The sequence below is a fragment of the Delphinapterus leucas genome, chromosome 4 (genome assembly GCF_059928025.1).
Source record: "Delphinapterus leucas isolate spDelLeu-1000000601 "Yukka" chromosome 4, BTC_Dleu_Yukka2, whole genome shotgun sequence".
NCBI classification, from domain to species: Eukaryota; Metazoa; Chordata; class Mammalia; order Artiodactyla; family Monodontidae; genus Delphinapterus; species Delphinapterus leucas.
In genome coordinates this window covers 72306080-72526152 of record NC_143132.1, presented here as the reverse complement: position 1 = coordinate 72526152, position 220073 = coordinate 72306080, and the positions used below count along the sequence as shown (strand labels likewise).

The following is a 220073-nucleotide window of genomic DNA, read 5'->3' as shown; positions in this document are numbered from 1 at the left end:
AGTGAGAGGCCCATGTACCGCAAAAAAAAAAAAAAAAAAAAAGAGAGAGCCTTGAAAATATGACAAAAGAGGAAGCAGATGTAGAAAAAAATCAAACAACTCCTAGAAATGAAAAATCGAAATTTAAAATTCAATAGATAAGTTTAACAGCTGATTAGATACAGCTGAAAGGATGATTAGGGACATGGAAGATAGAACAGAGGAGAGGCAGAGAGATGGAAAATATAAAATAGAAGTTTAAAAGACATGGAAGATAGACCAAGAAGATGTATCATACATTCAGTCATAATTCTAGAGAGAGAGTAAAGATGAGGGAAGAGGCAATATTTGAAAATATAATGGAGGATTGCTTTCTATAGATGACAAAGGACCCTAATCCACAGAGTCAAGGAGCCAAGGAAATTCCAACTATGATTAAAGAAAAATGCACACTCAGAATCATCATAGTAAAACCATAGCACATACTATATTAAATATTAAAACATTAAATAATGTACTGCATTTTATAACATAATAGAAATCAAGTATAACTTCCAAAGTGTTAGAGAAAAAGGAATGAAGAAAATAAAAACCAATCCAAAAGAAGGCAAGAAAGGAGAGAGAAACAAAAGATAGAAAGGCATGAAAAAAGAAAACACAGTATAAGATGGAAGAAATAAATATATCAATAATTGCACTAAATTTAAATATTTTGAAATAAAGCTGCATTTTAAAGACAAACATTGTCAGACTGGGTAAACAAAATCCAGCTATTTGTTCTTTACAAGAGACATATGAAAGTATAAGTGTACAGAAAGTTTGAAAGTAAAAGGGTGGAAAATGATGTACTAGGTAAACACTAAATAAAAGAAAGGTCATATAGCTATAGGAGACAAAATATTTTAAGGGAAAAAACTTATTAGAGATAAAAAGATAACTGTATAATGATAAAATATTCAATTTTCTAATACGGTATAATTAAAAAAAATGATATAGCTTCAAAAATGAGCTGAAATGACAAAATTACATGGAAAATTAGTCAAGACCACTATCTCATGAGCTATTTCAACACACATTTCTGTGATTTTCTGTGAATAAGCAGTAGATAATCATAAAGGACATAAAAGATTTGAGGAACACAATTAACAAGCATGATCTAATGAGCATATATAGAACTCTATATCCAATAACTATCCAATATATGGTATTTTCAAGCATCCGTGGAATATCTACAAAACTGGACCATTAAAAATTAAATGCTGGGGGTCAGGGCATGAATAGGCAGAGCACAGAAGTTTTTTAGGGCAGTGAAAATACTCTGTATAATACTATAATGGTGGATACATGTCATTAAACATTTGTCCAAACCCGTAGAATGTACAACACCAAGAGTAAACAGTAATGGAAACGGTAGACTTTGGGTGACAATGATGTGTAGATGTAGGTTCATCAGTTGTAACAACTGTACCACTCTGGCAGGGGATATTGATAATGGGAGAGGCTATGCATGTGTAGGGGTTGAGTGTATGTGGGAAACTTCTATACCTTCTTCTCAATTTTGCAGTGAACCTAAAACTGCTATAAAAAAAAAATAAAGTCTTTTTTTTAATTAATTTTTTTTTTTTTTTTAATTTATGGCTGTGTAGAGTCTTCGTTGCTGTGCGCAGGCTTTCTCTAGTTCAGCCGGGGCTACTCTTCATCGCGGTGCACGGGCTTCTCATTGCAATGGCTTCTCTTGTTGCGGAGCACGGGCTCTGGTAGTTGCAGCACGTGGGCTCAGTAGTTGTGGAACACAGACTTAGTTGCTCCGTGGCATGTGGGATCTTCCCGGACCAGGGATCGAACCCATATCCCCTGCATTGGCTGGTGGATTCTTAACCACTGCACCACCAGGGAAGTCCAAAAAATAAACTCTTAATCAAAAAATCAACTGCTTCAGCCATAAAGCATTAGTCAAGGAAGAAATTACAATGGAATTAGAAAATATTTAGAAACGAGAGCTGATGAAAATATTACATAACAAAACCTGTGGGATGCAGTTAATATAGTATTTAGAGAAATATATAACCTTAAATATTTCTCATAGACAAGCTCAAAAATTAATAAGCTCAAAAGTTAAAGTCTCAAAATTAATGAGCTAAGTGTCCAATCAAAATAACACCCCAAAAAGTAAAAGGAAGAAAAAAAACTATAGATAAGAAAAAATTTTTAAAAGAAGATGAACAAAGCCAGAAGTTGATTTTTAAAAAATATTCATAAAATTGACAAAATTCTGGTGACAATGATCAAGAAACAAAAAGAAGGCACAAGTAACCAATATTAGGAATAGAAATGAGTTAAGAATACAAGTCACAAACTAGAAAAGGATATTTGTCATGCAATAAATATAAAGACTATGTAAAGAATTCCTATACGGAGTAAGAAAAAGATAGACAGCCAGTGGTTCAAAAGGAATTCCACAGAAGAAACATTTCACAAATTTTTGAAAAGGTGTTCGGGAATTCCCAGGCAGTCCAGTGGTTAGGACTCTGTGCTTCCACTGCAGGGGGCAGAGGTTCGATCCCTGGTCAGGGAACTAAGATCCCGCATGCCTCGAGGTGCAGCCAAAAAAGAAAAAGGAAAGGTGTTTAACCATATTAGTAATCAAGGAAATGCATGTTAATACCTATGAGATTCACAAAATCAAAACGTCAGACAATACCAAGTATAAGTGAGCGTATGAAACGGGGGCACTACACCATCTGCTAGCTGGTAGCAACCTTTGGAAAACAGTTGGCCTTATCTGAAGTTAAAAGTGTGCATATACCCATATGGATCTTTTGCCTAAAACACCTTTTTTCTTAATCTTACTGAAAATATCTTTGTTTATTTCTGAATTCTTTCTTCCTTTAACTACAACATTGATTTCTTCATTTTAATTTTAAATACATCCTTCTTATTCTCTTGATAATGGGATTTGACTTTCTCTTTTTGAATGGGCATTTATTCCCTCATCCAGCTTATATTAAACATTTTAGTATCAAGATCCATTAAAAATTTATTGAGGACCCCAAAGAGCTTTTGTTTATGTGAGCTGTAGCTATTTACCATATTAGAAATTAAAACTGAGAAGTTTTAAAAAAAATAAAATAAAAAACTATGCATACCCTATGACTCAGGAATTCCATTTCTAGGTATGTACTTCAGAGAACTCTTGAATACAAATGTTTATAGCAGTTTATTTTTCTTTGTTACGAATAAAAAAGAAAAATCTTGTAACCCCCTGGAGGTAACCTAGCTGATAAACAACAGTAGAAGGGTAAGTAAATAAGCTTCAGTATATTCACCCAAGGGAATACCGTATAGCAATGAAAGGAACTGCAGCTACAGAGAACAATATGGTGAATACCATTATCAGAACATCGGGGGGAAAAAGCAAATCATCAGTGAGTTACATAAAGAATTATCCCATTGCTCTAAAATTCAAACAGTTACAAACACTGAATTATTTAGGGTGTGATGGTCAGTTTTTTGTGTCAGTTTGTGTAGGCTAGAGTTCCCAGTTATTCAGTCAAACAATAAGTGTTGCTGTGAAGGTATTTTATAGATGCATGAAAGTCCATAATCACTTGATTTTAGGTGAGGGGGATTATTCTAATAATAATCTGTATGGACCTGTTGTAATCAGTTGAAAGGCCTTCAGAGCAGAGCCAAGGCTTTCCTGAATAAGAAGAAACTCCCACTGTGGACTGCAGCTTCAGCTCCTGCCCAAAAGTTGCAGCCTGCCCTTCCCAGTGGCCTACCCTGCAGATTTCGGACTTACCTAGCCAGCCCCACAAATGCATAAGCCAATTCCTTGCAATAAATCTTCTTAATATAGGCCTCCTACTGATTCTCTTTCTCTGACTGACAGATTTTGGTCCTGGAGGTGGTTCTAGAGGAAGAGAATCTTAAGGATAAGTCTCCTGAATAGGTCCTGGATTTGCTGGAACTGTTTCTGTAGTCTGATTAGATTTAAAGGCACAAATGACTCTATTTCAAGTGGTAAAGAGGGTACTGGTAGTCCATGGAGTGATGATATTAGAGATATGAAAAATATTGCCATTGGATACTCCAGGCAAGGGTTTGGATGACCTTTGAAATTTTTTTTTTTTTTTGGCAATGCCACGAGATTTGTGGGATCTTAGTTCCCCAACTAGGGATTGAACCTAGGCCCTCAGCAGTGAATGCGCTGAGTCCTAACCACTGGACCACCAGGGAAATTTCCTGGGTGACCTTCGAACATTTTAGTCAAACTAAATAGTATAATGAGATTGGCTGGTGGTTCCTAACTGTGCTGGACAAATTGGGAAAAGAGAAGCATAAGCTCAAGGCTTTAAATTCCCAGCTCAAGATCCTCATAAAATGACCCAAAAGCTGGCTGAAAAACAAACCCCATATCTCACTCTGTGAGTGGCTGAATTATAATGCAAATTGAATTCCCAGTCTCAATGGTATCTACTGTTAAAGTGAGGGCACTGATTGCGAAGAGATGGGATACTGAAAGTTGGAATGAGGACAAGTGGGAAGACCCTGAGAGAGATGGGGACGTTGAGTCCCTCAATTCTGGTGAGACTTTTCGAACAGTAGAAGCAGACTTTCCACGGGCATCTGAGGGGATTAACCCTGCCTTGGAAACTGTAATGGCCTCCCCAAAGCAGCTGCTTTGCAAGACAGTGCTGTTCCTCCTCAGGACCCACTCCCACCCCTCCCTTTGCTTCTAGACCTACAATTAGACTCAAGTCCCAGCATGTCCCTAAAGGTGAAGTGTCAAGCAGGAAGAGGTGTGCTATTCACCAAAAACACTGCATGATTTTCCCAATTTATACAGACAAAGTCAGGGAATATGAGATTGGAATGTTAGAGTGGAGTACTTGTGTAAGACCTGCTCGTCAGCCCCAGGAAGGTGCAGAGGACACATTTTTCACCACAACACAGAGGAATACTTACAAAGGTGGGAGAGACTATTAATACCAGCAAAGGAGTGATGTCCCTCTCACCCCTGCAGCCTCATCCCACCAAGCCTGGCAGAGAAGAGAAGGGCCAAGACGCACCTTTATCGGTACTTTTCTTAGTTCCTCTGATCAGACCAGCGTGTCATGCGCCCAACCCTGAACCAATTAGTGTGGCCAGTGGGATGGGAAATGTTATTTGGCTTAAACAATTCAGGTTCTATGCCTGGGTTGGGGATGGGATCAAATCCCAAGCCACATAGCTGAAAATAGGTGATGGGGGTGAAGAGTACGGTTCTGAGTGGGAATTCTGACTACTGTTAACTGGAAAGGGGGAATAGATGGTGGGCACTAAACAGGATGAATTTCCTCTGTTGCTGCAGAAGGAAAATAGTACAGACTCAGGACCCAGGCTTGCTATGTACCTACTCACACCAGGGCAGGGCAGGCTGGGTTTCTGTGTTCCCTATCAGTGTAATGGATTTGGTGTTTTAATCTAATCATGTAGTAAAAGTTCCATACTTGAAAAAAAAGTTCTATACTTGAGAAAAGCTTCAAACACATGCATAAATGTATCTTGACAATTGGACTATACCAAATCCCGTTTATTATCGTAGTCAGTAGAAGTGCTGGTTTTGAGGATCTCCTAGTGTTGGAGGAGGTCATAGAGAGCATGTGACCCACGAGCTGGACCCCGGCAACTGGAGGCCCCTCACCACCTCCCCATCCTTGGAATGTGTGCTCTGCTTGTCTTCCTTACGCTAGAAGCTGCCCAAGGACACAGCTTTGAGATAGTCATGTGGTGCTGAGACCATCTGGACGTTGTACGTGATGGAGCCCAGTTCAGTCCTCTGTATAAACTTCAAGATTCTGGCAGGCGGGTGTGGAGATCTGTTCATCTTGCAGCCGCCCAAGACAAGCTTGGTAAGTAGGTTCTCTTGCTTCTTAAACCTGCCACCTACCAATCTGCAGTGGTTTGCCTCTTTCTTCAGTCTCTCCCTGCCCTTCACCTATGGGGCCAGTTTCAGAAGCTCCCAAGAAGGTTGCAAACTAACACCTAGGTGTCTGGAGCAGCATGGATTATTATTTGCGCCTCAACTAAAAGTAGTAATAGCTTTTAGCTTTGGTCACTTATACATGCAAACTCTGTATATACTAAGTGCCCTCCACGCATCAGCTCTTAAATCTCCCTCAACCCTGTGAGCTTGATATTATTATCTGACTTTCCTGATAAGGAATCTGAGGTTTAGGGATATAGGCAGCTTGTCCAAGGTAACACAGCTACTAATGGCAGAGCTGGAATCTGAGCCAGGCCTACAGGACCGCAAAGTTTGTCCTGTATGATGGGTATCGTGCTTTGCCCCTACCCCTGTCTCCACCCCACACCCCTGCCCTGTCCTGCAGTATCAAATTGGCTATTAATGAAAAAAATTCAGGTTCAACCTTTGCTTCCCAGTGCTAAGTTTGGCCTCATCTTCTATCTGAAAACTCTAAAAGTCAGGATATTCACTGGCTCTGGAAAAATAGTCTGCACAATTCAGTTGCAAAGTTTGAGCAGAGGCTGCAAAACTTATCTTTTAAGCTCTATGAGGTTTTAGTATCAGGAAGCTCCTTGTCAACATCTGCCAGGTTCCTGTTCTGTTGCTTCACTTTGTCTTGTCTCCTCTGTTATGACTTGATGTCATATCTGAGAACAATAGCTGTTTATGGTCAAGCTTTAAAATATCAAAGTCAGGAAGTCAGGGAACCATATGTATTTCTGGAGGAGTAACAAACACGTTGTCAGACTTGTTTTTCTATGCACCCGTGATAATTTACTGGTGTTGATAAAAAGGTCCATCATGCCGTGGACTCAGATTCCCACTGATCTTTGAGTCAAGGGAGTGAGAACCTCCACCAAGAGGAGTCTGTTTGGGCTGCTTTAACAAGATACCACAGACTGGGTGGCTTTTAAACAACATAACTTTATTTCTCACAGTTCTGGAGGCCGGAAGTCTGAGATCAGGGTGCCAGCATAATGAAGGCCTTCTTCCTGGTTCATAGCCAGCAACTTCTCGCTGTGTCCTCACATGGTGGAAGAGGTGAGGGAGCTCTTTTATAAACGGGTGGTGTCTCTTTTATAAGAACACTAATCCCATTCACGAGGGCTCCACCCTCATGACCTAAGCAGCTCCCAAAGGCCCCACCTCCTGATACCATTAGAATTTCAGAATTAGAATTTCAACATATAAATTTGGGGAGGGGGTGGGCACAAACATTTAAACCACAGCAGTGTTTCCATCACCTTCCAAAAGGTAGGATCCAGGATGTGTGAAAGTTGGAGGGAGTGACTGAAGACCACGGGGTCGAATATAGTTCATTTTTGCAAAGAAATGGATGGAATCCATTGAGGTTCCTAAGTTTTCAGAAGTGTAAGACCCAGGCTGCCATGCTTGCTTGTGAATAGGAGCTGGTGAATAGGATGGGGCTGTGAGACCCAGATTTGGAAGGTACCCTAATCCTACTTGCAAATGTCATATTTAGACACTTAGCAAAATGTCATATTAGGAAAAATATTTAGCAAATGCCATATATAGACACTTAGCAAATATGGTTAGCAAGTAACCAGGTTACTCAACAGAGGCCTCAGTTTCCCCATCTGGAAAATGGAGATAATACGACCCACTGCCCCAGACTGTGGAAAGGATTAATTGAGATATGGATGTAAAGTTCCTGGCATTTAGCAGGTACTTAGTAAATAGCAGCTATTATTACTAACATTTTTATTGTGTGTAGACCCATATTGAGTTTGTTCAGACAATTGAACATATAATTTATAATAACTAACAAATGTTATGCTCCTCAGATGCAGGTCTGTGGAACCAGAATAGCATCTGTAGCAGCTGAAGTCATCCTAGGCTCTTGGCCCTGTGTCCTGGCAGCAATTTGATATGAAGATGGCAGCCAGGGTGCTGTGGGGCAGCCTCAGCCTGCTCCGCCTGGTGTGGTGTCTCCTTCCGCAGACAGGCTACGTGCACCCAGATGAGTTCTTCCAGTCTCCTGAGGTCATGGCAGGTAAAGCTCCCCATGTGTGGTTACAGTAAGCTGCAGCAAAGTCTGGTCAAGGAGCTGATTGGCTATTTAGTGCCGAGGGAGAAAAATGTCTGTGCAGATAAGCAGTAAATCCACAAGCCTCTTTGGCATAATAATTTGGGAGTGGGGACTTCGCATCTCCTTCCCGAGTGGTGACATTGACCTTCTAAATGATACCGATGAAATGCCAGCCTCTCTGACATCTTCCTGCTTATAACAACAGTACAGGTCATTCAGAACAAAAGCTATTTTGGGCTTCTCAGTGGAAGGATTTTAGAGTTGGGCTTCCCCAGTGATTGGGGAAACTTACACAGGGCTGTGACATAAAATAATAATGAAACTTTTCTTCTGTAGGTTCATGTGATGGCTGAGGGAACCCAGACCTAGAATGCTCACTTCTTAGAACTTAAATTCTAGGTGGTATAGGACACATCATGAAGATGGTTGCTGGAAACCTTGAGGCCTTTCAGATGCTGTGGTCACAAGGCTTCCTCCTCATGGTTCAAGATGGCTGCTTGTGCTCCAGGCATCGGGTCTGACACCAAGTCTTTCCCGACACCAGAGAAGAGATAGGCATGCCTACTTTCTTTAAGGGCATATTTTGAAAGTCACATTCTTTTTGCCCATTCCATCCCATTGGTCAGAATGTATCATGTGACCACACGTACCTGCAAACGGAAGCTAAAAAATATAGTGTTTATATCTGACCAAATGCCCAGCTAAAGAGACTAAGGATGAAGGAAGGAATGGATATTGATTGGGGAGATATCAGCTATCTCTGCCACAGGGCTCAACAGGTGGATTTGTTTTTAAAGTTGAAAGGTCCAGTTTATTTTTCCACAACCCCCCCCCCGTTTTTTTATAACCTGAGCCAGTAAAAAGCAGCCAGATTGATCTGATCTGAGGTTTTCTGTTTCCCTTTCACCTTCTGACAGAGAGGAAAAAACTGCCAAAAGGCCAGAAGAATAAGGAGAAGCAAAGAGCCTTAGACAACCAGCAGTGTTATCAAATGTGAGATGATGTAGAGCTTGGAGCTAAGATGCAGAAATTAAGAGTTCATTTTCCTCACCCCCACCCCTTAGAGCTCTGGGACAGTGGGGCACAGAGTCACAGACTAGCCCCAGGCAGCAAGTAATTTTAATTACATGAGTATATTCTTAATTTTAAACATTAAGAATCATAGACAAAACCAGTCGCTTTTGACCATAACCACAGTTGCTTATTCCCTTCCCCCATTCTCACACTGGCTGTCCTGGATAACAGTCATAATCACGGAGATGCGTTTTTGACTCTGACTTTGGAGACTTTAGAACTCAAGGAGAGGAATGGGGCCTCCCCCTGCTCCTCCTCATACATCCTGTCCAGGACACACTGTTACCTCACTTCCCAGGTGTGGGCTGTGTAACAAACCATCACAGACCTAGCAGCTTAAAACCAGCAGCTCACGGTTCTGTAAATCAGAAGAAGTCCAGCCTGGGCTCTTTGGTCAGGGTATCATAGTATGGGCTGGGCTGAGTTCTTGTCTGGAAGCTCTGGGAGAAAATCTGCTTCCAAGACGATTCTTGCTGTTGAACAAATTTAGTTCATTGAGGCTATGGAACTAAAGCCCCATTTCCTTGCTTGCTGTAAGCCAAGGGCTGCTCTCAGCTCCCAGAGGCCACCCACATTCCTTGCCAACTGCCCCTTCCACCTTTAAACCAGCAAATCCTTCTCACCTCTGATGTCCTCTTCTGCCACCAGCTGGAGAAAAGTCTCTGATTTATAGGGCTCATGTGATTTTTGTCACACACATCTGGGTGATCTCTGTATCTTAGGGTCAGCTGACCCCTGTGACGTAACCTAATCACAGGAGTGAACTCTGTCATCTTCCCAGTCCCAGGGATTATGTCCGGCATGTACACCAGGGGGCTGGAAAATCTTGGGGGCCATCCTAGGATTTTGTCCGTAATATCCTCTGCGCTGGGACCTGGCTCACCTCTCCTTCTCTCTCTGCAGAGGACGTCCTGGGCATAAAGGCCGCGCGGCCCTGGGAGTTTCACCCCAGCAGCCCCTGCCGTACAGTGGTCTTCCCACTGCTGACCTCTGGCTCCGCCTTCTGGCTGCTCAGGCTCTGGGAAGAGTGGGGGCCGTGGCCTGGCTCGGTGAGCGGCTATGCGCTGCTGGTCGGGCCCCGCCTCCTCCTCGCTTCCCTCTCCTTTGCCCTGGACTTGGCCGTGTACCACCTAGCCCCACGCTGGGGGGCGGAGCGCTGGAACGCCCTGGTCCTGCTGTCTGGTTCCTACGTCACCTTGGTCTTCTACACAAGGACCTTCTCCAATGCCATTGAGGGGCTGCTCTTTGCGTGGCTGCTGGTACTGGTATCACCCCGTGTAGCTGGGAGCTGCACTCCCAAGAAGCCTGCTCCAGGCCCGTCGTGGCACAGTTGGCTTCTTGGGGGTGTCATGGCTGCTGGCTTCTTCAACCGGCCCACCTTTCTGGCCTTTGCTCTGGTCCCCCTCTTCCTCTGGGGTACTTATGGAGCCACAAACCCCAGCTTCAAGTCGCTGACCAAGGAAGCCCTGGTGCTGCTCCCAGGGGCGACCCTCACAGCAGTGGGGTTTGTGGCTGTGGACAGCTGCTATTTCTCCAGTCCATCTAGACCCAGTACCCTTGTCCTTACACCTGCCAACTTCTTGTACTACAACCTGGATCCCGTAAACCTGGCGAGGCATGGCACACACATGCGGCTCACTCACCTGGCAGTCAATGGCTTCCTGCTCTTTGGGGTGCTGCATGCCCACGCCCTGCAGGCCGCGTGGCAACAGCTGCGAGCCTGCCTCCAGGCCTTCACACAGATGGGCTTCCCAAGGGCACTGGCTGCCCGGAGCCTGCAGTCCAGCCCCAGGTCTCACCTCCTGCTCCTCTACTTCATGCCCCTGGCCCTGCTGTCTGCCTTTAGCCACCAGGAGGCTCGGTTCCTAATCCCCCTCCTGGTCCCCCTCGTCCTGCTTTGTAGTCTACAGACCCAACTGGCACCCTGCAAGGGCACCCTGGTCCTCTTCAATGCCCTGGGTGCCCTCTTCTTCGGCTGCCTGCACCAGGGGGGCCTAGTGCCTGGCCTGGGGCACCTGGAGCAGGTGGTTCGCGCTCCTGCGCTCCCGCGTGTACCCACCCACTACACACTCCTCTTCACCCACACCTACATGCCCCCCCGGCACCTCCTGCACCTCCCGGGCCTCGGCTCGCCCGTGGAGGTGGTGGACATGGGCGGGGCTGAGGACCAGCTCCTGTGCCAAGCCCTCAGCAACCTCACCAGACGACCAGCCTGCCACGTGGCTGGTGGGCCGTGGCTCTGCCGCCTTTTTGTGGTGACCCCTGGCACCACCAGGTCTGCCATGAAGAAGTGCAGCTTCCCCCTCAAGAGTGAGACACTCATCTTTCCCCACTTGACTCTGGAGGACCCACCGGCCCTGTCCTCCCTGCTGAGTGGGGCTTGGAGGTACCATCTCAGCCTTCACATCCTGGAGCTGGGGGAGAAGCCTGACAATATGACAGAAAAGCCCCTGCCCAAGACTCAGCCATAGGTGAAGGTGCTGCTCCACCTTCTAGGTAGAGAGCTGGGCTGGGACAGAGCCCTGACTCTCTTCCTTCCCTTTCCCTTCCAGAATCCCCACCTCTCCTGTGCACAGCCTTTGACTGCTCCACCTTCTGGGTAAACTGACACCCATCTTCCCTCAAAAACCAAAGATCTGACCAGTTGCAGTCCTGATGCCAAGGTCCCCAAAGAACCTGGTGAAATCAATGACGCAAAATGCCTGTTCCTGCCCTATTCCTTCCAGCCACTGTGATGTTTTAAACATATAAATAGCACCTGACTGTGAAAGGAGACAACAATCTCCTAATGACTTTCCTGAATGACTCCCCCCAAACCTTCCAGGATGCCTTACCTCTTGCTGTCATGACAACCCTTTGGCTTCCTAGATACCTGGAAGGAGGCAGTGTAGTGATGTAGAAAGAGCAGGTAGCTCATATTCAGAGGAGTTAGTTCGTCCCTGGTCTGCTACACACTGGCTACGTAATCTTAAGAGAGCCCCTTCCCCTCACCCAGCCTCAGTTTTCCAGTCTGTACAATGGATCAGAAGGTCTCTGAGGGGTCTGCCAGCTAACACTGTGTCATTCCTGGGTCTGCAGCACATGTTCCCTGGCCAGACAGGCATGTCTCTCCCAAAGCTCTGTAAGCATAGAAGTGGGTGTGGCATATTTAATGGCACTTCAGGGCCTACCTACCGTCTCAGTGCTTGGTTATTACCAAAAAAAGTAGTTCTGGAACTTTTCTGCCCACCCACTGTCTTACTCCTGTCCCTGAGAGAGGTGATGGAACGTTTCTGCATCTCACCCTTGAGGGATCAAGCCCAGATGTTCTCCCTTCTCAGTTGGCCCCAGTGGGAATGGAGATAGAAGGCTCAGTCAGTATCTGGTGGCACTTGAGCACAAAACCTTAAATGTGGTCTGGTCGCTCTCCAAGCTCGAAGCTTCTGTCTGGAGCCCCTTCACAGGATGGAGAGCAGACCCCGGGCCAAACCCACACCTGCCGCCCTGGTGGAAGCCATCAGACGGGGGCGTGTTGCTCCTCACAACACAGCGCACCCCCACCCGGTCCGCTGGGAATATGAGGGGCTGTGGCACTAAGCTTGTCCTCGTTCTCCCTCCTCACGCCCCTGCCATCTCGTGAGAACAAGAAGCACCCAGGCCACTGAGAGCAGTATGCTGGAGGAGCACAGAGCAGGCGGCCAAACCTATACAACCGACCAAACCCGAGCGCTTTTCTAGTCCCGCCTTCTGCTGGCTAAAGCCTCGGGTCATCTTAAAGCTCCACCCACCGCGGGCAAGCTGCTCTGTGGCTGCTGCTGGGTCCTAGTGCCACACTTTGCTCAGGACTCCAACCCCAAGGGAGAGGAAAGTCAGTGCCATGCTAGTAAATGTTTAGCAACCCGTTCTCTAAGGGCAAACTAGCCCCCATTTGTAGTGTTTTCTGACTTGTGTGGTGTAAATACTCTCACCGTGGCTGATTTCAAACTACTAAAATGATGTTACTCAACTTGGGAGGAGATGCCAAGGATCTCTCTCCTGAGCTGGCTGTAGCACACTCCCGGATATTTCCCTCTTTAAAACTCTATAGTACCTGTTCATGACAGTTCATTGTTGTTTTGGTTGGTTTGTTATGAACTTCAGATTGGTCTTCCTACCTGTACTGCTTAGCATCATCTCTGGCACCCGACAGCACTTATTTACTTTGCAGCCAAAGATGGCTTTTCTGCCCAACAGATAAAACCAAATGCCACCTTGAGACACCCCAGATTCAAAGGTCCCAAATTCCTCTGGGCTTCTCGGGACTTCTCTTCCCTTCCCCAGTTGGGTTCACAACCTCAGAATTCCCTGGAGGAGCTGTTGGTGTAGCAGTCTGTGTAGACTGTAGTGATCTGACCTGTAACAAATTTGTCTGTAAAGTGTTGGTATCTAGATTTGTGTGGCACCAAGGGGTGATTTGGAATTGTCCTGCAGGATAGTGGAGTGAGTTACTTCCCTGCTTCACTTTCTGACAAAGCTCAGAAGAGCCTGAAAGGTATGTTGGGAGATTGTTGTCACTGGGGATGGTGGGAAGAATTTGGTCTGCTTCTTTAGTAATAGGGTACCTGGTGGGATGACAAGCCACTGACTATGAACACTGGAGGCTTCTCCAACAAAGCGGGGAGGCATCCAAATCTCCTCTAGCTGGAGCAGAAAGGACCCAGTTCTCTCTCTCTGCTCTCAGGCTCCTTTTACAAAAACGGAGGGAACTTAGTTCCTTCACACTTCTTCCGCAAAAAATAAACTGCCTTCATTTCTTGCTTTCCTTCCTTTCTTACCAAATGGCCAGCTTGTCTAGAAGCTTCATTGCTTCCTGCACTTCCTTTTTGTCTCTGCTAGTCTAGAAAAAGACCCGACTGTGAGTGTGCTTGTTTATGTGGAGGGTAGGGGATTGGGCTGGGGACTGCTAACATTCTGCTCCTCTGATATTCAGATCCAGAGACCAAGGAGTGGGATTGAAACCAATGAGGCAAACAAGGCAGTAGAATGAACAAGCTCCTCTGGCTCCTCACTGCCAAGGTCAAAGGAGAGTCCAGTGAGTTGCCTCTGGTCTGGGAGAGGGAGGACAGGAGGGTAGGATGCCAAATTAGAACTCTGTCATTAGGAGAGTGGGACACTGGCCTCAGAGGGGATTAAATAGAAGCCCCTCTGATGGGAAGACTGGACGATGGAATGTCAAATCAGAACTTTGACCATTAGGAAAGTGGAGGACAGGCTGCTTTTGCTTCTCCACCCTATCCAGTGACTATCAGAATGCCAGAGTACAGACTGGTCACCAGCCTAAAAGCTTCTTGGGCTTCGAGCTTTCTAGATTGCATGATGAACTGTGTAGCCTGATTAGAGACAATCAATGCATACAATGGATTTCCTAATCGTGGGTTTGTTAGCTGGAGCATAGTCTTTACAGTGCATCCCAGACCCTCTAAAATAGGGACAAGGAATCCAGGTAGCTTGTTCCATGGTAGGCAGTTGTCCTAACACCCAGTGATGATGGTGGTTGGTGGCAGGGAAGGGAGGCATTGAAGGCTAGGGTAAATGCTGCAGGGTAAATGTGATTAGGGACTTGGGCCCTGGAGTCAAACACCTGTATTCACATTCCACTCTGTAAGGCCTTGGGCAACTTAAGTAGCCTTATACTTCCTCATATGAAAGTTGTCTTAAGGAGTGAGACAACCCACACAGAGTGCAGTTAGCAAGTGCCCAGTACAGAGTAAGTACTCAATATGTGCTAACTACTATTACCATAGGCCTACAGGTCCCCAGGAATCCTAAATCCACCTTGCCAGAGAAGTAGGGAGCTCACACTGAAGCCACGGGTAATGAGTCAATCCATTTCACCTGCCTTCACTAATCAAGGTCATTTTAAGACTCACAAGGCCTCCAAGCAGCACAAAGCCTAAACAATAAGATGTTTGATGGAGTTGTTTTCCAGGAATTTGCAGTTGGCTGTGTCTAGTTCAAGCTCTGGGCATGCTCCTGACCTTTTGACATCAGAGGGCAGAAAACTCCACCGGCAGAGGCAGGTGGTGCTAAAGCCTCCATCTTTCAAGCTGCAGATGCATGTGGCTTAGTTACACCTGTGCGGAACTACAATTATCACACCTTTCTCCAATCACCTTTCCCCACGCTCCCCAACGTCTCAGGCCGCCCTGCTTCTTTATTCTTTATCCCCAAAATACCCGAAGCCCCTTGCCTTGGGGAAGACAGATCTGAGACTAGTTCTCCTCCTCCCTTAGCTGCCTTGACCGTTAACCCTCTCTTTGCTGCAAACCTCTGCATCTCAGCGTTTGGCTTTCTACGCATGGGGCAAAAGAACCTTGTCCGGTAACAATACCCATTACTCAGCTCACACATTTAATCAGAGGATTTTGGCAACTGCAGGATTCTCTTTTCATCCAGGATCTCCCCTGGAAGTACTGTCCTGCTATATCAGTGCACAGGCAGCAGCATCCATCACTAGTTTTAGTCCCATTTCAGAGGGCAGACCCTCTTTCCGGTTGTACTTTGGTCCATGGCTCTCTGCCCGCGCGGTGTATCAGGTACCAGTCTTTACTTCTGTCAGGCTTCGGGGGCTTTTCTTATACGCTGTGTCCCGACCGATCACAGGGCTCCCTTCACCAGGGGTGTCGGTATGGCCTGGGCTCTCTGATGAGCGGGACCTCTGTAGGCGGACCATCTGAGTCCGGATTCCAAGCCATGCGTAGTGTCCGGGATGACTTCATAGCGCCGAGGCCGGTGTCGAGCCCGGAAGGGAAAGCAGGCGACCTCGACTCTGCCCGGCCTGGGTTTAGGGGTTTGCTCCCGGGCCCTTCTGGCTACCTGGTGGTGGCCGCGGGCGTTCCCGGAGGCTGCGGCGTAGCTCCTGAATGAAGGTGTCTCTGAAGCGCGCAGCGCGGCAGCCCAGGGAGCCCGCGGCCCCTGCCGCGAGGGCTCGCAGGCGCCGGGCCGCGTCCTGCCCGTGTAGCTGGGCCTGCAGCAGTACGAAGGCGGTGAGCTGCGCCGCACGCCGGATGGGCCGCGACTCAGAGAGACGCTCCACCAGCTGCGGGCTGTGCAACAGGGCGGCCAGCAGCCGCCGTAGAATCATCCTCGGAGCGCCCCGTAATCCAGAGCACGCCGGTCTCACTTCTGATCGGCGACGCCTGACTACGGACCACGTCTGCGCCGGCGCCGCCGGGTGACGACACTGCCGCGCTGGGATTGGAGCACGGGATTTCGACTTTTCACAGCGGCCTCCGAGCGTTTCCGGTTCCGCTACCGCCGGGGCGGCTTCGTTTTTCTCGCAGTGGCGGCGTCCTCGACCGAAATCTGTGCGTTATGTCGGGTGGCCTCCTGAAGGCGCTGCGCAGCGACTCCTACGTCGAGCTGAGCCAGTACCGGGACCAGCACTTCCGGGTGAGGCAAGCGGGGCAGCGTGAAGGGGAGGCCCCGGGCCAGAAGGCTGAGAATTGGTTTGCTCTTGTCTCATTGTGTCGTCTCCCATTCCCTGGTATCCCGAAACGCGAAGGGAAGCCTCGGTGCCTGCTGTGGAATGGAATCCTCTTCTCTCGTAGGCAGGGAATTTGAGGCTCTCTCTCACATTCCCTAGCAGCCGCTGCCTGATCCCCGGGGCAGTGCAGACGGGCGGCAGTAGTAGTGGCGTCTCAGGTTTTCCCGAACGGTGCCGCGGGAAGGTGACTTTGTGATGAGGGAAATTGGTGTCTTTTTGACACGTGGAGCATGTGGAGGCGCCATCCTGACCCAGATACCGGGGCTTTTAATTATTTTTAAATTTTCAGTTACATCAGCCAAACTGCGCTTTGCCGTTTCGCGTCCTCTCCTTGGGCTAAACGGCCCTCCACAAGTTGTACGTGGTGAGTGGCAGACACAGTTGAGCCCTGCCTCCACTTTTAGGGAGCCCTTGGAGTGTGTGGAGGGGGGACCAGCATGTTAAGTGTCTGGATGTCAAGATCGGAGAACTGCTGGGTTTCTGAAGAGGGAAATTTTCGTTTGGCCCACGTCACAGCAGATTCTGTGGGAAAGGGGGAGGCTACAGCTATTAAAGGTGGGTTCTTCAGTATCAGCAAAGGCGGGGATGGGGTGGAGGTGACTGACACTCATTAACTAGTGGTGGTTTAGTAAATTTGTATTGAGTGCTGTTGCTGAAGCCTTCTGCTAAACCTTAGAGAGGGAAGACAGTTTCCACACCCTAAGACTTCATAATCCTCTAGGGATTATGGGATTGTAAATGGAAGGACTGTAAATGTACAGATTTACAATGGAGGTAAGTGATCATAATCTAGGCAGAAATGATGAGTGGAAAGGGAGGGGCTGTGAGGATTCGGAAAATTCCCTGTGACGGGGAAAGGAGGAGTCACATACAGAAGAAGGTAGGTGTGGAGAATGTTTAAAATGCATTAGTAGGGTAGGGAAATGGAAATTTGAGGTCAAATTGAGAAGGATCTTAGATTTTCACGCAGTCAACTGTTTTTAAATGCTTACTGTATGCCAGGCATGATTTTTCATTCTATCACTTTTACAGGTCTCATTACTTTAGAAAGTTCCACATCATAACCATCCTGAATTTCAAGCATCCTGCAACATTAAAACAGTGAAAGGATTCAACTTTTGCTGTTGTTTATCTCTGCAGTCTAAAGCCTATAGCTTCATTTAGATAGTAGTAAGATACTGTCTTGTAGAATTTCTACAGTGTTTCCTGAATGGGATCCACATTATTATCGTACCTTAAATAAGTACTTATACCAGTTGTCCTAAACTGTAGGCTGTTTGGTGGGACATGACTTGTATGTGTGAGAAAAGAAGGAAAAAGGAAAATGCTTCTTGACCAGAATTTTAACAAATCAGTAACAGCAGTAATAAAGTGAATCTACTTTATTTAATGTCTCATTCCAGAGTCCTGGAAAACCTATTTTTAATGTATCGTTAAAATGACTCTTGTCCTGTGAACTTTTAAGGAAGTATGGGATTGGGGATAAGACTGGGTTTGGATTCCAGCTACAACTACTGATTAGATGTGTGACCCTGGACAAGCTACTCCCTCAGGTAGAATGAGGATAATAAATTAGGACCTACTTCATTCAACTCTGAGAATTAAATGAGACTTCCATACATGGAGATCTGACTTGCAGTCCCTTGATTCTCCCTAGAGGCAGACATATTACCTGTTTCTTGTGTGTGGTACCCATGTATATTCATGCTTTTAAAAAATATAACTTGGAGCATACGCTTCACATTGTTTTGTGCCTTTCTTTTTTCACTTTGCTCTTGGAAATTCTAGGGTGACAATGAAGAACAGGAAAAATTACTGAAGAAAAGCTGTACATTGTATGTTGGAAATCTTTCCTTTTATACAACTGAAGAACAAATCTATGAACTCTTCAGCAAAAGTGGTGACATAAAGAAAATCATCATGGGCCTGGATAAAATGAAGAAAACAGCATGTGGGTTCTGCTTTGTGGAGTATCCTTCCTGTGTGTTTGATGTAGCTGTTGGCCAGAGGTGGCGCCCAGAGTGGCTGGTACCGTTTTACAAGATGAGTGAGGATATTCGTTGATTAGCATCCCTACACTTATCTCTGCCTCTCCTTCTGTCCAGTGTGCCTGTACTGTTACACTGGGAAAGCTATTAACATTAACATTCTTTCTGAAATCCATTTTTTTCATAGTTGATTAAGAAAAATAATCTTTGAAAATGTATATGCTTATGGTGTTTCAAAATGTCCAGAGCATAGTGAAAATAAAAGCCCTATACCATTCTAAGTCCAGAGACAATCAGTTACGAGTCTCGTGGGTCTTTCCAGAAGTAATCCTATGGATGTGTGGTAGCGTACTGCATGCACTCATTTTTTTTCACCTATCTTAGAAATTGCTTCATGTTAGCATATGTAGATCTACCTCTTTTTAAAACAACTATATAGTATTTCATTATGTAGATGTATATAGCTTGATTTTATAGGTCAAAACCAAAGCTATATTTACCTGTGACCATGTATTCTCTCCCTGGAAACTCCAAATATTGGACCTTCTGGATTTATCCTTTGATGTTTTGTTGTTTAACTAATATTTTTCGGTCATTTTGTTTGAGAAATTTTCCAGACCTGATCTACCATGTCTTGAATTTTCTTTTCTGTGCCCTGAATTGTTTCTTTTGGTTGTATTTATGCCGTAAAATTTCCTTCAGTTTCTGGTGATCCCTGGATTTCTGATCATAATTAGGGGAAAAAAGACTATGTGGATCTAGGCAGAACTACTTTTTTAAATAATTAATTAATTAATTTGGCTGCGCTGGGTCTTAGTTGCAGCACACGATTCGTTGCTGCTCTAGTTCCCTGACCAGGGATCAGACCCGGGCCCCCTGCGCTCGGAGCGCAGAGTCTTAACCACTATACCATTAGGGAAGTCCCCAGGCAGAACTTCTTAAGTTGCTGCCTTGCCTTTGGGACATGTGGGTTTCTCAAATGCTAGAATGAAAAGGGATTTTATTTGGCTTGCTAATGTTAAAGACAATGCCCTAGTTCCTCCAGACAGTTCAGATCCCTATCATTTTACTTTTATTTGCCTGGGATTAAATGCCTTTCTGTTAACAGGTCTTTTCCCCACATAGACACCTTTAATTAAACCCTATATGCAGCCTCACTTGTTATTCAACTTGGAATTAAGAGCCTCCTGGGGGCTTTCCTGGTGGCGCAGTGGTTGAGAGTCCGCCTGCTGATGCAGGGGTTCGTGCCCTGGTCCGGGAAGATGCCACATGCCGCGGAGCGGCTAGGCCCGTGAGCCATGGCCGCTGAGCCTGTGTGTCCGGAGCCTGTGCTCCACAACGGGAGAGGCCACAACAGTGAGAGGCTCGCGTACCAAAAAAAAAAAAAGAGCCTCCTGGGCTTGCTGTCTCCTTTAAGCCCTTTCAGGGGTATTTCGTACTGTGACTTTGTTTCATCCACTAGTACTCTTCACCTTCTGTTGAATCTCTAGTCTGCTTATGGTCTCTTCTCCTCTTTGTATATGTGTTTCTTTTCTGTTTTAATGGGGGCCTTGAGAAGTAAAGAAAACGTGCTCTATCAGCTTGAACCAGAAGCCCCACTTTTTTTTTTAATATGTAAATTTATTTATTTATTTATTTTTTGGCTGCGTTGGGTCTTCATTGCTGTGCCCGGGCTTTCTCTAGTTGCAGCAAGCAGGGGCTACTCTTCGTTGCGGTGTGCGGGCTTCTCGTTGCGGTGTGCGGGCTTCTCATTGCAGTGGCTTCTCCCGTTGCGGAGCACGGGCTCTCGGTGCATGGGATTCAGTAGTTGTGGCTCGTGGGGTCTAGGGTGCAGGCTCAGTAGTTGTGGCGCATGGGCTTAGTTACTCTGCAGCATGTGGGATCTTCTTGGACCAGGGATTGAACCCGTGTCCCCTGCATTGGCAGGCGGATTCTTAACCACTGCGCCACCAGGGAAGTCCCAGAAGCCCCACTTTTGATTTCGGTATCTGATTTCTGGATTCTGCAAGCTTCTCCCACTCTTCCTTCAGATACGAGGGACGAGTGCCTAGGTTTTACTTTTGCCTCTGGTGGCAATACTGTAAAATAGTTCACAGGGGACAGAAAAGGCAAAGAAAATACTAGATAATAACCAGTCTCTAAGAACTGGAGCGTTTTTGCATCTGCCTTGAAGGTCAGAGATCAACAATCATGATGGCAGATACCTGAAAGAAAGGCTACCGTTCATTGTTAGTGTTTTCTTCCTCAGTTTGCCCTTTAGCATTCATTTCATTCAACAAAAAATTATTGAATGCCCACTGTGCTAGGCATTGTGTAGATGCTGACACTGGAATTTCAGTGTTTCCCTACCTGTGTAATTAAAGACAACGGGAAAAAGTCCAGATCAGTATTTCCTAAACCCAGCTAATGATCATAAGTATTACTTACAGAGATTTTTTTTTTTTTAATAGCACCCCAAAGACAGATTTAGTAGATCTGATTTGGAACTACTAATGTGAGTGATATTTTGAGTGTTTCCTTCTAATGAAATGCAATGGCAATTCATATGTACCGTGACCTCTTTTTAAGGTTATTGAATATACAGCTTCATATTCAGGGAACCCAAAGATGCTGTTTTCTTGGATAACAGTTCATGGTTAAAACCTGCACTGAACATATTTTATATTTTGCAAACCAAAATATGGAGACAGTGGAACCAGATACTTAACGGGATTATCAAAAAAAATCATCAGTGTAGCCACGGATAAGTGTCATTTTTGACCGCTTCTGGACCAATCTCAAACAGGCCTGTGCAAGACAAATTATTGTCTTTGAACTCCATCTGGTTGGATTCGTTTTTGTACTTTTTCTTAGCTTCATTTAGATGTTGCTTCCTCTGTTTACAAAAATATCTGGAGAAATGCTAATTCCTTAATAAATATAATTAAGATACTATTTAAGAGCAGATGCAGAAAATGCCATGCGGTACATAAATGGAACTCGTCTGGATGACCGGATCATTCGCACAGACTGGGACGCAGGCTTTAAGGAGGGCAGGCAGTATGGCCGTGGGCGTTCTGGGGGCCAGGTATGCAGAAAGGTGCTCTGGGTTCAGCCTTTGCCTGGGATTCCAGTCCTAAATGACAAGTGTTTTGTCAATTTGTATTTGCTCTTTTGAAAATAACTTTGTGCCTATAACCTTGGCTTGAAGTGAATCTGAAAACCACCCATTGGGGTTGGTAAATTATTTTTACACTTGATCTTAGCCAAAAGGCTGAGAAGTGATGATAAATTATTTTTAAAAACCATTAAGTAGTGTATTATCTACATCACAAGCAACCATTATTGGACTTCTGCTGGGGCTAAATGTTCTCCACCTGCCAAGAGTGTTGAACAAAAGCAAAATGCACTAAAATGACTTTTACATTTTTATTTTAAAATAGTTTATTCTTTGCAACGTGCTATCTTTGAATGCTGAGTATGAACCTCGTGTTTGGTAAAACACCATTAGGTAGTCTTAAATAATTTTGCAGGGCAGTTGAGCTATATTATCAGTTGCTTAAAATTAATTATGTTCTGTTCTGCTTGAAATGTTCACATAATGACACCTGAAAAGGCGTAGTTATTTGACACATTTTAGGAAGCATGTTTGTTACACTCATCTCTATACTGTAACATGTTCTTTTCAATTAAGGTACGAGATGAGTATCGTCAGGACTACGATGCTGGGAGAGGAGGTTATGGAAAACTGGCCCAAAACCAGTGAGTGGTGAGAGCCCCGTCATGAAAAACTCACTCCTTTGGCCTGTTGAATTTGATGTGCATTCCCAAGGTCTGCGAACCTGCCTATTTTTACCAAGCCTTATTTAATATGTCTCTACTGAGCTGGAAGGCTCTTCATGGTTTTCCACTTAAAAAATTATTAAAGGACAGAATCCAAAAGAATGCCTTTAATTCTATAGTCTTAACATCTTGGTTGTGTGTCAGATTACCAGAATGATTTCTGTTGCCAGGTCAAAAACTGTGTTCCTTAGCAACAGACTTCATGTGTTATGTTGCTCTATCAGCCAAAACACACTTCTTTTAGGAAGAATGGAAAAAAAATTTTTAAGTGTTTACCATGTTTGCATCTAAGTAGGTTTATGGTCTACCGTGGGGCCTGGAATTACTATTTTTAAAATTTTAAGTTTGCATAAGATAAAGTTTAATAAGTGGAGTTTTGCTGTGTAATGTAGCTTTACTCTAAATTAGGAATAGATTTTGATAACTGAATTTTTTTCTATGTTGAATTTTAATCTCTAAAGGCAAACTTAGAGTCAAGGGAACTTCCTAAATAGTTGGGTAAGCCTTAGACAGTCGCAGGGGACACCACTTCTTATGTGCTTTTTATATCAGGAAATTAGGTCAGGACTTGAAGGGTATTTACTAAACACATTTTTCAAAATATGTTTTCGCTAACGCTAAAAAAAACCTAGGGTCAGTGTTACAGGGAACCTCAACTTCTGTTAGGGCAAGGGGGACGCTGTCGGTAGGAAATGGGCAGGAAATATCAGGAGATGTGAGTTAAACCAGTGCCTTGACACGATGAAGGTTGCTGTGAGAGCCAGCAGATCTATTTTTTTCATTTCCAAACTGATCTTGGGAATTGAGTGGGGTTGTTTTGTTTTTAAAAAAAAGAGCTTAAAGATCAAGAGAATACGTAACAAAATCAAAATCAGAAATGCTTCCCTCGGGAAATGTTTTGGCTCATTCTCATACTGAAGTCTGTCTCGTTTTTTCCCTAGCTAACTGTGCTGAGTTTCAGAGCCTGGGTAGTGAGCTGGTGGTCTCTACAGAGAAGGGAGTCTGGAGGATTTATTTTGCATTTGTAAGGCAAGAGAGAATTTCTCTAATATTATGTGAACTATTGCTCATTTTAAACTGGTAGTCTAGTATAATTTTCCCTGATGTAAGTGGTATTTTTTCATCTAGCAACAAAGTATCTCCTAATTTCCAGTAGTTTGTGAAGTTGGGGCTGAAGTATCTCAATTGAACATCTTTCATGTTACAGTAAGTGTATGTTTTCTCAAATTTAAACTGGCTATTTGAACTTTAAAAGAAAGATATCTCTAAATTAGTTGTATTTAGGAAAACATTTGCAAATATCTAATTTAATGAGGACATACAATTCATTATTAAAATCTTTTTTACACTGTAGTTTGAATTAATGTATTTTATATTTTGCAGTAAAACGTAACTCAGATTTCTATAGGCATTAAAACCACAGTGGTTCCTATTTGAATTGTCTTCTGTAACAGAGTTCAATAAAATTGGACCAACTTATTGTCTGTGTTTCCTCACCAATGATTGATAATGACATTGAAGCCGTCTTTACTCTGGAACACATTTTTTGGGGGAAATCTATGAATATGTATGCAGAATTTGCATGTCCATTTTAATTTGACAGTTACTAATATTGCTAGCCACTAGCCACATGTAGCTAATTAACTAAATTAAAACACTCAGTTCCTCAGTCAGTCACATTAGCTACATTTCAGATGCTCAATAGACACCTGTGGTTAATGGCTGTTGTAGATAATGGAATTTGTAGGATGCCAATACAGAACATTTCCATCATTGCAAAAAATGCTACTAATGGACAGTGTGGGCTGCTTAGAGCCCACACTGCTCACTGTTAATAGATGAGCCTTGTCGTGACTGGTATGTCACTGGGAAAAATTACCAAACAGTACATTTTATCCAACACAAGAGAACACACATTTATAAAGGCATTTAGTTTATTTTTCAAAAAAATATTTTTGCTAGAAGGTTTGAGTGATTTTTACATGATCACAATCTTTAAATAATTTTTTTCTAACCAAAAGGTACCATTTAAGTGGACAGCTTGTCTAGATTTGCTTTTGTTAACACCCAAATACAATTAGCACTTCTGATGGCATTCCCTAGGTCTTCTTAATTATCTACAGGCCAGGAGGCAGAGCCTAGCACATAACAAAGTATGTGCTTTACACCTGCTGATTAGTTCAGTTGCATAACAATTAAGCAGAGCAGGTAATCAGGATATCTAATTCACGCTATTAACACACTGGTTCTCGCCTGAAGAGTCTGATTCACCCAGAGCTCCCAATTATTCCTTCTAACCCAGGGAAGTAGTATACCACAACTGCAAAGAAAAGGGGCAGCTCAACTTAGGCTAGTGCTGGCTGTGTCCCAGTTAGGTCTGTTATTTTGTTCCAACTATGAATTCAAGGTGACCAATGTTAATCATATTCAATGATAAGTAGAAAACAAAATGCAAAGCCAAAACAAATGATTTGGGGATTACTGGCAGCAACTGCTGCTTCTCCCTTCCTTAAGTGCATCCCTTCCTTAAGAGAAGGTTGGTTCTCTATGATTCTTGAGTAGAACTAAAAGTTGAACTAAATCTACATTCATTGCTATAGATTTAACAAAAGGATAAAAGCAACTACAGACTGGTAAATTTGCTGATGGAGAGGACTGAGCAGCTTGTTGAAGGCACATCATAAGCAGCTTTTAGTTTGATAAGGCCTGCCCTCAACCCCAAAAGCATAAGGTCTGCCCACCTTGAGGGCACCCAAACAACTCAGTGCCAAGCTAGTGAGAGTAAAACAATGCCTGTCTCTTCTACCAACAGCCCAGACTGTATTTCCAAAATTTCTGTTGCAAGGAAGCCATTATTGCAAACATCAGGATAAAGGCCATTCTAAACTTAGGGCTTGGGCTAAATAGAGGTTTGCACCTAATCTCAAGATGGGGGGAAGCAACTATGTGTGCTGAAGCAAGTCTCGTGAACAACAGAGAAACATTTTAACCAGACTTAAAATATCTGACATTTAAGCTAAAGCATGCTGGACGATGTACCTCAAGGTGCCCTACTAAACTGGACATGAAAGGCACCCTGGACTTGGGACAGCTCACCTTAGGTTCTCTCTGCCTCCCTGTTAAGAGCATGACCATTTCTCAGAGTGGAGGAAATGGCAACTGAAACTTTGGGCATTAAGATTTTGGCCAGAACACAATTCTGTCTCTTCTGTATGCCTCCTTCTGTCAGAGAGTGAGATATGAGATACGGAGCTCTAAAGTATAAGACATTTTTAATCAATAGTCTAGTTACCCATTACACACACACACAAAAAAAGGCAAATGTCTCACATACAGGTTTGAAAAATCTCATGTTTGTATAATTATGCCTGAAAACCTCAAGAAGACACCCAACCCATTTTGTCACCTTTCCTAATGCTGATACAACCCTACCTGTAGCAGCACAAAGTGCCTCTAATATCAGTCTTTTTAATGACTTGAAGCACAATAAGAAATACTGACCTGGTTTTATATTATACTAAGGAGTTTGAGTCTGAGGGACTAGGAAAGTGCTGGGGCTGTTTACAATGTAAACATTGGTGTTGGTGCTTGGAATGTCTGGGGATGGGAACCCTGCATGTAAACATGTTCTGACTCCACCCTCAACTGCTGGCAGTCAGCCCTACCTTATGGCCAAGTTAAACTGCACATTTTAGCTTTTTATTTTCAACACCTCACACCTAACGAGGCATAAACCAAAGCATCTTCTGCCATTTACTTGGTATTTTTCTGTACAAGCTTCTGAATTTCTTGTATACACGTTTGTTGTTTTTCCTCCCCCAGTTCAGAAAAGATGTAGTTTAACATGCATCTTTCCCTATTTCCTTTCGTTTCCAATATCACAAAACTTTGTTAGATTAAAGATGCAAGATCCATTACTTTAATCCTAATGCAGCCAAGGGTAATAAATCAGGACAGGGCCACTTCTGCCTTCCCCCAGAAGATGAAGTTCATGGAAGCAAAAAAAAGGACTCCTGTGCTAGAGTCTCAGGGTTGGTCAAGCAGAGGCAGATGAGCCCTGCATGCTGTTGAGATCACTAGAGAAATAAGAGGGAAAAAACTCATAACATTTGCTGTACTCCCCCAGTTTCATGTCTCCCTTAATACCTTTCCTGTTCTCTCCTCTCCACCCACATGCAAAATACCTGAAGTCAGTCTTCGGTTTTGAATGTTTATATTTTAAATACCCTTGAAATAGAAAGGTATTTGGCAAATCTGAATTTCTTCCATATGGGAAACAACTGCTGTTAGAAAGGCTGAATTCTCATTTGTTTGACCACTAGTTTTGACAGATACTAATTTTTTAATGGGTCAAAACCAGAAAAATCCAGGGAATCAGTGTTCCAGCAAAAGCCTTTGTAAGATTAAAGCATTTATTATAAATGCTTCTTAAAACCAAGATTGAAATCTCTCATGTGTGAAGATAAATGGACCCTCAAGGTCGCTGTCTTTTTCTCATACCTTAATCAACTCTTCCCAAAGCAGGCACTGTGCTTACAAGTGTGCCTCCGTAAATAGAACATACCAGTCAGTTTATGGCCACTTCCTTTTCACCCTTCAAAAAGAATGTGACTCACTTGGAGAGGGAAGTCAGTGAAAGGTGCTGCTGGTAAAAATAAAACAGGACTGGCTTTGTCTGAAACCCCTTCTAGCTACCCTTTATGCCCCAGGGAACATCTACTATTCTCAGAGTTACGCTGTATCAAAAACATCCTGCATTTTTAGGTTCTGGAATTAAAATTTAAACCTGTATTCAGTTCACATCTAACTAAGTTTCAAAAGCTGCACCAAATCTACTAGGCTTTTTTTTTTTTTTTTTAATACTCTGCACTGCATGCTCTGTCTATATGCATGCGTTTGGATAATAAATATTAAATATGGGGGGGGACACACACACACAGAATCCATAAAATTAAAAATGAAACCAAACTGAACATTAAAAAATAGTACATAGTAACTAGGGAAATGAGTAAGGGCAGAAAATAAATTTGAGGTAACAACAGTGGCCAAACACCACTGATCTGAAATATCTGTAAAAATTCAAATAAGTGTTTGGAGATTCAAGTAACAAACCATCTGCTCCAACTTGGTCAGACTTCCCAGAGTCCCTGCTGAGTTTCAGTCCATGAGCCGGCACTCACACAGCTCCTTGTAAATCCTCTTCCGCACTCGGGGCATGTCTTCTTGGGAAAACTGGAAAGGCTGCTCTAAGGCGAGGCACTTGCAGTACTGCAAAGGTCCCAGAAACACTTAAGTGGCACGTGGAGTTATGTACCAGCCTAATGTATTTTACTAGACGCAGACCTAATAGAATAGGGTCTAAGGCAAATGTTAAAGTTTGTTTAAACTCGTAAAACTGTTTTAAAACATTTACCTCCAAATTATAGTCAATTTTCCAGGCAAGTATATGTCTTGGGATTCTCCCTCCCTCCCCACTCAATACTGTGAAAAGCAAAACCAATGAAGGGGCTCCAGTTCTTCTAAAGGTGAAATCTGCTGAGAATGCAGCCAGACCTAACATGGCCTTTAAGTGAGAACTTGAATTTGTTTACAAACGTGAGTCATATGAGTGAGCCCATCTTCCAAGATCTTCGGAAATCTCTAAATTCATGGATTATGTACTATAATTTCCTTCATAAATGTATAACAACTTTTTCAATAGCCCTTTGAGACCTAAGATCTACAGCATGAGAAAGCACAGTGTTTAAATGTGGCCCTTATTTAAAATCTAATTAGGTTTTACTCTGTGGTTAAAGACCACCTACCAATGGTTAGAAAAATATAGTTAATACTACCAATGCCAAGGGTCTATGAAACAGACAAATTCACATCAGTCTCCAATGTGGCTTACCAATAGCCTCTGATAAGACATGGATGATACCAATTATTCATCTTCAGCCTTAGAAGGTGATTCTTCCTAATGATAATATATGAAAATGCAGAACTACTGCTTCCCAACAACAAAGGAGGGTTGGGAGGAAAAGTGTTCTGTTACCTGTACCTAGTACCTGTATACATCAGAGGGATCCCACTTCTCCCTAAACCCAATAAATTTAATTTATAAATTGTAAATACTGAAAAAACTATTTCTTTACCTGGAGCACAAATACTCCACAGTCACTGTCATTTTTCTGTTGTGGAATACACTACGGGGAAAAACAAAACGATCATTAAAATAAAACCAAGTATTCCTCTTCAGATAAGAAAAGCTGTTTTTATGGAAAAATGAGCGAGACAGGAAACTTGTCTGTATCCAAGACAGCTGGTGTGTACCTCTGGTATTCAAAGTGTTTGAGTTTATGGAGGCATCCGGCCATGAAAAGAGCTATCAATCAACCACAAATTAGAACATTTTGCCTAAATGAGAAGTGGGAAATCAAATAAAATCCTATTTTAAAACTTCCATTTGGATAATTAGTTTTGCTATCAATTCACTGACAATGGAATCAAAATGGAATTGTGGATCAGAGAACGCAGCGCATGGCCTGGACTCTGAATACGTAGTAACAATGCTGCTTGGCAGTCTTCCCTTTTCATCTCATATTTCACAACTCTGTCCTATTCTTTTAAAGACATGGTAAAGGTAAGCAGTATGTTTTCCAAAGAACTGGTTACTGTACTCTGCCTAAAGTGCTGGAATATGAAAGATCCTGATTAAATTTAGAATACCTGGATATACTACTGGGTAAATTCAGAATATTCACAAGTTCAGTTCTGGTTTGAACTAATATACTAGGTTATTTAAAATACAAAACATAAGTTTAGAAGTTAGCATATAGTACAGTTCAAGGATAAACAAATAAGCCTTGTCCCTTTGGGTTTGGGTTAAAGGTTTATATCAAGACCCTGCCTTTTTAACAGTGTCTTTGATCTGGATAGACCTGAGTTCAAAGACTTCAGAGTCTGTCAATAGTTTTGATGGCCTTTGGGGAAGTTCACACTTAGGATTCAGCTTTCTCATCTACAATAAAGAGCTGCTTATCCCTAAATGACCTGCCTACCTCACAGATTATAAGGATCAAATGAGATCATACATAGAAAAACACTATGAAAACAAAGCAGTGCCCATAAAACGGAAGACACTGATATTTGTGACAGGGTTAAGAGGCTAGGCCTGCTCACTCTGCCCCGCATACAGCTTTTATGTCTATGGCCAAACATAGTGCTGCTTCTAGACTGTTCAGACTGAAGCACTCAGGCCACTTGTCTTCCCCAAATGCCTGGAAAGCAGCCCAGTACACTTGCTCCCTTAGTGAATCCAAATAGTCATGTCAGTATTTCTCTGGGTCTACATGAGTCATCTGGAAATAAGAGCCATGAGGCAAGAGGCAGGTGCCACCAAAAAAATTTTTTTTTCCTTTTTTTCAACAGAGCAACTATATCATCAGCAGCTGCCCCCAGGATGAAATGACTGAATTTATTTGCCCCAGCAGGCAGTGGGAAATTGGGCAGCCAGGTGATGAATACTGAACTGAGGTTTACTCTGAGCTGCCTCCCTGCAGCCTCTAGGCTCTCTATTGGTATCTTCATGATCAGTCTTCATGTGCTTTTAAAGACACCCACCCCTTAGACAATTCCAGCCCCTTGACATGCCTGGGTTTTCATTTTTATCACTTACTTACCTTGGTAACAGCAGTCTGCCAACCCTGAAGAAATTCAGGTCTATTTTTTTCTCTGGCTTCAGTCAGCAAATACTTTCTTATATTCTGGTTAAAAAGAAACCACAACACAGATGCTGTGTTCCATCAGTTGGTGAAAAATGGAACCTGCCCGCAGCAGACAGAAGCAAAGGAGGAGGCTGTGGCCCCACCACTGGGCAGAGTATGCATTAAAGAGTTTAAAGCTGGAACTTGATTTCAGACCTTTTTCAATTTATAGAGTGAAGGACTCAGACCTTCTGTACTGTATGCACTTAGACTGTGGACACTGGTATATGCTTTAATTAGATCTTTTTATGAGATGGTCAGCCTTTTGCAGGAGTAAGTCAACTTGCTGAATTTGAAACTTAAATAAATACTGGCAAAACAAAAAGAAAGCCTTAATTACTGCCAATGCCCAACAAAGGGAAGGAACCCATGGCAGAAATCATTAATAACTGAAATGAAATTTAAACATTCTAGCCTTAGATATACTCCATGTTTTTGAGGGCTGCAGGTAAAAGTATCATTCAGCTTCTAGAAAGTGATACTTAAAACCCATCCTGGATACTAAATACAGTCAAGTCCACTGCTGAAATCTCTACCAAGATGAAGCCTACTGAAGTTCCTAATTTTCCCTTATGCCCTCCACCTCTTTGTGTATCTTTCTCTGCCTATCTTTTCTAAGGGTGAAGTCAGAGGTTACATGAATTAACCCCCTGAAGGTGGAGCAGAAGTATGTATGTACATGTAGAGATACAAGTATGTGTCTGTATATACATACATACATACATACACACATACACGTATCTGCATATTCGTATTTTCTTTCCATATATAGTATCATTCTGCAACTTGCTTTTCCAAACTCAGTATGTCTTGGAGATCTTTCCACGTTAGGACACAAAGATCTACTATATTCTTTTTAACTGCTATGGTCAGTTTAATATTGTGAATATACTACAGTGTATGTATGTATTTAGCTAGTCTGTTAGTAGAGCTAAATTTAGGTTGTTTTGACTTTTCACTATTATCAGTAATGCTGCAATGAACATCCTGGTGTATGCCCCATTCTTGTGTGCATATACAAGTATTTTTATGTAGTATATACCAAGAAACAGAACTGGTATGTAATAGGATATGTGTCTTTTTAATTTATAAGGCACTTAGAATTGCAATTGTTCCCCAAGGGGCTGTATCAATTTATACACTCCACCAGAAATTGAGAATGCCTGTTTCTTACACCCACTTTAGTAACATCAAACTTTTCCTAACATAATAGGCAAAAAAATGGAACCCTGAGGTAGTTTTAATTTGCATTTCCCATATTTCTGGTGAGGCTGAGCATCTCTCCATGTGTTTAATGGCTATTTGCATTTTTCCTAAAAATCACTTATTTTATCCTTTGTCCCTTTCTATTAGATCCTTCTTTTTCTTATTCATTTGTAGTTCTTTTTATATTCTGGATAGTGACTATTATCTATGTCACAAACATTTTCTCCAAATCTATCCCTTTTAACTTTATGACAGACAGAAGTTTTAAATGATGACACGGTCAAATTTATCAATCTGTTCCTTTATGTCTTTTGCTTTTTTTGGTTCTGTATAAGACCTTCCACACTCTTCGTGTTTTATATTTAGGTCATTATTCCATCTGGAATTTGTTCTTATAAATAGTATGAAACAGAACCTGTATTTTACTTTTCCAAATAGAGAGCTAATTTTCCCAATGGCATATATCGAATAGCCTGTCCGTCCCCAACTTTATTATATACTAAGTTCCCACATATACATGAGCTACTTCTAGATTCTCTATGCTGTTCCACCAATCCACTTGTCTATTCCTAAACCAATATAATTAAAATAGCTTTAATTTTCAAAACTTTGTGATATGGTTTGACATCTAGTAGACCAAATATTCCTTTGTTCAGTTTTGATCTACTTCAAAACTATTTTAGCTGTTCATGCACATGAATTTTGCAATATGAATTCTAGGATGAGCTTATCAGGTTTCATTCAAAATCCTCCTGGGAAACTGATTAGGACAGAAATCAGTTTATATTAGTTTAGGGAGAATTAATCTCCTTCCGATACTGAGTGTGCCTGTCTTCCCATCTATTCAGATTTCCTTTAAATACTTTAGAGTCTTCATCTCAAAGAATGTCCCCATTTTTTGTTAGGGTATACTCCTGGGTAATTCATGTCTTTGCTACTTTTGAAAATGGAATCTTTCTGTTTTCATTTACATTTTCTAACTGTGCGGGAGAATCAGGAAACATACTGATTTTTCTTGCTTTGTATCCCACCATCTTATTGAACTCGTATTAACTGAACTCATTAATTTTGCCAGCTGATTCTCTTGGCTATAATACACTCTACAGAAGTTATTTTGAAGATACAAGCCAATTTTAGCTCTAAGAGAAACCAAGGAAAATGATTTCTATCCACATTCAAAATGTAGTTTTAAGGGAAAGACAGAAAAAAATCTGATGAAATCCAAAACAGGGCATGTATCTCAGAGAGGGATCCAGATCGTGGACAGCTACCTCTTCCCACCTGGAGATTCCTCTTGTCCTTTTCTCTGCCAACATTTTTGACATGACATGACAGAAAATGATCATCTGTGGTACTGACTTCTGTTGTTCTATCCTAGAGCTGAGATACCATCTGGTCAATCACAAAATAAATGGGGAAAAAAAGGGGGGGGCAGTATATTAACTTACCTCTACACAAAACTTAAAATGAATGCCTTGGGAATCATAAAATGAAATAATTCGATTAGAGAGTGTCACAGTAATGAGAGACCAGTGGACTTCCAGGTGAATAGGAATCAACAGAAGACTCTTTTTAAACAAATCCACCTGATCAAGAAAAGAAAAAGAAATGTAGCCATCACCACAGGCTTTCCAAACCAACAACAAACAGCAGCTTCCATTTACTGACCTTTGACCTGTCAAAGGTCATAAAACTAGGAAGTGGTGAAGCCAGAATCTGAACCCAGATCTTAGTCTAAAGCCCATGTTTGTAACTAGTAAGCTAAAACACACAAGAAAACTGAAGATAACAGAAAGCACTGTTTTCCATTTAACCTGCTAAACCTGTGTTTATTAACTACCTAAAATGACTTAGCCCCTTATTTTTAAGCCTAACTTATTTTCTTATATACATATTTGACCTAGAATCAATTCTTATTTAGGAAGGAATTGTGGTATTAGAAAACAACATAGCCTTGCAATATGATCACAGGCTCTGAAGTTAAGTCTGGTCAAGTTCAAATTGTAGCTCTGCCACTTATTGGCCAGATGACTTTGGCAATTTTCATAGCTTCTCTGTGCCTTGATTTCCTCAATTATAAACTACAGATAACAATAGTACCCACCTTATGAAGTTGTTGAGAGTGACAATAAATGTAAAATGCACAAAAGTGTGCTTAGCAAATTATATGTAGCCAATAAATCTTAGCTGTTATTATCACTACCTCAAATCTCTCAGATGTCGAAATTGAGAAAAAGAGCCTTGATAATTCTTCATGTCCTTTACATCCTCACTCACCCTTCATATCGTAATACATATCGTTTAAAAATCTAGAAACATTCACTGTACCACTCAAAATCCCAGTTGTGGACTGGATGATAAAGTAGTAGGTACTCAATAAACATTTGTAAAAGAGTGAATGGATTTTTCTCAGGCGTTTTTTGTATTTTAGTGATTCCCCGGGTTAAAACGATTACAGGGCTATTTTCTTCTTTAATTACTTATTTTATTTTTGGCTGCGTTGGGTCTTCGTTGCGGTGCACATGCTTCTCATTGCCATGGCTTTTCTTGTTGCGGAGCACAGGCTCTAGGCACAAGGGCTTCAGTAGTTGTAGCATGAGGGCTCAGTAGTTGTGGCTCACAGGCTCTAGAGCACAGGCTCAGTAGTTGTGGCGCATGGGCTTAGTTGCTCTGTGGCATGTGGGACCTTCCTGGATCACGGATCGAACCCGTGTCCCCTGCACTGGCAGGTGGGTTCTCAACCACTGCACCACCAGGGAAGTCCCTACAGGGCTACTTTAAACTAGATTCTTAGAAACTATTTCTCAAGCGTTCTTTGCTTTCTGATATTCAGATAATGTCCTGTTCTAGAAGAATCTTCTACCAGTCTACATGACCTTGTAACAAACCATTTCTGCTTTTCAGTTTATGTATCCATAAACCTGAGAGGTGAGGTGGACAGGAAATACTAAATAGGACATACAATTGGTCCTTTCCAGCTCAAAAATTCTGAGTATCTAAAACAAGAAATCATATTTAAAATACAGCATTAAATGAGACCAAATTTACATTTTTCTCAAAAAGAAACTTTTTTCTTAATTATAAATCAATTTTAAAATAAAAATTGCAAAATACAGATAAAAGATATACTTCAGTTTGTCTTTCCAGATCTTTTTCTTCTTTTTAATATATTAATGTTCACACACGCGCACACACAACCTTATTACATATATGTAATTAAGAATGATGTGTGTGGAGTGACTAAGATAGAAAAATAGAGGATGTGATGATGAAGAGTCTGGTTGTTAACAGGCTTTCTTGGATTGAGAGATAATGTCTAAACAAGGCTGAGTTTGGAGCACATTTCTTCAACATGTGTAGGTTAAAGGTTTCACTTGTCAGGTGGAGTGTGTATTGAGACTATGTATTGAGACTTGTGTATGAACAAGAAGGTAGGCACAAAGCCCTCTAGTTATCAGAGGATTTAGCTTCAGGAGAAATGGGGGGTTATCTACTCTAGATGGCAAAGAGCTGGGAGAGGCTCATGGGCTTGGCATGCTAATAAGGTAGAATTAGAAGATGAACTTTCAAAATGCATTGTTTACAAAAATCTTTCTCACTGAACTATGCCCTCTCTGTAGGTATTAAAAAAGTTGGTTTCTCATTTGCATAATAAAGTGGAGAGCTAGTAGTGGGAACTTATCTAATTCAAAGTTAGTACTTAAATTTCTAAGAAAAAAATATTTGAAACAGTAACAAGTTGTATATTGCCAAAAACTACAGGAAAAAATGAAATATAATGCTTTGGAGATGAAAAGAGCTTCAAATATATAAAGTACTTTAAAATTGTAGAAAATATAGTTCAAAATGATGAAATAAGAAATGCTAAAATAAGAATATGCTACAGCAGGAGGGACAAAAAAAAAAAAAAAGAATGATGTGTGTGGTCAATTGTATCACTGATCTCAATTACTTGGTGTCCTCCCTGTAAGAGGATTATACAGAACTACCTATTACCATGTGGCTTCACTGCCCCTTCCAGGGGGAAAAATGTAGTCATATGATTCACTGTAAAGAGAAATGAATTTATCTCATGACCAAGCTGAAACTTCAAGAGCCATCATGTGGCCCTGAGACTGACATGTCTGAAGATTAGGTGCTGCTCCTTCAGTTTGGGTCCCATTAAAGGAATAAAGATGAGAAAAGACAGGATCATCTCCTTAGATATAGGGAAAAGCATCTGATAAAACTCAACATCCATCTATGATTAAAAGCTCTCAGCAAACTAAGAATAGGAGGGAATTTCCTTAACCTGGTAAAGAGCGTCTACAAAAAACCTACAACTGACATCATAAACAGTAGTGAAAAACTGAATGCTTTCCTCCTAAGATTAGGAACAAGGCAAAGGTGTCCTCTCTCATTACTTTTATTCAACAACGTACTAGAAGTCCTAGCCAGTGCAATAAAGCAGAAAAAGATGGCATACGATTTGGAAAGGAAGAAATAAAACAGTCATTACTTACAGACATGACTTTCTATGAAATTCTCACAGAATCTACAAAAAAGCTCCTAAAACCAGTGAGTCTGACAAGTCACAGGATACAAGGTCAATTTACAGAAATCAATTGTATTTCTATATACTAACTGCAAACAATTGGAAGATAACGTTTTAAAAATTGTTTTTAGCAGTTTCATCAATATGAAACACTTAGGGATACATTAAAAAAAATAAGAGCTCACATGCCACAATTAAGGAGCCCAGCGGCTGCAACTAAGGAGCCTGCAAGTTGCAACTAAGGAGCACATGTGCTGCAACTAAAGGAGCTGGTGAGCCACAACTAAGGATCCCGCCTGCTGCAACTAAGACCCAGCGCAACCACGTAAATAAATAAATAAATACATGCAAGACCTGTACACTAAGATTTATAAAATATTGCTGAGAAAAATTAAAGACCCAAATAAATGGAAAATATACCATGTCATGGGCTAGAAGACTTAATACCGTTAAGATGTCCATTCTACCCAAATGAACATACAGATTAAACACAATCCCAATCATAATCCAGCAAGTTTTTTAAAAGTAGAGATTGACAAAATGATTCTAAAATTTATATGAAAATGCAAAAGGACCTAGAATTGCCAAAGCAATCTGGAAAAAGGCTAAAGCTGGACCCTTACACGGATTTTAAGACGAACTGTAAAGATAAAGTGATCAAGACAGTGTGGTATTAGCATAAAAGCAAAGAGATTGATGCAAGAAAACATAAAGTCCAGAAACAGACCCATACATATGTTGTCCACTGACTTTCTACAAAGATGCCAAAGCAATTAAAGTGGGAAAGAGAAGCCTTTTCAGGAAATGCCAATGGAGGGGGAAAAAAAAAAAAGAACCTTGATCCCTACTTTGTATCTTACACAAAAACTGAGATGTACCAGAGATGTAAATGTAAAACCTAAAACTATAAAGCTGTTAGAAGAAAACATATGAGGCAAGTATTTTTTAGACTGGATACAGAAAGCAAAACTATAAAAGAAAAAAGTATGGTAAATTAGATTGCATCAAAATAAAAACCTCCATTCATCAAAACACATATTTAGGGACTTCCCTGGCGGTCCCGTGGTTAAGACTCCACACTCCCAATGCAAGGGGCACTGGTTCAATCCCTGGTCAGGGAACTAAGATCCCAAATGCCTCACGGTGTGGCCAAAAAAAAAAAAAAAAAACACACTTGTTTAAGAAATAAGTATAAAAGCCACAGACTGAGAGAAAGCAGTAAAAAAGTATAGATCTGACAAAGGACTTACAACCAGAACTCAATAATAAGCACTTTACTACAAAACTTTTCATTTTTTTAAAAAATTAATTTATTTATCTATTTTTGGCTGTGTTGGGTCTTCATTGCTGCACGCGGGCTTTCTGTAGTTGCGGCGAGCAGGGGCTACTCTTCATTGCAGTGTGCGGGCTTCTCACTGCAGTGGCTTCTCTTGTTGAGTAGCACGGGTTCTAGGCACGCAGGCTTCAGTAACTGCAGCATGTGGGCTCAGTAGTTGTGGCTTGCGGGCTCTAGAGCGCAAGCTCCGTAGTTGTGGCACACGGGCATAGCTGCCCCGCAGCATGTGGGATCTTCCTGGACCAGGGATCGAACCTGTGTCCCCTGCATTGGCAGGTGGATTCTTAATCACTGCGCCACCAGGGAAGTCCCAAAACTTTTCATTCTTATCATTCACCCATTTTTCTATTGAGTTGGTGAGGTCTTTTTCTTATTGATGTGTAGAAGCACTTTATATATTTAAAAAATTAGTTCTGTGATTTGAATTGCAAATATTTTTTCCCAGTTTACTGTTTGTCCTTTTAGGTAATTAATTCTTTTTTTTTTTTTTTAATGTCATCTGAGCTTTAAGTTGTACACAGAATGGACTTTGCTACTCTGAGATTATTTTTTTAAAGTTCTGCTATGGATTTCCTTTGTACTTCCACTGTTTCACTGTCTTGTTGCATTCAAATCCTTGGTCGTTCTGTAATTTATATTAATGTAGTCTAATTTAGTGAGTACTTAATTCTTCTTTCATTTGTTCTTTAATAATAATGCATTTATGGTCATTATTTTTTCCTCAAAACAGCTTTCATTATGTTCCATAGTGGTTGGTAAGATGTGTTCCCCTTTCTATCCTTTTCTAGACAGTTTGTATATAATTTCATTTTTTATTTTCTTTTAGACCCAGGGGTCATATCAAGGGTTTATATCTAGTGCAATTTTTTAATTAAGTTTTTTTAGTCATCTTTTAATATTTATTTTTAATTTAACTGAACTGTGGTTAAGGAATAGTGTAATAATTTTCTTTGTGGCCAAGTACATGGTCAATTTTTTACAAATGTTCCTTAGATATAGGAATAAATGTATATTCTCTTTTTGAGGGGTATAAAGATCTAGTATATATCTATTAAACCAAAAGCACTGGTTGTATTATTTTTTATTTATGATCTTATTTTTTATCTACTAGATTTGTCCAACTATGAAAGAGGTCTCCCATTATCACTATTTACCAAGGTCTCCTAGCTTTTGTAATCATTGTTATATCTCCTATGTATTGAAGTTTTATCATACAGTGTAGTGTACTTTTCACCTTAAATTCTACCACATCTGCTGTTAATACTGCTATTCCTCCTTTTTGCTTGCCACTCCTTTCTTCTGGTTTGCATTTGCCTAGTACCTCTTTACCTGTCACTTTACTTTCAAGCTTTCTTTTTCATATTATTTTATGTTTACTTCTTATACACAGCATATAGCTGGATTTTCTGATTTAACCCAATCTGAGAGGGTCCAGAGGATGGAACAATTTAATTTATTCTATTTAATGAAATGACTCACATATTTATACTTGACTTTATTCCTTCATTCTCATGTTGTTTATTATTCAGGAATTCTCCCATGGGTATATATTTTTCCATGCTATTTACAAGGCATACCTTGTTTTACTGTACTTTGCAGATATTGCATTTTTTATAAATTGAAGGTTTATGGCAACCCTGCATAGATAGTCTATTGGCACCACTTTTCCAACAACATTTGTTTACTTCATGTCTCTGTGTCACATTTTGGTAATTCTTGCAATATTTCAAATTGTTTTTTTATTATTTTATTTGTTATGGTTATCTGTGATCAATGATCTTTGACATTACTGCTACAACTCACTGAAGGCTAAGGGGATGGTTAGCATTTTTTTAGCAAAAAAGTATTTTTAATTAAGGTATGCACATTATTTTTTTAGACATAATGCTATTGCAAACATAAGGGACTACAATATAGTGTAAACATAACTTTTATACGCACTGGGAAACCAAAAAATCCAGTGACTCACTTTATTGCAATACTCACTTTATTGTGGTGGTCTGGAACCAAACCTACAATATCTCCAAGGTATACCTGTCTAACCTTTCTCTAATCCATACTACATATGATCATCTTTCCTCAGCTATGTAACTTTTCCTGGTTAAGTGGCATCCTATTATATGTATGTACAGTTTTAATTTGACCAATCCCCTACTAATTAGTTGTCCTCAATTTTTCTAATATAAACACCACCACAGCCCATCCAGTGGCACAAGCCACATACTCAGAAGTCATCTTTCACACTTCCTTCTCCTTCATTCCCATAACCTACTCATCACCAAGTTCTGTTATTTTACTCCCTAGGTCACACTCATATTTGTGTACATCTTCCATCTCTACCATTCTAATCTAAAGTATCATCAATCTGCAGTGGCCTCCTGTTCTACCCACATCAACTTTGCTCCCACACTTGTCCATCTTCTTCAGTGCCACTAGAGCAGACTACAAAAATTGGATGTCGTCACCTACAACCCTTCAATAGATTCTTACGCATTTAGGATAAAATTCAAAACACAGACCTCCAGACCCTGATCTCTGCATCAGATCACTTTATGTCACTCTCTTCTTTGCTCTGCATTCCAGCTACACTAGTCTTCTCCCATGCTTCTACCATCACAATATAAAAATGATGACCACTTAATGTGTTTATCATGTGCTTAGTGGTTTACATGCATTATCTCATTTAATCCTCACAAGATAAATAAAACTGATATTCCTATTTTATAGATGATGAAACTAAAGATTAAAGGAATTAAGTAATTCACCCAAGGTCTTACAACCAGTTAAGTGGCTGAACCAGGATCTGAACCCCAAAAATCTTATATGTTCCGGTATAATGTTGTAAGTCATAATTCTAGTTATTACTTTAAAATGTTATCTCAGAAATAACTAAATTTCCTTGTCAATTGCATTATTAAGAACTTTCATCAAATCTTTAACCGTGGTCATTTTTAACTCTTCTGTCATTTACAGACAGTTCTGGGTGGACTCTGATGCTTTTGCAAATACGCTCCTATAAAAGGGTTTCTTTCATCTTCAAGGAATTCATGGAAAAGACTCTGACGAGTACAGGTTTCTGGTCACTGACTATACTGCTGAACTGAATGAATGAGCATTTTCAGAACCCTAATGGAAAACTGATGAACTCATAAAACTGCTAACAAAAGATCAAGATAAAAAAAATTAATTACATGGGACTGAGTGAACTGATGAGGATGATTATAATTTTTGTGACTTTGTTTGAATAAAAAAAAAAGTCCCAAAGGACTCAGGGGCAAAAAATACACAAATCAATTTTCACTGCAAAGTAAAGGAGCTGTTACAGTGGAGGATTACTGGACTGAATGTCAATATTATGACATAGTATGAGTGTGTTTCGTGTTTGGTAATTGCAATCATTGTTGCTTTTGTTGTGGTCATCCATTTACAATGCTTGGTGTCAGTCTATTTATCTCTTGTAAAAATAAAATACAGTGTGTGTGTGGGTGGGGGGGGAAGGATCTGAACCCAGGTCTGAATCCTGAGTTCATTATATCTGTTTCCCCAGATGTGCACTCTTCAACCACATATAGTTTATCTTGTCACTACTGATGATGCCTTGAACATATTACCTATATAGCAATGTTCAATCAGGTGTTTGTACTTTGCAAAAAATTATTTCCACCCACAACTACATAAGACAAGACTTACTCCTAATTACTCTAGCCCATCCAGTATAAAAAGTGAAAAGTTACAGTATCTCTAGACTTATGACTGTGAATTTTGAACTTGTTGGTAATTTCAAAATATCAAAAATAGTATATAAATAGGCTTTTAAAATAATGTTTCTGACAGTCAATGAATACTGAGAGAAATTAAGGTTGGAAAGTACCTTAGGGATTGCTCTAATTTATCATTTTGTTTAATAAATAAGCAATCTGAAGCCCAAATTAAGTGTCTTATCTAAGTTGTACAGCAAGCTAATAGCAATGTCAGAACCATGAACTTCCAATCCAGTGCTTTCTGTTATAGCAGATTCCAATGAACTGGATAGACTCAAGAATTTTACTAGTGTCTTGTCTTTCAAGCAAAAAGATTCCTTTGCGATGACCTAGGGGGTGGGATACGGAGGGTAGGAGGGAGGCTCAAGAGGGAGGGGATATGGGGATATATGTATGCATATGGCTGATTCACTTTGTTGTACAACAGAAACTAACACAGTATTGTGAAGCAATTATACTCCAATAAAGATCTATAAAAATAAATAAAATTAAAAACTAAACATAATCAAATGATGATGATAAAAAGGATTCAAAAGAAACAATAAAAAAACTTACATTAAAAAGCCTGTTTCTAATTAACATCATAATTGGCAATAAAGTTATCCCTCCACTCAAAGTGGCTTATCATCTGCATTTCAAATTTAGAATAAAAAAGAAATTAAAAAAAAAAGAAATAAAGAGAATACCTTTTTAGTCCATCTTTTTACTCCATTATATCCTTTGGTTACCAGCTGTCTATGAAAAAAGCTGTTGAAGAAGTGAACCTAGAAAGACATCAAATACAAGCACTCAGATTATATTAAGCTGTGCCAAGACTTAACTTCACAAGAAAATGGAAATTTTAAAATCCCTGAATGTAAGATGGACCAAAAAATGAGGAAAAGTTTCTTCTTAAAAATAATGACCAAAACATACATTAACCAGTTCAAAGAAGACTGTTTCAAATTTTCATTAGGATGACCTCACAGATGTGGTTGGTCTATAGTCAGAACTGGAATGGGGCAGTAAATAAATTACCTGAATCCAATCAAGTAAAGAAGCAACCTGATAAATCTCGTCAAATCAGGTGATAAAGTTGAAACAGGCTATGAAAGAATCAGGTAACAATTACTTTGAACTCAAGGGATGTGGAGTACAAAACTAACACTATCTGAAGGATGTGGACTTGGAGACTCCTATAGTCATAACAACTATAAAAAGGCTTTAGCATGATCATTTCTAGCACTGAAAAAATTACCCTAGTCGTATGTAGCATCATGTCCTGCATCCTTGGCTTTTTTAAAATTCTGGCTTATAAACGAGTATCAGCTCACCTGAGACGGTAAACATACTACGGTCTTAAAGTGTTCACTCTAACTTTGACTCACTTGAGATGATAAAACTGTTCCCTTAGTGCTGAGGTTCTCAGGGTGTGGTCATCAGACCAGCAGTATCAGCATCACCTGGGAACTTGTTAAAAGGGAAATTCTCCGGCCCCACTCCAGTCCTACTAAAACAGAAACTATGAGGGCAGGGCTCAGCAATCTGGTTTCTGAGGATTCTGATGCACATTGGTTTTGAGAATCACACAGTTTAAGATATTAATAAAAAAGGCTTGTAGTAGCTATCTCTAGACAGTAATCCTCAAACTTTGAGTCCTTCAGAATCTGCAGGGCTTGTTAAAACACACACTGCTGAGCTCCACCTCCAGTTTCTGATTTAGTAGGTGTCGGTTGGATCCAAAACTCTGCATTCCTAGTAAATTCCCAGGTGATGCTGATGCTGCTGGTTTGGGGACTATACTTTGAGAACGACGGCCTTGGTTAAGTGTCCTTTTCATCCAATGAAGGTTTAGAATTAAATGTAGTGGTAATGAAGGGAAATTATACTCTTGAAATTAATACTTTTATGTTAAAAATCATCTGGTGTTTAAATCTAAACATACAGATGTACGTTTAGATTTCTGATGATTAAGAGAATTTGACAAAATAGAGAATCTGACAGATTAGCTTCATGATACCAATTTAAAATGTATAACAGATTTTTGATTTTAAGTGGAAAGTTATGACATTTTGTCTTTATTAATAAAGTGTTGGAATCTGAGATTCATTATATTTACCTGTTTAAATTATTAGATTTATAAAAGTTTATAAAGTACTTGGAAAGGTTTTGCTTGAAATTGAAGCCTCCCCATCAGGCAATGTGAGTACTCAGAAAGAAAATTTAATATATTAAATTTTAAAAAATAGTAACTAAGCTCTTGAGGGAATTTTAGAGTTTAAGGGGGGTTAGTTTGTATTTAAACTGAGTATCAAAGATTAATCCAAGAAAAAGTGAAGATGAATACTACTTTACTACATTTTTAAAGGGAGTAATACATTAAGTTAAAGTTTTTTAAAGTTAAATTTAAAAATTCAAAGCAAATAGTCCTTTTTGTGCATCTACCCACTAAAGAAAAAAAAAGCCTCTTCAAGATATCAAAAAACACACCCATTCTGAAATAAATAAGCAGGAAAATACTGGCATCATGACTTTCTTATGCTGAAATGATTTTATAGACCTTATGCGCAATCCTAGCACATATCAAGACAAAAATCTCCTTTTAAAAATCTAAGAACTATCCAATAATTACATAAAGTTAAAAAAAAAAAAAGCTTCTTCCTTTAATACACAAGGATTCTTTCTCCTAAAGAGAAAGTTTTCACTTACTTTGTCTGGGACTGCATCCATTATCAGCTCACCGTACATATTAATGACCTATAAAAAGTCAACATAAAACCAGCTTACTAATAACCCTATGCAATTCAGAACATCCACTCAGAATGAATAACATATTGCTACTGCTAACAGTAATCAAACCTTTCCAATACTGTACTGGGTTAGTGAATGAGTCACTTCAGTAAGGAATAAAGAATCCTTGATTCCAAAAGATAATTGTGAGGCCAACCTAGAGGTTATTAATTACATTTTATTGTCCAACATCCTCTGCAACTTCCATGCTGAGAATATACAATACACTAACCTGGTCATTCAGCCAATTCTGACCATCCAGGGTTGCCAGATCATCCATATCCAGCATGTGCTTATTGTAGAAGATGCGGAAGTTGCATTTTTGATGTCTGGCCCGATAGTTTGTTATCTCCCTATTGATAAAAGGTTTTCTGAAACAGAAATATTTTGAAAGTAAAAAAAAAAAAACACGAAACAAAAGTTCAACTCAGTTTACTGCTAAGTATCCTTTTTTTTTAAATCAAGAGAAAAGTCATATAAGCCAATAATTTTCTTTTCAATGGCTTAACTTAAGCATCATTGACAAACCTATTAGAAAAGTCTTCATTAAAGACATCTTTTAATCTTCCAAGGACATCTTTTTCACTGAGTGGGACCAAACTGCCATACTTCTTCATAACCTCATCTAGGAATCCTTAAATAAAGGAAGAAAGAAAATTTAAGATGGAAAAGCCATTTTCAGCAAAGTCACCGTCCCATTACTTAACTTATACACAACACTTAACATACATTTAACCTACATTACTAAATGCATTATAAAAAGAAATCTTTTAAAAGTTATACTTTGTAAAAAAAACTTAAATGGATCAGGCCCTCACCATTCCAATCTAGAGAGAAATGCTCTAAGGCATCATTTCACATTGGATTTTTAAGCTACTGATGCATTGTTAGAAAATGGATAGCTGAAACTAAAGACTGACATTTTTCAGTATCTTATCCTTGGAGAAGAATCCTATCTCCCAAAGGTAAAACCTAAAGGGTTTAATCACCTAGTTAAATGTGTCTATCACATTTAGTAACTGAAGAAATTATCTTTTTTAAAATCACAATTAGAATTGTTGAGATCACTGTCATTGTATTTATTATTTGATAAAGGTGTGAAATTTCACATCTCATAACAAGGGACATATACTAAGGCATTTTAAATATACAATTTGATAGTTATTTTAATACTCATGATACTGCATAACCCTATGAGGTGAGCTAAACCCTATGAAGTGAGCTAAACCCTATGAAGTGAGCTTAACTGGGTAACAGCTGGTGAGGCATGTTTTAAAAGAAGAAACAGAATTAAAGAATGACTTCTTGACCAGGATACAGGCTAGTCTTTACATCAACTTAAGTAATAGGTATATGCATTTTAATGGTTTCCAAGAGGATCCACTGAAGAAATATACCTAAAAATACGCTAGGAAATAAAACCAGGCCATTATTTCTAAGTAACTACAAAGAAGCTGAGGGAAGGCTTAGAGGCTCACAGAAGTGGAGATATGACTTAGGCTATCCACTGAGTGGGGAGTGGGGAGAACAACAGTCTGGCTAACCATCGGTCTGACAGTTAAGTCCACCGAGTTAAGATGGAAAAAATGAGGACTGTTAGCCACTTATTTTACCCAGCCCCCTTTCTAACTTCAAGAATGGCCTCTGCTAAGTATCTATATAAAATGGACAGAAATGATCACAACACAGTAACTGTCCTGGAAATGGAGTGTTTTGTATGGGGGAGGAGCAGACAAATGTGTGAAAAACCTATTTTCCTCCTGTTAGTCTCCCACCAGAGTAGCTCCCAACTTGAAAGGCTTAAGAGTATAGTAAGCAGGAAAGAGTTGCTTGCTTATGTCTGCTCCTGGTCTAGGCTTTAGGCATACAGAAGACAAAGGGAGTCTCATGTTCCAGTTTAGTCAGAGTAGGAGATGATGACTTGGGGCTTCTACACTAGGAATCCATTCGGCCTATGTTTGGCGATAGTGTTTAGTATATCATATCTTACAGTTGTCTAAGCATAGTCTTGTGTCTACATGGGAGAATGGACCCAAACAGAAGATAAGGATTCCCAACATTTGAGAAACTGAATTTAAGGAACAAATTTTATACAAAAATATTGCCCCTAATAACAAAAAATTAAACTTTAGGCCCAGCAACCTTAATTGAGACTCTTCAAATAAGAAAGCAATCTCTTCTACCAATCGAATATGGACCCAATTCCAAACTTGTAACAAGAGGTGTCCTTGTTATGTTAACAATGTTATTTCTGAACGGCAGTGTTTGGGGGATTTTAAGTTGTTATGTTTAAGTTGTTATGTTTTTTTCCTCTTATCCGTATTTTTGTTTTCACTTTCAGATGATAAACATGGATTGGTAATGCAGTAGAAAAGCCCTACCTGGATCTTCAAGGACAACCCTAATGACAATGTCTCACTGATGCACACCATTATCTCACTAGGACCAGAAGTAAACAACAGTTAAAACGTGCTCATACTGAAGCTGGCGTGCCTAGAGCCTGTGCTCCACAACAAGAGAAGCCACTGCAATGAGAAGACTGTGCACTGCAACAGAGTAGCCCCTGCTCTCCTCAACTAGAGAAAGCCCGTGCACAGCAACGAAGACCCAATGCAGCCAAAAATAAATACATAATTTAAAAAAAAAAGCACTCATAAGCCAAGCACCAGCATACCTCGTTTCATCCTTATAACTATCCTATGTGTTAGACAGTATCCCTACTTTAAAAATGGAGACAGGCGGCTTAAGGAGGTTAAATAACTTCCCCAAGGACCCTTAACTAGCATATGGCAGAAATCAGGTTCTGACTGTAGGTTATGTGACAACAGAAACTGAGCCGTTAACATCTATGCTGTGCCACCTCCAATGCAGGAAATATCTATTATCTCTTCTCTACAAAACAACTTAGTTCTTCATTTTACCTTTCCCTTCTAATACCCATGGGCCAAGAGTAACCCAAAAAACAGACTTCTGAAAATGAGAGTTACAGAATTCCCTGGAGGTCCAATAGTTAGGATTCCACGCTTCCACTGCAGGGGACAGTGGTTCTATCCCTGGTTGGGGAACTAGATCCCACTTGCTGCAGGGCTCAGCCAAAAAATTAAAATAAAATGAGAGTTAAATTCACTATTTATCCACTTGTTTTCACCAAACCAATGAACCAACAAGGAAAATGCATTTGGAATATACAATTTCTTTTATTCCAGAAGTACTAAAATTTTAGTATGACCTAGAAGCAAAGGATAAAATATTAGGAAAAAACAAAACCATGAAAAATTGGAGTTCAAATTATATTCCATCTTGTAAGTACAAAAGGTAATAATGTGAAAAACAAAAACTGAGGTGTTTTTTAGAAGTTAAATTACTCATCATGTTAACCCAACTGTGTTAGACAGCTTTTAATTGCAACAACTGATATGGGTCACTTGGATCACATCCCACCCTGAAAGTGGAAGGGGTTCATTGTGTTGTGCACATATGAAATGCAACCACTTGGTTCTCCAACAAGATACAATACACATGTCAGAAAGGTCCCATCAAAAATAAGAAAGGCACAAAATATCTAAGAATAAACTTAAGGAATGTGCTTAAGTTTATTAAACTTATTAAGCAAGTGAAAAGCACTACCAAATTCTAGTAAGGGACACAGATCAATAAATGGAGTAATTCTTTGGTTTTTAGACAGGAAAACTCCATATTAAAATGAATGCAATTTTCCCTAAATTAGTCTATTAATGTAATGCAATACCAATCAAAAGCCACTGTTTGTTCATTGGTTTAATTGAAAAACCAAATCCAAATTCTTGGGACAAAAATGTGAGAAATTCTTAGAAATTTTTGAAAAAGATTAAGGAGGAGAGGTGAATAGGGGCAAAAGAGAAGAGGAGAAGGAGGGCCTAATCCCATCAAATTATAAAACCAAATAACAGTGATTGAAGCAGAATAGTGCTATCACAGAAACAGAGAAACCAACCAGATAGGAATCAGAATGGCAGGCAGCATCTCATAATCATGGGGAAAAGATGAATTAATCAATAAATAGTATTAGAACTACCAAGTAAATCTTTTGTTCACAGTTGAAATTCATTTTGGTGTAAAGAATGTAGGAATCCGGGCTTCCCTGGTGGCGCAGTGGTTGAGAGTCCGCCTGCCGATGCAGGGGACACAGGTTCGTGCCCTGGTCCAGGAAGATCCCATATGCCACAGAGCGGCTGGGCCCGTGAGCCATGGCCACTGAGCCTGCGCATCCGGAGCCTGTGCTCCGCAACGGGAGAGGCCACAACAGTGAGAGGCCCGCGTACCACAAAAAAAAAAAAAAAAAAAAAAAATGTAGGAATCCATCTTTAGTTTTTTCCAAACACCTACATGTAAAAATAACACATTAATAGTCTAGAAAATAGGGTTGAATATTTTTATAAACTTGAAATGGGAACAAGCTTTAAGTATTTATGCTAGTATCAATGCATGACCATAAACATTTTAAAATAAAGTGGCAGCCACCCCATAATTCCTTTAGAACTTTTATGCCCTAATGAACATGTATGTCTTAAACATGTAAGTAGCAAACTATACTCACTCTTCTGGAAGCTGCTTTTTTATATTCAATACATGGATTTTTTTTCCCTAAGTCAATTCAAAACAATCTAGTGGTCCATTAAATTGATCTGGCATATTTTAACCAATTCCATGCTGATGGCCATTTGTTAATTTTTAGCTCTCTAAATAATGTTACAATTAAAACCCTCAATATATCCTTGTTCTAGTGTTTCCTTAGAACACACTTGCTAAAATTCAAATTTCTGAGGGAACTCCCTGGCGGTCCAGTGGTTAGGATTCCATGCTTTCACTGCCAAGGGCAAGAGTTCGATCCCTAGTCAGGGAACTATGATCCTGCAAGCCAAAAATTAAAAACCAAAAACATTTTCAAATTTCTGGGTCAAAGGACATTAAAACTTGCAGATTTTCACTTATGAATTTGGTTATCTATATTTACGAGATTTTAATGCTTATGGAGTCAAATTGGTATATTTTTATTGCTTCTGAGTTTCCTATCATGCTTTAAAATGTCTTATCAATATGAGATTATAAAAATGGTCTTGTGTTTTTTTTTAACAGCTTAAGCTATGATTCACATTACCATAATTCATCCTCTTAAAAGTCTACAATTCAGTGGGTTTTTATATATTCAGAGTTGTACAACCATTACCATTATGTAATTCCAGAACATCTGCATCACTCCACAAAAAAAGTTTGTATGTATTAGCAGTTACTCCTTATTCCCCCCCACCCCCTGGCAACCATTAATCTACTTTTTATCTCTATGTATTTGCCTACTCTGAACATTTCAAAATGATAGAATCATATGGTATGTAGCCTTTTGTGTCTGACTTCTTTCACTTAGCATGTTTTCAAGGTTCACCCTAACTGAAATATATCAGTACTTCATTCCTTTTTATGGCAGAATAATATTCCATTGTATAGATATACCAAAATTTTATTCATCTATTCATCAGTTGATGGATATTTAAGTTTTTTCCACTTTTTGGCTACTATGAATAATGATGCTATGAATATTTGTGTACAAGTTTTTGTTTATCTGTATTTGTTTCTAATTAGTTAACTTTTCAATCCACCTGGAACATGTTGTGATACAGGAATCTATTTCTTTTCCTTCCAAAACAGCTAATCTGAGTACAGAATCCTAGACTTTCCTACCCTCCCTGAAAATTTTTAAAGTTGTCTTGTACAAACATAACACTACTGTTGTTGCAAAGCATTCAACTTGGTTTTGAAGGGAGTAACTTTCTGAACAAATACTGCATCAGTTTATGCAATATTTGATAAAAATATGAAACACAAAAGTAAATTTTGATAAGTACAATGGGCTCTTAATAAATATATAAATACAAAATGAGCATAATGTGCAGTTATATTAGAGAAGAGCCAGCATTCAGGACACCACAGAATATTGGCTAACACTACAAAGTCAATTAAGGGAGCATATACCATGCTGATTGTCCTATACTGATTCCTATTCTGATTGCTCTGTTAATCCTGATTACTCGAGTTTAGTTCAATTTGTCTCTTCCATTGTGTTGGCTTTCTCCAGATGTTTGGTGATAGATTACAGGCTCATCTCTACTTGAATAACTTGCGGGTGGAGGGAAGGCTGTGATGGGCAGTAGCTTTTGCTCTGCCTTGAACTATTTTCAATGTGCAGATGCTAAGAACCCCGAAAACAGTTCTTCTGGAAAGGGTTGTTCTTCATTCTTGCCAGGCATTATAAGTAATGGGGCAGGAGTAGAGGGGAATGTCCTGCCTCTCCACACCAATCTCCTATTCTTAGAATTTCAGTGCTATATGTCAATTATATCTCAATAAAATTGGGGTGGGGGGAGAAATTTCAGCTTGATAGCAGATATCCTCCTTGCTGATATATGGCACAGGCAGGGAGAGATGCTTTTGTGGAGATTTTCCAACTACTCGGTCTTTTACCATGGGTCTCCCCTTTCCTCTCCACCTCCACCATCTCCAGAAATGGTACACCCTCAGTGTTGCACCATTTTCCTGCACTAATCTTCCTTCTGTCACTGGGGCTCCCCTCTGGATCTTCCCTCTACTTTATGCCTTGTTAGTTTCTCAGTTTTTGATCTACCAAAACTCTCTTTGTTTTTGAGTACAGAGATACATATGTTTTAAATATATTTTTCATAATTTCTGTGGGTTTGGTAGGAGGAAGAGATTCCATGGGCTTACTTCATCCTCTTAAATCTACTATTGGTTTCTGACAGATATTCTTTACTAAGTGAAGGAAGTTTTCTTTATTCCTAGTTTTCAAAGAGATTTAAACACAAAGGAAGCTAAGCTTTATTATCAGGCTTTCAGTACTTGCTGAGATACCATGATTTTTCTCTTTTAGCCTATTAAAATAACTACATTACAGATCACTAAATGTGAATTCTGTAAAAAATTCTTGTCTTCACGTTATGCTACAGTTTTACTATAGGACATAGTCAATTTATCAACTTTTTTGGAAGTGCTACATATATATTTGTAAGTTAATTGGTATTTGTGGGTGAATGCTAACTTTTTCAGATTTATGAATCATGGTTCTGCTAACCTCATAGTAGGGAAATTTGTCTTCATTCTAGGACAGCATAAACAACAGAATTTTTTTTTAAAAGATTTTCTAGGACTCTGTACTTTGTCATTTTGTGGGGAAAAGTTTTTTATACATACTTAATGGTTGAAAAAGCAAAGTGTTCAGAATTGTTTAAACCACCAAGAAGTAACTCTCCGAACTCCCCAGAAAAAGCCATTTATAACAATTTGATATATCTGTCCAGATATGTCCTATACAAATGCATGTGCACACATATATACATGTACTCATTATGTGCACATGTATCTTTTAACAAAACGGCCTCCTTCTGTTTTGCAACTTGCTTTTTTCACTTTTCGAATTTATTCTTTAATAGCTTCATAGTATACTGCCTGGATATGCTGTAATTTATAGGTCCATAAAAACACTTGCTTTGGTTGTCCTCAGTGTTTTACTACCAAGACAATACTATAAGTAATGTCCCTGTACAAATATATTTGTACTCTTTTATATCTTGGCTAAATTGCAAGAAGGGGAATGGGTCAAAGACTGATACTGCCATATTATCTTCCAGAAGTGTTTATACCAAATGACTTCATGGGGTAGATTTTGACAAGAAGACTTTAAAGCACTATGTAAAAACTTGAAGCCATAAAGTAAAGACAAATAAAATTTACTATGTAAGAACTGAAATTTTCTGTTAAGCAAAAATGTCATACACAAAGTCAGGGTACTGAGGGCTTTTACCAAAATTTAATTTAACATCTTTAAAACTAGGCCAGGGGAGGCAGGCTCGGACGGCCCAAGGAGCTGCAGCCGCCCTTCGAGCCCTCCTTGCCGACACTATGCTCCAGTTCCTGCTTGGATTTACTCTTGGCAATGTGGTGGGAATGTATCTGGCTCAGAACTACGACATACTTGAAGAAATTAAAAAGGACGTGGACGCCAAGAAGAAACCCCCTAGTTCATGAGGCCGACTCTAGCACTGCCTCCTGGATAAACTGATTCTACTGTTCTTGAGGGCCTCCTTTACCATCTGAACCAAAAGCTTTTGTTTTCATCTCCAGCCTCAGCAATTTTCTTCTTTGCTAGACCCTGCATTGCCTTACAGCACAAATGGGGCCACAAGTTAAGAACAACCCTTACTTTTCCAACATCCTCACTCCTTCCCTTCCTCCTTCCAGCCACTTGGGAGGTCCTGAGAATGGAATTATGGTGCTAGATTAGTAAACATGACCTTTAGCTAGTAGTTTCTCCCTTATTCTTTGGGATTTCTACTACCATTTTTTTTCCGAAAGAAAAAATGATGAGTTTTGTATAGCTGATGAGATATAAATAATGCTGATTTCACAGTCTAGCAATTATACTGGGTGTTTAAACCTTTGGTACTAAATTATGTTGTTTCAAAGTAGTAACTAAAATGAAAATCTAGAAGCCAGTTTCTGGTGAATTATCCACTAATTTTATATTGTTGTCAGGAAGCTCCATAGTTGCTAATTTAACAAATAAATCAATTTGCTATTCATTAACCAAGAAACTCTGTTCTGAGAACTCTATCAGGAACTCAGGAATTTAAAAGTATTTAAAGTAATGGCCTTCGTCCTCAGTAGAATTCATAGTCTCGTATGCATGTTTTTCTTAATGGTGCATTTGATCTCGCTCTATTCTCTCATAAGAATCATACTTATTTTACTATAGGCACATTTTACATTACATGGCATATAAATGAGAAGTTGTCTATAAAGGAAATTTTATGCCTTTTTACATTTAAAAAAATGTATTTACATTATAACTTTATAGTGGTTCTCATTAAAAAAAAAACTAAAATGATGCTAAGGACCTTGAGGGTAGGAATCAGTGTATCCTGTTTGTTGCCACATTCTTAGAGCCAACAATGGTACATAGGAGCTTCTCATATATTAAATAAAATATAAACAATCCAATAGAGAAAAAGGCAAAGTAAAATTATATACAAACAAAAAATGGCAAAGACAGAAAAAGATGTTCAAACTTTAAATTTAAAAAGGCAAATTAAAACAAAGAACTCTCCTGTGATCTATGAGACTAGCAAACTTTAGCAAATGCAAACGGGTTCAACTTTTTAGAGGGCAATTTAACAATTCTCTTAAAATTTTAAGTGTGATTATCCTTCCACCATCATTTCTACTACTAGGAATTTAACTTACAAAAACAACCATAGTAGTATAAAGAAGTAATTCCACTGCACCATTGTTTATAGAGGGAAACAACTAAAAGCAACACAAGTGTCCGTCAATCAAAAACTTACTAAACTATGGAACATCTATATAATACAGCAATATAAAAGAATGTCTAACTGCTTAAAGGGAAATCCATGTGGGGAAGGACCAAATAGGACTCTCCTAGAAAGGATAATGGACAGCAGGTGTGGGCCAGAGATTGAGGGAGAATAAAGGAAGAGTGCATACCAGAAAGGCAGATTGACAGCTGTTCATCATCCACTGGAGAGGCTTTTTGACTGTTCTTCCCACCTCCCACTTGATTTTCTAGTTTGAGTCCACTGCACGTCAGAGGAGCCTCCAGTGGACTTTTACAGTAAGGGTGGTCCAGCAACTTAGAACTAAGAATGTTCTGCTTGAAAGATCCATCCTCATCCATCTGGCATGAACTCTCATTCTGAACAGTCTCTTCGGACACAGGCCCATCTACACTACTCACAGATTGATCTGCCCCAGACACTGACAGTTTTACTCTGTCATCATTGACAGTACTTGTCTGATTTTCCTGACCCAGAGCCATAACTTCTCCCTCGGTTTCCGAGATAAACATGTTATTAGAATGATGTTCTGGTAAGGGGATGTCATGAATCAGCTCTGTACACTCCCACTTAGGAGAGGAACAGGGTGACTGGTCCCAGATGTATGTGCCACTGCCATTCTGTTGGTCAGGGAATGCTTCATCTAAACTAAGCTCCTTGCCCAAGACAGGGCTTCCTTTAGTGTGGCCATCAGGCACATGAGAGTTCTTTCCCTTCACCACAGCATTGCTGTCCATATCTGGAAGGTATGGTTGATGCCGACAAGAAGGGTCTTTAGGTTCTGGGGAAGGGAATAAGCTGCAACTGCCACCCTCACTGTTCTCCCTAAGGGTCTCTTGATGGTCCCCAGTGACCTGCACCCAGCTTCGCTGGGCTTTTTTTAGCTTGCAAACTTTGCTTTTTGTTCTGAAGTGCTGGGATCTGAGAATCCTGTACCGAAATCTAATCATGGATAATTTCTCATACATCATATGAGGAGATACTTTTATTCTTCTATGTTGATTAAGTTGGAACTTTCTTGGAATCAGGGGTCCCCCATTCCTGTGGTGCTCCAGCCCTCGGCAGCAGCCATAACAAAAGCGCTTTCTCTTATGGTTGCTCAAGGTGACCACAATTGTGCCACTCTCACCTGGACTCTGGCTCTCCCCATTGAACTTCATAGGAGGATCAGAAGCTTGTGGCTCCGTCCTAGGTCTGTGACCACTGGCCTGACTTAAAACACTATTTGCTGGTATGTCAGTGGCTGCCTTCAAGAGACTTTTCTCTCCAGAGTATTCATGATCAGAGTTCTTTGCTGATGATAGCAACTTCTCTGCTTGGAGTTTCAGGAAGGTCCTTGAGGAGGAAATGAAGTGTTTAGTGTCCTTTCCTTTCACTTTAGAGGACAAACTACTAAGATTCTGAACAGCCACATTGGACTTTGCCTTAGCAAAAAGGGGTTCATCCTGGATCCACGTTTTCTGGAATTGAAGGGCCTTCTTTCTGCACTGGAAATGCCTTAAATGCCTGCTCCAAGTAACTGGCCTTCCCAACTTGGCTTTCAGAATGCACAACTGTTGGTGAAAGTAGAACTTCTTAAAGCCTCCAAACCCAGTATTCCATTTCTCAGAAAAGGCTAAGTGGATTCCTTTCCTCCATAGAATTTTCCTCTGTTTTTTCATTTTTCTGATGCATAATGAGATCTGAATGCAGCTGTAAAGAAGAGAAAGAAAATTTACATTTCTACCCTAAAAATAAGGTCATAAAGATACATTCACTGGCTTCCCTGGTGGCACAGTGGTTGAGAGTCCGCCTGCCAATGCAGGGGACACGGGTTCGTGCCCCGGTCCGGGAAGATCCCACATGCCGCGGAGCGGCTGGGCCCGTGAGCCATGGCCGCTGAGCCTGCGCGTCCGGAGCCTGTGCTCCGTTAACGGGAGAGGCCACAACAGTGAGAGGCCCACATACTGCAAAAAAAAAAAAAAAAAAAAAAAAGATATATTCACAGCAATATACATTAGAAAATTGAAAAAAGCATATGAAGTTCAATTTATACTATCAGACATAATGAAATCCTACCTGATCAAGGTTTTCCCCACAATGAAAATGAGGGATAAGGGAAGACATGAGTGCTCCAACATGACCCCATTTTGCTGTACCTGCCTCTGATAGAAACAAGTTTCAAGAATCATTTCCCAATATGCAGCCAGTTTCTGATGAAGCAGAAAGGGCAGGGAGTCAGGAGAGAATTTCTAAGTGTTGACCTTGTTTCTCATTAGCTAAGTGACTTTAAGCAAGTCACCCAAATTCTGTGTTCTCATTTGTAAAATGAAGGACAGAGAAGGGAGAGGGGACCAGACACCATTTAAGACTGAGTTCACATCAAAACAATTTGTTCCATACAACAAATTTTCTTTTAAATATTTTTTTTTGATGTAGACCATATTTAAAGTCTTTATTGAATTTGTTACAATATTGCTTCTGTTTCATGTTTTGGTTTTTTGGCCACAAGGCATGTGGGATCTCAGCTTCCTGACCAGGGATAGAACCCACACCCCCTGCATTGGAAGGTGAAGTCTTAACCACTGGACTGCCAGGGAAGTCCCATACAACAAATTTCAGAAAGGAAAGGCAGGGACTTTTATTCTGTACAGTCATCCACAGGCGGACAGTCAATATATGCATGCAATATCAGTACCTCAAGAGGGAGACCGACCAGCCTCCTCTTTGTCAGTCAGTCAAAGACTTTCTGAGTGACTATGAGGAGACAGGACTCTATCAGGTGCTCTCAACCAGTTATGGTTCTGGCTCTAAAGTAAGTATAAGAAAAAAGAACCAACACAAGTGTGTGTGTGTGTGTGTGTGTGTGTGAACTTTAGGAACACACTTACAGGAAAGGGTAGATGAAAATGATAGTCAAAACCAAACATGGTTTGGGACTTCCCTGGTTGTCCAGTGGTTAAGACTGCACTCCCAATGCAGTGGGACTGGGTTCATTCCCTGGTAAAGGAACTAGATCCCACATGCTGCAACTAAGAGCCCGCATGCCACAACTGGAGATCCCGCATGCCACAACAAAGATCCTGCGTGCTGCAACTAAGACCCAGCACAGCCAAATAAATAAATATTAAAAACAAACAAACATGATTTCCCCTCAGACTTAATAAGATCTAACATTACTGAAGGCTCTTTAGCCTAGAAAGAAAGGCACCAGCCACTGCAGGTGGAACAGAAGAATCAAAAACCAATATCCTAATTTCAGCCTACTAATAACTTACTAGGAAAAGCTGTATTACCTTTCTGTGCATCAGTTTTCTCTGGGGGCGGGGCAGGGGGGAGAAGAGGACTGAACACATGTTTACTTCTGCTTCCTTTCCAAATCCCATTCAGATGACAGAAATGCAGTTTTTAAAAAAGCAAAACCTCTCAGGGACAATGACAACAAAAAAGGAGACGAGCAATAAAACTGCTGAAAGAAGAAAGCAGATGAATGAGTGATAACAGACTTAGCCAGCCAAAAGAGCTGAAATCTAAGCCAGCAGTGGGGGAAGCCAAGCAGCAAGTTACAGGACCTCAGAAAGGCTCAGGAACCAAGAGCAACAATACCTATGAAGGTCAGGGAATGGAAGACAGCTGAAAAAGGAAGGACTGGTTGCGAGTCTGAATAAGAAGCAATTAGACTCTAAGATCCCTTCTCCTACCATGGCAGATGATCAAAGTTTCACTTACTCAAGGGAATGAACTAGAACAGTCAGGCACATCATGTACAACTGAGGGCAGGGGTACAAACAGGAGGATAAATCAGTTTACATAGGGAATTTCTCCCCAATCTCTTTCCTCACTCAGCTCCCAGAAAAGTTTATACCCCAAAGGAGGAGATCAGTTCTGGGGGTGGGCAGGGGGTTGGGTAGGGATAGATCATTCAAAAAGACAAACAGATACTGATATTTGGGGATGCCACAACTACACAGGCCCAAACAATTACCCCAAAGTTTAAGAAGCAATGAAACCCCCAAATCCCTCCCCAACTCCGCATAGCAGGTAACTGTCCCTCCCCGACCCAAGATTAGAAGTTTCTCCTTCAGAAAGGAAGTTCTGCAGACAAGGGGATCCCAGGAACAGTTTGAAGATGGAATTATATATTGAATATAAGACCCCACAACACTTTCCCACTCATCTCCCAAAACGCTGTCAGTCTGTCTTTCCCGTCCAAGCAGGAGATTGGAAGATTCTTCTTCAGAGAAACTGATTATTCCACAAGAATATAAGTACAGGTATGCCCCAGCATGGCCCACAGTGCACCCCACAAGTGACAAGTCCCACCACAAGCTCAGAACCTCCAACCAGCTTCTTAGTGGTCAAAAGACAGCATAACTAAGAATCACCACACTTCCAGGGATAAAAAGTAGACAAAAACAAACAGATAAAAGCAAAAGCATATTTAGAGAAGTCAACTTAAAAAACCTAAGAAGGGGAGAGAAGGGAAGTTATTGTTTAATGTGAAGAGCTTCAGTTTAGGAAAATTAAAATGGGTCTCAGGATGGATGGTGGTGATGGTTGCACAGCAATATGAATGTATTCAATGCCACTGAACTGTATACCTAAAAATGATTTAAATGGTAAATTTTATGTTATGTATATTTTACAATTTTTTTTAAAAAAGAAGAAAAAAAACCCCAACGCTATCCTCAAAGAAGAAAATATTACATCCACTGGGGAAAAAAAGAATGGGATTTTTTTTTTAAAGGAACAGTTAAAAAAATAAAGGAGCTTAGGACACTTAAAATGGCAAAAATGAAAAACTCAATAGAAAGTAAAGGGCTAATATTACTAATATTTAATATCTTAAATTGAGGGATAAATGAAAAGGCTGATGGAAAAATGGGAAAAAGACATAATGAAACAATTCACAAATAAATATTTTTAAATGGCCCTTAAACATAAGTAAAGATGTTCAACTTCATGCATTAAAAAATGTCAAGGGGGCTTGGGAGATAGGCAAAATGGGTGAAAGGAGTCAAAGGTACAAACCTCCATAAATAAACATATAAACAAGTCATTCATGACGATGTACTGTACAGCATGGTGACTATAGTTAATAATACTGTATTGCATATTTGAAAGCCGCTAAAAGTAAAGCCCTCATCGCAAGAAAAAAAATTTGGGGGGTGGGGAGCTATGTATGGTGATGGATTTAACTAGACTTATTGTAATTATTTTGCAATGTATACAAATGTTAAACCATTATGTTGTACACCTGAAACTAATATATGTCAATTATACCTCAAAAAAATTTGGCAAAAGTTATTGCAACATGTTTTGTTGGTGGGAGAAAAAAGACTTTCATACTTTGCTGGTTGGGAATACAAACTGATAAAATCATTTTGGAGGGGAATTTGGTAATATCTAACAAAACCATACAAGTATTCACCTTTTAATCCAACAACTCCACTTTTAGGAATTTACCCTGAAGATACATCTCCAATAATAATGAAAATACATAGTACATGGTTATTCACTGCAACACTGTCTGTAATTGCAAAATACTGGAAACAACCTAAATGCCCATACATAGGGCAGTGGTTGCATAAACTATGGTTCATCTGCACAATGAATGAAGCTGTAACAGAATAAGGATAAGGTCTATGAACTAACGTGGAGTAATTTCCGGTTTAAATGAAAAAAGCAGAGTTCAAATGAGTATCAATGGTAAACCACTGCAATAGTTTAGCCAATGTACAGTTAGGGAGAACAGTCCACACAAGATCACCCTCACTTCTGACAACAACTGAAAGTTCAGGGAGTTTCCAAAACCACCCTCAGGTCTGATACTTTGTCAGAAGGACTCACAGAACTCACTAAAAACTGTTAATAGTTATGGCTTATTACAGCTGAAGAATGTGGATTAAAATCATCCAAGTGAAGAACTACATAGTGCAGAGTCCAGGGGAAGTAACAAATGAGGCGCTTCCAGTTGTCCTCTCCCCATGGAGTAGAGACAGCATTACTTTCCCAGCACCAGTGTGTGACAAAGTGTGACAAGAATTGCCAGCCAGTGAAGCTCACCTAAGCCTTGATGTCCAGAGTTTTTATGGGGGTTCATAGGCATAACTGATTGCCCACACGACTGAGCTCAGTCTTCAACCCCTCTGGAGATCGACTGATATCAAAGTCATTACCCTAAATCACACTGTTGGTTTTTCTGGCGTGGCCAATCCCCATCCTATATCATACTGTTAGATTATCAGTGACCCAAGCCCCCAGGCAAATAAAGACACTCCAATCAGACATAACATTCCAAGGGTTTAGAGATTACCTCCTTAAAGCCAAGGATAAAGGCTTTCTTTTTGTGCAAGGTTAATTCTTTACTATATTATATATAGCCACCTTTCATAAAAGAAAAAATAAGAAAATATACATGTATCTGCCCTTTTGTGCCTCCCAAATAAATTAATTAATAATATAAAAATCAGGGCTTCCCTGGTGGCGCAGTGGTTAAGAATCCGCCTGCCAACGCAGGGGACACGGGTTCAAGCCCTGGTCTGGGAAGATCCCACATGCCGCGGAGCAACTAAGCCCGCGAGCCACAACTACTGAGCCCGCGTGCCACAACTACTGAAGCCCACACGCCTAGAGCCCGGGCTCTGCAACAAGAGAAGCCACTGCAATAAGAAGCCCGCACACCACGACAAAGAGTAGCCCCTGCTCGCTGCAACTAGAGAAAGCCCACATGCAGCCACGAAGACCCAATGCAGCCAAAAATAAATTAATTTAAAAAAAAAGAAAGTTAAATGTCAAGCTTGCAAGAAGGAAAGCAATCCAATTTATACAACAGTGCCTCAAAACAGGTCAGGAATTGGCAGCAGGAAGTTCTGTAAGTGGGGTGTGAACACGGTGCTAAAAACAAGAGGATAAATCAAATCATTTAGATACCCTTCTACTCGCCACTAAAACCAGCCAACTGCCCCTCCCTGATCCTTGCAGAAGCCTGGGGTGTTACTTTCTAGACTAAAACAGCACTGGCCAACAGGAGTTCTGCAATGATAGAAATATTCTGTATCTGCCCTGCCCCATATGATAGTCTATGGAAACGTGGTTACTGACCACTTGAAATGTGTGTAGTGCAACTGAGGAACGAAATATTTAATTTTATTTAATTTTAATCATTTAAATTTAAGTTGCTACATTTGGCTAGTGGCTACCACATTGGATAACGCAGCTCTAAAGGAAAAACAAAGGATTCCTGGACTGGAAAACATCTGGTCCAGTTGAGAATGAGGGTATCATACTGAAAATAGTTGAGTTAAATGAACATGAGTGTTTACATACTGAATGCTAAGACCTCTACCATTTCCCCCAGTTTAGCTACAAGACTGTTGACAACCCAGCTTATAAGCTCCAAGCAGGAGATCTGAAGATTCTTCTTTGGGAAATCTACCTAGCCAAAGAAAAAAGACAAAGATAATACTGTTGAAGGTTCTCCAATAAGAGTCCAGCCAGAGTACCCTAAAATCAACATATCCCAAGCATGAACTCAGAGTACATGTAATTAAAATTAAAAGCAACCTCCACATGGGGTCCCTTAACATTTCTGCCCCTGTATTCTCGGCCATACTGTTAATGTGTTCACCAAATACCAACATTCCTCCAAAGATAAAATAGGGAATTCCTTGGTGGTCCAGTGGTTGGGACTCCACGCTTTCACTGCTGAGGGCCAAGGTTCAATCCCTGGTCGGGGAACTAAGATCCCATAAGCCATGGGGTGTGGTCAAGTCATAATAATAATAAAATAAAGAGCAAAGCAAATATGGTTTTTAAGAAAAAAAGATAAAACACACACACAAGGGAAACAGAAGTGAGCTTTCAACTCTTATTAGATACTCACTGACCCTAGGACAGCCTGAAGTCTGAACAATCCTTGAGGGGTTCAATATTTATTTGAGTAAAATTTTGCAGTGCAACCACTGTACAGATTAACTCAAGCATCACTATGAAAAAGTTCTTTCTCCTGTAGGTAATGAGACAGTAATGAGAATAGCTGCTGTGTAGTGAATAAACAGGGGAGAGGTTATCCGCCCCCCCCCCAAAAATGAGACAGAATGAATGGTTTGTAGTAGGAAACAAGATTAAAAACAAAACAAAGGGCTTCCCTGGTGGTGCAGTGGTTGAGAGACCGCCTGCGATGCAGGGGACACGGGTTCGTGCCCTGGTCCGGGAGGATCCCACATGCCATGGAGTGGCTGGGCCCATGAGCCGTGGCCACTGAGCCTGCACGTCCGGTGCCTGTGCTCCACAAAGGGAGAGGCCACAACAGTGAGAGGCCCGCGTACCGCAAAACAAAACAAAACAAAACAAAAATAAAACGTATTGCCCACTGGCATCAGAGGACATGAATGAACCATAAAAAGGTCCAGATTGAGAACTGGAGACTTGTACATTTATGGTACCTACTGGTGATAGGTACATTCAGCTACCACACATAAAGCAGATTAAGTTAAATATCCAATTTTGGTCTCAAGTCCTTACAGGCAGAGAAGACTGCCTCAAGGACCAGCAAGTGACTTCTAAACTCCACTTCTCACTGGGTCTTCAAGTTGTCACTACCCCCCCCCGCCTTTGTTTCTGTTAAATCCATAATATCAGTTTACATTAAAATTGTGAACCCTGGGTTCCCATTTATCCTTTCTCAATACCTCTACTTGAAAAGTGTATTCTGTCAGAATCTGAAATTCACCAATTTTTAGGCTTCAGAATTAAGGTATTTCAGACACAAAATTAAAAAATTTAGAGGGACTTCTCTGGTGGTCCAGTGGTTAAGACTCCACGCTTCCAATGCAGGGGGCTCAGGTTCAATCCCTGGTCAGGGAACTATGATCCCACATGCCACACGGCTTGGCCAAAAAAAAAAAAAAAATTAGAGACTCAGTGACTTGGTTTTTCATCTTAAACACATACCATATGTCTCTCTAGATTCTGAATTTATAGATTACCTCTCTGTTAACATGGCTTTGTTAATCAGTGAATTCAGAATGCCCTTGTGTCATCTGGTTGTAGGAAGTTAACATGCTATAAACAGGGTCATTTTTAAAAAGAAAATAATTCAGCATCTTCCTTTAGAGGATTTGTGATGTACGGTCCATTTCTGGCTCTACTAACACAGCCTTTTCATCGTTTCAGTGATTCTTATTCAAAGAATAATTTGCTAATGAATGTATCTCCCCAAAAGAGAATGTTCAACTCTGCCTGATCTATTACCTTAAGAACGCTGAAAATATTAACCACCCCCCTAAAAAAATCACGACATTTTCACTGTAATGGGCAAGAAAAATACATATGAGGCACTGTTACTTCCTTATCAGTTCATCCTTTCTAGATATCTATCAAATTCTTTAAATCAGTGGCACGGTACAATTAACCAAAAATGAAAAAGGGACTAAAAATTCAAGGACAAGCTTAAGGCAATACCAAGAGCCTCTGGTTAAATCAGGTGTTTATAAGGCAATTAGAGATGTTATAGGGCTTCTCTAACAGTTCTCAAATTGAGTTCCATAGGAAGCTGGCTAGTGATACAAAATAAGAGGTCATGCATACCAGCATTGTGGGGGATGGTGGTGGAGAGAAACCTGTGGACAGTACAGTGAGTTTATGACACGCCAGAACAAAAGTGAAAATATTCTTTAACTGGAATTCTTCCATGGTTTATGAAGGCTTGGCATAAAAGTCTACTAAGAAACTGATATATAAAATGATATGGTCTTTATATAATTCTGCCAACAACAAAAAAACCTAAGCAACATTTAGTAAAAAATTTTACTGTAAAATCTAATACTTTCATTAAAGAGCATTAAGGAGTCTAACTGCATAGGGAACTATGAAAACAGAATTACATAGAGCTACTGACAAATGACTTTTTTCCCCTTCTGTGCTCTCAGAGATACAAAACCTGAAATAGTACTATTGATTCAAGTAAGGTTATTTGTTAAGGAAAGGAAGAAAAAGAGAAAGAAATTTAAAAAGCACAGGCAACAAACTAATTGACACTTCACCTCTCTGAGCCTGTTTATAAACTAAAATCTGCGTTTTCAAACGGTGAATATCACCTGAAAAGCTTTTTAAAAATCGCAAATACCCGGGTCCCATTTCAGATCTATTAAGGTAGTGTCTGGGCATCTGGGGTTTTGTTTTAATTCCCCAATTGATTCTGATGTCCCTGCAGGTTTTGGAACCACTGGATTAGATAACCCTCAAGGTCCCTTCCGTATCCATGACTTAAAATTCCAAATTGACAATTCTGTGTCAAAGGAACTGAAGATTGCACTTCATCATGCTTCACTGAGCATCATCACACTCCAATGAGGGAAGGCAAGTATCCTTAATTTGTCTGACCAAGCAACTGTAAGAACAGGTGCTACTCACTCAAGTCACTGATTGCATCTCCCTTCTCCCCTCCCCAAACACTTCTCTTAGGGTCTACTTAAACTTCAGAGCAGGGAATGGTCTTCTCTCACCGATACAGAGAAAGGTATCTCCTCATATTAACTTAGAACTGTAATGTTCAGCCACTCAAAGGATTCAAGTCCTTATGTTTATTCTCTGAACATTTTCAATTAACATGAAATGCTTTAGAAGCAGAGGGAGGAGTCCTCAGAAACGTGCAAAGAATTCCTTCTAAAGAGGGCCAAGGTGTGAATGAAGCCCCTCCCAGCTTTTCTCCTAGAAAGGGCCCACTAGACATACTGAGCAAGAAGCAAAACTGATTTAGGTCATCCCTCATACACCAATAATGTGTAATCAATAAGCATGAGACCTCTGGGTGACTAGGAGGAACTGATTTCTTTCTAATGCTGCCCGACCCAAAGCAGAGACTGCAGTTAGCTTTTAACCACAAGATCCTAGTATCTCTTCTGGCACCCTTCTCCATACCAAGCGTAGTTATTCTGGGTAAAAGACATAATTAAGAACCTACCATTAAGCGTCCTGGGTATTCTTAAACCGACTTTAACCTGATTCCCAAAATAGTTCATGATTAACGTTCTGCTTTCTTCATTTCATTTAATTCTCCCAACTAATTTATATAGGTATAAGAAAGTTCCACTTTACATGGGTTAAAAATGTCTACACAAGATTAAAGCCACCACCAAGTGGCAGGCCAGGATTTCAATTCTGCTTTTCGAACTCCAGCTTTTCGAACTCAAAGTCCAAAACCCTTATCTCCGACATCCTCTCCGCACCCCTCCTCCCCCAAAAGAGTGGTCATACACTGTAAAACGGGGGTTCATACTGCCTAGCATAAACAGAAGGGAAAAACAGGCTTCCCACCGCCCAAATGTTCAATTGTGCCATACCCGTTCACTAGAACAGGGTCCCAGGAGTGTGAGGATGGAACCAAAGGCAGGAAGGAAGCAGAATTGTCCGAACAAATAAAACCCAAGACGGCAGGAGCTGGAAGACCTCTACCAGCAGCTCTTCCGCTCAAAGATTCCCCCGGCTTCAGGAAGAGCGGCCGGGGGCGCTAGCCCTCTCCGCTTCTGCGTCGTACAGCTCGGACTGGCGAGAAAAAGGGGACACTGGTCCCTCGGGACGAGCTCCTTCCCCGCCCCCAGAAAGGCACAACAGCGCCCGGGGAGAAATCCGCTGCCTCTGGTTCGGCGGTGGGGGAAGAGCAGCGCTCGAGGCCTCCAGGCCAGGGTGCTGAGCTGGCGCGCACTGGCGCGAGAATGGCCAGCCAGCCTGGTCCGTCAGTCATTCGCCGTATTTGACACCCGGGCTCCCGCTTACCTACGTCCCTCGCTACCGGCACCTGCCCCGCCGTGGGTCCAGATACTGCGGCAGTTCGGACTGCGGCCCCGCCTTCGCCAGCTTTACGGGAAAGCCCGTCAGCCAGCAGACGCCCGGCCTGCTTACAGCGGCCACAGCCGCCGAGCTTCCTCTAGAGCCACTGCCGAGAAGCCGGCGCTCATTTACAACGTCACCTCCTTCGGTGCCCTTCCGCCTCAGCCCCGCCCGCGCCGCGTGCAGGGGGCGGGGAGGGAAGCAAGGGCTCGGCGCTGGCGGCGTGGCCCCGCCTTCCCTCCACTTCCGGCGGCGCACGCTCCCCCGCCCGCCCGGGACGTCTTTCTGACGATCCGCGCCCCTGGCGTCAGGACTCCGCTTTCGGTCGCGGACCCGGCTCTTTCCTCGTGGCGCGTGAGGATTGTAGAAACTGCGATCTGAACATTGCAGAACGGGTTTGAGACTTCTTTACAGCCTGCTCTCAAGTTTTTAACCCCCATAGGGCTAAGGCGAACCGCAGCTACTATACGGCGTCTCCCTCCACTAATCCTTTTTCCCTTTGGTCAAAAGCGAAGGACCACATTCCCGCTCTGGCTGCACTTTGAGGCCTGGCCCAAGCTTTTCTTCTCTGGTTTTTCCATGGTGATCTTTCCCCTTGGCATTGCGATGTGCCTCTATATCTCTGACCCGCCTTTCCTCAACTAAGAACACTTCCCCAGGAGGGCAGAACCTGGTCTTACTCACCATTGTAGCCCCAGTCAGCACCAAATAGTGACTGGCCTACAAGTGCTTAGTAAGTCTGTGCAATAAATCTATTATTCTCTTTCTGAACAAAGAGGAAAGTGACTTCAGTCTGATATATTAAAGCACGATTCTTTCAACAAGCATTTTTTTTTTAATGTGAACATGAAGTAATATTTCTCTTGCAAGCCCTCAGTCTAATTGTGGGGAGACATACATAATTTTAATACGATATCCTGATAGGTGGAAAATATAATAATACCAGATTTATTGTGGAAGATGAATTCAATTTTGGCCGTATTCGATTTTTGAAATAGAGTGGAGATGTATACTATGGAATACCAAGGGTGGGGTGCTGGGAGCCTTGTGCCCCAGGCACAAGCAATAAGGGTGTGCATTGACTGTAAAGAAGGTTAAAAAAATAATAAAACCGACTACAGTGTGGTTTGCTTTTAATCATCACACGTGTCAGCAAATTCTAACCAATGCCAGTGATAAAGTAGTCCTTTACAAACAAAAGCTTTTCTTGGTCTTCCTTATAAACAATTTCTGTAGTTATTGAGTTTTAATAGTATATATGTAAGCTCAGCTTGGCACATTTCCTCAGTTTAAAAGTAAATCTTTTTGAGATTTCCACTTCCAGCCAAGATGGAATAAGAAATCAGAGTTTACCCTTCCAACTGTAACAACTAAAAAACCAGACAAGAAATATGAAACATTTATTTATTTTTTAATAGCTGTTTATTTATTTATTTGGATGCACTGGGTCTTAGTTGCGGCACGCAAGATCTTCATTGGCGGCATGTGGGATCTTTTAGTTGGAGCATGCAGAATCTTTTAGTTGTAGTATGCAGGATCTTTAGTTGCGGCATGTGAACTCTTAGTTGTGGCATGTGGGATCTAGTTCCCTGACCAGAGATCGAACCCGGGCCCCCTGTATTGGGAGCACGGAGCCTTAGCCACTGGACCACTAGGGAAGTCCCTGAAACAACATTTAAAAAACATTTGACATAAGGCAAAAAAGAATGGTGATCCCTGAGAGATGGACAATAAATGGGGTGAGCCCCCCACAAATGCACCAGTTTACTGCCTGGCAAGAGTCTCCAGGACAGTCACAGGTAGGGGAAACCAAGAGGAGCCTGGTGGTCTCCTTGTGTTGAGGGGAAGACACCAAAGCAGCTAGAGTTCAGAGGAAAGAGTCCCCGGTGTAGAGACAGCTGCACATAGAGAAAGTTCTAGCTGCTTTTTAATATTTTCTCTTTGTTGTTGATTTTCAGCCATTTGACTGTTTTGCTCCCTACTGTGCTTTTCCTTTTATTTATCTGGCCTGGGTTTCCCTGAGCTTCTCTAATTTGTGGGTTGACATCTTTCATCAGTTTGGGGAAATTCTCAGCCATTGTCTCTTCGACTATTGTTTTTGCTCCATTCTCTTATCTCTGTTCCTCTGGGAGTCCAATTACATATGTAAGATTATTTGACCTTGTTCACCATATGTTTTATACTTTGTATCATCTTTTTTTTGTCTCTTGACGTTTCAGTTTGAATGTTTTCTATTGACCTGCTTTTGAGTTTACTAATTCTTCTATAATCTCCAGTCTGTTATCAAATCTGTGCACAGTGTTCTTAATTTTTAATATTGTATTTTCAATTTTAGAATTTGATTTGTTTTTATAATTTTTAAAATAGATTCGTTATCCATTGAAAGTCTCCATCTTTTCATCCATTTTGTTCATCTTTTCCTCTGTTTTATCTTATTCATCAGTTTTTTGTTTTTCATTCTTTGTCTGCTAACTTCAACATTTTAATCATCTGTTGGTCCAGTTCAATGGTTCATTTTTCTCTTTTGATTATTATGTTTTCCTGCCTCTTCACAGACTTGGTAATGTTTTCTTCTGTGCCAGACAGTGTGTATAAACGAACTGTAGAGTGAGCCACCACATGATATCATCTCCCAGTGAGAGTTCCCCCTTCCCTCCATTAGGTTGATAGAGTGAGGGTCTGATAATCACAATCTAATTAGGGATCGAGCTGGGTCTTGGCAAGGTTTCCTTCTTACTTAGACTCATTCCACTTCTGGTTCATCCATGTTCCCTCCGGGGTATATCTCCTCAGACCTGAAATACTATAGTACTATTCAGTTCAGTTCTTTAGAGACATTGAGCTTAGCTTTTTCACCTCCAGCTATTCAGCTTCAAAATATGAGAAATGTTTCGAGGGAGAGAGTAGCCATGTGTTTGAGGAGGCCATGTCCCTCTAATGGGGCATGGTTTCCTAAACACCATGACTTTTAAAAAGTTTTGGCCCAGGTCCGCAGCCTCCCAAGGAGGTCTCGAACACAGCAAATGCCCCACACAGAAAATCAGCCATGCACTGAGGCTCTTCTGGTTTTCAAACTTCCCCAATAGTCCCACATGACCACCAAAAGTTCCTCTGGGTTTTCTCTGCCCCAGTAGACAACCTCTGCCTAGGTTAAGACTGATCCTCAGCCTGTAACTAGAACCAGCAAATGTTTCCACAAAAGAAAACAGCCACTGATTATCAATTCACCTCAGAAGGGCCCTCCCCTCTCTGGAATTTTAGTTTACGTAAAATAAGGTAAAAAGTCTTAGTCATTTCACAGTCCTCTAATATATTTTAAAATATGATGTTTTTAACTTATTCTGCATTTTTTAAGGTTGTTGTAGCAGGCACATTGTCCTGCTGCAACCTACTACATCCTATTTGGAAGCAAAAGTGACTTGTAAAACTCAGTTCTATCATGTCCACAATGCCCAACTGTATAAATGATACCTCCTGTTTATAATTCTGACATTTCTTTAGACTTAGACATTTATATAGATCCATTGCTCAGTGAAGAACCTTTTTTCCATACTTTATTCGGTTACCATTTGGTTGCCCTAAGTTTGTCCTCTAGAAGATTTTTTTTAAGATCTATTTATTATTTATTTTTGGCTGTGTTGTGTCTTCGTTGTGGCACACAGGATCTTCATTGAGGCACGTGGGATCTTTCGTTGCAGCGCGCAGGCTCTCCGTTGTAGTGTGTGGGCTTCTTTCTAGTTGTGGCCTGTAGGTTTTCTCTTCTCTAGTTGTGGTGCACAGGCTCCAGAGCGCATGGGCTATGCAGTTTGTGGCAAGCGGGCTCTAGTTGAGGCGCATAAGCTCAGTAGTTGTGGCACACAGGCTTAGTTGCACCGTGGCATGTGGGATCTTAGTTCCCTGACCAGGGATTTAATCTGCGTCCCCTGCACTGGAAAGCGGATTCTTTACCACCGGACCACCAGGGAAGTCCCTAGAAGGTATTTTTTAAAAATTTATTTTGGCTGCACCGGGTCTTTGTTGCAGCATGTGGGATCTTCGTTGCAGCACGTGGGATCTTCATTGCAGCATGCATACTCTTAGTTGTGGCATGCATGTGGGATCTAGTTCCCTGACCAGGATTCAACCCCAGACCCCCTGCATTGGGAGCATGGAGTCTTACCCACTGGACCACCAGGGAAGTTCCTCTAGAATATTTTTAAAAACGTAAATAGCTATTAATTGAGCTCTTACCATGCACTAAACATTTTATGGGCATCACAAAATTTAACTTTCACAACAAAACTCCAAGTGAGAAGAGGCTTCTAGAATTTGATGAAGTTTCTTGACTGGCAGAATGGTTAGCAGCCAATAAGGAGATGTGGCTCTCTAGGGACCAGTTCCCCCAAAGAACTGGGAATAGCAAATGGATGGGTATTGGCTGCATGGCTCATACAAACAAAAACTATCCAAAGGTGCTAGATTAGTACACAAGCCACTTCATGGCTCCTAGGAAGTGCCTCGTTATACCAAAATTCAGGGGACTATATATTTCGGATTTTGAACCAATGTTTCTCTGGGTTAAATGGAATTGTTTCATAATTTTAATTTTATTTAAACATGCACAATTGAAACTATCCATAAAGAAATTTCCAATCCAAAAATTTAAATCTTTCAATGAAATCTTTACATTTTCTAGACATTTCTCCAAAGAAGACATACAGATGGCCAACAGGCACATGAAAAGATGGTCATCGTCGCTAATTATTAGGGAAATGCAAATCAAAACTACAATGAGGTATCACCTCACATCAGGCAGAATGGCCATCATTAAAAAGTCTACAAATAATAAATGTTGGAGAAGCTGTGGAGAAAAGAGAACCCTTCTATGCTGTTGATGGAAATATAAGTTGGTGCAGCCACTGTGGAGAACAGTATGGAGGTCCCTCAAAAAGCTAAAAACAGAGTTACCATATGATCCAGCAATCCCACTCCTGGGCATATATCCAGACAAAACTATAATTCGAAAAGATACATGCACCCCTATGGTCATAGCAGCACTATTTACAATAGCCAAGACATGGAAGCAACCTAAATGCCCATCAACAGATGAATGGATAAAGAAGATATGATATATATATACAATGGAACGCTACTCAGCCATAAATAAGAATGAAATAATGCCATTTGCAGCAACATGGATGGACCTAGAGATTATCATACTAAGTGAAGTAAGTCAGAAAGAGAAAGACAAATATCATATGATATTACTTATGTGTGGAATCTAAAATAGAAATGAACATATCTACAAAACAGAAACAGACTTATGGTTGCCAAGGGGGTGGGTGGGGGAGTAAAGGATTTGGAACTTGGTATTAGCAAATGCAAACTACTATATATAGGATGGATAAACAACAAGGTCCTATTGTATAAAACAGGGAACTATATTCAATATTCTGTGATAAACCATAACAGAAAAGAATATGAAAAAGTATATATGTATAACTGAATCGCTTTGCTGTACAGCAGAAATTAACACATTGTAAATCCACTTTACTTCAATAAAGTTTTTAAAAATCTTCACATTTTCTTTATAAACTTCATATGCTTTTTTGATATTAGTACTAGGTATTCTATATTTTTTATCTCTTATAAATGGTAGACTTTTAAGATTATATTTTCTAGTTGTTGCTAGTGTTTAGCAATAGAATTGACTTCTGCACATTGGTTTTGTATCCAGCAAACTTGCTAAATTTCTTATTAATTCTAATAATTCATCATGTATTCTTTTGGGTTTCCAGCATTCTCAACCTTATCTGCCAATGACAGGGTTGTTTTTAATCTTACTTTCCAGTTCTTACATCTTTTCTTTATCTTAGTACACTAACTAGGGTCTTCAACTTCAAATTTAAATCAAAGTGGTGAATATGGGTATCCTTCCCTTATTCTGATCCTCAAAAGAATGCTTTCAGTGCTTCACCACTGAGTTTTTTTTTTTTTTTTTTTGGCCATGTCGCACAGCATGTGGGATCTTAATTCCCTGACCAGGGATCGAACCCGGCCCCCCTTCAGTGGAAGTGTGGGGTCATTTTTTTCTTTTTAATTTAATTAAAAAAATTTTTTATACAGCAGGTTATTAGTCATCCATTTTATACACATCAGTGTATACATGTCAATCTCAATCTCCCAATTCACACCCCCACCCCCACCCCCCCGCGGCTTTCCCCCTTTGGTGTCCATACGTTTGTTCTCTACATCTGTGTCTCAAATTCTGCCCTGCAAACCGGTTCATCTGTACCATTTTTCTAGCTTCCACATATATGCGTTAATATACAATATTTGTTTTTCTCTTTCTGACTTACTTCACTCTGTATGACAGTCTCTAGATCCATCCACGTCTCAACAAATGACCCAATTTCATTCCTTTTTATGGCTGAGTAATATTCCATTGTATATATGTACCACATCTTCTTTATCCATTCGTCTGTGCATGGGCATTTAGGTTGCTTCCATGACCTGGCTATTGTGAATACTGCTGCAATGAACATTGGGGTGCATGTGTCTTTTTGACTTATGGTTTTCTCTGGGTATATGCCCAATAGTGGGATTGCTGGGTCATATGGTAATTCTATTTTTAGTTTTTTAAGGAACCTCCATACTGTTCTCCATAGTGGCTGTATCAGTTTACATTCCCACCAACAGTGCAAGAGGGTTCCCTTTTCTCCACACCCTCTCCAGCATTTGTTGTCTGTAGATTTTCTGATGATGCCCATTCTAACTGGTGTGAGGTGATACCTCATTGTAGTTTTGATTTGCATTTCTCTAATAATTAGTGATGTTGAGCATCTTTTCATGTGCTTCTTGGCCATCTGTATGTCTTCGTTGGAGAAATGTCTATTTAGGTCTTCTGCCCATTTTTGGACTGGGTTGTTTGTTTTTTTAATATTGAGATGCATGAGCTGTCTATATATTTTGGAGATTTATCCTTTGTCCGTTGATTCGTTTGCAAATATTTTCTCCCATTCTGAGGGTTGTCTTTTCGTCTTGTTTGTGGTTTCCTTTACTGTGCAAAAGATTTTAAGTTTCATTAGGTCTCATTTGTTTATTTATATTTCCATTACTCTAGGAGGTGGATCAAAAAAGATCTTGCTGTGATTTATGTCAAAGAGTGTTCTTCCTATGTTTTCCTCTCAGAGTTTTACATTGACTGCTCTTACATTTAGGCCTCTAATCCATTTTGAGTTTATTTTTGTGTATGGTGTTAGGGAGTGTTCTAATTTCATTCTTTTACGTGTAGCTGTCCAGTTCTCCCAGCACCAGTTATTGAAGAGACTGTCTTTTCTTCATTTATATCCTTGCCTCCTTTGTCATAGATTAGTTGACTATAGGTGCGTGGGTTTATCTCTGGGCTTTCTATCTTGTTCCATTGATCTATGTTTCTGTTTTTGTGCCAGTGCCATATTGTCTTGATTACTGTAGCTTTGTAGTATAGTCTGAAGTCAGGGAGTCTGATTCCTCCAGCTCCGTGTTTTTCCCTCAAGACTGCTTTGGCTATTCAGGGTCTTTTGTGTCTCCATACAAATTTAAACATTTTTTGTACTAGTTCCGTAAAAAATGCCATTGGTAATTTGATAGGGATTGCATTGAATCTGTAGATTGCTTTGGGTAGTATAGTCATTTTCACAATATTGATTCTTCCAATCCAAGAACATGGTATATCTCTCCATCTGTTGCGATCATCTTGAATTTCTTTCATCAGTGTCTTATAGTTTTCTGCATACAGATCTTTTGTCTCCCTAGGTAGGTTTATTCCTAGGTATTTTATTCTTTTTGTTGCAATGGTAAATGGCAGTGTTTCCTTAATTTCTCTTTTGGATATTTCATCATTAGTGTATAGGAATGCAAGAGATTTCTGTGCATTAATTTTGTATCCTGCAACTTTACCACATTCATTGATTAGCTCTAGTAGTTTTCTGGTGGCATCTTTAGGATTCTCTATGTACATTATCATGTCATCTGCAAACAGTGACAATTTTATTTCTTTTCCAATTTGTATTCCTTTTATTTCTTTTTCTTCTATGTTTGTCATGGCTAGGACTTCCAAAACTATGTTGAATAATAGTGGTGAGAGTGGACATCCTTGTCATGTTCCTGATCTTAGAGGAAACGCTTTCAGTTTTCCACCGAGAATGATGTTTGCTGTGGGTTTGTCGTGTATGGCCTTTATTATGTTGAAGTAGGTTCCCTCTAAGCCCACTTTCTGGAGAGTTTTATCATAAATGGGTGTTGAATTTTGTGAAAAGCTTTTTCTGCATCTATTGAGATGATCATATAATTTTTATTCTTCAATTTGTTAATATGGTGTATCACATGGATTGATTTGCATATACTGAAGAATCCTTGCATCCCTGGGATAAATCCCACTTGATCATGGTGTGTGATCCTTTTAATGTGCTGTTGGATTCTGTTTGCTAGTATTTTGTTGAGAATTTTTGCACCTATATTCATCAGTGATATTGGTCTGTAAATTTCTTTTTTTGTAGTATCTTTGTCTGGTTTTGGTATCAGGGTGATGGTGGCCTCGTAGAATGAGTTTGGGAGTGTTCCTTCCTCTGCAATTTTTTGGAAGAGTTTGAGAAGGATGGGTGTTACCTCTTCTCTAAATGTTTGGCAGAATTCACCTGTGAAGCCATCTGGTCCTGGACTTTTGTTTGTTGGAAGATTTTTAGTCACAGTTTCGATTTCATTACTTGTGATTGGTCTGTTCATATTTTCTATTTCTTCCTGGTTGAGTCTTGGAAGGTTACACCTTTCTAAGAATTTGTCCATTTCTTCCAGGTTGTCCACTTTATTGGCATAGGATTGCTTGTAGTAGCCTCTTAGGATGCTTTGTATTTCTGCAGTGTCTGTTGTAAGTTCTCCTTTTTCATTTCTAATTTTATTGAGTCCTCTCCCTCTTTTTCTTGATGAGTCTGGCTAATGGCTTATCAATTTTGTTTATCTTCTCAAAGAACCAGCTTTTAGTTTTATTGATCTTTGCTATTGTTTTCTTTGTTTCCATTTCATTTATTTCTGCTCTGGTCTTTATGATTTCTTTCCTTCTGCTAACTTTGGGTTTTGTTTGTTCTTCTTTATCTAGTTCCTTTAGGTGTACGGTTAGATTAGATTGTTTATTTGGGATGTTTTTTGTTTCCTAAAGTAGGACTGTATTGCTATAAACTTCCCTCTTAGAACTGCTTTTGCTGCATTCCATAGGTTTTGGATCATCGTGTTTTCATTGGCATTTGCCTCTAGGTATTTTCTGATTTCCTCTTTGATTTCTTCAGTGACCTCTTGGTTATTTAGTAACGTATTGTTTAGCCTCCATGTGTTGGTGTTTTCATGTTTTTTTGCCTGTAATTGATTTCTAATCTCACAGCGTTGTGGTCAGAAAAGATGCTTGATATGATTTCAATTTTCTTAAATTTACTGAGCTTGATATGTGACCCACGATGTGATCTATCCTGGAGAATGTTCCGTGTGCACTTGAGAAGAAAGTGTAATCTGCTGTTTTTGGTTGGAATGTCCTATAAATATCAATTAAATCTATCTGGTCTATTGTATCATTTAAAGCTTGTGTTTCCTTATTAATTTTCTGTCTGGATGATGTGTCCATTGGTGTGAGGTGTTAAAAGTCCCCCACTATGATTGTGTCACTGTCAATTTCCTCCTCTTTTATAGCTGTTAGCAGTTGCCTTATATATTGAGGTGCTCCTATGTTGGGTGCATATATAATTGTTATATCTTCTTCTTGGATTGATCCCTTGGTCATTATGTAGTGTCCTTCCTTGTCTCTTGTAACATTCTTTATTTTAAAGTCTATTTTATCTGATATGAGTATTGCTACTCCAGCTTTCTTTTGATTTCCATTTGCATGGAATATCTTTTTCCATGCCCTCACTTTCAGTCTGTATATGTTCCTAGGTCTGAAGTAGGTCTCTTGTAGACAGCATATAGATGGGTCTTGTTTTTGTATCCATTCAGCAAGCCTGTGTCTTTTGGTTGGAGCATTTAATCCATTCACGTTTAAGGTAATTATCGATATGTATGTTCCTATGACCATTTTCTTAGTTGTTTTGGGTTTGTTTTTGTAGGTCCTATTCTTCTCTTGTGTTTCCCACTTAGAGAAGTTCCTTTAGCATTTGTTGTACAGCTGGTTTGGTGGTGCTGAATTCCCTTAGTTTTTGCTTGTCTGTAAAGCTTTTGATTTCTCCATCGAATATGAATGAGATCCTTGCTGGGTAGAGTAATCTTTGTTGTAGGGTCTTCCCTTTCATCACTTTATCATGCCACTCCCTTCTGGCTTGTAGAGTTTCTGCTGAGAAATCAGCTGTTAACCTTATGGGAGTTCCCTTTTATGTTGTCATTTTTCCCTTACTGCTTTCAATAATTTTTGTCTGTAATTTTTGCCAATTTGATTACTATGTGTCTCGGCGTGTTTCTCCTTGGGTTTCTCCTGTATGGGACTCTCTGTGCCTCCTGGACTTGGGTGGCTATTTCCTTTCCCATGTTAGGGAAGTTTTCGACTATAATCTCTTCAAATATTTTCTCTGATCCTTTCTCTCTCTCTTCTCCTTCTGGGACCCCTATATAATGCGAATGTTGTTGCATTTAATGTTGTCCCAGAGGTCTCTTAGGCTGTCTTCATTTCTTTTCATTCTTTGTTCTTTATTCTGTTCCACTTCAGTGAATTCCACCATTCTGTCTTCCAAGTCACTTATCCGTTCTTCTGCCTCAGTTATTCTGCTATTGATTCCTTCTAGTGTACTTTTCATTTCACTTATTGTATTGTTCATCTCTGTTTAATTCTTCTAGATCTTTGTTAAACGTTTCTTGCATCTTCTCGATCTTCGCCTCCATTCCTTTTCTGAGGTCCTGGATCATCTTCACTATCATTATTCTGAATTCTTTTTCTGGAAGGTTGCCTATGTCCACTTCATTTAGTTGTTTTCTGGGATTTTATCTTGTTCCTTCATCTGGTTCATAGCCCTCTGCCTTTTCATCTTGTGTATCTTTCTGTGAATGTTGAAGTGTGGGGTCTTTATCACTGGACCACCAGAGAAGTCCCTATGATTTCTTGCTGCAGGTTTTTTGTACATACACTTCATCAGGTTAAAGAAGTACAGTCCTACTTTGCTAAAATATATTGTTTTAAAAATTGAGTTGATATTGAATTTTACTAAATTCTTTTTCACCTTTTGAGATGCTCATTTAATATACTAATATGGTAAATTAAATTGATGTAAAATTTTACTAACTGTGCATAACTCTACTTGATTGGGATGTACTACCTTTTTTATACATTGCCATATTTGGTTTTTCATTAATAAGCCTGCCCTGTAATTTTCCCTTTCACATGTTGTTTTGGTATCACACTTTATGCTATCCTCATAACAGGATTTGGGGAGTGTTTTCTACATACTGGAATAGTTTGTGCAGGACTGGAATTATTTTTCCTTGAATATTTATAGAACTTGCTGGTAAAACTGCCTGAGTCTTCGCTCTAAATTTCATCCAGGGAACAGGTAATAACTAGCCTCATAAAATGGATTAGAAGAGAGGGAAACAAAAATAAATGTTCTTTGCACACTTCAGGAACTGCCTGGTCTACATTACTGTCACTGTCTAGATGTAATACATAGAGAAAAGTCTGAAAAGACAGAAATGGGTAAGATTTCCTTCAGGAAAGGGACTTGGAGTTGAGTAAGCCTGAATTGCTGTTAGTTACGAAATGAGAATGTATTCCTGTTTTACTTATGTAGTTAAAACATTTTTTAAAGAATAAAAATGATTACAGGAGTTGGGCTTTCTGGAGCACCGGAAAGTTGGGGGAGATGCCTCGCCTAGTTTTCTCCCCACAAGAACGTGGCTTTGCTGATACTGAGTTTGACTAAAGAACCAAGAGAGTCCGTGCTTCTAAACAGATTGTTACATCTAAATTCTTCCAGAGTAGTGTTGTAAACCTGAGTATCACACCGCAGTGGCAAGAATCGTTTTTTTCGTGTTCCGCAGGATCCATCTTTCAGATTGTCAGTGGCAGCAACGCCCTCTAGAGGGAACTCAAAGGCAAGGCAAAGCCATGAAAGACCATTTGCACTGGGCAAGTGGGTCATCTCTGCTCCTGCTCTGGGTAGCTGCCTTACCTCAGCTAAGCTAAATCAATCACTCCATCAAGAATTCATAGCAGCTACTTGTAGTCTCTTCCCACTGATGGATTACTAAATGTGTAACACTGCAACAATATTGAAATTGCATGTATGTTTTCATAAGCTATGTAAACAATTACATTCCTTCAAAATCAGCTATCTATACAGCTGAGGTGAGGCCTATGGAGCTGAGCTGTTTCCAGTTAACTCTCGAGGAGTTGATGGGTAATGGAAAGGCTGAAATTCTAGCTGGGTCATTACTGAGTAAATTATTCAGCCTCTCTGACCCTTTTTCTTCTATGTAAAAATGAGCTATGTAGTATCAAAGGAGACAACAGATGTGAAAGGTGATGCCAGAGACTGAATGTTTGTCTCCCCCAAAATTCATAGGTTGAGACTTAACCCCCAATGTGATGGTATGAAGAGGTGGGGCCTTTGGGAGATGATTAGGTAATGAGGGTGCCCTTATAAGAGACCCCCAAGGAGTTCCTTTGCCTCTTCCACCATATAAGGACATAGTGAGAAGCAAAGCTATGAACTAGGAAGAGGGACCTCACCAGATACCAGATCTGCTGGCACCTTGATCTCAGACTGAGAAATGTTTCCAGAACTGTGAGAAATGTTTCTGTTGTTCATAAGCCACTCAGTGTATGATATTCTGTTACAGCAGCATGAACAAGATTAAGGGGAAGAGCTATAAAAAATTGAAACTGTGCAGTTTTCACATGCAAGCTATGGTGGCCACTGCTGTATACCACATCCATTCCCCCTTCTTTACTAACAAGTCTGATTTTGTCTGGGGAGGCAATGTGTCCAGCTTTTAAAAACACTCTTCCCCAGATCTCTTGCAGCTAGGAGAAGCCAAATGAGAGTTATGGTCAATGAGACAGAAAATAAGGGTTTCTGGGAACATGTTCTTTACTGGATACATGCACTGCTCCTTCCTGCTTTCCTCGTTGTCTTTTGCCCACCTTTCTTCTTCTTGCCTGACGTGAGACTGGAGGTGGAGCAGCCATTGTGCATCTGTGTGGCAACAGGCATAAGGATACAGGCCTACGTGTGAAGAATGGTGGAGTGAAAATATGAACAAAGCCCAAGTTCTTGGTGGCATCGCTGGACTCTATGACAACCCAAACTACCAGTGGACTTTTTTGGTGTGACTTAAATTCCTGCTTGTTCAGTCACTCTTGGGTACCTGTTACTTACAGTCAAACTTATTAATAATAGATATATAAACCAATTCCAAAGTATATTTTTCTTTTTATTTTTTAATCTCTTTCAGGAAAATGATTATCCAAACTATAATACAGAGTGTCTCATATTGCAAGTTATGCAATACTGTAAAATGAAATACGTAATTTCATAGTATGTTACCAAACAATGATGTATTGGGGCTGCCTTCATATATTTGCAATATAATTTCCTTAAGATATATTATGCATACATTTTTTAAAAGATGAGGTGGGGGAAAGGGCAAATAGCTCTGTGCAGCATTCTCAGTTCATTAGCCCCCCTATCTGCTACTGCATTGTCATAAAAGGCTGTCCAATGAATATGGTTAAAAAAAGTGATAGGTGGGGACTTTCCTGTCAGTTCAGTGGTTAAGGCTCCGCACTTCCAATGCAGGGGGGCTCAGGTTCAATCCCTGGTCAGGGAACTAAGATTCTGCATGCCACACGGTGTGGCCAAAAAAAAAAGGGATAGATCACACTTATCGAGTGCTAAGTATGTGTTAGGCACATTCCAAGCATTTTATGGGTCATTTTAAGGTCATCTGACCCTAAAAAAAAATCCCTATAATGTAGGCACTTTTATTATCACCCAAAACAAACAGAAAACAACCAATTCACAGCAACAATTTTCAGTGCACAGTGTACTAGAGTAATACTGTTACTAACTAAAAGCATAACTGGTTCTCCCACTGGCAGCAAAATTTAAAATTATACACTCCAATTTTATTTCTATTTAGAAGAAACTCCTAAGCACAAATAACTATATGATGAAACCAAGTTACAAAAAAAAAGCTTTAATAAAGCTCTGCTTTACAATGCTTAGTGATGAAGAAATGTGCAGCAAGAAATACTCAAGTACTTAGACTTCTTGTGTCAAGACCATGGTCACCTGTGCATAGTCATTAAAATAAATACTGAAACAGGACACACAGTGGCACACAGTGGAGAGTATCAGCAGTAAAACATGCATAGATGAAAGGAAGTGGAAAAGTATTTGCTTGGCTGACAATGCAAGTTATATGAAAGTGGCTGATCCATGTATTGAACAGCCTATGGCCTAAACTTATTTTTCAATGAATCCTTGGTCTTAGAACATACTCCAAAAGATCTACAGATGAACAAAAGAAAAGGCAAAACATTTAAATACTTCTTGTATCACCAAGAAGAGTGTGATCAAAATAGTGGCAATGTCTGTAGTAAAACGTCAAATGGTTAAAGTTTTTTTTTTTTTTTTTTTAGTTTATTGAAAAACAAAGCTCTTCAACAAAGTTACTAGAAGCAAAACTTATAGTATCCTGAAGTGTAAGGAATACTGAATGTGATTAAGAGGTCTCCTAGCTTCAACCACAAAACTCTTTAAATATTTTAAAGACAATATATTAAAGTAATCAGAATCAGATTGTACTGTTAGACATTCCTTAATCTTACGGCCCAGATCAAATAGTTTTTGAAAATGGTGCATTTCTGTTTTTAAATATAGGAGAAGTCAAGGTAAAGTAATTCATTAAGAAATAGAGAAAAACATTTTTTGGCAGTGCATTCATGGCAATACTGTATATACCTACAGATCTAAAAATGAAAGACAAGAATGTATGTGGCACTGTTACTCCATTTTGATTGCTTAAAAAGAAAAAGGGCAGCACAACTAGGATGAATGTTTTCATCTGCTACAGAACACAAACTGGGATCTGTGGATAAAAAGTAATGAGTATACCAGAAGTTATATATCCACATGAGTGTTGTTCATTTCAAAATAATCAACCTTATGGGTTACAAATTTATACAAAGGCTGTCATTATATACTGAACATATTTTGTTTTCTAGAAAGGCAATATTTTTAGTCTTTTCCCCTAAACAAAAACTAAGATGCCTAGGTTAAAAAGTTATAATCGGGACTACACAGGCTATAAAAATCTCTTTATACTCATCAACTCTTAATTTCTGACCAAGAATCTATGACTGGTTTTTAAGGCTGGGCTGGCTTTCCTCCATCACTCTGCACATTCTTAGGTAAGCCTTTCTCCTTTGGGTGCCCACATTAATATGCTCAAAGAACACACGTTTTAAGACTACTCAAATAATGTACAGTACAAATTACGTTCTGAAGAGATTTTTAAGAATTTGCTCTTTTTTTATCCTTACCACTCTTCCTTCCCGATTGCTAAGTTTACCAAGAGCTACTTGTATATTTTATATTCAGTGGTGAAAACAGAACCCTACTGATTAAAAGCTTACCAAATCCATACCTGCATCACATTCTGGACCTTAGCCCAAAATAAATATCTGGTCACAGCACTTTTAAAAAGCTAGGAATAAAAGTCCTCTATTTTGCATAAAGGAAGGCTGATAACGAGTAGAATCTTAGAAATTCTCAAATACACCAGTGAGCACGCTAGTTAACAGTCAAGGGAAGTCACTTTTTTGTTGTTTTTTTTTTTTTTTTTGCTTTATTTATTTATTTGGCTGCACTGGGTCTTAGTTGCGGGCATGCGGAATCTTAGTTGCAGCATGCTTGTGGGATCTAGTTTCCTGAGCAGGGATCGAACCCAGGCCCCCTGCACTGGGAGCACAGTGTTAACCACTGGACAACTAGGGAAGTCCCTAGGGAAGTCTTCTTTTTGATGTTTTGAGAATCTCTTGGAAATTCAGTGATTTGGAGATGTTTGTAGGGATAGTTTCAAAGACATGTTGACAGTAGATGCAATATGATAATGAGAAAAACAGCAAGTATGGTCTCCTCTTTCCACAAGTTTACCTGAGGAAAGTCAAAGGAAACTGTTTGAAAAGGAAGATAGGTGAGCATGCTTGTTTTGCTGAGGGATGGAAAGAACAGAGGCATAGGTAAAAGGTACAGGAGGGTTAGAATCAGTCAAAGTGGCCTGGAGACCTGGGAGGTGGTGGAATACTGAGAACGGGTCCCCGCTGAGTCTGGCCACTGAGAGGAAGAACATCTTTCACTGAGACCAAAAGGAAGAAGGCAAAGTCAAAAACCCAGAGAATTGTGGCAGTAGGGGAGAAGAAAGTGTTGAGATGGTGGGATAAAGGGGTTGGAAGTCATGAGATAGTTTGGAAAAAATGAGAAAGGAAAAAAAAGACCTAGGAGCGAAATGAATGAGCAGTGGGCCCCGCTGAGAACTGAGAAAACCCAATGTGAAACGTTTAGTGCAGTTGCAGACAGTGTTATACTTAAAAAAAGAACCCAGAAAAAATAAACAAACCTGGAGATAACTAAAAAACTCTTTTAAAAAAATGACCTATTATGGCTTGAATGTCTGTGTCTGCCCCCGATTCAAGCCCTACCCCTCACTGTATTAGAATCTGGAGATGGGGTCTTTGGGAGGTAACTAAAGTTAGATGAGGTCATGAGGGTGGGATCTTTTGATGGGATTAGTGTCCTTGTAAGAAGAGACTCCACAGAGATTGCTCTTTCCAAGTGTACATATACAGAAGAGGGTCCAGTGAGCACACAGCTAGATGGTGACCACCCACAAGCCAAAAGGCCTCAGAATGAAACCTACTTTGCCAGCATCTTGATCTTGGACTTTTAAGACTCTGCAGCTGTGAGAAATAAATTTCTGTTGTTGAAACCACTCAGTGTATGGTATTTTGTTATGGCAACTTGAGCTAAGGAAAAACTCTTTAATACACCAGGGAAGATACTGAATTTATGAAATAAAAACAGAAGGCTGTAAAAAGATCAGAAAACGAGAATGATCTTAAAAATGTGAGGGAGTTCCCTGGTGGTCCAGCGGTTAGGACTTGGCACTTTCACTGCCGTGGCCCCGGGTTCAATCCCTGGTTGGGTAACTAAGATCCCACAAGCTGCACGGCGAGGCCAAAAAAAATAATAATAATAAAAAATAAGTAAATAAGTAAAACAACAAAAAAATGAGATAGTTGATATATGTTCAAAAACGGGTCAGAGATAAAATCAAGGAAATTCTCCCAGAAAGTTAAAAACAAAAGGCAAAGAGATGGAAAGCAGGGAAGATAAGAAAAACAGGAGATTAATGCTGGAATTCCAGAAAGAAATAACAGGGGGAAAAAGTGGCAATTACTAAAGAAATAATACAAGAATTTACCAGATCTGAAGGAAATTAGTCTGTTATCATGAAGGCCTGCCGAAACCTAAACATATAGACCCTCTCCAAGGCATTTCATGGTAAATTTTCAGAACAAAAGCTCCAGAGAGGCAGGAAAATGGGTTACATATAAAGATGTTATCAGAAATGGCAGGTTTTTAAGATAATGAAGCAGGGACTTCAAAATTCTCAAGGAAGATTATTTCCAGTCTAAAATCCTGTACTATCAATTAAATGTGAGACATTTTCAGACATGCAAGCTCTTAAAAATCTTAACCTATATGCACCCTTCCTCAGGACACTAATGAAAGATGTACTTCTCCAGGACACTAATGAAAGATGTACTTCTCCAAAATGAGGAATAAACCAAGCAAAAGGAAACAAAGGATCCAAAGTCAGGAGAAAAGTGAAACTGAGTTTCAGATGCCCGAGGGCAGAAGGCCTGTAGAGAAAGAGCCCAAACTGGAGCCCTAATCAAGTTCCCGGAAAGAAAAAGGAACTGTCCTTATCCAACACATTTAATTCTACAGAAAATTGTCTTCAGAGGGCTTTTGCGGTGAGTTTGGAAAAACTTAGCGATAGGAACATAGAAACTTTCAAAGGAAACAAAAAGACAAAATTAACAATAAGAAAAGCAAAGAGTTGCACAAGAAATGACATGTGATAATAAATTACTCAACTCAAGTGAACAACAGTCCTACATAGTCATAAGGTAAAAACTGACTGCTAATCAAATAAAACTTTGCCACCTTTCTTAATTGGGAGACTAGAGGGAGTAGAAATGGGAAAATGGGATGGTATAATAGTAACTAAATTCTCAACTGTCATAACAGGAAGTTTCCAGAAAAAGAAAAATACAGAAATGTCAAGAAATACCTGTAGGACTTCGCTGGTGGCGCAGTGGTTAAGAATCCGCCTGCCAATGCAGGGGACACAGGTTTGAGCCCCGGTCCGGGAAGATCCCACATGCTGTGTGTGCCACAACTACTGAGCCTGTGTGCTGCAACTACTGAAGCCTGCATGCCTAGAGCCCGTGCTCCGCAACAAGAGAAGCCACTGCAATGAGAAGCCCACGCACTGCAACAAAGAGTAGCCCCCGCTCGCCGCAACTAGAGAAAGCCCGTGTTGCAACAACTAAGACCAAACACAGCCAAAATAAATAAAATTAATTAAAAATAAAAAAGTAAAAAAAAAAAAGAAATACCTGTATAAGTATATAATATAGAAATCTGAAAATTAATGCATGCTAAAACCAGCTCAAAGTTAAAAGCAGATGCCTCTGTGGAGCAGGACTCTGCAGTGAGAAAGTCTGCAGCTGGGGACTGGCACTATTTATAATGACTCTTTTAAGATTATCTGACTTTTTAATCTGTGCATATTATTTTATTAAAAACCTAAAATAAAGGTCAAAAAAGACCTTTCCCTTCATTGTTCTACTCTTCCTCCTCTTCCAAAGATAAAAACTTGTTAAATGATTTGAATAAAAAATAATTCCCTAATTTAAAAAAAGTCACAAATGTCAAAATAGTAGTAAAGCATGTGTTAAGCTCCTACAAATACTGCTTTTCAATAAAATCAATCATCTAGGCATTTTTGAACTTTTCTTAGGCAAATGTTTTGGGCATTTGCTATAGTTTAAGAAATACAAATGTCAGAATAGCAAAAAGCAGTTTTATAGTGTAACAAATATATTTTATGCAGTCATTGCCTACACTCCCCACTCCAGGCTAAAAAATGTATAATTTTGTTTTTTCATAGTGAACTCTCTATAATGCACCCGTTCTCCATGTCAGCATATCCAACATTCAAATTAAATGTGTATAATGAAGTGATGCCTTAATGTATGGCACTTTTAAAGATTTCTTGGTGCATTTAACACAAAAATTCTAGTAAGATTCTTATTACTTCACCTAGGTAAGCATTAGAATTTCAGGCCAAATTATTGAAGGTATTTCAACAGATCAGAAGTGCTTCCCTGGGCCTGATAGCCAGAACATTTTGAACAAATTTATTCTGAAACTGATTTAGAAGAGCGAAGGCTCATGCTTATTACTCATTAATTTTTGAAAACCTTTCTAATTTGGAGCTCTGTAATACATTCATGGTGCCATGACATGTTTAAAAAAATATTCATCCTTAAAAATACTAGAACATTCTTTGAAAACCTATTACATTTATTCTTTTAAGCTATTCTGATCTAAAGAAAGAATTAAAGTTTAGGAAAAGGGAAAATGAACATTTAAAAAAGTTTATTTCTAGCCCTGAAAGAACAAAATTATTGAACAAGGTCATCAAATACAGCAGTTAATGTCAATGTAACAATTAAATAATTGAATGGGATTAAATTAAAAATAAAAGTCAATATAAAATTTGAAGACAAAACAGAAAAGACAAGTTACTTTCACTTAGTTCCATTTCTATCTAACAAAAACAAAAAAACCCAAAACAAACAAACAAAAAACACACAAGACATTCCTACCAAAGATGTTTGACAGAATTATCATACATTTCTTTCTCTCTCATTTGGCAACATTCTAGAATGGTGAATGAGAAAGACTTCAGTTCTCTCAAGGCCAGGCCAGTGCTTGGTTCTCCTTTGTAATTCCCACAATATCTACCACAGTGTCTTTGTCAAAGTGGTCAATAAATGTGTTAGTGAGAAATAAAATCTGTGTGTGTGTGTGTGTGTGTATTTTTTCCCCTTCTTACACATACTCATATACACACACTGTGGAAAAACTGATTTTAGTTGTTTATTGTGGGAGCAGTTGAGACAAGGAAGACAATCTGCTTTTTATGCTACTATAATTTCACTTAAAAAACCCCCAAAAGAATCTTAATCTGGATTTTAGCTATATTCCATAATGATTTTTTGACATTTCACTGGATATGGATCTCAGTATATTTTAAAACTTTTAGATTAAAAAACTGATGCAAATTTAAGCACCCATTTTTTTTTTCTAACTACAGCTACTGCCTGATCAGATCTAAAATTATTCTGGCTAGAATACAGTATATATAAACAAACATGTATTTATGTGAGCCCTACAAAGAAATCCTCATAGGTAGTTTTAAATTGCTTATTAAAGGCACAGGTCATTTAGGACTGGTGGTAACTAGATACATTTTAAGCAGCTTAATATTTATATGTTGAGGAGAAGAGAATTTGTACTGTGTGCCAGGCACTCAACACATGAAAACAGAGTTGTGTTAGCCTTAGTTTCTTATGCTAGCACAATCACTCTACTTGTTTACTATTCTATGTAGGATGAAATATTCAACATTTTCATGGTTTCTCAGTTTTAACTGTCCCTTTTAAAGCAGCAAAAGGAACAAGAGGAGAAGGAAACTTTTAGACTGCCAGAGAGTCTGAAATATAATAAATACTACAGTAATATTGTCTTAATAACAAAAGAGGACTACTAAGCTAATTTTTAGATTTAAATGGGAATTTTCATTCTAAAGTAATGACAAAAAGGTAAATACAAAAGGCAGTTATTAAAAAAAAACCATGAATCTTGATTCAGATATAATTTTTCTTGCAACAACATGTGAACATTTTAATTTAAAATTAATAAATCACAATTCTGTATTGCTTTTAAGATTAAGATTATTCAAAAATTGACACATTTCAAATTAACCAAAGTACATTTCTATTAAAAGTTAGTTTATCCAAGTAAGTAAAGAATAAACCACAGCGTAGCTCCCTTAACCTAGGAGTCAGGTTTTAATGACAAAGTCCGTTGCCAGCAATGGACATGCAGGTAACCATCAAGGAAGTTGTAAATACAAACCCCAAACTGCTTCTATAAACTGAAAAGACCTTTGTTGAGTCACAGGCATAAAAATGGGGCATTGGCACTGCATTCAGTGAATATGGCCTTTATGACTTACGCATGGAAGTGCCTTCTAGAGTGGTCATGAGGATCACAGTCTTATACCATCTAGTTGGTTTTCTATTTCATTGGTAGCATCTTCTTTATCATAATCCATCCAGACAACTATTTACAAAGAATGTTCAAATCTGGAACTCAACAGACGCTGTAGCTTTCCACCAGAAATAAACCAGCTTATGTCTGTAAAGTAATTTAGTAATAGCTGTAGAAGGCCAATATAATCCAGAGAAAAATGAAATCAAGAATCAAATTGAAAACAGAGACTATTAAGTGCTCTAGATACAAGTTTCACTAATTATCTTACTTATTTTTGTGAAAACCTTCCTGTATTACCAATTAAAAAAAAACAAAAACCCCACCAGCCATTTCTATCCTTATACCTGTATCTTAACAGAGATATGATGGGAATGATAGGAAATAAAACTCACATTAAGTTCTCCTAATGTACTCCAAAACATCAAAATTATTTTTATTCATGATTTGTACTATTGCAGGATGGCAAGTAGGTGTGAAGTCAATCAGGAGCGAATGGTGGGAACAAAAAGCCAGAACCAAAGCACATATTTTTCTCTTTCATGTGGCTCTTGGCATGTCAGAAGGGACAATACTGCCTCCAAAAGCCAAACAATTAAAATGATGAGAGAAGAAGAAGGGAGGAGGGGAAGGGAGAAGAGAGGGCACTCTAATAATTAATGTTACAGGTCACAGACCTTTTTTAAATCTTTAAAATAAAAAATGTATTGCTATCAACAAGCACATTTCATTATTCTTTCTTTCTCCAGTTTTTTACATGAATATTATTTACTTATTTGAAAAAATCTAAAGTAACTCAACATCTCAAATGACCCATGAGTTTACCAAGAAGTACTCTGTCACTTAAGTTCTCACAGACAGTAAAAATGTTGGTAATGGGCTGGGAACAATGTTTATAACAAATCTCTACACTTAACTGGTCAGAAGCTGCAACTCTAAGTAACTGACATTTCTCTTTCATGAATATAATCTTATCTATTTTAGAGCTCACCAAGGTTCAAGCCTCTCACTTTGTCTCTGCTAGGTCCAAATATTTTTTACCTTTAAATGGAAAAAAAAAGGTTAACTTTTAAATTCTGAAAATTCAATGGTTATTATATTATTTACCATGGGAAGGGGAGGAGGAGTAGGGTGAGAAAGGGTTAATTAAAAAACAAACTAGCTAAAATTACAACATATACAGAAACTTATTTCCAAAATGAAGGGGAAAAAAGAGGGAAGGGGAAACTAGCGGCACAGACCAAAGTCCTGAAGCCAAATCTGAAGAGGACATAGAAAGAAAAACACAGTGTAAGAAAGTAGAGTCAATGGGATTCTTTTTCTGTTTCAATGATTTAGTTATAAATATAGATTATTAGTCTTCTCTCTATACATGTAACAAATGCCAAACAACTCACTATTATGAGACTTTTAAAATTGATTCTTTCACATTTGTTAAAAAAGGTAAAAATCACATTCTTTTCTTCCCTTCCTTCAGTTCAAACTCTGAACTGAAATATTACATGTAACAATAGCTGGTTCTAACTTCTATACAAAGTTAAACGATATTGAACTCCTTTGCCAATATAAGGAGCTACATAATTTCTATCACACTTGCCTCCAATTTAGGCATAAGAAACATTTCTCAAAGCAACTCAAAAGGAGCAAGTCAAGGAAAAGAAAGTTATGGAGAGAAAAGAAGACTAGCAGATAAAACACATACTCTGAAAAACTCAAATCTGCCATTCAAGTACTGAAAATACCTCAAAAGGGACAATGAATGGGATCTATTATAATGAAGTCAGCAAAATAAAATGCAAATCTCAAGCATGATAAATGGCCCTGATAGGCTTTCTGCCGAAAGATGTAAGGCTAGTGATTCAGTCCACAATTCCTTTTGGACCCTAAAGAAGGGATTCAATAGAAAGTTGTCATTCAGTTCTGCAATTTTTTCTTGGTTGTCTTCAGGAAATAGTAGCTTGTTTTTTTCCTCCTTGTTATGTAGACCATTTCTTTAAACCCCAAAAGAATAATAATTTTCATATATTAAAAGACTTCTTTTAGAAAATGGAGAAAAGAATATGAGGCCACGGCAATGATGTTAACGGTTACTCTTCATTGCTTCTTTAGCTGCCATGATCAGTGGTGTCAAGCTGGATAATGGTTTGGCCAGTTTCAGGAAGGGATGCTGTCAGAAAGAGTGGGGGAAAATAAATGTAAACGTCACCAGTTTAGAAGCCAAATATTTCAATTAAGCCCCTAAGACTACTTTATGGATCATAATTTATTTAACAAACACATATTTCAGTACTTATATAAAATCAACATAATCACTACATCACTTTTATGGTTGAAAGTGTAGTCTTTTTAGTTTTTCTCATATTATAAAATCTCAGTTAAATGACCCAGATACCCATGCCTGCAATGAACTGGTGTGAGAACTGGTAATATGAAAAACTTATACATTTATCCCAGTATTATGGGTATTTTATTCCCAGCAGATAAAATTCTGAACTGCAGCAGCTGCCATGCTGCTGGTAATGAATGGATAGTGAAATGTAATTATGACTCTATGTAAACTTTCTGCCCGTTACTCAAAAAAGTCAACTTTTTCCCAAAATAGTATTATTTCCAAATTCACCTGTAACAATTCTCTGGCTGAACCCCTTTTCTCCACATCCATCTCCAAACATCGATTTAAGAAATCCCGAAATATGGGGGAAAGTTTCTCTGGGTTTTGAAGTTCTGGAGTTCCATTAGTTGCTATCAGGTACAAGGCCTAAGAATAGAAGAACAACTCTGACATACTTAAGATAGCTCAACAAAGTTAGAGAGTACTTTAAACTTTATGGATCTTTTACGTATTTAAAGACAATTGTCATACACACTAAAGTCTGGTTATTAGTTCTACCCATTTCGATTAGATATTTTTCACTTTATTTTTAGATGTTACATTTCCCTGACTTCTTTTTCAAAATTATCTTCACCTTTTTCTTTTTTTGGATTATAAATACATAATGATAAATAAAACTACCACTATAATAAAATGGTATAAAGAAAAATGACCACAATCCCACCATCCACATATAGTATCCCATTTATCTTTCTTAAGATTTTTTTTCCAAGTCATACCACATTTCAAAACAATGGGATTTGTTGAAACTGCTTTAAGAAATTTTAAATTAGCTATATCTATATAGCTATAGATGGACAGGTGGAACACATAGGATTTTTAAGGCAATGAAGATACTCTTTAAGATACTTTTATAATGGACACATTATTCAGTATACATTTGTCCAAACCCACGACATATGACATCAAGAGTGAACCCTAATGTAAACTATAGACTCTGGATGATAATGATGTGTCAGTGTAGGTTCAATGATGGTAAGAAATGTACCCTCTGTGAGGGATGGTGATAATGGGGGAGGTTATGCATGTGTAGGGGGAGAGGGCATATGGGAAATCTCTGTACTTTTCTCTCAATATTGCTGTGAACATGAAACTGCTCTAAAAAAACAAAGTCTTAAAAAAAAAAAACGAAACAAAACTAGCTGTATCCCACCCTCATCATTACTATCAATAATAACAGATTAGATCTACAAAATTATTTTAATGGCTGAATTGAATAGTGTCTTATTATATGGGTGCTTCATAATTTAGTCAATCCCCTTTGGAAAATCCTTGTATTCTTTATGTAATTCTCTGACTATTTTCTTTGAATTCCTAGAAATGGAATTAAAAAAAAAAACAAAACCCTCAATAGACTTTTTAAAAGAAGTTTTAGATGTACAGAAAATTGAGCAGATAGCACACAGCTCCCATATACCACCCCTACACACATACACACACACACACAGAATTCCCCCATTATTAAAATCATACATTAGTACGGTACACTTTGTTACAAGTGATGAACCAATACTGACACACTTTCATTAAACAGAAGTCTGTAGTTTACACTGGGGTTCACTCTTTGTATTGCACAGTTCTATGGGTTTTGACAAACGTACACTGTCATGCAACTACCATTATAGTATCACACAGAATACTTTCACTGCCCTAAAAATTCCCTGTGTTCCACCTATTGGTTATTATGAATAATGCTGCCATGAACATTTGTGTACAAGTTCTTGGGTGGATGAATGCTTTTAATTCTCTTTGTTATTCATCTAGCAGTGGAACTGCCAAGTCACATGGTAACTCAAAGTTAATTTTTACAGGAACTGTCAAACTGTTTTCCAAAGTGCTGTACCATTTTACATTTCCACTAGCAGTGTATGAGGGTTCCAATTTCTTCACATTCTCACCAATACTTATCATTGTCTGCCTTTTTGATTACAGTCATTCTAGTAAGGGTGAAGTGATCTTGTTGAGGCTTTGATTTGCATTTCCTTATTAACTACTGATATTGAGTCATATATGATAATTTAAAAGAAGTAAAAGATAAAAGAGAAAGAAAGAAAGATGGAACTCTCCACCTCAGCTGCTGGAATACGTACATAACTGTTTAAAATCTACTGACTTCATCTGTTTCTCAGAACCCTCACTCTTTTGTTTGAACATGGGCTTTAACATTGCCATCTACACAGGCTTCTCATAGATGTCACCCTGCTTTCCTCTTTGTACCTGGGGGTACAGAGGCCAAGGTTCAAAGTCAACAACCTGAAGGATATATCTAGAGCCCCTTAATTCTGCAGAAAAGTGACCAAATTCTTACTTATGTGCAAATTTAGAAACCGCACAGCTTACCAAAAATTTACAAACTCTTTACCTAACACATTCAACTCAATAAGCCAGAAGCAAATCATTTTTAGACGTAGAGTGAGGGCAGAGACTAGGTTTTATCAACTTCGTAACCTAAATTCTTGGCCAGTGCCTGGCAAAAGCAAGGTCTAAATAAATGATTTAAAGAAAATTATTTTTCTTAAAATAAGGCTGGTGCTTAATTGGTCTTACCCTCAAAGGATTTTCATTGAGATATGGAGGCTCTCCTTCTACCATCTCAATAGCCATAATACCCAGAGACCAGATGTCAACCTTAGGGCCATAAGCTTTCCGTGTAACCACCTCTGGTGCCATCCAGTATGGCGTTCCAACCATAGTACTTCGCTTGCTCTGCTCAGGGGTGATCTGGGCACAGAAGCCAAAGTCAGCTATAAAACAAAATAAAACATCTTGAGTTAATGGTGTCCACGGGTTGTTTAAGAGTTTACTTAATATGATTTAACTAATTACATTTGAGTATTCAGCCTCTTAATTTTTAAGAATGTATTAATAAAGAAAACCAGAATGGGCTTACAAATATTTTGATGATGTTATATACTCTCACTTTTTAACTTTTACTTCCCACAAGTAGAGGGTAAATTATCAGGAAGCCTTTTTTTTTTTTTTGGCGGTACGCGGGCCTCTCACTGTTGTGGTCTCTCCCGTTGTGGAGCACATGCTCCGGACGTGCAGGCTCAGCGGCCATGGCTCACGGGCCTAGCCGCTCCGCGGCATGTGGGATCTTCCTGGACCGGGGCACAAAGCCGTGCCCCCTGCATCGGCAGGCGGACTCTGAACCACTGCGCCACCAGGGAAGCCCTATCAGGAAGCCTTTTATTCTAAATAATTCTATCCTAAAAATTTTAATAAAGTTGAAAAAGGTCTAAAAGAAAAAGTCACCAAAGCTGGACACCAAAACTATGTCCACTGTGAATCAGGCAAAGGTCAGGAAGTGGAAATTACTTTTGAAGAAAATAAACAGAAGCTAGAATTAATAATAATAAGCATCCGACTCAGCAGAGAGCCTAGGAAAAGAACATGTTTAACTGCAACTGTACCTACAAGGTACCTACAAGGTCTTCACCAGCATTACTCTATTCCAACCACCTCATTTTATAACTGAAGAGCAGAATGCCTAATTTAGTACCCAGTATTAATTTAGTGGAAAAGTCAAGATGAGAATCCAGAATTTTTCCTTCCTTCTACTGTTAAACCCATTCTACTCCATATGTAAACACTGTTAACATTTAGGTTTGTAAGCTTTAGACTCTTCGTTATGCATTTCCAAATGTACAAATAATACCCGTGAACTGACTGATTTATTTTACCTAGTTAGGATATTTTGTAAACTGCTTTTTAAAACCTAATTTTTTAGATATCTTTCCATATTAGTACATTAACCCACCTCACTATTGTAACTACACAACTTCACGGAACATAAAAATACCATAATGTATTTAATCACTTCTGTACTACTAGACATTTAAGATACTGTTGGACTTTTTTTACAAGGTTGCAGAGAACATTTTTGTACTTATTGCTGTGCATATGTTCAGTAATTCTATAGGAGAGAATCCTAAAAGAGCAATTGTTAGGTCAAATCATAACATTTACAGCTAAAATGAGTGCTTATAACTGTTCCAAGTATAATAACTCATAAGAATTAACATACCTCATGATAACTTTATGAGACAGGCATATTTACTACTGTTATGATTTCCATTTTACAAATGGGGAAACTGAGGCATACATATTTTTAGATAATTTATCCAAGATCATTCATCTAGTAAGTGGTAGAGCCATGGTAACATATTAACTAAAAAAGTCAAATTTAGTTACCTGTGTATCCACCAAAAATGTATGAGAATGTCAATTTCTAGTTTTCCCACTAAAATTACAATATTAACTATATATTCTGACTATCTGACAGAACCTGGGTCCCCTTTTCTTGTGGTTGAATAACCTTTGGAGTATCTATCTTAAAAAAAGAGACGTTAAAAAAGGAGCCAAACTCTTTAGGCAAACAGAAGAAAAAGTTTTTGGTCTCTTGATCTAAGAAATGCCTTGAATTTTGCATAGTTGGAGAAACCTCAGTAGAAGGTCTTCTTGAATCCTCCAGAGGACATGGTTGGAACTGAGATTATAGCCAGCAGAGGAAAGGAGTTTTTGGTTTTTTTTTTCCATGACTCTACCATGTCTGATACAGAAGTTAATTAGGGAAAGAGGTTTACACATGGTTTTTTTCAGACCTTGTGATCTCTGACATAACAGTCATACAGCCCTCCCCCAATTAGGCCACCATCTACCAAATCCAGAGAAAGATGAACAGCATAATGACAAAAACCTACCCCAACAGGTAGCAGAGATAAATCCAACTTTATGTTTGGAAGACAGCACCAACATTATAATAGTCTCAGACACTGTTCCTCAATGCTTTACCTTTTTACTACTCAGAAGAATTCTCTGAGATAGGTACTGTTATTTTCCTTATCATACAAATGAGAAAATGGACACAAAAAGAGATTACGTAACTCACCCAAAATTATTCAGCAAGTAGTAGCAGATCCGCTATTTAAACTCAAGCTGTCCAGCTGACAGTCCATATCTTTTTACTACTATTCTCCCCCACTGCATGTATTGTCATAAAAATGTTAATAGCAGAAGAGGGTTTTTACTTAAACAAAAGGCAGAAAATTATAAGTAACATATAAATGTTATTTATTCACTTGTTACTCACTAAGTTTAACAGATCCTTCCATGCCCAAAAGCACATTGTCACTTTTGATGTCTCTGTGGATCACTTGATTAGCATGTAAAAACTCCAATGCCTGTAAACACTGAACAAGAGAAAAACACCTATCAATGAAACAGTCCCTGAAAAGTCTAAGGGAAGTTCACATACACTATTTATGACCTGAGCACCACCTCTAGTAACCAGCAGAAGACACTCTAATAATACATTTGTGAAGAAAAAAATCCTGTCACATGCAGTTGTGAAAATAAGACACCTTAAATAATTAGATCCCCCTCTTCCCACTCTCTGCTCTTATCCAGAGACAATTATTATATAATGTCTAATCTAGGCCTATTTCTGCCACAGACTATTTAATACCATAGAATATCACTTAGTCTTCAATGTTCTCATTTATGAAATGGTGGGTGGGTCTACATGATTTCTAGGCCTGCTCAGGTTTAAATGCCTAAAGGTATGCAGCACTTGGTAAATATGCATAAGGCTTTTTAGAAATCATTTCAACAGTAAAGGATAAACTTGTTATCATTTCCATTTGAATCTGAAATATGCCAAAGTCTAATCAATGTAAGCCACTGCGGGTCTGGTTCTCTCCAGCTGTTCAATGCTATGTAAAATGTTTTCTTCATTTCTTCTATGGTAGGTTTTACATAAAGCTATACCCACACCCTAGACACCAATGATGATCCTGGACACCACTTCGGTCTTATGCCATATTTCAGAAAGCACTGAGTCAAAGGAGCAGAAGAACTACTCTTACTTCCTTAAAAACAAGAATGAAATTCAATTTAAAAAATCTGCTTGCTATGCTTTTTTAATGTAAACTGAGTATAAATTGTAACTTGGAAAAAGTTGTTTTTATTTCTTACCCCCACTAAAGTAGAACAACAAATAAAGTCTGTACATCATTAATAACAAAAATCTCACTCAAAATAATCTATTATTCAAAGAAAAAAACGAGATTAACTGTGTATTACTGCAATACATTTACCAAGCATTTAAGCATATTCCTGAAAAGAACAAATCCCCAGAAAAATTCTTGTGTAAACAAATAGAAACAAATGTTATCACAATTAGAGGAACTACTAAAATAGTTTTATATTGATTGTGAAAAAAATTATTAGAAAAACAAATTAAGTATAAATAGATAAATCCTTAAGTTTTTATCAGCTTTTAAGTGATCAAACATTCTTTGTTAAGGGATATATTATTGTTTCCCTCCTGAAAGAGTCAAGGGGGCTCCCCTTAGGTGAAGCATAATTACATTAGAATTAAAAGTTTCAAAGAATAGTTTTTAAAAAACACCTAATAAAAGCTGAAAAAGGAAAAACATCACATATACTGTTCTTACATGAACAAAGTTTATAATTTACTTATAATTCACTGTAAAAATGCTGAAAGCCAAATCACAGGAAACATAATAGTCGTAAGAACTTTTACAATTTTGTCCTTTGTGACAATGATTCCTAGGGTACTCGAAGAAAGTACTGTTGCAGTTTTAATGACAATAAGCAAATCATTAACCTAAGTCTCATCTGTAGGAAAAGATTACATGGAAGAAAGAAAGGCTCATTTTTGGCTTATATGTAGGCAATGTGGCAGAATTCTGCTAGCCTAAGCAAACAGTATGTCTCAAATTCATTAATGAATATCATCTCATTGGTCACCTTTAAAGAGATCGATAAGGCCTCAAGTAAACTTATTAATTAATACTTAGGGTGAAGATGGGTACCACTTTGTCCTTGTTTCCACTGTTGAGCGGTGTATTTTTAATGGCACTCCCTCTCACCCTTAAAAGTATCCTGCTTGGATAATAACTAAAAATTTGCTTCTTTTCACATCCTGTTAACCACATTGTTACTGTAACTTTTCAAAAAGGGAGCAAACTCACCTCTCTGCATACAGCAGCAATCTGTGCTTCATCCATGCAGGTCTCTGTTACAACATCAGTAAGTGATCCCCCAGCGAGGTACTCCATTACCACAAACAATTCGTCTCCCACCAAGTAACTAAAAAAAAGAACATACAAAATACATTCACACTTTCGCTTTTTCTAAACACGTGGCACTCTATATTGAAGAATTCAAATGTTAGGGATCCTAATTAAAAAAACTAGAAAGCTGGTAGCTTTGATAGCTGGGAAGAAAACTGAAAAGTTGCTATGGAACAGCACAAAAAAAAAAATACCTGAGGGTCATTATGATTTTCCCAAATCACTTTAAAATTTTGCCCGCAATTCTAACTTGAGTGTGTACATAGATTATTCCAATTCAAATAACCTTGTATGGCAGGAATGATTTGTCCTTTTTTACAGATGAAGAGATGGAGGCTTGGAAAGGCTAAGTAACTCATCCAAGGTCACACAGCCAGTAAGTGCCAGAACAAGAACCTGAAGCCAAGCACAACTGATTCCAAAGCTTATGACTTATTTTAACCACCATGCTTTACTGACTTGAAATACTATTTTAAAAAGCAGAGAAATGTACCTGGCAAGTTTCTTTCTATGAACATGGTCCCCAGAGCTAGCCCTAAAGTCTAAAACTGTGTTTTCTTTTAACCCATTCAAAAAAAATTTAAATATGGAAATTAAAAAAAAATCACCTATGATTCCCTATCTCCAATACAATCACTACTATAATTTTCATTTATTTTTCTACAATTCTTCTTTCATTCACATATATGTAACTGCTTTAAAAATAAACAGATGTAAGGTAATTCCCTGGCGGTCCACTGGTTAGGACTCTGAGCTCTCACTGCCGAGGGCTCGGGTTCAAGCCCTGGTTGGGGAACTAAAATCCCATATGCCACATGGTGCGGCCAAAAATTTAAAAAATTTAAAAATTAAAAAAATAAAAAATGTAAGATACATAATTTTCTCTTCTACTTGTTGTTCTGCTATTTAACATCAATTCCTAAATTAAGTGAGGTTTTGATAAACATGCTATTTGCCCATGAAAGACAAAATTTGAAATCAAAATTGACTTGAATGTTTAAAAACTGTGTGGCTGGTCATCTCTGTCAGTCAAGACATGAATCATAGCCAACGTTTCCTTAATGTTTCTGCTTCTGATCATTTGTAATTCATATGAGCACCAGCAGCAATGTCCTTCATTTAACTGCCTTCTCTCACTTGCCAAGTGATAGCTATGTAGCAAAAGGACCTTCTAAACTGTAATATGCTATTTTTAACCTCTCCTCCTCCTTCAAGTTTATTTTTCAGTGTTGACACTCAACCTTAGTCTAACTAAACTGGCTAGCCCCCAAAACCATGAGACTTAAAATTTCAACATTTTTCTCCCAATGTTTAAGAAATATTTATATTTACCTGTCTAAGAAGTTAACTATGTTGGGATTCTTTAATTCTTTCATCACCAGAATCTCATTAATGATCAATTCCTTCTTTGGCTGTTTCTGTAAATTAATCTGCTTAATAGCAACCTATGATGGAAACCGGAAAAAAAAAGTCAGAACAAGTTTCCTAATACTCTTAGAAAATTACAAACACAGATCAGTTAATAATCTAATTTATTACATACATACTATACGATGAGATTATAATTTACTCATAGGCAGTACTTTAACTTCCACACTGCCTATGCACAATTCTTTGTAATACACAGAGCTTAAATATTTTTAGATTTCTCTTGAAATCTAAATGCAAGGTCAGCCCAGTGCCAGGAATTAATCCTCTTTTCATCCCAAGCTGGGAAAATAATTTTTAAAATATTTATTTATGAAACCAAACACATAATTACTTCTTTTTTCCCCTCAATAAGGAAAGTGCTATAAAATTACCTAGAGTAATTCTTTCAACATATTCAACTGCAAGAGATTCCTTACTGATTATTCACAGGCAGATCTAGTTTCTTCCCATATTAAAAGCTAATGGTAACACCCAGAAGTATGAAAAAGTAGCTACCTCTTGTCCCAATGCCACATCAGTAGCAGTGAAAACTGTGCCAGAAGCCCTAGGGAAAAAAAGACATAACCAGATTTAAGGTTTCAAAATCATTCTCATTTATCACATCCAAAGACTTTATACTCAGAACAACTAAAAAGAGGTTAAAGAACGTTTAAGACTGAACATCTTTAAAAGAAGTAAAAGCAAAAACAAAGGGGGAAAAAATAAGAAAAAGAGGCAATTCTTGTGGCCAAAACTTATGTTAGAAATTTGTCATAAATTTCAGATCTACAAAAATACAGAAAAAAGATAAAGAAAAGAAAGAAAAAAGTCACATATACTCATGGATCCACTGCCCTGTTTAAGAAACAAAGAACTACAAATAAATTTGAAGGTTCTTATGTGCCCTTTCCAAAGGCATCATACCTCCTCCCTAAAGTAATCTATATTGGGTATTTATTCTGTATTTGATGTGCATCATTTACATGTATTTCTCTATACTTTATTAGACCCATAGGTGTGTACCGCTATAGAAAATGCTTCACATAATTTTTGTGTGTGTGTGTGTGGTACGCGGGCCTCTCACTGTTGTGGCCTCTCCCGTTGCGGAGCATAGGTTCTGGACGCGCAGGCCCAGCCACTCTGCAGCATGTGGGATGTTCCCAGACCAGGGCACGAACCCGTGTCCCCTGCATCGGCAAGCGGACTCTCAACCACTGCGCCACCAGGGAAGCCCCAATTTTTTAACTTCATATAAATGATTTCATTTTATGTATTTTCCTATAATTTGCTTTTTTAATTCAACATTGGATTGGGGATGGTCATCCATATGGATAGGTATTATCCTTGTTCACTTGTAATTATTACATATATTATCCAGTATACAATTTATCCATTCTCAGGCAGAAGAATATTAACATGATTTTCAATTTCTTGTTCTTAAAACCAGTGCCGCAAGTGAATTTGGTTTTTAAAAAGAAATTCATAAGGAAGTTTTCAAAAAAGACTCAAGCTCACTTTCTAAACTGACAGAACACTTTCCAGAGATTAATAACATTAAAAATTCAAGATGTTCATTTGCTCCCAAGCAACAGAAAAAAAGATTTCAGTTAGCATAGTTTAAAAATACAAATTATTGGGAATTCCCTGGAGGTGCAGTGGTTAGGACTCCGCGTTTCCACTGCAGGAGGCCTGGGTTCAGTCTCTGCTCGGGGAACTAAGATCCCATGAGCCATGTGGCACAGCCAAAAAATAATAATAATAATTTTTTTAAAAATACAAATGATTGAACAAAATCAGAAGATCAGTAGAATTAAATATCCATACTTAATGATGTGATTAAAATGCAGGTTTTTAAAACTATAATCCTGTAGTAAATTTTCTTACTGTCTTTTAAATATTTGCCAGGCAATTTTCCCACCCATCTAATTTCTTATCACCAACGCAAAATAACACTTAAGAAGAAACAATGCACAATCACTGCTAAGTAGTACAGTATTTTAATAGCATCTAGAAATAAACGCATTACTTATTTACACAAATCCAAGGATACTACTCATAGAATACCAGAAGTGCTCAATGTCAGCAGGCAAAAGAGATATCATGCTGGGCCCCCAGGAAATAATGAATATTCTGGTAATACAGTCACAAATACTTACCCTTGCCCAATTTTTTCATATCTTGTGTATTTTTTCTTAGGGTCACCTATGCTTACAATAGTTCCTATTTTAAACAAAAACAACAAAAAGTTGGAAACTCAGTCAAGCATTTAAAAATTGTAAACTAATTCTGATAACATTATTTCTTTTAATAACCTCCACTGATTTTAGAAGTTTTCAAACATAACACTAAGTTTCAAAAATAATGTATGTTTCAAACACTGAAGAAACAATTAACAAAAATAAAAAAGTATCAGAAGCAAGAAGACACACTATTTCCACTAGGTTAGACCTCCTAACTAATGTCTTGATTATCCCACCTTCTCAAAAATGACCACGTTTTAGAATGACCAACAGTACTAGTTTTCTTGAGACTAAGGGGGTTTTAGGATGTGGCACGTTCAGTCTTAAAACTGGTAAATTCCTGGGGAAAGGAAAAGTTGGTCAACCTACTTATCATACTCCACTGAAATGTACTAAACTAATGATAAGTTATAAAACTACTTACTATGAGAAAAAATATAAATGTTTATATATATATAAAATATCCAAATGAAAAACCCTAAATGGCTTTTCTGACTCTTCTCGTATATCTTATATCTTTCAATATATTTAGGAAATCACTTATTACTATAAACATTACTCTAATGTGAACTAATCATACATCTGTTTTAGGAAAGTTCACTATGTCACAACTAAGAAACAGGTTTTACTTTAACTTTTAATTTTACATTGGAGTATAGCTGATTAACAATGTTGTGATAGTTTCAGGTGCACAGCAAAGGGACTCAGCCATACATATACATGTATCCACTCTCCCCCAAACTCCCCTCCCATCCAGGCTGCCATGTAACATTGGGCAGAGTTCCCTGTGCTATACAGTAGGTCTTTGTTGGTTATACTTTTTTTTTTTAATTAAAAAATTTTTTTTAAATTTTTGGTTGTGTTGGGTCTTCGTTGCTACGCGAGGGCTTTCTCTAGTTGCGGTGAGCAGGGGCTACTCTTTGTTGCGGTGCACAGACTTCTCATTGCTGTGGCTTCTCTTGTTGTGGAGCACGGGCTCTAGGAGTGCAGGCTTCAGTAGTTGTGGCACATGGGCTTAGTCGCTCCATGGCATGTGGGATCTTCCCGGACAAGTGATCGAATCCATGTCCCCTGAATTGGCAGGCGGATTCTAAACCACTGTGCTACCAGGGAAGTCCCTGGTTATCCATTTTAAATATAGCAGTGTCTACATGACAATTCCAAACTCCCTAACTATCCCTTCCCCCATTCTTCCCCCCTGGTAACCGTTAAGTTCATTCTCTAAGTCTGTGAGTCTGTTTCTGTTTTGTAAATAAGTTCATTTGTATCATTTCTTTTTAGATTGCCCATATAAGGGATATCATACGATATTTCTCTTTCTCTGACTTACTTCACTCAATATAACAATCTCTAGGTCCATCCGTAGTGCTGCAAATGGCATTATTTCATTCTTTTTAATGGCTGAGTGATATTCCATTGTATGTACGTACCACATCTTCTTTATCCATTCCTCTGTTGATGGACATTTAGGTTGCTTCCATGTCTTGGCTATCGTAAACAGTGTTTCAATGAACACTGGGGTGAATGCACCCTTTCGGACCATGTTTTTCTCCAGGTATATGCCCAGGAGTGGGACTGTAGTGTCATGTGGTAGCTCTGCTTCTAGGTTTTTAAGGAACCTCTATACTGTTCTCCATAGTGGTTGTACCAATTCACATTCCCACCAACAGTGTAGGAGGGTTCCCATCTCTCCGCACCCTCTCCAGCATTTATTGTATGTGGATTTTTTGATGAAAGCCATTTTTGACTGGTGTGAGGTGATATCTCATTGTAGTTTTGACTTGCATTTCTCCAATAATTAGCGATGTTGAACATCTTTTCATGTGTCTCTCGGCCACCTGTGTCTTCTTGGAGAAATATCTATTTAGGTCTTCTGCCCATTTTTTGATTGGGTTGTTTGTTTTGATATTAAGCCTCACGAACTGTTTGTAAATTTTGGAGACTAATCCCTTGTCAGTCACATCATTTGCAAATATTTTCTCCCAATCTGTGGGTTGTCTTTTCGTTTTGTTTATGGTTTCCTTTGCTGGGCAAAAGCTTTTGAGTTTAATTAGGTCCCGTTTGTTTATTTTTGTTTTTATTTCCATTATTCTGGGAGACAGATCAAAAAAGATATTGTTGCGATTTATGTCAGAGAGTGCTCTGCTTATGTTTTCCTCTAGGAATTTTAGAGTGTCCAGTCTCACATTTAGGTCTTTAATCCATTTTTGAGCTTATTTTTGTATATGGTGCTAAAGAATGATCTAATTTCATTTTTTTACATGTAGCTGTCCAGTTTTCCTGCAACCATTTGTTTAAGAGACTGTCTTTCCACCATTGTGTAGTCTTGCCTCCTTTGTTGTAGATTAATTGATCACAGGTGCATGGGTTTATTTCTGGGCTTTCTATCCTGTTCCACTGATCTATATTTCTATTTGTGTGCCAGTACCATACTGTTTTGATGACTGTAGCTTTGTAGTATAGTCTGAAGTCAGGGAACCTGATTCCTCCAGTTCCGTTTTTCCTTCTCCAGATTGCCTTGGCTATTTGGGGTCTTTTGTGTCTCCATATAAATTTTATGATTTTCTTGTTCTAGTTCTGTGAAAAATGCCATTGGTAATTTGACAGGGATTGCACTGAATCTGTAGATTGCCTTGGGTAGTATAGTCATTTTGACAATATTGATTCTTCCAATCCATGAACATGGTGTATCTTTCCATCTGTTTGTCTTCTTTGATTTCTTTCATCAGCATCATATAGTTTTCAGAGTACAGGTCTTTTGTCTCCTTAGGTAGGTTTACTCCTAGGTATTTTACTCTTTTGATGCAATGGTAAATGGGATTGTTTCTTGAACTTCTCTTTCTGATCTTTCGTTGTCAGTGTATAGAAATGCAACAGATTTCTGTGTATTAATTTTGTAACCTGCAACTCTACCAAATTCATTGATTAGCTCTAGTAGTTTTCTGGTAGCATCTTTAGGATCTACTATGCATACTATCATGTCATCTGCAAACAGTGACAGTTTAACTTCTTTTCCAGTCTGGATACCTTTTATTTCTTTTTCTTCTCTGATTGCTGTAGCTAGGACTTCCAAAACTATGCTGAATAATAGTGGTGAGAGTGGACATCCTTGTCTTGTTCCTGATCTTAGAGGAAATGCTTTCAGCTTTTCACCCTTGCGTATGATATTAGCTGTAGGTTTGTAGTATATGCCCTTTATTATGTTGAGCTATGTCCCCTCTATGCCCACTTTCTGGAGAGTTTTTATCATATATGCGTGCCAAATTTTGTCAAAAGCTTTTTCTGCATCTGTTGAGATGATCATATGGTTTTTATTCTTCAATTTGTTGGTGTGGTGTATCACACTGCTTGATTTGTGGATACTGAAAATCCTTGCATCCCTGGGATAAATACCAATTGATCATGGTGTATGATACTTTTACAGTATTATTGGATCTGGACTGCTAGTATTTTGTTGATTATTTTTGAATCAGTGATATGTTCATCAGTGATACTGGCTGTAATTTTCTTCTTTTGTGGTATCTTTCTCTGGTTTTGGTATCAGGGTGATGGTGGCCTCATAGAATGAGTTTAGGAGTTTTCCTTCCTCTGCAATTTTTTGGAACAGTTTCAGAAGGACAGGAGTTAGCTCTTCTGTAAATGTCTGATGGAATTCGCCTGTGAAGCCATCAGGTCTTGGACTTTTGTTTGCTGGGAGTTTTTAAATCACAGTTTCAATTTCAGTGCTTGTGATTGGTCTGTTCATATTTTCTATTTCTTCCTGGCTTAGTCTTGGAAGGTTGTATTTTTCTAAGAATTTGTCCATTTCTTCCAGGTTGTCCATTTTATGGGCATACAGCTGCTTGTAGTAGTCTCTTATGATCCTTTGTATTTCTGTGGTGTCCGTTGTAACTTCCCCTTTTTCTTTTCTAATTTTATTGATTTGAGTCCAGTCCCTTTTTTTCTTGATGAGTCTGGCTAAAGTTTATCAATTTTGTTTATCTTTTCAAAGAACCAGTTTTAGTTTCATTGATCTTTGCTACTGTCTTCTTTGTCTCTATTTCATTTATTTCTGCTCTGATCTTTATGATTTCTTTCCTTCTACTAACTTTAGGTTTTGTTTGTTCTTCTTTCTCTAGTTGCTTTAGGTATAAGGTTAGGTTGTTTGAGATTTTTCTTGAGAAACAGATTTTAAAATTAGGATATCGTACATAAAACTCTAACTTATATTCGTATTAACAGTAAGTCAAAACATGAGAAAACCACACGAAATTTTCACTTAAACTTTCACTAGGTAAAAAGAGAGAGGGGCATATCAAGGAAATTCACAGAAATAATCCAGTTTTACATAGGTACCCAATCTCAAGCCTACTGCCAATATATAATATTTTTCCTTGATCCCTCTAGGTCAGTATCCTTTATAACTAAAGTTGCTACAGACTTGTAGTGAGATGTTATTGCTACCCTCTCTGGCACTGTGTGTATTATTTCCAGTGCTTGATCCAGGCCAATGATAGCTGATGGATGAAAAAGGAGAAGAGAAAAAAATATATTTTATGCTTACACATATTATCTATATAGGCCATTTTGTTTAGTTATTTAGGGACATATTTTATTCTACAGGTGTGCATAAATATATACAAACTTCCTCTGATAAAGTTTCCAACTAGGACCCATAGATTTGGCCCTTTGAGAAGAAGTATTGCTCCCCAAGGTACTGACTATTTTGCAAAGATGCTGCTCACTAGCCAGCACATAATAATAAGAAAGCAAAGAACAGTATTATTTTGGCTTTACTACATTAATTGAAGCTGTTGTTCCTAGAAGAAAACAATTTATTTTTTATGTCTTAAGCCAACATATAAGACATAAATCAAGATCCATCTGGGCCAAATGTTTCAGGGGCTGATAACAATTTAAGAATAATGTAAAATGTAGTTAACATACTTAATTTCTCCATAATCTCTTCATCTGTCATTTTGGCCTTCTTTTTCTGTTTGTCTGAAGTCTTGGCACCACTATCAACATTAGAATCACCAACTGGTGCAGGAATAGGATCAATTACAGACCGTGTATAAATCTGCAGAGAAACAGTTAATTACCGAGACTTGAGGAAATATATTTTTAGGTATTCTTACTGGCACACTGTTCAGCAGTTCTTTGATTTTTGACAAAAACTAAGTTGTCCTCAGTGTTCTAAAGAATGAGAATAGTATTTTCAGACTTGTCTTATAAAAGACTGGTAACTAAGATGCAATGTGAAACATTTTTCTTTGGCACGTCATGTATATATTTTAAAAGTCTGTCTAGCAAAACAGCAGATCTGTGAATGAAATTTAAGTGTAACCAGACTGAAAATAATATGCAAGAAATGAAGCAAAAAGAAGTACAAGTTAGAAGTCATATTTTTTCTACAAGAGAGAAATAAGGAGCAAAGAAACCCTGATGTTGAAATAACTATTATTAATTTCCACAGAATTTTTTTATACAAATATAATATCTACCATTTCATTTCAAACAGCCAGTTCTAAGTGGTAAAGAAAATAGAGCTCTCTATCATTAGATGAGGACCCAATGGCAGTCCTTGGAGCCTTACCCGCCTATTGTGCCAACACTTCATCATGCTCCCCGGACTTTATTTGTATTAGTACAGGGAGAGGGACAAGACTCTTTCTGTCTCTATCTAAGGTTTTTATTATTAAAATTCTCCCATATCTGTTAGAAACTTCACTCTCGGCAGCCTCTTGAATGATACCAAGGCTTTAACAGAAATGTTAAATGGGAGTTAAATACGTAATTTGGATAAAAGGTAAGATCCAAGTTTTAGATACAGTACTTTTCTGCACTGAGATAAACAGAAAGAGGCAGAGAAACAGATGAGTTCTCTGGAACAGATGGTGTAATACAGAAAGAAAACAAAATGAGAAAAGTATTTTAACTTTTAAAGAATCCATTCGGTTTTAATTTTCAAAAAACTAGTTTTTTGATGAGTGGTGTTTAGGTAAAGATCTCCTAGTCAAATATCCCATATTAAAACATTTTAAGCCTGAGGACTTTTAAAAAATTAATCACTGGAAGTCAAGTACAGGCTGCTTTTTAAAACACACATGCACAGATACACACAACCCAATTCACTAATCAGAAACTCACTGATTTTGTATGATCTGGTCGTGGGGCAATAACAGGAGGAGGAGTCTCTTCATCATCATCGTCTTCTTCTGTTACTACTGCTGTTTCCGAACCCTTGGTATTCAGCTGCATTTATCACAGGAGCAAAGTGAGGAAGACAAGTCAAATATGACTCTCTCTCTTTTTCACCATACTTGAAAAAATAATAGCTCATTTCAAAGCAATAAAACCTCACTGGTTCTAATCTAATCATTTAAAAAGTAAAGGTAGGGGCTCCCCTGGTGGCGCAGTGGTTTAGAGTCCACCTGCCGACGCCGGGGACACGGGTTCGTGCCCCGGTCCGGGAAGATCCCACATGCTGCAGGGCGGCTAGGCCCGTGAGCCATGGCCGCTGAGCCTGCACGTCTGGAGCCTGTGCTCCGCAATGGGAGAGGCCACAACAGTGAGAGGCCCGCGTACCACAAAAAAAAAAAAAAAAAAATAGTAAAGGTAATTCTATACGTTACAGAAAAGTTTATGAAACAAATGTATACAGTAAATACCAAGTATTCTTAAGAGGGAATTCATACCTTTTATAGAGAATTTTATACCGTTTTAACAAGCCCAAAAAGTAAACAATCATTTCACCTGTTAAGACCAAAAACAAAAATCCTCTGGACTTTGTATAAGTCAGAGAGTTCTGGCTATTTAAAACAGCTAGAATCATCAGAAGTTGTGGCTAACAAAGCAAAAGAGGAAGGCATTATCCTTTATACAGAGCTTATTATATGCCAGGTGTATGCTAAGTAGGTACTTTACATGTTATTACATATAGTCTTCAAAAAACTCCAGGAGACTGTGTCCTCCTAATTGAGAAATTGAAAATAAAATAGCTGCTGTTGGCAAGAGGTATTTGTGCTTACATGATAACTTAGATAAAGTTTCAGACAACTCTGAAGATTCTGACAGGCTTCCATTGTTCAGTATATTTCCATAGTATATATTCAGTAGGATGATGCCAGAGGAAAATGCTGGCAAGTTCCTTATGTTCATGTTTATATATGGAAACATTATCAAAAGTAGCTAAACTGCTCTAAAGATCATAAGCTTTAGTTACTTTAAGCATCACTTGAGGAAATTCTATTTGCTTAATATGGCTTCCTCCAATAATCAAGTGGCTAGCTAAAAACATACATCAATATTAAGTAGCTATTTCTGGAGGCTGTAATTTATTTCAGAAAGTAAAATAAAAACTGAGACTTGTTTGGGGTAACTTAAATTAGAACAAGAGCTATAAGAAATAACATATTAACTTACTGCTGGTGTTCCAGATGGGAAGCCATCTTTCTCTGAATACAAAACAGAAAATAATGCTAAGTTAACAATTCAAAAAACAAAACAATTTTATACGATAAAAGGAAAAAAAGATAAAGCAGAGCAAGTAAAAAGTTCTTAGACTGATTTCATTTTAAGTTGAATTAAGTCTTGAGAAAAACAATATCAGTATTCAAACAAGAATTTACACATTATAAACCTCAAATTTAATGGAACTCTGTAAATTTGCTAAAAATCATTGAATTGTATACTTCGAGTGGGTGATTTTTGCAGCGTGAAATTATACCTTAATAAAAAAATTTTATTTGAAACTATACCTGTATTTCTTAAAATAAGACAGAAGTCTATTCATAATGATATTTTTCTCCAGCAAACTGCCTATCAAGGAACTTAAAGAAACCAACAGTAACTCTGCAAAGGAAAATTACTGACATAAATTTCGATCAGTATGAAAGCAAATCCCTGAAGACAAAACACAGTTCATGAAGACTAAATATCACAATATTCATTCTGGAGTTTAGAAGAGCAAGTTTTGTTTTACCTTTTAAAATGACCAGACACACACACACATGAATATACCATTCTCTGTTCAAACACTGATTAAAAAAAAGATTATTCATTTACACAGACTTAGAAGTTGACAAGGAAGTTGGGGACAAATCTGACCTTTTGCTAACGTTGTACTAGGCTATGTAAAAAAGGTCAAGATTTACCAAGTGGGCTCTATTTCTTCCTTCAACACAGCCCTTATTTCTACGAGAATGCAATCAAATAAGTACAATTAATTAAAACTAAATGTATGATTTTTAGCTCAGTCATATTGTTTTTTAAAACTACATGTATGACTTGAGAGGACAGAGAAACATATTAAATAATAACCTGTGATGTAATTAGCAAAATCTACACTGAGGTAAACAGGACAAATGATTCTGTTTCTTTAACAAATAAACTGCAAGAAAAGGAGAGCATGAGAGCAACCAACGTGAGGGAGGGGAAGCCTAAATAATAAGAGATGCAAGAGATACCACAATCAACTGTAATGTATGGGTTTTATTATAATCCTTATTTGAACAAATAAACTTAAGAAAACCCCACTATTCTCCAATTCTTACCTGATGATATTCCAATTCTGAGGAAAAAATACTTTTAGTTCTAACGCTCATTTTATGTTTATATATGTGACGAGTTTCAATTTTTGAGCAAACATTTTTTACTTCAAAGTCTGTGCATTTATATATAGTAAAACAACCTGTCCCACTGACAATAAATATATTTCTAGTACAAACATGCCTATAAATCAGCCTCTTTCCCTTCTATTGCTGAACTCATTCAAAAACAGTAAAGAGAAAAAAACAAACAAAAGGCCCAAACACCCACTTTTGGCAAAACTAAGAGATTAATATAATCCCCAGACTCCAAATTATACATAAGAACTGCCACAATGAGTTTACAAAAGGCAGGATGTATGCAGGGAAAAAAAAGTAGCTTAGCTTTTTAATTTTTCCAGAAGCAATCTTTTTATCCAGAAGTGCTCCACAACTCTACAATCCCATTTAAGTGAGCCTTTTACCATGGTCTGATGTCTTACCAGGAGGAGTAAAGCTCAGATATTTCTGCTTCACTGTGTTGGAGTCATAGAACTTTAAGACATCCAGCACAGCCTGAGGATTCTTCTTTTGCTCTAGTTTGGTGATATTGGAGGTCTGTAATAATCGAGCCCACTGTTCTGGCATGCCCTAACAAAAAGATATTCAGAAGTTAGTTGTTTTGAATTGCTCTAATTAGATCAATTTCCAGAGGAAAGTTAGAAAATATATAAAACAAATCAATCTACATAATTGCAGGTATGACTAAATTCTAAAAAATGTCTGGTTTTCTAAATCTATTTTGCAAATTATAATCAATAGGCTCAGCTCCCTAGGAAAAGAACACATCTAAACACAAACACTTTGGTAAGAAGAGAAAAGCACTAAGAATTCACAGTTAACGTGTGGATGGAAAAGTTAACTTCAAATTTAATACTGAAAGGAAAGGTTTGAGTACTGCTTTATATATGAGTCTCAACTTGGTAAACTTACAGTGAATTCACCAGTAACAGCATCAAAGCCAACATGGATGGTGTGCTCAAAATCAGATGGAGGAGAAATTTCTGGCCTTTCCTTCTCTTTCTTCTTACTTCCTAGAGGGCATTAAAAAAAGAGCCTCTTTAAACAAGATTAATAAAGGTACTTATAATCATGTTTATAGTTTTCCCAAAACAGACTAGGAACAAAATTATTCTAAAAAAGAAATTTTCCCTAAAAACACCGGCTGATAGGAAACTGATAAATCAAGTACAGAAACCTATTCTGTCATCAAGGGCCAGGGTTGGGGGAGGGGGGAGGAGGGGGAGGGTGTCAACCTGTGTTCTGATTAAAGAGGCACACAGACTGACCCAGCACCAGGCCTGAATAAAAGCCCTCAGGGCAGAAGAGAGAGCCCCTTAGATTATCGGTTCTCTCATAAATAAAGAACTACACCTCAGATGCTGAACAATCTGGAAAACAAAGTCTATCAAGTCCTATTTCCAGTGAGCTATACTCATCTAGAAAGAACAATTTACATTACTATGACTATGGATAATATACACCATATAAACAGGTAGTTTACAAGGACCACATCACCTTTCTTGTGCAGCAACTCTAACTCTTCTTTTTTATTGACATTAATAACTTACATTTTAAGATTTCCCAGTTCTTCTGTGGTTCTGCCAATTATTTTTACAACATTTCTGCCACACACCTATCAATAATATTCTCTGTAAATTCAAACACATCAGTTCCTTTTTTTTCCCCACCTAGACACCTTGCTCTCAGATCCTCTTGCTCTAATCTGCAGTAGTTTATCATGCGCAGGCTTCTGGCACAGCTATTGGTCCTAGGTCATTCCTTCACTTTTATGCTGTGCTAGAATCTATTTTCTGTATCCTGTGTTCTCCTCTTCTGGTATACACCTTTGTTTTAATTTATAGTTCTTGACTAACTATATATGATAGTTCTTGACTAACTATATATGTATTTAGGTTGAAAATACCATCCCCCTTTGAATTTCTTCTAATTTCCAGTGTTGCTATTTAGAAGGCCAAAGCCACTTTCTCATTCTGAACCACTGTTGAAAATCAGTTGACCATATATATATGCACAGGTCTATTTCTGGATGTTCAACTCTCTTGCAATAATCTCTTTATCTTATGCCAATAGTATAAGACTGCCTGGATTACTGTAGTTTTATAATAAGCATTGAAACTACACAGTATAAGCCTTGTGATCTTTTCTTTCTTTTTTTTCTTTCTTTTTTAAAAAGAATTCACAAGTTTTTCTTGTTTTATACATATATTTTTATTTATTTTTTATAATTTATTTTCTTTATTTTTTTCAGCTGCATTGGGTCTTAGTTGCAGCATGCAGGATCTTTCGATGCGGTGTGCGGGCTTCTCCCCAGTTGTGGCACTCGGGCTTCTCTCTAGTTGTGGTGTGCGGGTTTTTTCTCTCTAGTTGTGGCGTGCAGGCTCCAGGGCATGCGGGCTCCAGAGTGCATGGGCTCTGTAGTTTGCAGCACGTGGGCTCTCTGGTTGAGGTGCACGAGCTCAGTAGTTGTGGTGCACAGGTTTAGTTGCCCTGTGGCATGTGGGATCTTAGTTCCCCAACCAGGCATCAAACCCACGTCCCTGCATTGGAAGGCAGATTCTTTACCACTGGACCACCAGGGAAGTCCCCGACCTTTTCTTTTTTAAAAAATTGTTTGGCTGTATTCTAGGTCTTTTGCATTTCCATGTGAATTTTAGAATAATCTTGATAATTTCCAAAAAAAAGCCTGCTGGGATTTTGATTTAGACTGCACTGAATCGATAGATCATTTTAGGGAGAACCGATTTATTAACAATATTGTGTCTTCTAATCCATGAAAATAGTGACTCTCTCCACTTACTTAGGTCTTCTTTCATTTCTCTCAGCAATGTTTTATAGTTATCGTTGTACAGATCTGTTACTGCTTTTGTCTGATTTCTGCCACAGTATTTCAAAAGGTCTGATGCTACTGCAAATGGTACATACAGCTTTTTAAATTTCAAATGTTCATTGATGGCATAGAGAAACACAATTGATTCTTAAATACTGATCTTATATCCTGAAACCTTACTATTAATATTAAGCCTTACTTTTTCTTCCAGTAGCATTTTGTAGCTATCACAGAATTTCCTATAAAGTTTCGGGCTTCCCTGGTGGCGCAGTGGTTGAGAGTCCGCCTGCCGATGCAGGGGACACGGTTCGTGCCCTGGTCCAGGAAGATTCCACATGCCGTGGAGCGGCTGGGCCCGTGAGCCATGGCTGCTGAGCCTGCGCCTCCGGAGCCTGTGCTCCGCAATGGGAGAGGCCACAACAGTGAGATGCCCGCGTACCGCAAAAAAAAAAAAAAAAAAAAAAAATTTCAATTATGTTGCTGGTGAATAAAGACAGCTTTACTTCTTCCTTCCCGCTCTGGATTCCTTTCATTTATTTTTCTTGCCTTGTTGCGCTGGCTAGAACCTCTAGCACACTGTTGAATAAAAGTGGTGAAAGGGAAATCTTTGTATTTTTCCTAATCTAAGTAGCAAAAGCCATTTTTTCTCCACCAAGTTTGATACCAGAGGTAAGTTTTTCAAAGACGTTAAAGGTATTTACTTCTATTTCAAATTTGCTGAATGCTTTGATCAGAAATGAATATTGGATTTCGTCAAATGCTTTTTCTACATCTATTGAGATGAACGTGTGGTTCACCTTTTAAATTTTGTTAATATAGTAAATTACACTGATTGATTTCCAAATGTTACACCAACCCTGCATTACTGAAATGAAATCCACTTGGTCATGATGTATTACTCTTTATGTATACTGTTGGGTTGTAATTACTAAAATCTTGCTAAGATTTTGCATCTATGTTAATGAAGGATATTGGTGTGTAGCTTTCTTTTCTTGTAATGTCTTTGGTTGGGGTATGAGTAATGCTGGTCTCATAAAATGATTTGGGAAGTATTCCTTCCTATTCAATTTTCTAGAAGTTTGTGTAGAATTGGTCACGTTTCTACCTCACATGCTTGGTAAAATTCACCAATGGAGCCATCTGAGTCTTTGTGGGAAGGCTAGTAACTATAAACTAAATTTTCCTAAGAAATATAGGGTTTTCAGGTTACATATTTCTTTTTTGAGTGAGCGTTGAAAACTTGTGTCTTTCAAGAAATCTTTTCACTTTAATGTGTTGAATTTATCTGTATATATTTGTTCATAATACTACCTTTTTAATATCTGTAAAATGTATAGAGATACCATCTCTGTCATTCTCAATATTGATAATTTGTGTCTTTTCTGCCTCCCGACTACCCTGTCAGTCTTGCTAAAGGTTCACCTATTTTATTGGTATTCTCAACGAATTAACTTATTTCATTGATTTTTCTGTATTTTTTTTTTATTTCACTGATTTCTGCTTTGACTTTTATTATTTCTTTTCATCTACTTACTCTGGATCTCACCTGTTCTTTCCTTCTAGTTTATTAAAATGGCTTAGCTGAAATCACTGATTTGAAATCTTTCTTTTCTTTTCTCATATGGATGTTTTAAATACTATAAATTTCCTCTAAGTACTGCTTTAGCAGCATCATGCAGATATAGATGTCTTGAATTTTCATTTTCATTCAGTTTTATGTATTTCCTAAATATTCTTTTAATTTCTTCATTTATTTGGAAGTGCTTTTATTTACTTTCCAAGTATTTCCAGGGATCTTTCTGCTACTGATTTCTAACTTAATTACACTGTGGTCACAGAATATACTTTGTGATTTGAATCTTCCTAAATTTATAGAGACTTTTAAAAATGGCCACAGAATACATCTTTGTAAATGTTCCACGTTCACTTAAAAAGAATGGAATATTCTATAAAGGTCAATTGGTGAAGTTGGCTGATAGTTTTAGCAATTTTCTGTCTACTTGTTCTACCAATTATTGTGAAAGTGTACTGGAATTTCCAACTATAACTGTGCTCGTCTATTTCTTCTTGAAATCTGTTTTTTGTTTCATGTATTTTGAAGCTCTGCTATTAAGTGCATAAATGTTTAGCTCTATTACACTATATTGATGAATAGACCCTATTATCATTATAAAATGAATTATTCCTTATCCCTTAACTAGAGGACTATTTCTTGCTCTAAAATCTACTTTGTCTGATATTAACAAAGCCCATCCAGCTCTTTTTCATTGTTAGCATACTTTATTTTTTTTTTAAAGCACCAGTGCTCTCTTTTTTTTTTGAAGCTGTTCACAGTCTTTAAAAAAATTATTTATTTATTTGGTTGCACCGGGTCTTGCGGCTTGCCGGCTCCTTAGATGCGGCATGTGGCCTCCTTAGTTGTGACATGTGAACTCTTAGTTGCGGCATGCATGTGGGATCTAGTTCCCTGACCAGGGATCAAACCCTGGCCCCCTGCATTGGGAGTGTGGAGTCTTATCCACTGCGCCACCAGGGAAGTCCCATTGTTAGCATACTTTAAAAATTTTTTTTTTTTTTTTTTGCGGTACACGGGCCCCTCACTGCTGTGGCCTCTTCTGTTGTGGGGCACAGGCTCCGGACGTGCAGGCCCAGCGGCCATGGCTCACGGGCCCAGCCGCTCCGCGGCATGTGGGATCCTCCCAGGTGGGGCCACGAACCCACGTCCCCTGCATCAGCAGGAGGACTCTCAACCACTGTGCCACCAGGGAAGCCCTAAAAAAATTATTTTATTTTAACCTATTTTGTGGTTTTATATTTTTAAAGTGGGTTTCTTATAGGTTGCATATAAATTTAGGTCTGCTTTAGCAATCTGTTAATCTCTGTCTTTTAAACAGGGTGTCTAGATCAGTAACATTTAATGTGATTGCTATAGTTAGGTTTAAACCCACCATTCTTTCATTTGTTTTATAATCATCTCTATCTATTCTTTGTTCCCACTTCCTTTTTTTCTTCTTTTGGATTAGCTACATATTTTTTTTATAATTACCTTTTTTCCCCCTTCTATATGTGTCTTTTCTTTCTGACAGCGTTTTTTTTTTAAACAGACTTTTTTAGAGCAGTTTTAGGTTCACAGAAAATTGAGCCTATGGACTTCCCTGATGGTGCAGTGGTTAAGAATCCACCTGCCAATGTAGGGAACATGGGTTCGATCCCTGGTATGGGAAGATCCCACATGCTGCAGAGCAACTAAGCCTGTGCGCCACAACTACTGACCCTGGGCTCTAGAGCCCACAAGCCACAACTACTGAGCCTGTATGCTGCAACTACTGAATACTGAAGCTCGTGGGCCTAGAGCCCATGCTCCACAAGAGAAGCCACCGCAGTGAGAAGCCCGCACACCACAACGAGTAGCCCTTGCTCATCACAACTAGAGAAAGCCCGTGCACAGCAGCAAAGACCCAACATAGACAAAAATAAATAAGTAAAATAAAATAAAAATAAAATTATTTTAAAAAAAAGAAAATTGAGCCTAAGGTCTGGATGTTTTTAAGATTTTTCTATCACTGGTTTTAAACAATGATTATGTGCTTTTGTGCAGTTTTCATCATGTTTCCTGTGCTCAGAATCTACTGAACTTCTTGAATCTGTGGGTTTATAGTGCCCATTAAATTCTGGGGGAAGAAATCAGCCACTGTTTAAAGTTTTAAGTTTTTTTTTTTTTAATAATTTTTATTGGAGTATAGCTGATTTACAATGTTATGTTAGTTTCAGGTGTACAGCAAAGTGAATCAGTTATACATATACCTGTATCCACTCTTTTTTAGATTCTTTTCCCATATAGGTCATTACAGAGTACTGAGTATAGAGTTCCCTGTGCTATACAGTAGGCCCTTATTGTAAGTATTGTTTTCTAAATGTCTCTCCTTCCCCTCCTTTAGAGACTTCAGTTATACTTACATTAGTCTGCGTGAAGTTGTCCCATGGTTGTTCACTTTTTCAGTCTTTTTTCTCCAAGTTTTATTTTGATGCTTTCTATTGCCATGGTCTTCAAATTCACTAATCTTTTACTCTGCAATGTCTAGTCTACTGTTAGTTTTGTCCAGTGTATTTTCCAACTCTAGAATTTTGATTTGCTCTTTTTTCTCTCTTCCTTTGCTTTTCCTTAATATGCTGAATCCTTCCTTTGGGTTCTTCAACATATAGGATACAGTTATTTAAATATTTTAATGTACATGCCTACTAATTCTATCACCTGTGTTATTCTGGTATTGATTCCAATTGATGGATTTTACTCATTTGCTCATATTTATTTACAAATATTGACTGGATACCAGGCTGACATTTTTTCCTTGTTAGGTGCAGATATTTTTGCATTCCTATAAACATCTGTGAACTTTGTTCTGGGACACAGATAGGTGATTCTTAGCTGTCTACTCATATAGGAGAGAAATAAATTTAGAAACAGTTGATCCTTTTAGGTATTATTTTTAAAGTTTTGTTAGGCAGGGCTAGAGCAGCATTTAATCTAGGGCTAATTCTGTCCTGCTACTGAGGCAAGACCTCTATCCAATATTTTGTACTCTGAATAGTGGGAACAGGAAATATTCTGGGCCCTGTGTGAGCTTTAAAGGCTGTTCCCTTTTATAATTTCCAGTGGTTTTTTCCCTCCAGTTTTGGGTAGTTTCCTCACACGCATGTGCTACTGAAGACTCAAAGGGAACCCTCTGCAGATCTCTTTTTCTCTCTCTCTGTTCAGCTGTTTACTCTCTGATACTCTGACTAAAAACTAGGAGCCTTGGCACCCCCAAATTCCCAGTTCTGTTTTTCAACTTTATGAGACCACTTAATTGTCCCTCCCTACTGCTGTAAACTCTTCAGGCAATAAGCTGCATCAATTATAGGACTCAACTCATTTGTTTCCCATCTCTTTGGGATCACTTTCCTTTACTATTTGATGTCCAATGTCTTGAAAACTGTTGTTTCATACATTTTTTCCCAGTGTTTTAGTTTTTTTAGATGGGGAGATAAATCTGGTCCTTGTTACTCCATCTTGAGTGGAAGTATAACAGGTTTTGCCGTCTTATCTGTGGTATAATGAAACTTCAGGATGATGTGATTTGATATGGTCTTCATTCTTTCACTGTGTTGAGCACTCAGTGAGCTGCCTCCACCTAGAAATCATATTCTTCAGATCTGGAAATTTTTTTCTATTATTTAATTATTTTCTTCTATTTTCTTTGTCATTATTAGTTAGATAAGTCCATCCTGGTCTGATCTTATAACTGTTACCTTTTCTCTCATATTTTCCATCTTTGTACTTTCAACAACCTGGGAAAATTTTCTTGACTATCTTCCAATGCTTTGCCTATTGATATCTTTTGTTTGTGTTGATAATCTTAACTGTTGATATTCCAATAATTATTTCTCATTGTTCTCTGATCATTTTTTCTCTGAGAATACTTTTCCTGTTTCATGGATGCACTTTATCTTCTCTCTTTGAAGATTATATAGTTTATGTGTGTGTGTATGCTGGGTTTTTTTCCCTCCCTGTTTCTTCTACATTCACATTTTGCCCCATGTTGTTTTGGACTCTCTTATGTTAAGGGTTTTTCTCAAATGTCTGGTGATGCTTTGCTGTCTACTCGTACAGAAAAGTATTAAAAAGTTAACTGGGAGATAAGTCAGGCTTTTCATTAAAGGTAAGGATGGGTATGGAGTATCTGAAATATTTCTCCCCAGGACATTCTGTTTATCCAGAAAAAAATCGTTCATTCTCTTGTCTGAGGGCTTTGACTCAAGGCACAAGTGCTCTAAAAGCAGGACAGAAGAAAGAAGTTCAGTATGTTAACTTTCCTGAATCTGCCTTTTTCATTTTGGTTCTATACCTTTTTCTGACTCCTCTACAAGAATAAGGAGACTCTCAGACTTAATTCTCCTCAAATAAATATAAATATCTTTTTGTTCTTTTATTCTCCCAGAGGATGGAGTTATATTTGCATGCCTATGGGATAAAGGAGGCGCCCTGAGGGCCTTCAACACATCCTATATAGATATTCAACTAATTCCCCCTTTTCAGCCTATGTATTACACACAACCACACACACACACACACACACACACAATTGTGTACCTCTAAATCCTGAGCCTCTGAGGTTTTTACAAGGGAAATTGGTCACTTCTCATTAACATTCCCCTCTGCAAACACTTAGGGTATGTCTTCCTCTGTTCTGCTTAGTCAGTTACCATTCTCCACCACTTCACTCTTCCAAATATGTATTGAAATCTCTTGTATACTACTGTCTCCTCTCCCGTTCTCTTTGTCCTTGTGATAGAAAAAATAATTCTTTTTTTACTGTTATTTTAGTTGTGTCTGGGGAGGGAGAGTAAATAGAGGCATGTTTAACCATTAGATTCTCCTAATAGGCTATGGTAGAAGGGCAGCACGCATTGGTCATGGAAAGGAGCAGAGGGAAATGCAACTGTTAAGCCTAATATAAACTTTGCTACCTTTACTGAAATGCACATTTACATCTCTCATAAACAATCTTTCATATTCCATTAGACCGTGAATAAACTGAAGTCATGCCCTCTACTTTCTCTATTATGTCCCTTGACTTCTAACTTGGTATCCTGCATATAGGAGGAAATATTTATTAACCAACTATAAACTAATAGTTGATGACTCTTTATACGGCTCTGAACTGCTGACAGAAAAACATACAATTTCATGCACTATATAAAAGTATTTGTTTCTTCTTTTTATAAAATCTGCTCAGTATCCACTTCTGATATGTACATAGTTGGGAAAGATGCCATTTTCTTTCTTTCTTTTTTTTTTTTTTGCGGTACGCAGGCCTCTCACTGTTGTGGCCTCTCCCGTTGCGGAGCACAGGCTCCGGACGCACAGGCTCACCGGCCATGGCTCACGGGCCCAGCCGCTCCGCGGCATGTGGGATCTTCCCGGACCGGGGCACGAACCCGTGTCCCCTGCATCGGCAGGCAGACTCTCAACCACTGCGCCACCAGGGAAGCCCACCATTTTCTTATATGACCCTGATTACAGATTACTGGTCCAAGGTAGGCATCTAATTTAAGCCATGTCAGGCACAGTTGCCCACACACTCCCAGACAGTTTGATTGGTTCAGGGGTGAATACATAAACTAAGCCAGACTTAGGACCCTTAGAATCAGTCTCTCACCAGTGAATGTAAGAAATAAAGCCCAGGAACTGTTGAGGGCTGTATTTCCCAACACACAGAGAAAAAAAATCAGTCTGATATAGGAAAGAAATATGACCAGATACACAGAAAGCAGAAAAACTAGACATATAGCAGGAGAATTCCCGGTTCCTGTTGTATCTAAGGCCCAGCCATATTTTTCAACTTGGGAATTTTGAAAACTTTACAGATATTTAATAGAAAGTTTCATATATGTTAGGAGTATAGAATAAAGGGTTAAAGGAAAGAAGTGAAGATGATTAAGCAGAACTTGAAGCACAATACCCTAAAAATCTGTTTAATTTCGCTTGTTTTTATATAACACACATACACACAAATACTCCTTGAATTTTAGTAGTCCTAGTAGGAGGGGAAAGGGATATTAAAAACAGTATCTAAAACAAAAAGATCCTGAGGCATGTCTCAAATCAAACAATGTGCTGGAAGGATATTGCTATGTAAACAGAACCACTGCTTTATAACTCTGGAATCCAAGAGCTATATGGACAAACAACAACAAAAAAACCCCCACAATCATCTACCTACAGGATGTCCACCCAGCAACTTGATGGGAAGTAATGGAACAGGGAAAGAAACTTCTTTTAATAAAAATGCACAACTTTTTAGTGGACTGGGGGAAAAAAGGATTCTTAGCATCATTTTTCAACTCCATGAGACAATAAAACAAGCAGTCAGGCAGCAACCTTCAGCTAAGAGGTGGGTACCCTGAGTGATGTGCTGCACAAAAGGTACTTGAAAGAATCCTAAATATGCCACTACCATACCCTTAAAAGCCACCACTACTTAGGCTACATCTGAGCTAGAGTCTAAGGCTAAAAAAGCCCCCATTTCTTTAAAAGGAAGACTTTTCTGTTTAACAGAATCAGTGATTACTGATTACTTTGTTCTTTTGACCCAAAACAGCTTCCAACTGGTGACCTAAACTTGTTCCATCACACAGAAGGGTATTCTCTAGGAAATAGTGGAGTATGGACTACTATTATTAATCTTAGAACTAGATTTTGAGACCAGAAAGAATATTTACAGTTCTAAGTCATCTTCATAACCAACTAGAGGTGAAGGTGCATATAGGTTGAATAATTAGATACAAAAATTGCTTTAGTTTATAAATACACACCATTCAACACTAGCTAACTGAATAGAGCTTTTAAAAATAAGCCAAGACAATGGCTCACTGACATTTTCGTTTTTCGTTATCAAAACTACTATACTTGTTAAGCCCATTTCTCACCTGGACTACTGCAAAATCCTCCTAACTAGTTTCTGACTTCAGTCTTAGACCTCCAACAAAACCTGTTTTCTAGACAGCTACTAGTCTCGCCTCTTTAAGACAGAAATGTGACCAGGTCTTCCCACTGTTTAAAATCCTGTAATGGTTCCCCAGGAAACAGGATAAAATCTGAGCTCTGTAGCATGGAATACAAGGGCCCTTTATGAACTACTCCCTGCCTACCTCTTTAGCCTCTTCTGCTACCTGTAGTTTCCTACATACATCATGCTATTATTCTCTCTTCTTCTCTGCCTTCACACCACACTTGACCATACTCAGCTCCATGAACGTGCTATGATCCCCCCCTGTACCTGGGCCACTGAAACTCTTTTCTAGGCACAGAACATACTTTTTAACTGTCAAAATCCTCCTATTTTCACTTACTCATCCTTCAGTCTTCAGCTCTAATAGCCCTTCTTTAGGAAGCCTTCCCAGATATTACAGACATCTTACTCTATCCCTATTATCACTTTTCACAGTTTGTAATGATACGTTGCAGTCTTTTATTAGTGCATGAGGGCAGGGATATCATCTGCCTTGCTGATCATGGAATCTCTGATGACTCACAGAGTGCAAAAGATACATAATTAGCAGGGATATTAAAAAGATTTATTCAGGCAAGTTGTTATAAAAGGTACAATTTCTAATTTTCTTAATTTTTGCAGTGACATGAAAACCAATAATGAATAACTGAAGATACTCTAGAGTCTATTTTTTAAATGAAAATATTAGCTGTCTGTTTAGTAATAAGGACAGCAGTAAGGGATGTAAATTTGAGAACAAAATTAATATCTCTAGATGAGGCTTTACATTAGAGTTGGCAAAGATCTTAGGGTCACTGTAATTTTTTAAAATAAAAATACAATTTTTCCCCTTTTATCCTTCTGTTTAAAGGTGATAGACCAAGCACATATTGTGGCTCTCCCCTTCTACACCAAACCTCTTTATTCACCGTGGAACAAAATCTATGAGGAATGCCCAAAGATGAAAAGCAATTAGGATAAAACTAGAGAGAGAAACAGCAGCTCAGGATGTAGAAAGGAGAATGAAATTGCAGATGGATTTCTGTATTCATACAAGCATGAACGTGCATACACATTCACATTCCTAACCCTGATTCCTAACCCTCAAGGTTCAGGCCCTGTCAGAGGTGTTAGCTCCCAGAAAGGAACTGTAAGTGTGGGAGGTTGGGTTGGAAAGGGAGTAGAGCCCCAGGAATAGGAGGAATCAAAGAGCACCCCACCCTCCAAACATCTTTTTCTCTCTCAGTCTAAGTGAAAATTATGCACTCCTAAATATCTCCCTCCAAGTAGACGACACAGAGACTCTGCAGATGTTCTACTCTCAACTACAAAGCTGAATGCAATTCTCCCCAACTTGCCCTACAAATTCAAGGCAATTCTAATCAAAGCATCAACAGGTTTTTTTAAAAAGTACATGATAAGCAAAGTCCAAAATTTATACAGAAGAGCAAAGGGTCAATAGATCCTGAAGAACCACATGGTACCAGATTTGCTCTATCAGTATTAAGAATTATAAGCTATAACAATTAAGGCAGTCTGGTATTAGTGTAGGTACAGAGAAATGAGCCAATGCAATAAAACGGAAAACACAGAAACAGATCCTGGCATACATGGAAACCTGACGGATAATGGCTAATACTGTAGGTTAGTGGAGAAATGATAAAAGTTTCAATAAATGGTCTGGGACACTGGCTTAAAAAAAAAAGTGAAAATGAATCTCTCTTTACAAGTACACAAAAACCAAATCCAGATAGTTCAAAGGTTTAAATTGTAAAAGCCAAATTATAAAACATTTAGAAAAACCTAAGAAAATATCACCTCTAGTTTGGCAAAAATTTCTTAAAACACAAAAAGCTCAAACTTTACATAAAGGAAAGGAACTGATCAATTCAACTACACCAAAATTAATAACTTCTATTCATCAAAAGATACCACTGAAAGGGTGAAAAGGCATACTGCAACCTGGAAATCTATATTTAATAACACACAGCTGACAAAGGATTAGTATATATACTATAAGGAATGTTTAAGGAAAAAGAACTCAACAGAAAACTGGACTAAAAAACAGGTATGTCACAGAAAACACAAATGAATAGTAAATTAATATATGGAAAGACAATTTCCCAAGTCATCAGGGAAATCCAAATTAAAACCACAATGAGATACCATTTCACACCTCTCAAATTGGCAAAAATTAAAATCCCATAATACAAGAATTGGCAAGGATGTTCAGCAATAGAACATTTGTGTTCTGTGGGTGAGAATGAACATTAAAAAAAAAAAAACTTTAGAAAGTAATTTGATAAACCTAGTCAAGTCAAACATGGGAATACCCTGTAAGCCCAGCAATTTTACTACTAAGTATATACCTGAGAGCAACCTTTTAATCTCTGGCCAGGACCCACATCAATACATTTTACATCCTGACACACACACAATTGAAACAAAAGTTTCATGAAACTTTTGCAATAACTCTATTTATACTGTGTGCAATAACTCTATACTCCATTTCATTTAGTGTCACCCACTATATAGATTTCATAACTCACTATTGCAGTGGTTCTTAATATTAGATGCACATTAGAATCCCCTGAGGTATTAAAAAAATTAAAAGCAAAACCAAAACTGATGCCCAGGTAAGCTCCTGAAGACTGATTCAATTGGCCTGCAATGGAGCTTGGACACAGATTTATTTAATTAAGCTTCCCAAGAGATTCTAATAAGCAATTAGAATCAAAACGACCTGATGTCTGAAAAGCACTGCCCTAGAAAAATATTTCCACATGTCCACCGAGAGATATGTTCAAAAGTACCCATAGCAGCGTTGTTCATGAAAATAATCCAAAGGTCTATAGATAGGAGACCAGGTAAATAAACTGCCATCTATTTATACAGTGTACTAGTGTACAGCAATGAAAATGTACTACAGCTACATATATCAACATTAGCGGTAAAAAAGAACTACAGCTATATATATCAACATAAATCTCAAAAACATGAGGTTGAGTGAAAATATACATCCTGAAAATACGCATATACTGTAGTATGATTCCATTTATAAAATGTTCCCAAATAGGCAAACCCAAACCATATATTATTTGGGGATATTATGTCATAAGATTATAATAAAAAGCAAGAAATAAAAAATGCAAAATTCAGGATGGTAGATATTGTCGGGGGAGGAGAAGGAGGAAGAGGAGGGGTAGGATGGGGGTGTGGCCGACGGGGACTTCAGGGCATACTGGTAAAATTCTATGTTGGGTGGTGGGTACAAGGGTGTTGATTAAAATATATACATTATGTATATTATACTCTTTTGTGGATGATGTCACCACAAAACTAAAAACTTAAAGCAAAATTCTATTTATGTAAAGTTCTAAAACAGGCTGAACTGATCAAAGGTGAAAAATCAGACAGAAGTTTCCCAAAGGTCGGGGAGGAGTAGACTGTTTGGGACACAATGTGAAAGAGTCTTCCAGGGAGACGGAAGTGGTGCATAATATGATAGGGGGATAATGATTATGGCTTACACAGGTCTGTCCATTTGTCAAAACCGTAGTTAATTTTCATGCATTTCAATATATGTAATTTTAGCCAAAAAAGTAAGTGGAGAAAGAATGATAATTGTTGAAGCTGGGTTACAAGGTTCATTAGACTGTTACACTTTGTATAGTTTGACATTTTCTATTTTTTAGAGAAAGAAAAAAAGGAATTGGATAAGAAATGCAAAGCTTTTTTTTTTTAAAGAGCTTGTAAAGTTTTAAGATTAGCACTAAAAAGTTATTAAATCTTGAATATAATAAGCACAAGAAAACAAAAGACTTCAGAAATCACCAAAAAAAATTTAATGGCTGTTAATTACAGACCTCAAAAGCTGATAAACCTGAAGGCAATCAGAGCCTTCCCTAGGACCCCCAGGTACCCTCACCCTCCCTTTGTTAGCGGGGGGCCTTGAATTAGTTACCACTGGTAAGTATTAATATTTCTAGGAGAAAAGAAAAGAAAGGGGAGTTAATGAAGGAGGGTAAAACTGGAAGATTCTCAGTATGATCACAGAGATAGGCATGCTCTGCTACATTTATGTAAATGTGTGTTCAATTTGCTCACAAACCCCACCACCCTACCATTTACCCAAAGTGCGGGACTATCCACACTTTCTCCTTCAGTTAGTGCTCTTCTCTTCCCCTTTCCAAGGCTGTCCCCAAGTACATGCTGTTATCCTATCTTGAGCATTCTCCTACCCCAGTTTTGCATTCTACTCTCCATAGGCAAGTAATATCAACCCTTTGATCAATTTCTTCTGGCACTAACCACCATAAATTTTTTTCTAACCTCCGCAATTATAAATACTGTGTTTACACTGCCATTTTTAGGTTTTCTTACTTTAAATACACTGATTTACAACTACGGAAGATTACAATTTAGTGCTCTCCAACACATCCACTTTTTCTGCCTTCTTCCCACGCGTATTTTTTGGTTCATTTCCTGATTTCCCCCTTTATCTTTTATTTAATCCAGTCTAAGTAGATGCACTTTTCATTCTCAAATATGTCAAATACACATGCTACCACTTCTGTTAAATAAACTTAAAAAACATATTTTCATGAGGCTTTTCAGTTCCAACCTCATATGAAATCTTAAAAATAAGAGGAAAATTAGAAATAAGAGATATACACTAAAATGAACAGTTTTTCAACTGCTCAATATCCTGCTGGCATATCTAAATTCTCTAAGACTTGATTCTCTATTAATATTAACTATATTACCTCATTCAAATTTTCATTGATTATATATTTTCAACTCTCAAATTAAATGTGTATTTATTATTATATACAAAGCACTGTTTTCTTCCACTAGGGTTTACCTCTCCATGTAAACTTAGACATATATAAGTGGAAAAATATCTTTACCTCTACTTATATCTATTACTAGCTGTCAGAGCCATACTGTCATGCTTAATATAATAAAACAAACTAATCCCTAACTTTTATTCTAAAATCCATTACAGTCCATAATCCCTTATTCAATTCTAAAATCCATAAAGCTCTGAAAACCAAAAGTTCTTTCTTTAGGTTTGGCACCAAAACAAATTTGGTGAATTCAACTTACGTGAGACTATTTATAGTCTTTATTCTACTTTGTGTGACTAGACCAGTGGTTCTTAACTGGAGGCAATTTTGCCCCACAGGCGAATCTGGCAATGTCTGGAGACATTTTCAGTTGTCACAACTGGGTAGGAGGTGCTACTTACTAACATCTAGCAGGTAAAAGCTAGAAATGGTGCTTAACATCCTACAGTGCACAAGACAGGTCCCTGCAACAAGGCATTATTTGGCCCCCAAATGTCTATCTTACTGAGGATGAGTAACACTGGACTAGACTCTTGTTTATGGAAGATCCATTTATGTGTTGAGTACTGAGTGTTGCCTCAGATGAATCTGAGGGTATTACAGAATACATGATAAAAAGAGAGCATTACTACTACTCGAAAGTCAGAAAAACTCTTAATTCCAAGCCACAGTTGGCTCCTGAGATTTCAGACAGGAGACTGTAGACTTTATATTTCCATTCTTCTAATGGCAAGTCTTTCTCAAATATCACGAATCTCATTAATGTTAGGAAGCCATGAACTGTGGCCCAAGCCTTAGAAAATGAAGGAGGGGAGTACAGAAATTCACTGGACGGAACAAATAGAATGAGCAACAACTTTCGTTTTATTCTTTTCCATTACAGTTTAAAATAAACTAGCCTTCCTATTTTTTTCTTTTTTTGGCTGCACCGCGTGGCTTGCGGGATCTTAGTTCCCGCCAGGGATTGAATGCGCACCCTCAGCAGTGAAAGCACAGAGTCCTAACCACTGGACCACCAGGGTACTTCCAAACTAGCCTTTCTAATAGTGCCTATATACCACCATCAATTGTATGTTTACTGTTCTCACCATAAAAGATATCAGCTTATTATACTTTAATTAAAAAGATATCAAAACCAATAACATAAAATAATAGCTGTGACTCTTGAAATCACAGTAGCTATTTACCTTTCTCTGTGCTTGAGAATATAGAGATGATTTTATTCCTGGGCTTTTTTTCCTCTGGAACAGAGGGCAAAGGTTTTAAACTGTGATTGGCTGACAAAGGGTCTTTGCCTCCAGTGCTAAAAATGGTACTGCTCATTCGCACAGGGGGTGCTGGAGGCTTGTCTTCCAGTTCTCCGTTATCAGACATGATTCAGAATTATGATATGGCCTGAAACAGAAAGGCAAAAACATACAGTTAACAACAAGGTAAAAAATAGTATGGACAGGCACAAAACAGTATTAATTACCTCCCCAACTTCAAATTAGAAAATGTTACCCATTTAAAGCTATAAAACTTAAGAGATGAAATTAGTTGCAATATAGGCAATCTCCCCTAACAAAGTTGGTAAACGGCTAGCTGAGGGAACCTTTGAAAAGTCATATCCCATTAAGAGGACTATGATAATTTGGGGGAAGCAAGATGACACTAACATATCAGAGTATATCACCTGTTCAACTGGTTCTAAGAGTAAATGTTCCAATGAACAGACAACATAGAGTCTTAAAAAAATAATAATTTGAAGAGGAAGACTATGTCCTGACCAGCCAATAATAGGATATATGTCTCTGATAGGTCTACTTCTAGAGCAGAGATAGGATGCTTGCTACTAAAAATATCAACCAATAGCCTCCAAACTGATTCCATACTTGCTAGCTTCGTCATTACAACTTAACCTCAATATAAACTTTTGTAAAGGATAGGAACGTGCCACTGATACAATATTTGGTTTCTCTAAAAATCTGACCATCTAACTACATATGTTAGTCCCTTCAAGTCTGGGAACACTGACAAAAGTAAATCCAGAGTTTGGCCAAATCCCAAGGTTCTGTCATCCCGTGATGCCCTGTCCAGGCCGTCAAGTTACCCTCCTTATCCACATGGCTAATTCAGCAGAAATGTCAACCTTGTTTACATATATGTATACACATCTATTTTATGTCTTTAAAACAAAGTAGATTACACACATTTAAAATCAGCAGTGAAGGAGAGGGGATGCCTAACTTATAGATGAGCTCTGATACAAAAGTATGTATGTTAGGAAATAATACCTCACTAAACAAGATTTTGATTGATAATTAGATCCTGATTTGATTGTAACATTATTTAATACATGTAAGTGAACAAAATTTTGTATATGTACAATGAAAAGAATGCAACTGTTTTTAGATAAAATTAATAATAATTTAAAAGATTTTTATTTAGTCTGAATGCTAGTACCTGAAGAACAGTAGGTATAATTTGAAAAAAACTGAGGGATGAAGAATTATACCTAATTCCACGCCAAATCTTACAGCTTTTGTTTCCCTTGATAGAGGTATGTCAAAGCACTACTGTATAATTTATATGTCATATGACAGTTATTTTTCAGCTTACAAGAGGAAGAATGAAAGAAGGTAAAGGGAAAAATAAACATTTCTGGAGGTAACGAGCTGGAGAAGAGAGAAAGAAAAGATCTATAACTGTGTATGAGAAAGACTGCCTGAAGTGAAATTAAACTACTGGTGCTCAAAGGAAGAAATGGGGGTGGGATCTAAGAAGGTGGTGTGAACAACATACAGTCAGATGATTCTTCCAAACCAGCTGGTCACATCATGTGGATTACTTGATGAATTGATAAAATCAAGACAGATATTTAGCTTTTATGTGACCAAACATTAAGGCAAAACAGATGAACCCTAGAGTAGCTCACTTTTATCTTAATCACCAGTTACAATATAGAAACTACACGTTTAGATTTTGATTACACTGTGAATTGCTCCCATTTAAAAATCAGGGTAACAAAATTCCAAAATACATTTGCATGCATTTACAGAAGGAAATGCACCAAAACATTAACAGTGGTTATCTGTGATTAATAAGTAATTTTTTTTAATATGTAATTTTTAAACTTGATTATAATCAGCATAGCTGTGGTTAAAAAAAGATCAATATAAAACAGGGCACAATAATTATTTAATGTAAACTGACTACAAATTCTATCCTTAAGGCTGGCTCATAAATGGAACATAACTGGAAATTGGCAATGCACCTTCAGCTGCATGTTGTCCAGTACTGGGTTGTGGAATCAGATTGCTTTGGTTGGAATCCTAGTTCCATCATTTACTTAAGTGTGTGACCTCAGGACTAAACTGTGCCTCAGAGTTTCTTAGAGAAATGGCTGGTTCTAGGCCTGGACAGGGAAAATACAAGATGAGTCTATAGTGTCTTATAGTGTCAGAAGATAAGGAAGTACTTATAAAGGATGAGAGCATGTCAAAAGGACACAGGAAAGAGTTCCCAAAAGCCAATACTGGAATGATTTGAGCAATAAAATTAATAAAGTAGTATATAATCCAAAGTATAAAATAAATATACATAATTCATATCGATACAAAAAAACTGAATAAATAAAATGGGGCGGGGGGACAAATCTTCCTTACAAAAGAATTCCAAATAATATATATGTAGATACATTCCCTTCTAGGAGTTGGAACTTAACTTCCCTCCCCATTTGATTGTAGGCTAGACTTCGTGACTCATTTCCAAAGAAAAGAGTATGGAAAGGGGAAAATAACACCACAATGGAAAAATCTGGCATTAACCAAGTGATCAAGGTTAACATCACTAGTGATAAGTCACAATGACATCATTAATCTCCTGACGTAATGTGTTGAGGAGCACAATCCACCTCTGTGGTATTCTTCCCCAAACCCATATCTAGTCATGGGGGGAAAAAATCAGATAAACCCAAACTGAGGGACATCCTACAAAATTCCTGACCAACACTTCTCAAAACCGTCAAGGACATGAAAAACAAAGACGGATTGAGAAATTATTATAGAACAGAGGAGGCTAAGGAGACATGACAATGTGGTATCCTGGAATTGAAAAGAAGACATTGGTGGAAAAACAGGTGAAATCCAAATAAAATCTAGAATTTAGTTAATAATAATGTACTAGTGTTGGCGTCTTTGCTTTGAGATACATTTTATGGTTTATGTAATGTTAATATTAGGGGAAGATGGGTGATAGTTATACAGGAAATCTACTATCTTTGTAACTTCTCTGTAAGTCTAAAATTATTCAAAAATAAGAACTCTAGGGGCTTCCCTGGTGGCGCAGTGGTTGAGAGTCCACCTGCCACTGCAGGGGACACGGGTTCGTGCCCCAGTCCAGAAAGATCCCACATGCCGTGGAGCGGCTGGGCCCGGGAGCCATAGCCGCTGAGCCTGTGAGTCCGGAGCCTGTGCTCCGCAACGGGAGAGGCCACAACAGTGAGAAGCCCGCGTACCGCAAAAAAAAAAAAAAAAAAAAGAACTCTATTAAAAAAGGAATAAATTCCTCAAAAAGTTAAATATAGAGTAACCTACCATACGACCTAGCAACTTCACTTCCAGTATATGCCTAAGAGAGTTGAAAACACATGTCCGTACAAAAATTTGCATATGAATGTTCACAGCAGCATTATTCGTGATAGCCGAAAGAGGAAAACAACCAAAATATCAACAGATGGACAAAATATGTCATATCTATACAATGGAATACTGTTTGGCCACAAAAAGGAGTCAAGTACTGATACATGCTACAACATGAAATAAACCTTGAAAACATAAGTGAAAAAAGCCTGACACAAAAAGACCACAAATTATAAGATTCCACTTTCATGAAATGTCTAGAACAGGCAAATCCACAGAGACAGAGAGTAGATTAGTGGTTGCTAGACAGTGAGGGGAATGGGACGTGACTTTGGGGGAATGAAAATATTCTGGAATTAGACATTGGTAACAGTTGCACAACCTTGTGAATATATTAAAACCACTGAACTGTACACTTTAAAATGGTAAATTTCAGCTATGTGAATTACATCTCAATTTAAAATAGGAATTAATAAATTTACCTCATAAAGATTAAATGAGTTAATAACTGAAGGCTGCTACTATTACTATCATGATATTATTATTTATAAGATTCTATGCTAGAAGTTGGAGAAAGAAAAGAGGACTTAATTCTTCTCCAAGAGTTCATAATCTACTGGGAAAGACCAGCACATACATATTTAAGTTAGGTTATGCCCTTTATCAACATTTGTTCTCAACACATGCATATTAAAAGCCACTTTGTTTCTTCAAAGCAGCAGTTCTCAAAACATTTTGGCCTCAAGACCACTTCACACTCTTAAAATTACTGAGCATCTCAATTTTTGTTTATGTGCATTCTATCTATATTCACTATAAGAAATTAAAGTGAGCTACTTAAAGTATTTACTTCATTAAACCCCTTACATTACAATGTTATTCATAAATAACATTTTTATGAAAAATAAAATTTGCCAAAACAGAATATAGTGACAAGAGTGGCATTAGTTTACTTTTCTGCAAATCTTTTAAATGTCTGGCTTAGTAGAAGACAGTTGGATTCTCATATCTGCTTCTGTATTCAATTTATTGTGTTAGGTTTTGGTTGAAGTATATGAAGAAAATCTGGTCTTACACAGATATGTAGCTGGAAAAGGGAGTATTTTAATAGCTTTCAGATAATTGTGGATATTCTTCTTTGATACTACACCAAACTCAACCTTCATAAGGTTAGCTATGGACTCTGAAACCACAGCAATAAATTTTTTGTACTCTGTTACATTAAAGCCATTGAATTCTCTTGCACTTTGAATGGATCTTTTACCCATGAATGAATTTTGTAATGTCATGAATTGATTATCTGGAAAGTATTGGCTCACTCAATTACTAAGATATTCCAATGCTGACACTTCATTATACAATAAAAATAAAATCACATTCATTAATATCACCACTGATCTCATCAGAAAAGTCTAGGTATTGGGAACCTGTCACACTCAAGAAACTGAATACAAGTTTTCTAAAACTCTAATTTTCACTTGAAATTTTATCAATTAACAACAAATTCTGTCACTTCATTCATTTTCGAGAAAATGTCTGCCAAATACCTAAGTCTGAACAACCAGAGTTGTTCAGTGGGCCAGTCGTTCTTTCAAATAAAAATGGTGTTCCAGGAAATGGGGCCTTTTTAAGCTCAATCATATAAGTGGTTTTCTGCAAGACAACCATTTCATACTTCATAAGTACCTTATGAGTACTTCCCATTTTGCTATACAAAATACTTTAAAAGTAAACTCAAAAGTAGAGATATAATAAGATTAGTAATTTTATTGTTTCAAGTACATTCTTAAGTGAAACTGGCTTTTAAAAAAAAACTACAAGCACATAGCTATTGCCTTGAATGAGTTGTATTAAAGTACAGTCAGTTTTACCCACCACTGCTTTTGCATCATCAATGCAAATGTCAACACAGTGTAAAAAGGCAAAGAACACCTTAATATTATTATGAAAAATAGGTTTTGACTCACAGACCCCAAGGGTACCACAGACCACTCTTTGAGAACTGCTGCTTTAGAGTTTACCCCAGCTCCATACTTCACCCTCATAGTCCCAATTCTTTCTGATGTGCTACTAGGCAGCAGAAGACCCATATTTATTTCCTCCTATACTCTACAGAACACATTTTTGACATAGGAAAAGGTAAAAGGTAATCAATGGCTAGATTTCCAAGCTGGGGCACAAAAACCTAATCAAATCTTGAAAATGGTTAAAAATCTATACATATGTCATAATAATTACTACAGTGTTTTTTGTAACAAAACCCAGAAAGATGTCAGCCAGAGAGACTGTCATTTATATGAAAAATACCACCACCAAATTCTAAAGCAAACAACACTAACAAGGCAACTTTCAGAACACAGCCTTTCCTTATACTCTGGTTATTCAAAAATTTTTCTTTACTGCTTTATTTTAATATACTGTGCAGTAATTTTTAAAGTTTTCTGCACAAATTCAGTCCAATAAAACTAAAGAGGAACTAATACGTTATTTGTTTCAGAACTTTCTTCTTTATCTACATTATAAAGTTAAACCAGCTATGTCTCAAGGAAATCCCAATTAACACGACGTACCCTATTAGGCAACACATGTCTAAACAAAATCTAAATTTTATAGGTCACAGATGTCCCTAATGAGATTACTCAAAACGACAAATATTACGGCAATAATTCTAAGTAATATGCCTCATAAGTGATTAGATGGTAGTAAATAAAAGCATGACCCTTGATAAAACATTGATGACTCTGCCACTAGCTAAGCTGAGGACTTGATCCCTTCATCTCATGATTTCTCTAATGAATCTGTCTTCAGCTGCTATTCAGAGGAAGAGGTTAGAAGAAGCCCTAACTAGCTTCCCAAAGAGTCTCTATACATTCAGCTTTTGTTTAGAGAAAGAAGTTAAAATTGGTTGACTAAAAATAACACATGATAACACTCTCCCTGGCTATACGTTCCTCAGCAGGTACTGCCATTTAGGGCCATTTCCTACCAAATCAATCTGATCTCACATGAGTGCACATAAATACTATACTTCATGTTCCCCAATATACCAAAGACTCTCCTGGCCTAAATCATCTTTGGGTATACATTTCTCCATTCTTAAATTTTCTTTATCCTTTTCTCTACCCAACCAAATGCTCAGTAAAAATTATTTCCTATGTAAGGTCATGCCTGTCTGTCCCTGTTCAAAAAGACCCCTCACATCCTCTGAATGCAAGTTACACAGGAATATATAAATCCAGAGAGTATTGAAGTTGGAATGGAATTCATTTGGTCCATCTTCCTTATTTTATTTGTGAAGAATCTGACTCACCAAAATGTAAGCAGTTTGCCTGAAGTCACACAAATCTAATTATTAACAGAACTAAGACCAGAATCCAAGTTTACTAACAACGCTTCATCTCATATTTTTCTAATTATATTAACATATCAGACCATTCTTTGGCAATGAATTACAACTGTGCATCATTAATTATTATTTTAAGTGTGTTCCTGCCCAAGACTTCAAGCAATTCAAAAGCAGGGATTATACAGTCTCTTCAATAAGTGGTGCTGGGAAAACTGGACAGCTACATGTAAAAGAATGAAATTAGAACATTCTCAAACACAATACACAAAAATACACTCAAAATGGATTAAGACCTAAATGTAAGACCAGGTACTATAGAACTCTTAGAGGAAAACATAGGCAGAACACTCTTTCACATAAATTGCAGTAGTATCTTTTGGATCCACCTCCTAGAGTAATGAAAATAAAAGCAAAAATAAACAAATGGGACCTAATTAAATTTAAAAGCTTTTGCACAGTAAAGGAAACCATAAACAAAACACAAAGACAACCTACAGATGGGAGAAAATATTTGCAAATGACGCAACTGACAAGGGTTTCATCTCCTAAATGTATAAACAGCCCATGCAGCTCAATATCTAAAAAAACAAACAACCCAATCAAAAAATGGGCAGAGGAATTCCCTGGCAGTCCTGTGGTTAGGACTCTGCACTTCCATTGCAGGGGGCACAGGTCTGATCCCTGGTTGGGGAACTAAGATCCTGCAAGCCGCATGGCACTGCCAAAAGAAAAAGAAAAAAAAAAAAAGGCAGATCTAAATAGACAGTTCTCCAAAGAAGATGTACAGATGATCAAGAGGCACATGAAAAGATGCTCAAGGGACTTCCCTGGTGGTCCAGTGGCTAAGACTCCAAGCTCCCAATGCAGGGGGCCCGGGTTCTATCCCAGTTTGGGGAACTAGATCCCACATGCCTCAACTAAAGATCCCACAAGTGGCAACGAAGATCCCATGTGCCTCAAATAAGACCCAATGCAGTCAAATAAATAAATAAATATTAAAAAAGAAAAAAAGATGCTCAACATGGCTAATTATTAGAAAAATGCAAATCAAAATTATAGTGAAGTATCACCTCACACCAGTCAGAATGGCCATGATCAAAACGCCTACAAGCAATAAGTGCTGGAGACGGTGTGGAGAAAAGGGAACCCTCATACACTGTTAGTGGGAATGTAAATGGTACAGCCAGTATGGAGAACAGTATGGAGGTCCCTTAAACAACTAAAAATAGAACTACCATATGATCCAGCAATCCCATTCCTGGGCATATATCTGGAGAAAACCGTGGTTCAAAAGGATACATATACCCCAATGTTCATTGCAGCACTGTTTACTGTAGCCAAGAAAGGGAAGCAACCTAAATGTCCATCAACGGATGAATAAAGAAAATGTGGTACATGTATACAATGGAATATTACTCAGCCATTGAAAGGAATGAAATAATGCCATTTGCAGCAACATGGGTGGACCTGGAGATTATCATTACTAAGTGAAGTAAGTCAGACAGAGAAAGACAAATATCATATGGTATCACTTATATTTGAATCTAAAAAATAATACAAATGAACTTTTTTACAAAACAGAAACAGACTCACAGAAATAGAAAACAAACTTATGGTTACCAATGGGGAAAGGTGAGGAAGAGGGATAAATTAAGAGTTTAGGATTAACATATACACACTACTATATAAAAATAGATAATGAACAAAGATCTAATGTATAGCACAGGGAACTTTACTCAATAGTCTGTAATAACTCATATGGTTAAAGAATCTGAAAAAGAATGGATATATGTATACATATAACTGTATCACTTTGCTATATACCTGAAATTAACACAACACTGTAAATCAACTATACTCCAATATAAAATAAAAACTTTTTTAAAAAGCAGGGATTATACTACTACTGCTTTTGCTACTACTACTATTATACCATATTACTATTTCCTTTAACACAAATCCTTCCATGTATCAGACAATAATGTGTACTGACTTACAGTAGTACACTCTGTACCCAGATGAAATACTGTTTTTCCTCAACTTTCTTGTATCAAACAGCATTTCACTAGACAACATATAAACTACCCTACATTAACAAAAATATCTTTGGAAAGATTTATACTTTTCCCCTAATAGCCAATTCATAGCCTTAGTCTTCAACTTTTCCATAAGGCAGTGTATTTTTTTCTTTACTGCTTCTACTGACAGTGTCAAATGGCTAAGAAGCACCAAGTGAAGATGTGATAAGGTTCTTTACATCTTATATTTTAGCAGAAACAACAAAGAATATAAAAACAATTCATTATAAAATACTGATTTACCAATGTTTTGCTCCACCATTACACAAAAATGTTTTATAAAAAAGGGCAAAATGATAAGGAATGCCTCTCTCCAAAACCTTTCACTTTTTGCTACTTTTCAGTGAAAAACAAGTAGGCGAAACAAAAAGCATGCCCAAAACACACTGTACTCTTCTAACGGGACCATTGTTTAATTGTGACACAACTCAAAGACAAACAATTCCTCAATTGTCTACTGAAGAAGATGAGGGGAAGCTAAATACACAACAGAAATGAAAAAAGGAGTGGTGTCTGGAACCAGTCAGTCCAACTAGGAGAAATTACTAAATTTATTATAATTCACTCAGATCATCTATGGTACTCCAAGTACAAACCACATACTACTGAAAAACATGATTTTAAAAGCACAATTTTGCTTTATATTTTTTACTTACATTTTATATAAATACCAAACAAACCTTAATTTTTTAGTACCTTATGAATATAGTAATACAACACTATAAGACATCAAACAATCTCTCAATCAGCTCTAAGAGTCCCAACATCACTGACCCTGAGTCTCTCCAAAAAAGCCTCAAATGCCTTTGAGAGCAAAAGCATTAATGAAAATATCCCAAATCACCTTAAGTGGATGGACAACACACACTATGAAAGGGAAGTTCACAAATCAGTAAGAAAGGAGTGTTTTCATTTGGTGGCAATGGCCGTAACATCAGGTCTATCAGTAGCAAAGCCTATCAGTAGCAAAGTCTATCAATAGCAAAGTAGAAAACAACTGGGGCACTGGTAAAGAATAAAGGAAAATAAAAAGAAACTTTGCTTCAAACTCAAATAAATAAAGGATTGGATAATGTAACAAATCTTTAAATATGCATGGATAAGCTAGTTAAGAGGAAAGGGATGTTTCCATATGGTGCAAAGCAAAGTGAAATCAGGAACAAGAGAGTAAGCAATTTACTAATCCAGGTATTCTCAAGGGACTTCTGACTAAAGTTCTACTATGATGGCTGCCACAGGGGACAGGTGATAAAACCCAGAGTCTGCCAAAATTGGAGTCCCTCCCACAGAAGGCTAGCTATAATCTATATAAGAGTAAATCAGGAATAAATCCCTTTGCACAGAAGGGAATGAGAAAACCTTAAGCATTTTGAGCCCAGTAATAACAACAGAAGTGCAGGCAATGGGGAATCCCTGAGAAATCCTAACAACAAAATGCATGCTTGTGGTCTGAATTCATGCCACCCATGAGGTCCCCCCACATCCCAAACAGGTTTAATTGAATGTGGCCGTGTTGGTAGCACTCCCTAGTGAATGACAGAATCAAATATAAAGCCTCCTTGGGAGAAAACAACTTCAACACAGGTCTCAAAATATACCCAAAGATCAAATTCTAATGAAAAGGAGCAGCTCATAGGGAAAAACAAACAACACACTGTGACTGAGAACTAACCAAAACAGACTGGTGAAACAGATGTGAAATAATCTGACACAGAACATGTACAAGAAGCTCAAATATGAAAGCAGAAAAAAAAGCAAATGTGAAAAACAACCATACAGAACTTTCAGTAAGAAAAAACATAATACCTGAAAATTAAAAATTGACATTTGAAGTAAAGAGCAGCATGGACTCAGTAAAAGAGAGAGTTAATGAACGGGAAGATATATACGAAGAAAGTACCTAGAATGCAGCACAAAAGACAAAGAGATAGAAAATATAAAAGAAAAGTAAAATGAGTAGGCTAGATGGTCTAAGATACATCTATTTGGAGTTCCAGAAGGAGATGACAGAATGAATGAGGGACTCACCAGATAAATTGGGGGTGAGAAATTTCTAAGGCCAATGAAGGACACAAATCTGTAAGTTGAAGAAACCTAATGAATCAAAAGCAGGATAAAATGTAATCTATGCACATCAAAGTGAAGACAAAACATAGTGAAATTAAGATAAAGTTCTTAATATCAAAGGAGAAAAAAGGATAAACCTCACAGAAGTGGCAGGTGGACTGTCAGCTTACTTTTTGATAATAGCAATGAAAGCAACAAGACATTGGAATATCCTCAATGTATTGAGAGAAAAAGCGGCCAACACAAATTGCAGATTTAACAAAACTATCTTTCAAGAATATGGTTAAAATAAATACATTTTGAGAGAAAGAAAATTTCCAGAAGATTGGAATCACTATATACTTTTAACCAAAATCAATTAAGTTGGAAATCAATAACAAAAAGGTAACTAGGAAAAAACTCCATGAGTTTGTAAATATAAAACACCTCTTAAAAACTTATGGTTAAAAAAAAAAGATATCATAATGGAAATGAGAAAATACTTAGAATTGAATGAGAATGAAAAACTATGTATCAAAATTTGCAGGATTAGGATAAACAAAATGTGGTGTATATATACTGTAGAGTATTATTTCCCTTTAAAAAGAGATGAAATTTGATACATGCTCTAACAAGGATGAACTATGAAAACATTAAGTAAAATAAGCCAGACAAAAGGACAAATACTGTATAATTTCACGTATATGAGGTATCCAGAGTGGTCAAATTCAATAGAGACATAAAGTAGAATAGAGGTCACCAGGGCCTGGGGTGGGGGGTTTGTGAAATAGGGAGTTATTGTTTAATTGGTAGAGTTTGTATTTGGGATGATGAAAAAGTGTTGGAAATGGATAATGGTAGGAGTTGCTCAACACTGTGAGTGTACTTAATGCCAATGAACTACACACCTAAAAGAATGGTAAATTTTATGTTATGTATATTTTACCGCACACAGAAAACAACCTTGCAAGATGTGATTAAAGCACTTAATGACACCTACAGTTCTGAATTTTTACTTTAAAAAAGAACCAAAAATTAATGACTTAAGCATCCAACCTAAGAAGCAAAACAAAAAAAAACAAAAATAGCAAAATAAACCCAAAGAAAGTAGGAAGAAAAATAATAATTTAAGATAAAAGCAGAAACTGCTGAATGTAAGGCTATCATACAATAGAGAAGATCAATAAAGCTAAAAAGTTGAGTCTTAGACAAAACTAATGATACCTCTGGCAAAATTAACCAAGGAACAAAGAAATCACAAATAAACACTAACAGGAATGAAAAGGGGTTCTATCAGTAGTGAGCAGAGGTCACTAATACCAATATTCTGCAATGTGCCAACAAGTCTTCACAACTCTTGAACGTTCCACCATGCTCTGATTTATAACTAAAAAGACATATATATAAAATTACCCGAACCTAGAGCACAGTTCTATTTTATACATAAAAGACACTTTTTACACAGTTTTAACACACACTGAATTTTCCAGGTATGTAACCACTATGAAATCAAGAAGAGCTTACACTTTGTTTTGCTCAGTTTTACCAAGAAGTTTATTCATCATTTGGAATATCATGTCACTGAAAGCAATGCACTCATGCTTGCTGAATCATCAAAGCAGTACACCTGCATGAGATTGCACTGTGACTGAACCTATGAGTATTAGATACAGGCCTATGATCACTTCATACTTTTAAAGTTGCTGTGATCAAGTATTTACAAATGGAAATATTATTTTATTAAAGTTTTCCTGTTAGTTCTATTTTTTCCATTATATATTAACTTTCCTCCCAAAATTGATTTAGGGAAGTAGAGTAAGGCATTATATTGATTTTTCCCTGAAAAGAGGATAAAGTAAATAATCTGTGACTTTTAATTTCATAGGAGAGCAGTAAAACATAGTGTCTAAAAAGAACAGACCCATGGCAGGCGGCAGGTGTTTCCCTGGTGGCCCAGTGGTTAGAATTCTGTGCTTCACTGTTGTGGCCTGGGTTCACCCCCTGGTTGGGGAACTAAGATCCTGCAAGCTGTGTAGCGGAAAAAAAAAAAAAAAAAAAGTACAGACCCAGACACCCCATTGCTAGCAACCTATCCCAAAGACACACCAACAAAAATACAATACAAATAAACATATACACTAGACTGTTACTGTTGTATTATCTATAACAGCAAAAGACAGGAAGCATCTCAAATGGCCAAAAATAGGGGACTGCTTGAATTAACTATGGTATATCACACACTAAAGTATTATGAAGCTGTAAAAATGAAGGAGGAAACCACTGGATACATTGCCATGGAGTAATCTCAGGATATACTACTGATGAAAATGCAAGATGAGGGAAAAATGTATGTCTGGTATGCTACCATTTACCTAAGAGGAGAAAAAAAGGTGTATCAACACAAAAACACACACACACACACGGTTATTATTACATTTTTAATGGAAGGATAAACCATAATTTTTTTTATGGTTGCTTTGTGGGGGGGAAGAATAAAATGGAAGGGACTGAGTTAAAAGTTAGACTTCTCTGAACATATCTTGTTTTGTACATTTGTAAATTAACAATTTTTTATTACCCTTTATTCCTTTTCCTGCAGCATTTTGCTAAACAAGAAGAAACCAGTGTCATTAATTGCAAATAATAAGACTGTCTACAAAATGCAAACAAAACTATGATGAATTATTAGGATAAACACAAATTTAGCAAAGTTGCAGGATAAAGAGGAATACACAAAATTCAACTGCATTTGTGCACACTAAACAGAAAATGAAATGTCGGGAGGGGGAAGATACCATTTATAATACCATTAAAAAGTCTGAAGTTCCTAGGACAGAAATTTCCAAACCTGCTTAGTTCATGGTGCCCATACTATTCTCAGTAATCATTTCATAGCACCTCTAAGCCAAAAGACATTCCTAACAGTTTCATTTACTATTTAGTAGTTAGGTCCAAACAACTTCATTAGTATTTATCATTCACTCATCCTAAAAACTTAGTAACTACTGGAAAAAGCAATTGAATTAAAAAAAAAACAAAAAACTTTTCTTTCTTTCTCTTTCAGGTACATTAGGTAAGCATGCACAACCTCTGAAACCTCGGACCCCACACACCCTCATTTCCTGTTCCATATTGATTTTCATACTTCTAATCTCAGCAACCATTTCACAAAGATAGACTTTATCAAATGTATCACAATCTAATGTTGAAACGTGGGACTTCCTAGAGCTAGAAGTTCACATTGTGTCCAATGGACATCCATCCATTCCCTGGTGGCGCAGTGGTTAAGAATCCACCTGCCAGTGCAGGGGACACGGGTTCGATCCCTGGCCCAGGAAGATCCCACTTGCCACGGAGCAACTAAGCCCGTGCGCCACAACTACTGAGCCTGCACTCTAGAGCCCATGAGCCACAACTATTGAGTCCGCATGCCACAACTAGTGAAGCCTGCATGCCTAGAGTCCGTGCACCACAAGAGAAGCCACCGCCATGAGAAGACCGCGCATCGCAACGAACAGTGGCCCCCACTCGCTGCAACTAGAGAAAGCCCATGGCAAGAAGACCCAACACAGCCAAATAAAGAAAGTTCAAAAATAAATAAATAAATAAACATCCCATGGTGCCTTTAAGCTCAGTGGGGTACTCCAGGACACCATGGCACAGTTTGGGAACTGTGGACCTAGAATCTTTATAGAGAGGAAAAATGTACTGAAAGACATTAAGACCTAAATAAACGGTGAGATACTAATGGTCACTAATTTAAAAACTCAATAATGTACAAATGCCACATTTCCTCAAACTAATCTATAGATTCAAAGCAATCCTAATCAAAGATCCAAGAGAGTTTTGTGAGAAATTGGACAGTTAATTCTAAAATCTATACGGAAGAGCAAGAGCATAGCAAAGATATTCCTGAAGAATAATGTAGAAATACTCACTGTGAAATGAAGTCTTTATTAAAAAAAAAAATGGATCCTATACCATGCCACTTATGCAACTTTTCCAATCTTTTTATTTCGCTTTACCTGTCTTTTCAAGCTACTATCCCAACAACCAGCTCTATACTGGGTGTGGCCAACTTTTTCATTCAGGCACAACATGACAACACCCCTCTTCATTCTGAGCTACACAATGCCATGGGACAGTGTGGCACCCACACACATGCAACCTGGTAGTGCAGGGGAGTTAATTGTGGAGTGAACCTATGACGAATGGTGATGAAACAGATAGATCCCATCTCCTTAGATCATTTTTCTCATCCTGTTGGATGATCCTGTGAATGACTTTATAGTGTAACTTCCTGGGGGACAATACACTGGGATTGAGCAATCAGTTGCACTGCCATTCTAGCTACCACTTCACTCCCCTTTTCCTACACTGGGGAAATACTTTCTAATAATGTAAAGATATGTAAGCCTTCAGCCTCAAGCTCTGTTTTCTGGGGAATCCAGGTGAAGAAAGATTCCTACCTTGCATCATACCAAAAAAATTTTAGATGAATTAAAGATTTAATGTGAAAGGCAAAATTCTAACTTTTAGAAGATTATATGCGAGAATATCTGTATACAGAAGAATATCTTTATACAACACATGACTCTAAAGGAAAAGATTGATAAATATGACTACATTGTACACCATAGAATAAAAAGACAAGCCACAAACCAGGGTATAACTGCAACAAAAGTAACTGACAAAAACTGCATCAACAATAAATAAAGAATTCCTACAAAGAAATATGCAAAAGGCAAACAATCCAGTAAAAAAATGAGCAAATGACAAGAACAGGCATTTCATAGAAGACAACAAACAGTGAATAAACACATGAGAACAAGCCCAGTCTCATATGGAAATGTAAATTAAGGCCATTTGTAGATACCATCTAACAGCTAGATTGGCAAAAATTAAGATACTTGACTGAAAACAAGGATGCAGAGCAAAGATAATTCTCATACACTGCTAGCAGGAGTATAAACCAGTAAAACTACTTCAGAAAACAACTTGGTATTAGCTTATACAGTTGACTGACTGTACATTGTGCAACTCAGCAATTTTACTCCTGGATATAAATCCAAGAAACTCTTGCACATGTACAAATTATAAGAATATTCATAATAGCACTGTCATAACAGCAAAAGACTAAAAACAACCCTGTAATTAGCCTGGGCTAGGCTATGCACTGGTAACAAACACATCCCAAAATCTCAATTGTTTAACACAACAAAAATTTCTAATGAACACTAAGCTTGAGGAAGTTTGTTCTTCTTCTTAAGGTGATTTACGGATCTAGGCTGCTGCCATCTTAAAGTTCCACTCCCTCAGCAAGACACCACACCAAAATGAGAGACTGAGGGTGCATATGGGCTCATAACCGTCTCAGTCCACAAGTGACATGCCTCACTTCCCCACTCATGGTTCAAGAGAACCCAGCACATGCAATGCAATGCAATCGATAAATACCTGTTGAACAAATGCATGAGTACAGAGGGGTAAGAAATTATTTCTATCATTTCAAAATGATCTGTGAAAGAGCGTGACTGTGACTTGATAAATGACATAGGACAGATAGTTTCCATACATAAAAAGTGGGGGAATGATACTCCAGGTACTATCTATAGGTCACAAATGGCAAGCAGGCTTTACCTCACAGAGCTACTCTGAATGACCCAGAGTGGCTGGCTGTCATGTCATCCGTATGCTGTGACAGGAAGAATTCTGAGGCTGCATTCCACTTATGGGAGGATATGAAATAAAATAATCCGGTGAAGACAGGGAGACAAAAACCTCTCTCTCTGATTTAAAAAAAAAAAAGGTTTTTAAAAGGAGAAGCAAGTTTTTAAAGAAAGAATATTCTTAAGCAGTATCAAACTGCATACAGGGCTTCCCTGGTGGCGCAGTGGTTGAGAGTCCGCCTGCCGATGCAGGGGACATGGGTTCGTGCCCCGGTCCGGGAAGATCCCACGTGCAGCGGAGCAGCTGGGCCCGTGAGCCACGGCCGCTGAGCCTGCGCGTCCGGAGCCTGTGCTCCGCAACGGAAGAGGCCACAACAATGAGAGGCCCGCGTACCGCAAAAAAAAGCAAAACCAAAACCAAAAACTGCATACAGAGATTTTTTTTAAAAAAGGGAACACTTAAAAGTTTCCCTTTACCCCTACCTCCCTCTCCCTTAATCCCAACTTGACTAAACTGCTAATGACAGCAATTATGCCTTATTAGCTTTTGTACTCCCAGCACATAGTACAGAGCTTGGCACATCGTATGTGCTCAACAAATGCTTACTATAACGAGCTGAGAGTAGTAAGTTATAGAAATAGATGTCGCCAAGGGATATGCATTTTTAAAAATGCCTTAAAAGAAGAAATGGATCTTGACCCAATTTTAGTAATCACATCAGTGATTGTAAAAAATTCAGTGATGTAAAAAATTCTTCAAAAAGTATCAAGTTAAGATAGTTTGAGAAAATGAAGTGCTAGAATGTAGACAGACCAACCCTGAATGGAAATTTTTTTCAATGAAATTTATATATTTTATTTTAAAATAAATCATCTCTATTAACCCATTTTTCTTATTTTAAGGCTCTTACAGATGGTTACCTAGGAGCTCATGTTTGTTTCTTTGCATCAATATACTCTTTAATACACTTGGCCTTGTTCTAGTTCATTAATCTAGCTGTATGTGAAGTTTTGTGGAGAAACAAAATGGAAGCCGGGATTACGGGGAAGCTTTGTTACCATTTCCTAGGGAACCAGGGAGCAGTAGCTTGGGTGGTCCAGAAGTGAGAACAGATCTTTCAGAGAGCTCCTTGAAAGATGAACAAGTATTTGCCAGGTAGAGAAAAAAGAGTTCATTTATTTTACCCTCTAGGCTCCTATGGGATTTTTTTAAGTTGCACACTTTGGTCTACAAATTAAAGGATAATCCTCAGACTGAGGTCAGCATCCTGTCTAAAATTATGCCTTGCTAGGCTCTGCTAAGTTCTGCTGCTTCTTGCTTTCACCTGAATGGGAATTTGCTCTTAAAGTCATCTTCAAATTATTTATCTTTAAAACTTTTTTCCTTATGAACACACCATTCTGTAAGCTGTGCTATCCAACATGGGTAGGCCATACTAAGCCACATATGGCTATTTAAATATAAATGAATTTAAATAAAATAAAATTGTTTCTTCATCACACTAGCCATATTGGATAGCACAGATATAGAACATTTCCATCACTGCAACAAGTTCAAATTGGACAGTTCTAAACTGTTCATATACGGTCAGAGGATGAGTGCTTACTGTATCTAAAAGGCATAAAAACTAAACTTACACTAAAGTTTTAATGTTTTCCTAATTTTATCAAAAACAGGAACGCAAACAATTCACCTTTGTACCAACTTGGTTAAAAGGCAACAAGTCAACAGGAACTAGTCTGAATTTAGCAGTATAGGATATTTCTCTGAAAACAGGCCTAACATTATATGTCCTAATCATTCATGAGCCAGTTATTGGTTAATACACAAGAACTTTGTTTCATTCTCTACAATTACTGTCTAACTTTTAAAAAATAAATGCCAATAAACACTGATGTGGTATTATAAAGTCTTTCTCTTTCAGAATGGATATACTATGTATAACTGAATCACTTTGCTGTACACCCAAAACTAACACAACATTGTGAATCAACTATACTCCAATATAAAATAGAAATTAAATTAAAAAAAAATAAAGTCTTCCTCTTTCATGAGAATCCTGCAGCCTTTGCTATCTGAGGGAATTAATCCCCATATCTCAAAAAGGGCAAGATTCAGTTTTCAATTTGTTTTCTCAGATTAAGTCTGCTAGAACCCTATTCCGAAGAGGAGGATTCATATGGAAGTCTTTGAGCAAAGAGGAGACAAGCACAATGGACTTCTATGATACAACATTCCATCAGTGTGATTACAACAGAAAATACCTTCCTAATGGTCACTTAAAGAGCACGAAAGTGATGTCTAGTAATTATCTATTTGACAAACTTGTCTCTTTCACAAATGTGAAGTTACATAAATAAATCTCATTAACGCCAAAGACAGAAAGTTCCTCAAAATGCTAGTTTATATAATTTAGCATTATTATATTTCAAAGCCAACTTTTTTTCCTGTGAACGAAGATACAAAAGCAGCAGCAAGCACCATCATAAAAAGCTTTTCCTCCCTACTATATCCACTATCTAGCCATATTTTGTCAAAACAATTAACAATGGTTCTCTTCATGGGTAATAGAACTGACTGCTTTTCCCTTCTTTATCTAGAGACTATAGACAAAAATACTTGTCTAATTTTTATAAAATGAACATGTACTATTTTTCTAATGAGGAAAAACAGTAAGTCATTTTCTTTTTTTTAAATTTATTTATTTACTTTTGGTTGCATTGGGTCTTTGTTGCTGTGCGTGGGCTTTCTCTAGTTGCAGCGAGCGGGGACTACTTACTCTTCGTTGCACTGCGCAGGCTTCTCATTGCAGTGGCTTCTCTTGTTGCGGAGCACAGGCTCTAAGCGCGTGGGCTTCAATGGTTGTGGTGCTTGGGCCTTGTTGCTCCGTGGCATATGGGATCTTCCTGGACCAGGGCTCAAACCCCTGTCCCCTGCATTGGCAGGTGGGTTCTTAACCACTGTGCCACCAGGGAAGCCCTAAGTCATTTTCAATTAAAAAAAAAAAAACCCTACTCACGTTACAAGGGCTCTTTCAAATAGTACTTCTTCCTTAACTGTCATAACCTGATAGGATCTCTGAGCTCCTGCAGCACTATTACCATTACCGTGCTGATTTCTGATTTAGTGTCTTTCAATTCCAAATTCACCCTTTTTGTCTACTGTGAAAACAGATCTGGGATCTTCAAGTATTTTTCTTTGGCCAGTTGGCATGATGCTAAACTTAATCAGTAGAGGGCACAGGAGAGACATTGTAGTAGAAAAGTTTTGTTTTGCTTCCTGGTTCTGGGGCCCTTGCTCACAGGCTCCTCTAGCACCAGGCTTCTTTCTATAAGGCAAGGTGGCCAGCAGCATACCCAGCAGCCAGCAGCTTCCTCACACTTTCTTCTTGGGAGGTTTCGCAGTGGAGTTAACACCTCCCCGTGAACAACTTTACGAGCACCCTAGGGAGCAGATGTCCAGCACATACTACCAATACAGCACCACATCAACTTCTCTGTCATTCAGTCACCCACAGCCATGCTCTGTCCAACAAGGTCTGGACCTTCCCCTTCTCGGGGAAGGAGGACTCTTCCCTAGGTGCTGAGATATGAGCCCTAGGGGTAGTAGTTGCTCCTTATTTCTGTTATTCCTATGTTCTTTGGAGTTCTATATACTTTTTACTACTAGCTAATCCTTCACTATTCCATTCTCCTGCTATAGTCAATAATTCTTTCCATGTTCAAATTATTGTGTGGTCTCTCTCGTGATTGGACCCAGAGTGATACAGTCCTATCTATTAATTTGACACTTACACACTTCCTTGAACTTCAGTCAACCAACTTCTAACTTTTCTTCTTTCTACAAGATTATAAACTCCTGGCTGCCAAGGAACACTTTTCATACTTCTCTGTATCAATCTGACACTGTGTAACATAATGCTCTTTAACACAGAAGCACCAACAAATGTTTAAAATCACACTTCAAATGATTCATAAATACTCTATTACACCTTCATTAGTTTAAGGCCACTAGAAACATGTTCTAATAACCCACTTTTTTTTCCAGAATTTTCACCACCAAAAGCATAAGTAATTTGAATACTATAAGAATGTATTCCTCAGTATTCCTAGACTATAAGGTTTCAAAGTCAGAACAGCCTGTGGACTTAGACCTTCTAGACCTTGTAAGATAGGAGATAATGAATGCTCATGCTCACAGACTGTTCATGGCTACAGTGTCAAAAAGGGGCTGAGCATGACTAATGCTTATTTTTGTATAAATGTGAACAATGAGGTAAAAAATTATGTTCAGAATAAGGATATAACAGCCAAGTGACTATTTATTTACAAACAAGTTAAGTATATTGGGATTTCAGGGTGACATGGTTGGAAGTATAAGAGGCTTTATGGTAAGCTTCTACTCTGTGCTTCTGAACACCTAGCAGAAACCCCTTCAACAAGAACAATATCATCAACACTGAGGGTCCTATGAGAAAAACTGGGAGGACAGAAGGCTACCCTCACTGGCCCCAAATCCAATTTGCCTTGTTATCTTTTGCTAAAAATGTACCCTCTAGCTTGTCCCAATAAAATATAACCAGCTTATATGAAATCTGTATGCAGTGCTTATTTTCATCAAGCCTCAAAACCAGCCCTCTGTGGGATTAATTCAATAGCAAATTAGAATTGGTAGCCATATCCGGAAGTGAGAAAATACAAGAATCAAGCAACTGCCTTGAGTTCAAACATGGAAAAAGGTGAACTACTTTTCAAATGCCTTTTAGTAATTGAAAGCAGTACCTCTGGAAGAGGGTTATGTGGACTGGCTATCTATTACCCGTACTGAATGAAATACAAAAATTGAGAATAAGTGTTTAGAAACTTTCAGAGCAATTTGACAGAGTGATTTGCCATTGACTCTGACAACAATTGGGGCTTGTATTTTTGCCTGATTTTTCTTTCATTTCCATTTTATGGTATTGTACAAAAGTTATTAGCCCATTACAGAAAATTTCTAAGAAGCATTCATCTAAAATACTCAATTCTGAACATAAAATGCTTTCCCAAAGGAGATGAAGTTAAACAAATGGCCAATAAGCACGTGAAAAGATACTCAACTTCATCAGTGATCAGAGAAATGCAAATCAAAACCACAATGAGATACCATCTCACACCCATTAGGATGGCTATAATCAAAAGACAGAAAATAGCAAGTATTAGTGAGGATGTAGAGAAACTGGAATCCTCATATACTGCTGGCAGGATTGCAAAACGATGCAGTTGCTCTGTAAAACAGTCTGGCAGCTTCTCAAAAGATTAAACATGGAGTTACTATATGACTCAGCAATTCCACTCCTATGTATATAAATGAAATGGAATATTATTCAGCCATATAAAGGAATGAAGTACTCATACATGCTACAATATGGATGAACCTTGAAAACCTTGTGCTAAATGAAACCAATCATAAAAGACTACATATTGTATGAATCTGCTTATATGTCCAGAATAGACAAACTTATAGACAGAAAATAGATCTGTGAAAATAGATCTTGCCTGGGGCAAGGGGGTACAATTCGGGGTAAAATGAGTGACTGTTATTGGGTGTAAGATTTCCCCTTGCAGTAATGTAAATATTCTGGTATTAGACAGTGGTGATGGTTGTACAACCTTGGGAATAGACAGAAACAACAACAAAAACCCACTTAATTGTACATATACAAATTATACCTCATGTTTTTAAATTTAAGGGAAAAGAAAGAAACCACGGTGGGGCAGATGTAGCGGAGAAAGCAACGGGGACTGATGGAAACAGGCAGAGGCAAAGATGGAAGGTCTGCCTCTGTGGAGGAAGATAGGAAAAATGTGGAAGTAAAAAGGTTTGTTTTCCCATTTTTAAGAAATTAGCATTCTTGGAGGAAAACAATTTTTGAAAATCATTTGCTTCAGGATTTCATAATACTATTAAAATAACCTAATTCTCAAAACTATCTATGCTTCCCAAGACAGCTTCCTCAACTTCTAAGTTGCTGTAGCCTAATAATTGTTATTTACTGTCCCCAAATCCACTCTCGGTCTCTCCCAGTCTATTCTTTACAGCACAGGGAGCCACTTTAAAATACATAAAACTTTATCACTTCAGTCCCCTTCTTAAAGCCTTTAAGTAGGATACTTAAGATGAAGCCCAGTAGTGCATGCATGATCAGGCCCCTCATTTTCCAGACTCATCTCTCTGTAGACCTTCCCTCAACAGGCTTTAAGTTTTGTCTATTCTTTCAGTTTCTCTAATAGCCATCTCAGGCCTTCACACACGACCTTTCCGGAAAACTTTCTGTTCAGTGGCCAATCATCCAGTTTCCCTGGAACTGGGGGAGTTATACTGGGACACAAGATTTTCAGTGCTAAACCCAGGAAAGCCCGGGGTAAACTGGGATTGAACGGGTCACCCTACTTTCTGTTCACCACCCCTACCTGTCAAACACCTACTTCAAGTATTATTGGCCTAAAGGTCACTTTCTCAGGAAATCTTCTCTAATACCTCCTCACTCCCATCCCAGGCACATTATTTTATTCTGTCTTAACATTCATCACACTGGATTTGCTTTTAAAAGTCTGTCTACCCTAACTACGTTATAAACTCCACAAGCATGGATCCAGTGAGTATTCTGTTGACCATTACATCATTAATACCTAACACTGTGTCTAGTTCATGTGTCTCAGAGATGAGTATTGTTGAATGAATAAATCAATCAGTGAAAGGTGTATCTGTGATGGCATCGGAGCCAAGTAAAGTTTGTTTCCTTTTTCTTTTTAGATGTTGGGGGTAGGAGTTTATTAATTAATTAATTTATTTTTGCTGTGTTGGGTCTTCGTTTCTGTGCGAGGGCTTTCTCTAGTTGTGGTAAGCGGGGGCCACTCTTCATCGCTGTGGGCGGGCCTCTCGCTATCGTGGCCTCTCTTGCTGCGGAGCACAGGCTCCAGACGCACAGACTCAGTAGTTGTGGCTCACGGGTCTAGTTGCTCCACGGCATGTGGGATCCTCCCACACTAGGGCTTGAACCCGTGTCCCCTGCATTAGCAGGCAGATTCTCAACCACTGCGCCACCAGGGAAGCCCTGTTTCCTTTTTTAGGCTAGGGCAGACCCAGGAAATTTTGAAGATATTTTCACTATTCTATCTTCTTTAAGATCACTATTCTAGAAAGCTAAGATAATTAAATGCTCCATTTATCTCGATCCTCACAACTGATAAAACTCATCCAAGCACCTCACCTTAACTACTGTATATTCAAAATAAGACCAGCAGGACATTAGTCTAAATTCTCATTACTCAATCCCTATTACAAGCATTTCTCCATTTACAACAGATCATACTCCTACCCAGGAGATGGGATTCTAGGCAACAGGAACAATAAGAATGATCTAGTTCATAAGACAAAAGGGCACATAGGAGCAAGTAGGGGGAAATAAGACTGTTAAGTGGGACCAGAAAGTTGCAGGTGCTGGGCAATGGGGAACACTTGGAAGTTCGAGAGGTTTGGTTTTAAGTGTCTTTTATTCTCATAATAAAAGCAGTACAAGGTCATTACAAAGAAACCCAAACCAGAATAAAATTTAAAGAAAAACAGAATATCCATAATTACACTTCCCAGAAAGAACTGGTTTTTACATTTCACACTAGAAGCAGGAAAACAACATGGTTGAAGAATGAAAAAATTCTTAGTATGTCCTTCCTAAGTCACTGAAATATTTATTTTGTGAATACAATGTGTCAGATGTTAGAGATCAAAGATAACTGAGATGTAGTCTCAGTTTTGAGCTCACCATCAGTGGGAAAAGAGTAACAAATGACTACTCCGAAATGAGATAAGAGCTGACAGGGATGAGTGGAATGCAGTGGAAAAGAGGACCCAGAGCTCCTATGCATATGAAAGTAATTAGGCAAAGAAATCAGAACTGGCCTTTGAAGGATGAGAAAGAACTTGCCAAGCAAAAAGAGGGGAAGGTCTCGGTAAACAGAGGAAGCAGTGTGTTAAAGAAACTTTGTAATCGAAATGTGATCCTCCTTTTTTTCTTCTTCCCCTTGGCCTTCACCCAATCACTACACTAAAAAAGTGAAACTATGACTAACCATGAAAGAAGTAAAGGGGTGAGACTCAGAAAATGCTTCAAAAGTGCCTACAAGGTAGTGAATGGTGAAGCAAGGAACAACAAATTAAAAAGTTAAAAAAAGAAGTAAGAAGAAATGTGTTCAACAGTGCAGTCTAGCTTTCCTCAAGTTTGGTCGCAAAACCCAAATGGCGATTCAAAATGAAAAAAGAGGAGAGGGGCAACAAACACAGATCTTCCTTAAGATGGGGCTACATAACGATATGTATGTTGAAAATACCGTTAAGTCGAAAATGCATTTAATACACCTAAACCTATCAAGGAACATCATAGCCCAGCCTACCTTAAACATGCTCAAAACACATTAGCTGACAGTTGAGCAAAATCATCTAACACAAGGCCTATTTTATAACAAAGAGTTGAATATCTCTTGTAGTTTATTGAATGCTGTACTTAAATTAAAGTGAACGAGAGAATGGTAGTATGGGTATAGAATGGTTGTTAAGTGTATCACAAGTGTATACCCTTGTGATTGCATGGCTGACTGGGAGATACAGCTCGCTGCCTCTGCCCAGTACCACCAGAGTACTGAACCTTGTATAGCTGGCCTAGAAAAAGATCAAAATTCAAAGTGTGGTTTCTACTGAATGCATACCACTTCTGCACCATAGTAAAGTCAAAAAATAGTAAGTAGGGGGACTGTATGTATATAAAAAGTGTTCAACTAGACAGCAAAAAGATGCAAATTGTAACAAGATGCCATTTTTCTACAATCAAAGTGAAAACTTATCAATCTAAGACCTTATACTGAAAAATGAAGGTCAACTGCAGACTGATTATTTGATTACTTAGGTGGTTATCTAAGTTAAACAAAAACTGAAACCAGTTTATTGTAGTAAAAAATAGTATCATATCAGAAGTCACCATGGGGTCTATCCCACACTTCCAGGAAGACAATTTATATAAAATCTTTGAAGGCTTTTCATTAGCTATAAGGTCACACAATCTCAACTAAGAAAAGATTCATGACCCATCTATGCTCTGTTTCATAAAAGAAAGTTTGACCATTTGCCTAAAAGAAGGCAATACTTCTATCTGGAGACCCGAAGTCTGCCTCAAAGAAACAAGCTAGTCAGTCATCCTTGCTAAGCCATTTCTTGCTATAAAGAAGTGGGTTCTGTGACAGCTGGAGCTCCTTATCATCTCTTCTGATCTTTCTACATACATTTAGGAGACTGCCATGCAAGTTCCAGAAAACAAGTATCTTTCTATGTGCCTGTGTGTATGTAAGGTTCAAGTGGAGCTGTAAATGGGCAGAAAAACCTGGATTGGTACATGGCTTCCTGGGAGGTGTAGTCACACAAGCAAAGTGCTGTGTTGTGGGTACTTGGTTAGAATCAGGAAGAGCCCTAATAGTATAGCACATGCTAGAAACCAGGGTACCATAAGATCCCACCATCCTAGCCCAGAACTACCCTATAAGATGAATGCCAATTTATCACTGGAACTCAGGCTAGGTGCTGTGTGTGTTTATCCTTTAGCAATACACCTAAGAAGAGGTTTCAACCAGAATCCCAGTCAACTGTAGAGGCAAGGACAATCAATCCCACAAATGTTTCTGACAAATGCATACCAGGTAACAGATAACTGTTACCATTCAAGGATGAATAAGCAGGAAAAAATCCAACATTGACCCCAACAAAAAATAATGCAGCACAAGAAAGAGACAAAATTACCTTTCACAGAAGCAGAATCTAACTTAGAAGGTGAATTAAAATTACTTCAGGACAGGGACTTCCCTGGTGGCTCAGTGGTTAAGAATCCGCCTGCCAATGCAGGAGACACGGGTTCAAGCCCTGGTCGGGGAAGATCCCACATGCCGTGGAGCAACTAAGCCCGTGCACCACAACCACTAAGCATGCGCTCTAGAGCCCACGAGCCACAACTACTGAGTCCATGTGCCACAACTACTGAAACCCGCCTGCCTAGAGCCCATGCTCCACAACAAGGGAAACCACCGCAATGAGAAGCCCGCACACTGCAACAAAGAGTAGCCCCACTCACCGCAACTAGAGAAAGCCTGCACGTAGCAAGGAAGACCCAACACAGCCAAAAATAAATAATAAATACATTTTAAAAAAAATTACTTCAAGACACAATTAAGTTCCAAACACTGTTTGGTAAAATCCATGAAACAGGCATATATGAAGAGAAAAGACCAAGATGAAATGAGAGTAATTTAAGAAGAAAAGGGAGTGGAGTAAATTTTTAAAGGATGTAAAGAAACTAAAATTTCCATAGCAGAAATAAACTCTATATTGGAGGTAAAGGAAAGTCAAATGAGTGCTAAAGACAAACATTCAAGAAGCTCACACAAAAGACAGAAATGATAAGCCAACCTAATTACTATAAGTGTTTTCAAGGAAGAAAAAAGAACTAAAAATAACCAAAAATATTTCTGGAAATGAAAAAAAAGTATGAAGATCGTAAGGAGTTAATGTATCAGGCAACATTAATAAACACGTACAAGACACAATCAGTCAAAATATCTCAATAAAAAGAAAAAGGAAGATTCCTAGCACCATCAGATATAGGAAGCTCTGAAACAAAATTAATGCGAGACCACATGGCATGAAAGTTTCTGTGGACATTAGTGACCTAATAATTATTAAATGTGCCTTCCAGTTACTCCTATATTAAATGAAAATTTATGTTAGCTGACATACATGATGACTCAATTTAAATGCAAGATTGAGAAACTGACAATGAACATTAAAGTGAGGGCTGGTTAAGAGAATAAGCCAGTCTTCAGTTATGGGGAGTCAAAGTATAATTTTCTTTTTCAGACTGACAAATCAGAAATTGTTATTTCTTTAAATTTTAGATTTACAGTTGAATTCACTTCAAGTATAGATTAGTTGGCTTTAAGACACTGACAGATAACAGAATAAACACACACACTATGGAATATTATTCAGCCTCAAAAAGGAATTAAGTACTCATAAATGCTATAACATGGATGAACCTTGAAAACATGCTACGTGAAATAAGCCAGACACAAAAGGACAAACATTGTATGATTCCACTTATATGAATCATCTAGAAACAGCAAAATCATAAGAGAAAGTAGATTAGAGACAGTCACCAGGAGTTGTGGGTAGGGAGGAACAGGGAGTCAGTGTTTAATGAGTGTAGATTCTGTTAGGGAAGATGAAAAATTCTGGAGATGGATGGTGATGATGGTTGCACAACAATGTAAGTGTACTTAATGCCAAAGAACTGTATACAGTTGACCCTGAACAGCTTGGGGGTTGGGGTGCGACCCTCCACACAGTCAAAAATCTGAGTATAACTTATAGTCTGGCTCTCCATATACATGGTTCCTCCAAATCCAAAGCTCCTCTGTATCTGCAGTTCTGCATCCTAGGATTCAACCATCCTTGGATAGTGCAGTACTATAGTACTTACTACTGAAAAAAATCCACGTATAAGTGGACCTGCACAGCTCAAACTCGTGTTGTTCAAGGGTTAACTTTACTTTAAAATGGTTAAGATGATAACTTTACATTATGTATATTTTACAAAAATGTAGAAGCAGTAGCAATGAATCATTAAAAAACAGAAAGCATTAAATAACAGAAACACACCCAACAGAATTAACTATCACAATACACATAAATGTTTTAAGTATTCACTTTGGATTAAAACCAAAATAAACTATATGTAATTTAAAAGAGATACAACTAAAAATGGCATGGAAAGACAAGGTTGGATAATAATTTACTGAACAAAGAATAACAGGACAGATGGAAATTTAAGATAAGTAAAATACGAGACTTAGAAAGATTAAATATGACAATTATTTTTATTGATTAGGTGTAATACAGATCTTTAGCAGTATAGAACTTAAACGTGCATCAATAATATTACACCAAAAACATGATAAAAATCATTAGGATAGAGAGAACATGAAGCCAAGCCACAGAGTGGAAGAAAATATTTGCAAAAGAAGTATCTGATATAAAGATGCTCAGTCTCATACTTCATTAGGGAATTGCAAATGAAAACAGTGAGATAGCACTACACACCTATTAGAATGGCTAAAATCCAAAGCACTAACATCAAATGCTCGTGAGGATTTGAGCAACAGGAACTCTCATTCACTGTTGGTAGGAAAGCAAAATGGTTCAGCCACTTTGAAAGACAGTTTTAGCAGATTCTTTACAAAACTAAATATATTCTTACCATACAATCCAGCAATCATATTCCATGCTATTTACTCATATCAGCTGAAAACTTATGTCCATGAAAAACCCAAATTTGGATGTTTATAGCAGCTTTATTCATAACTGCCAAATGTGGAAGCAACCAAGAAGTCCTTTAGTGGGTAAATGGGTAAACAAACTGTGGTATATCCCAACAATGGGGTATTATTCAGCATAAAAAAGCAATGAGCTATTAAGCCATGAAAAGATATGAAGGAAACTCAAATGCACACTGCTAAGTGAAAGAAGCTGAAAAGGTTACATGTTGTATAATTCCAACTATATGACATTCTGGAGAAGGCGAGACTATGGAGACAGTTAAAGCTTCAGCGGTTATCAGGGATTAGCAAGAAGGGAGGGGTAAATAAGTGGAGCACAGAGAATTTTGGGAGTGAAGAAACTATTCTGAATGATACTATAATGGTGAATACATGTCATTATCCACCATTCGTCCATACCCATACAATGTGTAACATCAAGAGTGAACCCTAATGTAAACTATGAACTTTGATGGGTAATGATGTGTCAACGTTGGTTCATCAATCATAACAAACATACCAAACATTGCAGAATGTTGATGATGCGGGAAGCTGAGGAAGGAGGGAGATCAAGGTATATGGGAAAACTCTGTACTTTTGGCTCAACTTTTCTGTGAACCTAAAATTGTATAAAGTCTATTAATTAAAAAAAAAAGTCATTAGAAATAAAAAAGGACACTCTTTACTTAACAAACACATACTGCATACATACTTGTTCTAAGTTCTGAAGAGAATAATAGCAAAGAGATAAGTGAATGAAAAAATAATTTCAGGGCTTCCCTGGTGGCGCAGTGGTTGAGAGTCTGCCTGCCAATGCAGGGGACACAGGTTCATGCCCCGGTCCGGGAAGATTCCACATGCCGCGGAGTGGCTAGGTCCGTGAGCCATGGCTGCTGAGCCTGCGCGTAAAGAGCCTGTGCTCCGCCACAGGAGAGGCCACAACAGTGAGAGGCCCGCGTACCGCAAAAAAATAAATAAATAAAATAATAATAATGTCAGGTGGAAGTGCTATAAAGAAAAACACAGAGGGGAAAGAAGTTAGATACTGAGCAGGAGCAGATGGAGGCTATTTTAGACAGCTGATCAAGTAAGGCCTCTTTAAAACAGTGACATATGAAAGGAACACAGTATTCAGGGGGAAGGAACAAAAATGTAAAGGCCCCAATGTAAGCACAAGCTTTTCAGAAACAATGCTAACTCTTAGTCTTTGACAGATTAAGATTAAAAACTTAATAAAGGATGTCTTATAATTAATAAAAACCATTAAGGAATAATAAGATAATTTGAATAAAGTTTAACTGACAGATATATGTGTGTATATAAAACTGTATGTGCAAACAGAAAATGTTCTTAAGTTTTCAAAGAACATTTAGCAAATTGGATTATGCTTTAAGTCACAAAAAAACCCTGAATAAACTTAAAAGATATTTTAAAAGAACATAGTCACTGACAATGAAAGAAAATACAGTGAATAGAACTATACCAAACAGTTCCTGAGTCAAAGAGGTAATCAAACTAAAACTGGCAACTATTTGGAAAGCAATGAATATAAGAATATCATTCACAGACACTTTAGAGTGCAGCCAAAGCTGTACTCAGAGGCAAATTAAGAGCATTAAAAATGTTTTCATTTAAGGAAAAAAAGAGAGAACTAAGAATTTACTAAGTTAGAAAAAGTACAGTAAGTCCCCTACATATGAACCTCCAAGTTGTGAACTTTCAAAGATGCGAACATGTGTTCACAGGTCCAACCACGTAAGTTAATTCACATGTCTGGCATACTGTCACATGTGGGCATCCTCTGCAAGTGGTTGTGCTTTTGTATACTTTACTGTACAGTACTGTAGAGTACAGTAGCACAGTATCTTTATTTCAAGCCCAGGATGTCCAGAAGCAAGCGTAAAAGCAGCAGTGATGTAGCTGGTAGTGAACGTCAGGTGTGAGCGAAACTGCAGCTTGCCCTCCATCTCCTATTGCTGACGATCCTTCAGCTCTACCATCTCCCACCTCCTCTCCTTCCTTCAGTCAGTAACTCTTCTTGCCTGTTCACTCAATGCTCGTATGTATGCCAGCTGTTGCACTGTACTACCAAACTTTTCAAGGTACTGTACTGTAAGATTAAAAATATTTTCTTTATTTTTTGCATTTCTTTTTTATGTATTATTTGTGTGAAAAGTATTATAAACCTATTACAGTACAGTACCATATAGCCGATTGTGTTAATTGGGTACCTAGGCTAACTTTGTCGGACTTAGGAACAAACTGGATTTATGAATGTGCTCTTGGAATGGAATGCATTCGTATGTAGGGGACTTACCGTATAACCAAAAAAAAAAACAAAACAGAAAAACCAGAGCAAAATAAAAAGTAGAAATTAGAAAATCAGAGAACAGAATAAATCTCAAAGCTTCTTATTAAAAACCACTAAGTAGATAAACATTTGGCAAATCAAATTAAGAAAAATAATGAAATCACTAATAAAAGGTGGAGATGAACACCACAGATTTTAATTATAAAAAATATTACATACACCCATATAATAATAAATTTGAAAATCTTAAAAAATATAAACTGGGGAAATACAAATTTCTCAAAACTGACTCATGAGTAAGTAAGGATTTCTCCAAACTACAGAAGGAACTACAGAAGTTACCATATGGACTGTGTATTCTTATTAAACTAAAGTTCTATGAGACTCTCTTCTATTCTTTCAATAAATTCTGTACACTTGACTAACAAGAGTGGGGTTTTGATTCCTCATGATATATGCCTTAGGATATATAACCTTTGGGAATGTTATTAGCAAATTTATTTATATACTTTTATCAGTAGTTAAAAGAAAAAGCTTATCATCACCTAAATAAGTTACAAAAACATTTGATAAAATTCGGAAGACACTCCTCTTTTTTACAAGAACAGAATAAATAATAAAAAATTTCTCTCTAAAACCAACAGCTGCATTCATCCTTAAATCGTAAAAATACCAGAGACATTCCAAGACAATTATCACCTCTCTTATATAACTGTGTCTTGGAGATTCTGATCAACGTAATAAAGAGCTAAAATACTAATAAATTTTATAACTATTGGAAAGGAAGCAAAGGTTACTATTATTTTCAGGTAAGACAATGAACCTGAAAAACAAAAGTAAATAAAATTTTACTGAAGTCCAGCAAGATAATAAAAATAATCGTGACCACAAAAATCTAGTTACTTCTAGAGGTACAAACTATTGGGTGTAAGAGATAGGCTCGAGGATATATTATACAACACGAAAAATACAGCCAATGCTTTATAACTGTAAATGGAAAGTAACTTTAAAAACTGTACAAAAAAAAATTTTTAAGGAAAAAGTGAACTTACTACTAAAAAAAAACCTAGATACTTCTGTATACTTATCAGAAATAACGAAACTAAATCAAATTCACAAAAACAAAATTATAATTTAAACAGGAAATGCAAATTAAACTGCATTTTTTATTTGCCTAGCAATAAGCAAATTTAACAATTTCATTAAGAATGATGGCTGTTTCAATGAGGATAGCAACAAAATGAGACTCACAATGCTAGTGATGGTATACACCAAACCTTTCTGAAGGGTAATTTAACACTTGTAAATGCATATACCCTTTCATTCAGTAATTCCACTTCTAAGGAAATATTCTAAAGTAATACTCAGGGATGAATAAAAAGATGTTCATCATAGCATTATTTATATAAAATATTAGAAATAAGTTATACATTCACCAATAGGAGAATAATGAAACTAAGGCATAGGTGTGTGATGGAATGTTAGGCAAACATTAAAAAATCATTTTTAAATAGAATTTTTAAGGAGAAAGAGGGAAACTTGCAAGATTTGAGGGTAAGCTAAAAAAAAGCAAGATAGCAAATTATATAGAATATGATTCCAATTTTAGAAGAGTAAACTATGTACACACACAAATATAAAGAAACATCAAAATATTAACAGCAGTTATCCACAGGTAATGAATTAAGGTTTTTTTTTAAACTTTATTCTTTATCAAACATCTGGTTATATTTTTACCATTATATCTGCCAATGTAACTTTTTACTCTTTAGTAATTTGTTCTTTAGAGCACCTGAAATTGTGTTTAAAAGTTTTACTCCAGGGGCTTCCCTGGTGGCGCAGTGGTTGAGGGTCCGCCTGCTGATGCAGGGAACACGGGTTCATGCCCCGGTCCGGGAAGATCCCACATGCCGCGGAGCAGCTGGGCCCGTGAGCCATGGCCGCTGAACCTGCGCGTCCGGAGCCTGTGCTCCGCAACGGGAGAGGCCACAACAGTGAGAGGCCCACGTACCACAAAAAAAAAAAAAAAAAAAAAAAAAAGTTTTACTCCAACTTTTGTTGTTCATGTGTTTATTATATAACATTATTGCTTCATAAGCCTATAAACTACTAATCTCAAATTAAAAGGAATAGGATTTTTTTTTTCTGGCTGCACCACGTGACATCCAGGATCTTAGTTCCGCGACCAGGGATCAAACCCATGCCTCCTGCAGTGGAAGCAGAGAGTCCTAACCACTGGACCACCAGGGAATTCCTGGAATAGGAATTAATTTTTTAAAAGCTGAGACTGGGCTTCCCTGGTGGCGCAGTGGTTGAGAATCTGCCTGCTAATGTAGCGGACACGGGTTCGAGTCCTGGTCTGGGAAGATCCCACATACCGCGAAGCAACTAGGCCCGTGAGCCACAACTACTGAGCCTGCGCGTCTGGAGCCTGTGCTCCGCAACAAGAGAGGCCGTGATAGTGAGAGGCCCGCGCACCGCGATGAAGAGTGGCCCCCGCTTGCCACAACTAGAGAAAGCCCTCGCACAGAAACGAAGACCCAACACAGCAAAAATAAATAAATAAAATTAATAAACTCCTACCCCCAACATCTTCTTTAAAAAAAAAAAAAAGCTGAGATTAAAACACACCTTGTTCTTATGAAATAAATACGCCTTGTTCTTATGAAATAAATGCAAGATTAAAATAAAACTTTGTATTTTTCCAGAACCTATTAAACATTTACATGAAAAAATATTACCTACAAGGTAATAGCTTGATCAGAAAGATGTTAGGAAGAACTCAGTAATGCAGGTTAAAAGGGCCCTGTATGCATACATGTGTATGTGCATCACTTTTAACCAACACTACTGAGTTCTTTGCACCTCCCTTTTGATTAATTTCAATTGACAACAATTAAGAAATAACTCTCATTTCCAGATGAATAACTCATTCTCTCAGCACACTGCAAATAAAGATTATGGACATGTTAAGAAAACATATAAAAGCAATAAGAATATCTAAGTCATACTGGAAATCAGGAAAGAGTCCCAAAGAAAGCTATACTCAAAAGCTGAAATTTGAAGGATGAGGATGAATTAGGTAGATGACAAGAAATAGGGGCCAAAGGGGGCATTTTCCCCCCTTTTTGGACGTGATGCTTACAATAAAATGATTAAAATATTCCTTTCTGAATCCCTATAATGTGACTAAATTTTACACCAACCTCAAACTTCTGAAATATTGTTACACCTGTATTTTATTTCAGTAGCCAAACTCTTACCCCACCAAGCACCCCCCCCCAAAAATCTGGAAGTATTAAGATTCAAATACAAGTTATTTAAGTACCAGAAGAAAATATAGAAGACTTTTTTGATAAAGATAAAATGTAAAAGATCGTCTTAAACAGAAGGCAAAGTATTAACATCTACTATGTGTAAAGAGCTTCTACAATTCAGTTAGTATAGTCTTTTAGAAAGGCAATTTGCCATCTATCAAAACTTAAAATGCACACTTAAGAATGCTTTTAATTGGAGATACTTGTATACATGTGCATGTGCACAACGGTATAAGGAAATTCATTAGAGCTCCAGTTTTGTTTTTTGGTTTTTTTTTTGCGGTACGCGGGCCTCTCACTGCCGCGGCCCTCTCCCGTTGCAGAGCACAAGCTCCGGACGCGCAGGCTCAGCGGCCATGGCTCACGGGCCCAGCCGCTCCGCGGCATGTGGGATCTTCCCGGACCGGGGCACGAACCCGTGTCCCCTTGCATCGGCAGGCGGGCTCTCAACCGCTGCGCCACCAGGGAAGCCCAAAGCTCCAGTTTTAGTTGCCCAAAAGTGGAAATAACAAATAACCATGAATAATTAAGTAAAGTACAACCATACAATGGAATATCTCATGACTATTAAAAACATGAGGTTTGGCTTCCCTGGTGGTGCAGTGGTTGAGAGCCCGCCTGCCGATGCAAGGGGACACGGGTTCGTGCCCCGGTCCGGGAAGATCCCACATGCCGCGGAGCGGCTGGGCCCGTGAGCCATGGCCGCTGAGCCTGCGCGTCCGGAGCTTGTGCTCTGCAACGGGAGAGGGCCGCGGCAGTGAGAGGCCCGCGTACCGCAAAAAAACAAAAAACAAACAAAAAAAAAAACATGAGGTTTAACTACAAGTACTGAGATGGAAACGAATTCATAATGATCAGATTTTTTTAATTAAAAAAGAAAATCAAGGTAAAACTACATACACACTGTGCTTATTTCTAATTGCATAAAGAAAACAAAATTGTTTACAGTGGGTACCTGTAAGGAATGGGACTAAAAAGTAAGGAAAGTAATTTTCACTTTCTACTCAAAATAACTGACTTGCTTGAACCTTCTGTAATAAGCATGTACTGACTACCTTTGGAATTTAATTTAAAAATAAGGAAAAAAGGCACTATTCTCATCTGTTATGATGGTTATCTCTGGGGGCTAAGTGATTTTTGTATAGTAATTTTTGTCCCATTTCTTAATAGTTTTCACCACTTTCTAAATTTTCTACGAGAAGTATGCCTATTTTAAAATCTGAGAAACATGTATTCAAAAAACCTGTATTTTATTTCAGTGATGAAACTATTTTTTTTCCTGAAAAGTAATTTTTAACAGTTATGGTCTCAGAAACTTGGCCCTGAGATTCCAACCACTTTCAGAAAGCAGTCTTAAATCTACGTTTGGAAGTATAATATTTGCTGTAGAAGCAATTAAATATAAAACCTATTTCAGAATGGAATATTAACTATTAATATTATTAGCATTAATATTAATAACTAACATTTATTAATCACTTAAACACTTCATTTGCTAAGTACTTTTCCCTGCATTATCTCACCTGCTCTAAATAGCCCTATGAAATGTGTATTATATTATTATTAATCCTCATTTTACAGATGAAACAAACAAGCCTGAAAAGAATGTGTATCTTGCCCAGGGTGAAGTGGAAGAGCCAGCATTCAAACCCAGGTCTCCAGCTCCTCACCACTTGTGATACATGGAATGACAAGTACTACTGTACCTCAAAGATAAGAGACTAGACCTCTGAAATCCAGCATGAATGTTCAGACTGACTACTCTTATTCAGGTTAGTGATCCTAAAATGAAGAAGTAGTGAAACTCAATTCTGGTCACAGAAGAAAATAATCAGTATTTCTTCAAGGCAACAGGGGCTATTTTTTTCCATCTCTTTCTGCTTCTACCAAGGTACAAAAAGGATACCAGGGACAACTCAGATTCGCAAGTAACTTAACACCCTCTCTGATTAGTCTGGAATTACCGCTCTAACTAACTGGAAGGGCTTTTGAAAACAAATTGATCAGAACCCCAAAGCCTTAAACACTTGAAAAAGGTGCAGTTTCACACTTTAATCATAAATAGAAAATTCAGAAAGCCAAAAGAAATGTTATACTCAAATATTAGAATAATCAATATTGACAGATTAAACGTAGGAAGAATTTAACAATACCTACCTATTTATTTCATACTTAGCTATTTGAACAAGGTCTCTCTCTTCTAAAAAGAAAAACTAAAAGTTTATCTTTAGCTACCTGAACAAGTTCTAAGTTTTCTCTTTAAAAAAGTACAATTGAAAAGATACACCACTGTTAACCATGTCTACTTGGAAATCGCCCTTTCATAAAGATCAGAGAATCATAGGAACCCCTATTCATTTGTTTAGTAGATAGACTCCAACCACAAACTTACTTTATGAATTTGGGTTTTCAAGGCTAGTATTTAATGTCACAAAGTCTAGAAGAATAACTCTCTCTTTGAATAACTGTAAACCAGAATCGAGGTCCTAAGAGAAGCAGAATACCCAGAACTCTTCCTCAGTAAAACTGTAGAAAGAACTGGCAGAGAAGCTGACATCAACAGACCTAGTTTCACACTCCAACATTTCTAGACCTTAACCCCTTAGGCCAAGAAGACCTCTCATTGAATTAAGGACAACTGACACTACCAAAATGACAGTATTGAAGTGAAAACACAGAATTCACTGAATTTAGGTCAACCTCTTTCACCAAAACCTGAAAGTGGGTTTAAGACCTACATACATTACAGGTCAGAAACATTTTAAGGTTCATTTTTCATAATGTAAATCAGTGTTTCTGGTTAATTAATTACTAGAAAGATTTAAAAGCTAAGGATGAAAGAGTTAACTTAAATCAACACCCTTAATAGGAGAACATGAACAAAGCTTTTCATTTATATATATTTTTTTTTCATACATATATACAAAATATATATAAGTGGTTATGAGTGTGTTTTACAAATGCCACAGAGCTCCTGGCACAGTTGACAAGTTCTAACCTGCTTTAAAAATTACTGTTCACTGCCTTCATCCCAATCTAACTTTATTTAATGTTACTGTTTTGAATAAACCTACAAAAACAAAACCCCCAGAGCAAATTCTTCTACATTTCAATATCCTGCCTACTTACAAGAGCGGAAGAGTCAAACAGAGCAGGGGAAAAAACGTGACGTGCACAACCTTGATCCAAAACACTGCTCGTCGTAGTCTAATTTTAGGCCTAACCATTTTGATTGTCTTTTTACAGCGGTTTAAAAAGAAAACAAAGAACTATAGATCACTTGTAAAATAAAACTGAGATAATTATACCAATGGGAGTTAGCATTATTTATCAAGGAGAAAGAAATCACGCTCGCACTGCCCAGAGAATTCCCATTAAAGATAAGATACAAGGACTGGCAGTACAACTCCACAACGTCTGACGACAATGGCAATTACTTTCTACTCTTCAGTTTTTGGATGACTCTATCTTTAAAGAATTAGTCAAAAGGTTGAGTCCACTGAGGAATATTCGGCAACATATTGTGTATGTTGTCTGAAAGAAAGCCAAACATGGTGAAAGCCAACCTTCACCTAAGTTACCTAAAGAAGCAAATATTCACCTCCTGGCTGAAGATCAAACAGGAATCACGAGAAGATCCGAAAGTTCTGTTCTTAAGTGGAGGCCCTCAAACCCTCGGAAAACTATTCGTTTCTACTAACGCGGAATATGGAAAGATCACAGATTGCAGTTTAGAAAACAGTAAAGGGACCCTAGACAATATGCCTAAGCAAAGAAACTGGGATGACCAGAGAAACAGCAAGGAGGAGCTAGGATTCTGTAAGAGACGAAAAAATCGAGGAATAAAACCCGCAACGTTTTGTACAACACAAAAGTAAATGGAGAAAAGGAGGGTGGAAACGCGATGGAAGGGAGATCAACAGAGGACAGACTGTGGCGCGACAGGGTTCAGGGCAGGGCCGGGTCCAGGAAGAGTTAGACCTCACCAGCCCAGCAAGCTTCCCATTTCAGAGCACAGTCGGGGAAGAAAACAGCCGGAGGGCGCAGACAATGAGCCACCGCCCCAAGAGTTGCGGCTCCAGGCACGCAGGTGGCGGCTTCCCAGCCCCACGCGGGGCAGGTTATCTGCCCCGGGCCGCTCGCGCCGGCCAGGCCGCGGAGAAAGAAGGAAGGAGAGCGACGGCCCGCGTCCCGGCCTGTCTGCACACTTACCCCAAGCGAGGAAAGATCCCCGCCCCAGCGAGGAGCCTCCGGCCGAGCTCCCGGCGGGCTCAGGAGCCGCCCCGAGCAAGCGCGCGACGCGGGGCGGGGAGGGGAGGGAAAGGGAAGCGGGGCGGGAAGAGGAACCGCGCTGGAGCGCAGCTGCTGTTATTGCTAGGCCGGGCGGCAGCCGAGCCCTGCGGGCGCCGGGAAGGGAGTGCAGGGAGCCTTCGGCAATGGCGACGGCCCAGGCCAGAGGGGAAGCGGAACAACCGCCGCCGCTGCGCGTGGCCACAACCCTGGGGGAGGGCTACGGCGCAGAGCGGGGAGGGGTGGGGCCGAAGCCAGGAGTTCCACGGGGTGGAGACGGGCACCGCCTCCCAGTGGGCGGGCTCACGCGGGGCCTGCTGGGAGTTGTAGTTTGGAGATGTGTACCACTTATCTCCGCCACCCCCACCCCCACCCGCCTTTTTTGGGTATTCTTTATATTGAGAGACACCGCCACTTCCTCATGTAATTCAGCATTGCCTCCAGTCAGGTCTGTGGCCAACCAAAGATGCTGAAAGACGATTCCTGTTATATGAACCTGCTCTAGGATACGTGTTCCTGGGAATTCATCCACTATCCATTTTGCTTTTTACCTACAGCTCTTAATATACTTTGGTGCTAAATTAAGCCCCACCTCCTTGCAAATTAAGGCCTCTATGTTTTATCCATGGAGGAGTTCATTAATGTATTCACTAATTCTACAAGTATTTCAGTGTCTAACATGTACCAGACACTGCTGGGTATCAGGGATACAAGGGTGAATACAAGTCACTTTGTCTTTGTGGAACTTACAAATATGAAAACACAATAATTAAAATAGTGATATCTGGTATGAGGGAAAAACTAGGATGATTACTTTGGATAAGGTGGCCAGGGAAGGCATCTTTAATGAGGTGACATTTAAGCTGAGAACAGAAAGAGAGAGCCATGAGAAGCTCCCAGACAGAAGGAGGAAGAAAAGAACTTGCTAAGGTCAGTTAAGAAGGCCTGTGTAACTGCAGTTTAGTGCAAGAAGAGTAGCATAGTGGGAGAAAACAAGATTCAGGTCAGGAAGGATCTTAAATGACAGGTAAGGATGTTGGACTTTATTCCAGGAAGTTATTAAAGAGTTGTAAGGACTTTATTCCAAGAAGTTATTAAAGAGTTGTAAGTAAGGAAGTGATGTTACCTGGTTTACACTTTAAGATCACTAGAGGGCTTCCCTGGTGGCACAGTGGTTAAGAATCTGCCTGCCAATGCAAGGGACACAGGTTTGAGCCCTGGCCAGAGAAGATCCCACATGCCGTGGAGCAACTAAGCTCGTGCTCCACAACTACTGAGCCTGTGGTCTACAGCCCACAAGCCACAACTACTGAGCCCACATGCCACAGCTACTGAAGCCTGCAAGCCTAGAGCCTGTGCTCTGCAACAAGAGAAGCCACGACAATGAGAAGCCCGCGCACTGCAACGAAGCGTAGCCCCCACTCACCGCAACTAGAGAAAGCCCACGCACAGCTACAAAGACCCAACACAGGCAAAAATAAATAAATAAATAAATATATTAAAAAAATAAAAAGGATCTCTAGATTGCTACATGGAGAATGGAGTACTGAGATGCAAGAATAGAAGGGAATGAACTAGGGAGGCATTAATCATGACTGATGCTAGAGCAATAGCTGTGGAAGTGGAGATAGGTAGTAGCCAGATTGTTCTTATTGATAGATGTAGAGCAAAAAACTCAATTGATATGGAGAGTACGAGAGAAGGGATTCAAGGAGCAATATGGCACACTATTAGATAACTTGAAAAACAGTCCCACTATTAAACACACAAAATGCTGGATAAAATAGAACATCCTTTCAAAGGCATAACTAAGCTTTCAAGGAAGAAAGAGAAATACATCTGATAGTCTTCCAAACTCCACATTCAACCCAAAGGGGGGAGCAAGAAACCAGAGTAGTAACCAGGTCAGTGAAGCCTATTGTGTTATGTTGAAAGAACCTACTTATCTCAGAAAAATCTACGGTTTTACTGGCTGCACAGGAGACAAGAGACCAAAGACAAGGCCTTGGGCCTGTAGAGGTGTTGGGATTATAATCCTGCACAAGGCTGGAAAACTCAAAGGGCTATACCCTCTAAGAATAGACTGGAAAAAAAAAATCCCCTGGACCAGCCCAGGGCGATATGCAGATACTTGTAAGTTTTAGTCTGGACTTTGGCATCGAGGGGAAAAAACTTTCCCTTTAGAATTCGTAACCACAAACTTTCCCTCACATGGGTTTGAAAGTTCAAATTTATAGTACCTACACTGCCCAGGAAACTTGAAGTCAAGAAAATGTCCCAGGCTGGTAATGCTTGGAGGCCTGGAAGAAACAAACACAAATCTTCACTGCACAGGTTCACTCTCAACACAGGACTGAAAGGATTTCCACAAACAGGCTATCAAAAGTTAAACATGAACACCCAAAATATAATACATCTGAGAAAATAAGCCAGGAGTGAATCAACAGAAACCATAAACAGAATAATGAAGCCCATGAACTTTAGATACTGGAATTATTGATTACAGAATATAAAATAAGTTTATTATAATGATTAAGCAGAGTAAGACAGGATACTATTTTTAAACAAGAAACAAGATACTATTTTTAAAAAATGACCAAGCAGCTTTGAGAAGGAGCCAAGTAGAACTTCTAGAAGTAAAGAATATAATAATTGAAACCAAAGCCAATGTTTGGGTTAAATAGATTACACACAGTTGAGGAGAAAATTAATAAACTGGAAGACAGATCTAAAGAAATTACTGACAGCAGCCCAAAGACAGAGGAAATATGAAAGAAAGACTGAAAGACATGGGGATAGATTATGAAGGTATACCATTTGCCTAATGAGAAGTTCAGGAGAGTAAAAAGAGAAAACAAAAGAGGCAGTATACGATGAGATAATGGCTAAGAATTTTCCAGAATTGATTAAAGACAACCTTCAGATTCAGGAAGCAAGTGAATCCCAAACAGGATAAGTAAAGGAAATCTTCTCAAACACATCAAAGTGAAACTGCAGAATACCAAAGATAAAGAAACCAGAAAAAAAAGACACCCCCTACAAAGAAACAACTATTAAATTTAGCATAGATTTCTCAACTGCAACAATGTGTGCCATCTGACAATGGAAAAATATTTTCAAACTACCAAGAGAAAAAAACTAAACTTAGAAGTATATATCTTGCTAAATTATCAGTAAAAAGAATGAGGGTGAAATAAAGATATCATCAGGCAAAAAACAGAGATGTTACCAACCACAGAGACCTACTAAAGGAACATCTTAAAAAGATATACTTCAGGAGGAAGGTAATCCCGGAAGTAAGGTCTGAGGTGCAAGAAATCAGATAGGCAGTTAAACCTACCATCCTATCACTGACTAGGACAATTCTCTATATTATTTCATTCTCTCACAGCCTACCAAACCCTATATTCAACTACCTAGATCTCCATGAGATCTAGCTAAATAATCTAAGTTCCTAGTAGAGTGGCTGAGATACACACACACACACACACACACAAAACAATCTCTACCCCACCACCACCCTTAGTTGAGTCTCTGTTATTTTCATCCAAAGAACATTACATGATACTTTAAGAAAAATAAACCATAGAAGTGGAACAAATACTGGAATACAATGACCAGGAGAACAATACCCATTTTCTTGGCTATAAACAAAAAAGACCATACACAGAATTACAAAACTGATTTAAAAAATAAAGTGCTTATTCATTTCTTAAGTATCCAAAGAAGATAATACAAAGAGTTCAAAACCAGAAATGCTCTGTTATGTTAAAAGTGATGTCATCTGCAAGCATTTATCAGGCAAGAAAAGTCATATCAAAGTATCTTCACTCACATTCACATTTTTATTACATTTCTGAATACCTGTATAAATGAGAAAAATGGCTGAATCATGTTACAAGCCACAATCTCAAATATTAACTTGAAAACATTTAAATACTGAGGAACTTGGCTTCGGTGTGCAAAAGAAAATACACACACACACACACTTAAGAGGTTAAATATAGTACCGTGTTCCCCCACCTGACTAGCCATATTCCAAAATGTTGATGTTACTGAATTTTTACTGACATATAATTCTATTTCAAGCCACTATATTAATCCCACTGTGAAAAAAAAATGCCTGGAAAACATGGAATTCTGTCTTATAAGAAAATACTAAACAGCTATGAAGCAAGACTGGGTTGAAATTTTCATCATTTTAAAGATCTCTAATATTTCTGCTTTATGGCATTGGGTTGCCTTTCTCAATACATAAGTTCTCAAACACATCTTAAAAAAGAACTGTTATTAGTAGGTCAAGCTATACGTGGCAAATTATAAAAGATTTATTCCAGAAAAACACCAGAATGTTTTAGGAAATTAACCAGTGATAGCATATATAAAGTACATCATATCCCATTATGCCACAGAAAACAAGCAATGCCAACATACCCCAGTTTTTTGGCTTCTGTTTTGGAACATGCTTGCCCTTCTATTTTTTAATTAGCTTATGGCATTTACTTTATTTTCTAATTTATACAAAGAAAAACAGTAAATCAAGACCTTTTGTTTTTTAAAAAGTCACCCAAAGATTCAAAAAAGTTTTGTAACTGTACAACTTAATAAAATATACTTTAATCTTAATTTCATCAAGCCCTTTGCCAATTCATATATTCAAAAGCAGTATGATAAAATAGAAAAGGAGAATGGAAATGCTTTAAGGAAAAATCAATTTTGATATTAATAATTTCTTAGCTGTCCTAGTTTAATGATTTTCTTTGAAACACTAGATAAATTAATATTCTCATAAAATTAATATTCAAATAAACTCTGATTCATCCAAATTAATCTTATTCATAACAATTTTCTCAATTTTTAGCGATAATTTGTCTCTAATACATAAAGTACTCATTCATAACACAAATGAAGATAAAGTCACTTCTCACAAGATAAATATTAATTTAACAGAATTAAGTTTCCTCTATTGGCACTTGATGCTTGAGGATTATGAGAGGTCGACACAACAGAGCACTGAATTTTGAAATTAGCTGAGAATCATCCAGAATTTCCTCTAGTAAACATAATATTAGCCATAAATGAAGATGAAAGAAAAAAGTAATGACATAATTCTAGAACACTTCTAGTCACAAATGAATAGGTCTTATTTAGGTTTATGGAAAGCGTTTAACTACATAAAACTCATAGGGAAAAACGGCCATATTTGAAAACAGCCACAAGGATTAAAGTAGAACACAAGATGGTAATAAACAGAGTCACAGAACATACTAAAGAGGTATGTATGGTCAGTCCCACTGGAACCTGTAGATTCGCATTCTTATATACCTAGGGAGAGAGATGGATAGAGAAGTTAAAGACATTTAAGATCAATGTCCTAAGGTGAAACCACTGCTTCTTTGATTTTTAATTTTAACTTTTTCTTTTTTCTTTTAAATATCTTTCAGCCATTGCTATACTACATATAACATTATTATTTGAATGATTCTTTTAAATTCAACATTTCAGTTAATTTAACAGAATCAGACTCAATTCCCATAATATCTTAAATTCTCATTAGCTTTGACTTTTTCTGCTTTTTACATAGAGTATATTGTTAAAAAATACTAGCTATATCCTAATGTCACCTCTGTAATCAATATAAACATTTACTTCCTCTTACTATGTTTCATATTAGAATACAGAATAATCTAGAAGTTAAAGCTCTAAAGGAAAAACATTAAAACAACAATAAAACTAAAGGATCCATTCTTTCCTGTTTTGCTGTTTCTCTCCTCAAACAGCTTTTAAAAGTTTGTTAGGACTTCCCTGGTGGCTCAGTGATTAAGAATCCACCTGCCAATGCAGCGGACACGGGTTCTATCCCTGGTGCGGGAAGATCCCACGTGTCGCAGAGCAACTAAGCCCGTGTGCCACAACTACAGAGCCTGCACTCTAGAGCCCGCACACCACGACTACTGAACCCATGCACCGCAACTACTGAAGTCCACGTGCTCTAGGGTCCATGTGCTGCAACTACCGAGCCCGCATGCTGCAACTACTGAAGCCCACACATCTAGAGCCTTGCTCCGCAACAAAAGAAGACACCGCAATGAGAAGCCTGTGCACCGCAACAAAGAGTAGTCCCTGCTCGCCGCAACTAGAGAAAGCCCACGTGCAGCAACGAAGACCCAATGCAGCCAAAAAAATTTTTTTAAAGTTTGTTATTCACAAATTACACAATTGAATGTGTCCTTTACTGTTTTTAAAACTTCCAAGTAGTTGCAATACTGACTAGCAATACAAAAGTTCTCCTATGTTCAACTTGGTTTCTATTTTCTATTTGGTTTTGAAGATAAAGGGTTCAATTAGAAACTCTGGTAAGTTTTATGGTTTAAAAATAGGTTTGGGGCTTCCCTGCTGACGCAGTGGTTGAGAGTCCGCCTGCCGATGCAGGGGACGCGGGTTCGTGCCCCGGTCCGGGAAGATCCCACATGCCGTGAAGCGGCTGGGTCCGTGAGCCGTGGCTGCTGAGCCTGCGCGTCCTGAGCCTGTGCTCCGCAACGGGAGAGGCCACAACAGTGAGAGGCCCGCGTACCGCAAAAAAAAAAAAAAAAAAAAAAAAGGTTTTTAAAAACATTAAAATTTAGGTAACTTGGGAATTCTTTTATTTTTGGTTTCTTTTTATAAATGCATGGATTACACTTTCACATGCAAAAAAAAAGTTACCAACACAGTCTGTAGCAAAGTGCCATCTAAAAGTATCTTTCAAATAATGGCATTTTAAAACAAGCCTTAGTACAGATCACCATCTTAGTAATGGTCACCTATTTTTCTGGTATATATAAACAAGAAATGTAACAAAGAAAAAAATCAAAGTACTTAATTATGACCTCCTGTTACATGGTCTTAAAGAGAACTGAATTCAAAATGTTTTAATAGAGTGATTTTTTATTGTGTAGCAATACACACCACCAATTTTTTAAACCAATACATCATAAATAGTATAAATACTAATCATACTCTTCATTCACATAAGAAAATCAAATGTAATTCTCCAGATGTATTTTAGAGTTTGAAAAAAATCCAGGTACTCTATGGCAATAGAAATCTCAAAAGCAAATTTATGTTGCATAACATATTAGCACAATCATACATCTTTCCAACTGTCTGTTCAAAGAAGGTTCTCCAATACAAAATAATAGGCTTTGCAGTAGGGCTTCACTGTCAGTAGTGGTTTTCTGAGTTAGCTGGTAAACATACTTCTAAGCAACTACAAGGAAAACACTTCAAATCCAAATATCCACACATATGAACAAATCTGCTTTATGTTTATCTGATTGACAGTTATGTTGTCTGCTAGTTTAAATTTTTAAATTTTTTTTATTTTTGTTGCAAACTCATTTGACTCCTTGTAAAAATAAATTGTAAAAATAATGACACAGATTGTGGCATTCAACCAAAGAAAACAGGCCTTAAAGAGAATTAGGAACAAAGAGAAATTCAGATACTACAAGCATCAGTTAAAAGGCAGCTCTTAAAAGAGTAACAAAAGAACAGAAAAAAAGAGGGAAAGAAAAGAGATATGTTGTACAAAGACTTACCACTCTGAAGAGAGGAAAGTAGACTATGTTAGCCCAAGAGGGTAAGTAGAAAACTACAGACTCCTTAGACAAAGCCAGTGTTAATGAAGTACTAATACTTACCTAATTTAATAACTGAAAACAAGTTGGGAGGCTAAAACACTAAAAATGGCCTGAAACAGCCTAGATTTAGATTTATAATAACAATATAACTGTCTAGAACTACTTAACCACAGTTGAAATGATACAACTTTAGAGTTTTACTTTCCTTTTTTCACTTGTTCTGTGTAATATAATAAAGTCAACTAATTCATTTTGTTGCTCAAAAATTAATAAAAAGTTCTAAATAAAGTGAAGTTTTATTGATTAAAATCAGATGGACACACCACTGTTTTTCTTTACCATTCCACACTTTTAAAAAGCCCATCAGCTATACTTAAGCTCTGGATCAATGAGGCATTGGGACTAACTCTAAATCCCCACCCCCCAAATTAAATGATTCTATGACTGTTGCTATTAGTAACATAGAAACAACATTAAAAACAAACAAAAAACAGCTTTCTATGATAGAATATAAAATGCTAATCTCTTAAACGTGGCAGAAACATTATAGAAAGAGTTTTATATGAGGCCGCATGACCTAAAACAACATAAAATATTAACTTACTGATTTATATTTCATATTGTTCCATTGGCAGTTATCCTTACTGTTCAAAGCACAAGGAGCTGTCACTTCTGACTGAGCCCAGCATTTCAAAATTGGAAACTCTGAGAAAAAGTGGTAGAACACCATATCAGAAAACTGATCTGGGCTAGAGGCTAGGCCAGTCTTTCATGTTGGGATATGAGTATTCAAATATTTTAATACACAATGTACATGATTTGGACCCAACTATCATGTGCTGTTCTATTTTAATAGCCTGTTCTAAGTGTATGGCTAGGAAATTATAAAATTACAAAGACTGCATAGAAGTTGAGCATGACTTCTTAACAAATCCCACTACACCAGGGGCCATTTTTTTTTAACTTAAACTTTTTTTGAAGTATAACATATCTCAGAAGAATGAACAGATCCTAAACCTACAACTTGATAAATTTCCATAGAGAAAACACACTCATGTAAAGAACTCTCAGACCAAAAAAATGAACAATCCCAGAACCCCAGGTGCTCTCTTGGGAGGGAGCACTTTTCCAAAGTTTATTTAGGGTAGGTAAAATGTACCATGAAAAGAAACAGAAAACTAGGTTGGATAAACAAAGCTAACACAGTTGAATACTTTTTAAGTTTTCTCATCATGAAATATATGATGACAGCAAATGTATGATTAAAAACTTTCTATCTGCCAATCTTTAGTAACAGTGCTACTGACTTCTGTTTGGAGACACAAAGAACCAAAATCTGAAAGGGGCTTCTTAAAGTCTTGATTGTAGGAAGACCGAAAATGATGAGAGCATAGTTTTTTAATTTACTAAAATCCACACATAGGGACTTCCCTGGTGGTGCAGTGGTTAAGAATCCACCTGCCAAAGCAGGGGACACAGGTTCGAGCCCTGGCCCAGGAAGATCCCACATGCCGCGGAGCAACTAAGCCCACACACCACAACTACTGAGCCTGAGCTCTAGAGCCCGTGAGCCACAACTACTGAAGCCCTCGTGCCTAGAGCCCGTGCTCTGCAACAAAGAGAAGCCACCGCAATGAGAAGCTCACGCACTGCAATGAAGAGTAGCCCTTGCTCGCCACAACTAGAGAAAGCCCGCATGCAGCAACAAAGACCCAACACAGCCAAAAAAAAAAAAAATCCACACATAAAAACAGAAAGAACAATCACACACAAAACCAATAACTCATAGACAACTTTTACAACAAAACTAGGTGATAGAGTATCCCCCTTAAACACCAAAATACATGTGAGTGGACACAAAGCACTAACAGCTACAAATCCTGCAGTATCAGTATGAAGAAACAGAAAGCAGCAAAGGAGTAATAAGGATCAATGGCTGAATAAAGAAGCAACCAGACATTATATGCCCACTCATAAAAGATCACATCACCACCTATAGTCTGGCCAAAAGAATCAAACCTGAATCTGATCACACCTCTCGAGCCAGCTGCCAATTTCCAAGTAATAAAGAAGTCAGATGAACTAATGAGTATAATCACCCAAACCCCAACAGTGATAGGGTCTCAAATGACCCCGGTTCTTCAACAGATAAATTTTTTTTTAAAGGAGATAGAGGGGAAATCTGTAAATTAAGAGACTTAATGTAAATAACATTTTTTTAAAATGGCAAGACTAAGCTACAGTGTCTAAGAACGCCCACTTGAGTGATAAAAGTATAAAAAAACATAAGGAAGTGATTAAAAGTCAGGAGAGTGTGTTACTCTTACAGAAAAGGAGATTGGGACAGGACATCCGGGGCTGCTGCTCAGGCAGCTGGCAAAGTTCTGTTTCTTGACCTGGGTGGTAGTTACCTGGGTATCTGCCTTCTAATAAGTCACTAAACTATATATTTGTGAAGTTTTTCTATATCTGTGCTTTATTTTACAATCAAAAAGTTTAAAAGAAAGAAAAAAGAAACATGATTTTGTTATCACCGTCCTTGACTTCAGACTTACCATTATACCTTTAATTTTATTTTCAACTCTCCAAAAAGACTTGCAATCCTTACCTTGGTCACAATACATCAATAAATCTGGGTTATTGAGCACAATAAAGATTTCTCCATCTTTACTATGTGGCCGATGATAGCGATAATGCACAGGCAAAAAAGCTTGGAAACAATCAATGCACTGTGAATCCTGTCTGGCATAAATGAGAACTTCAGACTCCTTGGACAAATAGTTGGGAGCCTCTATATTAAAATTTTCTGAAACCATCACTGCCTGTCAAAAAGAAAACAAATATTAGTCCAGAAGAAATGAATGAGGAAGATTAAAAAATAAATAAAACCAGATGATTGTTATATAGATGAGCAAAAATGTCAAAACACCCCCCCTTATAAACAATTTCCATTCCCCTTCCATCCTCAATTTTAAGTAGAAAACACAAGATATGATGTGTGTTTAATAACATTTACTAAAAGTAAACTGAGGAAATTATACTCTGGGGTGTGAAATTTCCCCATAATAAAAATTTCTATGTAATTTCCTTATCAACCTTTGTTTAGGTAACTACACAGGTACCAAGAAAAGAAATTTCATGAATAAATATAGCATTATTCAATAAGTATGAAAACTATGACAAAAACAGTTAACCCAATATTGGGTTAAAATGACTGGTGTCATTCTGCTAATTTCCTGTTCTTCACAGAAGTAAGATGGTAGTGAGTAAGATAGAGCACTGTGGTCAGGAAGTCTAAGCAAAGGTCAGCACTCTTTCCATACTGGGCATAAAAAGTTAATGGAAAAAATGGTAAATGATTCTTTTAAAAAATAATATGGTAAAAAACATTTTAAAATAAGTATTCTACACCAAAAGTAAAACTGCACATGTGGCAGAAATTAGCCCTAACTTACAAACGTATCCATATACACATACATACATATTTATGTATGAAACCACACATATATACAAATGCACACACATACACATGTATATCAACATTATATACATAATCTGTGTTCGTGTGTGTGTGTATGCATACACACCCGCAAGTTTTCTCTAGATTCTTTATGGAAAGAGAAAAAAATAGCGTTAACTTCTACCCACCACAGCGAGCATTCTAATTCTTCTATTTGACAGTGATACCAAGTGCTATATTTTCACATGTTGTTTCTTCTCTGTTCATCACAGGAGTAACAGAACTTATTGGTAAAGGTCAAGGAATTATATAATCTTGAGCCATAAGGAGCCTAGAGGTAATCAAGTTAAACCACTGTTCCAATGAGAGTATTTATCAAGTATCCAGCCACTATTTTAATGCTTTCAATGACTGGAAGGGAGTTCATTACTTTGAGCCATCTCACTTTATGTACTGTTAAAATTATTCCTTTTTTATTAGTAGAAACTTGATGCTCTGACCCATAATTCACCAATTGTCGATGCTTACAATATCTGCAATAAATATGTCCTCTGTTTTACTAAGGGTCCCTTATGCATCAGAAGGCAACCACACTGCCCCCACTAAGTTTTCTCCTCCCCAAAGAAATATGCAGTTTTCTTGGTTTCTCATGACATGGTGTCTAAACCATGCATCATATCAGTTGCCTTTCAAAATACTCAGAGGAAATAGTAGCAACACTACCTTCTTTAGCAAAAATTGCATTAGCTTTTTTTTTTTTTTTTTCAGTTTCTAGGTGTAAAAATTGCATTAGCTTTTTAGCAGCCTCATTTCAGTGTGACACATATCTATATACTATCTCTCTCTATTTTTTTAATTAATAGATTTCATTTTTTAGAGCAGTTTTAGGTTTACAGAAAAACTGAGCAGAAAATAACAGCATTCCCACATACTCCCCACAGCTCCCACACACACTCAGAGTTTTTTCTATTATTAACAACAGTTTGGTACATTTGTTACAACTGATGAACATTATTATTAACTAAAGTCCATAGTTTAAGTTAGGGTTCACTCTTTACATTGTATATTCTATGGATTTTTCACAAATGTAAAGTGACACGTATTCATCATTACAGTATCATACAGAATAGTTTCACAGACCCTGTGCTCTGCCTATTCATCCCTATATTTTTCATTTGAACTTTTTGCACAAAACTTTAAATAACTCCCATCCTATTTTATCGAGTAATTGATGTTTTACTAATTAAATGCAGGGCTTTATATCTCTATTAAATTTATCTTTCTGGCTACAGTCCATTTTTTCTAGGCTATTGAGATTTAATTGAAATCCCAATCTGTCAACCAGCATTAATGTAACATTTATGAACTTGATAACTGTGTCTTTTGTATTTTTATCTAAGGATAAAAATGTTGACCAGGAGGATCACAAGAGCAAACCCCTAAGGAATTTTACTAGAGACCTCCTGCTAGAAATTTATTAATAAACTCTCTTTGGGTACAACTAGTTACAAATCAAAATAACACATAAGCCCAAATGTTCTATCTTGTCAACACAGGTGACAAGATAATAAAGATAACTTTCTTTGAGTACTTAGGTATTTCACCAAGTGGTTTATATATGTTATCTCCTTTAATTTTCACAAGAACCCCATCAGGTAGGAACTCTTAGCCCCATTATATAAATGAGCAAACAAAGTATCAGGGTGGATAAACAATATACTGTAGCTAGTAAGTAAAGGAGACAAGATTCAAAGCCAGGTCAAACTGACTCTCCTATTCAATTAGGTTAAATAATATAAAATAGCCCATGTTTATCTAGTTGAAAATTAAGTGTAATAAGTAGAACTAACATAAAGTATATTCCTGATTGTGCTATTTAGAATTTATGATGGTACTATGATCTTCAGCTTCTCTAATTATTGAACTGTTTTGTTTATTTTTGTTTGTTTATTGCTTATTTTTCCATAGAAATAAAAATATGGTCACTTGCCAAAAATTGAGAATATTTTTAATATGAATTTAAGCTGGGATATAATGAAAATGAGGCAAATTGCTACACGGCATTCTGGTAGGGCCAGAACAACAGGTAGGGCCCTGTTGGTCAAAGGATTATTTGGTGAAAAATTTTATTCTGGGTATCTGAATCTCAAAAATCAGCCTTATAGGGGTTTTCTTTTGCAAGTAATGAAAATATCTGGAATTAGATAGTGGTGATGGTTGCACAATTTTATGAATATACTAAAAACTACTAAATTACACATTTCCAAAGGGTGAATTTTATGTCATGTGAATTATGTCTCAAAATTTTAAATGGGGATAATTTCTTTTTAATGAACCTCAACAGAGACCCAAATCCATTTTAAACCAAGATCAACTAAGAACCAGCAGAAGCTAGTCCACAAACAACAGTCTGAGGTCCTGGAGCCGACTCAGGAGTTTAGGCTATGAATTTCTTGACACCTAGCTACAATAGGGAAGAGGGGGAAATGTACAAATAGGTATACCAATTGAGAGGTGATCAAAATCTCAAGAGAGTTACAGGTATGTGTATCACTTTAGATTCAAAATAATAGAGAAATATTTTTGAAAATCATAACCTGACAATCAAAAGCGATCTAGACAATAGCTAGATGCTGGTAAATCTCCCAAACACGTGCCAAACCATCAGTGCAACCCCAAAAAGTCCAGTGACTCTATGCTGATCCACAAAAGTCAGAATTCATTGTTCCGCTTTCACCATGATAAAACAATAGCAATAGAATGTTATCAAGAAATTAAAATTATGTATCAAAAATTAATCCTAGAGCAACATGCACTGGTTAACAGACATGGACCTATACTTTTTCATGACAACACTCAACTACACGTGTCATAAACCACCAGAGCAAAGTTAAATGAATTAAGCTATAAAACTTTTGTACCATATCTGTGACATTCAACAGATCTTTCTCTCATAGGCTAGAGCTTTCAAAACAACCCAAAACATTCCCCAATTAAGACACAGTAATTGGTATCTCTGAATAACTTGTACAATCTAAAAATGTAAAACTTTATAAAAAATGAAATGTACAATACTTTTCTGACACAGGGATGTTAATTCTAACAGTACTTATTTTTTTTATAATCAGTCTGGCTAAGGGTCTATCAATTTTATCCCTCTTAAAGAACAAGTTTTTGGTTTCACTGGCTTTCCCTATTGTGTTTCTGTTTTCTAGTACATTAATTTCTGCTATGATCTTCACTATTTATATTCTTCTACTTTGGTTTCATGTGCTCTTCTTTTCATAGATTAAGGAGGCTTAGCTGAAAACACTGACTGAGACCTCTCTTCTTTCTAAAATAGGCATTTTAGTGCTACAAATTTCCCTCTAAACACAGCTTTAGCAGTACCCCACTAGTTCTGATATTTTGTATTTTCATTTCCATTCAGCTCAAAATTCTTTATTTCCCTTTTGATTTCTTGTTTGACCATGGATTTCTTAGAAGTATGCTAATTAGTTCCCAAATGTTTGAGGGTTTTCTAGAGATCTTTCTCTTCTTTATTTATAACTGAATTCCTTTGTAGTCAGAGAATATTCTTGGCACATATTGAATTCTTCTAAATTTATTGAGGCTTGTTTTATGGCCTAGAGTGATCTATCTTGGTAAATATTCCATGTACACCTAAAAAAAGAACGTGTATTCTATTGTTGTCAGGTGGAGTATTCCATGAATGCTAATTAGGTCAAGTTGGTTGATAGTTTTGTTCAAATCTTCCATATCCTTATCAATTTTCTGTCTACTTATTATGTCAATTATTGAGAGAAGGGTACCGAAATCTCCAACTATAACTGTGGATTCATCTATTTCACCTTACAGTTCTACCAGTTTTTCTTTGTGCATTTTGAATCTCTGTTATTAGTGGCATAAATGTTTAGGATTATTATTTCCTTCTGATTAGTTGATCCCTTTATCAAAATGACCCTCCTTAGCACTGGTGATAGTCTTGGCTCTGAAATCCCTTTGCCTAATACTAATATAGCCACTTCAGCTTTCTTTTGATCAGTGTGAGCATGTTCTATCTTTTGTTTTAAAATTTAAAGTTCATTTCTTGTAGGCAACATACAGTTGGGTCTTGCTTTCTTATCCAATCTGAAAATCTCTGACTTTCAATGGAGATATTTAGACATTTACACTTAATATGCTTACTGATATGGTTAAGTTTAATTCATCTTGTTCTCTATATCTTACGTCTATTTTTTGTTCCCTTTATCTTCTTTCTCTGCCTTCTTTCCGGGTAACTGAATGTTTTTTATAGTTCCATTTAATCCGCTTTGCTGGCATATTAACTACAACTCTATTTTGTCATTTTTGTGGTTACTTTAGGGTTTACACTAAACATCTTTAATGTAGCAGAAGTCTACCTTCAAGTGACATTAAACTGCCTTACATTTAGTATAACAACCTTACAAAAGTGTATTTCATTTCTCACTTCCCAGCTTTTGTGATAGTGCTAGCATACATTTTATTCTTAGACATGGTTAAGAATGGCTACACTACATTGTTATTATTTTTTGTCAATTATCTTGGAAAAATTTAAATAATAAGAGAAAAAAGTCATATTTACCCAGTAGTTATATTTCAAGTGCTAGTCTTTCCTTGGTGTACATATAGATTTCATTTGGTATCATTTTCCTTCTGCCTGAAGGACCTCTTCTAACATTTCTTGTATTGGAGGTCTGATGGTAATGAATTCTTTCAGCCTGTACGTCTGAAAAAGTCTTTATTTCACCTTCACCTTGAAAGGTATTTTCACTGGCTACAGAATTCTAAATTCACAGGGTTTCTTCAATACTTTAAAGATGATGATACTCCATTTTCTTGTTTGCATTATTTTTGACAAGAAATCTGCTGTTATTCTTATCTTTGGTCCTCTGTATTTTACATGTGGTTTTTTCATCTTGATGCTTTTAAGATTTTCTCATTATCATTGTTTTAAACAATTTGATTATCATGTACCTTGGTGTAGTTTCCTTCATATTTCTTGTACTTGAGCATCATAGATATGTGGGTTTATAGTTTTCATCAAATTTGAAAATTTCTCAGCCATTATTTCTTTCTTTCTGGCTGCGTTGGGTCTTACTTGCGACACACCAGATCTTCACTGTGGCATGTAGGATCTTTCGTTATGGCAGGCAGGCTCTTCATTGCAGCGCGCAGGCTTCTCTCTAGTTGCAGTACATGGGTTCCAGAGTGCATGGGCTCTTTAGTTGTGGCACGCAGGCTCTAGAGAGCGTGGGCTCTATAGTTTGTGGCACACGGGCTCTCTAGTTGAGGCATGTGGGCTCACCAGTTATGGTGCACAGGCTTAGTTGTCCCGTGGCATGTGGGATCTTAGTTCCCGAATCAGGGATTGAACCTGCGTCCTCTGCATTGGAAGGAGGATTCTTAACCACTAGGCCACCAGGGAAGTCCCTCAGCCATTATTTCTCCAAATATTTTTTCCATCTCCATCTCTTTCCTCTCTCCTTGTGGACTCCCATTACACCTCCCCCCCAGCTTTACTGAGATATAATTGACATACAACATTGTGTAGGTTTAAGGTGTACAACATGAAGATCTAATATATGTATATATTACAAAATGATTACCATAATAAGATTAGTTAACACACCCATCACCTCACATAATTACCTTTATATGTGTGTGTGTGTGTGTGTGTGTGTGTGTGTGTGTGAGGTGAGTACTTTTAAAGTATACTCTCTTAGCAAGTTTCAAGTATACAATACAGTATCGTTAACTATAGTTACCATGCTGTACATTAGATTTTCAGAACTCAGTCATTTTATAACTGGAAGTTTGTACTCTTTGACTACATTCACCCATTTTCCCCACATTCTCACCCCTGGTAACCAACAACCTGCTCTCTGTTTCTGACTTCAGTTTTTCTTAGATTCCACATATAAGTGAGATCATACAATATTTGTCTTTCTCTGACTTATTTTACCTAGCATAATGCCCTCACAGTTCATGTGTTCTGTTGCAAATGGCAGGATTTTCTTTTTTATGGCTGAATAACATTCCACTGTGTTTCTGTGTGTGTATACATATTTATGTGTATATACACATATATATACACACATACACACACGTATATACACATTTATATATAGCTCTCATTTTCATATCTATATCTCTCTCTCACACTTCTTTGTCTGTTTATCCATTGATGGATGCCTAGGCTGTTTCCATACCCTGGCTATTGTAAACAGTGCTGCAATGAATGCAGGGGTGCAGACATCTCTTGGAAGCAGCCCCGTTACACTTACTGTGGGGGCCACTTGAAGTTGTCCCACAACTCACTAATGCTCTACTCACTTTTTACATTTCTTTTTTTATCTCTTTTATATTCTTGGTAGTTTCTATTGCTATGATTTCAAGTTCATTAATCTTTTCTTCTGCATTGATCTGCCATTAATTTCATCCAGAATATTTTCCATCTCACACTTTGTAGTCTTAATCTTTAAAAGGTCAACTGTCCTTTCATATATCTTCCATTTCTCTACTTACCTGTTTGAACATATGGAACGCAGTTATAATAACTATTTTCTTGGCCTGTCTGTTAATTCTAATATCTGGGTCAGTTCTGCATCAGTTCTGACTGATTCATTGATCTCCTCATTACAGGTCATATTTTCCCGCATCCTTGCATCCTTGCAAACTTTTTATCAGAGTCAAGACATTTTGATCTTTTTGGGTGCTAGATATTCCTGCATTCCTATAAATATTCTTGAGCTTTGTTTCGAATGCAGTAAATTTACTTGCAACAGTTTGATTTTTGGAAGGTCTTGGTTTTGAAATTTGTTAAGCAGGACTGAAGCAATGTGCAGTCTAGGGCTTAGTATTCCCCACTACTGAGAAAAAGTTCTTCCGTTTAATCTATCCAATGCCCAGTGAATTACGAGGATTTTCCTAGTCTGGTTGGTGGGAACAGGCACTACAACTGAGCCAGTGTACAACACTGTTACCTCTAATTTTTTCATATGGTTCTTTTCCCAGCATCAAGCAGTTTCCTCACATGCATGCATTAATTAATACTCAACTACGTGCTTGAGGGGAACCTGTACGGATCTCTGCAGTTTGTCTCTTTGCAGTTCTCTCCTCTCTGGTACACTGTCTAGTGAATTCTAGTGACTTTGGTCTTTCCCAAATCTTACCTTTATCTCCTCAACTCAAGAAGTCCACCAGGCTCTGCTTGGGTTTACCCTCCCTGTACTACAGCCTGAAAATTCTCATGCAAAAAGCTAGGACAACTGAAGGGCTAACCTTATTTATTTCCCATCTCTAAGATATCACTGCCTTCACTGCCTGATATTCAATTATTTTTTCCATTATTTCATATATTTTGTCTATTTCTTGGTTGTTTCAAGTGGGAAAGTAAATCTGGTCCCTGTTCTCCAACTTGGCCAAGGCAGAAGCCCTAACACATTTTGACTGAGTGAAACTTATGATTCCAAAAACACTGTATTTCCAGAACACAGGAAGAAATGGTGACTGGGGGTTAAAAAATAGGTGGAAGCTTATCATGTATACATTTTTACACCCCCTGAATTTTGAATCATGAGAATGTAATTACCTACTCAAAAACAAACTTAAGTAAATAAAACAGGTGAAGAAATTGGCCTAAACCACAGTTAGAAATAAACCGCCATCATAAATGACTCTAAGCGTATCCATTTTGTCTTTTAGAAATTCATATATAGATTATAATCCTATGAATTAAGACAGTGTTCCACAAAAATTCTTAATAGGAATCACTTGAGCCATTGACAGATTTTGGGGTCCAATATGAACTGCTGAATTAAACGTTCCCAGGCAGACAATAACCTGCACGGGTGATTCTTATCAAAGTTAGCGAAACCCTTAACTAAGGAGTAAGATTTATTTCCCAAAAGAACGACAACTTTGCAATCAGACAATCCTGGATTCATTTTCTTGGCTTTTCCATTTGCCTATGTGATCCTGGATAAGTTATTTGGCCTCTCTGTGCCTGTTTCCTTAACTATAGAATGCAATCTTTCCAAGGTTGTTATAAGATTAATCTATGTAAAGGGTGTGGGACATAGTCTTTCTTATAATGCTTAATTTTACCTTGCTTCCTTTAAAAAAAAAAAAAGAAGATATTTGTCATACAGATATCCAATAAATATTTGTTTTGTTTCCTCCCACACCCAAATTATACAGGTGTTGGGGTATATGTCAATTTAACAAAGTTGTTGTTGAAGCAGTATTTATTAACTATTAATCTTCTCAAACAGAAGCTTTAACAACATCAGTTTAGTTGGCTTATTACTGACAAGTATGACAGGTATCACTCACTTTATAAAGAATACTCCCGTCCTATCTTTGAAAGGTTACTTTATACACTTTAAAAAAATCAATACAAAAGTACTACAATGTTGTCTTACCTATTTTGCCTTAATCCAAATTATAGCATCCCTACAATAATTTCTCTCTCAAAAAAAATCCCTCTAACACTTGTACCTCTGTTATGTTTCTCTCTCGTAATGAAGCCAACTCATACGGATCCACAAAAAGTCCTGTCGGGATGTACTGTTTAATTAAGAGTCGGCAGGTCTGTAAGTCCTCAATGCTCTCTCCAAATTTCACTTTTATTAACAGGTCTCTGTAAGACAAGTATGTTTAAAGTAAATATCTTCATTCATTTTTTAAATGAGCTAGTATAACGTTATATTCAAGTTAGTAGAAATACTATATTTCAAATTAGTTTTTCAAAACAAGATTATATCAAGTCAAATGAAATATTTATATCACATCAGAACCACTCATTAGATCTTTCATAAATTCATGTCATAAGCCATAATATAGTATTAGTGTGAAAACAGACAAAGATCAATGGAAAGGGATGGAGTCCAGAAACAGACACACACTTTTTAAAATAAAGGTGCCAATATAAGTTGATGGGGATAAGATTGTCTTTTCAGCAAATGGTACTGAAACAACTGTGTATCTATATAGAAAAAACTGAATCTTGACCTCTACCTTATACCATCCTAAAAATATTAATTTGAAATAGATTATAAACCTAAATGGATAATTGTCCTGGCATTCTGTCTGGAGGCCCATTCTGGACCAAGTGCAGGGAAGAAGATCCAAAGCACAGTGGTTTTGCTTAAGTGAGAAAACAGAGACAGAAGATAAGGGAGGCTTACATAGCTAGAAGTCACAGTGCTATGTTCCAGAAAGGAAGGAACTTCGTAGAAAGAGTTCTAGAAGTCTGAAATAGAGTCCCCTTGAGTTTTTGTTGAATACTAAAATAAGCGTGAGTAAGATGTAACTCCACAAGACTAGACAAAGAATTACAAGGGAAGTGAAAGATGAGAAATTCTGAAATTTCGCAGAGGGTGGGGAGACACTGCATTCCAACCAACCAAAGCGTAGAGACCAAAGGGCTCAGCAGAGATTCCCACAGAGATAGAAATAGAATGGTGGTTACCTGGGGCAGGGGGAAGGGAAGAATAGGGAGTTACTGTTAAGAGGCACAGAGTATCAGTTTTGCAACATGAAGAGATTTATGGATGAATAGTAGTGATGGTAACACAACAATGTGAATGTCCTTAATGTCACTGAAGTGTACAATTAAAAACAGTTAAGATGGCAAATTTTATGTTACAGACATTTTACCACAATTAAAATAAATAATAATGTAAAAAATATGTGACTGGCTGTTCAGAGCAAAAGTAACAATAATATATGGTAGTGTTTATAACATAAGCAAAACATGTAAAGTTAATAAACGTATAGCAAGAATAGCATAAAGGGGAGGAGAAAGAAGTGAACTGTTCTGATATAAGATTCATACATTATTAATGGTATACAGTAATATTATTTGAAGGTAGACTATGATAAGTTAAAATTGTAAGCCCTAAAGCAAACAATTTTTTAAAAAGAGAGAGGTATAGTTAATAAGCCAAAAATGGAGATAAAATGGAATGATTAAAAAATATTCCATTTATTCAAAATAAGGCAGAAAAAATGAAAAAGATTAGATGGGACAAATAGAAAAAAACAGAAAAAAAGTAGCAAGATGGATAGATTTAAACCAAACCAACCAAATCTATATTTACATTAAAAGTAAATAGTCTAATCACTCCAATTAGAAAGTAGAGATTGACAGACTGGATAAAATATCAACACTTAACTATATGCTGTCTACAAGAAACGTTAAATATAAACACAGATAAAAGTAGAAGGATGGGAAAATGTATGCAAATGTTAATAACAATAAATATGGAGTGGCTATATTAATACTTAAAAAGTGGACTTCAGAGGCTTCCCTGGTGGCACAGTGATTGAGAGTCCGCCTGCCGATGCGGGGGGCGCGGGTTCGTGCCCCGGTCTGGGAGGATCCTGCGTGCCGCGGAGCGGCTGGGCCCGTGAACCGTGGCCGCTGGGCCTGCGCGTCCGGAGCCTGTGCTCCTCGGCGGGAGAGGCCGCGGCAGTGAGAGGCCCGCGTACCACAAAAAAAAAAAAAAAAAAAAGTGGACTTAAGGACAAGGACTATTGTCAGGGATAAAGAAGGACATTACACAAAAATAAAAGGGTCAATCATCAAGAAAATATGACAATCCTAAATGTACTTTATGCACCTAAAAACAGAGCTTCAAAGTATTCATGTATTTTATTTCTTAGCAAAAACTGGTTGAACTACAAGGATAAACAGACAAATCCACAATTAGAGAAAAAGATTTTGACGCCCTTCTCTCCGTAATGGATAGAACAAGTAGAGAGAAAATCAGTAAGGATACAGAAGGCATGGACAACCTTCAATTTAGTTGATCTAATTAACATTTACAGATCACACTCCGTGCATAAGAAAAACTATACGCTGGGCAATAAGTCTAGAAGTTTAAAAGAACTGAAATCATGCAGAATATGGTCTCTAACCACATGGAATTAAATTGGAAATCAATAGGAGGAGGAGACACCGCCTCCACCAAAGCCACAGCTTCAGCTTCTCTCTTGTCCTTCGGGCTATGCCTGGGATCTGCTGCCAGGTAGCTTCAGCCCCACAGCCCTGCATGTGTGGTCTCAGGTTCCTTTAGTTCCAGAAAGAGAAAAATTGACACTTTGCATCCTGGAAACTGATCTAAGAGACTGAAATTAGGGACTTCTTTCAAATTTAAACATGGCTAATCAAGGAGCAACAAGACCCACCAGGCCAAACACTGGAAATAAAATACAGTACGCTGGTACAAACTAGTACTTCTGGGAGAGCCTGCTGTTGGCACGTCAAACCTGGTGCTTCGTATTGTGAAGGACCACTTTCATGAATTTCAAGAGAGCACCACCTGGACTGTTTTTTGTTTTGTTTTGTTGTTTTGTTTACCACCCTTGAGCTAAAAATGATTTTTACACTTTTAAAGGTTGTTTTAAAAAAAGGCAAAGAAAAATATTCAACAGAAGCCTTATATGACTCACAAAGCCTAAATAATTTTACTGTTAGGACCTTTACAGAAAATGTTTGCCAACCCCTGATCTGTATGTTCCGTAATGTACTATTTTGATAATAGTTGTAGCTTGATGCTACATCTTCAAGTCAGGAAATCTGAGTCCTTCACCTTTTTTTTTGAAAGATGTTTTGGTTATTCTAGACCCTTTGCATTTTCATATAACTTTTGAAATCAACTTGTAGATTTCTTCAAAAAAGCTTCATAAAATTTTGGTTGGGATTCTGTTGAAACTCTAGATCAATTTGTACAGAACTGATATGTTGATATTAATGAATGTTCCAATGCATGAATATAGTATTTCCATTTATTTAGCTTTTATCAGTTTATCTTTTTTTTTTTTTTTTTTTTGCAGTACGCGGGCCTCTCACTGTTGTGGCCTCTCCCGTTGCGGAGCACAGGCTCATTTTTAGCTCAAGGGTGTACAAAATGAGCAGGATTTGGCCTATGGGCCATAGTTTGAATACAGTACACAAATAGATCCTCACATATAAGGTAATTAATTTTCAACAAATGTGTCAAGGTAATTTGATGAGGAAAGAATAGTCCTTTCACCAAATGATGCTGGATCAACTGGATATCCATATGGAAAATTAACCTCAACCCCTACCTAACAGTATATAAAAAAATTAATTCAAAATGGATCATACTCCATATAACACTTCTAAAAGAAAATTTCCATGATCCTGGAATAGACAAGGATTTCTTACACAGGACACAAAAACCATGAACCACAAAAGAAAAAGTTTGATAAACTATACTCCATCAAAATTAGAATTCTTGGGGCTTCCCTGGTGGCGCAGTGGTTGAGAGTCCGCCTGCCGATGCAGGGGACACGGGTTAATGCCCTGGTCCGGGAAGATCCCACATGCCGCGGAGCGGCTGGGCCCGTGAGCCATGGCCCCGTGAGCCATGCCGCTGAGCCTGCGCGTCCGGAGGCTGTGCTCCACAACGGGAAAGGCCTCAACAGTGAGAGGCCCGTGTACCGCAAAAAAAAAAAAAAATTAGAATTCTTAAAACTTGATAATAAAATAACAAACAACCCAGTTTAAAAATGGACAAAAGACTAAGACACTTCACAAGTCAGAAAGAGAAAGAGAAATACAATAGGATACCACTTTTATGTGGAATCTAAAATATGACATAAATGAACCTACCTACAAAACAGAAACAGACTCACAGACATAGAGAACGGATTTGTAGTTGCCAAGGGGAAGGGATGGACTGGGAGTTTGGAGTTACCAGACGCAAACTATTACATATAGAATAGATGAACAACAAGGTCCTACTATATAGCACAGGGAACTATATTCAATATCCTCAGATAAACATAATGGAAAAGAACATAAAAAAGAATGTATATGTATGTATAACTGAATCACTTTCCTCTACAGCAGAAATTAACACAACACTGCAAATCAGCTATACTTCAATTAAAAAAAAAAGACTAAAACACTTCACAAAGGAAGATATACTAGTGGACAATAAGCACACAAAAAGATGCTCAATATCATTACTCATCAGGGAAATACAAATTAAAATTACAATGAGATACCACTACACATGCACCAGAAAGTCTAAAATTAAAAAGACTGACCATATCAAGTGCTGGCAAGGACGTGGCTGGCAAGTTCTGTTTCACAATGTATGAAACAGAACTCTCATACATTACTGATGAGAATGTAAAACAGCATAACCACTTTGGAAAACAGTTGGGCAGTTTCTTAAAAAGTTCAACATTTATCTATCATATATCCAGCAATTCTGTTTATTGATATTTACCCAAAATTAATGAAAACATGTCCACGCCAAGACTTGTACACAACTACTCATTATAGCTTTATTTACCATAGCCCCAAACTAGGAACAACTCTGATGCCATAGATATGTGAATGAATAAACAAATTTCAGTACTCTGCAACAAAAAGAACAAATTACTACAATACAGAACATCATTAAATCTCATTGACATAATGCTGAGTGAAAGAAGCCAGATATCAAAAAGTACATACTGTATGATTTCATTTATATAAAATTCCAGAAAATCTATCTAGTAACAGAAGTAGATCAGTGATTGTCTGAGTGTGGGTATGGGTGAGGGAGAATAACTGCAAGTAGCACATGAGTATTTTTGGAGATGATGAAAATGTTCTATATTTTGACTGGTTACATGGTTACATGGGTGTATATAGTTGTCAAACTCAATGAAGTTTATTTAAAAAAACCACTATGAGGGCTTTCCGGGTGGTGCAGTGGTTAAGAATCCACCTGCCAATGCAGAGGACACGGGTTCAATCCCTGGTGGGGGAAGATCCCACATGCCGCGGAGCAACTAAGCCTGTGTGCCACACCAAGCCTGCACTCTACAGCCCGCGAGCCACAACTACTGAGCCCGTGTGCCACAACTACTGAAGCCCACGCGCCTAGGGCCTGTGCTTCGCGACAAGAGAAGCCACTGCAATGAGAAGCCGGCACACCGCAACGAAGAGTAGCCCCTGCTCGCCACAACTAAAGAAATTAACCTGCGTGCAGCAACGAAGACCCAATGCAGTCAAAAATAAATTAATTAATTAAAAAAAAGAACACTATGAAATAGTACTATTATAATTCCTATTTTACCTGTAAGAAAACAAAGCACTAGGATGAAATACCCATGTTACTCTTTTCATAGAAAAATTATCATCTCCAACTTAAAAAGTATGGGGAAACGTTTTCAGGCTTTATATAAGATATTAGTTTCTGGTTCTCAGATAATCAATAAATTTATATGAACTCATTGCTCTAGGAACAGAGCAGAAATTCCAAGAATTAAATATCAAGAGCAGCTATCTCTATAGATATTTTTTGCTTTTATTCTTTAAAGTAGTCTGAGGTAATTTTACATATAGCAGTTTATTTTCCTAATAATTTGCATTCACTGAAAGAATTCTGAATAGTTTCTATGGCATTGTTATATTCTATTTTTGCCCCAAAATATCATTTCTAGTGATGCAAAAGCTAATCACAGAATATAAAAATCAATTAAATCCAAAAGTTGTGTATATACATGTGAGTAAACAAAAATATTTTACCTCTTTCAAGAAAAGAAAGAGGGAAAGGAAAGCAAAGCACAGAGAGACTAAGTAACACAGCCAAGAGCTAAGATTCAAACTCCAATAGTTATGCTCTAGAGCCCAAATTGTTAGCCACTATTTCATTCTGCCTCTATAAAATATCAAGAGCAGCTATCTATCTATCTATCTATATATATATATATATTGCTTTAATTCTTCTAAATATATTCTAAAGTAGACTATATCTATTATCTCTTTTCTTCTGGATACTATATATGTATTTGTGAACATGTAACATCTTATCATCAGAAAAAACACATATATTTAAAAAGACAGAGACTCTTCAGGACCTCCCTCCAAGATGAATTCAACCAATTAACCAAAACATGTCAGATGTATTTGTTAACCTTTCTGAAGTTATTCACCTGTGTTACCTTTCAGTTCACATTCTTCATCTTGTTCTCAAATATAACACGTAAATTTCATCAAAAGACTTACAGAAAACCAGATATACTATAGCTATAGCATTCCTCTGATCCACCTGTCCAGTAACTCTATAAAAGAAATAAGCTTGTAATAAAGCTTATTCATGCAAGTCCTCAGAAACCAACAGTTTCTATTCTGTGTTCACAAACCATCGTTTTAGTAATCTGGCCTAGAATTTTGCCCAGAATCTACAATAACTAACTTCCAGATCATCCAAAGATTACAAACAGAAGTTCAGCAATGGTTTAAGCAAGTTCTACTACTGCAATGAGATATAATTCATCAGAGAGGGGAGACTCTAAACTCATTTATATTCATTAAGGCCCTTTTGTGTAATTAATTCCCTTACATTTTCTGCACTTCAGTTTCCTACTACCAATAACCACTTGGCCCTTTCCAGAGTGGGATTAATTCTTCTTGACCAAGAAGACAGAAATAAGAGGGACTAACAAATTCTACTTTCTATGATATGTTAATATTTCTTCATCTACTCTCTCAAGACTATACCTGCTCTAAACATAACTAAAAAAGCCTTTTTAAAAAATGATTGTTGGCATTTTCTGAAGGTCTCAAATAACTCTGAGATTTCTAGTTTCTGAAGCTATTCTTATGGGTTCTGTCACTTTTTACTGTTGGTTTTATATCCTGCTTTTTATCCTCAGTACTTAGAGTTGGACAGCTACTTTTGTTGTCACGATAGTCTCTTCAGTTACTTCTTTCTTCCTTATTGGAATCAGTTATTTCCCATTCCTCTTGAAAATACGTTCCAATTATGTTAAAGAGAGAAGCTATATAATTGGCATAATTACCCTGATATTGCTTAAAATGTGTCTGGAACTCTGTCAAAAACTCCTTTCAGAAGTGAATTCCCTCCCAAAATCAGTTTTATACTTTATAGTCACACCTCCTCTTTGAAACTGTACTGCCCAGATTGATCACCAATCTCATTATTAATAATAATAGCTGGGCTTTCCTGGTGGCGCAGTGGTTGAGAGTCCGCCTTCCCGGTCCGGGAAGATCCCACATGCCGCAGAGTGGCTGGGCCCATGAGCTATGGCCGCTGAGCCTGCGCGTCCGGAGCCTGTGCTCCACAACGGGAGAGGCCACAACAGGGAGAGGCCCGCGTACCGCAAAAAAAAAAAAAAAAAAAAAAATAATGATAGCTAACATTTCCTGGGTATGTGCTATATGACAAGCACTACATTAAGGAGCTTTCCATATATTCTCCGATCTAATCATCACAACCCTAATAAGGAAATACTATCATTATCCACCTTTATCAGTAAGGTAGCAATGACTTAACTTGACTAAGGCCACACAGATACTAAATAATAGAGCTACATTTTGAGCCCAAATTTATCTGAATTAAAAACAAACAAACAGAAAAAACAAGTTCTTTCTACTACACCTCCTAGCCATTCACTTGTAGGCTAACATTAAGAGTGACGAAAGTGAGTTGTTTTAGTTTAAGGTGACTTATAAAATGAAAGGATTTTTAAAATATATGTATCAGAATTTATAAGTCAAATATCTGATAATAATTTCAAAGTGACCACCTTGAGAAGCTTTAAAGTTTGGGAATTTCTTATGGAACAGTTTCCACAACATTTTACCAGTCTTTTAAATATCTTTAATACTGGCAAATATTCATTTTTGAGGATAGTTTCTGTTTTGGAAATAGTTTGGTCTTTGGAACCAAGTCTTGTAAATTAGAAATAGTGATTTAGGGTGGTATAATATCTTAGTCCTTGAGAGTGTGGCTTTGGAGTATGATAGTCATAAATTTGAATCAGAGCTCTACCACCCTAACCTCTACACAATTATTTAAATTCCCTGAGCCCTAGTCCCTCATCTGAAATACAAGAAAGGTATCATCTATCTTACAACCATTGTGAAGATTAAACGGAATACTGTATATACAGCTTCTGGCTATATAAATATATAATAGATATGTGTAGTAAATAATAAATGTTTGTTTCCTCCTTCTCTTCTCCACAGTTATTTTAATCATTATTTCAAACTATGAATCATGTAGCTGTCACTTATAACTTTAAGAAGGCAAGTAATTTTTTTTCAGTTTATCCATTTTTCAACTATTGATTTTTTGCTTTAAATTACATTGAAATAGTATTTTGATGTAAGTATATGTCAATGGGCAACTTACCTGTGGAAACCATCTTTCAAAACTTCTTGCCTCAAAATAATTTCAGAACAAGTGGCCCTTATGCCTATAAGCATGAAAAGATTTCTTTTAAACAAAATAAGCACTCAATGAAAGAATATTTAAATAATCAGAAAATAATAGTTTGAATAGGCTTTAACTACCTGGAAAATCTAACCAACCTAAAAACAAAACAAAAACTTTTAAAACTTAAGCAATTTGAGCAACACATGAATCTATTTCTAGTATAGTATAGGGGTTAAAAGTCTTGACTTTGGAGTTAGATTGGCTAGTTTCAAACCCCAGTCTGTCTATTAACAGCTGTGTGACATTGGGCAAGATAGTTTCTCTCTCTACTAGTTGTCATGAGAATTTAATATATGTAGAAGCACTTAGAACAGGGTCAACCATATAGCAAGCACTCTATATAACTGTTTGCTATTTATATTACTTTATTCAGGTGATCCCAGGACACCAAAAACAACAGAATGGCCAAAGAGCCAGGAAACCTCTATTTTAATCCTAGCTCACTGAAACTGAGTATCAGATACAAACTGGCAACTTCTATATTCTACCATCCACACATAGAAAAAACTGAGAGGATGGTACACTATGCCTTGTGGAGATGTTGAAAGAGTTTAAAGAAACAACAAAAACTGGAGGCTTTTGAAAGGTTCAAAGGGCTCCTTTATAAACTTAGAATAACCAGAAATCTCACTATACTGACTCCATGCAGAATTCAGACATTAAAACTCTTACTCAGTGTCAGTCTCATAAAGTTAAAAATTCAGCTACTAATGACCACCAACTCTGCCCAGGCACTTTGCTATGGAATTTTACTCCATTTTCAAAAGCTGGAAGTGTGTGGGAAGAATATTAAAACAAACATACAGAAAAACCATACACTACTGTATGTTGCTAAGTCCATTAGATGTATTCCTGAGACGATCCAAAAAAAAAAAAAAAATGACAGGGAGATGGAAACATTTGGAATATACTAGGGAAGGAAGGAAAAAAGTATGAAAGACAACATTTATTAAATAATACCTATATGACAGATTCTCTACTTGGGGCTTTCACATGTATTTTAACTTTCACAGTCTAGCTAAACAGGCAGGCAAAATTATTGCCTTTTGTACACAGGAGGAAACTCTGACTTATAAACAGTTACTGTTTAGGCCACACAACTAGGTAAGTAACTGATTAGAAGCAAGAACTGCCCAACTTTTAAAGCCTAAGGCATTTCCACTCTCCTAGCTATTTAAAGAAATCCTTAATTGCTTTGGAGAAGCACATATCATCTTTTCCGAAGCAACTTACAGAATATCTCTTGCATAAATCAAGATATTTCTTCAATGTTTAACTTTAATAGAGGTGGGGGTAAGGGTTTATATCTGCCTATAAATTAATTAGAAAAAAGGTCAGATTAATAGGCTTAAAGTCTATCAGGATATACACTAGATAATAGTAAATTTCATTCATCTTGGGACAGTAGAAAAGCTAATTTACAAACAGTATTGCAAATACTAGATTATTTATGATTTTTAAGGCAAAGGTACCATTTTCTTTCTTTTTTTTGTAATATTTATTTATTTAGCTGTGTCGGGTCTTACTTATGGCACATGGGACCTTCGTTGCGGCATGCAGGAACTCGCCTTGCTTCACGTGGGCTTCTCTCTAGTTGTGGTGCGCGGGCTCAGTAGTTGCAGCATGGGGGATTAGTTGCCCCGGAGCATGTGGGATCTTAGTTCCCTAACCAGGGATCCAACCCAAGTCCCCTGCATTGGAAGGTGGATTCTTAACCACCGGACCACCAGGGAAGTCCTCAAAGGTACCATTTTCAAAGTGAATTTGTTGCATCTGAATGCACCTTCAAGATTTTTCCTCTTAAATATTACCTTACTTGGTTATTGCGGCCTGAACTGGCTCTGGAAATTGACCCCTTTTTAATCACAAAATGCCAGTGCTGGAAGCCTTCAGATACAAGTCCAGTTGTTTACAAATCCTTTTTGGCCTAATAATCCTTTCTTCAAATAAATTTGGGAACTTAATATGTAAACACAAAAGCAGAACTGCACTGACTGACAGATACTAGTCTAATATCCTCGTTTTAAAGACAGAGAAACTCACCTGATTTGTACTGACTTTCCTTTCCCTATCAAACGTTGTCACTTTATTGTAATTACTACTGCACTGTATACATCTCCCCCTACTGCAATGCAAGCTCCACGAGGGCTGGATCCACAGCGCCTAGCACAGCACTTCTGCCCACGGACTCGGGCCCAAAGAAGTGAATCAACTCGCTTGCCCAGCCCTGAGTCATAAAGAAACCCTAGCCCAATCTAGTCCATTATCAAAAATGTTTGTAAAACGAAACTAGTCTTCGTCCCCTTTCCACGTCCCCCGAGGACAACACAACGTATTTCTAGATTGGGGTTCTCACACCTCATAGGGCACTTAGACTTTGCTGGCCCCGTAGTGGTCAGAAGCTTCACGCATTCCAAGAGCATCCCAAGACGCTTCACGTCTGTACTTTACAAAATTTTTTTTTTTTTTTTTTTTTTTTTTTTCTTTCGGTTTGCGGGCCTCTCACTGTTGTGGCTTCTCCCGTTGGGGAGCACAGGCTCCGGACGCGCAAGCCCAGCGGCCATGGCTCACGGGCCCAGCCGTTCCGCGGCATGTGGGATCCTCCCAGACCGGGGCACGAACAAAGCCCGACTCTCCAGAGAACCAGGAGCAGCCACAAAGCAATGAAGACGGCGGGCGGGGGAAGTAGCAGGAAGCTTGCGGCCTTTGTTTTTAACCTCCTGCAGCTCACCCTACAGCTCTAGGGTCGCGAGAAGTACCTTTGTTAAGCGCGGAAGGGAGAGTACTGGGGAGCCTGGAGTGCTCCCTACCCTCTCGGCCCTAAACCCCGCCCTCACCCCTGAAGCCCCGCCCTTCCCCTTACCAGCGTCGGTGGGGGTGGTGTTGAAGGCTATGGCTGGCGAGCAGGTGAGTTCAGCCGCTTCCCAGAGAAGTAGCCAGGCCACCACCCGGACGGCCACGGCCGGGGTAGCCAGGACGCCGGAGAACGCGCGCCCCAGAAGAGCGCGCGGGGACAAACAGCGGTCGGAGGAACCTGCACACGCCTCACACCGCTCCTAGAGCGCGCTGTCACGGAGTTAGAGACCGGGACGGAAGACTCAATGCGCGCACGCCAGCGGTCCAGCCGTTACCCTGCTCCCCGCATCCCCGGCCCCCGAAAGTTCCGGCATCAAGGAGGCCGCGGTCCCGCCCCCTCGTCGCCCCGCCCCTCGCACTCCCGGTCGGGGGCGGAGCGAGGAGCGGCGGAAGCGCTGTGACGTGTGCCAGGGCAGTTGCTCTAGGGAACGCTCCGCGGGACCCCAGCCTGACTCTGAGCCGCGCGCGGTGTCTTGGGGACAGCCTAGCCCAGCTCCCGGCGTCCACCTCCACTTCCAGGTATTTGCCGATGTGGGCCTCCTGCCGGGGTATTCACCCCACGGTGCGGAGCTCTGGCTGTCGCCTCTTTCTGCAGCGCCAGGCTGCGCCTGGCCTCAAAGTCGAGTGCTCCTAGGTGCCCTACGGTTAGTGGAAACACCCCCTCACGGAGATTTTAGACGTTGACCTGCAGAAGATGCATTTTATGTACTTCTCTATGGGTAAGAAAGTCAGTCTTGCACTAGTGGGGGCGTGGATAGGGAGAGGATCGTCTACCTGATGGCAAAATCCGTACACTTTAGGTGCTGTGGGGATGCTTGGCAAGATTATGCAGGTCACTGATCCTTGAGGAGAAAAGTATTAATGTCTAGGAAGAAGTGCTGGGTAAATGTGTCGTCTGTCTTCATGAATTGAATATGTAAGCAGAGCTGGAGAGTATCCAATGCAGATTGGAACAGAGCGGAGGGCTCTAGGATGGATGTCTTAAAGAGGAAAGATGTCAGAAGATACTACCCTAAAACTGAAGATAGCAGTATAAGCATACTGTTAAGAAATATGAAGATAAATTTTGGAAGAAACATTTAAAAGAAACTCGTTACCTATGGAGAGGGGAAGGGGAGAGGACAACAGTTTTTTGTTATAAACCTCATAGAATTATGTTACATTTTAAACAGCATACAAACATTACTTTAATAAAAATAAAAGTTTAGTTTTAAAAAGAAAGAAAAGAGTGTAGTCATAAAACTACATTATTGAGCATCACTTGCATATATCATTTATTAATACAGCCATTTGCTTGAGTGTATGGAATTTGTATTGTGCTCAGTAGGATCTTCTAGAAAGTTTACTAACAACAAATTTTAGTGAGGTGAACTGGGAGTAGTATTTGTTTTAAAAAAAAAAAAAAAGAAGAGGTGGAGTGGGATCATGGCATCAGATCAGAGGCAGAGCACAGTAATTTGATAACACAGTTTTTTATATATTGGGTTGGCCAAAAAGTTCCCTTGGTTTTTAAGTAAAAATAAAAGACACACTCTTCAAAAAAATATTTACTTATTTATTTCGGCTGCACCAGGTCTTCATTGAGGCACGTAGGTGCTCTTAGTTGCTGCATGCGGACTCCTAGTTACGGCATGCATGCAGGATCTAGTTCCCCAACCGGGAAACAAACCCAGGCCTCCTGCATCAGGAGCGCAGAGTCTTACCCACTGGACCACAGGGGAAATCCCACATTTTTCATTTTTCATTTCTGCCAAGAACTTTATTGAACAAAGTATTCACCATTTTGTTCCACTACTTTCTGCCATTTTTCAGGCAACTCAATAATTCCATCTTCCCAAAACTTTTTATCCTTTTGAGCAAAGAACTGTTCTAGGTGCCTTTTACAATCTTCCAGAGAATTGAAATTTTTTCCATTAAGAGAATTTTGTAAAGACCGAAATAAATGGAAATCCGAAGGTGCAATGTCTAGTGAATATATTGGATGAATCAGAACTTCCCAGCCAAGCTGTAACAGTTTTTGCCTGGTCATCAAAGAAACATGCAGTCTTACGTTATCCTGATGGAAGATTATGCGTTTTCTATTGACTAATTCGGGATGCTTTTTGTCGAGTGCTGCTTTGAGTTGGTCTAATTGGGAGCAGTACTTGTTGGAATTAATCGTTTGGTTTTGCAGAAGGAGCTCATAATAGAGGATTCCCTTCTAATCCCACCATATACACAACATCACCTTCTTTGGATGAAGATCAGCCTTTGGTGTGGTTGGTGATGGTTCATTTCGCTTGCCCCACCATCTCTTCTGTTCCACGTTATTGTACAGTATCCACTTTTCATCGCCCGTCACAATTTGTTTTAAAAACGGAACGTTTTCATTACGTTTAAGTAGAGAATCGCATTCGGAAATACGGTCAAGAAGGTTTTTTTCTCTTAACTTACGTGGAACGCAAACATCAAAGTGATGAACATAACCAAGCTGGTGCAAATGATTTTCAATGCTTGATTTGGATATTTTGAGTATGTTGGCTATCTCCCACATGGTATAATGTTGATTGTTCTCAATTAATGTCTCGATTTGATGGCTATCAACTTCAACTTGTGTACCCGACCGTGGAGCATCATCCAGCGAGGAATCTCCAGCACGAAACTTGGCAAACCAGTTTTGACACGTTCGATCAGTCATAGCACCTTCTCCATACAATGCACAAATCTTTTTTTGCGTTTCAGTTGTGTTTTTACCTTTCTTGAAATAATAAAGCGTAATATGCCGAAAATGTTGTTTTTTCCCCCTATTTTCTGTATTAAAACGGCTACACAAAAATTCACCAATTTTAATGTACACTGATATGACAGCTGTCACAATACAGTCTAACAAAACTGTTTCAAATGAAGTTAAAGACAACTAAGCGCTACTAGAGCCAGCTTATGGAACGAACGAACTTTTTAGCCAACACAGTATGATCCATTTCCTAAGAGTAAAAATTCTCACATCCAATAGGAAGGGGTGAATAATATAGATTATGGTATATGCATAGGACAAAACATTTGCAGTCATAAAAATTTGCATTTTAGAAAGACATTTAATGGCAAAATTACATAGGTTGTTAAATTTAAAAGGCAGGACTTAAAAAAGAATGAAATAATGCCATTTGCAGCTACATGATGCACCTAGAGAGTATCATACTACGTGAAGTAAGTCAGAAAGAGAAAGACAAATACCATATGATATCACTTATATGTGGAATCTAAAATATGACACAAATGAACTTATCTACAAAACAGAAACAGGCTTACAGACATAGAGAATGGACTTGTGGTTGCCACGGGGGAGGGGGCATAGGAGAGGGATGGATTGGGAGTTTGGGATCAGCAGATGTAAACTATCATATATAGAATGGATAAACAAGGTCCTACTGTATAGCACAGGGAACTATATTCAGTATCCTGTGATAAACCAAATGGAAAAGCATATGAAAAAGAATATATGTATTTATATTTATTACTGAATCACTTTGCTGTGTAGCAGAAATTAACACAACATTGTAAGTCAACTATACTTCCATAAAATAAAATTTTGTAAAAATTTAAAAGGTAGGAAACAGTATGTATGATATAAAAACATACTATAGCTAAAAAAAAACCAAAAAAAAAAAAAAACCAAACACAAACAAAAAACTATGCCTAGAAAGATTGGAAGGAATCAGGGATGATTATTTTGTATGTCTCTTCCTCCCCCTTCCCCACTCCCATCCCAGTTTTCTACAATGAACATGTATTAAGTAACCATGTTCCTAGTGATTCTCTAACAGAACTGAATTTATGAAGGTATCATCCCTATGCTGCTTTACCTCCAGGTTCTTTGACATTTGCAAATCTTTCTGAGAATATCATAGTCACATCTAAAGCAGTCCCTATAATTAAGTATATTTTGGCATTGAGAGCAGGGAAGGGAAGAGGGAATGGAAAGTATTAACCTTTAAAATGGTTGTTTCACCAAAAAAAAAAAAATGGTTGTTTCAAATACTGTATGCTAACACACATATGGAATCTTAAAAAACGGTACTGATGAACCTAGTGGCAGGGCAGGAATAAAGACGCAGACGTAGAGAACAGACTTGAGGGCACAGCGGGGGAAGGGGAAGCTGGGATGAAGTGAGAGAGTAGCACTGACCTATGTACACTACCAAATGTAAAATGGATGGCTAGTGGGAAGCTGCTGCATAGCACAGGGAGATCAGCTCGACACTGTGATGACCTAGAGGGGTGGGATAGGGAGGGTGGGAGGGAGACGCAAGAGGGAGGGGATATGGGGATATATGTATACATATAGCTGATTCACTTTGTGGTACAGCAGAAACTAATACATTGTAAAACAATTATACTCCAATAAAGATTAAAAAATAATAAATAAATAAAATGATTCTTGTAACTGAAAAAAACATCATGTAGTGAGACAAATAAGTTGAAATAAAAGCCATGTAAGCTTTATTGCCTCAAATATGTGGAGGCTGATTATTGCCTTTTTTGATCAGACTTCTAAACTGTGAACACTTGGAGGATGTACAGAGGCTGTGTCTTCTATTAACATATTGAATTAAACAATGGAATACCTACTACAGTCCAGGTATTGTGCTGGGGATATTGTGGTGAACAGTGGATATGTTCCCTGCCCTCATGGAGCATATAGAAGAGAAGGAAAAGAAAAGTGATAAAGTAAGTAGTTACAAAAAACTCAATGAGTAGAATGATTGAGGAAGTACGAAGGAGAGAGGTCTGGTCTAGTGAACCCCTCAGGACATAATGTGTAAGATTAAAAAACTCTTAGTACCTTGACATAGAGGGTGCTTGTACATACTTGTTTAATTGGTAAACAAAAAAGATCCTGTAAGTTGATTCTTGAGCTGACTCAGAGGTTCATATACAGTCTTTGGTTAAGAGTACAGTACACGAAGAGATCCAAACTGAACTGCATTTCTAGGTTCATATGTGAACAAATCTACACCCCTCAATGAACCAGGGATTCTAAAGACTAAAGATAACCTGGGGCCAAACTGAACTTTCCAGGTAGGTCTTGAAATACTGAGCTTGAGCTGACTATGCATCTCCAGAACTGGAGTAGATTCAGATCTGCTGGAGAGGAAAAGTAGAGGAGAATGTGATTTATCCAACACTTAATTTTTTTCCCCTTTAGCAGGAAGTCATTATGCGACTAACACATTTTCATCAGATTTCCTCTGATTTACCGTGAAGTGTATGTGAGAATGATGTGCACTGCCAAGAAATGTGGAATTAGGTTCCAGCCTCCGGCTGTTATCTTAATCTATGAGAATGAAATGAAGGGGAAAAGTCGCCAGCGCATCATGCCTGTCCGAAACTTTTCAAAGTATTCAGGTATCTTATGTTTTATCTTGCCTCCTATCTTAAATATTCGCTGAGTCAGTTTATAAGAACGATTTGAGTCTCATGTAATGGAATGACATGGCCTTCAGAGTTAGACCGACCAAGGTTCAAGTCGTGACTGTCAGGGTAGGTATGAAATCTTGGCTAAATTACTTAATCTTGGTGAGCATCCGTTTCCTAATCTGTAAAAGGAAATTGATAATCCCACCCTTTGAGATCTGCAGTGTGGGTTAAATGAGATAGCATTATTCAGTAATATTAATTCCCTTCTCTCCCTCCAAATGTGTTTTTTATTTGTAATCTTGATATTTTCTTGGTACCAGTACTAATATCTAAAGCTGTAATACTACTTTTTCTTCTCAGATGTTTTCTCCAGTTGAAAGTATTTAACATCTCCTCAAAGTGATTTTAAGTTACAGAAATAAAAAACATATCCCTCCTTCCCCCATCACACTCAAAGCTGTATATAAAGAAATAGTTCTGTAAAATAGTTCATTCCCAAAAGCCAGTTAGCTACTTGACTATAATGACAGGTAATTGTTTCAGTAACTTGTGGTACCTGAATAGTCTGTGGTGTTGCGTGTGGTATAATAGTTTTGTTTCTCCCTCCTAGATTGCAGCAGAGCTGCTGAACAATTAAAGAATAATCCACGGCACAAGGGTTACCTGGAACAGGTATCCCTGAAGCAACTGGAGAAGTTATTCAGTTTTTTACGAGGTTACTTGTGGGGGCAGAGTTTGGCAGAAACAATGGAACAAATTCAGCGGGAAACAACCATTGATCCTGAGGAAGACCTGAACAAACTAGATGACAAGGAACTTGCCAAAAGGAAGAGCATCATGGATGAACTTTTTGAGAAAAATCAGAAGAAGAAGGATGATCCAAATTTTGTTTATGACATTGAAGTGGAGTTCCCACAGGATGAACAACTACAGTCCTGTGGCTGGGACACAGAGTCAGCTGACGAGTCCTCATAACCAAAAACTAAAAAAAAAAATTATTGGGTAGCAGAAAATCCATGTTTACACAAGACCATAGATTGGTTGTAGAAAAATCTGTAAAGAACACTATGCATATTGGGTCACGTTTGGATTGACCATGTTACTTTTCAAAACCAAGATATGTAGAGCATCTACTATGTAGGTGCATATGGAATATAGGGAAAACAGAATATAGGAATCTGCCTTTAAGGAGCTTACAGTCTAATTGGAAGATAAGTCAAAAGCTTATGAAAAACTAGTTTAATGGTGTTAGGAAACATTAGATCCAAATGCTTGATAAAGGCTAGAGAGGATCAGAACCTAGATTACGGTAGGGTATAATAGTCAGGGAGGACTTTGTCCATCAGTGGCAAGATGGTACTTTGCCTGGCCCTTGAAATGGTAGTATTTGGATAGAAGCTTATATAGGATTCCAGATTATACTGGGAGGGAAAAAAGGGGGATGTTGCAGGGGATTGGTAAAGAGATAGGAATTAGAACGTTTTATTTGAGGAACAGTAAGCAAATTATAGTTTGATAAGATCAGAGGGCATATATGGTTGCCAGGGGGTTATTCTTCTTTTTTTAAATTTTATTTATTTATTTATTTTTGGCTGTGTTGGGTCTTCATTTCTGTGCGAGGGCTTTCTCTGCTTGTGGCAAGCGGGGGCCACTCTTCATCGCGGTGCGCAGGCCTCTTACTGTCGCGGCCTCTCTTGTTGCCGAGCACAGGCTCCAGACGCGCAGGCTCAGTAGTTGTGGCTCACGGACCTAGTTGCTCCGCGGCATGTGGGATCTTCCCAGACCAGGGCTCGAACCCGTGTCCCCTGAATTAGCAGGCAGATTCTCAACCACTGCGCCACCAGGGAATCCCCAGGGGATTATTCTTTATGCATTGTTTTTATATCTATTTAACTCTGGAGTAGAAGAGTACCCCTGCAGAATGCCCTGCAGCTTCAAGTGGATGTAATCTGATGGATAGCAGGGGAATTCTGCCCCATCCCCCTGCCCCAGTATCAGGAAATATGTACTAAAGACGTTCTGAAACCCTGAACCTCTTCCCATAAATAAGAGGTTTGTTTGTAAAATGGGAAATCTACCCATAATAAATGAACATATGTACAGCCAGTTTAGGCCTATTAATGAGTTTTTATCTCCAAAGAGAAGATCTTTGTTGAACAAGGTTATATATGTACAGATATATCTTTCTTCATATTAGAATATCATTTAATTGGTAGAAATCCTGTTTTCTGCAAGGAAATTAATACCCATTAAATAAAGCTATAAAAGTTACTCATTCTTTCCACCTGTCCATCCCTACTCTCCTTACCATTAAAAGCCTCATTAAAGAGGTCATTCTTGGGCTTCCCTGGTGGCGCAGTGGTTGAGAGTCCGCCTGCCGATGCAGGGGACACGGGTTCGTGCCCCGGTCCGGGAAGATCCCACATGCCGCGGAGTGGCTGGGCCCGTGAGCCATGGCCGGTGAGCCTGTGCGTCCGGAGCCTGTGCTCCGCAATGGGAGAGGCCACAGCAGTGAGAGGCCCGCGTACCGCAAAAAAAAAAAAAAAAAAACTGCAATGAGGTATCACCTCACACCAGTCAGAATGGCCGTCATCAAAAAGTCTACAAATAGGGACTTCCCTGGTGGTACAGTGGTTAGGAATCCGCCTGCAAAGCAGGGGATACGGGTTCGAGCCCTGGTCCGGAAGATCCCACATACCGCAGAGCAACTAAGCCTCTGCACCACAACTACTGAGCCTGTGCTCTAGAGCCCGCAAGCCACAACTACTGAGCCCATGCGCCACAACTACTGAAGCCCATGCGCCTAGAGCCCGTGCTCCCCAACAAGAGAAACCACTGCAACGAGAAGCCCCCACACCGCAATGAAGAGTAGCCCCCACTCGCCGCAACTAGAGAAAGCCTGCGCGCAGCAATGGAGACCCAACACAGCCAAAAATAAATTAATTAATTAATTTTTTAAAAAAGTCTACAAATAATATAGGCTGGAGAGGGTGTGGAGCAAAGGGAACCCTCCTACACTGCTGGTGGGAATATAAATTGGTGCAGCCACTATGGAGAACAGTATGGCGATTCCTTAAAAAACTGAAAATAGAATTACCATATGACCCAGCAATCCCACTACTGGGCATATACCCAGAGAAAACCATAATTCAAAAAGACACATGCACCCCAATGTTCATTGCAGCACTATTTACAATAGCCAGGACATGGAAGCAACCTAAATGTCCATCACAGAGGAATGGATAAAGAAGATGTGGTACATATATACCATGGAGTATTAGCCATAAAAAAGAACGAAATATTGCCATTTGCAGCAACATGGATGGACCTAGAGGTTGTCATACTGAGTGAAGTAAGTCAGACAGAGAAAGACAAACATCGTATGATACCACTTATATGTGGAATCCTAAAAAATGGTACAAATGAACTTATCTACAAAACAGAAATAGAGTCACAGATGTAGAAAACAAGCTTATGGTTACCGGGGGGAAAGCAGGGTGGCTGGGGAGGGATAAATTGTGAGGTTGGGATTGACATATACACACTACTATATATAAAATAGATAACTAATAAGGACCTACTGTATAGCACAGGGAACTCTACTCAGTACTCTGTAATGACCTATATGGGACAAGAATCTAAAAAACAGTGGATATATGTATATGTATAACTGATTCACTTTGCTATACACCTGAAACTAACACATAACTGTAAATCAACTATAATCCAATAAAATTTTATTAAAAAATAAAGGAAAGGAAAGAATAAGAGAGAAGACTGATGATAGTCCAGTTATGATGTCAGGGGCAGGTTCATGATTTCAGTCTTTTTTTTTGTTTTAATTAATTAATTATTTTTTGGCTGTGTTGGGTCTTCGTTGCTGCACGCGGGCTTTCTCTAGTTGCGGCGAGCTGTGGAGGCTACTCTTCGTTGTGGTGTGCGGGCTTCTCATTGCAGTGGCTTCTCTTGTCATGGAACATGGGCTCTAGGCACGCAGGTTTCAGTAGTTGCAGCACATAGGCTCAGTAGTTGTGGCACATGGGCTTAGTTGCTCTGCGGCATGTGGGATCTTCCCGGACCAGGGCTTGAACCCATGTCCCCTGCATTGGTAGGCAGATTCTTAACCACTGCGCCACCAGGGAAGTCCAGTCTTCTTCTTAATGAGCCAGGCAGAGCCATCAGGTTATAGTGAGACTGAGGAGAAGCCAGGGTAAGAGTGAGTAGTTAAGGTGAAAATGAAGGGCAAGCATGTCGATGAAAAAAATTAATCCATAGCCCATCTAAGAAAGAAATGGAAAATTTTGTTCGAATGAAACTGAGTATTATAACCCGGGAGGCAGTCTCTCAGAGAGCTCTGAGAACTGTTTGAAAGAGGTAAGGTGATTTTGTGCAACCAAGCACACATCTCAGTAGAAGGTTGCTACTAGTCATGGGGAATAGACCTCTTAGTTAATGGTTTTAGTGCTTTTCTAAGTATGGGAAGATGCAAGAATCCGGGTTTATAAAAAATTTCTCCTGAAAATATCTATCTGAGGGCCAGTTCTGTCAGTTTTCCCAGAGCACAGAGTGCCTCATACTGATCTTTCGCCCTGAATTCATTTCAGGGTGTATTGTAGGTCAGTGACTGCAGCAGTTAAGGACTTGATTCTTGAACTCAATGGTGGGCAACGTTTTCTTTCTTTCTTTCTTCCTTCCTTCCTTCCTTCCTTCCTTCCTTTCTTTCTTTCTTTCTTTCTCTTTCTTTCTTTCTTCCTTCCTTCCTCCTTCCTTCCTTCCTTCCTTCCTTTCTTTCTTTCTTTCTTTCTTTCTTTCTTTCTTTCTTTCTCTTTCTTCCTTCCTTCCTTCCTTTCTTTCTTTCTTTCTTTCTTTCTCTCTCTTTCTTTCTTCCTTCCTTCCTTCCTTCCTTCCTTCCTTTCATTCTTTCTTTCTTTCTTTCTTTCTTTCTCTTTCTTTCTTCCTTCCTTCCTCCTTCCTTCCTTCCTTTCATCTTTCTTTCTTTCTTTCTTTCTTTCTTTTATTTTGGCTGCACTGGGTCTTCCTGGCAGCATGCAGGCTCTCTAGTTGCAGCACGCAGAGAGTGGGCTCAGTAGTTGCAGGGCGCAGGCTTAGTTGCAGTATGTGGGATCTTATTTCCCCGACCAGGGATCGAAGCCAGACCCCCTGCACTGGGAGCACGGAGTCTTAACCACTGGACCACCAGGGAGCTCTCAACATTCTTTGTTTATCGATCACTTCTCTTTTGGTCTTAATTTCGACCAAGGTTTGGGAGGCATTTGGTTACCAGTTTGTTCCAGAGCACTAGGAATGCTCATTCCCAGGTCAGCAAGGATTTCATTGATAGGCCACTCAGTGCTATTGCTGGACTAGGCCCTGTTAACAGCAGCCAAAAGCCTCTGGATTGCCTGTCTTACTAGTCTGTTATGGTCCAGGAAATGGCTCCCTCTTGTTGCTTCTTCCCGTATCTAGAGTTACACAATTACAATCATTGGTCTTATAGGACTATATATTTGGTCAATCATTTCAGGTCACTTAGGCATCATTAATTTTATCTGAGGCTCAGTCACATATTTGGTAATGCAAGAAATAATAATCTTGTAAAATAGGCAGAATATAAGAATACAGCTAGTAACATTAATAAGGTCATAAGTATTTAAGCTAAGGACCTCCATGAAGTGTGGCCCAGTATCTCCCCAGGTTGTCTGACCAGTCTGTTCTGCACCAATCACTGTCTTTTTTTTTAATATTTATTTATTTATATTTATTGAAGTATGGTTGATTTATAATGTGTTAATTTCAGGTTTACAGCAAAGTGATTCAGTTACAAACACACACACACACACATATATATACATTCTTTTGTAGATTCTTTTCACATATAGGTTATTACAAAATATTGAATATAGGTCCCTGACCAATCACTAGTTTTTTAAAATTAATTAATTAATTACTTTTATTTTTGGCTGCGTTGGGTCTTTGTTGCCGCTCTCAGGCTTTCTCTAGTTGCGGCGAGCGAGGGCTACTCTTTGTTGTGGTGCATGGGCTTCTCATTGCGGTGGCATCTCCTGTTGTGGAGCATGGGCTCTAGGTGCGCAGGTTTCAGTAGTTGTGGCATGCAGGCTCTGTAGTTGTGGCTCGCAGGCTCTAGAGCACAGGCTCAGTAGTTGTGATACATAGGCTTACTTGCTCCGTGGCATGTGGGATCTTCCTGGACCAGGGCTCGAACCCACGTCCCCTGCATTGGCAGGCGAATTCTTAACCTCTGCACCACCAGGGAAGTCCCTGAAAATTTTTATGTTTAAATTTTTCTTGTCTTGCCTTAAAATGTGATTTTTTATTTCATTAAGAAGAAGGAGAGGACTTCCCTGGTAGTCCAGCAGTAAAGAATCCATCTTCCAATGCAGGGGACGTGGGTTCGAGCCCTGGTTGGGGAACTAAAATCCCACATGCCACGGAAGAACTAAGCCCACACATGGCAACTAGTGAGCCTGTGCGCCTCAACTAGAGAGCCTGTGTGCCACAAACTACACAGCCCATGTGCTCTGGAGCCTGCAGGCCACAACTAGAGAGACGTCTGTAGGCCACAACTAGAGAGAAGTCTGTGCACCACAACAAAGAGCCTGAGTGCCACAATGAGAGATCCCGCCTGCCAAAATGAAGATCCCACATGCCGCAACTAAGACCTGACACAGCCAAAATTAGAAAGAAAGAAAGAAAGAAAGAAAGGAAGGAAGGAAGAAGGAAAGAAAGAAAAGAAAGAGAAAGAAAGAAAGAAAGAAAGAAAGAAAGAAAGAAAGAAAGAAAGAAAGAAAGGAGGAGCTTTGTTCAGATGGAAGGGTGAGGTTGGATGTGTTCAACATAGATGGAGAAAGTAGACTGTGGAGAGTCAAATGAAAACCTACAAGCCAGGGGTCACAAACTGAAAAGGATCTCCCCTATCCTCACCTCTCTTCTAGAAACAAACTAACAAAAGAACTTCCCCTGGCCAAGTTTACAAGAGTGTTAATGGCTGAATGAACAATCAACCTTCAAGCTCAAAATTTTTAGCTTTTATGGCTATAAAATCCTCTCAGTGGTTCACCATTTCACGCTGTAGCAGATACTGTTATATAGCAGATTGCCTACTCAACATCCTTTCACTTCCTTCACTGCCTGCAGAGGCCCAATACTGTTTATTCAGGTATAACCCCTCCCACATAAGTCTCAGATCTAGAGGCAAAGACCGTTTGGTCTCAATAAATCCCAGTAGTTCCATTTCATTGTCTATGATTGGTTTAGAGATGGGCATGTTACCCAGTTCTAGCCAATGAGATGTGAAGGGGGATCTACAAGGACCTGTGAAATAGGTGTTCACTATTTTTTGGAGAAAAGGAGTCTCCTCTATTTCTCTGGACATGGTTGTATCTGAATGTGACACCTGGAAATACTGCAGTCATTTTGTGGCCAGTCTGAGGATGACGCTGATCATTAATGAGGGCAGAACAAAGAGAATCACAGAAAGATGGAGCCAGAGCCCTGGAGTACTGCACCTGGAGCCTGCCCTACCTTTGGATATTTTGTTACATGAAATAAATTTCCCCATTTTTAAGCCAATTTAAGTGGATGTTTTTCTCTTTTTTGCATCCAAAAAACTCCTGTTAACAAAGGAACAAACCTCTTCCATTGGCCTCTTTCATTTCTGGACCCAGTATGGACAATGTGTGTTTTAAGGATAGACCCAGAGACCTCTGGAAAGAGATTGATACAGTGGACAGAGCAAAGCACAAGAGAGTGAGGAAGGCTAGGCAACTGGCAAGGGCAGTACAAAGCCGTGGACCTTGGACTCTAAGGCTGGGTGGAGTCCTGTGGAGCCAGGAGGAACTGAGTCAAATGGGAGGGGCTGAGCAATGAAAAGTACTAGAAAGGGTGGCATCAGAGGGCAGGTCTGGCAAGTTGTGACAGGTGAGCTTGGGAGAAAACAATAAAGCAATTGGGATAGAGAATGGATATTCTGAGTTAAGAGATCTCAGAAGTTTAGTAAGTCCTAGCGGTGATGAGATCCAGCATCTGAATTTGACAGACCAAGCTTGATAGAGAGGGAAATCCATAAAATCAAAAAAGTTAGGGAGCCTTGTGAAATTAAGGAGTCTGGAGGAGCAGTAGCCCAGATGCTGAAAGATCCTGGGAATACTGATCGATGAAGGGCAAAGGGAAGAAGAAACTCAGCCAGTTCCTAAAGTCATTTGGGTAGGTATGAAATGCTTACTATGGTTTTGGGCAACTGCATCCATAATATGAAGAAGAAAATGTAAAAGGATGGAATTAATATTACATGTTTAGGAAGAGGGAGAGAAAAGGTACAGAGGAGAAAATGATAAAAGATTAGAAGGTTGTTTTTTTTTTAAGTCAGGAAAAAGTTCCTATATGTGTTCCACCAGAAGCAAAAAACAAACAAACAAAATTGGCAGTACCTGTTCAAGACAGGATTTTCTTTAAACTGAATGAATGATCCTTGCTCTTAACCTAGATACGGACACCCTAATGCATGATTATGGATCCAGGAACTTTCAGTTTCTGGTAAGAACTCTTAGGTTAGCAAATTCCATTAAGGTTGCCATCTTGACCTTGTTAACAGTAGCATTACATAGTTGGGACAGCAAAATTACCATGTGCCTCTACACTTGAAATCTTAACCAGAGCCAAGCAACTGTCATCACTGTCATTAAATACTTGTTGATTCCACTGTTCCTCTTCCCTGTTATTAGATACTGGGTGCTACATAATTTTCATGTTTTGGGTCTGATGGATTCTCCACCAGCAAGAAACTTAGAGGTATCCATTATGTCTGATAATGAACCATAATAAAATGGATAAATTAAAATCCTAATGTAATCCTCAAAGTTCATTTTAGCCAAAACCTTTAAACTCTTCTCTCACTTTCCCTGTTTCCCTCCACTCTACGCCAAACACTTTCACCCTGAAATTAGAGTTATCAACTAGTAACAAAAGAAGTTTTGTGAGATTTATGTTTTCTCTCTCATTATCCACTGTTCAACATTTGAAAAATACTAACACGGTCCAAAACAGGGAAAAGACTAACAGGAGAAATACATATAAACTTTATATTAATATATATATGAAAAAAACGTGTTATGAAAAATTATCCCAAACTTAAAATAAGGCAAAACATGAGGGCCACATATCTTTTCAATACTATACTATAGCATTGTGTAGAAGCTTTTCCAAAGATTGCTTAATTTTCTAGGACAATGTATCTGTGTTTGACTTTGAGGTTTACTATTTGATTGGAACCCAGACACTGTTAACATGAAATTTTCTGTCCAGTAAAGAAGATAACCTATAGGTTTACTTGCCTATAGGACATTAACCACTTTTGTATCTAACCTAGCCGTCTTATTCTAACATTCCTTTGTGAAAACGTATAAACACTTAGTCCTTCAAAATACTTTTGGAACCAGCTTTACCATCTTATTGGTCCCCTTCATCAATGAGTTAAAGAATCTTAGCATGTGTTCATTTTATATTGGTTATGAGAATTACATTTTTAAAATTTTGAAAATTATGCTTTGACACCTGATAGTCCTTATGATAAAAGGATTAACATCTTTTTAGACTTTGGAAGCATGATTTTGATATAATGTGCTCACATTTTTTAAACTTTCAAATCTGACATTTCCACCTATGAGAGGAGCTAGGAACAGGAAGCAGGAAAGAGCCAAAAGCTTGAGGCAAAAGACAAAGAGGCCAAGTTGAGACGTTAGACAAATAAAGGACAATTGCCATATGAGGGCTCACACCTCTTAGGGCCCCAGCAGGCCCAAGCAAGCAAGCGGTGTCACTATGTTTCTGACGCCACCTCTGAGCAGGCCCACCCTAGCCCTGCCAAGCTGACCACTGGGACCCCAGAATGAGAGGGCTGGAGACAGCAACCTGGTTGGAAAGTTTGGGGGTAAGTAGGAGCAGTAGCTAGGGGAATTGTCTTGAATATGCATAGCAAACACATTGTGTATTTTATAGGCCCTCCCAGGCCACACCTTGGTTCTGCCATTACCCAAAGCCATGGTTTGGTCTTAGGGAACTGGGATGTCCAACTACTGATGCTAAAATTAATGTACTATTAACTACTACTAAAAAATGTACTACCATCAGAGGGCAGTACATTTTTAAAAATTTATCAAAAAGTAGCTTTGACCTGGCCCTGGAAGGATGTTAGTAGTGTTTTCTTAAAATTTAAACAATGTGCCTACATCTACATCCAGAGTGAGTTCGAAGTGAGTCTTGCTCAGCCTTGTATGTTGTTTTTAAATACTCTTTTTTTTTTTTTTTTTTTTCCAGTACGCGGGCCTCTCACTGTTGCGGCCTCTCCCGTTGCGGAGCACAGGCTCCGGACGCGCAGGCTCAGCAGCCATGGCTCACGGGCCCAGCCGCTCCTCGGCATGTGGGATCTTCCCGGACCGGGGCACGAACCCGCGTCCCCTACATCGGCAGGCGGACTCTCAACCACTGCGCCACCAGGGAAGCCCTAAATACTCTTTTTAAAATGCTAAGTTTTCTGTGTCATACTTAGATTCATTCATTTTAAACACTTAATATGTGCCGAGCACTATTCTAGGTAATAGGGATACAGAGGAGAATAAGGCAGACAGGACCCTGCTTTTACGGAGCTCACATTTCAGTGGGGAGAAATAAGTAAATAAGAAAAGTATCATGTGATCATAAATGCTGTGAAGATAAATTAAAGTAGGGTAATTTGGGAAAATCCTTCACTTAATCGATTATCGCTTCCTCCTGCAGCATCTAAAAAGACAAGGAAAACAATTCTATCAGCCCGATAAAGCCACAAATGCAAATTCCAAGACCATATAACTAAAACACCTGTACGACCAAGTCATATTTTATGGCATTATATGCTCAATAAGCTTTACTTTTAAAATCCAACTTCATCTTTTCCTAGCTGTTTCCAATTTTCATCCACTCCTATGCCTGACTTCATTTTCTTCAAAAGGCTAATGAGATGTCACTCTAATAAGAAGGACACAGGAGTTAGTTTTTCTTGTTTCCACCCTTTGGAAATAAGCCTATTAGTCACAGCTGAACCCAAACCTTCCTTTAAGACTACGGGGTGGAGCTTACGTAACTTGCATGTGTGAGTGCATGCGTAGAAGCAGCTGCATGCCCAGTAGTCACTGAGGCTGGTAACTGAGGAAGATCTTCATCTTTCTCCCTTCCCCTTAGTTTCCTCCTTTATAAAATGCAATATTAGGGCTTCCCTGGTGACGCAGTGGTTGAGAGTCCGCCTGCCGATGCAGGGGACATGGGTTCGTGCCCCGGTCCGGGAAGATCCCACGTGCCGTGGAGCGGCTGGGCCCGTGAGCCATGGCCACTGAGCCTGCGCGTCCGGGGTCTGCGCTCCGCAAAGGGAGAGGCCACAGCAATGAGAGGCCCGCGTACCGCAAAAAAAAAAAAAAGCAATATTAGTATCTGTTTTCACTGGGCCAGTGTAAAGATGAAAGATTAAATAAGAGTGTACTCAGTAAGTGGAAGTTTAAAAAAGTGTTTCTCGCCTCCACCTCCCCCCAAGCTCCAGATATATGTTAGCAGTCTTCCAGATGTACAAAAGTAACACTAAAATTCAAGGCAACTAAGGCTGGGAAGTAATAGCCATTGAAAAACAGAATCAAGGTTTTAAAATATTTTTCATGACTGGACTAAAACCAACAGGATGAAATTTTATGGAGCTAAAAGTAACGTCCAGCTCTTACATTAAGAAATGTCAACTGCAGAAGCACAGGATGGGAAAGAATTCACTTAAAAGCAATTAATGTGAAATAGAGGAGGTTTTGTAGACAGCAGATTCAGTATGAACAGACTGGAGAGTGGCTGCCAAGGAAGCTAATGTAATCCCACAATGCACTAATTGAGGCTTAATGTCCAGATCAAGGGGAGGAATGGCCCCGATGCACAGCGCCCTGGCCAGATCCTGTCTGGAGCCAAATTCTCCTTCAGGAGCCTTATCTTAAAGGGGACATGGACCAACTGGAGTATGTTCCGCAGGGAGTGACCACGTCACACGAGAATCTATTGGAAGAGGTGATGAGGCTTTTGCCTGGAAAAGAGAAGATGGTCTTTATGAACATTTATTTAAAGACCTTTCACGTGGAAGAATGTAGCAGTACTTCCGGAGGGAAAAATTAGGCACAGTGGGTGGAAGTTTAGGGAGCAGTTCTTACCTCAGTAAAAGGAAGAAGTCTCTGAGGATGAAAGCTTCCAGCAGTAGGAAGGATGACTTTGTGCAGTAGTGATCTGGCTGTCCCTGAAAGCAATCTCTCAAGGCTCTGGATGGGAGGTCAACCAGATCAGTCTTTTTCAAACCGCCCTCTACGGAGTGTCATCCCAGGGAGCCAGGGTAGGGGAGGGGTGGGGAATGGTAATTGTTCCCGAGTGATAGGAAGGAAGGAGACCAAGGACGTGGGAACTGGACCCCCAACTTAACCAGAGCAGCTCAGTCCTTATGTTTCTAAGCTTAACCCATTTCAGAGTTCCACCTGAGATATTTCTTAAAGCTCTGCTTATAAAATCAACTTTTGCAGACCATTGGAGATGATGGCTTTATCACCAACTCAGGTGGTGACCCCACACCCCCTCTCTTAGGACTGCGACTGTCAGAGAGCAGTCTAGAGCAGGCACTAGATAAATCCTAGCTTTGCCTGAGCTCAATCACTTCTGGAGCTTTCTAAATCGTCCCTCCCGCCCCCACTTCCCTTAAGAAAAAAAGCAGTCTCAGTCTTTTGGTTAGTAGCTCTTGAGAAGGTCTGACAATTTGCTGGATAATTAACATTAACCTTTAAGCCTTCATCACACGCCCTCTTCCCAAAAGCCTTCCTCCTGTCGTGTCTCCTCCATCAGTCTCCACATCTGGCATGGAGAAGAGAAATCCTGGGGCCAAGTTTCAGGCAGAACTTTAGCCCCAGACGGCGGTAGTTCTCCTGTCCCTGCAGGCCCTCCAGGAAATACATGACGGGCACAGGCCCTTGGAGGGGAGCTTATCCCTTCCTACTAGGTGGAGTTTCCCTCCCACCCCAGGCTTGAGTTCTCCCCTCCCTACTCAGAACCTCCTCGTTACCACTATTTATAACAAGGCTTCCCAAACCAGGCTTCTCTTTACAGTTGTCATAAAAATTTGAGCAGCTTTTAAAAGTATAGACTCAGTCACTCCTCAGATGCGAATCAGAATATCTCAGGGTGGGATCTAGGAATCTGTATTTGTAACAGACTGGCTTCCCCAAGGCACATCAGTTGGGAACCACTGGTCTCAACCATCACTTTGGCACAGAGTCCCTCTCACTCTGTAGGACTGCTGTCTTATTTATGCATCCCATCTTGAAGGGAAGGACCATGTGTCACTTGGATTTGTTCCTCCACTTCCTACCACCAGATCCACATTGCAGCAGCTGACAATGGGTGAAGCATGAGCAGCGACTGGAGTCCCTCTAGCTGCTCTACTTCTCCCGAGATTTTCAGTTGCAAAAGTCTCTTCTTTGCTATCACTGGTTCTCAAACTTCCAATGAATCAGACTCACCTGGAGGGCTTGTTAAAACAGATTGATGGGCCCCACCCTTAGAGTTTCCGACTTAGTAGGTCTGCAGAGGGGTCTAAGAATTTGCACTTCTAACAAATTCTCCAGACTGCATTTTGAGGAATACTGCACTAGACTCTTGCTTTCCTTCTTTCTTGTCGTGGGTATACAGGCTTCTAATCTACACTTCCCTTTCGTACATATTAACTCCAGTATATCCCATAGTGTCTCTCTGCTTATAGGCCTCTCCTCTTATAACTACATTATTTCTATGAGATTCAGGTATATGATGGGCTTCTATCTCAAACCTCCCCACAATCCCTGGTTCTGTGGCCCAGGGGTTCACCCTTACAAGGTGTTCTGCACTTAGAAGGCATTCTTGCTGAAGAAATTCAGGAAAGGGAAGTACAATATAGGCCGGAGCAATTGGGAAAGCTTCAAAAAAAAGGGGTCAGGTTTCAGTTCATCCTCAAAGGGAGAGGAAAGAGCATTTATGACAGGGAACCATATCGCCAGGGACCCCTGAAAACAGGAGCGTATATTGGAATGACACTGAGGAAACAGACTCACCCTGGAACACACCTCTCTTCCATGAGGTGGTATATGTCATGGGAAGGCATCCTGTCTGTTTCCACATCTATTACAACTTACCAAGCGCACTGGAGGCAAAGTGACATTGATTTTGTTGTTTCAGGTTATTAGCTGTTCAGGAGCCCCGGGGGCAGCAGTGCTGCGTGGGCATCACCGTCAAGAGAATGAGCATGTTTGCTCCTAAGGCCCAGGATAGTTAATTCCACTTCTTCTTTCTGTGGAAAAAGCCCCCCACCCTTAGGGGTGTGGCAAGAGCTGACCTGAGGAAGAAGCTTTGCTCAATAGGAAATGAGCTATGATTGTGAAATGAGGAAGCCCTGCTAAGGTTCAGCTTGATGGTTTTGAATTACAAAAAGAAAAGAATGAGTGAAAAGGGAACATAATAGTGGACAATTGGAAAAACCCCAAATATCCATCAATAAGACATGGGTTAAGTGAATCGTGCTGTGGGCATATTGAGAAGCCCATAGGAACAAAGAGGTAGACTAGGGACCTGGAAATACCTCCTAGCTGCACTGTTGAGAGAAACCAGTTGCCAAAAAACAAGTAAATTATATTCCCATGATTTTTAAAAAATCAGTTAAAAACTCTTGAAGGATCATCACAAGTTAACTTTAATCATGGCCTGTGGAGAGGGGAGTGAAGTTTAAGTGAGAGGGGAGGAACTTAAGTGAGATTTTTTTAGTTTTCAAAAATAAATTTCTAAATGGTTTGAATTTTTACATGTAATTTTTTATTTTTATTTTTTGGCCACGCCACCCATGGGATCTTAGTTCCCCGACCCGGGCCCTGGGCAGTGAAAGCGCCAAGTCCCAACCCCTGGACCACTAGGGAACTCTCATGTTCTACATGTTTTAGACCTATTATTAACTTATTTAATCCACCCAATAAGCCTATTTTATAGATAAGGAAACTGAGGCACAGAGCAGTTAAATAGCCCAACCAAGGACATGCAGGTAATACATGGGAGAGCCAGGATTTGAACTGAAGTCACCTGGCTCCAGAATTTGTGCACTAAACCACCTCACTATTATGTCTCTCAGTGGACCATGTTGGGCCATTGGATGTTAACCATAAATGTAATACGATCCCAGTTAAAAAACAAACCATATGTATAGAAAAAAATGGAATTCAAGTCTCTAAAGCTATCCTTTTAAAACACTGATCCAAATATTCACTGGGAATTCCAGCTCAGATGGGATAATTCAGGAACGAATTAAGTGATTTCAGAGCTCAAGGAAAGCCTCGCTTCTCTCCCCTACTCCAAACTGTTGGTTAACATTTCTTAAACAAGGATTAAATGTTTTTACTACCCTATTTGGTTTAACATGCAAATATCTCTGGGCGAGGTATAACTATCTTGGATTTAATTGTCCAAATCTCTGATTTAATACTATTAAGGTGTAAATAGCAACTATACACAAAGATTAGGTTGTGATAGGGAAAGGGAAAAAACAGGCAGGAAGGAGACAGCTTGAGAGCACCACAGAGTTCTTATGTGGAAGGCTGGAGGAGGCAGGTTATCATAAACTAGCTATTGATGACACTGCTTTAACATGATACAAGCCTTACCTTTTATTAGCACTTGCCCATGTATTTTACACATTCGATCCTTCCTAGGGCTAGGGAAGATAGATATACCCATTTTACAGAAAAGGAAATCAAGTCTTCGGGACATTGTGGCTTGGTTAATTACCAAGTTGGAGCTGGAACCCAAAACTCATAATTCTCCTTTCAGGACTCTTGAATCACACCTAAATACCTCAGCTACATCACTACCTTGCTCAGGGATAGGCTGGAGCCAGCAGATGAGAGTGAAAAAGTGTAGCAGACAAAAGATCCACGTGTTAAGGGTAGCAATGGGGTCCTGGCCAAGACCCACTGAAGGATGTCCAGGTGGGAAGACAGAGCAGGAGCCCTGGTCAACTAAGAAGCAACATGAGGGTGCCAGATCACAAGGTGGGGGAAAGGCCTGGGGACTGGCACCACGTCAGCTGTGGAGCAGGGCAAGAGTTGACTTCGGCATCCATCTGCCAGGACTTTGCTCCCACTCCATCCCCATTTCTAGATCTTCCTCCAACGCCTTTCACTTCTTCCGTTGCTTCCCTCTCCCACTCCAACTCCAAACTCATATTTGACAGTATTGAAAAATGGGGAAATGCATGATATTTTTTAAAAAGAAAATTGTTCTATCGATGGAGTTGGATTAGTATTCCTATTCATTTGGGTTCCAATTACAAGTCCTACTAATTATTTGAGCTTCTTTCCATTTTATCAGCTAATTAGGATGGGTGAAGCTCTATAAATCAGTTGCTTCACTTCTTAATTAAATCCAATTAATCTATTTACTGCTGCATTCAATCTTGAATTCTTTTCATATTCTCTCTACCTGCTAGTACTACAAGTTTTAATGTTTAAATGATCTCCAGCAGGATTTTGTGTAACTCCCACAGCTTTGACTCTGTGGTCACATCTCCTAAAAAGGCCATTCTAAGGACATAAAGACATGGATATGCTCCCTAAATCCTTGTGATCTGGAGGAGAAGGAAAAATACAAATGAAAATAAATATACTACAATTCCTCCAGGGTAATTGGATGACTCCTGAAACTTCCTGCAGTGTGTGTACTACTGATAGTAGGAGGAGGGGAAAGGCACTGAGAAGGTAAGAAAATTAGCAATTAAAAAGCTATTGTGCATTACAAGGAAGGCATCTCATGATTTTTGTTTTACAGTTTCCACCTTTAATTTTTGCCCTTACTACGGCCCACAGAGTTCTAAAAATCGCCACCAGGGGGCAGGAGTGTGCCAATGTCAGGTGTTTGAAACCGCTGGGTTTGGGTTTCGTTGCAGAGAATTTCCTTAGGAAGGAATTACTGTTCCTACTACACAGGATAAGGAGCTAAGGGAGAGAGAAGTAAAAAGTAGGCAACTCAGCATCATGTGCGTGGCAGAGGTAGGATTTGAACACTGGTTTTGGTAATCCATCCAGCTTTTTTTTTTTTAATAAAATTTATTTATTTATTTTTGGCTGCGTTGGGTCTTCGTTGCTGCGCGCGCAGGCTTTCTCTAGTTGCGGCGAGCGGGGGCTACTCTTTGTTGTGGTGTGCGGGCTTCTCATTGCAGTGGCTTCGCTTGTTGCGGAGCACGGGCTCTAGGCATGCAGGCTTCAGTAGTTGTGGCTCCTGGGATCAGTAGTTGTGGCTCATGGGCTCTAGAGCGCAGGCTCAGTAGTTGTGGGTGCACAGGCTTAGTTGCTCTGTGGCATGTGGGATCTTCCCGGACCAGGGCTCGAATCTCTGTCCCCTGCATTGGCAGGCGGATTCTTAACCGCTGTGCTACCAGGGAAGCCCCCAGCAGGCTCTTTTAGTGCTCACCTGAGTTTGTGGCTTTGATTTCCACATTGTTTTTCCAAAGGTTTACAACCCCCTTTTATTAAACACAATAAATTAAGAAAAACTTAAACAATGTTACTGTAACTGCTTCTTTTTTCCTATTTTCTCTCACTTATTCCTAATTTTTGTCATTCACAATTCTTCTTTCATCCCTGGACCTAATGTCAAAGAGAGAGCCTCGTTCCCTTCCACCAACCTTGACTTTTATGTCCCTCAGTTAAGAAATCAGTTCTGTGACAGCTTCTGTTCTGTTGTCTATAATTTACTTTGACGGCTTCAGCAGAACCACAGCGACATAAACATGTGTGAAGTACACTGGATTTACAAGCCTGAGACAGCCAGATGTCCTAAGCAGGAGTGTTTTCTCCAGAGGTGGTGAGCAAAGCTTGTCATGAAATACCTCCCACATTCCTGGTCCAGTTCACACCAGAGGCTTTGTTAACTAGCAAAATGGATGTTGGACATGTTTCCCTTGGTGACATTAGTAGTGACCCAAGAGGTGTGGGTTCCCTGGAAATATTGAAGAGCACCCCTGCCATTGCATGGTCAGAGTCACAAGCTGGTGGCCCAAACCCTGTAGAATGGTGTTCTGGGCTTGTCTCCTAAATGGTCCTGTAATCCAGCCACTGACTCAGAAGAGTCTTGGCCCTTTGAGTTTGACAAGATGGCAGTTGAATCCTCACAGGAGACTCATGTTTTATTTGTTTCAAGTGAGATGGAGTTCTTAAAACAACACCCACCTGGGGCTTCATCAAGTCCACAGAACAAGTTTTAAGGCGGGTTTCTAAGCCTGCCTGATAATAACCATTATGTGTGTGTGGCCAAATTTGGGCTGAGACTTGCTTTCATTGTAGCGGCAACACTGTGGGTTGGGAGACCTATGGACCTCATGTGTTATCTACCAGATAGACCCTCATAATTATAAACAGCCCAATTGCCTTGGGTTGGTTCACTATGTTTTGCTTACACCTTGCTTTGGAGAAAATCCCCTCAGGAAATATATCTGCATCTCTTTCCTTCTTGCATGAGGGAAAAGTACAGGGAGGAAGGATTGTCACCTACGTCCCCTCTCCACACATTCACCACTCACTGGAGGAAATAGCTTTCCTTCCTTTCTGTTATTCAGAGGCCTGTTTCCCACAGCTCCTTTTTTTTTTCTTTAAACTTTCTCACAGGCAATAGCATGTGTGTTAATAAGCCCCTTGGCAAGTTTTCCTAAGCAGGGTTGTAACACTGGCAATTCACTTTTTGAAAAAACGTTTATCTCAAATGTTTAAAGCAACAATCTCTATTGAAATACAAGATAATATTGAAAAGAAAATAAATGTATTTAATCATTATGGGGTGGCTATTTTTACACTTTTTTTTCTTGGTAAGGAGATGTCTGTGGATTCTAATGGAGTCCTGAAGAGTCAACTCAGGAATTACGACACTGCCCCCTCAACATCTGTCTCCAAATTCACTTCTTTGCTCCAGAC

At 38.5% G+C, this 220073-nt stretch overlaps 7 protein-coding genes and 2 pseudogenes across 34 annotated transcripts; 5 read left to right on the top strand and 4 right to left on the bottom strand.

The window, feature by feature from the left end:
- The first annotated feature begins 7823 nt into the window (after positions 1-7823).
- PIGZ (phosphatidylinositol glycan anchor biosynthesis class Z (Gwada blood group)) lies at positions 7824-11886 on the top strand. Its single transcript, XM_022568818.3, has 2 exons — positions 7824-8003; positions 10017-11886. The coding sequence occupies exons 1-2, from the start codon at positions 7880-7882 to the stop codon at positions 11582-11584; spliced, it is 1692 nt and encodes a 563-aa protein (XP_022424526.1). The 5' UTR covers positions 7824-7879; the 3' UTR covers positions 11585-11886.
- Positions 11887-15461: 3575 nt separating this feature from the next.
- On the bottom strand, positions 15462-16491 carry NCBP2AS2 (NCBP2 antisense 2 (head to head)). The gene has a single exon (XM_022568870.3). It carries the CDS (start codon positions 16213-16215, stop codon positions 15916-15918), a length of 300 nt encoding a protein of 99 aa, XP_022424578.1. The 5' UTR covers positions 16216-16491; the 3' UTR covers positions 15462-15915.
- Positions 16364-46234, top strand: NCBP2 (nuclear cap binding protein subunit 2). 3 transcript variants are annotated; one of them, XM_089910034.1, is made up of 6 exons: positions 17180-17497; positions 18406-18587; positions 21534-21672; positions 22279-22346; positions 23369-40089; positions 40222-43091. In XM_089910034.1, the coding sequence occupies exons 1-5, from the start codon at positions 17417-17419 to the stop codon at positions 23370-23372; spliced, it is 474 nt and encodes a 157-aa protein (XP_089766160.1). In that variant the 5' UTR covers positions 17180-17416; the 3' UTR covers positions 23373-40089; positions 40222-43091. The 3 variants fall into 3 exon arrangements, with proteins under 3 accessions (XP_089766162.1, XP_089766160.1, XP_089766161.1); XM_089910036.1 differs by lacking the exon at positions 17180-17497 and adding an exon at positions 16364-16523 and having other exon boundaries at positions 22279-40089; XM_089910035.1 differs by lacking the exons at positions 23369-40089; positions 40222-43091 and adding an exon at positions 46120-46234.
- SENP5 (SUMO specific peptidase 5) lies at positions 16568-65094 on the bottom strand. Of its 12 annotated transcripts, XM_022568778.2 has the most exons (10): positions 64934-65094; positions 53328-54868; positions 44307-44412; positions 44011-44149; positions 43698-43745; positions 41696-41773; positions 32827-32964; positions 30089-30172; positions 28562-28612; positions 16569-27695 (listed from the first exon to the last, which is right to left on the bottom strand). In XM_022568778.2, the coding sequence occupies exons 2-10, from the start codon at positions 54835-54837 to the stop codon at positions 27585-27587; spliced, it is 2265 nt and encodes a 754-aa protein (XP_022424486.1). In that variant the 5' UTR covers positions 54838-54868; positions 64934-65094; the 3' UTR covers positions 16569-27584. The 12 variants fall into 12 exon arrangements, 9 of the variants coding, with proteins under 9 accessions (XP_089766137.1, XP_022424486.1, XP_022424493.1 ...); XM_022568785.2 differs by lacking the exon at positions 30089-30172; XM_089910007.1 differs by lacking the exon at positions 32827-32964.
- LOC111172345 (short transmembrane mitochondrial protein 1 pseudogene) lies at positions 48865-51946 on the top strand (annotated as a pseudogene).
- Positions 62739-77224, top strand: LOC149749344 (uncharacterized; annotated as a pseudogene). Its single transcript, XR_016392902.1, has 4 exons — positions 62739-62792; positions 64650-64798; positions 64898-68964; positions 69663-77224. The product of XR_016392902.1 is annotated as an uncharacterized LOC149749344 (transcript).
- Positions 77225-79153: 1929 nt separating this feature from the next.
- PAK2 (p21 (RAC1) activated kinase 2) lies at positions 79154-174747 on the bottom strand. 7 transcript variants are annotated; one of them, XR_002643880.3, is made up of 16 exons: positions 164327-164758; positions 125520-125727; positions 109034-109134; positions 108544-108691; positions 106938-106969; positions 105663-105767; positions 104460-104592; positions 99450-99513; positions 97810-97858; positions 97216-97328; positions 95782-95899; positions 93876-93975; positions 91331-91527; positions 89012-89149; positions 87383-88558; positions 79154-86538 (listed from the first exon to the last, which is right to left on the bottom strand). XR_002643880.3 is itself a non-coding variant. In XM_022568648.2 (15 exons), the coding sequence occupies exons 2-15, from the start codon at positions 125704-125706 to the stop codon at positions 88472-88474; spliced, it is 1572 nt and encodes a 523-aa protein (XP_022424356.1). In that variant the 5' UTR covers positions 125707-125727; positions 174635-174747; the 3' UTR covers positions 79154-88471. The 7 variants fall into 7 exon arrangements, 6 of the variants coding, with proteins under 6 accessions (XP_022424356.1, XP_089766143.1, XP_022424341.1 ...); XM_022568648.2 differs by lacking the exon at positions 164327-164758 and adding an exon at positions 174635-174747 and having other exon boundaries at positions 79154-88558; XM_089910017.1 differs by lacking the exon at positions 164327-164758 and adding an exon at positions 169673-169727 and having other exon boundaries at positions 79154-88558.
- PIGX (phosphatidylinositol glycan anchor biosynthesis class X) lies at positions 168084-195953 on the bottom strand. The gene is made up of 7 exons (XM_022584176.2): positions 195915-195953; positions 195647-195839; positions 192700-192763; positions 184010-184151; positions 174635-174848; positions 172631-172731; positions 168084-169729 (listed from the first exon to the last, which is right to left on the bottom strand). The coding sequence occupies exons 1-7, from the start codon at positions 195951-195953 to the stop codon at positions 169586-169588; spliced, it is 897 nt and encodes a 298-aa protein (XP_022439884.1). The 3' UTR covers positions 168084-169585.
- CEP19 (centrosomal protein 19) lies at positions 195311-208626 on the top strand. Of its 8 annotated transcripts, none has more exons than XM_022568679.3 (3): positions 195311-196158; positions 200166-201024; positions 201647-208626. In XM_022568679.3, exons 2-3 carry the CDS (start codon positions 200895-200897, stop codon positions 202009-202011), a joined length of 495 nt encoding a protein of 164 aa, XP_022424387.1. In that variant the 5' UTR covers positions 195311-196158; positions 200166-200894; the 3' UTR covers positions 202012-208626. The 8 variants fall into 8 exon arrangements, with proteins under 8 accessions (XP_022424387.1, XP_089766159.1, XP_022424422.1 ...); XM_089910033.1 differs by having other exon boundaries at positions 197813-201024; XM_022568714.3 differs by having other exon boundaries at positions 195311-196358; positions 200825-201024.
- Positions 208627-220073: the final 11447 nt, after the last annotated feature.

Excerpts from the sequence above, each read along its gene's own strand:
- PIGZ (XM_022568818.3), top strand. The coding sequence starts at position 7,880 with ATGAAGATGGCAGCCAGGGTGCTGTGGGGCAGCCTCAGCCTGCTCCGC. Across the intron at positions 8,004-10,016 it reads GTCTCCTGAGGTCATGGCAG|AGGACGTCCTGGGCATAAAG; the intron begins GTAAAGCTCCCC and ends CTCTCTCTGCAG.
- NCBP2AS2 (XM_022568870.3), bottom strand. The coding sequence starts at position 16,215 with ATGATTCTACGGCGGCTGCTGGCCGCCCTGTTGCACAGCCCGCAGCTG.
- NCBP2 (XM_089910035.1), top strand. The coding sequence starts at position 17,417 with ATGATGAGTGGAAAGGGAGGGGCTGTGAGGATTCGGAAAATTCCCTGT. Across the intron at positions 18,588-21,533 it reads TGTGGGTTCTGCTTTGTGGA|ATACTATTTAAGAGCAGATG; the intron begins GTATCCTTCCTG and ends AATATAATTAAG. Across the intron at positions 21,673-22,278 it reads GTGGGCGTTCTGGGGGCCAG|GTACGAGATGAGTATCGTCA; the intron begins GTATGCAGAAAG and ends TTTTCAATTAAG.
- SENP5 (XM_022568778.2), bottom strand. The coding sequence starts at position 54,837 with ATGAAAAAACAGAGGAAAATTCTATGGAGGAAAGGAATCCACTTAGCC. Across the intron at positions 44,150-44,306 it reads AATGAAGACTTTTCTAATAG|AAAACCTTTTATCAATAGGG; the intron begins GTTTGTCAATGA and ends TTTCTGTTTCAG. Across the intron at positions 41,774-43,697 it reads TGGATGCAGTCCCAGACAAA|GTTCACTTCTTCAACAGCTT; the intron begins GTAAGTGAAAAC and ends ATGTCTTTCTAG.
- PAK2 (XM_022568648.2), bottom strand. The coding sequence starts at position 125,706 with ATGTCTGATAACGGAGAACTGGAAGACAAGCCTCCAGCACCCCCTGTG. Across the intron at positions 106,970-108,543 it reads TCTGAGCTTTACTCCTCCTG|AGAAAGATGGCTTCCCATCT; the intron begins GTAAGACATCAG and ends TTTTGTATTCAG. Across the intron at positions 99,514-104,459 it reads AGAGATTATGGAGAAATTAA|GAACTATTGTAAGCATAGGT; the intron begins GTATGTTAACTA and ends TGTTTAAAATAG.
- PIGX (XM_022584176.2), bottom strand. The coding sequence starts at position 195,953 with ATGCCGGAACTTTCGGGGGCCGGGGATGCGGGGAGCAGG. Across the intron at positions 184,152-192,699 it reads TTGAAAGATGGTTTCCACAG|AGACCTGTTAATAAAAGTGA; the intron begins GTAAGTTGCCCA and ends CTTGTCTTACAG. Across the intron at positions 174,849-184,009 it reads GAGAGAGAAACATAACAGAG|GCAGTGATGGTTTCAGAAAA; the intron begins GTACAAGTGTTA and ends TCTTTTTGACAG.
- CEP19 (XM_022568679.3), top strand. The coding sequence starts at position 200,895 with ATGATGTGCACTGCCAAGAAATGTGGAATTAGGTTCCAGCCTCCGGCT. Across the intron at positions 201,025-201,646 it reads AAACTTTTCAAAGTATTCAG|ATTGCAGCAGAGCTGCTGAA; the intron begins GTATCTTATGTT and ends TCTCCCTCCTAG.